Source organism: Corvus moneduloides, chromosome 6 (genome assembly GCF_009650955.1).
Source record: "Corvus moneduloides isolate bCorMon1 chromosome 6, bCorMon1.pri, whole genome shotgun sequence".
Classification (NCBI taxonomy): domain Eukaryota; kingdom Metazoa; phylum Chordata; class Aves; order Passeriformes; family Corvidae; genus Corvus; species Corvus moneduloides.
This window is the reverse complement of record NC_045481.1, coordinates 54596086-54884443: the sequence shown is the minus strand read 5'-3', so window position 1 is coordinate 54884443 and position 288358 is coordinate 54596086. Positions and strand designations below refer to the sequence as shown.

Sequence of the window (288358 nt, the reverse complement as noted above, 5' to 3'; positions counted from 1 at the left end):
ACAGATCAAGAGGCGATGCATGAGATTACAGGGGAGTCTTAACAGCTTAATGACACACAAACTAGCAACACCCAACAAAATAAAATCCTGGTCAGTGCTTCCTCACATACTCCTCCTGCAGGCTCCTATGCCAGAGAGCCCAGTCTTGGTGGGATACCTACAACTCCCTTCCTTCTATGGAAAGAAAATCTATGCTAAAAGTCTTTCCTGCCTTCTTAGGAGGGTAGTCCTTTTAGGTATGTGGTTTCCTACTGTTGTTTTACACTTGATTTTTTAATTAATTCAAATTCCAAGGTGGAAGTAGCAGCTTGGGGTAGCCAATTATTTTGAATTTCCTTAGATTTGCTTCCATAATCCTTATGCTGTTGTCATGCTTAGTTATGTTGATGGCATAAAACAGCATAAAATTTCAAAGCATTCTTTTTAATATTTTTAAAGTCTTTCAAGATTCTCCACTGAAATACAAGATAAAAATGAAAATCATTGCTCTTTTTGCTGGTGTTCTGTTGTGGTACACCTAATTCTTTTTTCACGTTATCTTTTTGTTTGTGATTTTAGGTATTAGCTTGAGCTTCAGAGGGTAAAAGGCTCAAATGCCACAATAATGTAAGTTAATCAATAATTATATTAATTGGTCTATATGAAGATTTTGCCACTAATAAAAACCTCAGACTTCTATTACTTGGCCTGTATTCAGACATTTCTACCTCTTGCATTTGGTATTTCTCATGAATATTGAATCCCCAAATATGACTAAAAAGAGAAATCGTACACTTACTGTAAACAAGAAGGGCAGCCAAGATTCTCTTGGCACACTAGAAATGCACTTTGTATACCTCATGCAACCCTATGGAATCCATTTGGATTGTGTAATAATCTGTGGGTTTGTGTAATGAATGTACCCTAACTCAGCATATCTGCAAAGGTATGCAAGGTAGCCCTGAAACTGGAAGTACAAATAAGATGAGAAATTGCAAGAAAATGTTGTCCAGATGGTATCTTCATTTTTCATGGCGTTAACCTGATCCTGAGCTTAAAATTTAATGAAGACCTGAAAAACAATTCTGGCAAACGGGCAAAATAGATGGTGGCATGATGAACCAGCAAATCATACCTGTGAGAGGTAGTAAATGTGTATTTCCTTCAGCTAACGTAGGCCCAGAAAGTCTCACTCTTGACCTACAATTAGTCCTGGAGGACAGTTCTGATTCTGTAGTTAGCAGTGGGCTAAAGAAAAGAAGGTGGTCACACAGTTTGTCTGACAGTACCAAAGGTACAAGAGTGAGAAAGTATCAGTTTGATTGTGCTGGCACATTTTGGCTCTTTGAGTTGTCCTGCACCTGTGTAATGTATGAAGTGTGCACATACATTGTAGGGTTTTTCTGTTGTATTCATTATTTTATCTTCCAAGTAGATATCATTTGCTGAGATGTATTATTTCAAAGATTTTTCTTCTGTTGTTGGTCATTTCTTTCTCAGCAGAGCAAGGAATGCAGGTGTTATCCTTTTTTTCCAGAAGCATCTCTTTTTGAGGATGATGGTGTTTGAGGATTGAAGTTGTGGTTGGTTAAACAGTGTTTTGTGGCTTGGGCTGTCACAGGAAAGGCAGTTAAATGTGCACATGCCTTATTATTATAAGGCAGATATGTCAACAAATCATCACGAGTGTTTGCTTGTCTTAGGTATTTCTGTGTCTGTTAAACTCAGGGCTGCTAGCAGAGGATGAGAAAACATTCCTAATGGTGCTTGGTGCAGACTAACTCAGATGTCACTGGCCATTGGTTGCATAATCTCCATAACTACAATCCTAGTCCATGAAAACCCTTCTTCTTCAAAGGGGCCTTTTTTAGTCTTTAAATGCATATTGTTACTCTTCCTATTCACGTAGTAACCATTTTTACCTCCTATTTTTCTCTGCTTTTAAACTAGTTCTGATGCACTCAGTGCTTTAAAAACAAGCCTTTAAAGGCATTTCCCTTTATTTTCTGTGGGAAGCCATGGTAAATGCCATGCACTTTTAAGCAATTAAAAGGCTTTGTGACTTTGGTTTTTTATGTTGTTAATGCGCTTGGTACAGATTCAATGGGTTTTCATATGTAGCAAATTCATCATATATCTATTTTCTGTCTCCTGGCACCTCTGTCAGTTTGATGTTGGGCTCTGAGTAGCTCTTCATATTTCCATGGTTACAAGTAGTCACAAGGGTTCTGTTAACCCCCAAAGGTAAAGTGATTATGTCTCTCTTTTTTTGTTATAAGAAGCATAAAATGAACAAATTAGACTATAGATGTGAAAAGATTGTTTAAAACATTTAAACTCAAACTTCTAATTTTCACTCACTCAAGAAGTGTTGGAGTTTTTGCCACAATTATGGCTATGTCACACTTCTTGTAAAGATGAGCTTTTACCCAAAAACCTGAAGGATCTTTTTTCTTTCCCTTTTAATTTTGATTGAGATTTACAATCGGTTTTGCAGGCAGTGGATTTAGAGCAAACAATGCAGGTTCAGAGCTATCCTGTGATTAAATAATCAGCAGTGCATTACTATCTGTACTATTGCTTATTGTCAAAGATAGAACAAATGGAGGTAAACAGAACATTAACTTGCTGAAGAGAACAGGTGTAGACACATCCACATCAGGATTTCAGATCTCAAATTGCTGTATTTCTTTCTAAAAAGAGACTGAAAGAAAGTCCCTTCTGACTTTCAGATCTCACCTCTTGCCAAAGCCTAGATTCTTCCCCATGAATTAAGTGCAGAGAGTTGCACCTTCTGTGAGTGGATAAGAGATATTAGAGAACCTTAATAGGAGAAGGCTGCTGGAAGGAACAGTGTTTTTTCTGAGAGGCTTTCTCAGACTGGAGCAGTAGCAGGTTTCTTTTGTAGAATAGACTGAGGTAGCTGTGACTCGTTACAGTATCCTGTGATGAAGCACTCTGAATCAAAGAGAGGTTTCTGGATCTTCCCTGGACAGAACAGGTAGTGGGCTCTTGCTGAGGGCAGAGAAGTGAGAGGGAGTGATAAATGAAAGCTGGAGAAAAGTGTCTAATAGGAAGAGACTATCTTGTCTGCTGAAAAGGCTTTGTACAGTGATAGAAGCATTGGCTGGACCTGCAGACAGGGTGAAACAAAGCTCTGCCAGGGAAGGAGACTGAGAGTCTGTTACCACCTATACAGTGTTACTGCTTCAGTGCATACAGCAAAAGCACCAGAATCTGCCTAATTGAAGAGGAGAAAATGCCTCCTTTTCCTTTCTTTCTGGCAGTTTTCTTTTTAGCTGGAGGTACTACATTTGCTGAGTCTCCAAGCCAGTAGAGGCATAAGCTGATTTTATGGTGGAGTAGCAGGTAATACTGTAAAACAACAAGTTGTTTAAATAATACAGCCATAGGGAAAAGTATATTAATGTGGGAAATGGACCAGAAAGCACCTATCATATTCTAGATATTCACCTGAAAGACAGCTAATAGTAAAAAACAAGTCTTCATGCTCAAAGTGAATTATGTTAATGACTGTTTAGAATCCCAGTGGAGTGCCTGGGCAGACGGATTATATTCAGACATAATGCGTGAGAGATGCTAAATGTTTTATTATACAATGTATCTAAACACTTGCAAGCAGAAACAGAGTCCCAGTCCATGTATGAACAAGAGAAATGGGGTAAAAAAACCTCTGGAATGGTGATGGAGCTGGCTACTTCCCATTGGTACCTAGCTGTTGTAGTCTTCAGGTGTCGGATTGTGAGGCAAGTGTGCATGTCCGGGGTGTTTCAGGTGCCAATGGCCATTTCATACATGTGTTTGCAGAGCAAACGCCAAGATCATGCTTCCAACCTGACAGTCGGGCCAGCTGTGAGCCCAGGGAGCAGGGTTTGTGGATCTGAGCCTGCCTGACAAGGCTGTGGCAGGATGCCACGAGTGCCACCAAACATCTAGAAAGGAGCATGACAGCACAAAGAACCGGGTTTGCTGGTGAGAATTTTGACAGCCCATTTCAGATCCAGCTGTGACTTTCCCAGGTTAATCAGGTGCCAAGAAATGGCATCTCTTAGATCTTGGGATTTTCTCTCTGCCAGGTTTAAAGCTCTTAGAACTGTGAATATTATGACCTTGCTTGCTCCCAATGAATGTTTGGGGCTTTTTCAAGTAAGGGTTACATGTTTTAAGCTCCCTTCATCACTAAGTTTTCTCCTGGTAGTGCAGTTACAAAGAGATGAGAATGTTTTCTCACTTTTTCTGTGACTGTGTTTTTGTTGGAACAGACCCGTTTGGTTCAAACTCTTTGTGAGTGTGTCTGTAGGAACAGCAGTGCAGGATACTCAGAATGTTCCAGGCAGTAATTGCCAAGGTAACAAAGTTAGAAAAGGAAAATATTTGGTAGGTGCATAATTAGTGGGAAATCATTCTAGAATCCTGGAAATTGGCATGATAAATTCAAATTATATGTCAAACCAATTCTTCTGTCTCCAGAGTAAGAAAATCACTCATTTGGAATTTCAATGGGAAATGAATTCATTATAAACTTACTATCAGGAAACTAGAATATCCTAATATTTGGTTCTACTATTTTATAACATATTGTTACATCAGTGCTTCTAAAACTATTATTGACTGCAGTAGATCTTGTGGAACTCTGTGTGTATAAATATACATTTTCCTCTCAGAGCAATAGTTTTGCTATTTGCCTGGAAAAGATCTTTGACCTCTCTATATGACAAAAATCATTTTCTAGAAAAATTTTCTGGCAAGGATGAGACAAATACTGCCTTATAGAAAAACAAAGATACTCCTATTAGGGATGGGAGATTAGAGCTGATTCTTTCCTGGTTCTTCAGTCTTGGAGTTTCTAATTCCACCAACACTTTGGGGTAAGTCCCTCTGTGAACAGCTGTTTAGTTGTTTATAAGCCTTTTACTAGAGTACCTTCATTACAAACTGGAAGAAATTTGTTCTTTGGTGCCTACAAGAACATCTGTCTTCACTAGTCCAGCTGTTACTGTTTGGAAAGCAAACTCGGGGGGGGTCAGATGTTTATTTTATCATAAAGTCTTGTTAAGGTTCTAAACTCAGCTGCAACCCTCGGATCACTGTGAGAGGCCAAGGCCTGAGGATGATCCCTTTGTTGTGTTGCTTTCAGGGAAGCAGGAGCAGAAAATAAGGAATTCTTTTCCTTATAGGAAAAAAAATTAAAAAGTAAGAGCTTTCTTGTTATTCTGCAATACTTTTACAAGTTTCCATTATCATTGTTCGTGTCCTAAAAACACTTAAAGCAGGTTGCATCTTAGCAGTGCTTATCCAAGAGTTTCACCTTGTTTGCTAAAGCAGATTCTGAGCTTCCCAGGACCCAACTGTGCAAAACAATTTGCAATTCTTCCTTTTCCATGCACTCTGGTTGTGGTGATGAAGGTGGAAAGGCTATCACAGAAGCCACGAGGGAGGGTTTTATCAAATTTTGTTAAGGTTTTTGACTCATGAGGAACATTTTATATGTTTATTTGTATGTTTGCACTTCAGGGTAGCAAGCCTGGTGTTTGTCAAATGTGTACAAGAAGTATGTTAAAGGAAAGGACATGGGAAAGCAGTATCACAGTGCTGGGATAAAAGAAAATATAAAATGAAATGAAACTTCAGATTTTGAACTCACCTAACCAGGAGTTGCCACTCAGATATCTGAGCATGTGGTTATCTCTCAAAACTCTCTCATTATTGAAGTATTTATTGAGTTTACACAGAGAACTTAGATCAGAGTAAGAGAAAAATATTTAGCAATTATAAAATAAAGCATTATTTAAGATCTTTCTACAAATAAAGCAATAGCAAAAACAGAATGGCATTTTATTGTGTAAATACATGATTAAATTTATCTTGTGTTTGAAAAGATCCTTTTCTATCCATAAACACTTAACACAGATCAGAACCCAGAGAAGTGATTGTAAGACAGTGCAGAGCATGTAACCTCCAGCAAATTAGCCTGTGGTCAGTCTGGCAGCTTTGTTGTTGCTGCGCAAGAATTTATTTGTTCGGTGTGTTTGCAGTGTCTCCTGCATGTGTTGGATGCACCAGGAGAGGGCAGAACTACACAGGTGTAGTCACTTACCCGGGCTCTGTGCTGTGTGTGGAAGTGGAAAACTCCTCTATGAAAAGATTTGCTGGCGGTTGTCATTTAATGTTCACCTAAAATCAGTTCCTCGGATATTCAGAAATTATGTATTTTCTACGTAAGTGTTTCGTCGCTGCTCTGCTACCAAGAAACTCTTCTGAAAGAAAAGATTTCTGGGTTTTAATAGCACTGTGAGGGGAGGTCCAGCATTTAACTGGATTATTCAGTGTCCACTTGCAACAGAGTTATCATTTTCACTGTTGAAGGTTGCTGTAAATCTAGTTTATTTTGCTTCCCCCCCCCCCCCGTCTTTTTTTTTTTTCTAACTATAGTCCGGTTTCTCATTTAATTATTTTGCAAGGTGTTATTTTTTCCTTTCTTCAGGTTTAGAATAAAAGGTTCTAAACCAAAGTGCCTGTTTTTAATATATATTGTAGGATATTAGCCACATGAGCTGTAAACCAGATTAAAATCAGTGTTTCTCTTGAAAACCTGCATGGAATGGAATGCGACATTTATTTTTATTTTCTGTAGAGAGCCTGATTTAAAGGCCACTCACTCTGAGTGATTTAAATCAATCAAGGTACTTTGGGTAAACTGGGCTGTTGATAAAGTGAGGTTTTTTCAAAACAAAAGCCAAGCTTCTTCCCCAATGATTTGCAGCTTGAGTAAAGAGAAGTGGTGACAGTCCCAGAGCAGGACTTGGGAAACAGAAGAATGAGTGGGTGAAGGACAACTGAGGTGACAGTGACCTTCACTGTTTGTTTTGGTACAGTTTTTGCCTTATTATTTTAGGGTCCTTCTAGCAAAAGCTCGACTGTTTTTTTTTTCCTCTGGGAATTAGATAGAAAGATATAATCAGAGAATCCTAATATTTATGCTGTAATAAAATCACTCATGCTAATGGTAAGTAGGTGCAATAAACTTTATTTTACAATGAATCTACAAGTATTGGGATTGAGCCTTTTTTTGTTTATTTAAAAAATGACAGGAGTGTGCTTAAGCAAGTTCTTGAGACCTATAAAGTATAGTTGGCTCAATATATCGTCAAAATGAAATGGCTAAAATGGTGTCATTGTAGTCTGAAGGTAAGTAGGCTGAAGGGTTTGGGGGATATTTAAATCACTCACAGTAAAAGCAAAACAGTCCTTTGCAGGCAAAAAATACCAATATTATTGCAGAAGTGCTGTTTTAGGAACTATGATCAATATTGACTTCTCTTGAACTAAGAGAGGATTGGGGGTTTTGTTTAAAATTGTGGATCAGGAATGCAATCTCTGATATGAAACACACTTTGCAGATCATATGGGGCTGTCTCAGCCCAACAGCTGTCTCTGCATCAAGCTGGAAGGTAGTTTGATCTCCCAGAATCTCTGTCCCCAAAGTGTTGTCAGTTCAGATCCTCTCATCTGGGCTTATTGGACTGGTCTTATGTCATCTGTATGAGCAATTCTGACTGCCTTGCTGTTTTACTAGATATCATCTATTAATTTGGAGTTAGACAAATGCCATAATTCCCACCTATAAAAATATTGGAGGCATTGTGACTTACATCCTTCTAATAGAAATTGACTTTTTATGAGTTATGTGACCTCTGTTGTTGAAGTTCATGTGATTAACTCATCTTGTTGTACAGTATTTCTATACCAACCCCATTACAGAATATCTGTGGCTGTGAGACACAAGCCCAGCACCTGTCAGATGTGAAACAATCTGGATCTTTCATATATTGCAGGCACAGAATGCCCATTTTCCTGTAGAACCGTGGCTCAGGATCCAGCTGCTCATTCCAATGGTGTTATTGTGTGGGAGACAAATCTTGAAAACCTGCACTGAGTGTAAATTGATGCAATTTATGTTTCTGTGTCTGGAAGCCAAATATTTTGAAAGGACATCCTCCCCTGGTTCTCAGCATGAGAACTTGGCAACCCAAACCTGACTATTCCTATGCCCACATTCATTTTCACTTAACTCACTTTAACAAAAGCATCAAACTAGAGTTTAAAAGTGCTTCTAATATTAACTCTGTTCTTTGGCAATTTCATCTGACGAAACTTCCAACTTCCTGTTTAACATTTACAATAGGGAGTTGTGTTCTGAAGGCCAAAATAGCCCTGTACTAAAATCTGTATGTAAGGATCCAGATAAATATAGCATCTTGAGCTAATTTTTAGCTGTTTGAAATGGAAATAAACACAAGCTTTACTTGTCAGTATGAACTTGCTGGATGATTTGGATCAACTGATGAAGCCAAGGCAGTAATTCCCTGAAAATATTATTTTGAGAATTGAATCTGATTAATGTTTTAGAGCCTTATCTTCTACATACTGCTTCACTTTTCTTAGTGAAAAAACCAAAAGATACAAGTTTCTCTTGGCTTTTTAGTTTCCTTCAGTCTGAATATAATGTTAGTAATATACAAGTAAAGACATCCCTCTGTAAATCCTTTTGTTCATGACTTCTAATTCAAAATGCTCTTCTAATATAAATGGTTAATGAATGAATAATGTTTGAAGCGATGAAGAATTATGGTAGGTTTATTCAATTTACTTTCGCCTGTAATCTGGAATATTTTACATTACCTGTTTGGAATTTTACAATCATATGAACTGCCTCAAGCATTTCTTCTCATGTTCTCCTTTGTCAGGTAAATTGCCATATAAACTAATAAAGTTTAGAGAAATTAACTTGCTGAGACCTTGTTCCTTTCACAATTCTCAAGATTTGTACTCCAATGAATTATAAAACTCTCTGGTCTCTCCACTAGGGTAAAAACTTCATTACTAGTCACTATCAATTCCCTTGCCAATTTTCAGTCACTTCTGCAAAATAGCCTGGAAAGGCTTCTTGACTGAATGGAAACTGCAGGGTTTATTCTCAAATACAGGGACCATATTCAATACTGCTGCAAACCCAATGCAGGTTATATTTAGAGTGGATTTTTCTTCCTGAATTTCCATCAGGGACTCTCAAGAACTGATTCAAATAAGTGGACAATAGACAGTAGCTGGTGTTGTCCGTTGTCACAGGAAAATATCAATTATTTTCTTCTTTGGGAGGAAAAGAGTGTTTCTGTAATAGGACCCTTTATTCTCATATCTTGAAAACAAATAGATGTACTACTGCTAGAGATCAGTGTTTGCATCTCCCTGTTTATGAACTTCTAGCACGTTTAAGAAAGATCAGAATTCTACCTACATATTTCTGCTACTTCTAAAAACAATAGTTTGTTCCCCTGGAGTTCTAGGAAATTTCTGTATTATTCTGTAGCTAAACAAAGAATCTGTATCTACTGTATCTAGAAAACTTTCCTTTAAGAGCTTCCTTTTTTTGGCTTACTGAGTTTTACTTGAGTTGAATTTCTGAAGCTGTGGATTATATGTAACTTGATATGTTGCTTCTTGAAGTGCTACATTTTTGACATGAAGTGGGAAATTATTTTTATATTAATTTTGTGGACAGTTCTTAGCCTTGCATTTTCAAAGGCAAGATGCCCTGTTCAGTTCCCAATTCATTAAGAGTTGCAAGGATGAAAATTTTCTAAGAGTTTAAAGGAGCTCGAAAACCCTTGGGTGCTGCACCTTCTGTCATCATTTGCTCATGACTATCTGTAATTCTGCCTACTGAAGTATCACCTCTCACAATTTATACTCATCCACACCATCTCTCCAGTGGAGATCAGGTGTTCTGATTTCCAAGCTGGCATTGTTTCCTGCTTGAGACAGTATTCATGCATGCATTTTTGAGGGGTAAGCTGCTTAGAGGTTTGCTGGTTTAGGACAGCTCTGGTTTCATGGAAGTTAAGGTAAAAATATAAAGCTTTTGAAGGGCGCTGATAGTGTGATGTTTGTTATGAAACAAAAGGAAATTATTGTACCCAATTGGCAATGCCTTACCAGCTACAAAAAAAAAAAAGTCAAGAGGTTTTTGGAGTTCCCAGGTTAATTTGCATGGAGTAGATGAAGCCCACGATGGAGAATTCTGTTGGTCTGCAGTGGTAGAGGAAGGTAGTTCATTCTGTTTCCTTCTTCACTTAGCCTTTGTTTCCACTTTCTCCAGTCTTGTTGACTCCCCCTCTCTCACTGTTTGTGTGCTCACACTCCTCTGCTCTGCAGTGTTTGTCCATTTTTGGGCAGATCCACCAGTTTCTGCTGGGCTGGAGCTTATGGATGGGATGAGATGTGAACCTAAAATGGACCAATTCTTAAGCTGCACTTTCTGTTGTTTGTTGGAAACTTAGGTTGGTCAATTCTACTTTGACATTCTTTCTTCTGCTGCTGCTGCTCCATCCAGGACACTGCATGAAGCCAGTTAACAAAATAGATAATGACAAAATGAACCTGGCAGGAGAGAAATGAAAGCTTGTAAGGAGTGTGGTGCCTCATATATGATATTCCTGTTTTAGGGAAAAGGATTGGCAGCTTGACTAACTCCATTGTTTATTCACTGGAGAAGTAAGTCAGCACTTTGCAATCTGGTTAATGTGCTCAATTTAGAGCTCTATGTAAGTACTTGTAAATGAAATGTTGATTTCAATTTTTAAAAGCCATGAACTGTTGTTCTTTTTGTCAGCAACAGACAGATGCTAAATCTTTTTGGTTTTAATCTTGTTGTTTCTGTGATTAATATTTATGCTAGCTGTTTACCAGCAGTATGTCTTATTTTGGCCTCTGCCCGCCTGAATACTGGGGAGTTACTTTTGTACTCAAGCACTGAGCAGGAATGCTGAAATCTATCTGGAATTGGTACAGGAGCATTGTACTTTAATTTCTCCACTGCTGAATAATTTTACACTGTCTTTACTGGGGAAAAATGGTAGCACTTAGAAACTTTTCCAGCTTCACTGTCTCGATGGTAGAGTCCATTTTGAGACTGATAAACTGGAATAAAATGTGATCTTTATGTTTTACACAGAGACAGAAGGTTAGAATTTAACTTCCCATCTAAGCTGCATGAAATAATATTGTGGAGTCGTATGAAATAGTATAGAAAGTTTCTACCTTTCAAATCTAACTTACCTCAGTAATTGTGGAGATTTTTGCTCCAAGTCACTCAATTTGTTCTGAAAATCCTGTGTATCAATATTTGAAGAATTAATAGTTTCATATAACTGCCTTCAAGTTGTTCTTCTCTGTATTTTGGGGTAACTTCCTTGAGTCAATTCTTTGTCTTTGAAAGTACAGGCATTCAAACTAAGGGTAAAACAATAGAACCAAATTGTGTCGTCATCTGATTGGGGATGGCCAAATCTTAGAAATAGTTATGCAATGTTTTTTAGTTATTTAGATGATTCTCAATGAATCATACAGCTCATATTTACTGTAATGTTTAAGTGTATTTTTAAAGGCTATGAATAAAATAAAAACTGAAACTCAATTATATAGTATGTGCACTACATAATATATAAAACATTTATGCTATGAACAGTAAACAGCTTTTCTGAGTTTGATGCTTTTACAAACCTAAATAATTCCATTAATTTTTTATAATAAATTTTTCATCTGGATTCTCTAGCATTTTTATACCAAGTATTACTTACTTTAATAAAAGCCAAATGTAATCATTGCTATAAGTATGGATTGTGTATTTTATGGATGCTGGATTCCAAACTGCTGAAGATGTTGCCTTGTCTCTGGTTTTACTTATTCAAATATGATTTAAAAATTAATGACCTTGCTTTTGCTTTTTGATGATTTTTATTTTAAAAGTTGATTAAGTGTGATTTACATTGTAATTTTTGTATTTGATCTTTAAAAATTGTATCTGACATTATCAGAATAACGTGATTTTTTTTAACTCTTTGGGAATGTTCAGTTCTGTCTGGTCTAGTGATTGGAGGGAAGTATTAAATTGCTTTTAATGCTTAGTGAATGTAAGCATTCTGTATGAAACTGTGTTGTGTTGAAGGCTCTATGCTTGCATGTACAATTTTTTTGATTTTATCTCGAGAAATGCAGAAAGCAACTTCTTCACTGGATTTGTGAAATCAGGAGTTTCGTAGTCAGACTTTACATCTGATTTTACTGCCAGATGCAGACCTTGAATATTGGCACACACGTTCCTGATTAGTAACATTTACTGAAAAATAATTATATGGAATTATTTTAAAACATTTAGCTAAAAGGGTAATTCTCCAGCTTTTTTTTTTTTACAGAAAGTTAAAAATATGAGTCATAATAAAATTATTTATGTTTTGCCATAATAATTATCTCGATGTCTTATGCTTGAAATCTGTTCATATCTTATGTTCCTGGTTTTATTATTTTCTGTATTTTCAATTTTTTTCTCTCTTCATTTGAATATATTTATCAGCTACTAATATATTGTCAATGGGTATAGCTGGCACCACACGTAGGTATCAGGAACTGTGGTGACAGGACATGGGGGAATGGCTTTAAACTGAAAGAGAGTAGGTTTAGATGAGGTATTAGGAAGAAATTCTTCCCTGTGAGAGTGGTGAGGCCCTGGAAGAGTTTCTCCAGAGGAGCTGTGGCTGCCCCATCCCTGGAAGTGTTCAAGGCCAGTTGATGGGGCTTGGAGAAACTTGGGATGGTGGGAAGTGTCCGTGCCCATGGGCCCTTAAATGTCTCTTCCAACTCAATGCATTCTGTGACTCTGTGACTCTGTGATTCTGTGATTCTGTGATTCTGTGGTTCTGTGTCCCATTTACCCAGCAGACCACCTGGGCAGTATCTTCAGTTTCACAGTCGTTTGCAGGTGTGATTACCAAGGACGAGATCCTAAAGACAAGTGCAGGCTCTGCTGCTAGTCTGGAGTTTCCGGTGCGCTCTTATTCCACAAGAACCGGTGGGTTTTCAGGTGACTGCTCTGGGAAGTTTGTGTCGGCAGGTGAACAGTCACAGCCCTGACAGCAGCACAGATCTGCATCCTGCCCCTGAGACCAGCACAGGGACTGCAGCAGCATCCCCTGGGGCAAAACTCCAAAACTCTCCTCTGCCCTGCTCCAAATTTCAGCCACAAATGTCCCTGAAATTTCTGCCATATGTTTTGCCACGTTCTCAGGTTATACCTGCACAGGCCCAAAATAAAAAAGAACTGCTCGACGTGTGCTTCAGATCCAGACATACTCGCTGCAACCAAGGGCCCCTTTTCCTGTTTCTGCAAGCTAAGGAAAGTCACCAAGGTTTTCCAGGTACCAGGCATGGCCCAGTGCCACACATCATTATGCAAATCTAGGGCTTAGAGCAACCTTGATAAATGGTGTGTAATGTACTAGTAAATAGCTAACATTTCTACTTCCTCTCTCTGTTTTTATAGAAACCCTTGGTGAGCATCCCAGAAATGGCACATATCCAGTTGGTTCCCGATACCTTCAAGGAGCACTTTTTCTCCAATTAGTTATATCCTTACATTAATGGCTTCTGACAATAAAGTATTTTAGACCCCCTTTCCCAATGAGTAGAAATCCATTCTGGTTTTAAAAATGTTAGGCTATGGACTGTGCCAAGAAATTCCCTGGCAAACAACTAATTATGTCCACAGACAAAGTCTGACAAAGAAATTGCTTCAAGCCACAAGTCAGAGGCTTAACCATTGTTTGTGTGAAGTTACTTTTCAGCTGGCGATTGGGGTTGTTTGGGAGGGAATGTGGCTGGGAATCAGTGTCCTTTGTTCGGGACACAGGCTCTGCTTTAGCCAGCTTATGGAGCCGTCCGTAAAATGGCCTCTTTGCTTTCACTTAACAGGATGGTGTTCACCTTTCTGCTCTGCTGAGCACCATTTCATGACTTCACAGCCCAGGAATTAAACCCAACGCACAAAAGCAGCTTTGCCAGTAATTGTCTGCAGATTAAATTAAAGGCCTGTTCTCATATAGTGTATCTGAATTGTATCAGACCCGCTCCTCGGTTTACACACTTGTTCCTGTCAGTACGAGGAGGCTGCTGGAAAACGTTGCAGTCCTTGGAAGCCTGTCCGTCAGTGATTCGATGAAAGTGCTGGGGGTTTTGTGTGTTCAACGTGATGTCAATTCTATTGTGTTTCATAATGAAAAAAAATAGCTTAGCCCGCTAGGAAAACACCAAAGTGTCTTAGTGGTGGCAGCTACTGCCACTAGCTCTATTCTATGCTGTGACTGCTAAATTCCCACTGTCATAGTGTTTGGCAGGTTGAAATTTTCATTTTATTTTTGTTCAAAATTTTGAGCAATGAACAAATCTCAGGTTTTTTTTGTTTTTTTTTTTTTTTTTTGATTAGTTACATTTGTGTAGAATAATCCTGGCTAGTTTAAGACATGCCTTTTTCCTGTCACTTCTGTGCATTATATTTTTACAAATGGAGAGTATGAAGCTATTAATTTCAGGAAGAAAACATTTAAACATAAGACAATTAAAGAGCCAGTCAGTTTCTGCTGGGGTGGATTTATGTATTTCTTTCTTCTGATTTTATTTTCTCTTGACTGTATACTGTATAACTGAATTGTGCAACTGCTCCATGAATTCTTGACTCAGAATGTGCTGCAGCTTGCTTTTTGCTTAAAAAATTTATCTCACCACTGCCTGTCCAGCTGGTGTAGCTGATGAATAACAGTTTGGGGCTCACCATCCCTTTTAAAATTTCACAACCTCTAATTTCTCATTAACAACAAGCTTCATGGTTGCCAAAGTTACCCCATCAATCTTTCAAAGACCAGCACATTGTCACATTAGTCAATATAATCCTTGCACAGATTCTATAAAGATGTTATATCTGAAAGTCATCTCAAAACTTGAGTTTAGGGTCATCATCAGTAAAGATGCAAAGAAAACATGGATGTACCTTCACATTTCTTGATGCAGGAGCATCTGGGGAAAAGTTGATCCTAATGCATTCAGCCTCAGTCAGATTTTACAAATGACCCTGAACTGATTTTATGTCTGGGGTTTTTTTAATGAAAAATGCCAAAGACCTCTCCTTTCAGAAGAATAGTCTTTAATGACCAGACAGCCTTTGGAGTGAGTGTTTTTTAACATTAAGGTTTTCATTCCTCCAAGTTTTAACATATTGTTATGAAACAGTTGATCAGTGGGATAACGCTGAATCATGAAAGAGTGGGTCAAGAATTAAAGTACTATTTTGAACTGCACACAGCTTTCTAGTCAGAAAAGAAGATAGACTTTTGAAAATTAAATGCAGGCTAATTGTCTTCTACTAATATTTTTTTAATAAAAGTATTAAATTTTGTTTAGTTGCATAAAATATGAAATTATTTGCTGAAGAAAAAATAACCCACCTCACAACACTTGAGGAGATATCTTGTGCCTGCAGCACCAGCTGCACGGCCTCCTTCCAGCACCTCATTTGTCTTCTCAGCCTGGCTTTGCCAAGGGTATTTGCTTAGGAAAATGAAACTACCAGTCCAATGAGAACTCGTTCTAAAATGTTGTTACCTCAAATGCCATGGTATCAGGGCAGTACATACGTGTCCATACACGTTATTCCACACTAGACTTCACTGCCTTTTCATTTTTCTTTCTCTTTCTGCTGTTGCTAACATGGTACATTTGCTCCTTCCTGCTCAATCTCAGTCTGATTCAGCCTTTGTTTTCCCTTCACATGACCAGAACTCTCACTCAGGCCCTTATCATTTCATGTCTTGACAGCTCCAGTCATCTCCCTTCTAGTCTCAACAAATACTGGCTTGCAACATATGTATCTTTGAAAATATTTTTCATCTTGTTATGCTGGTGTTCCATTGTTCTCTCTCTTGTACTGTGGATTATTTTCTTTAACATTCTAGACCGCACCTTACCATCTCCTATTTGCTTGCACTGCTGACTATATGGCATCTGCAGTGCCAATCTTTATGGCCCTTTCAAGTGTCTCCAGCAAGCAGCTTTACATTTCCCCCTGTGGTATTTAACATGGAGTATTAACTGAAAATCCCGAGTGCTATTTCATTGTCCTTTCATTCCTTCTTAATTGGAACCTCTAAATTGTGCTGCAGTTTGACTAGGTAATAACAGTGCTAACCTGACACAACACTTCCCAAAGAATTCTTGGCTACTACCAAAGGGCACTGAATTCAACCAGCACTAAAGTCACGTGGCTCTTGTTAAATACACCGTAGTCCTATGGCTTAAGTGAAACTCATCCATTGCAGTATTGTGTGCTAAAACTTACCAGGAGAGTGCTGCAGCTGCATGTCCCATCCATATCAGTCCATCTAATGCAATTTCCTCTGTCTCCAAGTGCTGATTTCCATTACATTGCAGGACACTTACAACTAGGCATTGCAGCATTGAATGGAACAATACTGAAGCCCTTTTGAGGATTCTGGCATAAATCTCACCTGAGAAAGAGAATTGGGTTTATATTTTCAAGGATCTGGAAGTGTCCAATGATTAAAATAGGCAAATATTAGTATTTTCAAGGAAGTATAAGCAGCTTCTATAGTTTCTATATAATTTGCAAGTTTCCTTTATTTCTAGCTCCCTCTCCTCAGTTTCTGCTTGCCTGTGAAATCCCACAATTTTGTAAGAGGCAAAATATTTGGGTGATGAGCAAGTGGAAGGGAAACTTACCTAATTATCTTCTTATGTATCACAGGGGCTTTGGGCTACTTCATTAGATGTTCATTAGTTCATGTTACAGTTGATACCAAGTTAATCCTATTAGAATTTGGTATGTTACACAGCTTTGGAAGGGATAATGTGGGAGGCTTCTGGAAGGAGTAGTCTGTAGCCCTAGATTGCTGTGGAAGATTTCTTACTATCTTCATTGCAAGCTGGGAGAAGGAAGCCATGGTGTCCTAGGGATCATGAAGGAGATTACATTATTACAGAAAACAACAGTATTTTTGTTAGAAGCACATGTACTACCACAAAACAGCAATGTATAGAAGTAAATTTCCCAAATAGGGTGATGGCAACTTCCTAGATTGTTTTAGTTTTCATCCTGCAGGACCAGGGAGATTGGACCAGATGCCCCACAGTGATTGCTTCCAACCTTACCCATCCTGTGATTCTGTGATTCCTAAGTATGTATTTCTTTTTCTAACCAATGACTGCATGATTCAGGAAATTATTTCCCAGATGCATAAACTTAAACTTTCCCTTCTGATTTAATTTTGAAGAGGGAATTGCATTGAACTTCTCTTAAGCAATTTAGTTGAGATTTCTGTTTAATCTGGACGAAATAATCATAGAAACAGATTTTGGTCAATCACTAGTATGGCAGAGCAAATTTTGATGCATTTAATTTTCAAGTGTATAACTACTGTATGTCAGTGTTTTCTGATAACTTGTAATTGTGAAAAAGCCTAGAGAAAAATTAATTGGAAATTTAAATATGCAGATAAGTATTGGATGAAGAGTTAGTATGGAAAGCAGAAATTAAGGAAAACATGGCAATAAAAATGGTGGGATAAAAGCTGTCTATAAACACTCCCATGTGTTTAATTACTAAGAAATGTGGTCTGTTAATAATCTGCAAAGTTTTTATTGGATTCTGAGAGCATGCAAAACTGCATTAGAAAGTGTTTGGATACAAATTTAGCATATTTAAAGAAACATTCCTGAAAGAATATTTGGAATTCAGAGCAAAATTTCTAGACAATGGGATACCTGTAAGAAGGACGTCTCGTGAAATGGACCTTATTAAGCTTGATCACCACAAAATAAAAATCCAATTAAGGCATTGAAAAGATAAAGAAAGACCATCTGTGAGGGAATTTGCCACAGATCTAATGATAAGTTAATTTTTCAGATAAAGTGGATACTTTGCAGGGGGTGGAGTAGAGAAGTTAGAAATTATTTTAGATTGCATTTTTGCCAGGAACATGAACAAACTGGATAAAAGCAGTGGAAACAATGCTTGTAGGTCAGTTTAGCGTAAAGGTATAAACACATTCTTTCTTTCTAGATAGTGACATTGCATTCCCCCTTGTTTCTGAAAATGCCTGGAGTTGGGGAGGTGTATTTCTTACCCTGAGGTAAGAAATCACCTTTTTTCTAGCAGCCAAAAGTGACCATAAGCACTAAACCATTTTGTCCCAGAGATTATATTAGTGTGCATAGCATAAGGTTTCGTGTGATGGAGCAGAGGTAGCTCTTGCATTGCTTAATTGGAGAGTGTTTTCTACTGAAAACCTGCTGAATTAATTTTGTACAAACAGAGGTAGATACAGTTTATTTAATTCATTTTTTTCAGGTAAGTGTTCAGATTCTTGTAACAAATCCTTAACCAAGAAAAGCAGGTTGTAAATGTATAAGTACAGAGAGAATTAATTAGGAACAAGGTTGAGTGGTGATTAGAGGGCTTCAGACGGCCTGGAATCACAGGATCTGCTCGTGGCCCACTCTGTTACTGTGGCTGCACTAATGAGGCTGCTGACAAAACCAAAGACATTGGTTTAGAGCTTAGCCTGGGTTAGGCGAAGGTAAAAATGTGGTATTGTAGTGCTTTCTAAAGTGCTGAGCTTTGCCCCTGCAGATTGATAAGTCATGTAAATAGCTCTTCGATTTGTAGATGAAAAGGTTCCAAAATTGCCCCATTTCTAAAAGTATGAGACTTTCTCATCACAGAAATCGTTGATCCTGTGTATTTTGTGTGAGCAGCTGTGTTCAGCATGATCAGGACCAGTAACCCTCCTGAATGTTATTCAGATGTTCTCTGTCTGAAGCTGATCAGGAAAATTAAAGGTATTAGGAGTATGTATGTCATGGAAGAATTTTAAATCCCACCTCTTGTCTTATATCTCCTTCACTTCAGTGAGCTTTACAAAAGAACTTTAACTGCTTTAGCTTACATTAACATTGTGTATTTCTGGAGCAAAGAGCTTGCTGTGTGATTCTGTATTCTGTAATCAAGATAAAAGGACTTCAAAAGCACAAGTAGAAGGACCCTGCTATGGGGATAAAGGATGATAAAATATATTCTACAAGGAACTTATGCATGATAAGAAACATTGAGATACTTCACCTCTGTATATAAAATCAATACCTTTCTGAGCAAATCATTCTAATTTTTAATGATATTAATTAAGCCTACATGCATCCCATTTTTTTCCTCTTCTTTTTAAACTTCTGTAGTTATATTATTTCAAAGGTGGCTCTAAGTATGTCCCAGCCTTTGTAATTGACTTCTTTATTTTATCTAACCTTTTCAGGTATAGTTAAATATGTTTTCTGTGCTAGTCAAGACTGTAGGTGCCACCTGCCACGGCAGGACTCATAACTAATCCACTATTTGCTCATCAAGTGAAAAAATTTAGTATTATTGTAAAGTAAGCTGCTTAAATACTTTGTTTCATCCATCTGCTCTTTTTTTTTCTTTTCTTCTCAAAATGCAGGCACATCCAGATCACAGCTACTTTTGATCCTGTCAGCTACTGAACCACATTTAACAGAGAGAGAGAGTATGTCCATGAATAATGCTTGAAGCTTGATTTCTTTGCCCGAAGTGTATCTATTTTTGTATGTTTTGTTTTACCTTCCTCTTACCTTCTTGATATAAAGGGAGTATCTTTAGGACAACCCTATTGCTGAGTGTCTCCACTCAAGTTGATGAAATCAAGAGGCAGTGCAGGACTCATTCATTCAGATAAAGCTGTAGAACCTGTCTCTGAAGCTTTCCCACCCCCAAAAATGTGTTGCTTGCAGCTGTTTTTAGGTATAAAGCCTCAGTTCTGACCTTTGTGAGGAAATAATGAATGGTAGACAGTTAGAGGCCAAATGCCAACCATATTTGTTACCTTTTGCAATACTGCTTAAGTCAATTAAGTTTGTGAGAGCCCTAAAACAGTACTTAATCCAGAGGTGGCTGTAGACAGAAATTGCACCATCTTCCATAGCAATTCTGGTTTGTGGTTGGCCAGTCTATGAGCCACAATGAATCCAAAAGTGTTGTTGTGGGCTGGGTTAACGTCACTAAGGGCAGAGGCTGGGCCTGAAGTGTGTGTATGCATGTATCTCTGCTATTTATCTGTTACATGTTTTCTGTCTAACAGTCTGTCCTAATGTATTCACCTATTTTCTGCCTTTTCCCAGTCCTCAGCCATGATAACAGCCATGCAGGCCTTAAATCACACCATGTAATACACACATTATTTGTTCTGTTCTGAACATGCCTGATTGATTTTTATTAACCCATTGGCCTCTAGCTAGCAAAGCACACACAACATTCTATAATATAAAAACAGTGGACACCTTGCTGGCATTTAATTCGTGTCAGTATTGGACCTATGTAAAATCAAAGCTGCAAAAAATAAATATATTTTGTGTGGTGCACACACAGTTTTGATAGCCAAATAAATGGGGTTTTTTTTAGGAAGAATTGCCTTAGACACAGCAAATGAGATCTATTTTCCAATTTGGACACAAGTTCTTAGTCATTGAAGAGAAAATGGAAGGGGTTTGCTGGAAAATGATCCTATCAAAAGAAAACTCAAAATACAGGAATTGCATTTCTGTGCTAGTAGAAGCTGGTCTAAAATCTGTTTTGTCTTATTTTAGAAGCTGCTCAGACTTTTTGTGCTGGTCTCCAAGATGCCTGGCTCAAAATTTGCTGTCAGTAGGCCTACTGGCATTTTACAAGCAAAGATGATCCCTACCAATTTCAGATAATGCGCTTAAACCTATAGTCCCGAAGAAAGACTTGTTTTTTAATAGTAGTAATCCTTTAATTGACTGGGTGTGGAAACACCACAGGGTCTCTTCTGGGTTCCCTGGTGAGAGGCTTTCTGTATAATCTGCTTTTTTTAAAAAGCCCTGTTATAAAGCTCAGTAAGTTTTTAATCTATTCTTTGAATATATGTAAAGTTACTGTGCTCAACACATGTAATGGTACAAATGCACTTTATGCAGTGGATATTAAGAGTAAGTATTGGATGAAGTAAGAGTTAAACAGAAGCCAGCAGAAAATTTTGTCCTTTGGGAGAAAAAGTGTTTTAGGACTGTATATAAAGAAAACATAATTGTTTTGGGAAGGGGAATAGAAGATAAGAATACAGATTCCATCATCTTTATGAACATTTGTCACCTAAGACATTTAGAGAAAGAGTAAAGCTCCAATGTTTCTGTGTCTCTCAACCCCTGATGCCTTATCCTTTGGGCTCCAAAGTAATTCCAAGTGTCCTGCAAGCACATGTGACGTACTTGTAATATTAAAATATTTACTAAGAGTACTGTTTGCTCTCCTGCCTTCCTGAGCCCCTGAGAGCTGAATTAGACTGGGAATAAAAACCTCATGCAGTAGCTGCCAAATGTGTGATTGTATTACAGCACATAAAAGTGCACTGAACTGTACCTTATTTAGACTAAAGCACATTAATACCTTCCTTGAAACCTTTTTTTGCAATGTAAGGTATTTACAGGTAGTGAAAGTGTTCTTTCTTCATACTCCCAGAGTTTTAAAGCTCATTTGATTTAATAATTGTTTATTTCAACTGGAACTCCTATAGCAAGCTTGTAGTAGGAGGGGCTGGATCTAATTTTAAAACTGGAAAGAAGTACTTCAAGCACAGAAATGATGCTTGGTAAAATAGGGCAAACATTTAAGAAAAGCTCCCATCACAATTTTAGTTTAGGTTAATTTTGTGACTAACTTTCTGCATTTAGTTACATTTAGTTCTGCAGTTAGTTACAATTAGTAATTGTAACTAATTACTACCTTGGAGAGAACTTAAGGAAAAATGTTATCTCTTTCTTTCTGTCGATCTTTTGAAATATATTTTAAATAAATAAAATATGCTAATTTCTCTCAATGTAAATCAAGATGGAGTAAATATATTCAAAAACATCAAACTTCTGATACTTTTTACCTCTTCTCTCTTTATTATTCTCTCTTATTTATTATTTTAAACACTCAGACATGTTTTTTTCTTGGCCTCATAATTCTGCATATTTATTTTTTTTATTATTAGTTTTTTCATTTGTCCTATTATGAAGATTTTCCATTAAATTCCTAATATATATTTTAGCAACTGAAATCTTTAACAGAAAGAATAATTTTCAGTTTATTTTCCTTTTTTTTTAATGATATTTTATGTTATTTTTCTCAAATGCGCATGTAATTTTGCTCTAGCACTTTTTCTGGAATTACAGGTTAATTCACTGTTTAACATTCCATGTCTGTTCAACTTACTTCTGCCAAGGTGAGGTATTTGAAGGGAAATGAGAATATAATTTGATTCTCAGTTTTGCATGCTATAGCATTGCAAGGAGGCAAGGTTTTTATACCCTAATGATAAATATGTTAAGAGATGCAGCCATTTTAGAAGTTATTGATTCTACAGGAAGACACTGGGTTTACAAGTCTGATTTGGGAAAAAGTTTCTATCATGCCAAAGAATCAGCAGGAAAATCCTTTTATGAATGTTATGTGCATCTTAATTCCGTTTCAAACAACATTATTTCCTGGCTATCACTGAAGTTGGCGTTAGCAAAGTGAGAAAATTCTTCTGTTGGGGGCGCACATGGTACAAACTCTCTGCATGCTCTTTATGTACAGAGATGGGGCATTGTTCTTGATTGTGTTGCAGAATCACAAAATCAGAGAACCACAGGATCGATGAGGTTGGCAAAGACCTGTGAAGTCATCGAGGCCAACCTATGACCCATCACCAGCGTGTCAACCACACCATGGCACTGAGTGCCATGCGCAGGCTTTTTGAAGAAAATTTCTGACATTACAGAACTAAACTGAAATGTTCTCTTTTTTCTATTTTTTTTCTGCCGCTCTTACATTTCATGGCAAAAACAGAGACTTCATAAGCTGAAAGAAGTTGGGGAGGGAGGAAAAATGAGTGCAAAGAAAGAGAGAAGCTCTCAGAGTAGAGTGCAGGGCTAAAGGGATAGAATTGGATTAGTTTTATATTTGGGTAAATGAAATCTAGGTTAGTGGTTATATTTTGGTGGGGGTTTTTTTGAGTATCTATAACAGAAGGAAAACAAATCATAGTGGATCTTAAATTTTCTTCTCTTCTGTTTCTGTCCCCCAAAGAGCTGTTCATCTCACAGAGAGTTACCTGAACTAGATATACAACTCCTCTGCAGCCACTTCTTGCCATGCCAGGCATTCAGATGCCTGTGTTTGAGGTCAGCTCTGGTGTGGCACTGCCACATAACTCTTAGTTAGACTGCTGTGAAACACTCACGTTGTGAGACAGAGCTGTGAGAAGCCTCACCTGTAGCCTCCAGCCTCACACCTCTGCCTGCTGGCTCAGGAGCTGCATTTAAACCAGGGCTTTGGATTCCTGGCTTGGCACCTGCCTCACTGCTACAACCTTGTCAGGCAAGCTGGACTCTTGCCCAACTCTGTCCCCACTGCTGGCCCTGCTTTGCTGTCCCTGTTTGAGCAGTGGGGACAGTGTTGGCGAGGCCACTGCCCTGCCTGCTGTGCTGTCACCCCCCGGGCCTGGCTGGCCTTCCTGCACGGAGCAAGGACAACTGGAAATGTGACATCTTCAGACAGAACATATTTCGAAGCTGAGAAAGCACTAGAAACATTTCTGACTGCTTATATCTTTAAACCTCCTTGTTTATTAGTCAGCTTGCTGGTGTGCCTATTGTATCTGTGTGTAATGTGCTGTCCAGTCTCAACATATTCTGCTCCTTTCTAATCACGGAGGAAGAGTCATCCTGGTCTCCTGCATTGTTGTAAACAAAATGACAAATATACAAGTAGTAAATGAGCCTGGACCATTTGGTAATTTAGGTAAAAGCCTCCGTGAAATACACGTAGGCATAGAAAAGAAAAGCATTAAGTCCAAGGTATGTTAGGCAGTAAATTATGAGGAAAGCTTAAGTTTGATGTAGTGAGTAGCCATCCCCATTCCGTGCTATGATACCAGAAGTCTAAGTGAACAGGAACTACTACTCTGGATGTTTTTCATTCCTATTGACTAATTTAGGGGAAATCCCTTACAAATCAGCATTTTAATTAAATTTTAAACGTAAAGCTTTTCAATATAAGCATAGTTGATTTAATATAGATATTATGTCTTGTGCATGTATTTTCAGATTAATCATAAATTTGTTTTCTGAAAGTTGGAATCCTACATGTTGAAACACGAACTTTTTTTGCATGCCAGAAAGGTGAATTTTTGAACTATGCTGCTCTTTGTAGCTGTAGAGAAGCAAAGAAGCTATGTAGACACATGCCTGTTTATGAATGTACATATTGCTTGGAGGAAATGCCTCAATTTGTATTAATTTGAAATTGTTTGTGGAACTTGCCTGCAATTGGTACTGTTGTCCTACCCTTAAGTACTTAATTGTGGTCATCTTTTATGATTCAATCCTGGAACCTGCAATAATTACCCACGTTTCATCTGTCCATCTGTCTTCCTATCATCAAGAACACATTCTTGCTACTGGCTCCTCATCCATTGCCAACCAATCTCCCTTATTTCTCCCCCATCTAAATAGGTTCTGGTCAATATGCCATACCCAACTGCCTCATTTCTTTCCTTATTTCACTGACCACATTGACTTATGCTTCATCTTAAATTATTGAGCTGGCAGGTGAGAAATTTGAAGCCAATATGAAACACTGTATTTGAGTGGTTCATGGCACATCAGTATGACCTGGATTGTGTTTCATTTCAGTCAACAATAAGTCATCTGCTGGTGTGTATAGGAGCTGTTGTATGCTGTGTTTTACTCCACAAGCACTTTTCAGCTCTGTGTTAGACACAGGAAAGCAAGAGAGATCTGATTTGCAGTCATACATCTTTGAGAAGGACACATCTGCTCTGGTGTTTAATAACTTCCAGCTGTCATATAGTTTACAGTCTGTAAATGTTTTCCAAGACATGAATCAATTATCTTTTCAGGGAGATATGAATAGATTGCAGGATAGGTGTTGCTATGCATTCTTGACATTCTGAAAAAGCACATGTAATCAGTAAAACTGCTGTGGGTACCCTCGAAATCTAGAGGCAAAATTTGTAATTCTGGTCGTAAGTTTACATTCTGTTTGAAATACTCCAGAAGAGGTAGCAAATAAAATATTTTCATGAACACCTGCAAAAAAAACCCTCAATTTGTGCTCTTGGGTGTAATTGTTTTTATGTCGCCCACGCAGTAGAAACAGCAGACAGCTGATAAGTTGTGGCTTACTTGCGTCCATAAACTTCTTTCAGTACTCCTGTGATCCATGGTCTTGTTCTAGGAGAAGTTCCCACTGAACCATTCCTTTTCATTTTGAATATGTGTGGTGGTAGGCTAGATTCCATTTTAGAAAAGTGACTTTTTAAAAGGCCCTCTGTCAATGCAGGGTGTTGCTTTCAGATTACAATTTTCACATAAAAGTTCTTTATCTACCAGCTCTGCAAACTTGCTCTGGTTACCTGGAGTCAAGGTTGGGCAGCCTTCAGCAGTAAAGACACATCAGACAGGATGGAGGTACCAGTCACAAAAATTGCTTCACACTGCTTGCAGACCTGGGGCACTAATTAACAGTTCTGTTAATGATACACGAGACAAAGCAGCCAGGTAAATAGATGAGACTAAATGCACAGAGAGCAGAAGTTTATGGTAGGAGTGCACTACTTCCACAGAAACGCTTCTCTGACTGCATTTCCATTTTAGTCTTATTAGTTTAATTAGGCATGACAATTTTGCCATTTGAAAATCTGCCTGACAGAAAACGAGTAGGGGTGGGAAGAACCTCACAGAAGGAGAGGGCGGGATAAAGGCAGAGCAGGGTGCAGGTATTCCCTGGCAGATGGAATTTTGGTGTCCCCACTGTGTGAGTCAAAGCCATCAGGGGCCTTAAGTCTCCTGGATCCCTTCAGTCCTGCTAATTCCACTCCTTAAGTGTGTGGGCAGCAGCAAGCAAGGAGACACTTTGCTGTTGGAAGAAGAGGGAAAATCTGCTGGGCTTTACTCAGAGCCACATGAAAAGAAGGAGAGGCTGCTTCTTTTTGATGTTACTTGTCACTGTCTAAGCATGTTATCCTCTGTGTGTGCTAAACCATTTGTTTTCCATGCGTCATGGCTCTGCAGCATGGGAAATAACATAAAAACTGATATTACAGTCTTAATGTGTGAGGAGACTTTCTGACTATTAGCTGAATTGGCATGGATTTCTTTTTCTAGTTCACTCCAAGGACTAAAGGCAATTAGGGAAAACAGGATCACAGTTTATTTTTCTCACAGGTTTGTAATAGGTGCTGGAGCTTATCTGCTGGCAGTTCATTAGATCAGGGTGTTTTGGCAGAAGCTTTTGTGTCTTACAAAGGCTGTGCCATATGGGATCCCAGCTACCCTGACTTTGGAAAATGCCCCTAAGTCTTACACAGCAACAGACTACTGACACATTGCATTTTATACCTGCCACGGTGCTCAAAAAGCATGTTTTCCCAAACCTTTATGGACTGTTGAGGAAATATAATGCCCATTTGAAGCAACACTGAAGATGTTTCAGACAGACCTACTGTTTGCATCACAGCTGGTTAGAGAAGGATCCCTGTACATCTGCCATCTGCCAAAGATGATAACGTGTTTTGTAACTGGCATTTCTTATTAATATTGTAGGCAGCAAACCTTGCAGATGGGGCAGGAAACAGAAATAGGACTCATGGTCTGATCCTGACTGCTGCTGTTTTGTGCAGTGCTGGGAAATTGGCTTAAGCTGTCTGGCCTACTGACTTCTTACAGTGTGTAATCTGAGTAATTTTGTACTGCTTTGTCATCCTCTGGTGGGGGAAAAAAAAGCTGTATGTCTGTGTAAAAAGTGCTGTGATGAAAAGCTGCCTATGAACTAAAACAATTAATGCCCTTGTAGAAAAATTCAATTGCGTCTTCAAAACTTCAACCTGAAGTGAGCCTCACTTATAAGGGAAAGGGGATCTTGACGATATTCCTGCTTATCATTTAGTTCCTATCATCGACAGCAATGTTGACTGTGACTCTGCCTGCTTTTATGGTCAGTCAATATTGCTGAGCTCTGTGTTAGAAGAGAGTGAAACAAAGGTCAGTGCCTTCCATGTGGGCTCTCCAACAGCAATTTCTAACAGCCCCTTCCCTCAAACAGCACTGCTTTCCCACAGAAACCTGCAGAGAGCAGAGAACTGCTTTAGAGCAGTTGGTATTTAGACTGCAGTTCAAGGCTTTGACATTCTTCACCTGGCACTGATGATATCTCTTTGTAGCTCGAGCTCCACAACCCTAATGAAATGTGCCAGAGGAGCTGTCTGTGAAGCAAACACACACCTTGCTTCTTGCTGAGGTGTTGTGGTGCACTTAATGCCGTGTGGTTATCTTGGGTGATAATGTATTTGGCAGAGAGAGAAGACTCTGTGGGGATAGCAGAGAGAGGGGCTTTTTGCTGTGAACTCATGTCCCTCTGCTTTTTGCAGCTTTTTGTGTGTTGGTGAATTTTAAAGAAGCCCTTGAGGATTTGGCACAGAATAAAAGCAATGTGCTGGCTTCCCTAGCACAGACTATCCCTTCACCTTCCTGCACACCCAAACCTGGGGTGTGCTGCCTGTTTTTCTCTCAGCTGGACCAGAGAAGGAACTCTCTTAAGGCACAGTGAACTGGAAATTGTTAGTATTCTGAGAGTCCATTTTCCCTGACATTCTGTTAAAGATATTTCTGTAAAATTCTCTCCAACCATTACAGCTAACTAACATTTTGTAATTGGAGCCACAAGCAGCTTAAATGGTTATCCAGCATTGTAGTACCTCATGCAGACTGATCTTCAGAAGCCATCAGTTTGTTCTGATGGACTTGGACATACCTATGAGGAGTAGAATACAAGATGGATTTAGCTACCGATTTCCTTCTAAGCATTGCTGAAACTTTGTTGTCAAACTGACAGTGTTCTGCCTCTTTTCTGTGTTTTACATTTAGTAAGTACATAATCTGTATGAGGGGGTACTGTTATTTGGAAATCAGGAGTTGATTTATATTGTTTACTTATTTGAAAAATCTTTACATCTATTTTTGCTTTGTTTTAAGTTCTGATATAGCGAAGGATGTTTCTCTTCAGTATAAAATCCTGCCAGTACCTAAGACCTGCCTTATTTGCTTTTCTACAGCCAATAATTTTACTGCCACTAATTATGTACCTTTTTTATCAGAAAACCTAGTGTAAGAGATAGTTTTGGCAGTGCTACCATTTTCATGGTTTTATCATGCAATAAAGCTTTTTTAGCTGCCTTTGATGATTCTGGCATAGACTATTACAGGATAGAGAGGGGCAAGAACACCTGGAGCAAGGAGGGAGAACAGGAAGTGGAATTCCTGCCTAGAGCAGGCACCTCAGACTACACGGGCTTTAACACTGCTCTTACCAAAGGCTCTTCAGTGCAAGCAATAACCAGACAACTCAACAGCTCCATTTCTACTGTTCTTCCCAGCCCTGGGCCATTATGACTCCCCAGCAGAGGTCAGGTAAAGCCCCTGTCTTGCTCTCACAGCTGGGCCCAAGAATTACATCAGATACACAATGGAAAGCAAGTAGACAGCCAGAGGGAACTTCTCCTTCAGCCTGGGTGGGAATTGGGCCTGATGTCTGCCTGTGCAGTGGCCACACAGCATTAGCTGTGCCAGAAGCACAGATTTATATGGACATTGCAGAGACAGCATCATAGCAGAGCTCTTTAGGTAGGGGCGGTTTGGCTGTGCTCTTGCCCTTTTCTGTAGCTAGTAGGTCAAGAAGGCAGCTAGAAATAACCAAAAGCAGTAGAATTTTACTTTAACTGGGTATGAGTTGCTAAGCAGATACTTTTGATATCTTTAGCACATATATCCAATCCCTCAGGTCTGCTCAATGTTCTCAGTGCTGTCTGCCCTTGAGAAGACCTGGAGGCATTTGAGATCTCTGTGGGTGCTGAGCTGTTTGAGAGCTAGCCCTTAGTAACTGTGTTGGTCTATTTCCCTTTGCTCCATTGAAGTGGCCTCCCTGCTGCTACAGGCTGGGGTAGCTCAGGTGCAAGCACAGACATATGGCTGTGTTAAGTGTTCATGGATAGATAGATCCTCTTTGGAATAATTGCTTGCACTATATTAAAATAAGAAGTGGGCTGGAAAATTAAACAGTTTGTGAGAAGCCAGTAGTTGATCTGTAGTAGAGCTGTGGTTGTTCAGGTACATTTTAGAATAACTTCTGGGCTGTAAAGAGTTCAAAACAAACTCTAAAATCTGTTGTGCAGGAAATAGTAGTGCTAAAAAGTTTATATGGGGTAACGAGTCCTGACTTTCAGAGAGTTCTCCAGTGTTTGTTCATGAGTCATCGCAGAATAAACCTCTGAATGTTTTGCCTGCTCAGATTGTTATACCCTTCCAACCTCCTCAGCTTTCCATACATGTGATAAGTCAGCATCAGCATTTTTGATGTTTCTCTTTGCAGTGACAGCTGCAAGCTGGGGACCTCTCTGTGTTGGTGCCACAGCTTTGCTCTGTAACCCATAACATCCCTGCCAGGCTTGGTACAGTCCTGCCTCCTGCCCTTGTACCCTGTCCACATAAAGCTCTCTGCTTGATTTTATTTTTGGATCCTTTGAATCCAGAGACCTACTTACAACTGGGAAGGCCTGACTTGCTGGTTTACTTGATCTTATTCTGATGTGCAGTCATGTGCCTGTGGATCAAGGATAGGCTCTGTGATCTGTAATTGGCATCCAGTTTTGTGGAAGGGGAAAGGTTCAGGCTCCGAGGGCTGTCTGGGTTTGTCTTCATGTGATTGAAACAATGAATGTATCTTGGTTTGTTATTACTCCTTGAGCAGTATTATGTCCCCAAACTTACTTCAAGCACAGAAAGATTCTCCAGTATGAACAAGCTCTGGAAATTTATTTTCTGGTAATGTTTGTTATGAGACTTAACCAGTGATGAATTCATCAGTTACCAATCCTCTACTAGTCCTCTTGGAACATGACAAATATCCCTTCTAATATCACATAAACATTGAGTTACGTTCACAAAAGTTTGTCATCTCTGCCTCTTCCCTCTTTGAGCTGGGGAGAAGCAAAGAAAATTCCACTGCTATTGAGGAGGAGGAAGAAAGTGGAATTCCCCTTTCTGCAGCAGCTGCTGGTACCAAGGAGTGAAAAAAAGTTGATGGCTCTGGGGCCGGGCTGGCTGCTGCTGGCTAGGGAAGCAAAGCTTTGTGTGTTTTTTGGGGACACACAAATACCACTTTACCCACTCCTCCCGTCTCAATTGAAAGTGGAGAAGTCTACAGAGTACCTCAAGTCCCTGACATTAAAAATACCAAAAGAAGGTGCTAAGCCCATTTTCCTTGAAACCCCATCCACAGCGGTGTTATATTTTGTGTGGCTTTGTTAGTGTTTTTTTAAGGGACAGTAAAGCTATAAAATTGTTCTCCTACTTCGCATTTTTGGAGTGATAGGATTTGACATGAAATTCTGGTTTGTTTCACCCTTTGATAGCCCGTCTGAGTGATTTACACAAACTTTTACAGAGACACCACCATCTCTGGGGCTTTGTTAGGAAGCCAAATCGCTCCAGGTGGCTTAGACAGATGCTCGCACCTCGGCTACGCCCTAGTTTGTATACTGCTTTAATAGTTACTAATTACCTATTCAATGTCATTACCACGTTTCTGGTTTTGGCACAGAGCTACAGAGCAAGTTACAACAGTCACGTAGAAACATCGCTGTGTATTCTGCCAACGCCAGAAAATACAATTGTTAGGGTGCTTGCAAGGTATGTTGAGCAGTCAGTGTGTGTACTCAGCTCTTAGGATGTGTGTTTGTTTTGGGCTTGCTGCATTCTTTGTGATTTGCTTCTTGACTGGAACTGAAGAGCCTGAGTGCTTACTTCTTTCTAAGTGCTAGAGAGCAGATCAGCTTTGGAGAAACTGCGTATTTTTTTTACTGTTTGAGATCACTCAGTGGACAAAATGAAATCTTCTTGATTTCCTGGGACGTTCTTAAGAAATCTGTGACCTTTCAGAAGGTGTATGCTGAATATTATTCCAAGTCAAAGTTACCAATAAATAAAACAAGAAGACCCCCAAACTACAAATAACTCAGTTGCTTATATTGTTAGAAAATATTTATTGTGGAAGGAAATAATTCTTAACAAGGTATAAAAGAGACTAAGATTTTTTTTTTTCCTTTTCATTTATTCCCCTGATCCTGCCGTGTATGTGACACCCATTTCCTACCAAGGTTTTAAACCCTGTTAATTCCCTTGTTCCTACTCCTTTCTGAGAAGTGGTTTGTAGTGAATGTCCCGTAGAGGGAGATAATTCCAACAGGGCTAAATATCTGGGACAGAGCTCCCTGTTAAGGCAAATACTCCTGGTTTTGGTGCTCAGCCCTGTGGGTATGTGCCAGAGCTGCTCTGCACAGGGTAACCACACATGAAATACCTTTCCTTGAAGATTGGGTAGAACTTCTGCTCTGATTAATTGTACATCTGCAGCAGGAAGTTTTCCTGGCACAGGATGATTAGTGGTGCAATTTGTCTTGGGAGCATTGCTATGCTGATAACAGACTGGTTTATTTTTATAAAAAGCAACAGTGGGAGCACTTAAGAGGCTTTGGCTGGCTTTGTTAAACAGAAAAAAATTATAGTAAGAAGTCAACCAGTCCCCCTCTAGTAAGATCTTATCTAGAGTGGAATACTTAATTTTTACATTTAAATTGCTGTTTGGTTTTCAGAGTTCACTTCCACATGAAAGACACAATTAATAATTACCAAAGGTATTGTCTGGACTGTCTTTAAGGCAAAAATCCTTGTTTGAATTTATCTACTCATAGAAAACTAGCATTTTGAAGTGTCTCTTTTGTCTATGCCACCTAGTGACTCTAATTCCTTTGTCCTTCTTGGTTTACAAATAACCCCTGGAAGAATAAGAGTACTGCTCAGTGTGAATAAGAGTAAAGGAATCAAGCCCTTCATCTGTGAAAGAAAGTACAAATTCTAGATCACAGGACTTGAACCCAGCCCTTTCCCTTTACTGCTGCCAGGAGGGAGCAACGTGTCTCAGTCAGGATAGCCCAATCCTATGCCTTAATCATTATATTACAGAGATTTATTTGACTTATTGAGTCCTCAGTGGTGATCCTGCCTGTACCACTGGTGCTTCTGGAAATGTAACTCTTTTCTTTTGCACAGGAAAAATAAAATCAAAGCTTCCTTCTGTTTTTTTCCCACTGAATTGTGGGGAAAGTTTGTTTTCTTGTGAGTTCATTGGGGAAATTGTGTGAGAGGTCAAACAACAACCATGTTTAGCTTCAGGTTTTTAGTCCTTTTAAATATGAAAGGAAGGAATTTTGTGTTTGTGGGTGAGAAAGGGCAGCAGCCGAATAGGATCCTGGGGTAACTCTGCAGTGAGAGTCCTCAGGGTCAGCGCTGCCGAGAACACCAGATACACTCTTCTCTGTTGTGCTTCTTTTTGGACAGTGTCTTCTGATTTATGGACTAATACTCACTCAAGGGCTAGGTCAGAATAGAAAATTAAAACATTCTGGATTGGGAATACATGTAATTTGACTTGCAGGCTAAAAAGCAAAGTGTGCTGACCTTGTTTAAAAAAACCTAAAACGTTCTTTTTGGCCCCTTTTAGAATAAAGTTGTCTGCTTAAAATTTCATTTTAAAGTGTTTCATTTTTATAATTCCGGCCAATTTCTTGGCTAGGTTAGGAGCATGCAGATGTACTTAGAATGCTCCATGGCTTTAATGGAAGCAGGAATTTGAGGTACTTGGAGCCAGTGCGTTTGTTGTTACCCAGTCAAGGAAGCTGGCAGATGATGTTACAAATTTTGGAAGAATTGTGGTTTTGCAGACAATGGAAGCAGTAGTTAGAGCACACAATGTCGAGATAGTACTGCTGAGAACATAATTGTGATCGGGTTTCCGCTGCTTAACTGATAAGTAATATTAAAACCTCAACTAAATTATAATTGTAGGGTGATAAAACACACAGCCCTGAAGAGTGACATTTGCAAGATCAAAAAGGCCATGTGAGATCTTGCATATTTTTTTTATTTAAAGCATAAGTTCCATGGCACAGTAGCTGTAGGCACTGTACCATCCAGGCAAACAAACCTTACAAAGACACTCTGATTTTGAAGTAACAGTTTGCAATACAAGCTCTGAAAATTCAGCAGAGATGAGCATTTGCTTAAAATGCTGGCACTTGGAAATTATTAATTTCTATAATAATATCATTGATTTTTTAAAAATGTGTGCTCTATTTTGATTTTTTTAAAGTTGTATTTCCATCACCTGGAAGCCTTGTAAGTGCCTTGCAATTATTCTGTGTGCTGGCTTTGTTTTGCAATCATATTGCAGCAACATGGTTTTGGCTTAAAATGTTCCTTTCTAGTAGGTTTATTCATATAAAGTTATTTGCAATTTTTCTTATACAAGATTTTCTTTTTTATTTTGGTACTTGGAAGCTGCTCTGGAAGTGTTCTGAGAATGAAAACAAGATTTTCGCTGAAAGATGACATACCTACTGAGTACTTTTGTGTTACTTTGAGTATTATAGAAAAGAGTGAAACATGGGAAAATGGTGACAAGAGCACTTGCGTGTCTTCACCTGAACCAGCTTGAGAACTGCTGGTACAAAAGGATTGTTTGAGAGCAGAGGGATGCCCAAAATGCCTCCAGAAAATTCAGATTATAGCAAGGATATCTGATTTTCTGAACAGTTACTGCTTTGGTGTGAAAAAGTTATTTGTAATTACTGCCTTCTCTGTGATTAGAATGGAACAGAGAACTTCAGCTCTTTGAAATGTTCTGATTTTATTTGTAGCTGTTCTTGGTTTGCTTTGCAAATATTTGCATTGTTGCCTGCTCTTAAAATTAAATTATAATGCTCTAATATCAAACAGTGATAAGTTCCATAGTTATGTATGTGCTGGCCAGGAGCCAGGATACTGCAGGGGGTGAGACAGTATGTGTGGTAGGAGGGCAGATAAAATACACGTGGCTACAATGGAAGAAAAGGCCATTAAAACATAATTTCTGAGACTCTGGTCATTTTAAGGGAGTGATTTTGCAATTGAATGGTGATGGAAGTGCTAATTCTTGGCAGAAGGATGTTGTAGTACTTTTGAGATAGTTTGGCATTCTGCTGTCCCCTTTCAGCTGATGTTTACCTGGGATGATTTTTGAAAGAGAGAAAATGTAAGATTAGATACCTAAAAATGTAAAATAACTGCTTGAGACCTACAGACAGAAACTGACAAAAGTAATTTTTTGAAAAAAACAAACCAACCACAATCCTTGTCTTGTCGTAACATGAAGGATCTCAGTCACCTCAAAATAGCTGGGAATTAAATACATTTGTGTGTGCAGTTTTTATTCCTGGAAGTCTTTCATAAAGCAGGAGTTTTCATGCAGTCTGTAGAAAAGTGGGAATGTCTGTACCTGGTCTTTTGTGATGTGACAAAAGAGCTTTTCTGTGGTTTTCTCTACCACTGTTTGTATCTCCTCGCTGCTCCTCGGGGATGGTGGTGATGATGTGAAGCTGAGTCCAGCTCCAGCTCTGGGTTTGAAATCCTCATGTACTTTTGGCCAGTGGCTTGTGGCTTTTGTCCTTGAGAGCAGCAATGATCAGGCTACAACACAGTTGCTCTGTAGCTGCCTATGCCAGCTCCCCAAATTGCTGACACCCCTGCTATCATATCAAAAGTACTTTCAAAAATATCTGAACAAAGTACAGATATTAACTGAACAAGTTCCTTTTTGTCTAACATCACTGAGACTTCCATTACCCAGAAGTCACCTCAGTGTGATGGAAGAGATCCCATCTAACTCAATTTTGAGGTTTTCATGTTGCTTTTTCTTACTGAGTACCTTGCAGTGATTGGAGAGTGGGAGAGGAAGGCATAATCTCTATTAAAACACTGAGGAACAGTGAGGGAAGACTTAAGAGGCAAAGCCTTTCCAGCATCAGGAGTGGTCTGGAGCCAGGAGAGGCCATGTGCCTGCAGCCTGAGGCTACAGGCCAGTCACACATCCTTAACTTTTCATCAGCTGGGAAAATGGGGCCTCTTGACACATTAAGCTTAAGTATTCCCAAATAATCATAGAACTACTTCAGAAACCAGAGCTTTGAGCTCTTCTATGGTGTAATAATGTTGATTCAAAGGCAGATGGGTAATGTTAAACATCTTGACTTCTTTCAGTGTTTCAACCAGTTTCAATACGATTATTTCTTAGATTTGACACTTCTTTTATGTGTTACTAAGGCATCTTTCCATCTAAAATTCCAAGTTTACATAAACATAAACCTCATTTTACAGTTGATTTGATGCAGTGTGCCCCCCAGCATGTATGCAAACGTCTGCTTGTCTGCTTAGCAATACCTATATGCAGGGTACAAACAGAATGAACACAGCAGGGAAAACTGTGATTTAGTAGGGAAAGGGTTAATTCATGACAGGCATTCCTTTTTAATTTTAAGTAATAAATAAAGGAAACTGTTGGGGTCTGAACAGCTGGCCAAATGTGTTCAGAAAGACTTGCAAGCTCCCACAGCAATTAATTCAGATCAGGAGAGGATTAATTTGGAGTTTAAAACATCCTCCATGCCTGAGGAGGGACCTGTGTAAAGTGCTCATGAATGGGGTAGGGAGCTGGTTTGTAAGAGTGGGAGTTAAGTTGGGGATGTGAAATCTGGTTTTTGAATTTGCAGGCTGGACTTTTATATCTCAATCTTCTGTAGTAGATCAGTAGCCTGAGTGAATAAGGAGTTAAAAATATCACAGATAATCTTAGACTAGTATAGACTATAAGAAATGTAAATTGCTTGATTTTTTACATTTATTGCCAGATCCAGAAGTCTGAGGTTTTCTACCTTTAGTAATCAAGATTTCTTAAGTAGACCAACAGCCTGAAGAGCTTAAAACTCTTTTGGTATTCTTTTACAATTTGACTCTATTTTAGCTTGGAAAATAGGTAAATTAGTTTTGAAAGGAATTCTTGGGGATTGGGGAAGTATTTATGAGCAGAATATTCTGTTCACTATAGAGTAGATCTTGGAAACTGACCTGCAGGTGTATTGGTAAAATTGTTGCAAATTTCTGAATATTAATTTTTTTTTTTCTGGAAATAAGACTGCAAAAAGGTGTTTTATTAAACCCAAAAAAGTTAATCGAGTCAGTAATGTATATTATAATATCAACCACAGTAAATTACCAGCAATATGGAAAAGATTATATTTTTTAATTTGACTGGTCTGAGCTACAAAATCTGTAGTGAGATTTTCACATTTGAGTAGGAAACATCCTCCAGCCCTCCTGCTGTGGCTTTGCATTTTGATGGGAATATTCTGTTCTCAGCGTTTGCCACTGTTTGTAAGAGGCTCTTTGCCTTTTCCATGATGATTTTTTGTCTTACAATGAAATGCCTGCTGCTGTCTTTGTCCTTTTCACCATCTTCCTTCCCCCCCTCAGAAGCCCAAAGTGAAGCTCTTAAGCAGAGGGAACTGAATCCTCTGACAGCTTCCCCCTGCAGACCAAAAGCTGCTCAATCTTTGCCTTCCCACACAAATTTCAGGTGTCTTTTTTGAGCTGGATGTATACTTTTGTAAAAGTCTCCTGCACCTTGACGAAATTTTGCCTGCTTGTCTGTAGTATTACTCATACAAAAATATGAATTTTTGCATACTTGTCTGTAATGGCAAGAGCCTCTAATGACAACAGAAAATCGAGGAAAGGTGGCTGGGAGAAAACACTTGAGTTCATGTGTCCGAAGTGGGTTTTACTAAGCCTTGCTGCGTGATGTCAGACCAGGGGCAGGACAGTGTGTTCCTGCTAGGAATCCCTCTCAACCTGTATGGCAGGGAGAGAACAGAGTTGAGGCTGTTTTGAACAGTTTCACTGGACAGCCACGGATGTATCATTGCATTAGACACTGACAACTTTGACTCTTTGGAAGGGGAAGGGGGAGAAGGCATTTAACTGCAGGTGGAGTGGAAGGGTGTGGGAGATGGGAATGGAGATGGAGGTGTGATCATCAGAGCTGCTTCCAGAGAAGACCTCTGTGTCATCAAAGTACAGCAACAGGAATACCAACAAAATGGGGCTCCTGCTTTGGATGTCAAGCTGGAGAGGAGGGTGAGGGATAAGAACAAAGGACAGAGGTGGCTCAGGAAAATCCTCACAGGTGGAGCTACACAGCTAAGAGCTTGGGCTGAACAAGATCCTGGGGGAAAAGGGGATCTCACTGGGAAGTACAAGCTAGCATTGCTTTCTCTTGTTTAGTTTTCCTTTTTGGAGTTTAACATTTTGCTGTGGTAAACTTGGACTTGCATATTCTTGTTTGAGCATCTCATAAAGTACAATCTTGGGTGAAGTTAGTTGGATTTTTCCTAGTGTTGCCTGAGTCTAGACTTCCCATTAGATCTCTGCCATAACATGCTCTAGAATCCCCTAAGGCAAGGTCTTCTGAGCAGGGTTTTCAGAGGTGTCCTGCTCGGCCTGGAGAGCAGGGAGCAGGGTTTGTTCAGGAGGAGGCTGTAAGTCAGTGCATATTTGGGCTAGAAAAGCACTGTGCTCCCCCGCCTTGGGATAAAATTGAGGGCTTTCAGGAACAAAACTGCCTTGGACTCTTGCCCAGTCCAGAGAGCTGCTGGTGCAGACTGGAGTTTAAGGGCTGATATTGCTGAGAAACCTGTCACAGGAGAAATCTCCAGTGTGGGAATGCCCTGCTGTAAGAGAATGAGTAAACTGTTTGTGGCAACGTCCAAACTCACACTTACACAGTTGTTATTGTTTCTCATTTCCAATCCATTTTCTTTTCTAATCTGCAAGATGAGATAAATAGAAAATTTTATGCAACTGTAGCATTTTTTTATGTCAACTCTGTGCTGAATGATTTATCTTTATTACCCACTAAAGCCTGAAAATCTGCACTTATTTTTCATGTTATTTATTTTGCAAAATATACTGAATTGCTCTTCTCTCACTAGTTTAAATAAAAGAGAACAATTTGGCATCTGTAGTAATCAAACTGACTGACTCAGGGTGGAATGGCAATTCCTTCAGCACAAGCCTAAACCAGGGGATTTCAGAAAAGTCAGCATCACCATGTACTGAGAGAAGATAACGCCAGTTCAGGAACGCAAATATTTTAAAAGAAAATTCTTCCAGACCTGGCCTGTATTGTGTATTAGCCCCTGGCTGGCTTAATTTGTCTGGCACATGCTCAACTCTGACACTAGGTGATTATACTAGTAAAAAAAATAAAAGAGGGAGGAAGTATATAATGTCTGCACCGTTGTTTTTGTATACGTACCCCTTCTGTGTCATAGAACGAGATGCTGACAGATGGTACTTAGTCACCTGTTATGTCTGTTGATTATATGCTTTGATCTAAAATTCATTTTGCTCTTCTTGGCAGCTGAGCTGCTTCTTAATCCATTGATAAAACCTGCCTAATAAGCACTTGCAAAGACACTGACATCACCAGAAACAGACTGCGCTGGTGAGACCATGACGTGATGCCCGTAAACCCCAAAGAAGTCTTGTGTTCAAGGCTTCAAGCAAAATGCTTTTCTGAGAAACAAGTAACAAGCAGTTTTATTCTTGCTTGGCATAGTTTAGATCTGATGCTTCCCTGTATTTGTTTCAAATGTATCAATAAGGAGAGGACGGTTCAAATAGCTGCTTTCCTATGGAGAATTTGCATCTTGCCGTGCTTTGCTGTGTATTAAATCTATCAGAAACCTTGTTTCTTCTTCCTTAATTATGCGTGTAAATACATTTTTCTTGTCATGGAAGAGTTTTAAGAAGAAAGCCATTTACCTTGTCTTGGGGTGAGTCTCAGTGCCTAAACAGAGCTCTCCATGAGAAGTGTAGGGAGCTAAAACGTGGTGTTCATTTTGTTTGGGCTTTTTGGGGGGTTTTTGTTTGGTTTCATTGGGGTTTTCTGCAAAAGGTAAAGCTTTCTGGGCTTTTAGTTTGAGGGTCCTGTCACTCATTAAATTTGTGACTAATAAGAACCAGTTAAAGTAATCTTAATATATAAACCTTGGCAGAGGGGAGTTATAAATTTCTGGTATCTTGAGGACTTTATTGCATTAGCATTTTAGCAAAATCAGGTCTTTCCTCCTAAGCTGCATGGCCATCTCTGGCCAGCTCTTCCTGTCACCAAGCTGCCCTGAGAGAGTCACATGGCACAGTTTCCCTTGCCATCAGCTGGCTGGCAGGTCCCTTCATTCAATTATCAGGCCTTATATTGTCAGCATGGAAGCAGCATCTTCTGCCAGCTTTGGGAGCTTTCCAGTCCTGGAGACCTGCAAGGCTGCACTGTAGGAAAAGTGGAAAAGTGGCTTTTGTTTAGCATTCTCTTTGTCTGACAGCTTGCTGGATGTCCTGAGAAGGAGCCTAGGTAATTAATTTGAACTAGATGGGTGAAACTAAGAGACACGATACCCTAAGAGATTGTCTCCTCTTCAATGATCCATCCTCTAACAAAATACTGAAGTTTCCACATGAAAGATGTTAGACTCCCCTACAGGGAAATCATGTTTATTTTAATGCAAGAAATATTAATTAATGGAGATTATAATTGCGGGCAGAATTCTGGAGTATTTAGTTCTGAATCTGGCTGTAATAACTCATGGAGTGGTGCTGCTCAGATTCTCACTGAGTTCAGAATAGTTCTTCTGTCTTTTAAGCTAAAGTGACAAGGAAGTTAGAATTTCTTTTTCTTTATTGACCCTGTGACTGTTCACTTGAAAATAGGAGCAAAGTATTTTTATAAATTTTGTCCTACATAATTATGTAAGGGAAGTATTTATAAGCATCTTGGTTCCTGTAATCCTTTTTATTTCGATAAAGCTAAATCTAATAAAATTCCTGAGCAGATATTAAAAACTAGTTCAAAATTTAAAAATTTAAATGTACAATTTCTTTTTTCTTTTTTTTTTTTTTAATTTGGCAGAGGAAAGGCTGATTTAAAAATATAGGCTACAGGACTGCTGGTTAAACTATAAATTACAGAAAAGCATGTTAAGGCATGACATTGTTGCGCAGCTAACGATCATTCTTTTTTGGCTTGTTGCCTCTAGAGGCATACTGGAAAGGGGAGGAGAGGGGGGTGAAGCAATTTAGAGCTTATACTAAATAAATACTGATAGGTCTCAAAAACAAAAACAAACAGAAAAACAAACACAAAAGACAAAAAACCCACCAGCCCTCCAGAGACTCCCCAGCCCCTGGAAATCCAGGCCAAAAATACTCCCAGAACACAAAATCTGTTCCCCATCAGATAGCTGTGCCTGCCAGAGCTGGGGACATGTGCCCTGCCAGACATGCCGGCTGTCACGCAGCCCTGGGGGTGACGGCAGTGCCAGGGATGTTGGCACAGCTCGGACAGGGGACAGCAAGGGGTGCAGGAATGCTGGCAGGGAATAATGCTTACCTGAGACCTTTTTCCGGGAGGAAGAAAAGGGAATTTTCATGTATGTATTAGAGGAGAAGGTAACATATATTTTATCTCAGGAAGTTCTCAGCTGAGGAAAGAGAATGAACTTTGTGGGGGTTTTCTTGCTTTCTTCTGGGAAGGCTTTGGGTGAGATGATGTGATAAACATGAGAAAAAAAAAATCCCCACAATTTAAACACACACTTCATGTATTTTTAAAAATTAGTTGCAATAAATGTTCATCCTCATTACTGTAAAGGTCCATTACTATGAATAATAAAGAATCTGATCTTTAACTTCTGAATGAAAAATATACATATTTAAGTGGTGTAAGAAAGTGTATTAATTGGGGAAGGACTCAACAGTTTCAGTATTCTTCTTTCTATCTTTGCTTTGATAGTATCCCATGAAACAGTAAGCTAGAGGAAGAGAGATTCTTTCCTCCCTGTCTACCACTTCTTCTGCCAACCTGGCAGCTCTTCTTTCTGACTCCTTTCTGTTAGGAACCCTCTCCTCCTTTCACCCAGCTGCCTTCCCCACCCACATACATACTTGGATCTTCAGTCAAGTCTGTCCTTGCTCTCGTGCCCATGAAGTGTTCAGGTGCTGCTTCCACCTCTACTTTCCCACAGATCTCCAGAAGCCCCGTAAGAGTCCTTTCCCTCCCTGCTTCACATCACCTCTCTCTTCACCCTGTGACACTGCCCATGCCTGCTCTGCTTCCTGCTGCTGGTAGAGCAGCACTGAATTTTGCCAGTTCTAGTTGAGGTTGAAAAATTAAGTTTCGTCTATGTTAACATGAGTCAGTTCCAGGTGCAGCAGAGAGCACCTCAGCTCCTCTTTGGCACTGATGCCATTCAATGCCCACAAAGTTAACGTCCTAATTTAAAAGCTGCAGTGGAAGGAGTCCCCAGTGAGCCAATTCCCAGTTCACAGGCAATGAATTACACATTTTCAGGGCTTTGGATGAAGCCAGCTGTGTTGTAGTTTCAGATGAAGGTTCTAATGAGAAGATGCAGTGGTAAATAAAGCAATTGATGCTCTAGTTTTATATTATCTAAAAATTTTTTTTTGGATGATGTTCCCACACTTATGGAGTTTTGAATGTTCTAACTTCAACATTTTCTAAATAGTAAGTTGTCATGATTGATGCTCCAGCATCTAAAAAAGATGGAAAAATTTTGAGATGATGGTATAAACCAGATTCTTACCTAAATGTTATTGTGAGCATTTTTACACTTTGACACTGAAGTTGTCATCTTGGATTGCACCACTGGCAGTCCTCACAGATGACTGAGCCAGTTCACTTTCCCAGCGTGTCTTAAAAATAGAATATCTTTTCTACCACCATCTTCTGATTAGAAAGTATTGTTTTACAGCTGTAAAGAAAAAGGAAATGTTTAAAACTCAGATTGAAAACACATGTTCATTGGGAGAGAATGCTGGGATAAATTCAACAGCTGTGCATTTGCCATATATTTAGGGCTGTGGCCATGAAAACTTGTAGTATTTTTGGTTTGGGTTTTGATGGTGGTGGTTGTTTTTGGTTTATTCCTTTGAGATAAGCAGATCTTAATAAAACCTTCTGAGGTTCTCTTCTCTCTTTACAACATTAATGATGAATGTCACACAGTAACAGGCAAACTGGTTGCAATGCACATGCCGACGAGGGAGGCCTAGGCCAGGAGTCTAACATTCCACATCAGCCTGCAAGATTAAAATGTTTGTAGTTTAGAGTTTTACACAGTTTTGATTGGAGTCTATCCAGATATTTGCATGCAAAGAATTATTGCTCAATGACAAATTGTGTTGATACAATCTAGTATGTTAGGAAATTTCCACTCTAGTATGGTCGTGTGCCAAGTATGATACCTCTTGGGAATAATACATTAAATGATGTATTTGGGCATTGAAAGATCAGTAGACAGCAAAAGCAATTTTCTATAATTTGGAAAAATCACAGATTCTGTACCTCTAATCAGAGATGATTCTCATTTTTGCAAGTTTGTGCTAAGATTGTAATACAAAAAGCTGAAACCCTGAACCCCCTTGCAGGGTTTGTAAAATACTCCTCCCCTTAGGAAGAAGGGTCCGTGCAAATGGCAAATTTACTTGGGCTATCTGTGCTCCAAAGTGTGATTCTGCAAACGTGGTGCTGAGTAGCACCTTCTTCCTAAACAGACCAGATACCACTGAGAAATATTCTTTGTGTGCTCTGGTAGCTAACAATTCCATTTAAAATCTCATCTTCTCCCCTTTACCTTGTATTTATCCTAGCTGAAACCAGGACAATTTTCTACTCTCTAAATACTATTCTGGAGTTTGTTAGTGAACACTTATTTCTGAGTCTCACCTCACAGAGCTCTGCTTCTCATCACAACAAAGCTACTGAAACCTCTGGGTGACAGTAACCCACTCCTACAGTAAGGGCAGCATGTCTGGTAGCACAGAGAGGTTATTCCATAAGGCTTAGAATAAACTTTTGAGAAGTTGCAATACTGTGAGGAACAATCTGATGCTGAAGTGCCTCTGTAGAAACATTCTGCCTTAGAAAGCCTGAGCTTACTGAGCTGATCTGTATTTGACAAAAAATATTTGAAGGGATGCAGATCTGACTGTTCTGGATTTTAGCACCAGCTGCAGAAAATAAGTCATGCAAGACCAGTCAGGAAGTTTTAGTATGAAGTACTTAAGAGCTCCTCAATGAGATAGACTTAGAGCTAGTATTAATAGGTTTCCTGACGTTCTCCTCTCTAACTGCCTTTGCAGCAGAATCTGCATGGAGGAAATTAAGCCTGAAAGAGAGATGTGAAAATTAAGTGTATTTGTTGTATATAGCAGTAGCATTCTTCTGCCCTATTGATAAAGGACACATGTCAATGACATAAAACATTAATTTCTAAGCTCACTGGCTAAAAGAGAGGCAGTCTCACACTTTTCTGATCAAGTTTTGAGGCTGAAAATTCCTTTTCCTTAACTGAACAAGTGATATCTGGAATTTCAGTACTAACTTCAATGGGAATCTTTCAGATTATTTAATTCACTTGTACTCTTTGTGACTGTGTTTTTTATTTTGCAGCAAAGCAATTGTAGGAACAAGGATTACTTTGTGTGTTTTGTGATGAGATTACACTTAGCATTTATGGCATTGCAGGTTTCTTTTGGAATATCACTGACGTCATGAAGTAAGTTGAAAAGGCTTAACTTCTAAAATGACAGCTGAAGTCTTAACACCAAAATCTCTTTGATGATTAAATGAAATGCTTTCTGCTGAGAAAGAGCGATATGGGAAAAGAGAAAGGTGCTAGGGGGATTTAGCTCTCTGTCAACGTTTTAATTGCACAGCTCACGGGTTTTAGTCACTCTCCCTAATCTTGCTTTGTGCACAGCTTCTCTTTGCTTCCGTTACATTCTCATGTAGCTGCTGCCTCGTGATCTCTGGGCAAGTCACACTAATGTGGGAAACAATAGTGTTAGTACTACTTTAAAAAGAGCTGGGGTTTATTTTGGTCTTGGCTTGGTGTTTTGGGGGGTTTTGTTCCTTTTTAGGCACGGGCAAGGGAGGTTTTCAAAGTAACTTCTTAAGAGTTGTCAAGCAGAGGATTATAAGTGTTTTGTCAAGTCCCGTGTAAACTCCCACTTTGTGGACTGTTGCTGTGGGATGAGTTTTATTTCATGGGCCAGTTTGAATGGTGATGGCTCTTATGAGGTTTGTCCCATGGTTGCATTTGTGGCTTAAAATACTGGCCTTGTGAGGAAAAGACAAGTGTCTTTGGTTTCAAGGGTTAGTTCTGTTTGTATAGAGACAGCAATATCACTCTTAACCTGTTCAACACCTTCCTCAAAACAACCCTCCGCCTACAGGTAGACTCTCTGCCTGTCATGAAGCACTTTGGCTGTGGTAAGGCTCCTAGAAACAGCTAATAAATCTGTCAGGCTCTTAGGACACTGTTTTTAAGCAGGGTTAATAAATACAAGCATAAATATGTACAATCCTGTCTCCTTCATCTTGCAATCCTGAAAGACTGGAAATACCCACATTCAAACTCAGTAAATACATTGCTTGTGTAAGTGGAAATATAGTTTTAGTAGATCTCTAACATGTTCAATCTAGTTTTTTACATACTGAGCTCCATGAACAAGTTCATCTATTCATAAATAGGAGGTAAAGATGCTGCTGGAGAAATCCCCCTGAGAGTGATAGAAGCTGGTCAAAACTTGGAAGATAATTAGAATAATGGTGGTTTACTGTGTTCAGTAGCTTAGAGTCAGTCAATCTCTTCATTGTTATGATGTGAGCACATACAACTTGTATTTTCACGGACTAGCTGGGTTTACTTGTAGCACAATTCATTTTCTAATTCATGATGTCCTTTGAACTGTGAATTTTTTCTTCATTTGCACTGCTGTTTTATCTCTGTTGTGTCTTAATTTTTAATGCCCCCCCAAATCTTTCTGCCCCATTCTTTCTCCCCCAACTCTTGTCATTCCTTTGTGTCTACTGAGAAGATTCTGCTCTGTGCTGGCTCAGAGGTTCATGTGAAATGAGTTCCTGACCTTTCTGCTTCCTTCGAGGCAGCGGTCACTTCCCAGCTGGCATGAACTGTGTAAATAAAATAGCTGGGAGCTCTAGGAATGGAGGGAGGGAGCAGGAAAACTCCATGAGCTTGTGGCTCAGCCCAGGGTGATGCAGCCAGTGTGTGGGAACAGCAGGTTTTTTGTCTTTCCTTCTGCTTTAGGAGCTGGGGTGAGCAGCCTCACACCTTGGTCTCCAGAGCATGCAGGCAGTGAAAAAATACAACATCCAACCTCCTTGGTCTATAGATGGCATCAGAAAGTGCTGGCACCACTAGGGATATCTCCATGTGATATTATTTCATAGACTTTGCTGCAGGATATTTCAATAAGAGGGATAATAACTGGTTTAGGCTGACTGCTTTGATATCTATTTTTGTTATGGACTGAATGACCAGCTACAATTTTCTGTAATTGCCTGTAGTTTTCCTAGGACTTATGCAAGCTCTTTTCAGTTAGCCTGCTTTCTGAAGACTTTTCAGGAAACAAATCTCTTCATGAGCAAGGAGAAAAAGAAGTCAGATCTATGAGCAACTGAGAAACAAAAATCCTCCAAATTCTTACAATAAACCACCAATAACCCAACATTTTGTGTAATGAAAAACACTGCTGCTGTCATTTTTGCTGAACATCATGGAAGGATGTGACAGGGATACATAAACCAAACTGGCTTATTTTTCAGTAGTAGATCTCATAGTATTTTTCTTGGAAATTGTACTCATCCTCCTCTTACAGTTAATTTTTTTTTAGACAAATACCTTTGCTGCTTCAGCATACAGTTGCTTCTTTAGTGGACTCTCCTAACATGGCCTAGCATTTCTTGCTGCAGAAGTTGGTAACACTATCAAAACTTGCCTCAGTTACTCACTCTCACGAAAAAGTGTTGCTCTGTTTTTTCTTCCTGCTGTGGGTTTTTTCAGTGATTCATTTCTCTTTGGAAATATTATTGGGCTTGATCTCATCCTTAATTTGCTCTGCATTTCTCATAAGCTCACAGCCTGCTGGTTTCAGAAAGGTGCCAGTGTTCATTTTTCATTTGAATTGGTCGCTGTTTACAAGCCAAATGCTGACAGATGTGGTTATGAGAGCCTCGCTGCTGTCTTTCTGCAAAGAATGTTGGTTTTTGTGGTGGTGTTTATGGATTTATTGATACCAGGCCTGTTGGTGTGCATAGCAGAGCTTACCAAAGGGATTCAGGACAAGACCTCCATGGAGTTCCAAGACCTTTCAAGAAAGGCTTCCAGCACCTTTCAGGCCTTGACGAAGTTGCTTACTGGTAAAACCTCCACAAGTGGAAACTTGTTGGAAGGAAAGCAGATCCAGGTGACTATTGTGTAAATGTGGGGAGACCTTGTCTGAAGGGTTGTTAAACAGAGAGCAAATTAGAAGAGAGTAAGTAAATGTTTTAGCTTGTCCTCAGTTCCAGGCTCTTTGTACATAGAGAGAGTTGACTGTGAGAAGTTGAATACGGAGATAATTTTGCACTTGTGATGGAATAAATTTAATTAAAGTTATTTATTCCTCTTTCTCCCACAAACTTTTAGTATCTTTATATGTCTGTTAAAGGGTCATTAGAGTAGAAAAGAAAGCATATGCTCTATTCCCCATTACTTTTTTTCTAGAATTGATAAAAAGGCCAGGTTTCAGATGTGCTCCAAACCACTGGGGGCACGTGAGTGATTGCTGATGGGGAACTGGCTTCCACTTGTAACTCTCTGTTGGATAGAGCAGATTTTCAGTTCATTTTGATTAGAGATGTTTGGAAAAAGTTGTTCTTATCGTTGCAATTTTTTGGGATTTGTTGGAGAGATCATACTGTTTGGAGATTTTTTTTTTTTTTAAGAACTACTCAACTTCATCCCTCAGTGAGATTCTTTTCCGCCTCAGTGGTTATAGTTTCATTTTCTGCAAAATATGGGTTTTTACTTTGGCCTGTTCAAGGAAGTGTCACCTCACACACAAATACCTACACCAGCCTTAAGGCAAAATATCACTTTACTTTCCAGAATCTTAGAGTTAGAAGATGATACTCCTCCAGCCCCAGTCACAAAGCTGAAAGGATTTCAGAATTTTCATTACATCTGTGTTGCTGACAATTATTTTCCTTCCTGCAGTATGGAGAATTTGAATATGAGAAGTCTTCATTCCTAAAAGAAATTCTAGTGAATTTTGTATTTATTTGATTTTGAGGGAATAAAAATTCATAAGTGAATGAAAAAGGCACCAGAAATATCTTTTAAATAATAGATTTCTGAATATATTCAAAATTATTAACAAGTTGACTTAGCTTTGGCTTCATACAGTGAACTAATAGTGAGAGAATGTCTGAATGTTTACCTTGTTCATTTTTTAAGCATTCTGATGGAGTTTTGTCCCTGACATTTAGTAGCCTTGCCTTTTCTAACCTGTCCTTCCTCTTGGACTCTGGAGTAGACTTTCAGCGGCGTTATTTTCAGAGAGCTGTGGACTGTAAATGCCAGGTTACTGTTCTCTGGGTTGAGTTTACTAATACAGTCTCACTTTTTGCTCCTGTTGATCTTGCAGGAGGTTGGGAAAAGGAGGAACAGCTCGAAGTGTGCTCAGTACCTACTGAATTAAAAGAAATCACCCTCATCACTGAGATGAGTACAATTAAAGCACATAACCCTGCTTGGATTTCCCCTGGTTTGGGGTGAGCTGTGCAATGTGTAGCTGCCACTGTGCTGAGCAGCAGCTGTGACATTCCCTGAGAACCCCAGTTTCAGGTCAATAACCCTGTCTCTGTACAGTACACAGGAATTTCAATGCACACCATTTCCTTAGTCCTGGCTGAGCTGAAATCAATATGGGCTCCTGCACTTTTGATCTATATACTGTATAAGAAACCGTGCCAGGCAATCTCCTGGGGGTTCGTGTTTGGGTATCACTCAAACCATTCGTAACATGAACCACATAGGGAAACCCCTAGCTTTTCAAAGAATATATTCACTGAAGTTCTCAGTAGGTTTCAGCACTGCCTTGAAGGCCAGGGCAGAAATTATCTTAAAAGTACAGGGGGAAGAGGGAGGTACACAGAAGCATGATTGTACCCAGTCATCTGAGACAAATGCCAACAGCTTCATGCTACATGAGTCAGGTATTCATGTCCTGATTCTTACACGAGTGAAAAGTAAGTGTTTTCTTTCAGGAGGGTGTACACAAGGTATAGAAAGATTAAATCACTGGCTACAATTGCTGCTAAAAAATAAATACGAGAGCGACAAGATGAAGCACTATTGCATTATCTTACTGTTCACAGCCCACAGACAAAAGTACTTCTACCTGTTGGTGCTAAAGGTTGGACTTGCTTATCTTGGAGGTCTTTTCCAACCTAAATATTTCTAAAGTTCTCTGTTAAAATGGATCGTGTAATTCGATTTATAGAAGCGAAGTGAATTTAAACAAAAAACATCTGCTGTTTATCAAATGCTTCCAAAATTTGTGTTCTGAGGAGGTACAGAGCAATTAACAGCAAGTGGGAAAAAGTACTCTTTCATCTGATAATCCTATTTGAGCCTTGTACTTGCAAACTTGGACACTCTCACTTGAGCAGAGATGCAGAAGACAGGTTTTTATAGCTCTGAAAGGGTGTTTTACTATGGTAGTAACTACTGCAACATATAATTTTTATTTTTTTTATGAGGGTGATTTTGAATCCTTTTTGTTTGTTGTGTTTCCAGCTGTATTCATGCTCTGCCCTTTGGATGGTTATTCTCCACCAGACAAACACATGGCTTGAGTATCTGAAGCAACTGTGAATTTTTGGCAACAACGCTGTTTCCTTGCATCAGAAGAATGAGTTATATTCAAACAAGTTATATTCAGACAAATGGCTTGGCCTTAAAGTTAGGTGATGTGGCTGTAAATTTCCATTTCTGGCTAACTGGTGACTTCCCACTGGACATAAGGTATGGAATTGTGGGACAGTGTCCCTGCAGCCCTGTTGTTGGACACTGGGAGGGGGTAGGTGTTGTGTGCCTTCACAGCAGCAACTTCAGCAGAAGTGAATGTGTTCTGACCGTGGGTCTGCTGTTTTAAAAGGGAGTGAAAAAGCCTGCTCCCAATTTCTCTGCTCTGGAGTAAGCACCAGAAGGCATTTAAAGGAAATGGAAGGGGATGCTGATGTGAGTCTGCAGGTGATTCCCTACCCAAAGCCACTGTCCTGTTGCTGCAACTTGTTTCCATTTATTGCTCTCCTGAGAAAATGCTTTTCCAGAGTTGATGTATTGGATTGAATCTGAAATGGGCAAGAAATTTTCTTCCAGTCACTAAAAAGTCGCTTGATATTTCAAAACTTATTCCGGGGAATAAAAAACATTCATTTGAATGTACAGATTTTCTTTTGTGAAATACTGGAAGGCAATTTGTGGAAGTTGGTACTGTCCTCATCAGGAGAGCCCTGTGATTTTTCTCATGCTAAGACCTTGGCTCATTTCCAGAAATGTTTTTCTATTTCTCATATATGGAAATATTTTAATCTTTTCTTTAATATATTTTTAAAATGATGTTAGTTCACCGTCATCTTTTTCCCTGGAGGTCCCACATTTTAGTTCTTCTCAGATAATAAGTTATATCTGTATAGACATTCAGATCATGCTTTCTAGTGTTTGTCATTGTATGGGAAAATATGGGGTCCATAAGCTGATAACAGAGAAAATTTGCCACAGCTTTGATTTTGGAAAGTGGAGAATTAATAACTTCATTTTCCTTGTGAATCTTGTCAGTTTTGTAGTGGAAATGCTTTCCCTAAGTTATTCATACTTCTTTGAGAGGAAGGATCTGTTAAGGACTTGAAAGGTGATTCAGTTGGGACTTCAGTGACAGAAGCACCTTCCAGCAGTAAAAACAAAGCCAACTGGTAATAAGATAATCACTGTGACAGTCAAATGCAATTAATTGCAAAAGAAATTATTCATAAAATATAACCTTAAGTCAAATAATTTCTATTCAGGTTTATGAATAGCTTATAAAAATACAGAAGGACTTTGTAGTATTTAGGTTCTTACAGTTGTGAACATGAGCTGAGTGACTTCTTAATGTGTTCTTTACGAGAGAGAAAATTCTTTTGTGATAATGCAAATCTCAGTGGCTTGAAAGGAATCAAGAGTGTGTTGCTCACCTCAGGCTCTTCCTCTGTGTATGTTTTTGGGTTTAGATTTTCTCACTATTTTCTCTGTTTAGCATTTCCAAATATTACGTGTTTTTCACAAATTGACTGCTGTAATGCAACTGGAAAGATTTATTCTATATTGTTATTGTTGGAATAATGTAAAATTGGAATAATATAAAATAGCATGTATATATATCTTCCAAGTGCCTTGCAATGAATTCCTCCTTTCATTGTGGTCAGTAAACATCAGAATGGTTTTTCCCAGCAGTCTTGAACACAGAAGTTATAAAATCATGGATTTTCACAGGCATTTACTGTTAATAATCTTCAATACTGCTATATCAGGAAAAAAACCCCTTTCCTATTAGGTGGTAATAGCAGAAAATGACCTAATGAGTTCAAAATCAGCTGAAGTGTATTTAAATATAGGTTAAGTTTTAGGGAAAAAAAGATAGACTTTGGACAGGTTGGAAAATTAAAGGCAATGTGCGTGCATGGTGCATCTTTTGGGGTTTGTTTGGCTTTTTTTCTCTCATTCATCACAGACTCTGGATCAGAGCATTAGTTATGTTTATCCTTTAATCCTACTGTCTGGGTTTGTTTATGTAAGATTTATTATATAGCCAGGGTGGGTAGTTAAATGAAAAACCAAACCTGACCCCCAGTCAGTGCAAGAATACCTACAGATTACTCTACATGGACTAGTTAAATTTATTCTCAGTCCATTATGTAAGAGTTGGGCTCCACATTTCCTGAGCCACCAAGAGACAAAAATTGCTGCCAGTTGCATCTGTCTTTTTTGCACTTTGTTCTCTAAAACAAGGAGAAAAAGAGCTGGGTACTTTTTCTATAAGTATTTCCTTGAGATAGAAACTACTTAATGGCCATGTTTCATTGTGCAGTTAATTAAACACTATCATAATTGAATGTGCTTGCTACTGGCTGTGTGCAAATCTTACCCAGCAGGAGTTTTTTGGTCCCTGGTAAACTTTACAGAAAATAATTGGTAGACACCAGGAGCACAGGGCTTGGGTGAATGAATATAAAACTCCACCATGTTGTGAGTGCTCCCACATTTTTTGGACACGAACCCAATTTCAGTATGTATAAATACATTCAATCCCTAAGATAATTTATAATTTATTTTATGATACTTGTTGATATTACAGCTTGCTCTGCTAGGGCACTGCAGTTGGAGGTTGGCTTCCTGGTGCCTGCCATTGTTTTTTCCCTTTATTTGATGAATGTGCTGAAGCAGACTGGAAATAACTAGATTCCCTAATTGTCTGGACAGTGACTGGATTAATAGTTGTGGAAACCACAGATGTTTTCACTCTCTGCATGTTGTATTCTGTACTCACAGGGCAAGAATAGAAAAACTGCTGTGGGCTTGTCCTGATGTGCTGCTGGGAATTGCAGATTAAATTCATCCTGGTTTTAAAGACCTACATGAGGTTTATTAATCTTTAAAATCCCACTTAAATCCTGTTTTAATGTCTTAAGTAGGATTTAAATGATGTCTAGTAGAGGCCTTTTGTAGTGAGGGGGAAAGAAGTGACCCTGCAGGTTACTAGAAACATAATATTTTGCAATTTCATCAAGTCATATATAGCAGGATTCCAGAGCCATTGATGGACTGACCTTTTGTGAAATCCAAACTGCATATTTTATGAGGAAATATATAATTTCTGCTTCAACAAAAAAATCCAAAGGAATTCCAATGATGAAATGACCAAGCTCAGGCTCTTAAACAATGGTAATTGCCAGCTCCAAATACTTGGCTACTCCCTCTGGCTCCCTGCACATTTATTTAGTTTTCAAATGTTTCAGTTCAGTTTAAAATAATGTTTTGGGAGGTTTCTTATTCCTTGGAGTTTTTTATTGCTGCTTGTGAAACTTCTCTGCAAGCAAAAGACAAAGTACATTGATCTCAGCATTTCTCCTACAGTGTTTTTTAAAGTTGTATGAAGTAACTCGTGTAAAAAGCAAACTGAGGAATTCTCCTTCCCCCAGCTCACTTGCTTTCATGCCTCTATCACTGCATTTTCATACAGTTCAAGGAGAATCTAGGTGGAAATATCAGTTTTTGATCGTGGCACCTTTAACTGGGATAAAAAGAGGTTGAAAATTCCAGAGAAGGCGGTAAATCTGAGAGCAAATATGGAGTTATACAGTTGTTCTGGGCTGTGGTATAGGTTGCGTAGAAGAGATGTAACAAAAGCTTGTACTGAAAATACATTTTCACTCGGGTCCTGTGTTGTTTTGTGGGGCTGATGTGGGTGTGTGGTCCTGTGGTCAGAGCAGGAGAGAACAAGCATGGCAGGAACTCTGACTCTGCTCCAGCTCTGCCATTAACTCTCTGGGCAAACCACAAACCCTTTGCTGTTCACTCAAACTGCATAAAATGCTGACTCCAGAAAGGTCCAATAACCTTACTGAGCACACATTTGGTGTGCTTGAAATTCTCGGAGAAGAGATGCTACGGAAACTTTAAAAATACCCATAATTATTTACCCAGGCTACAAAGGTTTGCTGATATCCCAGCACAGCTATGCAGTGAGCCACACTGAATTTTCTTGCTGTATCAAGAGTAGGTAGTTTTGGCTTTCAAAAGCCAGAGTAGTGTTTGATTTGCAGTTTTAAGAAATTACATGCTAAGCTGCCCACCTGTACAGTGTATCACTACTATTACAAAAAATATTTAGGGTAATATTGAGTATTTTTTGTCAGCTCACAGTTCATTACAAAGTAAGTCTAATTAATTGCTGTCACACTCTTTCAGGTGTGGATGAGTGCAGGTTTTACTTGATTTCCCACATAGGCAAAATATTTTTACTTAATTATGTGTAATTTTCTACCTTTTTTGCTCATTGTCTTGTACTAACAAACAAATCAGGACATATGTTTGTCAGAAGGAGCATGAACTGACAGAAGAACAACAAATCCGTGGGTGGGGAAGTGTGGAAAATGGTTTTTTGAGGCTTTTCAGGCAGACAGATTTGAATTCCAAGACTGACTTTCTGCACCTAAACCATTCCTGAAGTAATGAATCAATCTTGAGGCATAATTAGGAAGGGGGTTTTAACACAATGGAACAGGCCTGCTAGGAAAACTAGGATTTGGGGTTCTCCAAAATAAAATGGAAATATGTCAGAGCAGGTGGGATTTGTTTTTTCCTCCATGAAGTTTTCTGCTGAAATGGAAAAATATACATTTAACCCAGTGTTACTTTGGTCAAAGCATAAAATAAGAGGAAGATTAAGTCATTACATCAGCAGAGAGTGATTAAATTTATTTGGTCCTTGCTAAACGCAGATATTTTGTGTGTAGGGGGAAAAGGTTGCTGATAGAGATTTTTAAAACAGGATGGTAAAATAGGTATTCTCCATGACTGCCTCTTTGTTTGCTAATTAATTAGAAAAGTCTGTTGCTGATTGTCTTACAAAATTGGGCTATAAATCATGGAAGTTTTAAATTCCCAGGAAGTCCATGTTCTCTGTGTGGGCTGTCATTTGCAATGTCTCTGTTTGTGCCGTGCGCCGCAATCGAAAGCAATTTGGAATTAGAAGGATTGCACTGCATTCCCTCTGTGACTACAGCAACCTACAGCTTCAATTAGTGGTCAAGCCACCGTAGGAGGCACAATACATTACTGGGAGTAAACACAGGATGAAGTGTCCTGCCTCTGCCGCGAGGAGCTTAAAACTGAAAATGGACTGACAGACCGCAGGCAAGACGGCAAAGTGCTGCAGGCACAGGGCTGATGCAAAATGCAGACGTCTTTGTAAGAATGAAGTTGTTTTATCTTCTGTTTTGCTTTAACTTCTTTTAGGGCAGTCATTCTGTTGACACTCACGAGTTCCAGACCAGGATGAGAAGAGGAAATTTTGGGAGGGGTAAGCACTTTGTGAGCTCTGGTGGCACTGATGTCCTGACCTAGATGGCAGAGTTTTTGCTTTGTATAGTTAGACCAATATCAGTTCCTCAAAAGACCTGACAGCAGCATTAGGGTAAGAAGGAGAACTGTGATTAGCCAGCAGATATGTCCCAAACTAATAATTTGAAACCATCTTGACTTTCTCTGAGAAAATGTAGGGATGGCATGGATAGCAGAGCTCCTCTCAGTACCAGGGGAAGGTGTTCATACCATCTTGCATGCTTATCAGGCACCATCTCATTTTTTACATGGACTTGCTGAGATGATTCTGAAATGCATACCCTGGTAGGTTAGCAAGGCATGTTCCACAAGTTGCTGTCAGTGATCCTCTGTCAAACGAGAAAGTTGTTTTAATGGCATTTCTGCAGGATTTCCCTTTTGGTTCTTGTACAATTCCATGATATCCTTGATGATAGGGATGGTAACATAGAAAGGGTGCATATTGAATTGACAGGTGACACTATGCTACAAGGAGCTGGAAAACCAGGAACAGCTTGGAAAACTAGGTAGTAAAATAACACTGAGAAAAATAAAATTATTAAGAAAAAGTATCAGATTATGCACTTAGGAACAGCTAGGTGGTTATTCTGAAGAAAAAAAGCAGTAAGAATTGCTAGGGCTTCTGGTGGACTGTGATGCAAATAGTGGTTAACATATTTTTTGTAAAAATTACAAGTAGGGATATTCAAGCAGATGTCTCATTTGTAGCAGATGTAAAGTGATCCTCCCCTCCATTAAGTGCTCTTATGGTTTCATCTGAGCTCCTGTTTCCTGATGTTAGCCTCAAGCAGCTAAGGCAGCAGCAGGTTAAACATGAGAAAAGGTTTTTGTTAATGCTAAGAGTAGTGTGGTGCTGGAATGATTGCCAGGCTGTGGAGCTTCCACTGGAGATCTCCAGATCTTCTCTAGTCGGGTGCGAGTTGACTGCACCTGGAAAGAAAGGGTGGGTGCAGCCCAATTGAAATCTTAAACCACTTTCACCTCTGTTTTCTGTGATATCATTCACGTACAGGTATGAAAACCCTGCTGTGGAGTTCTCTTATGATCCATTATGTGTTCTTAGCCCGTTGATGTGTGACTTTAGCGGGATGTAAAGTGAGAATCATGCCTGCATTGCCAGAAGGCACTGATTTTTTGACACTTCCATTCAGTAACATCGCCTGAGAACATTTTTGAGGAATGACAGGCCTGCACACCTTGGATTGCATATATATTTACTGACTCTGCATTGTACAAGCTGTGTGTATTTAGTTTGTGGTTCAGGTCATTGTGGTACACAAAGTTCTTTTATAGGTTCTGTGACACCTAAGAGCTTGCATGGGGATCCTCCACAGCTCCACCAATAATCACATTTTTGCTGGGATGTGATGTTTGTTTGGGGGAAGTTTGAAGTAAAACAAAATCGGGTCTGAAGTTGGGATTTTCTTAATAGAGTGGATATACTCCAGATAAGATTTGCTACATTCTGAGGAGGACATGATTTTGCATCTAATTCCTGTGGGAAGGGAAAGGAAGCTTTCTTATATTTTTGTAATCTCAGGTGTAAATTTTCAGGTATCTGAACACAGCAGCACTGAAGTTGTGTCAGGGGAGGATGTGCCGGTTTGGGCAAATTTAGAAATATATCCTCTGAGAGAAGGCACAACCACCCCTCCCCCACCAGGTTCGGGAAAAATAAATTTTCCTCGAAGGAAAGTGAAGGAGATAAAACTATTTATTTAACAAACACACGGGAAAGGAAAATAATGCTAAATAATAAAATCTTTCGCTGTGGAGGAAGAACCTGGGAAAATGTCAGTCCTCCCTTTGGTCTCCTCGGAGCTGGGGCTTGGCCCAGGGCCAGGCCCTCTGTGCCCGGTGGAAAGTCCTCCCGATGTGCTCTGATGTTGAAGCAGTTCAGTAGAAAAGGGAGAAAATCCGAAATTCCAGGGAAGGAAAAAAATTCAGCTCTCAGTCTCCCTTTGGAGAAAAAAAGAATCTGAACAACTGGCCAAAAGCTGACTGGGAAGCAGCAAGCCAGGTACCCCCCCCCTCCCCTGCTGCAGCTGGAAAAAAACCCGCTATCTCTGTGTGACCTTGAACAAGCTGCAAACTGCTTTGAAAAAGTTTTGCTCAGTTTTTCCTTCCCCCTCTCAGGCTCAGTTTAAAGGCATAGAAAGGCACAAAAATTAATTTCTGGGCGTAGGGCAGCGATAGGGGATACGCATCATAAAGTCACCAAAGACAGAGGATTAGGCTGAGTATCGGGAAAAGGTTCTTCTGGGCTGGGCACTGGAACAGGCTCCCCAGGGTAGTGCTCACAGCATCAGCCTGACAGAGTTCAAGAGGGGTTTGGGCAATGCTCTCAGGCACATGGTGTGACTCTGGGGGTGTCCTGTGCAGGACCAAGAGCTGCACTTTAATGATCCTTGGGGATCTCTTCCAACTCAGGCTGTTCTATGACTGCCGGTCTCTTCCAGCATTGATGATTCTGTCAAAAATACCATCAAATTAGTAGTAGCTTTATAAAGTAATTTCGTGCCTCCTGGATAATCCTGGGAAAGATGTCATTTCAAAGAGCTAATTAACCTGGGGAAGGTTTTTAGATGTTTTCACATGGTATCTCTAATATCAACAAAGAGACTCAAGCAAAGATCCTTGTAAAGAAAGAATACTAGGAAGGCCAAGATGTGAAAAACTGGTTGGATGGCAGTTGGTAGCTGACCTGCCAGATCTGTCTCCAGAGCTCTGTCTTGTGCCAGGGAAAGGTAACTGTTAAGAAACTGTGTTTAACAAAAAGCCAAAAACTCTTCCCTAGCTGTGTATCAGGTTTTTAGGTGGAGTTGCACGAATCACTTTATCATTGTGTCCCTACTGCATTCTCCCAACCTCCTCCATAATCCAGGCTATGAATTACAGATTATTTTATAGCCATTGTTTCAAAGAACTGCTTATCCCCTAATAATTACCTGCAGACATGCTGATACATATTGAGTTCTAAAAAAAAAAAGCCAGCACATAGAAATGACCTGAAGAAAGCAGACCTTTTGACTGCTTTCATTCAGGTTACATGAGGTAATATTTTGCTGCATTATGTCAATTGTTAGGAAGCTTAGGATGACACCATTTCCTAGGGTTGAAATGATTAATTAGAAGCCTGGGTTAAGATGTAAAATTAAATACTTGTACCAGTACAATCAGCTTTACTTTTTGCGCACTGGAACTGTAATGAACTGCTTTGTAAGGCCAGACATTTCCTCTAGCAAGAGTGGAAATTCAGCTGGTATGCAGCTCTTTGGCAAGAGATTAAACAAAACCTAATTGCTTAAGTTATATTTGCAAAATAATTCTAAACCACAGGACTGTTTCCCTTTTCATTTTTGCTCCAAAATTTGGAGGCCTTTTGAGTGGGTTTTTTGTTCCTCTTATCCCTTTAGTTATTATAATGTCTGATACATATTTTAAATGTCAAATTTCATCATCTTTATCACCATTGAAACTTTGGCTGGAACTGGGTAAAGGAGCATACTGTGAACAAAGCTGCCTTTTCACCCAAGCTATCGATAGTTGTCATTCCTGGTTGTTACGGAAAATAAATTAATTTTGCTGGTAGGCTAAGTATTCCTTCCCAGATGGGAATCCAGACTTTCCTTTTGTTGCCCAAAAGTGAGTAGGTAAAAGCACCTCCAAACTGATTAATTCTGGATCTAGCATGAGGCTGGGAGCATGTTGGCTCAGTGTTCTGGCAGAGCTCACTTGTCACAGCCTGTAATGGTTCCTGGGCACATGTAGGAGGTGATGGCAGGAGGAGATCTCACAGCTGTTCCCTTCTCCTGCAGGTCTGTGGTTTGTGGTCTGGTCGTAGAAAAGGACTCTTGTGTGGGGCCAGAAGTCTAGACCTGGGAATATTCTTGCTTGTGATTGAGTTTAGGATGTTCTCCCACTAGATAACAGGACACCATGGAGCAGTGGGGGGCTGTGGGATCCTGGGGTGGTCAGAGGGGGCCTTGACTTCCAGTATGGAAAGCCAAAGAAAAGCAAATTGGGGAAAATTCATGAAATTCTTATCATTTATTGAGGCTTATATGTGGTTAATTTGTAATGGGAAAAACCCAATGGGAGCTGATAGACATGGGATTTGAGTTTTTGTTTCTTTTTTTTTTCTTCATTTGTCCAGCAAAAACTTCTAGATCAAGCAACGTAGCTTTCAAAGCAGGTATTTCACAGATTTATTTTTTAACTATTTTTTTTATAATGTAACCAGTGTGATGGTGCTGGTCATGGGTTTTAGAGGTGGCCTATCCAAGCAAAACTTTGGACAAGGGAATAAGCACACTTTCATGGATATGCACATGCAGACCAGCAGCGAGGAGCTGGATTAAAAGAGGCAGTTTTGAGACTAAGCAAGTCTGAAGCCACAGAAGTTACAGCTGCTCTGGTGAAGTAATAGCTTACCCCCCTGAGGACATTACCTGACACTGAGAGACGATTGTGTGCTGCTAATGACTGCTGGAAGAGGAACATCCTTTATGAGAGGTGGGGCTTGGCAGAGCTCTGAGGCAAAATCTGTGGTGTTGGGACCTCACTTACACCACTTGCGTTTCTGGTAGGGTTTTTTCACCCTGCTCAGAGCCCTGGCATTGATGGCGTGGTTTGGATGTCCTTGCATCTCCATGCTTCTGATGTTTGGAGCATTGGGATGTGGTTGTCCCCTAAAAAAGCTGGCACTGGTGGTGGTGGGGGATATTCCAAACCATTTTCTAGGACACAAACAGAACTTGCTTTCCCTGCCTGGTGTTTTAAGTGAAACACAGCACTAGATGGGGGCAGGCAGGTATTCTTGTCATGCTGAGGAAGGGCAGCATGACAAAAAGAAAATCCATCGCCATTTAGTGTCTTCCCAAAATCCCCCCAGCAGGAAAGGAAGCTAGCCAAAGGTTTTTTTGCAATTAGCTTTTTTCAGTGCTAAAAGCTACTTTGAGATTGCAGGCGAGTCTAGTCCAAATGCAATATTAAACCATGCTAGAATGTCTGTTCCAGTTTGAATAACCACACCAGAAGGTCTACACTGCAGAAATGGTGATTTTTTGGAACAAGTAGTAGTTAATTGAGATGAATAGTTTTTACCAAACTGCCCCAGAGAAATTAACACTAACAATTAAAGTAAATGTACCTCATGCTAACGAATACATTTCCAAATATCAAAACATTACTTAACTATCAGTCATGCTTCATTTAGTGGTTCTTGATGAATTCATCAGCTAAATTCAGCTTCATTAACTGATTCTTGCAGTATCATTCAGAAATGTTATAATTATTTCTATTTTAAATACAGGGAAACCGAGGTAGACATTTCAGGTGGTTTGCTGATGGCCATGTACAGAATTTACTCTATAAACAAAATTGAAGTTTAGGTTCCCATGGCTTCTCCTCTGGTATTAAAACCACAAGCCCTGATTTGATACCTATTAAAACAAAAAAACAACAAAGAAAAACACCACCACCAAGACACATCACAACAAACAGAAAAAACCCAAACACACTCCACAAAAAATCCTCAACCAAACCAACCAACCTTCAATCTTGTTTTACAAAATCATCAATTTCTGTACTGGCTACTCTGACAATATCTGAAAATTATTCCACTTAAATATATTTTAGAAAAGGCTTTGAGACCCTATAGAAATTAAACCAATAAATTTTGGTTTTCAGACCTAGTTCTATTAGTTCATGGTTTTTCCATTTGTTGACTCTATAGTGTTAGGCATGTTTTTAGGCTGGAAACATAACACCCTTTCAGTCAGGAATATTTCTGTAAAATACGCATTTTAAATTTTCACAAGTCGTCACATTAACGAATCCAATTTATTTCCAGATTTTCAAAGTCCCTGTGGCTGGATAAAATCACCCACCACAGAACTCACCTGCACTTTAGTGGAATGACCTGCAGAACTAGTAGTAGTATAAAGGAGCTGAGAAACAGCACCCTAAATTTGATTTCCCCTACCACCCCTTTCAGATTTCCAGCTTGCTGTAAAAAGACGGCAGGACTGAACTTGTGCAGACAGGCTGATGTCTTTGAGTGGGGCAGAGAAGCACAGGGAAAAAGAAAGAGGAGCAGAGTTTCTCTGGTTCTTGCATAAGTGCATCAGACCCACTGGTATGTGCTTCCCCCAGTCCCTGGGCAAACTGGGGCTGAGGAGCAGAGCTGGAATGCTCTCCCTGCTCAGCCAGCAGTATCAGGATTGCCTTCTGTGCCTGACTCTGTCTTCCACACAAAGAGATCCACTCCTTGCTGAGGCCATATTTAAAAGGAGAATTTAAATGATAAATCAAGGCTGATTCTGTCCTTATTTAGTGACTAATACTGTTGTTTTCTGGAGCAAGGAGAGGCAGCTGCCTTTCAAAGTCAAGTCATTTGACCCCAAACTCTAACAAAAGTGTGTAGCAATCAGACTCTCATCTAGTTCTGTCATAGAGGACACCACAACTGCAAGATGTGGGTGGTTTCATTGCTGCTGCTTAGTTGGATCATGTGAAGCTGCTGTGAGTACAGAGAACCAGTACTCAGTGCATGTAACAAATTATTACACATACAATTCATATTTTATAAGACAGATGTTGAATACTGCATAGAAAATAGTAACCAAAAACTGTATCGAGGCACAGAACAAGGGGGTGAGCACGTGGGTTGGAACTTACTTTGCTTTTTGAACAAGCAAGGACTGATGGTGTTCTTGTTCAGCTCATACATGACCACAGTAGTCATAGCTATGTTTTGAAGAGCAGAAAACCATTAACAGACTATTTACTTTGAGCAAACTTTCTTAAACTCTCAAACTTGTATCTTATGTTGTGTATCTTATGACATAGGGCAAGGCACTACCTGTGCCCTTCTACAGTACTTTGGTAGGTTTGACACCGCAGCTGTCCACAGGCCGAGTCCCTTCCTCTCCTGGGACACCTCCAGCTCCCTTTGGACAGGGTAACAGCTTCCTCTGAGCCTGTCACAAGTTAGTGATGGTTTCCTTTACAGAGGGTCCATCTCCGAGCATTCCTGCCCATCTGTGTTCCGCTGCTCTCTGTGGTGGGACGTGTGCCAAGTGCCTCTGAGCTGGGGATTTGTGGAGCAGCCCTCCCCGGGGTAGCAGGGAGAGCCCCCCCGCCTCCTTGGGCAGGGGTAGTGGGGCTCCACCCTTCCCTTTCTCCTCCTGACCAGTGCTGCCAGTTGAACATTCCCCGTGTTGCCTGAAGCTGTTCTTGTTCCAGCTGTTTACATGTAAATAATTTATATGCTTTGTTATTAGTGGAGTTGGGGGAGGGGACAGGCAAGGCAGACACAAAACTTGTTTCCTTCTAAGTGGGGAGGAATTTTACTGTTCTTGGAGCCCAGGGGTTTGATTCTTTACTGTGTTGACATCTCCAGATTTCGACATTGCCCTTCTTATCAGGATGTTTTGCTCCAACACTGATGAAGGTAAAATATCTGGAAAAGTCTATCACTTTGTAAAAAGCCATCTGAAAGAAAATGAAATATTTATAGGCTTTGTAGGTAGATTGGTGAAACACACCTGCTATGATTCTAGTAGAGGCTCTTCTCACTCCATCATATCTTTGTCAGTGCTTGTTTCCAGTGAAGGGAAGGACAACTTAAATGCTACAGAAAAGCACATAAAAGATATCCTTTTGTGTGAAGTTACTCCAGAGGTAATACATATATATTAATATGGTCCCTTTAAACCTTCTAAAAATGCTCATAGCAGAGCTCAGGTCCTCTGACTTGTACAGCTAAGCATGAAAACTGAGAATACTAAAGATCTGAAGTGTTTCCTCATATCTGATATCACAACTAGGGACATAATAATTGTTACTAGTGACATTAGAATTATTACTGCAGCCAAGATGGATGTGACATTTCTAATCAAAAGGAGCTAAGTGTTTGCAGACACAAGTGACAAGGTTTACATTTCCTTAAGTGTTCTGGAATAATGCTTCATGTGTTAGGAGTCATGACGTGCACTTAGAAAGTCTGCAGACTTCAGCAACAGAGCTGTCTGGACCAAGGCAGGAATACTGAAAGCTATAAGGGATGTCAGTGCTCTGGGAAAAAAAATATAGCAAACTGCACTTGTTCAGCCCCACTCCTGCTCTAGTTGTCTAATATTCTGAAGCAGCCTGAAAAAATTGCAGGTTTCTAATTGTCTGTATCTTTGTTCACTGTGTTTCCACAGTGTCTGAAACTTGATCTTCAAAGGCTGTTGGAAGTCAAGTGCTCTGGTGTTAGGTGAAATCACACTGCTTTCATCTCCTCTGTTTCCACCATATACAGGGATCCCTCTTGCATGACAGTGTGGTTGAAATGCTTCAACTAGAAGCTGTGGAAGATGTTTTCTAAGCTTCAAGAAGAGGGTGCTTTGCCTCCAAAAGACAAAATTGCTGCCCTTTCCTTGCTATTGGAAGCATTTGAAAGTTAAAATGATGTTTCCTTTGCATCCTTACCCTGAGTCAGTGCTGTACCCAATCGATGACGTTGAGCTAAACTGCTGTTAATAAATAAGCTGCTATAGGACTGGGGACAAAACCTGGCAGAGGTTCTAGTTTCTTTCCATTCTCTTTCTACTTCAGAAGGAATTAAGCAGCTGGTGTTTTCCATCTGACTGAAACTGGACTTTTATACGTGCTTTCACAGTGCAATTTTGACTTTATGAAAAAGTCAAAATTATTGTTGTCATGATTCTGATTTCTGCTGTTAAAGCCTGGTTCTGGTGTTAAACCAGGCTTGCAGTACCAAACTGAGTCAAAATGACTTTTCTCTTAAGTATCTGCTTGAAAGTCCAGATTATGAAGTGGTGTGTGGTACTGTCTTAGAAACACCTGGAGATATTGCAAGAGCTGATTCAGATGCCCTTAAATCTGACAAGTTGAATTTGCTCTGTTGAAGGCCTTGAAGAAGAGCTGTCAATCCTTTAAGTCTGACTGGATTGACTTGGAAGGCTGTGAAGACCACTCTTAAAAGGCAAATAAGTAAAAAGATATTGCTGTTGCACTCCAGGGGTGAATTGCTTCAACAGAGCTAGTTACAAACGCAGGCTCCTTCTACCCCCATTATTTTTAAAGACTGTTGGTCTCAGCAGTTGGAGGTCAAAAGCAAACCCTGTATTTCTCTTCTGAATGGCTGAGGGCATTTTTTTACGGCGTACGTATTACAGCAGAGCTGGATTTCTTAGTAGTTTGAGAATAAGGTTGGAGGATGCCACTTGCACAGGAGCTGTAACTTACCCAGCCGTCACCGCATGTTTCCAGACAGGAATCCTTTCAACGCCTTAATTACTACAGAGTAGTTAGGATGAGGTGATAATGATGTTTGCTCGAAGTTTACTTTTGCTTGACCCTATATTGAAAGAAGTAAGCTGAAGGGGGATTATCAGGTACTCTATTGATCCTAAAGCCTGTAAAAGCAGGAGTGTGGCACTGACTCAGAGAGCAGGAGGGCTTTGTAGCTGGCTCACAGTGGGGTGTTGCTCTGGGCTTCTATTTAAGCTCCTTAGGCGGCCACTTACAAAATAATGTCACCGGCCTTCTGTCCCCGCGGGTGCCCGGGCTTTGTGCCCTCGTTGCGCGGCTTTTAGGGCAACAAAAGGCAAAGGAAGGCGTGGAAGCTCCTCGGGTGCATCCCTGATGAGCTGGCGGAGCTTCCCCACGTCTCCTGCCCTTGTGCCTGCGCTCTCTCAGGAAACGCCGGCCCGCGAGTCCCAGCAGCGAGAGGATGGAGAGGTAAAACCAGGAGTGCCAGCCTGGAAAAACTGATTGCTCTCATCTCTGCTGATGGGTGTGTGCACACGAGTGTGTCAGACACGACCTGTTGTAAGCTAGGCTTTGGCATCATCGCCACATAGAAATATATTGCCAAATATGAAAAAATAGAACTATTTGCCAAATATAAAAAATAGCACTAAATAATATAGAATCTTAAATAAAAGTAATAATGAAAATACTGCTCTGAATCAAAATTGTTTTGTGTATTTGGGATGGTGTGTGCTTGTTTATTATTTCCCCCCTCCTTAGTGTTGATGGTATTTTTCATGAGTTTTTAATGAAGGCAGAAAAGTTTTGGAGTCTTTAAAATATCTCTCAAAAGCTGGCACTTCGTGTTGTTCTAGCAGGTGGGAGCAGGAAAAAGAAAACACTTGTCTCATTGTCTTAACGGAATGAAGTACAAAAATAATGCATGAGCAGGGAAAATGGAGGAGTTTTTTCAGCGTTTTAACTTTAATAAACCCATGCTAGTGATATTAGAAAATATTATTATACAGATAAGATTCTGATCTGTTTTTATTCACAGAATAGTATGTTTGGAGTGAGAAGACTTGGAACAAAGTCTTCATCTCCTTGTTTGCTTCTGTGTCTTGGAAAAAAATTGCCATTAATTTTAGGGAAGAGTTACCAACATCAGTTTGTTCTTTCTCACATAAAAATAAACGTAGTGATTGTTCTGTGGAAAATACGTTTCTGGCCAGATGCTGTGTTTGCAGTTCAAGATTTTGGAGGCAGTCTTGACTGCATAAGGGCTGTAGAATTTTGATTGGTGTTTAAAGCATGGCTATATATGTATAAATTGTCCTGCTTGCACGCAAAGCTTATGATTGATTTGTTGTCTTTGCTCCAAGTAGTACATCTGTTTAAATATCTTTCCAGAAATGGAGCTCTCTGATATTTCATATATTATTCATTATACTTCTCCAAGAGCAAATATATCATTTACATAACTTGTGCAAAGAGATAAGAAATAGGTGGTGATTCTTCTGATCAAGTGTTTTGAGTTAATTCTAGTGAAGATAAAATCATAACAACATCATTCTGGAGTGTTTTAAACTAAGATAGGAAAACCAGGCCCTGGCCTTAACTTTAAAGAGGAATAAATATGAACACTAATTATGGCGTGCCAGTGAAAACTCGGTCTCTTTATACCAAGAAGTCCTCTCTATCCACAGCAGTCCCATTCTTCACCTCTTTAAATCAAGTTATGTACTCAAATCTTTTTGCTGTGAGTTTTATCTGATTACAGACCTGAAGTGTGACCTCTGGCACAGCTTCAGATAGTTTTAAAATTATAGTACAAAAAACACAGTATGACCTGAAAAACTTTGTAAATTAGACAGTCCTCCTCTGTTTCAGATGAATTAAATTAATATATACATTAATATATGCTTCACATTCTAAGAGATGAGTCAATTTTAAAACTGTTCACTTGTTCTTTTAAATTTTGGCTATTACTGTAGTTTCAAATCTGGTCTTTTTAGTAGGGTTGGTACCCAACTGTAAAACTTGGCTTGGGATTGCTGTTTATTGCCTGAGTGCAAAGCAGCATCAAGAAGAACCAGCAGAAACAGGCATAGCTCTGGCAACCCAGGCAACCCAGCAAACCAATGTGCCCTCATTTCTTGTTTCTCCTTTACAGAAAGGTGCAGAGCTGGTTGGCTGGGTGGTGCTTCCTGCACAAGGAGTGTCAGATAGAGACTCTGTGTATCTCAGAAGCAATCTCCTCGAGTAGGTTGCCAGTTCATCACCACCCTGGTATTCGTGAACTGTTAGAGTGAAAGAAGCTGAACCCATCCCCACTCCCACGTGCTGCCTGCAGAGTGTTTTGTTTTGCAGATCCTCAGAAGTTATTGTAAGAAGATGCATCTGGGGGAGGGCTCACCAAAGGAAACCCATCTTTGGCATTTTCAGATTCTCAGCTGGGTCTCAGTCAGCTGCTGTCTCTGCAGGAGGCAAGTGGGATCTGTCCCTTCTGGAGCAGCTGCAGCCAGGGCAGCTTGAGGTGCAAAGGACTCTTCAGAGTAACCCTGGGCACCTGTCTGTGCCACCGCTTCCAGTAAGAAAAGGGAGAGGAAGAATCTGACACTGGCAGAATCTGCTGTGATGTGCTGAGGGGAGCTGAGGAGAGCAACTGATGATGCTGTATTTGCTGCAGTTCTGCCCCCACAAGCAAGCACAGGCAGAGGTGTTGGGGTTGACTTCACAGGTTAGCAGTGTTGGACAGAGGCAAGTTTCACACAGGAACACTAGAAGAAAATACAGATCTGTTTTTTCTATTACAAAATTCTGCTGTTAAGTTCCTTCCCATAGCTCTTCCTCAGTGGCAGGTCTGCAGGCCCTTGCCTACTGCAGAACCATAGGTAGGACATTGCATAGTTGCTGTTTGCAGTGTTGCCAAGAAAACACTCTAAAATGTGAAAGGCTGAAAAGACCTGCATGAAATGTTATCAGTGTATCATCATTCTGTCATCTAAAATGACTGGGCTTAACACTGGTCTCTTCCATAGACCACACTAGGAAAAGATGAATCCTGTAACACCTACTGCTTTATCATAGTATTAGTTTGTATTTTTTGTCTGATTTTGAAGTATTTGTGGCAGAGATTTTTTTTTTCTATCTCTTCCAGTCTCTGCTGCTGAGTGATGAAGGCTACTGACGGTAACCTTTCGTTACAGTGGGCAGAATTTCTGTGCCAGTTCACTGCTGATCTGCATGCAAAGATGTGCCACAACTTCCCTTCAGCACTCGATTGCCTGAATTACACAATGTGAAACCTACAGAGGTGAAGAGAGTGTACTGTGCTGCTAGACAAGCATTGACTGGAGTCTGAAGTATGTTTTTAGACTAATCTTTGCTTGTGGGGGATCAGTTGTGACACGCAGTGACCTTCCTGAGGTAGCCAACAAGTACTTCATACTGCAGTATATTAAATCCTCGCTGGTCTACAGCAAACATGACATTCATTCTCTTTGGTAAGCGGTGGTTCTCCTGGCAGCAGAGGGCCTTCACTCCTCTCTGCATGGCCGTCCCTTCTATACAGCCACTAAAAATGGGGCACCAACTGCAGGAAATTATTTATAGACTCAGCCACCACAACTCCATCAATTTTAGCAAATACTGCACTTAAAATGCCATTCAATGTGCTAATGAACTCTTAACCTGATAGTGAAGTTGCTGCAAACACCATTCTTATCTTGAGCTTCTCCTACATCCATTAAAGAAGGTTCTTTAAAGTGTAAAAATGATGTATAAATTATACGGTCAATGTTCTGTCTATAATTCAAAATTTCCTGTTTCACGCTGAGCTTTTGTTGCATCTTTGTATTCACATGTGTCATTTAATGCTCTGTTGAGCAATATTAAAATGCCAGAACCATCCAATAACACAAATCATTCAGCAGAGGCAGCCAGAGCCTATTCATGTTTCACTGAAACCAAGCATTTCCCAGCTTGTTTGTTAGCAGTTGTTTGTGGTGCTTTCAACTTCTATATTGCACCTATTGCTAGCTGTATTTGAGTGATACCTAAGAGAACACCAAGTTTAGGAAATGTGGATGAAAAATTTCAGACCAAAGTAGAAAAGACTGTTTTCCTTATGTCATTTTCAGTTCTTGAGGTGTTTGCACATTTCTTGGTGTTCTTGCTTATTGCCTTTTCCCACGTTCCTCCAGATTCACAGGGCTTATTTCGTACAGAATCCGTAAGATTCAATCATCCAAATCAGCCACTATTTCTAGTTTTGTCACTATTTCTCAGGAGCTGATCAATAAACAAATGAAAGTTCATCAATCTTTACAGGTGTTGAAATCCAAAGAACATTTATACTTACGGAAAATACTCATTCTTCCAGGGTTTAAGCAAAATGTTCGGGACCAGTCTGTGAAAACATCTCACGACAATTGAAATGAATCATGACCTAATGAATGGATTTCCTACTTCATTTCACACAGCCATGACCCTCATAACATCCCTGACTCTGACATCTCCATCACTATTTCCATTTCATCTCAGCCAGGAGTTTGTCACAATGGAACAGCCAAAGCAGACTTTATCTACGTGATTCTTGCCACCATCAGGCCACCAGTGCCATGTTCCTCTACTTGATGTAAAGTGCATCCTTTGTAAGAATTAGGGCAGCAGAAGAACAATGTGCACACTGTGGCCTGACAAAGACCTCTTTCATCACACTGTAACATTGTGCTTTTCACTATGCTGAAAGGGTTAAAATTAGCTGTTTGCCACTGTAAAAATAAATAAGAAATTTCTTGTTCGAAAAATTATTAGAAAGTTCTTTAAAAAATCCCTCAAAAAAACCCTTAACACTGTCAAGATGGGATTTCTTTTGTTTTGTATTTCAAATGGAATATTTTTATCAGAATTGACAAAATTAGCAGAATTAATGTTTCAGAATTTGCAGTTGTGCTCTGCATATAACAGGCCTTTTATTTCTTTTGCATGTTGCTTGGCATTCTCCTTTATTCACCCCTTTTGTTTTTTCCCCACTTTCTTTCATTACAGTTACAACCATTTGTCACCTGTTTATTTCCAGAATCTGCAGAAATTCCAAGCCAAAATCTTATCACTTTTTTCCTAACATCAGTGTACAAGAAGTTGTTCCAATATATCCATTTTTTCCTACACTCAAGGTGAAAAGGAGATTTTTGCTGTCTGCTGGATGCTGTAGCATCCAAGTTCTAAGCAGCACTGAATGAATTCATCTTGGGAGGTTTTAGGAGTCTTGTCTTGAAATCTGGGCTTGCTCTTGGAGAGTGTTTTCCTGAATTTCCTGGATTCTGACCAGCATGTCTTTTTTCCTTTTTTGGGGGGCTGACACACCTGAAGAATGTCACTTTTCTTCTCTGAGACTGTGCCATGGGTCTGATATTTTTCCTTCAATTATGAAACTTCCTTAATACAGAGTGCTTTAATTGGGTGATCACTGGTTTCACATACCTGCTAGTGCTGCAGATGAAAACACAAAAAGAAAAGGTGGGGTTTTTTTAAAAAAAAAAAAGCTTGGAAATGATTTTGGGGGAAGGTATCCAGTTCCAGGGTGCAAAGGGGTTCATTCAGTGCAAAGAAGACATTTCTGTTGTTGTGTTTTTTAATAGCCACACAGAATGTGAGTAAGAGGGAAAACCTATGGATCCAGTAAGGAATCTGGGACACTGTCTGCTGACACTGTCTGCTGGTCTTGAACTATCTCAGCGGCCACTCATCCCTGTTCTTCATTCTGTTCTCCTGCTGACAATGCCTCACTTATTCAAGGAACTCTGTTATGATTGCATTGCTTCAACTTCTTGTATCCTCTACTTCTCTTTACCAGGCTTGTCTTTTCCATGCAAGAGTCTGAAATAGATGAAAAATACAACTATAGGCAGGAGATGCTGTTTGAAAATGATCTGATAAAAATGGAATTAAAATACTGCACATTAGTGTATTTGTGTCAATGACATTGCAAACAACCATTTTTGTGACAATTATGTAAATTCAAAGAAATACATCCTCCAGGTTCAGAAAAGAGTTTCTGTGTAGAAGGCTTTAGTTTTGCCTAGGACTGATTTGAAAAGATTTGTTCAATATTTTGGAAACCCTCACGTAGAATTTGCTCTGTTCTGGAAAAGTAGGTGCATGGAATCTGGGTGTGTAATATCTAAAATGCTTTGTAATTAATACTCAATGATATAATCAATCAAAGCCGTTTGAAAGCAAGATAAAATCAGGCACACTATGGCAAAACATTGATCTCTGGATGAGAGTTACTTCAAGCTCTCAGTTTTGTAAGGTTTTAAACCGGAGATAGGGGAGGGAATAAATTGCCAACACTTCGGATCTCTTCTAGAAGGAATTTTTTCAAGCAGGTCTGTACTGCTCTGTTTGTGAATTCTAACTGCTGGAAGCTGATCTTCATTACACTGCTGCTTTATTACACAGATTGTTCTAGGGTCTCAATGTCAGCTCAGTGTCCTGTGCAGGACATTTCTGTCTCTGTACCTGCTCCATTGTAGTGGTTGAAAGGATGGTTGTGTGTTTAAAATCCTTTCCCTTGCTCCTCTATTCAGAACCATCTTGTCCTTCTGCCATGTCAGATGGTAAGATTTCAGTTCCTGGCCATTACCAAATGAAAGGTATTCAGACAAGTTGTGGACAGTTACCAAGCAGAGGAACAATGAAATATCTGTTCCCTGGGTGGGAGCAGAGGGATTCATCCTCTCTCCTTTGTCAGCTGGTGAAACACACTAAGCTCTTGCAATTCAAATTTTCTGATTTCTCCTTTGTTACTAATCTTTTAAGTATAGCAAGAAAGAAGAGTTGCTAGAGAGTTCATGTACTGACTGTGTCATTCGGACTGAGTAATGAATCTTTTGAGCCTGTTAACATATTTGTTTATGGCACTAAAAAAAGAGTACTACAAAGGAATAAAACCCCTCTTTTGATTTCCAGTATATCTCAAGGATATCTCAAATAAAAAATCTCCAGGATTTCTCAAATCCTTGAGAGGAAAAGCACTGAAGCTACTGCAAGAAATTGGGTTGTATTGAGACTGAGATATATCTTATTCAAAATGTAATTTCTTTTTTTTTTTTTGTGGTAGCTTTTTATATTCATGTGGGCCTGAACCTGTACTCAGTAACAACAATTTTTCTATTGACTTCAGTAGGAACAGATTAGTACTGGTAACTATTAGAGAAGTTAAGTAGATTTGATGATGTTACTAAACTAACAGAAGTTCAGTGAGTGAAATATATTTCTGAAGTTTTCAAAAGATTAAAAAATAGGAAGTAATACCTCATAATACCTATATTTTATTCTGGCTGCTAAGCAGAGCTGAAGGATAAGCACTGAGTCCATTAGTGGTACTTTATCCTTAACCAGACTTTTTCAAAACAAATTGGAGGAAAGAAGTGCAATATATCCAAAGGAAAGCCCCTCGGTTGTAAGCAGAACACTTTCTTGTCCTAAACATTTTGTGGGCTTCCTCATTGCAGTCATATCACTTAAATAGATTATGGCTAATGTAAACTGAACTTATATTAATTAGCTGTTTTAATTTTGCATTCAGCAAAGCATATTGGCACAGAGAATAACCAGCCTGTGCAATTCGATGCCCTCAGAGGTGCTCCCAGCAACCTCTCAGTAACCTGAGAGATGCTTTTCTTTTCCCCCCATAAGACTGGATCCAATTAACTCTCGGGGCTCGGATCTCCCCAAGGATGGCAGCTCCAAGGTTTCCTTTAGCACATGGGCAGTACCTCTGCTCAGAGCCAGAGTGGGGGTCAGAGGTGCCATATGAGGCACTCTGGGCACCTGTGTCTTTCAATCCATCCGTTTTATGAACGTTGTCTGGTTTCATGTCTGACAACCTTTAAGATATTTCATCTTCAGAAAACCTCGCTAGTTTAGTAAGGGGCCATTTCCTTGTAGTAGAAGGGACCTGAGGCACAAAGAAGGGGCCCTTGAGGTGAGTTGCAGAATCTGGGAGGCACAGAGTAGAGAGTGTGAGGGTACCTGGAGCTCGGGGAAAGAGCCCACCCCAGTGATCAGTCCCCATGCACAGCCCTTAGGAAGAGCCATTAGGAAGCCCTGCATGAGGGGTGTGTGTAAAACCACACCTCAGGGCGTGTGAGTGGGAGAGCAGGACTAGTCCCAGCTTTGAAGTCTCATCCAGAAAGCAGGTTACCCAGGTTTAGTTCCCTCCTCTGCCCGAGGGGATCCAAACCCACTGCTCCCACCTCCTTTTGGAGCTCCTTAATCTTTGTGCTATGGGCTGCTCCTGGGTGGCAGTCACCTCCACCCTTCCTGCTGAAGCTGTGCCCACACAAGGTCCTCCAGGAAGCATCCTGACCTTTCTCTTCTCCCAGGCCTTCAGTGAGTACCAGAAGCTGCCCTGTGCTTCTGTTCCTTGTGGCAGGCTGACCATATTCCAGTGTCCTGGAGGAGGTGGTTGGAGTTGGCCTGACCAAGCAGGGGGCCAGCCTGGGAGGAGTTGTGTCATGGCAGCTGGTCATGGACAAATTGGAAAAAAACCCAACATTTACTGGCAGTGCTTTATTAGAGGGGTCCTTCCAGCATCTTTCTTTGCAGCGAAAATGATGAGAAACAAACAGAGCTTCCCCCCTTCCTGAGGTCTCAGAAGACTCAGCATTTCTTGTGAAGCATCTATGCAAACAAAGCCTTTTGACTTTTAGGCATATTCTGTACACATGGAGATGTGGCTTTGATTACTGTGTGTGCCTCGTTGTTCAAGTGGAGCCCTCCAGTCTCAGGCTGCTCATGCCAGTATGGGAAAGAAAGTGCATCTAGGACTTTGTTCTGAGCACAGAGTTAATGTAGGTCTGAACACTGAATGCTTTGGATGGGCACTAGGTGAAAACTTATGCCAGTAAAATTGGCTAAACCATGACATTTAACTCATGGTCCAGCTGTTCTGGCAGAAATTATACAACTATTAGGCTTTTCATGTGAAGACCTAAGAGTGCTATACAAACAGTCATTTATTTGAACTTTCCTATGGTTTGAGAAATTTCAAATTACAGCTTTTTAAGAAATAAAAGCATTAAAAATATTTTTCTCTAGCAAGTAGTTCAAACATCTAACATTAATGATACCATACCAAAGTTCTATTTTTGTTCATATTGAAAAGAAATACATCGTTAGGGAAAGGGATTTTTTTTTCTTCACAACCATCCTCTTAAAATCAGAAGTTACCAGTTAATTGTGGAACATTCTGTATGATTTCTATTGGCAAGAGCCACATATTTTTCATGCAAGTTGCATCTAATCCACTACTGGGCCTATGAACAGGTATCCAGCCTTTTCCCCCAGGTGGGAGCACAGAGTAACTCAATAAATTGCTGAATAAAAGGAGCTTCTTGAGCTTTTCTTGCTGTTACTTCTCTCAAGTCCTAGAAACTCCTGTGTAATCCTCAGGGATGTTTTGCATAGTCCTGTAAGCACAGCCTGTTTGCATGGCTAGAGCTCATCTGTGCATGGCAGGGATGCAAATGTTCAAAATGAGAATGTGTTTTGATCGTAAGATCAAAGTGTGTCTGGTGTAGAGCAACTAAAGTAGCTGGTATGCAAACTCACTGTCACGAAGATCTCGCCTAATGGCCCAGGACTGATTCCCTGCCCATGCCCAGGGAGGGAAAGGCAGGGCTTGTTTTTATAGAAAACTGTAGGGAAGGGAGAGGCTGCTGCTTCTTTTTTCCCTTGGAGTTGAATTTATAGATAGTCTCTAGTGTGAAAAAAAGAGATGTAAAGATGTCTTGACATGAATTGATAAAAATATATTAACCTGGACCACTGTGAAAAGATTGTAACCACTATAACTGGCTTGCATGTCCACCTCTTTTCAACTCTCTGCTTTTCATGGCTTACAAAATAGCACACCCCAAAAATGCCAATCCAAGCTGTGAGGAAGGAAGGAAGGAAGGAAGGCAGGCACGAAGGAAGGAAGGCACGAAGGAAGGAAGGAAGGCACTTGCAGAGTCCAGGATATATCCAGCCACTAGCCATGTTTGTTGAAGCCACATAAATATTTAAGCTGCTGTGCTGAAATCATACCAAGTTAGAATTATGGATCAGTTTTATGGACCATAAATTCTATCTCGGATATATCCTAGAGATTGACTGGGAGTCCTCCAGTGACAGCACTTTGCTACTGAGTTCCTTTTTTTAAGTGAATCTTCACGATTGGTTTAAGAGCTGCCACCTTTGTATCATGTTATAGTTAACAACCATTGTTTGTCATGTGAAAGAAGGGGTCATAACTTTTCAGTGCAGGAGGGGGAAAAAAAAGGGATTTTTGGCTAATACCATAAGCTGAATCATTAGAAGATTCAATAATACTCCTAAGCCTTGCTTTCCCTAACGTGGTATATCTGAAAAATGCTCACCCAGACACAATATATCATCCTTGTAGTTTCCTGTGGTTTCTCTCTCAACCCTTGCAGGAATGGAGCCATGAGACTGAGCTGCAGACAGCACTGCTCCAGGTCTGGAACTCAATTAAGTGCCTGGTAAATTGCTCAGTTATGTGGTTCTGTTCCTGGTTTAACAGCAACAAAGTGGAGCTAAAAAGCATCTGAATGAATAATTCACATGCTCCCATAAATGTGGAGTCTCCCAAGGGGAGAGCCTCTATTCAGAAGAAGAAATATTGCTATGGCACTTGCAGTGTGCTGTTCCTGAAGAAGCCCAGTGTTCTGGTTGAAGGAGCTCCTTCTCCTACTACTCACCTTCCCGCAGGTTTCCTGCCTCCTGCTCCCTGCTCCCAGTCCCCCGAGGTCACTGGCACCCTGTGGAGTTTGAGCCAGAGACACGCTGAGGGACCTGGAGACCTGTAGCTGGAAAGGGCCTGGAAAAGCAGGGGCCAAAGGCAGAAAGGGAATATTCATGGGAGGGAGACACCACGCAAAGGAATGCAGCTGTGAGGAGAAGATGCAGCCATGTGAAGACAGCAGATGTTATCCCTGCTGGCAGGGTACTGGATGAGCAGATTCCATTGTTCAGTGCAGATTATATCTTGTAGGAAATCATCACAACTCCTAAACCATGTCAAAGTTGCCTGCAACGCAGCGGATGCTTTATATAAAAGATTAATGTAAGTTTGTTTGCCTAATAAGGGCCCTTGCCAAGATGCTGCAGCTCCTTTATGTCTTGCCTTGGCTCCCCTACTGAAACGAGATGAGGAGGAGGGTGGCTGTCAGTGTAACACACTCATGATGAAATGGTTGGCCTGCTCAGCTGCTCTGTGCTGGGAAGGAGGAGGAAAAGTCCTTGGGCACGCTGTGTTGGATGATAGTTAGCAGCAGCTCGCTGTTGTCAGAAAAACCCGGGCTTTTTCAGGCACTGGAACAATTAGCTGATGAGATTCCTAATAAGGAAGGAATACTTTGAAACACGTTAAAACTGCTGCTGCACATCCTGCTCTGTAATGCTCCTCCTCCACATTTCCTTCCTTGAATGCTGTCGTGCAGTTGCATAGGAAGAGAGCAGCAAGTGCCACACTCCCTGTTGGCTTTTTGCTTTGCTTCTATTGAGACCCATTTCTCCCCTCATGGCTTTTCTTAGGGCAATACACCGTCTGCAGGCTTCCCAGATTTTCTACACTCAACCTCAGTTCTCCTCCCTGCCCGAGGGAATGAAGTACAGCCTGGATTTGGGCATGTCTGCAGTGCAGTTTCACCTTGAGTTAATTTGTTGTTTAGAAAGGCCAGGCTGGATGCTCCCTGAATGTTTGCTTTTGGGCTATAACTGTGTGCTGCTTGTGCTGAGGATGAGGATGTATGTATTGTCAGTATACATAAAATTGACTAGTTTTTATGTATGAATTAGTGATGGTATGGTCTTGCCTCTTTTAACTTGCTGACATAAACTTTTGGCACTATTTTTTCTTCTGTGAATTTTTTTCTGAGCTAAGAGGGATTTTTTAAAATGTTTCTAGCAATCAGTTTTGGCAAGAAGTCCACCCAGCAGTAATGACTAAGATTCTCCTCTTGTTTTTGCCAAGTGATAGAGAAAAAGAAGAAAAGGGAGATTGATATCAATGCTTACATCTAGTGTAAGTCGATTTCTTCCCTCTAGAATAATTTACCAGCATAAGATTAATGTCAAGGCTTACTATAAACATCTGTTTTCATGCAGTTTAACACCATAAGCATCTCAAAACTATCAATGTAGCACACCTTAGGGACCTCTGTGTGCATTTCTACTTCCCACTTTTATGCAGTGTAGTAAAGTCAGGACAAAAATGATGACAGAAATAAAAGTGGCACACTACACGTCATGATTCTACAAAGTCAGATTGCTCCAGCAGTAATGTGTGGCTGTAGTGGGGATCCATTCCTGATCTCACACTCCAACAAGGAGGATGGATCTGCCTATACCACAGAAACAATTCTGTTATCAGCACCAGCACTGAGTGATGCTAATTGCAGTAGGTTAAAACCATAGAAAGGCTGAATGCACGATTGCAGAGCTGAGGTTTCCTCCTTGATCAAGGACAGCGATAGGTTTCCAAAACTGGGGAACCAGCAGCTGAGGGTTCATGTGCAGTGTTGCTGCTTCCAACCACCTTCGGGTGTGTCTCATGTTCATCCTGGTGGAGTATTAGAGATAAACTCATGTCCTTAGTTAGTAGTGGTAGGTCTTGGCTTGGGTTTCATTCTGTGGAAGTAAATCTGATGCAGGAGCACTTCCTAGAAAGAGGTCAGGAGCTGTGACAACTGTTGGGGTTTTTTCCCTTTCTGTAAATTCAACAGCAGCTGGTCAGGTAGTTGGGTTTGTGGAAATTTAGGCTTTCACAATCTTTATGATTGTCTTTTTCAGTTAGTCAGTGGAGCAGCTCAGATCTGGCAATGACATGTAGAGGCTCAGCCAGGAGAATGCCACAGTGCTATGAATGTGAGCCTTTAAAAAAAGTTCATGGGACAGTGCTGAATTAATTCACTTCCTATCTGTACATTACTATGACCTAGAAAAGTTGGGCCTAAGCAAAGAAGCTAAATATTTCCATGTTTAACCTCGGTCTGTGTGTTAATAAGAACTGGATACAATTCTTCAGAACCGCAAGAAAGTCACCAGTGGTAACTCTAGACAGGTTTCAGTGCATGAAATTGCAAAAGTTTTGTCCTGGTCTAAACCCGTATGCTTCCCTTCCTGTTAGTTTACAGCTCAAAGTATCAAAGGCATAACATCTGAATTATGCAGCAGGGCTACAATTCTCAAGAAGAGTCTAAGTGATTTTTTTGGACTTTGTCCATGTGTGATTTTCAAAAGCAACAGCCTTTTGGAGGACAGGTCTTGCTGGAAGTCACAGACACTTAAACCTGTACCTCTTCTGCAAGCGGGACTCGGGTTCCCAAGCGGGGAGGTGGCTTTGGGTGACTTATCCACACCCTCCCTCCCCTCAGCAAATCCTGCAAAGGAAGCCCCTGCGGGCACGTTCTGGGGTGGAGGTGATGCTTGATTTGAAGGCAATGTCTGTCAGTCCTGCCAGACTGGTTGGCTTGTGCTGATCCTGTTTCAGAAGCAGGGCCAAGCTTAGGCATGATACCCCGAATGACAGTGTTTGCTCAGCACCACGAACGATGGTGCACCCGCTCGGGGACTACAGTTCTATTATTTCTTGAAATGAGTAATTGCTTCAGAGTGGGGGGTACCGAGGATAGTGCTGCTTGCTGAAAAGAAAATTGGGCATGGGTGTGCCCAAGTGACAAGTGAGCAGCAGACTTCTCAAACAGCATAGGAGAATGTCTCGGTGTAGGCTTGTGTTTGTTCATGGATAGGCTGCACTCAGATGTCAGTGTATGACACTCATGAATGTCATCAGAATTTTAAGGTTTGTACCTTGGGCTGGAATCAGACCCTCGTTACTCCTAGTGAAACACGCAGTGGATTGTTCAGCTGTGTTTCATGCTGTTAGGGATTTTGAAATATATAAAACAACCCCCCAAAAACTCACACAGACGAAAGCATATTTTTGGCCAATGTTATTGTACTAAAAGTTCTTTGTATTTGAATGCTGACTGTAGCTGGATCTTTTAGGTTTTGCACTTGTACATGTTTAGGCTCGATTTGCCAGTGAACATAATAATAGATTATTTAATTTAGAGTCATTTAAACTGAAGGCTGATTACACACTGCTTACAAACATTCCACTCTGAAATTAACTTAATTTTGCTCCTTAGTAATTTGAATTTTTACTTGTGCTTCATTGACATACTTTTTATCTACCGATGTCTAAATGATATTCATACTTTAATTATGACATCAGGGAGAAAAATCAAATTAACCTTAGTCATCTTGTACTTAACTGAATAGATTATGAACATCAGTTCTGAACTTTTGCAAACATTACACTGTTGAAAGAATTTCTTGAGAACTGTGAGGTACTTTTGAAGCCTCTTTCTGCAATGTGAGGTGCATGTTACCATGCAAAGAAATGTTTTACTTCTAAAGAAGTCTTTGACTACCTGTCAAATTTAAAGCAAAGGATAGAAATAAGATCTGGTTTTCATTGCATCTCATCTTGTGATTGAGCATGATTTTAGTTCTTTTGCTCAATAATTGACTACATCATGACTAATATGAATAGTTACATTAATGATCATGTTCAGTTAATCAACATCCAGATACATTTCTTGTATTTGAGGCTAATTGTTAATAAAGATTTTGCAAGACTCTAATCTGTTTCAGGCAGTGTCTCTGACTGCCAAAGAGGAGACACAAAGCAGTAGGAAAAGGGCATATGCATGTCATGTGCTAAATATTTATAAAGCCATGTGAAATGTTGAAAGCAAGTTCCAATTGCTCCATTTTCCCATTACTTCCATTAATTGTGTTTTTCCATCTGTTCAGGGCCTGCTCTTATTAAAGCTCATAATTCAATATCTAAAATACTTTCAGACACCAGATTTGGTACTTTCCATTCTTGTGTCTGATATTATTTTGTTCATTAGCAATTTGAATAAAATGTAAATTTCTCAGGTTAATTACATACTCTGTATCACAGCTACCTTCCCGCATACAAGTTTTGGTGAGGGACCAGACTGTTTGGGACTTGTAGAGCACTAATCACAGTGGGATTCTAGACAACAGAAGCAGCCCTAATGTTCACTCGTACTCCATAATAGCTGGAGCTTTCATCTAGGCAGATCAAAAAATGCATGATAAAATGTGTTTGGAGCTGTTCCTTTTGAGCCCTAATGAAAGATGCATTCCTTCTCAGCAGCAAATATTTGTGTAACAAAGCCTTTTGTGGCAGCAATACATATCTCCATAGCACTGCCCTTCAGTCATCTAAAATACTCTGTTTATATGGGGTTTTTTGAAGTAAAGATGAAAACCTCAAGACTGAGCTCAGTTCAAAATGCTGTACTGGCAATGACCTGCCTGAAGAAAATGATCTTAAGTGCCATGGTCCTCCTCACCTGAAATTGCCAGGTATGGCAGATGGAAAAGGAGAAACTTTTCATGTTGGCAGCCGTGTCTCAGGCAGACAGCAATGGCTGGAGAGCCCACCTGAGAGGAAGCCAGGCAGGTTTTGGAGCAGTACCTGCCCACTGGGTGAAGCACCTTGGTCAGAGCTGCTCTTCACAAAGTGTTCTGAGTTTGCTAAAAGGAAAGTTAAAATACACCTTACAATATGGGAAAATGTTGCTCGTGGACAGATCTTCACAGTATGTGTGAGTCTCTTTGTTGCAGAAAGAAATGCAGGTATCCAGGAAATGAGGAATGAAACCTGTTTATAGATACAGCAGCAATTTATGCCACTAACATGTAAATGAATCAAAAATCTTCCTGAAACCATAAATACCCAGGCTATAAAACTATGGATTTGAGACTACTAAATGTGGATATGAAATGCAGTAGCCTAATGCAATGCTTTCCTTATACTCCTTGACCTCCTGTATTCTTCAATAGCTTGAATGAATCTCCACACATTTCAGGGGTACAGCTCCTGTGGCAGTAAGGGATGGAGATAGATTTATGCCTCCTCCATTGTCTGTACCACACCACAGGCTGGAAGTGTGGGTCTATCAGGGAGGAAAGTGGATTGGGAGTTGGGAGAACTGGCTTGTGTTCCCACCTTTGTTGCTAACCTGCTGCACACCCAAGTCAAGCCACTGCAGCTCCCATGCCATCATCCTAATTGATGTCTGGCTTGTCTGCCTCAACTGTGATCTCATCAAAGCAAGGGCTGCCTTGTCCTGTGTCTTTTAAAAACACATAGTATAATAGCTCTCTACCTTGTGTGGTCCTATTGCTATACCAATGCTTGTTAAAATTTTACTTAGCTCTAGCTGAAAATGTACAAATCACTGGGTTAACTGGGCACATCTTCAGTAATTTCTAATTTGGCTCCTTTTACAAGCAGGCTCTGATATCCTGGGCAAAACAGTGGAGTTTGTGTCCTTTTGCATAAGCTGGTTGTCTTACTCATCTTTGAACTAGGAAAGCACCCATTTTTTCTATTCTTTAGTTTTATAAGTAAAAGAAACACCAGAATGCTGGTGTGGCATCTTAGCTGGAACAACTGTGACTTAGCAGTTGTGAGCCTTGAGTTGCAAGTGTGTGGCAGACAATTTCTGAACAGGCAGGTGTCTCTCACCCTTGTTAATTGCAAAGATGAAGCCCAATTGCTAATGACTGGAGGAGAAGAAAAGGCTTGGAAGTTCTGTGGGGACAAGTATTGGAGGGAGGAGAAATGAAAGAGAAGTTAATAATGAAATATATGTTCTATAAAAGTAAACTATTCCTTTAGGCATACTAAAGCCATAGGAGTTGCTAATTATGGAGGTGGTTATGAAGGTAAAATACAGAAAGCTGTATAAATAGAGGTCCAATTAATATTGTCAAAAATGGTAATTGTGTTCATTAACTAGATTAAGTGATCAACATGTGAATCACTCTGGTGACACATCATGAAAGACTTTAAAGAAATGAAATTTCAATCTCACTCAGCTGGCTTGTTTTACACAAACTGGTTTACAAAACGTACTTGCAAAGCATGTGCAACAGCCTTTCTGATCTGGCTTGTGAAAACTGGAGTAATAGGCCTGGATCTGCTTTTTCCTTAAGCTTGCCTATTAAATTAAGCTAAAATAACCCATTTTCTTTGTGCCACAGTGTTTTGGCAAAGCATGTAGGTAAACAGAGAACATGACAGCATCCCAGACTGTAAAAGCAGCAGCTCTAGGAAAGGAGAGTATTGCAGAGAAATTGATGATATAAACTATGTATCATCTAGGGAAATGTTCATTCCTCCATATTTACCTAGTAAAACTTGAAAGAAAAGGAAAAAAACCAAACATTTGAGAATGATTTCATCCTCAAATTCTCAGCACACTTGCCTGTTGCAAATTCTGCAGCCACTGGCCTTTCCAGCTGGGTGAAGAGAACCTCAGGAAAACACAAGGGTTTCACTGATGTCTTCCCTCCTGTTCACCTGGCTGCAGTGCTGATAAGCTGTGAAGATGCTGTGGCTGGATCTCCTGTCCCTTCCAGTTAGATGGTTACAGTGGGACAGCTTGATAACCACAAGGCGTGGTGGCTATCACAGGCTCTTTGCCACTGTCTAGGAGCTCATTCCTGCTCCCTGCTGCTTTCCAATTGCCCAGGTTTCTTGTGCGCTTTTTGTCCTTTCTTGTTTGTTCCCTTCAGCTGCTTCGTCTCCGGTTTGTGTTGTTTGGGCTCAGTTCGCTTCTCTTCTGACACAGTTTCGTTCTTCACACTCTTGTCCCTGACCATCCCCACTTCACTTAGGCAGTGCAGAGGCAGGAAAGATTTCATTCCCTTCCAGAACAGAAAGCAGCAAGGTACATGCTCATTACTACCCTGGCTGGTTTATAAATCCCTCTAAGCTAGAATGCCATTTTCTTTTCTAACTGTACACCTGACAGGTAGGGAGCAGGAGACACTGGCAAAATTAATTCAAAACGTTCAGATGTTTAGGTTACTTTATTTCACATTGGAATCACCTGCTGAAGATCATTAGTCACCCCTGCCAGGGTTAAGAATGAGCAATTTGATTTAGTGATCTTGAACCTGTCTTTTGCTGTATGAGCTGAGGAAAGGCATTTCTAATCAGCTCACTGCTGTGGATGGGCACAGCCAGATGTACCATTCTGTGTGTTACAGATACAGGACACCTGGACCTCTCTGTGCTCTATCTTCCTCTGAAGGATGGCAAAATTTGAGTGCCTGACTCTATTTTCTGGCCAGGGTAATACTTTTTGAAATAAAGGATGGAAAGTAGGGGACACAGAAAATGTGCAGGAACAGAGTTATAGAAAAAGATGACAAACCTGGCTTCGAACTTTTTCACCTACTGGTGATTCATGATTCCTGTCGTTGGTCACTCCAAAAAGGAAACCTGTAATAGAATTATGGAGAAACCATTCCGTGAGAAAGTGAAGAGCAGCTGTGAAAGAAAGGGAAACAGAAATGCCAGATATCTGCAGTTAAAAGCAAATAATTTGCTTCTATGCTTGTGGTAGGAAGAACAAGCACCGAAGTTTTCAAAAGGTGATCCATGTATCTCTTAATTTCCAAAGTTACTTTTCATCTGTTCTTAAGATATGTCTATCAAGTGGAGATTCAGTGGAAGGCAGAATAAAACCATATGAGGTTACACTGATAATTAAATGCATAAACTAATAGCCTGATTACACATAAAAAAATGACACTGTAAGAGATTAAAACAAGGGGATTACATTAAATTGAAACAAGGATTAAATATTTTTCCTAGAGGCTTTTGACACATTTTCCAAAGACCTGCTCATGAGCACACTTTACTGGTGAAAACAATTTCTTTTGGAGGTAATAGACTAAATAATCACATAATTAAGCCATGTGAAGTGCAGTGCTAAGTAAGCTGATGATAGTACGTTTCAGATATGTAAGAGCTCCTTCCGTGAGTCACAGATACTTTTTGTTCAGGATTATTTTTTTGTTTTGTTTCTTTTTCCCCAGTAAACTCTATAAAATCCCAAGACTGACTTAGCAGGATGGTGTTCTGAGATCACTCTGCCATGGTTCCACTGAGCTAGTAAATGGGAAAGGGTTTCTGCAACCATTCAGAAAAGGAGAGAGAGAGCACTTTGGGAGCTGAGGCACAGGAGACTGAAATTGTTTCATATTTTCATTACAGCAGTACCTAGGAGGCCTTGGGTAGATCAGGCCTCCTTCTGCTAGATGGTGCATGATCAGAGAGTAAATACCTTCACCAAAAGCTTGCTCTCCAAGGGAAATAAGACACCACTCCCTGCTCAAGTTATTCTTCAATAGAAACTGTGTCTTCCCACCCCAATGCTCCACAGCAGTGTCGCCCCAGAATGTCACCTGAAGAGATGCGTTCCCTTCTTTTGTGAGAAGTGCTTGCCTCCAAGTAGGAGATGGGAAAAAGGTAGCTTGAAAACAAGTTAAAAGGGGAAAAAAAAGGTGGGGAGAGAGAGGACAAGAAAGTTGATGGGAGTATGTCCTTAATCCATATGGCAACTACAAAAATACTGCTGAGCTTGCCACGTACTACACAAACATGGAGTTTTTGCCAAGACACTAATAGACTTTCTTTTCTTTCTTTCTTTTTCTTTTTCTTTTTTTCTTTTTCTTTTTCTTTTTCTTTTTCTTTTTCTTTTTCTTTTTCTCTTTCTTTCTTTCTTTCTTTCTTTCTTTTTCTTTCTTTCTTTCTTTCTTTCTTTCTTTCTTTCTTTCTTTCTTTCTTTCTTTCTTTCTTTCTTTCTTTCTTTCTTTCTTTCTTTCTTTCCTTCCTTCCTTCCTTCCTTCCTTCCTTCCTTCCTTCCTTCCTTCCTTCCTTCTTTCTTTCTTTCTTTCTTTCTTTTTCTCTTTCTTTCTTTCTTTCTTTCTTTCTTTCTTTCTTTCTTTCTTTCTTTCTTTCTTTCTTCTTTCTTTCTTTCTTTTTCTTTCTTTCTTTCTCTTTCTTTCTTTCTTTCTTTCTTTCTTTCTTTCTTTCGTCTTTCTTTCTTTCTTTCTTTTTCTTTCTTCTATTATACTTTTCTTCCTCCTTTTGTTGTTCCTTTCCTTTCCTTTCCTTTCCTTTCCTTTCCTTTCCTTTCCTTTCCTTTCCTTTCCTTTCCTTTCCTTTCCTTTCCTTTCCTTTCCTTTCCTTTCCTTTCCTTTCCTTTCCTTTCCTTTCCTTTCCTTTCCTTTCCTTTCCTTTCCTTTCCTTTCCTTTCCTTTCCTTTCCTTTCCTTTCCTTTCCTTTCCTTTCCTTTCCTTTCCTTTCCTTTCCTTTCCTTTCCTTTCCTTTCCTTTCCTTTCCTTTCCTTTCCTTTCCTTTCCTTTCCTTTCCTTTCCTTTCCTTTCCTTTCCTTTCCTTTCCTTTCCTTTCTTCTTCCTCCTTTCTTCTTCCTCCTTTCTTCTTCTTCCTTTCTTCTTCTTCCTTTCTTCTTCCCTTCTTCTTCCTTTCTTCTTCCTTTCTTTCCTTCTTCCTTTCTTTCTGTCTTTCTGTCTTTCTTACCAAGTAAGATTCCAATTCTGAACCCGTGGAGTCACAGCAATTTGAACAAAGCTATTCATGAAATTCAGAGCAGGTGCAGAGGAGGAGTAGATTAGCAGGAAGAAGGAAAAAAGTTATTGGGAGTGGAAACTGTTTTTCATGGAACTTCAATGACTTTCTGGAACATTTTTGAAACTGAGGTAAGGGGATTGTAATAAAACTTTCCAAATAAAGCTTGAAGTGTAAACAAGCTGATATATAGAGAGTGTGTAAAGCCTGCAGAAGCTGGTTTTTGAGGGTACATTCTACTACCCCAGCAAAGTTAGTACTGTAACAATCTAAGACATCAGTGACCAGCTCTGTGTGTTATTCAGCATGTGACAGCGTGTGACAATCCACCCTGCATGGAAGGTTCTGCTCTGATGCATTTACACAAGTAATGTCGTAAATTATGCAAGCAACACTTTTCAAGATACTATTTGACAATTCTGCTTGAAGATAGTTGGCTAAATTGCATACAGAGCCAAGATTTGCTTTGATTTTATTAATTTTTCCCTTTCTGTTAAGCTTCCAAGTTCATTTAGCAATGAGAGTTTGTAGAAAAGGAGTGACATCCATGTAGGCTCCCTGCACTTTGCCATGCTCATTTCTCTAAACTTTGTGTGCCAGCTCAGGAGCAATAATATCAAGTGACTTCAAAGGACAACTGCTCCCAACAATCCACAATGGCTTGTATTTCAGCTCGTTAACCAGCACAGCTCACCAGACCTGTTATTTCAAGGCCTCTGCTGCTCTTTTCATGTACTGAGCTACATTGCCAGCTCAGTGCAAGTGAAAGGGGGGAAAAAAGGCCAAAGTTGTGTAGAACTTGGGAGGGAGGTCGGTTTCTGCACATGTGTCTCCAGACACAGGAGCACAGACTATTTTTAAAGCAAACCTGGAACATACGTTTCATGCAAGGAGTCAATAATAAAACTTAATTACATGTTTTCTCATACCCACTATTTCCCTCCTTTGACTGTATCTTGTCTGAAACCTGGACCGTAGGTCCTTTGGAAAAGGATCTGTCACCATAAAACAACCAGACTGTGATTTGGCTGCCCACATGCTGGTTTAGAATCTATGGCAATAATTAATAGGTCATTCATTTTGCATGTCAGTGGTGTTCATTACAGTAAATGTATTTGACTCCCCTCTTCAAGGCATCAAACGATATCCCTACAAAGTGCTTATTCTGACTGGCAGATCTCTTACACAGGCTAAGAACTAGAAATATATCAAATTTGACACAGAGTTTTCATTCTGATAATATTGCTTGATAGTGGGTTTTTGAAAAAAGGTCAAGGCTAAAAGCTGCAGTATTTGGCTTATTTTGGGTTTAATATAGGTGAGTGTAATTGATGTCAAAGAAGTTTCAGCTCCAGCCTCAGTTTTCCACTCTCCAAACCTTCACTTAGGCCGTGAGTGGGGGATATTTACAGCCTGAAGGAAGCTTTTGCCAACTTGCAAGTCAGCATAAAACAGTGCCCATTGCTGAAAGGATCAGTTCCACCTTTCCAAGGGCCTTCAATTTCTCATTTTTACCACTGTACCTCATCATTGCCAGAAACATTTGCGTGACTGTACACTGAGCCACATCAGGGCCTCACCTAAACTAAAGTTCATCAGTTTTTTTCTGACCTGGTTCACTACCTGGTCCCACAAACTTCTGCATAGGCACAACAGAAAGAGCCATGTAGGGTTCAGAAAAAACATGGCCAAGGGCAGCAAACAGACAGGACCTGTGTAGGAGTGCTTTATAATGCTTGTTTAAAGGGTGCCTGAAACTAAGGCCTGCTGCTACTCTGATTATATCTCCTGGACAAAATTTCTGATTTCTGTAGGTATTGTCTGAGAAAAGGCTGGTGGCCTCAGTCCACGGTGATTCCTTTGGGAAGCAGTTAGGGTGTTGAATAAATAGGGCAACATGACACTATATGTGATTTATGTAAATAGTTTGCAGTGCTGTTAGGTTTTTATTTAATTCATGCCTACCTGTATCTGTCTTAGGAAGAGAGAAAGATTAGACTGGAGTTGATTCTGAAAGATAGAAGAGAATGGTATTGAAAAATCCCCAAAGGCTTTGTTTGTTGGATCTTTCACCTCTCCCCTGGTGGTGCCAGAAGGTAGATTTCCGTCATGGTGGTCAGGGGGTTTTTTTGCTGCTATGTCTCTCTCCCATTCTGTCCGAACTGCAAAGGAGATAAAAATCCTGTCCTTCTACCTGTGATTCTGAATCAGCTCTCCTAACCCTTGGCTATGTGCCCAGCAAAACCCCAGAGCCAAATTCCCTGACAAGCACACTGTGGCTTGTCTCTATTATCTGAGTGAGGATATACAAGCCCAGAAAAAGGGAAGGGAGAAGTGCCTGGTCCAATGCAAACAGTGATTTCCTCTTCTATACTGATGTTTTAGTAATGGTTTGAGAGCGATAGGGATTTGTGAAGATGTTTGAGATCAGTCTGTGAGCCTATTGCAATAACTGTTTACACATTAAATAAATTTACCAAATTTCACCTGCACAATATAGGACCACAATCAAATAGGTGCTCCTAGGAATTCACTGTAGCTCCCACCAAACCCTTGAGACTACAGTGCCACCTGCAGCGTTCTCACCCCGTCCTCATGGGACAGGACCAGCAGCTCTGCAGGGTCATAATCTCATCTGGGCTATGGGGAAGCCAAGAGCAAGCACCACATGGCCCTCAGCAGCCTAGAGCAAAAGTGGCTTTGTCCTGGTTTTATGGATTTTCCTAGCTGAGGATGAGTAGGCAGACTACTTTGCAAATTTGAATTCCCTGCCTTCCTTCACCTCATGCTTCACAGGCTGCCTGATGCCTCTATCAGCAGGACAATGATGTGCAGCGTGTTGCAGCTCATTTCTGTAACGTGCTCGCTGTTTTTGCTTGGTGTGGTAATGGGAGAACTTACGCAAAGCCAGCTCGGCTTTATTGCTTCCATCAGTCCCTGCAGAAGCTGTGAGCAGGTACTTGCATCACCCACCTGTTACATCCACGCTGCTGAATGCAGGGCAGCAGTGGGACTCCCACATCCCTCAGCTTATTCTTTGGCTCTCCTTCCATGAAAATCCAAATTTCTCACTCTGGACAAGTGCTGATGCTTCTAAATGCCACTGCATTGCCCCTGCAGTGGCCAGAGCTGAGGACAGTGCACTGCTGCTTGTACCTGAGGGAGCCCCTTGTCCCATCAGAAAGGGAAGGGGTGATGCTGTCATCCCTTGGTGTATCTTTCCATTTGCTTTGCACACAAGGCAATGCCACAAAATCCCAGTCCTGGCAGATTCTTAAATCACACTCAATTGGGAACACTTGTTAAGCCTTATTAAGAGTTTTATTAGCTCTAAAAATAGGTTCTTAAATGTTTTCCAAGGTTGACTAAAATGTGAAAAACAATTATATAATCAGTGTTTAAAATAAACCACAGTTTGTTACAACTGAAACCCATTCAGTGGAATAACATTTATCAAGAGTCATAGCATATAGAAAATTGTGCAGCCTCTGCAAATCCACAGACAGTATTTCTCTGCTTGCTTTCAAACTGAGTAGTTCCTGAATCTAATTTTCTGACGTCCACCAGAACTCCTTCCAGCAAGAACACTGCAAGAGTGGAACACGGTCTTTGGGTGAGAAGGCTGCGAGGTTTTTTAATAAAAATAAAGAACTGGTCTATTGGTGTACCCCATTTTTTATACTTTCTTATTGTTAAATGAAAACTTTTATAAATAACCTTACATAAATAATAATCTCAGGAGTTTTAAAAAGTTCATACCATCAGTTGAACCTGACTCAACCTTCTCTGGTCTCTCACTGTTTAAACTATTTCTGCAATTATTCTGGAATACAAGAATCCTTAATGTCTCTTATTGCAAGAGCAGATCATATATTTTGGGCAAGAGTTAAGCTGCAGAGGAAGATTTGGCAATTAAGTGAAATGCATGTTACAGCTGATGGCTGCTTTTTTTTTGTTGTTGTTGGAATAACTGAAAAGATTAAGCTGTAGTGCATGTAGGGCTTGAGTCATGCTTTTATCGTTGCATCTCTTGGCCTGATATGAACTCTGTTATTAAAAATGGTAGCTCAAGCTGATTCTGTACTTTGTTTATCTACAACCAAGCTCAGCCAAAGATCAGCTAGCCTAGGTGGAAAAATGTAGTTGAAGGCTGTGTACATACAGGCACCGCTAATTACCTTCCATGACTGCCAAATGACTATAGATACTAACAGATTTCTTAGTATGCCTTTAAACAAAGCACTCTTATCTATGCATAAGAAAAAGCACTACGCAGAGCAGAGTTAATACAACATGTTAACCTATATTTTGATTTAGTTTGCTCCTTAGAAAAAGAAAAAAATGAAGTAATTTATCACCCCTTTTTGTTGCCAAAAGGAACTGCAGTACCGTCCAAAAGCTTGCGCCCTGGGAGACCCCAGTGTCAGTAGTACTGACGCCTCTTCTCCTCCGTAGTGTTTAAATGATCAGCAGCTTTAGTGTCGTGTCGTTTTGCCTGTAAAGGAGCCGGGTGTGTATCTTTGCCAGCCAGTACAGCCCAGTATAACCCACCGGGAGCCACCGTCTGACTCTGCAATGCCGAGAACCTGTTCGGGAGATACCGATCCCCACTCGGGAGCGCGTCCTGGCCTTTTGCTCGCGAAGAGCTCAACCGGAGCATCCTTGGACTACAGTGGGGAGATCGTGGGCAGCAGCCGGAGGATAAAAAGGCCCGGCAAGAAAACCTTCGGAGGGAAGCAAGCGGCAGGATTTAAGGAGCGAGCAATCCCAGACGTGAATGAAACACAAACACGCTGTGGGTTTTCTCTTCCTTAGATAAAAGCACTGGCGAGCCAGCCCAAACGCTGCCCGCGGATGACTAGTCAGAACAAGTTCAAACTCCAGAGCTCAAATTAAAATGTTTCCTCTGTGTGACTGCCTCCTGAGCCGGGAGTTTCCTCGCCAGCCCCACATCTGCCCGCAGTCCTCCACCGCCCTCTGCCCCGGCAGCCCCGCTCCGCCCGCCCGCCCCGTGCCCGGCCTGGCTGCGGCGGGGCGGGCGGGCGCTACACGAGGGACTCGCAGACGGGCAGCGAGTCCGAGTCCTGGCTGTGCATGGAGCTCAGCCCCGTGTCCGAGTCCTCGTCGTTGTCGGCGCGGTCCTTGCGCAGCGCCCGCGCCTGCTCCACCCAGCCGCCCCCCGCCGCCGCCGGCCGCCCCCCTCCCGCCGCCCCGCGCGGCTCCGCGGGCGCCTCCGCCACGTCCAGGGTGCCCAGCGTCTCCAGCAGGCGCTGCAGCTCCCGCTCCTTGTCCTCCCACGCCCGCTGCGTGCAGTCCAGGTCGGTCTTGACGGCCTCCAGGTCCGTGCTCAGCTTGAGACCGATGTAGAGGCTGGTGCTCAGCTGGGTCTTGACCCGTTCGTGCTCCAGGTGCAGCTCGCCCTCGCCGCCGCCGCCGCCGCTCAGCTCCGTGGTGTCGCAGTCCGTGTCGGCCAGCCCGGGCCCCGCCGCCAGCTCCAGCTCCTCCCGCCGCCGCTTCATCCAGCGCTCGTTGAGCTCCTCCTGGATCTCGGCGGCCAGGTGCTCCAGCAGCTCCTCCTGCTGCGCCCGCTGCTCCTGCAGCTGCAGCACCTCCTCGCACTTCCTGGCGTAGTCCTCCTCGGGGCGGCCGGCGGCGAGCTGGCCCGGCTCCCGGCCCGGCTCGGGCTCGCCGCCGCCCGTGCCCACCAGGTAGGTGTCCTGCACGTAGTTGACGCCGTGCCGCTTCATGCGGTCCAGGTGGATCTTAGCCTCGTACCTGTCGATCTCGCGGTCCAGCTCGCGGAGCCGCTGGATCTGCTGTCGGATGGTGTGGTCCTGCGAGAGCACCAGGTGCACCAGCGTCTCCATCCTCTCCGCCGACGAGGCCTCCCGGGCCAGCGGCTGCTGCCGCTTCTTGTTGATCTTGGCCAGCTTGCGGAAGGCTTTCCGCACCACTCGCCGCTGCCGCTCCTGCGTGAGCGCCAGGCTGGCGCGGGCCGCCCCCAGGCCGCGGCCGGGGCGCTCCTTGCTCAGCACCACCCGCGCCTCGGCGCTGCGCGGCCCCGCGTTGGGCAGCGAAGCCTCGCTGCGCACCAGCACGAAGCGCACGTTCTCCTGCTCGTCCCCCCACGCCACCCAGAGCCGCAGGATCTTCGTCTTGTTGGGCAGGATCCGCTCGAAGCCGCGCCACTTCTCCACGATGCAGTAGGAGTGCGGCGGCCCCGACAGCATCCCGCCGGCGGGCTCGGGCGGCGCCGGGCGCTGCCGCCGGTGGTGGCTGTCCTCCAGCAGCACCCGCACCACGTCCGAGCAGGTGGTCCGCCGGGAGAGCCCGGAGATCAGCTTCTCCTCCTGGCAGATCCACACCGAGATCTTCCGCTCCTCGGGCTCCATCGGGGCGGCTGCGGGCGGGCGGCCGGGGCCGCGGGCTCAGGGCTGGCCGGGCAGCCGCTCCATGGGGAGCGCTCGGCGGAGGCGCGGCGCTGCCCGCCCGCCCGGCTTCAGGGCGGCCGGGATGCCTTGCCGTCCCCTCCCCGCCCGCGGCACCCCGCCCGTGCGCTCCGCCGGCCGCTCCACCCCTTCCTGCCCGGTGCGGCGGGGCCGCCGGGGGCGGGGGGGCCGGCCCGGTGCGCTGGGAGCCGCCGCGCTCCTGTCCGCTGCCCGCGCCCCGCCGGGATTCGCTCTCCTCGCGTGGGCTCCCCGCGGCTCAGGCCCCGCAGCCCGCGCAGAAATCCGCCGGCGCGGACACTTCGGGCCGGGTCGCCGTCGCCTCCGTGTCCCCTTTCTCCGTGCCCTGCCTGTGCCGCGAACGAGCGAACGAGCGGCGTCGGGGATCTTCCAAAGTGCCGAGGGACAAGAGCGAATCCTGGAGCTTCAAAGGGAAAGCCAGAACTAGTGAGGAATTTCCAGTTTTAGTAAATCATCCGCCTGTAATTAGGAAATTCATGTTTGTGAAGCACTTCGCAGATGAAATATGCAAAGGACGGGAATGTCTAAGTGCTATTAAAATACTAGCTGAGCCAGATTTTAATGGGAGCTTGCTGTGTACTTTGATGGGAACGGGATCGGTCCCGGAGTGTGGATTAAAATGAGAAGATGTGAAAAATAGTAATAAAACGCAGGGTTGTGGCACTGATTTTCACTGATTGCATCACAGGGTTCACGGACCTAGGCTTTTCTAAGTGATTAAAAAAGTACTATAATGGGCAAAGAAAAAAACTCTCTCAAACCTGAACCTTCCGAGGGAGTTTGAGAGCCAATAAAATCGGTGTGCCCTGTGGAGAGGACTTTTGCCTGGATAAGGTTTATGTTCCTGTCAGCGGAACAGAACGGAGTTGTGGCATTGCAGCCTAACTCCTGTCATTCTGCTGTTAGAGACGGTGGAGCTGGGGCACACCGAACAGCGAGGGAGCGATTATGTAGCCTAATGTCCCCTTTTCCCCTAAAGTAACAGGCTCAGTGCGCTGTGCGAGCTTCTCCTGGGTTTCCGTGGAAGGGCTAGTCCTGGGGAAGGAAGCCTGCCAGTGCTCTGCCTGCGTAAGGCAGCTAATTACGGTGGTGGTTCCTGACGTGCAGCCTCCTGTCCCGTGAGGAAGTGGGCTGAGGGACCACCGACTGCCAGCATTCCTGGAGCTGAAGATCACGGGGATCCTGTGCCCGCTGCTAACGTCCCTTTCCTGTGTTACTGCAGGTTAAAGGACTCCAAACCGAGCTGGCCACTGCGTGTTGCAATTAGGGCACGCAAGATAAAGGTGATGGTAACAGGCTGGTTTTGCTTCCTGACCACAGCCACCTTCTGTTAAAGCTGCAAATTCCTGTCCAACGGTAATTGGTGTGGCACTGCCAATTCCAAGGGCAAGGCGTTTTGCTCTCAGGATATATCAGAAGTGCTGGGTCGCTGTGCTTTGTGTAGAGGAAAGTGTTTGCTGATGGAAGGTTATTCCCAAGGTGTGCAGGCTTTTTTTTGTTCAGTGGGTTGTTTATGCCTAAAAGCATCATCCAGGGCAGAGGAAGGTGGGTCCAGCAATGGCAGTCCTGTAAGAGAACAAAATGACTTTAACCAAGGGGGTGGTCAGGACTCTGGGACAAATCTGACAGCTCACACTGCCCCAAGATAACAGGGTGCTGAACAGAAATGGGATGTGGAAGAGGACAATATGATTCGGCTTTGACTCTGGCAGGTTCAAGATTTTAAAAAACCCTTCAGGAGAGTAGGAAAAGAAGCCTTGTTGCTCTCATCAGGCTGTCAGAAAGCTGGAAAAACAGACCATTCCTTGTTGTCTTCTGAAGAATCAGGTGCAGCAAAGGGATTAATGGGGCAGTGAGAAACTGTCCAAGTCCTTTACTGGTGGTTCCTTGCCTTTCCCATTTAATTTTAATCTTGTTTTACATGTGTTTCCTATGAGAATGTCTGTACCTATTTTCTTTTGGCAAAGAACAGTACAGGAAGAGCAGGTTGTGATTTGAAGAGGCATCTCATGTTCCCCACAGGTCAAGCTGCTCCAACTTGTCTGACTGCCTGTATCTATCCGGTATCCAAGCCTGGCTTAGTGCAATAAAATTGGAAGATGATCGTTCCATCTTTCCTTGACCACACCTCTGTGTGTGGAAAGCTGGCTCTGCCTCCCCAGTGAAGCCCCCAAGGCAGCATTGCCAGAGAGAGGATGCAGATGTTGGCAGTTTGGTTGGAGGCAGTAAGAGTACAATTAAGATTAAGAAGGCAAACACTCGATTTTGGTAGGATATACCTATTAGATGTGTGTATATAATGCATGATTTAGAAGATGGCATTCAAAATTCACATTGCTGGATCTCAAGTTTAACCCTCAGGAATTTTGGTTTAGTCTGTTTGCAAACTCAGGAAACCGCTGGCAAAGCTTCAAAAGTTTGAAGTGCTGTATCTGAACTAAAGTTTGGGCTGTGCTGTGCTGAATCCCAAAAGGCAACTGAATGCAGGCACACTTTTGCCTTTGCTCCCAGGATCTTAAAGCAGAGAAAGGTGGTGCTATTATCTCATTTTAAAGATAAGAATGCTCTGGCATAAAGGAATCGAGTGCCTTGCCTAAGGTTATACAGCAAGGCAGCTGCAGTGTCACAAAGCAAATCAGGTTCCTTCACTCTGGCACCATTAGTCACTGAACTCCATCCTCTCCTCCTCTCCTTCTTTTAATTATTCCATGAGAAAGGGAGGTGAGGAGGAATCCATTAGTTCAACAGCTACAGATGGTGATAAAACAAAAGTACAAGCTCAGCAGAGAGTATTTCCCTCTGGTGAAGCAATGGGAGGCAGTGGCACACCAGCTCCTTCAGACGCCTCCGTCCTGGTGGAGGCAAATCTCCTCCAGCCGACTGTGCCTGCAAACCTGCAACACTCACCAGTGTCAGTAGAATATCAAATTGGAGGGAAGGACTGCTGCTCCTCTCTTCACTCCCTTCCCCACAGAGCAGTGATGCAGGAGGTCTTCTATAACTCCTGCAACAAGCATATCACATAATTAAAATGGAGAATGTGATAAATATGGTCTCCTGTAATGCAGAGGCTGTTTCTGTACTGCCTTATCAATGCACAGCTGACAGCATGCTCTTTTTCTGAAGCACAAAGTTCCTTGACAGAATGCCATCCAGAACTTACTTCACAGTCTGCATTTTTTTCACCTGTTTCATAAATTGCAAAAAATTCAAAGTTGATGATATTCTTAAGAGCTGCCTAGGTCCCAGAAGGAGAGTTTTGAGCTTAGTATTTTAGGCTGTATTGAAAAGTTCAATCCCAGGTATAGACTAGTTTATTTTTATCCACTACAGGAGAATTACAAGGCCAAGTGATGAGAAATCAGATATACTTTGGCATTTCACTTCAAGTTCTTTCTATTTTTTCCTTTTCATTGAGGTGTGCAAATAAATTATCAAGTCTTTTGTGATAAGAACAGCATTCCTATTATGGGGTAGGATAGTGGGATGTCTGTTTTGTTGTGGTTTTTTTCAATTTGAGCTGAACTATCAGAATGAAATTGCAGCCCTGATATTTTTAATAAATAAAATGATACAAGACTTTAATTTTTTGAAATTAAACCAAATAAATACAAACGTATTTTGTGCTTCCATAGTTCATATAGCAGGAATGAGGAGGAACTCTTAGAACACTCTGAGACACAGAATTAATTTCTTTCAAGTGCATTTAAATGGAGAAAGTGTATGGATTCAGATTCAGGGTATTTTTCTTTTTTTCCATGGTGAAGTTGCTTTTACTTTTTAGATCACTCTCAGGACAATTTACTTATTTTTCCTGAGGTTACAGTTCAAAAGAACACAGCCTAGGTGGATGAGCAAAGGCAGGCTGTAACTGGTAATCTATTGAGCCATCACTGTCTGGAGAAGTTGCTCTTTGTTGTGATGCTGAACAGCAACGCTGCTTTCCCAGCTCCTCTTCCTATGTTCCTGTTAATCTCATTTTGTGAGGTTTAGCTCTTGGTCCCTTTTACTTGTTGCTTTCTAATATTTTGCCTTGACAAACATGGATGAAATCTTGGGACAGAGTCTGACTGGGAGTGTTACAAACTTCTGCAGTGGTTGCCAACCTTTACAGATTGATGAATAGGGAAGGGGCTACTTGAACTTACAGGTCACTCTCTCACGGATGATATTCTCATTGGTACCCAGTTTTTCCTGATGGTATAAAGCTGAATAACCAAATCATGCTGTGAATAACCAAATCATCCCTAGTTAGCATGCACAGAATTAAACACTTGAAAAACTACCCCTGTGTTAGCAGCGGTACGCAGACTCCAGTCAAAACAGCTTGTAGTCTTCGACTTTGATTTGGAAGAAAGTTGTTCAGTTTGTATCTGAGCAGCTTTAGACATTAGAGTGCTTTCTACTTTCAGATGTTCTGTTGAAGACAATGAAGGAACTGGCACTTCAGTTAAAGATGACTTGTAAGAAGTGTAACAAACTCCTGAAGAGCTTTTGTAAGCAGTAAGCTCTGTGACCTCCTGACCCTTTTCCTTCAGTTCCTAGCATCTGATGGGTGCTGTCCTGCTTCTGAATGCCACCTGTTCAGTCAACATATCTGGAAATCTGCAGTCATTACCTGCTTCACATGGCTGGTGATACCTCCTTTCTTATGGGATCCATTTGGGAAGACTGTGGCGTGGCCTGTTTGTGTAATGGCAACCAGTACTGGGTTATATTGCTTTGACTGCTTCGTCCAACTTCTTCTCTTTTCATGTGCACACACCCAGAATACAAACAGGCATGTCAGAAGGAAACTATCTTCAGTGAAGTCAGAGGGGGCTGTGTGGGTAAATCCCTCTGCAGTGCTTTCAAAGTGCGCATACGTCTATAGACTGCCATTGAAGAAAATTATCAAGATGTGTATTTACATTAAAGTGCAGCCTGGTAGTCTTGATGTGCTAGATGTGATGTAAACGCATGGGAGGAGATTATCCCTGCCTGCTGTCATGCAGCAGGGTAAGAGCACAGCAGAAGTCAGTGCTAAGAATACAGATTTCCAACTCCTCATCTTTGAACAGACTCTTTAGCAATTTGGTTTTGTTTGTTTGCTATATACACTCTTAGGACAGGAAAGAGTCCTTCTCCCTTTACACCTTCTGTTTCAGATTTTCTTTTGGTATAAGCGAAGAGGACAGAAATAGTTGAACAAAGCAGAAAACATTTTCCTTCTCATGTGCATTATATATACACAAAGCTTTGATCCTAAGTAAGTCAGCAGAGCTGCACCGGTAAGCTTTGGGGGAAAATACAAGAAAGATCAGACTCAAATTATGGTTATAAACTTCCTTCTCCAAAAAACTTTAAGTGTATTTGAAAATGGTCTGGGTTTGAATACTGCAGCCTTGTCAGCAGTCATCATGAAATGGTGGAAGGCAGCAAGGAGGGTGTGCAGCAAAGTCAAAATCCTGGTCTTCAGGAGAGCGGAATTTGGCCTCTTCAGGAATCTTCTTGGTAAAGTACCATGGGATAAAGCCCTGAAGGCAAGATGGGCCCAAAAAGGCTGGTTAATATTTAAGGATCACCTCCTCCAGGCACAGGTGTGATGCATCCCAACAAATTAAAAGTCAGGCAAAAATACCAGGACACCTGCTTGGATGAACAAGGAGCTCCTGGACAAACTCAGATACCAAAAGGAAGCCTACAGAGAGCAGAAACAAGGACAGGTTGTCTGTGAGGAATACAGAGAGATTGTCCAAGCATCCAGGGATCAGGTTATGAAAGCTAAAGCCCTGATAGAATTAAATATGGCTGAGGATATTAAGGACAACAAGAGATGCTTCTATAGGTACATTGGTGATAAAAGGAAGACTGGGGAAATGTGGATCCTCTCCATAAGGAAAAAGAGCACCTGGTTACCCAGGACATGGAGAAGGCTGAGGTATCCAATGATGTTTTTGCCTTGGTCTTCACCAGCAAGGGGTCCAGCCACACCCCCTGAGCTGCAGAAGGCAAAGTGACTGGGGTAATGTAGAAGCTCCCACTGCAGGAGACCAGGTTCAAGACCATCTAAGGAACTTGAATGTGGACAAGTCCCACAGGACCTGATGAGATGCAGACACAGGCCTCAAGGGAACTGGCAGATTGTTAATCCACTTTCCATCAGATTTGAGAAGCCAGGTCTAGTCCAGGGAAGTTGCCACTGATGGAAAACAGGGAATTATAACCCACACATTTTGCCACTAAGGGCAAATCATACCAGAAGAATTTGGTGGCGTTCTCCAACTGGGTTCCAGCAGTTGTGGATGATGGAAGAGGGACTGGTATCATCTACCTGGGCTTGTGCGAAGCATCTGGCTCTGTCCCACACAACATCCTTGTGGCCTGTCCCAGGTGTCAGTATTGGGACAGGTATCATTTTACATCTTTCTTGGCAACATGGGCAGTGGGATCGAGTGCACTCTCATCAGGTTTGCCCACAGCACCAAGCTGTGTGGTGCAGTCAACATGCTGGAGGGAAGGGATGTCATCCAAAGGGACCTCGAGAGCTTGAGAGGTGGGCTCAGGCAAACCCCATGAAGTTCAACAAGGCCAAGTCCTGCAGGGCAATCCCGAGGAAAAATCTAGGCTAGGAGGAGAGCAGTCCTGACTTGGGGATGGTGGATGAGGAGCTCAACATGACCCAGCCATGGGCACTTGCAGCCCAGAAAGCCAAACAGCCTGGACTGCACCTGAAGCAGCCTGGCCAGTAGGTGGAGGGAGGGGATTCTGCCCCTCTGCTCTGCTGAGATCCCAGCAGGAACACTGCATCCAGCTCTGGGGTCTCCAACATAAGGACATGGATCTCTTGGAGCGAGTCCAGAGGAGGGTGCTGATGATGCTCAGAGGGCTGGAGCACCTCTCCTGTGGAGAGAGGCTGAGAGAGCTGGGGTTGTTCAGCCTGGAGAAGAGAAGGCTCCAGGGAGACCTTGTAGCACCTTCCAGGGCCTAAAGGGCTACAAGAGAGCTGGAGCAGGACTTTTTTACCTGATCATGCAGTGATATGATATGGGGTAATGGCTTTAAACTGATAGAGAGTAGATTTAGATACATGGAAAAGGTTCTGCACTGTGTGAGTGGTGAGGCACTGGCACAGATTGCCCAGAGAAGCTGTGGCTGCGTCATTCCTGGAAGTGTTCAAGGCCAGGTTGGATGAAGGTTTGGGCAACCTCTAGAGGAAAGTGTCCCTACCCATGGCAGAAGAGTTGGAATTAGATGGTCTATAAGGTCCTTTCCAACCCAAAACATTCTACAGTTCTGAAATACTCAGTGCAACTATGGTAATTTTAATTACTTAGCACTTGTAACTTCTTTGCTTTTCCCTTAAACAATTCTCTTAGCCGTAGAGAACGTTTGAGTGCTTCTTTCTTTAGTTTTGACCATGAAGCTCAAAAGAGATGAACTAGGTCATTCATTACCTTCTTGAGATTTATCATGAAGGCTTTTAACTACTTCAAATACTCTTGTTTATTCTCCCCACCCCAACTTGTGAATATCCTTTGGAACACAGCTTGCCTTCTGAGTAAGCAAAGACTGTGTCCTCAGTGGCACAGAGGATACAGAGTTTCCCAAATAAATACTCAGATGACCTCTTTTTCAGGTCACTTACTTGTATGGAAGGGACTGGAGCTTTCTGGCCTTAGTGGGGGTTAGTGAGAAGTTCTCCTGTTGTTTTTTCTGTAGAGGCTGGGTAGAGGAGCTGCTCTCTGTCTGCTGAGATCAATGACAAAGCTCTTGACAGGCTTTGCTGGGAGCTGGCCCTGGAGTGTGGATAGTTGGAGCCATCAGTTAGGCACGAACAAACATCTGTTTTCATGCTGGCAGTATGAGTAATATGGTTCCTCAACATCACTGCCACGAAGGAAGAGATCAACCTTGGCATTAGGTCTTGGCAAACGTGTCCAGCTCGCGTGTGTTCACAGGCAGGCTGTGTGCACTGCATCCTGTGAGGCAATTCCTGCAGGTACAAAGAGAGGGTTTGGGTTTAATTATATATTATTTGAGCTGGAGAACAGTCAGTGACGTGCGTTCCTGTCTGTGACTATGAAATGTGTATTCTCATCCTACCACTCCACAAACACGTTCACCTGGAAATCTGTAAGGATCAAAAGCTTTGTGTGCAAATAAGGCCATATCTCTATATCATGTGTGGACCTCTCTTGTGTTTGGATTAGTGACATCCTTTTCTCCAGAGAAATACCTCACAGGGAGCTTTCTAAAAGCTCAGAAACCACCCCGAAGTGAGATATGATACAAGCAGGATGCGTTATTGCAGTACGATGTTTTGGCAGATCGGAATGAAGACAAATGAATTCTCAGTGTTTGAACGAACAGAACTTTCAGTATTTCCAGTATTGCCATGAAATTGTTTGGTTTTGAAGTCTGTCCTATAAATGTACTAAGCAGGCAATCTGTTTTACCTGCCCTGTTTGTATGATCAGTAGTAGATTTCAGCTTTTATAGCAGAGAGTTGTATTCCGATAAGGTTTAAATATGTAGCTATGAATCCATAGGTAAGAGGTGTAATTTACTTTTCAGTTATAATGAAATCCTTACTGAACTAAGACTGTGAGGTTATTGTATTCTCCAGCCTCATTCTGTCCAGTTGTGATCTTCTAACTCTTCGCAAAAAAATTCCCAAAGCCTTTCTTCTGAACTTTTGTATTATTTCCTCAATACATTTGTATCTTTGACCCATTTCTAAACTTTTTTTTTTTGTATTCTTGTAGATCACCAAGCTAACCTTGAATCAAGCTTTATGAGGGGTTCAAGTGAGTAAATAAAATTTATAGATGAATAAATAAGTATGATTTACAAATGATTTCAACAAAACGTAATGCAAAAGGACTTAAAGAGAATATGAACTGGATATAGATAGTGTATATTCACTGACCCCATTCTGACACTGACAGTGGCAACAGGATTAGGTCCAGAGGCCAGAAATCTCTTTAGAAAGCAAGAAGATTTCAATGATGCCTTTCTTTCCCTTGAGCAAATATGTCCCGAATGGCAGAAAATAAAATGAGGAGCAACTTAATCTGGTGGAAAACCAGGAGTGGTAATATGCAGTGTGAGAAGGGAACCTAAGTTAAAGTCATATGGAAAAAGCCCCAGAGTTGGGTGCATGCAGCAGGGAAAATAAGATGTGTTATTCTTTGAAGCATGGCTTTCCTGAGAGCCCCAAGAAGATGGTGAGCTCTAAGGAAATGACAGGTTTCCCTTGGGGTGGTCCAGAACAGGTCTGAACAAGAACATTGTAGGAGAGACCTGAATTGTTTGGTGTTGGGGCCCTCCCCCCTGCTGTGGGGTCCTGGGAGAGGGGCCCTGAGGGGAGGCACGGAGTTTGCCTGCCCCTGGTCAGCCTCGTTCCCCATTGGTTGGTTTGTGTTCCCCTGCGCGGGCAAGGACCCTTGGGTCCTGTGATTGAGCAGTTCCTCGGCATCTTCAGCCATGCGGCTGGAGAAAGAAACATCTCTCTGAAACATCTATCAAGAATCGTTCCACATATATTTCTTTCCCATGAGCCTCCTGGTTTGATATGCGTGTTACAGAATCCCCACTGTAACAAATGGTGGAGAATGCGAGCGGAGCGATCCCCGATCCCTAAGCGACTGATGTGTGAGTAAACTCTAGAAACTCTGGGTTTCTCTTCTTGTTTTTGTTTTGCTGTTCCGTATCAGAACTATGGAGGAACCGTGGAAAGACTCTTGGTTCTTTGAGCCGCATATGGACATTTATCCTAAACTTGAAAAGATTCTTGAACAATGATTAGTAAATTTTAGCTTAATTCAAGCTCAAAAGGAACTGAAACACTTCCTGGCATGGTTGTTTAAGAACTTTTTCTATGTTTCTTGGGATTTAATTCTTACCAAAGACTTTTGGAGCACCGTTTGGACACAGTTAATTTCTGAGTCAAAATATATGCCGATGGAAGAATATTTTCGTGAATATTATTTAGTTACTGAGACTGTTGAGCAATGTCAGCTGTGTCCTGGCGAAGGGAAGCCTGGCGCAGGGACCGTGCGGCCCAGGCCACGTGCACCGAGCGCTCTGCGAGCAGCAGCGAGGCAGTTCCCGTGCGCGGGCGGAGCGAGGTGAGCTGCAGTGTCGGCGGTGGAGCGAGGCGCGGCGGGAGCGGTGGGACCCGGCGGTGCCCGCACGGCCCTGCGCAGCGCGTGGTGGAGCGAGCCCCGGGAACGCCCGACCGAGAGGGGCGGTGCATGGGCAGGGGCCGGCGGCGATGGCAACGCGGGGCCGTGCAGAGCCCAGATGCACCAGAGCAGCGCCGCTCGGAGGGCGCGGAGCAGGTGCAACGCGGGGGCCCGGCCGAGATGTCAGAGTCGGCGAGGCCGCGGCCACGCGGGACCAGCAGCCACGACGAACACGCAAGCACGTGATAGGAGGAGTTGTAGCCACAAAAGTCACAGGAACTGGGAAATGGTACAACGTAAAAAACAACTATGGATTTATAACACGAGATGATACAGGGGGAGATCTATTCATCCATAGAACTGCCATTAAAAGGAATAACCCTAAAAATTACCTGCAAAGTGTAGGAGATGGGGAAGTTGTACAATTTGATATAGTACAAGGAAAGAAGGGTTTACAAGCAGCAAATGTTACTGGGCCTGGGGGTATTCCAGTCAAAGGCAGCCGTTATGCACAAAATTATAAACAATATCCATCCCAGCAACTTCCCTACCCACAGCCTACTTCCCCCTTTTACCCTATACCCGATATGAACCCTTTCCTAAGTTTACCCCATCCCCAGTTTATTCCTAATCCGTTTTTCACCCCATGGCTTTCCTACACAGTTCCCTTTCCCTACAACTCCTCTCTGATGCTGAGGAGGGGATGAAAAGGGGGAGGGAAGAAATTAAATCCTCTCCTGCCTCAGTTTCCCCATGCTCGGAGAGTCCTGTCTCCCTTCTGTCAGCCTTAAGATGTTCCACAGAATCTGTTTGGACATTTAAAGACTCAGGAGGGTGGCTTGTTTTGTTTTGAAACTGTCCTTGTTGTTTTCAATGTTAAGTTTTGAATCTCTTTTGTTAAAAATAAACTGATGAAATGTCGGGGTCCCTCCCCCTGCCATGTAGCCCTGGGAGAGGGGCCCTGAGGGGAGGCACGGGGTTTCCCTGTCCCTGCTCAGCCTCGTTCCCCATGGGTTGGTTTGTGTTCCCCTGCGCGGGCAGAAGGACCCTCGGGTCCCGTGATTGAGCAGTTCCTCGGCAGATCCCGGCCATGCGGCTGGAGAAATAAACATCTCTGAAACATCTACCAAGAATCAGTCCATATATATTTCTTTCCCATGGGCCTCCTTGTTTGATATGCATGTTACAGAATCCCCACTGTAACAGTTTAGCACTTGTTGCATTGCTGTTTAAAATAAAAAGTATTTTGCTTTATCCTATTCCTTCAGTTTAATAAGACAGTGTGAACCATAGCTAAGGCATAAGTATGAAATTGCAATGAAAGCGACGGAGAGAAGACAGCGAGTGCAGTGCAAGGAAAGTGAGAAAAGGAAAATTCAGGGGATGTCAAGAAAATCAGTCTGCTCTGACAATTTCTAGAGCTTTGTTTTAAAGAAAGTGACAGCAACATTGATATGACCAGGAGTTGACACAACACTGTAGAATATAGTGAATGATGCTGGCAGAAATGGGGACCAAATCTAGAGCCTGAGCGTCTGCAGGTATTACATGCAGGTATTACATGCAACAAGTGAAGAGGCCAATAATTACTGTGCCTGCCTTTCTGTATAATGCTGTGCTTTTTGCACAAGAGTCTTTTCAGCTGAGCTTATGAATTGACAACAGTATTAAAAGTAAGATCATGTTTACCTCATTCACTTGTCACTGGGGAAAGAATGATGCTCCATCCATCACCAGCCCCTTCTGCTGCAGTGGCCGCTGCATTGTAATCCACTTGTTATTGTAAAGACAATCCAGCCTCATCCTTTACTTTGCAAACAATTCCCAGGGAGTCCCACGGGGCCTCTGAGGTGGGTGTAGATTCTGCTGGCAGCTGATTGCTCTGGATGCCTTGCATGCATTTCTACTCAGTCAGTTTTCAAAAGCTGACTCTTCAGTGGGAAAAATAGCACCAGAAGGCCACATTTACAGTGTTACCTGGCCATTAATGACTGAAGAGCAGTAATTTTTTAATGATTTAATATGTGCCATCTGCAAAGGCTGCTGTTGTAATGGCTCATATATATTTTACATCCAGTGTGAACTTGAGAATTATGTCACTAATTAGTACACAAAATAATAAATAAAGTTAATTTGGGTGTGTTTTATATGCAGAAAACAAACGAGTCTGCTACTTCTACTAGGAATATTAATCATAAATCAGATTTTTAGTAGCTTAAAGTCAATTAACTTCTTAAAGCTGTGATGGCTTACATCATCCTGAGCTTTAGTTCAGGCATCTTTTGAAGCTGTACTGCCTACAGTTTCTTCTTGTAATTCATGGCAACTTTTGAATCCTATGTACTTTCTTTTAGGAAGGAAACTTAATTTAATTTATTATGAGAAAATGTACTTTTAACTCCAAAACTTGGTCAGCTAGTTATTTTTAAGTAAGAGGCACTGTATAAACTGATACAAAAATTTTCTTGAGTACAAAACTTAAATCCCTCACTGTTATGACAAGTCCTCTATTCTTTTCAGCTTTTCATTCCTCCATTTCATTTTTATCCTGTTTGTACCAGCATCAGTTATTGGTTTTGGCAGTGTTTCTTAATCTTTGGGCAAGAAAAGTTAAGTGATTTTTCTCCATCTTGGAGTTTTAGCATTCTTGACAGCTCGAGGCCTGTTCTTCCTAAGGAACTTGTCAGTGTTCAATGTTCTGCTCAGAGGCACAACCTCAGGCTTGTCAAGTTGTTTATGGCTTTAAAGCTCTATGCTTTGGGTATCCAGTCTCAGAACAGGCGGTTCAGCCACTGCTGTGCATGATCCAGCTCCACTAAAGCTCTCCTGAGGACTAGGGAAGGTGCTGTATAAAAGGAACAAAGCAAGCCAATCAATTAAAAAAATATATAAAAGGGGAAAACCGAATCCATCACTGTGGGGTTTGGGTTTTTGAAAAGAAAAGGAGGATAAAAAGAGAGAAGCCGCACATATTTGGCAGAAACTCTGACATTAGTAGCATAGAAGCAGTGTCAGGAGTAAAAAATAGACCTTAATGAAAATCCCAGGAGAATTACATTCTGAATAAGTGAACACTTGATCCTGGGTTGCTGCCACAGGCTTCAAGGAAAGCTGGAGGTGCTCAGAGCTATATGGCACAATCCTCCAGTCTTCATAGCGTAGGACAAGTTCCAGTCTCATCTTTCCCTTATTAGAATACCTGCTTACTCATACTGCAGCCCAAATCAGTCATATGAAGTCTTTTGGCTGGAGGTTGCAAGGAAGCTGAAATCCTATATCAGCATGTTTGATAATGAAGGTCTTAAAGTACAGCAAACTAAATCCTGGGAAGTGGAGCCCACCTGCAGCTGAGTGGTGTGGTACAAATGTCTATCTAGATTTCTATAATGCTCCCACCATTTTTAATTAGAGTGGATTTGGATGAAAACTTCTAATCCAAGGATTGAAATGAAATCTGAGTGCAGAATTTGCTCAGTTCCTAAACTTTCTGTTAAACTTAGTTTTCTTTATTCACTAGCAGGGCTAATTATGGTTTCCAAATGGAGGGTTGGAGGCCTTCAAGGTAAGCAGAGCTCTGGAAAGGTCACAGCCAGGGCTGGGGTCCTGTCAGGCTGTATAGGCTGTATAGGCAGAAAATTGACTTGAATTCTCTCTAGCATTATTTGGCTCCTGCCTCCCTTCTCCTTTTCAATCAGTACAGTGGAAAGTTTGTTTGAAGGGAGATAATTTTACAAAGTGCTGAGTTCAGTGTTCCAGAGCCTCTGGCATTCAGCAGGAGACTTGCATGCTATTAATCTATCTCTTGTGTTCCTATATTAAAAGAAATGTTTTCAAAGTGATTTGAGCAAGTTACCTGTGTGAGATCTGCTAACAAATAATAGGATATATGCGTGTAACAGTTACTTCACTTTCAAAGTTTACCCTTAGGAGCAGAAAAGATTTCTCATTGGTAGAAATACTTTCTTTTCTTAAAGAAAATAAGAAAGAGAAGAAAAGAAAGGCTCTTGCATGTGATTTTTCATTGCTGTCTCTCTTCTGCTGGCTTTAATCATGTAAACCTCCCACCAAGGTCAAGGGGAGTTCTGGCTAATTCACGGGAACTGGAAAGCTGATGCAGATTTAGTGACTGTTTCCATAGGACCAAAGGAAACAGTGGAGGCAAGAAGCAAATTTCAAACCCAGGGACCTCCTCAATAATTTCCTCATTTCCCCAGTTCCCCATCACCAATGTTTCTCTCCTTGAGAGAGAAGATCCCCACTGATTTGAAGTGCGAATTCCTTGAGAGATCCTGCCCATGATTGCAACATCATCCTGTCAAAGAGCTGATCCTGCAACCGTGTGTTCGGGCTGGTGAACGCTCCCATTTCCCAGTGACTTGAAGAATGCTGCAGTGATTTAGGCAGTTGTAGCTCTGAGCTAAGACTTTGCTGATACTCAGCACTCAGCAGGATCTCATTTATTCTGTAGAGTGCAAACCTGCAGAACTGCGGCCAGCCTTTTTAAAGCACTGTGATTCTGAGTCCTCTTTGATTTCCGGGTGGAATCCCCTCTAGGAATACAGCAGCAGGGAGCAGCAGTGGGGCACAGAGCTGTTTGCTGTTCAGCCTTGTCCTTCTGTTCTCAGAACCTCCCTCTGCTGCCCTTACCTGCCGGTGATTAGCACTGTGCTCTGCTCTGGGCCTGTCTCACGGTCCAGGAGGAAGGCTGAGGTCAGGTTTGGCTCTGTGAAGAGCAATGTGGCAGAGCCCAGGAGAGTTTTGTGTGTGAAGGAGATGGCCATCCAGGGAATGAACAGTCTGCTGCCTGCTCAGCACAATGTGGCGCTGTCTCTGACATTTTGGTATAATTGCAAGAGAAAAGTGAAGGGTCCACAAAGAGAAAGAAAAAATGGGAGAGAAAGGGATATTGCTAATAACATTACTACTTGGGCATTCAGACTATGGTCTTTTGCTGAGTGGTGTGTATGCACTGTTGTTTAACTACTTTTGCATGAGTTATTTGACCTTTCCAGCTAGTTTAGCCCAAATATATCTGCAGTGATAAAACGTGGCAATGTAACTCATCAATCCTTCCTGCTGGAAAGAGAATCCCACAGCTGATTTCCTTATTTCACATTCCATCAGTATGTCTTCTACCACTGTTTTGTGCCGAAGTAATTTTTCTGCAAGTCTCTTCCATCATTAGAGTTCCTTCTAATTTGAACATCTGCTCTCACTGGTTGGGCTATGATTTAGGCCCACAGTAATAGGATCTCCTTCCTAACAGGTACTGGGGGAGGATTTCCCCCTTCTTCCCTTCCACTCTGGTTGACCTGGTGCCTTCGTCCCACCTCACTCTGCTCTGCAGCGTTTAGCTCTTTCTGCAACTTCCCATTGCAGCTCCTGTTGTCTTACTGATGTTTTTTCACATCAGCTTGGTGTAAGTTAAAAATAGGCAGGCTCTGCTTCATTTCAGGTGTCAGAGCAAGTGAAGAGAATGGTGTCACTCCATGGCTCCCAGATGATATTGACCTCTCACCAAGTCTACTCCAAAGCCCAGTGTGGTCACTGTGAGGCTGGTGGTGGTTGGATCCACAGTCCTCCTGTCACTATGGAATTAACACATCACTTCTGAGGTTTGTGTTTCAAAGCAGATGAAATGCATTTAATTGTACATTACAAACTACCCTGGGATGACTCCAGTGTACCTCACTCCCACTAATTTTCTGGTTGTGTCCAAGCCAGGCCTAGGGTGGGCTCCCAGCACCACGCCAGTGTGGTCTCCCTCCCAGCGCAGGAGGCACCAGCTCTGGTTGCTGCTGTTCTCCGGCCCTTTCTAACACCATCAGCCAACAGGTACCTCTGACTCTCTGCTCAGAGGGATTTTCACCAATTTGGTGAAATGCATTCCTTGCAGATGTGTGTGGGAACTGCTCTCCCAGGAGATGTGGGAGTGGTGCCTCACAAAGCTTTAACTTGGTCACTGTCCTTTCGATACGTGATGGTCAGATCACTGCACCTCTGCTCCCAGATTCCTGACAGAGTTTTGTGTCTCCTGCCTGCAGCCCCTTGCCTAGCTCTGGCAGAGGCACGAACTCTGTACACATGTAACTCCTCGTGGTCACCGCTGAGATCCTCGGGGGTCCGCAGCAGTAGATTAGATTTTGGGAGGAAATTCTTCCCAGTGAGGGTGGTGAGGCACTGGCAAAGGTTTCCCAGAGAAGCTGTGGATGCAGCATCCCTGAAAGTGCTCAAGGCCCAGCCGGATGGGGCTCTGAGCAGCCTGGTCTAGTGGAAGCTGTCCCTGCCCGTGGCTGGATGTGGATGATGTCCCTTCCGACCCAGACTATTCGGTGACGCAGGTGCTGCGTGCCCTCGGGGGTGCCAGCACTGCTGCAAGCTGGGATGCCCTGGTTAAGCTGTCAGTGCCCGCCAGTCGCGACAGGAGCGTCGCGACCCCGCAGCCGGAGCGGCCCGGGCGGCGCGGTCTCTGTCGGCCCCTGCCGGGCACTGCGGGCGCCGCTGGGCGGGAGCGGCCGCCGCCTCCTCCGCTTCCACCGCGGGGTAAAACCCGGGCAGCGTCCCCAAAAACAGAGAGCTCCGTGTCGGATAAAACCCGGGCAGCGTCCCCAAAAACAGAGAGCTCCGTGTCGGATAAAACCCGGGCAGCGTCCTCAAAAACAGAGCTCCGTGTTGGATACAACCCGGGCAGCGTCCTCAGAAGCGGAGCGCTCCGTGTTGGATACAACCCGGGCAGCGTCCTCAAAACCGGAGCGCTCCGTGTTGGATACAACCCGGGCAGCGTCCTCAAAACCGGAGCGCTCCGTGTCAGAGCGCCCGGCAGGAAAACCTCCTGCGCATCCATACCCTGTGATGTACTAACACGTGTTGGTCTGTATCAGTCTGAGCCTGTACAGCACTCTCAGGTTGGACAAAAGCAACAGGATACAGTTTCCTGGTGCAACAGGAACAGACTTTCCTAGCAGATTTCCCAAACTTCAGAATGCTGGTTTCTTGATTTCGTTTTCAAGGTTGAGAAAGGCAGAGAATCAGCCAATAGCCAAGGGAAGAGGTGACTTGACATGAAAAGCTCCTGCTTGTGCTGGGAGAGTTCCAAACCTAGTCTCATCACAGGACCCCAAAAGGGTTCATGTTGGCTTGGAGGCTCTCTGCTATGGTAGAGTTTTCCTCTGTAACCCAGGCTGTAGAAAGCTATGGAAGTTGAAAGCTGTGTTTTGTCTTCAGTGTTATCTTCACAGTACAGAAAAGAAACCTTGAGCACAAACCACGTCATCTTCTGGCATCAGGTAACAGCTGTCAGCTACCACAAGAGTTAACTAAAAGAGCACAGTCTGCACATTTTGATCCAAACTCTTACCTTTTCACCAAAGAAGTATATTTTGAGACCTTGCAAAGATGGGTAACTGTCTGCATGTGACAAGCAAAGGTCAAGGCAGTCATTAGGGCACAGGAGCCCAGCTCTGCCAGATCCCAGAACCAGGATCCTCCCACACCCAGCAAATCAGCTGCAGGTTCCCACAGCTCCATCAGACACGCACTGGTAGCAGAGAGATTTGCACGAATTTTAGTGGTAATTAAGTGAAATTACATGTAATGTATAAAAAGCAAAAGTAATTAAGTGTGGCAAATTGAATAAATTCTCTCTCTTGCAAGAGAGAATTTATTCGTGAAAGTAGAGAAGCGAGGTAAATCCATTACTCGTTCCGTTTTCCTTGTGTTTTGCTATGAGGATGATCAGTTTAGCTGCAGACTGCTTTGACAGTAAGCTGATTCTTACTTAAAAATGTGCCGCCTGTAAATCAAAGTAGGGTCTTGAAATTTGTGAATTACATATTTAAAATTAAAGATTTGGTCAAATATTTTGACAGGAAGCCAATTTTTGTGATTTTCTGTTCAGCATCTGCAGCTGTTTTCTGTGTTGAAAGTGAACTCCATGCTTCTTAGAGCTCTTGATGGTTAAAGGAAGTGATTTTACTCTCCTAATCAGATCTCCTACTCCTTCTTCTTAGCCTCTCTGACCTCTAGCATAGGGACAATAATTTTTATGTAGCACCAAGAGTGGTGTCCCTAGGGAGTCCTATACAGTAAGACTTAAAAGAATTTTGAAGATTTCTCCCTCGTACAGTATCTCTGTGTAAAACCTGGGTATAGAAAAGCGATGATAGGACGTTTCTTGGAGGTCTTTAATGGAGAGGAATTACAAAAATCTTTATTTTGTTAAGAACACGTGAGGTTTCCAACCATTTCTTACTCCTTCTTCAAACCAAACACAACTTTCTAAGTGACCCTGCTTAGGGTCTTAACTCAGAAAATGTCAGGAATTGATATCTGCAAAGATGTATTAAGTGGCTTTCTGTCTGCAGTTAGAGATTTATACCCTGGTACCTCTCCCAAATAGTGGAATTTTTCTCTCGCATTCATTATCTGTGGTGTAGATAATTTCCTTTGTGCACACAGACTTTCATCTGCCTCCAAATCCATTTTATTTTGTGACAGTGTATAACACTTGACAGTGGACTTGCTGTCACATAAAATTAACCTCTCCTGTCCCATATGTTGCTGTGGAGAAACACAGAACGGAGCAAATTTTGTGGTAACTATTTAGATGTAGTACTCCACGTGGCCAGGCCGTGCTCCTTCCTTTAACTGGCCCTTTCCCTGCTTTGTACTTCTATTAGTTTTATTTAGATTTTCTAACTGAGACAGGCGTTAGCAGTCCCTGCTGTGCTGCATTAGACTCTCACCTCCTCTAACACTTCCCTGCTGATCATTATCCTTTGTTTATAGAGCTTCTGCCAATTTTCCATCCTCTGACTGCTTGTGTCTGAGGCAGTTTGAACCGAGTACAACAGGGAGCTGCTGCAGGAAGTGCCTTAATAAAAACCCCAGATCACAAGCCTGTCGTATTCTCTGCGCCCACTAATTCTGCAGTCCAACAGAGCTGAAGTTTGTGCAACAATATTCCTCCACAAGTGCACACTGTTTATTGCTCAGGGCAGTCTCTTGTGGAGCATTTGTAAATTTTGGCTCTGGGTATTGTTGATGTTTTACAGGTGTCTGAAGTGACTGTGGGGACTGCTGGTGCTGTCCTGGCTTTGTTCTTCTGTGCCTCATGCTGCAGTGAAGGTAATTTCTGTGGTGAGATTCCAATGAGATTTACAGGGATGTTCTTCCAGGCTGATGGAGTTTTTAGGAACCGACATTAGTGTGAGGTCAGAATTTAATCCCCTGCTGCACAAGTGTTTATTTCCTGTGAATTTTACAGTATCTTTGGCCTGAAACAGCTTTGGACATGAGGTAGAACTCCCATGCCTTTCCCTATAGCCTCATCAGCAGTTCTTATTCACTGCTTTTGTTGGTTACTCTGTTGGGTGGTTTTTCATCACTATCTCACAACTGGTCAGACACAAGCAAAACAAGCTTAATAGTCAGACACACAGACAACAAAAATCCCTGCTGTTATTCCATGATCTGCCCCACTTGGAGAGCTTCATGTATTTAACAGTATTTAGGCTCATTTACTGCTTTTCATCTCAAAGCACTTTTTTTAAACATTTATTAATTCCCATTACTGGTAAGCAATCTAACCTTTTTCTATTTCCAACCCCTTCTTCTCTCCACCCACCAAGACATGGGGATTGGTTTCTAGACACCTCACTAGAATTGGAGCTGCAGTGACTAAGCAGTCAAAATATTTGCATGACAGGTTTACCAATCTGCTTTGCCAAAAAAACTGCCCACCCTTTTCTTGGTATTCAAAGCACAAAGGTTACAAAACTGAGTGTAAGTTGCATTGATTTGGTGTCACCAGAGAAAAGTCTAATAAGCACAGTCTCTCTTTAATGACAAAGAAACAAGCGATTTCAGCATGAGTTTTGGAAGTCACATCTGCAATTAAGAGTGTGTATATTTCAAAATCATAGAATTACAGAATGGTTTGGGTTGGAAAGGACCTTAAAAATCATCTGGTTCCAACCCCCCTACCATGAGCAGGGACATCTTCCACTAGACCAGGTTGCTTGAAGCTCCATCCAACCTGACCTTGAGCACTTCCAGGGATTGGGCATCCAGAGCTTCTCTGGGCAACCTGTGCCAGTGCCTCAGCACCCTCACAGCAAATAATTTCTTCCCAATATCTAATCCAAACCTACTTTCTTTCAGTTTGAACCCGTTACTCCTTGTCCCGTCACTACAGTTCCTGATGAGCAGTTCTCTGGCTTTTATGTAGATGCCCTTCAGATACTGGAAGGTTGCTAGGAGGTCTCCACACAACCTTCTCTTCTGAACAGCCCCAAATCTCCCAGCCTGCCAAAATGTTGAAAAATATATCAGTCAAGTATGTTTGTTTTGGGAAGACTTTGTTACTTTGAATATATTCCACGTCCTTATCAAATACAGCTGTGTGAAATACACAGGTGAGCCATCACTTCAGTTCCCTGCACTAGGATTACAAAGGCAGAGCTTCCCCTGTGGAAGCAGCCACATCTTTGGTTTCAGGTCTGGTAACTGTGAGTGGCTTTCTGAGGAGGAGAACTGACTGAGGGTGTGGCCTCCAGGTACCAGCTGGGCATCTTTGGTCTCACTATATGTTTGATGACAGGCTCCCATTCAATACAGACACCCCACTAGGTGAGAATAGGGCACCCAGAACACAGCAGGGTCCTAGCAGCTGAATAGTGCATGGATGTGTGTGTGTGCTTTTGTTATGCACGTTGTAATTGATCAAACTGAGTAAATTATACTACAGAAAGTAGAAGCAGATTAATCATTATTTTACATTAAAAATAATCCTAATGCAGTGAAATGTTAACTTGAGAACCAAATTCTGCCTTCATAGAGGCAACCATAATTCCCATGGGAGTGAATGGCAGGTTGTACCTTAAGGCAGATGTAATTTCGTTGTGGCTGATACTGCTGCACATTCATGTAAATCCCCTTTTCTGTTTTGTTTGTTGGGGTTTTCTTAAGTAGAAATTTGGCATTGCTAAGTTGAACCTGTGTAAAAATAACATCCCCTTTCTTAAAAAAATCTCAAAAAGTTAAATTTTTCATAAAAGGCTTAATTATCATAAAGGAAAGGATATTTCCTATGTGTTTGTTGTGACATTGTACCTCATCAGAGCTGGAGTCAGGGGTTCCTGTTTCCTGCTCGCTCTATCAGCTGACATCCACAGCAGGGTGTCATAGCTGGGGCTGCCTGTGAAGCAGCTGTTCCTGGGCACCTGGAGAGTGCAGGTTAGGGAGGAGTGTGGGACCACCACTGCTAGGAGATTTAAATAGATCATCAGAGCCCAGTATCTTTTTTTTGAACTACAGCATCTCTATTCGAAAATGCAACTGATTTTTAATCTAACATTTGTAACAAGGTAAAATCGTAAATGCTTGTATGCTTTTCCAAAGGTTTATACTTTCTTAAGAAGACTGTAACATATTTCTAATGTGGAAGAAATATGTAACAGCCTGTATTTAGCTAATTACCCATCACACCCCAAGTGATTTTCAATTTCACTTCTTCTTGGGGTGAAATCTACTGTCTATAATACTTGGACTCAAGTAAAACTCCTGGGTGGTACAATCGTGTTCCAACACCTAATATTAAGTTAGATTTGATTATGAGTCAGTTTTTTCTCTGTAATACCTCAGGCATGCAGGCTGTAAAGGTTTTGGAAGCTCTGGGTACAATGCCTCTGCAGTCCCAGGCAGGCAAATGGCTCATGAGCAGGCCACCTGTGCAGAGCTGTGCAGAAGAGCCAAAACCCCGAGAGAGATGCACCTGAGCAGTCTGCTTGTGCTTTATCCCTGCAGGTGTGAGTTTGCAGAGGTCACTCAGCCAGGTGCCTGGCAAACCAGGATAGTGAGCATCCAGATAAGCAGGCAATTGCTGTGAAAAAGAAAGAAGAATACGTCCTGTTTGACATTTCAGGTCACACTTAGGATTTCACTTAAGAGTAAGAGAATGCAATGCCATGTGAGATGTCTGACAGTCCACACAGTCATTTTAAACTGAGGGCTCAGAGTGCAGGAGTGTGCATGTCGTGCTCACTGCTTCATGCTACTGACTATCACTACCACCTCAGAAAAAACCAGCACTGCCCCACAGTCATTAAGCAAGGACTCCTCCTGACATGGTTTTTCCCATTAAATCCCAGAACAGAGCAATGACTGGCTCTAGATTCTTCCAACAACCACACTTGATAAGCAGGAATTATTTCCCTTCTGGAAACAGAGACCCTGAGGTAGATAGGCAGGCTTCAGCATGTCTGAGGATGCTGCCCACTGAAAACCTGCAGCATCTCAGGGTTAGGAGCCAGGAATGTCCTTTGAACCCTTCTCCGTGTGCTCACCCAGACAATTTGCAGAAGGGACAGGGTGTTTTAGCAAGAGGCCCAAACCTGAGGATTCAATTGCACCTAAGCAGACACATGGAATGAATAGGCTGAAGTGTGTTGCTGGCAGGTCTGAGTGGGCAGCGGTGGGAGCAGCCTCAGAGCCACATGGAACTGAACACAGCATTCTGCAGGGCTTCCATGGTATTTTATATTTCTGTTCCCAGCTTGATTGATTCCTGTGTGCATAAACAGTGGGAGGACAGACAGACCTCAGGCATTCGGAGAGTTCAGTACAGTAAATTTTTCATTTTTGGTTTTGTTTTTTTTTTTGATTTTTGAACATTAGGCATATCTGCATGTGGGTGTTGGGAGCTTTTCATGGCTTCCTGACTCCATTGATGTCTGCTGTGTTGGTACATTTTGGTCAGCTGAGAGAACTTCCCATCTTTCAGCACAGAGAAAAAGGTGGAAAACTTCTCTCCGGAAAACATTAAAACACCATCTTTGATGGTGCCTTCATCAAGGCATGAAGTAACCTCTGGGCTCAGTCCAGCCCCCCTCCCTGTCCTCCCCTGTATGGTTCAGGGCTCTTCGCAGCCTCAGCTGTATCAGAAAAGTTGCTGGAGGTGGGACAGAAGAACTCTCAGTTCCAGCACTTCGACTGAAGAGCCTCCAAAGAGTTTTCAGAGGATGACAGCGAATAGGCCAAACTTGGAACCCAAATGCAGACATTTACCACACGGCTCCTGCTGAGCACAGACTCTGGAATTTGGCATTGCTGCCTTGGGCTCTCCAGGATTTCAACAGATGTAGTGCATTGATTTAATGTTTAAAAGAGAACCCTGCTGTGGCTTCCAGAGCTTGTTTCATCGCTTTAGAAATCAAGCAGTAACATACAAACAATACAAGCAATTTTGTGTTATAAACAACATCCAATGTTTAGGGAATTGGGATTAAAATAAAATGTCTCCAACACTTTTGGCATTCCCCTGTCCTCCATCTGGAGATTGTTTTCTTTTTTCCAGACTCTTCCCATTTTTGTCTATTTCTGAATTTTCGGTATTTTCCTTGCAGCTTGGAAATTCCTCCAATTTGCTCTTTTTTAAGCCACATGACAACCTTGATAGGGCTTGTTGTCTGCCCCATGTAATTCAGAGCTAATAAAAACTCTAACTTCTCACCTCTGAGAGAACAGTGTTTGTGCAGTGTACACTCCACAGCGCTCCCTGCGTTGTACAATGTTCATATGCCATAAGGCAGCCCACAAAAATACCAAGCCTGGGTTGACATTCATGCTTTTGTTTATACATTTTGGGACCTGATGTTTATCCTAGGCTCCCACTTAGCATGTGGGATGGGGACAAGGTCATCGTGCTCCTGAAAACACTTCCAGAAACACAGAGGTGCAGAGATTTACTAAATCTTCTACTGTTTGGTTTCAATGAATTGCTTTTCAGAAGAATTCAGAGGAAATTGAGGAAATAAATTGAGATTCCTTTACCTCTACTGCTGTGTTTTTGACATGATTACACCTCCAAAGAAAAACTGTAGAGCTACAAAAGATAAAGGCAGATAGAGTAGTAAAAGATATGCCCCCCCATTCTGTGTTGATCATTACATGAAGTTTTCACCTTAGGAAAAAACCAACTGAATGCGGATGAGATAAAATAGTATAAAAAGCATGAATGGAGTAGAGAATGTGATTCGAAAAGCATCATTTACCATCTCTCCTATTTCAAGACATACATGGCTAACCTGAAAGAAATTAAGACACACTTCTTCAAACACAAGTGTAGGTACACTTGTGAGCATTCCTGCCACAGGGCGTTGTCAATGCCAAAAGTTTTCCTGGATGCAGACCAGACCCACTCACAGAAGTAAGCTCCACCAAAAGCTATTAAACACACTTGTTACCATCTCTGCTTCTGGGATTTTTACCCTGTGTATCTTAAAACAGAAAGAGTTTGTCAGGGAAAAAGCATATAAATTTCTGTTTTCCTACTCTTCCATCTGCCATTCAGCCCTGCTGAGCGGGATACAGGGCTGTACCCTGCTGTAAAGTCCAGCAATTCTTATGTTTCTAGTCTACAACTTCACTTCCTCCAACTCAGCTTCTTTTCTCTTTGTCTTATGCTGTTTCTATCACTCTCCTCAGTTTTTCCATCTAACAGGACATGTTCTTTGCCACCCTAACTACACCTACTTCCTTTAGGTCCTCTTGAGGCGTTCATCTTTTGGCCTCTAGCAAATCTTTACTGTGAGACCTAGAAAAGACCTAGAAAAAGTTTTATCAGCTTGACACCCATCTACATTTTCCAGTTACCAATGATCTGGGGGTTAAGAATGAAGCACCTCAAAGAGCAGTTCGAGGCATTCCCTCCCTGTCAAAGTAGGTTTGTTGAAGCAGTTTCCAACCACTTACCAAGTGCCATTGCTATAATGGTAATATGCAAGGATGTTGTTGTTGTCACTGTTTCACTTGTTCAAGTGCTTGTTACATTTTATGCCTTTGGCTGAGTGGTGATTTTTAAGAAGCGAGGTGTTGTGACTGCAATATTGGGCACAGCAGGGATCATGAAAAATGCCAGATGGAACAAAATTATTCCGATTTTTGATCCACAAAGAGCCTAACTGTCAGTCATGCTGGGCACCCAGCAGCTCCCATTGAAACCAGTGGCCCCAGGCCAATCCTGCAAGAACTGCTTAGTTCAGTTCACTGGATTGGCATTGCTGTGGAACCTGCCTCACACCACAGCTGAGCTTTAAGAATACAGAAAGAGATGATAGTGTCAATAAAATCAGGACATGCAAAGAAGCCCTGGGGAAAGACAAGAGATTGATGCCCCACTGTTCCCTCCTTTTTCTTTTGAAGCTTTTTTTGCATTTTTCATTCAAGTGCTGAGTGTCTTTTCCGTTAACCACAGCTCCACTCTGTCAGCTCTATTTTGATTTAGTAGGTCCTGGCAGGAAACTGATTTGGAAACATAAATTTGCATCTCAGGTCTCAGTCTGAAGTCACACTTGCTGAATCTTTTCTCTATTTTGTAGCACAGTCTAATGGGGAAAAATCCTCGTGATCATTCTTACTTGTGGTACACTGGAGGGCATGGCTACAACCAGTGGAACAGTTCCTAAAAATTCACTTAGGATTCACTCATGAGGTTTATTCAGGGGATTGTTTAGACTTCTGGTTTGGCTTAGAATGTTTTTCAGCCAGCAGTCCATTTTATTCTGACGCACATCAAAATTCAAGTCAAAACACACCTGAAATTAAAATAGCAAACTTCAAACTCAAAAGTGAAAATATTTGGATGTTTGTGTCCATGTCTGGGTTTAGCCCACTCTTGAGAACAGCAGAGCTGTCATGCACATTTGAAGCCCAAACCTAATGATTTTATTTGAATCTCTCTCTGAATTAAGACAGTAAACCAGTTATTGATATGTTTAGAAGAGTGAGTGTACATTTTCTGTCAAAGCTGGTCCACGGCTCTCTCTGCATGAAAATTAATTGTTTGCAGACCAGGAGGATCCCTTCAAAAGATCCACAAGCAACAGAGGATACATAAACTTCAAAGAATGAGGCTGGGATAATGAAGAAGAAGGAAACAATGAAAATAGCAAGAAACCTGAAAACTTTGGTCACTGCAGCTTCTGGATGTAATTCTATTTCACAGATGCACTCCGAAGTATTGGCAGGTTCAGATCCCTGTTAACAGAAGTGTAATCCCATGCTCACTTGTGAGCAGGGAAGGGCATAAATCTACAACCAGTGAAGAGAATGCTGTCTTTAAGTACAAACTGGTTTGAATTCTGCCATCTACATGGTAAGATCCTTACCTGAGATCATTCCATGGAACTCCTGCAAAAGCGTTGAAGTGGTAGATTACTTTTTCACAACGTTAGAATTCAAATTGCTTGCAAACACAGATGTTTAAGCTTCTGCCTTTCAGTCTGGACCACAGTGCACTCAGGTTTGTGATGCAGAAGTCTCCTATTTTGTGTTGCTTGGTGGAGCTGTCTGGAGGGTCACAGAGGTGCTGCCAGCCCAGGTGTGTGTTCTGTGCATGCTGGAGACGAGGCCACCGTGGCGGGAGGAGGCTGCCACCAAAGGCGGCAGATGGGATTGTCCCCGGAGCAAAGCAGGCACTGAAGCCAGGTGGCAGAGAATTCCCAGCTGGCCACCTGTAGCTAGGGATGGCCAGGCTGGAGGAACCAAACTTGCTGCTTTATTCCAACATTTCTGGAGGCTCACATGCAGCTCCACAAGAGAAAAAAGGGAAAACAAGTGGGAATTAGCATGATAGCAAGTTTATGTTTTGCCAGGCTGTTTGCTTTATTTTTCAATGTCATAGAACATCATGAACAATTTCTCTGGATGGTCAGGCCTCCTTCCTGACCTGTCCAACCGTCCTTTGGGGGTGGACTGTAGGAGAATGGGGTCTTCTAGCAAGTAGTTGCAACATAGGAAGCCTACCCTGGAATCTTCTAGCTGTCCATTTGCAGTTTTCAGCTGCCAAGCTCGGACAGGCTGCTTTGCGTTTGCTGGTGCCAATTTGCACCTTGGTGTCAAAACTCAGCTGGTTCTTTAGCCCTCCTCCAGCCTTGCTCTGTACCTGGAAAAGGTGTTCTGTGCAACTGCTCTTGTCACAATGTTGTTAATGAGCTTTTACTCCAGTGGGAGGCGCTGAAAAGGCCTGGCTTTTTTCACCTGGCTTTAAAAGGGTGTCTACAGAAGAAAGAAACACAGATGACAGGTGTGATGGCTTAAGCCAATTTACAACACTGATAGTTGGCAGCAGATAAAGAGGTGATGTGTTCAGAACTAGGCTTTGTATTATGCCAGTCTGGATTTTATTTTTCTACAGCAAACAAGCAATTTATGCTACCAGGAAAGTTATTTTTCCTTCTGTGGGGACGTGATGCAGCCTTTTCACTCTGTGGGCAGTGTTCTGAACACTCAGAATCATTACTCAGGTTTTCTTCTGAGTCTTAGCTAGCTAAAATTTTCAATATATAATAACTATCCATCCTTCCAGCTGCCGTGAGTCGCTGTTGAAATAGCCAGACACAAATCCTGAAGAGAGTAAACAAAGCTCTTTATTGCATGAATAGATGAGCCCTGAATTCTTCACGCAGCCAAGTAAAGGGGCCATCTCCTTTTAAGTGCAGTAGCTGTCCTGCTTGCACTGACACACTGTATTCTGACTGTTGCACTGGGCTGATGGTTTTTCGGGCTCTCAACACTGAGAGCTTGGAAGAGGCACTCACCAATGAACTGGCTGCTGCCCAGCAAAGAAAGGGGGTTATTTGTGTCTGCCTGCATGGGGTTATTTGTCTCCATAAATGTGCACTCTATTCAGTGCTGACAATTCCCACAATTTTATGATACGGCTCAATATTTAGCACTGGCCAAAGAGCCAGGCCTGGGACATTGTGTGGGGTGTGTAGAGGTTGTATGGTTATAAATGTAAAATGGGATGGTTTCCGTTCTGGAGTGCAGTGGATTGGAAGCACCAAAAGGTAACAGCAAAATTTTCCTTGGAATTGCTCTTTTGAAAAATTCTACCACAGGTTTTTTGGGGTGCGTGAGACGGTTTCTGGCGGGCTGAAGTTGGCAATACTTCACTCATCTGTTTTCAGTGAAACTGTGGTAAAGGCAGAGCCTGCCTTGGCAGTGCCGGCAGCTCTGAGCTCTGCTGTGAGCTGATGCAGCACAGATTTAGCAGCACAGTGTTCCTCCGTGGTGCTCTGGGCTCGCTGGCTTGGCAAATGGCTTGCACTGGACCCATCCCACGGCAGCTGCAGCTCCTGCTCAGCACAAACGAGGCTACTGGATGTGATGGCTTTGGGGCCAGAAAGGGCACAGGGACCTGTGCCCAGCCTGCTGACCTGGTGGACAAAGCACTGCCACACACGGAGGGAGTTCGGCAGCTCCTCTCCTCACCGTGCAATTCGTGCCAGGTGAACGAGGACTGAGCAGGGGGGGCAGCGGGTACGGGCTGTTGTGTGATAAAGACAGCGAGCACTCCAAAACAGGTGTGTCGGCCACGCAGGGAGGGATCACTCTCGCGAGCTGAGATGGAGGAGCTGTTAACCTGCCAGCTCATTCACAGCTTCAGGCCCTGCAGCATCCCCAGCGATAATCTAATCTGATTTCCTGTATAATATAAACTGTGGCATTTCCCCGGTTCAACTCCTGCCTCGTGCTCACCCTTGATGCCAGCGAGAACGCGCCTGTTAGAGATGTGCCTGCTGGCAATTCCCACCCTTCCAGCGGAGGCAGCTCCCCCGAGGCCTCGGCAGCGGTGGGCAGGGCTGGGGCTGGGGCTGGCCGGCTCCTGCCCGGGGCACGGGGTGTGCGGGGTCTGTGGCTGTCCCCGCGCGGTGTCGCTGCGGGGCTGCGGGAGCTGCGCTCGGCCGCGCTCCGCTGTCCCGGCCCCGCGCTGGAGAAGCGCCCAGTGAGAAGGGTTCCAGCAAATGGGAAGCGCCGCAGAGGGCTTGCACGGTCCGTTTGTCAGAGCCAGGTTCTGCTCTGCGTTTTCCCGGGAAACTCCGAAATTGCCGCTTTGTTTGCCACCTGGTCAGGACATTTTGATGTAATATTTTTGCCATTGAAGTAATTTTAACTGGAAAGTCGGTCTGCTTTTTCACTGGAGTAGTTTATCCATCATCCCTGTGATACTGTAAAGCATAAGGCAAACCAATAGCCTGATGAGGATGGGGAGCACGGATTCCCATGCTTAGCCCATTCATTCCCAGGAGGTTTTCCGGCTGTGAGTAGCAATTAAACAAATGTCTGAAAACACATGACACGTTCGGGGTGCTGATGGTCGGGCTGCAGAGGGAGCCAGTCTCAAGGTGAAGCTCTTCCTCCGTACACCCTTTCCCTGTCAGGTTGTTCTCAATGTCACAGAGACAGGGCTAGCGAAAATCCAGCTTTCCCCGAATATATCTTGTCTTGTTCCCCACACGACTGTTTTCCAGGCCAAGTTTGAGGCTGCTTCTCCGGGATTTTGCTACAAAGGAGTGGGTGAGGCAGCAGTTTTGAGCGATGAGGCAGTCAGCCAGGGGTACTGGCTGAGCACTGCAAATGTGAGCACCAGCACACAGTGCAGGTCCAGAGGGCCTGGAGCAGCCTTGGCTGTGCTGGACAGTTGCTGCACAGATGGCTGGAGCTTGCCCAGCAAATATGATGCAGCCAGAGCTACTCAGACCTACCACATGTGCTCGAACTTCTGCGTGGAAATACAGCAACTCGGAGACCCACCAAGGGCCAGAGTGACAAATTAGTTTGGGGATCACAGTCAGCACAGTTCAGCCCTCTGGTGATCTCTGGGCAGCCTCGTGATTTCCCTTGCCTCTCACTTCTACAACATGGTGGTAGCAACTTGCTTTGTGTCCCTTGACTTACAGTCTGGCTACTCCATGGCCCCAGTTCAGAGTAATGTGTTTGTTTCACTAGCTCTTAAAAAGCAAAAGGAGCAGAAAGCAAAGAAAACTGCTCTCAGCTGGGCAGCTCTCAAGCTGCTCTCTTAGGGGAGGTGGTGGTGGCTGCCAGCTCCCTGTCCCAGTCTGGCTCTACCTCTTGGGTTCTGCTCAACCAGAAATCTGCAGAGGGCAGAATCTGTATCAGTTCCCATCCCATGGCAGGAGGTGGCACTTTGTTTTCCTCTGGCTTTGGTTGCTTGGCCCCTGTGTGTCTGTATGCAAAGTGTTTTAAATTTATGTGGACTTGGATTGCTCCTCACCATGGAAACACATAAAATGACAAGTGAGCAAAGGCTGATAGCACCAGCAATAGGGAATAAGATGCAAAGATTTTGACCCTCGTGTCCTCAGCTTGGTGGATGCTGTTCCTGTTTGATGAGGCTCCCGTGGCCCACGTGAAAGGAATCAGTGTTGTAAGGTTGTGCTCTGCTCCACAGCCAGCAGGCCTCTGCAAAACAGTGCCCTGGGAGGAGTATCATGTCTTTATTTCTGAGGTATGTTGGGTTGAAGGGTTTTTGTGGTCACACAGGTGGTCAGTGGTGGAGATAAGAGCAGATCTCTGTATCTCAGCTCCAGCCTGGTGCTGTAGTTCCCAGTGCGTGCTTGTCTCATGGCTCGGCAGAGAGTGGGACCCATGCTGGGATTTCAAAACCTTCCCTCATGTTTTTCCTGCATGAGCAAGCTGACAGAACCTCTTTTCCATTTTGTCTCAGTCCCACGGCCAGGAAATCATCATCAACCTCAATTTAAACTTTTGCTTAATGGAGTTGAAAAAATAATATACACATCACTATTCATCACTGTCTAGTTTTCTGTTCATATCATCAATAGAGAGAAACTACTGAAAACAAATGTTTTAATGAAAACGGAAACAGTTTTATAAATAGTTTGTTTCAGGCTGTGGCATTATATAGAAAGCTGAAAGCAGAGGAGTAGGAACAGGAGTCCACGAAACCCATTTCTCAGCGTGCCCCGGGTCTGGCTCGTGGGCAGAGCTTCAGGAGCACAGAATCTGCTCGGCACAGCCAGCAGCACCGGCGGCACCAGGAATGCTGGGCGCCCGGGCTGCGGGAGCGCCGCTGGCACCGGCCCCGCTCCCAGCAGCGCGGGAGGGCTGTGCCGGATCCGCGCCGCGCGCTGTTCCCGAACAAAGCCCTCGGCATCTGCGCCGGGGCCGTCACCAGTTGCCATATGTCACTCTGCTCTGCATATGTTTGCAGGGCCCAGCCAATGGCGCTCGCACACTCTCGGTGCGCCTCGTTGTCCCACACAAAGGGTGCCGTGTCGCGGCCGGTGCCGATGCTCCGCAGTCTGCTCGCCCGCGGAGCAGCCGCGCTCGCCGCGCCGCGTTCTGCCGCACGGGCAGCGCGGCCCCGGCCCGGCCGGATGCTCTGCAATCTGTTGCTCTGGGAGCCCGGGCCCGGCTGTCGCGATTTCCGCAGCCCGCGGGGCCGCAAAGGAGCAGGCGGGACGCGGCGGGGCCGTGCCGGGCTCGGGGGCTGCGCCGCTCGGCCAGGACCGCGCACAGCGCGCAAGCTGCGCGCTCCAGCGCCCGTAGCTAATCCCGCCCGTGCCTTAAGGAGTTTTGGTTGCGTTTGCTCCGTGCATAACCAGCACAGCCCAGAGAGTCACTCGGACTTGCACAACGGGAAGAAATGGGATGTTTCCTCGCGTTACTTAAAGCACATCCTACGCTAGCAGCTGATATAAGTGAGCTAAAGGAGTGGTGCGATATTTTGCCCAAAAATAGGGCTCGCTGCAAAACTTCCTTCAGGAACACAGTTTGTACCACCCTTCAGTTCAAGCCTAGGAGGCATAAAAAGTGTCTGCACTGAGAAATTCACTCAAACAAGCCTTTGAGTGGCACAGCCTTGCTGGAGATTGCAGGCTGAGCTCAGAGGAGCCCCAGGAAAATAAATACTTGCTCCTGAAAGATTCACATCCCACAGAGGCCTTCTCCAGGATGTAGTTAATGGTACCAGGGCCACCTGTTGAGCAGTGAGGATGTGACAAAGTATTGAAGCCATGTGCTTTCAGATGTGCCACCAAACCCACTAGCATCCATTTGGAGACTGTGGAACAGTGTGTGTACACATGAAACTGAAATTAGGTCAGGGTAGAGAGTTGCATTTTAGTATTTATTTTATTTTGTTGTTGTTGGTTTGGTTTTTTGTTGTTTTTTTTATTATTATTATTTTTTTTTTTAATCTGGGTAAGACTAGGTGCTCGTTTCACAGATTGTAATTCCATATGGTAACTTCTCTCAGTGCAAAGCACTTGGCCCCCTGGCCTGAAGTGTCTTTTCACATACAACTTACACAAAGCCATAAAAAACCCCTGATGCAGCAGCATAATTTTATAACATTCACACATCTGTTTCCACTGACAGCTTTGAAGCCCAGTAAAGTGGCTCAGATAGAAAAGAAAAAGTGAAAAATAACCACCACCGTGTCTGTAGAAATATGACTAACACCCCGACCTGCGTGTACTTGTTAAAATGTGCTAGAATGACAATGTTAACAGCTTGGCCAAACATCAGAAAATCACTGCTTCATCTGATGCTATTAGCTGAGTTATTCAGTAAAGGCAGAGATGGAAAAGTAGTGATGCTTCCCTGGGCCTCAGGGTGGAGTGGCAGAGAGAGATCAGACATCTAGTGACCAAGGGATGCTGGTAGGAGCCTGGCCCCTTGCACAGGCTGCCCATGCTGCTGCCACCCTGTCCTGAATGGCCTGGTAGCACTGGGCCTGGAAAGCTTTCTGCATCTAACCAGCCAGGAATCTGGAAGGTGTGAACATGAGGGGCCCTTGCTGGATGGCACCCCAAAAAGAGACAAAATGACATTTTACATTTTTCTTTTTAGGCCATGTTCGGGCTGAACAAGAAGTACCCAGGGTGAGTCACCAGCCAGTGAAAATGAGCTGCCTGACAATCATTTTCAAATGCCCCACTTCCCTGAGGGTGGTATTTTTTTCATCCAAGTCCCCATAAGCTTTTGTAGTTTAACTTGGAGAGTTACATTTCTGCAGCACTGACACCACCAGCAGGATCTGTCTCTTTGGTGTTTATCTTTGCACACCTTTGGGAGGTGAAGGAATGGATCTTTGGATTTGTGCCTCACAGTTCTCCTAAAATCCTGTGCTCTGCCTTCAGTTTACAGACCCTGTTGTGCCTCTCTTCCAGTGAGGCACAACTCCCACCTGCCTGGCTGAGAGAGGGGAGATCCACCAGGTTGTGTTTGTGCTAAATCCTGTCCACCCAAGTGTCATCCCCTGAGCAAAAAGTGATGCTGCAGACGGCATCTGTGATAAAATCAGAGGTTCTTCCCCTTCCCTGGAAATGGCTCCAGGAATAAAGGACAGTGCTTCAAACAGCATTTGCCGTAGGCATGTCATTCATTATGTTCTTCATGCAAGGACACATTGAAATTCAGTTCAAAGAGAAAGGAAAACCCTTTTCCACTAAGCAGAGATCAGATTATTCGGTAAGCACAAAAACCTTTTGAGTAATAACTTTTCTGTGGAGAGTCAGATGGTTTCTATATGCTTAGTAGTCCTAGTTTCCCTTGAACTGTGTAATTCAATTGAGGTGCCTCACTCAGCTTTTAAACCATCTCATGCACAGCTGTATTCCCAGACTGGCAAAGCCACTGAGCACCTCTTGCAGGGCCACTATCTGTGGCATTTGGCCTTCATCTTGGAGGGCTACAGGGACAGTCTGACTAAAATTGAGGTCAGTCTCTTCCAGTGACCTGCCTTCACTTGTAGCCCGGAGTAAAGCTGGAAGTAAATAGGCACTTTAAATTTCTGTTTGTTCACAGAGGTCTCCAGCAGAGGCAGGGCCTCTGTCATTTTGTGTGTTCAGGGTATCACACAGGCCAGGTGACAGAGAACTCGGATCGAAGCCAGGAGAGTGCATGCCTTACTGTACTGGCAGTGAAGAAATACAGAGAAATAAGCAATTGACCTGAAATAGAATTAGCAGAAGTCAAGAAGTCAAGACGTTATAGTAACTGGTTTTCCCTCTTTTCAGCAGAGCTGAATGTTTAATTGATTTAGCAACAGAAAGTGACAGGGAGGATGCTGCTGGTCAGAGGAGAGCTTTGGAAGAGAATGGGGAAGACAATGTATTGCCTTTGCTTTTACTGGTAGCTTCCTAAAAATACATATAGACTGGGGTAACAGAGACAAGCTGTTCCCAAGTACCAAACTGTGTTGCTGAACCAGATGACAGCAAGAAAGGGGAGCACAAGCAGGCATTTTTGTAATTTTTGTTCAGGTGAATCAAATCATTCACCTGAACAAAACCATTGGTGCCTAATTTATGTTGATGGATGAATTTCTACTTTGTGTATTCAGACTGTGCACTAGAGAAAACTGAGAAGTCCAAAATTCTTACCAAAATTCTTAGCAAATCCCTTTTGTTAAGAATCCTACTTGATATTCTCTTAATTAGGCAGGAAGGAATAAGTCCATCTCCAAGGGAGACTCAGAAGGAGTTGCTGTGCACAGTTATTCATGATAAATGTTGCAGCTCTTCTTTCTGAACACAGATCCGGAGAGGAGAAGGGAGACAACCTTCCAGGTTTACAGCAGATCAAAGGAAGGTCAGTGGCTGGCAGGAATATGGAAGGGGGGAAGAAAGCTGGGAACTTAAGGATCTCTTAAAAATCAGTGACTGCCTCTGCCTACAGGTCAGCAGCATCTCTAAATTGGTAGTTCTTTCCTCTTCTGCTAATTAGTAGTGGCTACAGTGGGAGTGTGTATTCTGTCAGCTTGAATTTAGCTAGTTCAGAAGGTAGACTGTGCCTTTTAGGTATTCTTTTTAGGGTAAACTCTTCCTATTGGGCATGTTTTATTATCTTGGGATCCATCCTTCAATCACTTGATGTTGTGGCAAATTTCCTGCATCCCAGCTGGGATCCCAAGTGTGTCCAGAAAGTCCTACTGTTTTCCAGGATATCCTAGCACCGAGAGCACACATAAACAGAGCACACCGAACAGATGGGTCATGATTTGTTTGAACAATCTATATGTCCTATACATCTCTATGTCTCTTATTTATCTTTATATATATTTATTAATTCAAAGACCATTTACAATGATTCCCTTTATTTAAACGTCCTCTAGATTCTATCTGCTTGTTTGTGCCTCCAGGAAAATCAATCTGTGTGGGGTACTGAGCACAACTGCAATAAAGGAGAAAGAAATAAAGCAGACAGTGAAATACGATGTGTTCTCTCCAGAAGGGAAAGTAGAAGCCTCGAGCCAAAGTCCAAAGGTTACATATGGTGGCAATGCTCTTATCTAACCTGGTTATACCTGGTACTTGCAGGTAAACGGATTGAGACACTCTGCAGTCATGACATGAGCACAGCAGGGCCTGATGAGCCTCACTGCCACGCCGTGCTCCACCTCACACTGCCGTGCAGCAGCACACACGAGAATCCTGCAGGATACAGCTGTTGTCTTGGGCCATGTCCTTTCCCTGGGCATCCCCAATTACCTGGGCCTCCTCAGTGAGGAGAAGATGTGGAGCCTTCTGAGCTCCTGGCTGAGGGACCTTGTCAGATGTTCAGATCACAAACTGGTACTTCATATAAGCACAAAACCCGGCGTTATCATATGGAGAGATAAATCCAGTTATTACAGGCATTGATACAATCTTGAAATGTAAGGATGGAAGAATGAATGTTTCCTTTAAAGACATTTTGGCTTGTTTCTTGGTCTGACTTTCAAGCTTTTTCATCCACTTGCTGGCAGAGAAGTTTCTACTCCTTTGGCTCTTGACATGACCTCTCTTTTCCTAGCATTTCCTAAACTATTTTTCCCTACATATTTCCTATATTTCCCCCCTATGTGGGGCTGTCCACACTCAGGGCTGTTTCCTAGTTTTCAGCAGAGCCAAGCAACACATGCTCTAAGTCCAGAGTTCCAGCTTCTCATCAGGTACTTTTCTAATGGCTGAACAGCATCTTTGTATTTAACCTTTGAACAAAAAAGCTAAAATATTATACAGAATTCCTCTATTTCTATTTGTTAAAGGAACTGGGCACCCCCACCCCCCACTGCCTGTTACTTGGGCACTCTGAGGGTGACAAAGCCAGAGATCTCCTCTGTAATCGTGACCATCTCTTACACAGAAATACTCATCTGTCCTCTCAACAGGCAGCCAAACACGAGCTCCAGGTGACGTCTTGTTTCCTCAGCCCTGAGTGTGTCTGAGGGCTGTCAGCCCCACCACTGCCCTGTTGCCCCTGTTCTGCAGACAGGAGCAGCCACCACACACTGCCCTAGTCAGGAGGAGCTGGCTGCTGCAGCTGACAGGCACTTTCACAAGTCTGTGCTGTGCAGTGCTATCTCCATGGCTTTCGTTTCCTTGCCCCCCTTGACCTCCCATCTATCTCCTTTCACAGAAAACCTGTGGGCAGCCCCTCCCAGATCTTTCTTATCTGTAAATCTGTCTACTGCTGCATCCACAGCTTTCCCATGCACAGACACACCCAAGAAAGCCTAATTTGTCCAGAAACTTCTGACGTTGGCAGTGGTCACTTGTAACTATCCATCCACTCAAACACAGAGAGCTCTGCACCTGTTCTCTCAGTACTTCTGAGAGCTACCTTCTCCGCTGTTATCTGATGTTTTTCTCCCCTTCCTCTCAGTGGTTTCCTACTCAGCTTATTGACCACATACATATTAATTCATAATAATGAGCACCCTGTACTCTTTCCTCAGGCAGGTCCTCTGGGTTCATTCCTTTTTCTTTGATACATTTCCAGCTGCCTCCAGCTGACCAACACTGACTTTGGCTCGGCCTTTTTATGTGTCTGACCAGAAGTGGTGGAAAAAGGCTCTCTGGAACAGTCTTTGCGCTATCTCCTGCTTCACCAGCTTCATCTTCAGATCATGGCTAATCCCTATGGCTAGTTCTTCCTTTCCATTAGCATTCCAGTACCTTCAAGCTAATGTCCTCCATTGTGCTTGTACTTATTCCCTTGGTGCTACAGGTTGCAGGGATAGAGGGTTCTCCTCCCGCTTCCTCCCCAGCTGAGAAACCACACTGGCCTAGAGCAGGGCACATGGAGAGCCTTCCTGACCACCTGTGTGTATCCTCCCAGTGGCTCTTGAGCCCTTAGCCTTGCTCTCTCGGAGTTCCTGTTAACTGTGTACCACTTCCAGCACTGATGTTCTTAATGGGAAGATGTTTTGTTTACATGGAAAAAGAAAAAGTGAAGCTGATACCATAGCTCTGAGTGCCCTGCATGCCCTGCAGTGAAGAGGAATTGTGGAGCCTGGTGTTCAAGGAATAGCCTTTCAGAGGAATTGTGGAGCCTGGTGATCAAGGAATAGCCTTTCAGAGAAGGGGGCAGATGGAGAGAAAGATTCTGCAAAAATGAGAGGGACTGTCTAAGATCTCAAGACACCCCTCTCATGTATTCACTGCTCACAGGACACTGTCCTTTGTTATCTGGGAGACGTGTGAAAGCAGGCCAGGAAAGCCAGGAAGTTTGGAGTTTGCTGGTTCCTGCCCCAGATCTCCCCGTTCCTTTGTGCTTATCCAGAGCCTATCGCTGGTGAGTCTTGGGGCACCTCCCAATTATTACTCACCACCACCTCCCTCCAAACAGGAGATCACTGCAGGAGATAGGGAGTGTGAACCCTGCTGAGCCTGGTGTTCTGGCTCCCACGTTATTGCTGTTAACTCTGGGGTGGACTGAGCCATTGAGTTTCCACCCTTCGTGTTGTTCTGGCGATAAAGTTCAGATTAAACCTAGTAAAAATATAACATAACCATGGTAAAACCAATACAGATATTTCACAAAGAAGCCATCAAATTCTCTGTGCTGTGGAATGCTGTGATATGTGTGCAGGCAGTGTGGTTGAATCTAGTCCTTCATTGCCTGAGTTTTTCACGTGGGTTCATGTTAAATCTAATGGAAAGGCCAAACAATAAGAAGACCCCATTTTCCCCTTCATCCCCTTCAACTAACATAAAACTCTGTCAGAAAGGAAGTACCAAAGAGAAGGGTTATAACCTGGATGCTGTTCTTGTCCATTTTGCCAAGTAGGAACTTTTGCTCAGTCAGAAGTTCAACATCACAGGCAAAAGGTAAGAAAAGACAAGTATCTTGGAAAAAAAAATTAAATCTCTGATAACACTGCAGAGAACATATGATTTAAGCTGAAAGGAATTTTTAAAAGTCTAGGAAAAAGAACCTCCTTATTCTTTGGTCTCTGCCAACAGAAAAAAAATGGAGAACTATCTTTAAATATGGCTAATAAATTTACTTGCTTGGGGCAGAAGAAAAAATCAGTTTGTAGTTTGTTAACCCACTGGGAAAGTCAGCTGCTCATGCAGCTCAGTGCTCTGCTCAGAGGGTAAGTTTGGAAGCTGCTGCCATACCCTGTCTGTGCTGGAGGTCCAGAAGGCAGAGCATTGAGGTGCGTTGCAAGGCAAGGACTAATCCTCTCACTGACCTGTACAAGTAAGAGGAATGAAAAGGGACTTGTACATATTAATCACAGCTCCTGCACCTTTCTCTCTGGTGGCCCCAACCACCATCCATAGTGGGACACTGACTTTACAGTTAGGGGACAGCTACAATGCCTGAGGCTCCAAAACTGTTCCCTGTTTCCTGTTCCCTATGTGTGGACATCTCTTAAAGCTGATAAAGATGTTTAGAAACAGATTTATGAAAAAACATTTGGTTCTTGGCTTTCTGCTCCCGTTTGATAACATCAAGGTTACACATTTATGCTCTTAGCTCTAGGACAGAGTGAGGGGCAAGGAAAGGAGTATTTTTGAAATTCACCAACTAAACCTGCAATGGACCCTGTGCATGCACCCAAGCCCACACATCTGCAGAAAGGTGGCTTCAGAAATCCCCAGTGGTGAGTAAATTGAGAGCAGTCACTTGCACTCAAATGTCTTTGCTCAGCTGATTGTTTCAGATACTCTTCTGGCCATTGCTCATTTTGCTTTCTCTCTCTCCCTCTTTCCAAAACAAAGCTGCCAGCTCCTCATCTGCCAGGGAGGGTTACAGGGTGGCTTGCTAAGGGTTTTTGGGCTTTATTGAGTCTCCCCAGTGAGGCACACAAGAGTGGAGGTCTCCAGCAGCCCTTTCCCTTAAGCTTGAACAGGATATGCCCCAAACTAGAAAGGGCTAATAAAAAGTAATGCAGGAGGGGAAAAAATACCCCAAACCAAACAGCAGCAAATTATATTTACCTAGGTGAATGTTTGTCTGTTTTGTTGTAGTTTATATTTTACTCTGATTCTCCTGCCTTCTTCTGATGGACACTTTTTTGATGGTGGTAGGTTTTAATGATCCTTTTCGTCCCTTCTTCCTGTTTTGTCCTCTCCTCATCTTTTCATTTTCTTTGAAAAGCAATACCATTCTACTTATTTTCTCCCAGTCACTTGCACTCTGGGTTTCTACAATTTTCTTTTTCCCTCCACTCCTAGTACAGTGTCTCTACCCACTCCCTCCTGCCCTTACCACCTTCTAGTGTCCCCAGCACATCTCTAGCTCTCAGGGAACATCAGCAATCCTAGAACAATTTACAGCCATTAACCAGTGAAGTGTCCCACCTCCCTGCAAGGCAGGTAATTATTTATGAACACTGCAAGGCTGCCACTGTTTGGGGTAACAGATTGTTCAGCTGTTCCTGCTCGAGGGGCCCCACACAACAACAGTGAAGCTGCAAAAGGTCAGGGTTGGGATGAACAGCTAGAGCTGCGTGTGGGGACTGCAGACATCTGCTAGCACATTGCTGAGCTCTGAGCCCTCCTTTTACTCGTGGGTTTGTGAGCATGAAATGTCTCCTGGATTTGTAGTGTCAAATAGGCTGTATCTCAAAAAAAATTTAAAATCCAGAGAGAAGTCCATGGACCACAGATGGATTCCGTGCTCTAACTGGTCTGGCTTCTTTGTTCCCTGCTCGTGCAAACCATCCCACGCTTCATCAGGGAGGGGCTGTGGCTCCCACTGAAACCAGCTCCTTCATAAACTGATGGTGACACTACATGGGGACTCCCAGCCTGAAATGCTGCGTGACATTTTCCCAAAGGTGGAAGATTTATGGGTTTAACCTAAATTAATTAAGAAGCAGAACCTTAATTAAGAAGCAGGTTGCTTCTGAAACAGCTAACACACTTCAAAGGGCTGAAGCCATACACTTAATGGGAACAAAGAAGAGAAAACAGGGTCAAAACAGACCATATCTGTGCCTTGTTCTCACCCCATTCATCTAGCACATGGAGGGGGGGGTGCTCTGCTGGTATTTTAAAAATAGCAGTGGAACATCTGCCACCCAAAGGAGAATTGGGGAGTGTGGGAGGGGTATGTGGTATATTTTATTCAAAAGCTGCTGCTCCCCTGTGGAAGCAGAAGATGAGCCAGATGTACTTTTTTTTTCTCTACCAAGTCCTGCTCGCTTTCCCATTGATTTCAGTTGAGCCAGGATATCCCTCTTAGTCTCTTTTTCTTTTATTTTTCCCCCTAGCTAGGTGGTTTCTCTTTGTGAATGCAGGAGGCAAATTGATCCTGTTTCATCCTCTCATCATACCAGGTACAGCTGTTAGCTGAGGGGCAGGTGGTTTAAGAAAAACAAGAAACGAGTCTCTTGAAAACACGGCACAGTTTTAGGACCTCAGTTCCCACAGAGCTCAGTGTTCTGGGGGAAATGACCTTAGATAACCACTGTGCTCCTCAGTCAGTTCTAGCTGCTCAGTTAATGATGTATTTGTACCATTTATTCTGTAATATTTTGAGCAGGTCATTCCTAACTCTGGAATTAAGAGAGATGGGTGGCTTTTCCCATTGTAATGGTGTGGTTTAAATGATGTTTCAATAAAATCCACCACTGTTTCTTTAGGAAGACACACAAACAAGAAGCAGGATGATGGACTCTTCATGGAACACAGCTTCTAGATGTGCAAGCCTCAAGCACCATCCCTCCAGATTTCTGTAAATCCTGCTGGATCTCCTTGGCACCTTTAGGAAGGTACACACGTATTGCTGCAAGTCTGGCCTTGTGCTATTTTGGAAAAGGGTTTTGAAAGCTACACCCAACATTAAGAAGAGATTGATGTAAGAGATTATGATAAATGCACAAAACACTTTCATTTTCTTTATTTTCAATCGATACTGTATGAATACAAAGTTTCTAGAAAGCTACAAAAATTCTACCACTTTATCAAGAAGGCATCAAAATGTGTCACTTTGCAAAGACATGAAAACACCTGCAGTAACCGACACAAAAATAGCATTTTTAGAGTGATGAAATAATTGCACTTAACTGTCATGGATATTAAAGTTATCACACATATGTACCGCGAAAGCTAGAATACATTTTTTTTTTTTACAAAGCACTTTATAAAAAAATTCTCTGCACACAAAACCTATAATTTTCATATTACTATCATACTAAAGATAAATTCACTTTAAAGCCAACACTTAAAACATTTTAAACAAAAAAAAAAGGTACCAGTACCTACACACAGACAATAACAAATACAAGAATACTGTACTGCCAAGAGGTTTGACTGAAACTCCTTTTGAAAGCTTCTGCAAATATGTTAAGAAAACATTGGAGAACATTCAGTTTTTTCCAAGAGCCTTCCCTCACTGTCTAACCTAGAGGTACTTTATCATCAAAAGGCAAGTTCTACATCAAAAGTTACCAGCAGCAGTACAATATTAAAGTAACCACTGACCATATATGAATATGCTTAAGTCACAAACCCATTTTATACACATTACACAAATAAACATAAAGTGAGAATTCCATTAAGTCATTTACAAATGTGAACAAATGCACATGGCAAAAAAACCCCAAAACAAAACAAAAACCCAACCTGTTTTACATAAAATGCACTGAAGAATTAAAGGCTATTCAGGTTTTCAATGTTATAAAATTCTTTTGTCTTTTTTTTTTTTTTTTCAGGCACATATTGTATTTTTTGTCTGCAGTCGTGAGCCTGAATCAGAGGCCCATAAAACGAAACAAAACAAAAACAAAAACACATATTCTGTAAGGAGGTAACAGGGATCCATCTCCTTTTAGTCAACTGAGTGCATTTAAGATTTAATTTACACACTAAAACTAATTACATGATCTCAGCAAGAATGACCTGAAAAGTTAAAGGATGAAGATGTCCAGAGTGTTTCTTGTACTTTGACTTATCCAGCCTCAATCTTTCTTAGGGGGCTAAACATCTCGTTATGAAAGATAAGAGGGGGAAAGGAGATCATCCTGAGCAAAGGACAAAGCCGGGCTCTACTCCCCACATCCGCCGCGCGCCCGGGCACGTGTATCCTCATGGGAAAAGGAAAGGGGGGACAACAACAGGGCTCTCAGTGTGACTGACTGAGTGCTCCAGGAAAACTCCCAGGGGAGCTGCTTCAGACAGCAGGCATGCCCCAGGACTCGCAGTGGGAAAATAAATAGATACGGATTAGCACGTCAAATGTCGTATCTGCCTCGGACTGGCCAGTTACTTACATTCAACATTAATGTACACCCTTCATTATTCCCAATAGCCCATCCCATGGGGTTCCACGGGAGAAGCTACTGCCAAACTGAGCTGTAGCTGTGGTGGAGGGGGAAAGTGAGAAACAGGCATTAGATCTGCAATTCCTTCAAAATAGTGGTGCAGTACCTAAACAAAATCAGTCTGGAATTCAAGTAAGTAAAACTACATTTGTGAGTAGTAATTTTTAACAGCCCCAAATGGTACCATTATGCTTGTTTGAATGAGACAGAGGTGTAGTTTATCACAAACATTGACTAGCACAGCCGAAATGTTTGGCAATAACTGAAAAAGTGTGCTCTGCTTGTGGGCCAAAAGTGTCTTTGCCCCACCTCAGTCTCATTGAGTTCAACAGGATTACTTGTCTTCTAGAGGTAAGTGAGATTTAGACCTTGAAGGAATAACAAAAATAATATTTTAGAGAAAGGGGATTTGAATTATCACAATATTTACCACACAGTGTCACAATATTTCTCTATATAAAAAGTTAATCTTAGTTTTCATCAAATACTTTAAAAATCAAGTTAAAATTGTATTCACAACTATATAATCCCTCTGACAGCTTTTGGTTTTGCTGATATTTGTTCCTTTTAAAATTGTTAAAATGTTGCTCCTCTTCCCATCGATTTCAGTTGTAGTGGAGAGTATGGCCCCCGTTCACAGAAGGTATCAAATACAGACATATTATTAAGAGGAGCTAACTTTTTTTTGTTTTTTTTCCAAGACATCATTTGGGAGGAAAACAAAACAACCCTGTGTTCTGAGTCATGCTGGCCAGAGTTTCTCTACCAGCACCTTCATCCACAAGGCTCACACCCAGCGTTTCAATGCTTAAACCCACACAATTGCATTTACCCTCGCTATGCTCAGCTCTCCATGTTCGTCTTGTTCTATGTATCTGACCTTCAGCGTGCACAACTTTGTAAACAAAATCTTCTGTCTAAACAAAGAATCTTCACAGATACCAAAATATTGTTAGAGGAGATCAATGAAGCCATATTTGTCCACTGAAATTCTGTAGGATACGGATCTCTCATTATGCAGATGAGTGATTGGATGAAGAGAATATAAATGCGAATATTTTCATTTTTATATCACAGACGAATCAGTTGCTGGTTTGCAATGCTGTCAGAAATGGCAAACAGTAGATTTTTCGCCAGCAGGCTGATCATTAGCAAAATCCCTTTGCTATGAATGGTGCTCTTTTGTGAATGGAGGCCTGTAGATTCAACCTATTCCAATAAACCAAAGGCATTACGGTGATAACTAAATATTTTTGGTCTCTCTACAAATTGTCATTATTATGGCAGCACTTTTCTAAGCTGGAATTTCAAACCAAAGGCACTTTCATGCTAGAGTGCAGAAGAGTCACAATTAATTATTTGGTCATGAAATTTAAAAAGGCAGCATTCATTAATACGATTCACTTTTCAGGGAGAACTAGGAATCTGTAACCTTTCCTTTTGGTATAGGCATTTCACTGCAATGGGACTGACTTGTACAGACAGCTGGTTTAGACCAAGCAGTCAAAGAGCGTTCCTGTGGGGAAAAATACGGATATTTTAAAAATGGAACCAATTAATAAAACAATGTATAAAATTTAATGTTAAGAGGCTAAAGGTACTTCTAATATAATGCTAAGGCACTGCATATTGTAATGCTTTGGCAGCTCTCAATTAAAAGGTTCCTACAAAAAAGTAACAGTAACAAGATAAGTACTTCCAGCTTACAAAAGAGCTCACAGTTTACAGGCAGCCTGTTGGACTACACACCCCACACTCAACAGTTGAAGGATTAAGGCTTTTAAGAATTAACATATACAGGGTATGGATCATTTACAGAAATGTAAAGAAAAGACAATGGAAGTAGTTTCCCTAATATTACATATGTGAACACCAATAAACATTGTGACTGTTTATACCCTATAGTTATGGCATATGTAGTGTGCCAGATCCTATTAAAAAAAAAAACTGTACCTGGTTTTGCACATTGACTCACATACTTTATATGCCTTAAAGAGTTTGCTTGTTATTAAACAAAAAAATTAAAAAAAAAAAAACCACCAAACCCACAATTCAAACCCTAAATAAAAGACAACTTTAGAACAAAAAACAAAAAGTAGTTTTTGACTTGTAACACCAAGTGCTTAGAATAAAGGGCTACCGTTAGGCTGTTACAATGCAGTGCTTTTCCTGATGTGATGGTTAGTGTTAAAAATGAACGTTAAAAGAGACCTTGCCATGGACACATTTCTCTGTTCACTTCGCAGAGTATAAACTGAAAGATCATCAGCCCTAATATCCACAGCTAGACATCACAGCAACCATCCACCTCATGGAGTCAGATCAGGCTGAGGGACTAAAGCAGCCTCCCTTCCCCTCGGTGATGTTTGCACCCTCCTCGAAACCGAGACCTCTCCAGCGTTAGGGATGATGATGGTCTGACCCACTACCTTGCCTAGGCTCTGTTCTAGTCTAGACATTTCAACAGTGGGCAATTCCAACAGAAAGGACTATGCAGGGATATAATTTAAAGAAAAAATAAGACTTGCTTGTTTGAAGACTACAGCAGTGTGCCTGGGAGTAAATTCCCTGCTTGAATTGTGCATGGGAGCATATCGTAAAGGGCAGGGAGGAGGGGCCTGCAAAACGTGAACTTTGATTCAGGACTGGCAAAACCTTTCCTAAGAACCATCTCTGCTGATAACTCATCACTGATCTTTAAGGTGGCTTGTGCTTGGTCAGGCAGCCCTCAGCCTTTCAGACAAATGTTTTGCCTGAGAACCCTCTGCTGGCCCAGCACCTGCCCAAACAACTTCTGCTTGGGACACGAGAGGCAGCGGGAGGAGAGGAACTGAGCAACGCCCTCTGTGCTGAACGGGAGGGACGAGGCTGCTGCTCTCACGTGTGGGGACCTCAGGCAATCACTCACACCCACAGCTGTGGTTCGAAGCCTTACAGTGTTAAAATATCTCCAGCTGTACTTCACTTCTTGGAGTCTTCCCTGAATTTATCAGAAGGACGAATACTACCACATCCAAGAGGACAGCAGACCCCATGTGGTAGGTGTGTGTTTGTTTCAGAGAAGGTCTTTGCCAGACCTGGAGAGACAACTGGGAGAGGTATAAGAGCACCATGATTAAGAGGAAAAGGAGGAAAAAAATAAAATTCTCCGCTTTCCAATCTTTGCCTGATGCTGGTTGTGATTTTCTAGCGTCTCACAGATATTAAAGCTGCTGATCCTTTCAGAGGTGTACACACTCTTCTTTCAAACACATCAGTGTTTTGCTTTCTGTTTGCGAATGGCTTGATGCTGTCACCATGTCAGTTGTTTCCATTCATCTCTTAATTTCAGAGTTGCAAGTTTTTTGCTCATCTTATTAGAAAACATAGTTGTCCATATAAAATATAACCGCACACACGAGACTACATATAATGCAAGTCTAAATCTTCAGTATTTACCTACTTATTGCAAAATGAGCCGTCTTTTTCATTAAATAATCAAATTTTCATATTAGTACAATACAACTTTATACTCTTTTAAAATACACTAGATATGTTAGGGGTAAGGGATGATGTTTTCTTTCTCTGCAATACCTGTTTGAAAGTTTAATGGATTAGAAGATTAGTTTTAGCGTTGAGAAAAAAATACAAAATTTGCCTAATTTTAGGACCTGTCTGTTTCTATCAGGCATTTCTTAAGGCTATATTTTTCATTTGGTTTCAAACAGAAAAATGTTTCATTTTAAAAAATAATTTAGTGAATTACATTCGTCCATATCTTCCACCCTAATTAGTTACAAAGATAATTCTATAAAGATTATTAACTTTGTGTACTCATTTACAGTTATAGCTAAAGATTCATTTCAATTTCACTTGCATTGTAAAACAAGTATTTCATGTTGGAAAAAAACCCAAAATAAATTCTTATAAATGCTGTCAGTTTTTCCCCATGGCAAATGCTCTGTCATACGTTTTTCTATCAGAATTAAAAATAGGCCTCCACAGACAGAGGCGTTAGGTTCTTAAATACAGTCTTCCCAAAGAACTGTGGTTTACAAATTTGAAGAACACTTAGTTTTAGAAATAATTTTTACAACTGTACCAGAATTTCACAGCTACAATTATATATGAACACATTAAAAATGACTTCACTAAAACAGGATTTAGAAAAATGTGGGTGAAAGTTGGGCCAGAGGCACTGCCACTTAGTGTTGAGGTTTACAGTCTGTGTTTTGAAAAAGAAGTGAAATGAAGTGTATATATAAATAACTGCTCAGTCCTTTACAAGCCTGTAGATGTGATGCTGTGCTCCGTGTTCGCTGTTAGACACTTCAAATACACAAGCCATGCAGAGCAGGGTTTCTTGTGTATCCCTGTTTGTCACCACCTGTGTGGGGGAAGGAAGAGGCAGACGGAGCATTACACATCTGGAAAAAGCAGGGCTGAAACAAGAAGTGACCGATGTCACCTCGGTCCTGCCCCAATCCTGCGGCAGCAGCCAAGGCAGCATGGCTCTAAGAGCTTGGCTGAGGTGCCACCACAGAGCAACAGGGAAAGCAAGCTGGGTCACTGGATGAAACTGGCTTAAAGGCCACTACATGGACCATTCTCTGTGTTTTAGGTCACCTGTTGGGCGTTTGCTGCCTTTTTTCCCTACCCAAGAACTAATTAATGCCACTAACATCTGCAGCATTGTAACCGAGCCCCAGTAAGGACAGATGAACGCGATGGTTCAAAGTTACTGCCTCAGGCTCTCTTCAAATCCCAGATTTGAATGGGAAAAAGGAAGAAGTAAGCTGAAACTTGTGGAACATAACAAAGATGTTTGTTCACACTCACAGCCAGCTGAGCCTTTTCATCCCGAGCGTCTATAGCGTCCAATTCCAAGAGAATTATTCTGAAGTCAGTGGGACAGTTTCTTTGGTAAGCAACATGACTAAGGCATTTGGAAACTGGCTTCCTACGTTACAAGCTGAGCAAGCCATACAAAGCCTGAGAGTATCTTAGAAGTGGAAAAGTAAAAAGCCAGTCCATACCAATAAAATTGTGAAGTTTTCCAAGACGCTGTTCATCATGTATTTCTCTGGTAAATGCTTCAGCTTGTGTATGAAGTTGATCATATATTCACACATTGGAGAGCGGTTTATCCTGTACACGAACCGGCCATTCTCAAACCTTGCATATTCAGTCTAAAAAAACATAAAGAGCATTTAGAATGTGATAACTCAGAAATAGCAAAGAAGTGACCACTAAATATGTCCTTCTCTTTTTTTTTTGTGTAGACAGGAAAAAGAGAAAGTGGCTCAGACACACACCTGCCTGTTCTCTGACTCCCTGCCCGAGCTATGCAATGCCCTGCTAAAAATTATGGGGCCCTTGATTATCAAAAATTATACTATCACTACTTGTTCTCTAACATGGAAATTAACAAACTGAACAGATGAGGATTATAAAGTCCCAAACTGAGTAAGAATGAATTGAGCCAAAAACTGTGATAAGATGATTTTACAGGAGTTTTGAGGTGCCTGTCTGCAAAGGGAACAGCAAAATTAAGCTTATGTATTTATGCTTAAGTGCTCACATACAAACATAGATCTATTATTGCATGCTTTAATAGGCAATTTAGGAACTCCAGAAAGATGCAGGACTACAGCTGGAAGAAAACCAGACTGACTTTGATTCCCGAAGGAGGGTAAGGCTGTGACTCTCGGACTTCTGCTGTCCAGCTACCAATCCCTCAGATGAGCTACTCAGTGGTTTACGAGGATTTTTGACTTTCTCTAAGCTTGGAATATAGGAAATTACTAAAACCTCTTTTTTATGGTTAGAAAACATATTTGGTATATGAAAGGACATAAACAATGACCAGGACATCTGTAAAGGCTCAACCTTCAGCTCTAGGCTAAAATTCCCCCACTAAAACTGTTTTGTACATGACAGATGTGAGTCTGGGGCTTAGTCCCCAGCTGCAGTATCACTGTACAACAAACCAGCCAGAGACCTGACCATGCCATACAGGTTTGTGCTTAGGAAAGGTAAAAAATAAATAAAGGCACATATCCCATCACATCACCCACCTCTACTTTTTCTACTACTTGCTTTCCAAATGAGCAGACTTTGGTGGAACAGGTGATTGTCATGTTTTCTGAGCTCTCATACTGACTGGTGACTCCGTAAAACGCTCCTGTATCATCTTGGATGTTGCAGTTTAAGTCAGCCTGTGGGAAAAAAGGAATGGATGGTGAAGATTTGATTTTTCATTATCAGTGGGAATAGCATAAGCTGTCATTAGCTCCCCATTCTTTTCAGAAGTAAGGGGGGGAGCTTAATGGTGATGACAGTGACAGTGGAAAAAGTCTGTCAGGGAAGCAGCGGCCTAATTGTTGCAGTAAAAACCTGAGGAAATCAGCAATTTATTCAAACTTTAAACAATAAAAGATGACCCAGTATTTCTGTGGGCTACAGGTGATGTTCTTGTCTGGCAGATAGCTGATGAAAACCCTGGAGCAAAGGAATGATCACCTGCAAGAAGCCTGGCTCCAGAGCCAACCCCTCTGAAGTGAACCTGCCTTGCAGTCTCAAATTCAGCTGAGCCACCCCACTTCAGAGAGGCCACAGCTCACTTTCTCCTTTTCCTTTCTTAAAGCAATGAAATCCCCATGGCAGAGGGAGACAGCTGGGCACCACGGGATCGATCTCTGATAAGACTGTGCCGGGCCATATGGCATTGATTCAGCAAAATACTCGACTTCACAGAGCAGTCTGACACAACCCCAGGCTCCCTGTGTGCACAGAGCCGTGCCCACCACCAGCAAATATTGCTGGAAGGATTTGCTGGCTTCCAGCATTTCTCTGCAGCCTCAATAACCATCCAGCTGCCTTTGATATGCAGCATCAGAGACCGAGACTCAGAGGATCAAGTGAGGAACAGCGCTACCTTCAATTATTCATGTCCGAATCCAAGCCCTGTGCACAGCAGGATTAATTTGGCTACAAAGCAACCACACAGGTCACCTGCTGAATCCGGCCTCCCCAGGCCTGCAGCAGTGCTGGAGCTGTTCTGCCACTCTGCTCTTTGACATCATGGATCCATTTTCAAAAGCCCTCCATTTAAAAGCACGCTAATATGGATACAGGCAGAGTCTAGGGACATGCCCAGCTGGATTTGTTGATTCAGGCATTAGCTCTGCTGACATCTTTGATGCCCAAGGAGAGGGTGGGCAGGGTTTTCCTTTCATGTGGAAATAGCTGATCAGCTACTGCAGCATGACAGCTAAGAATCACCTGAATTTGCAAGTTATGCCGAGGTGAGCATTTTAGCAGGGAAATGTACTTCTGCAGCTGTTTCACTTGCAAGTCTAACTCTGCTTGGTTCTATTCCTAATACAGAAATGGAACACAAAATACTTGACAGATACTTTCGTGTTTACCCTTGGACTTTTTAAAAACCCTGTTTACAGGAATGCTTACCTATGCCCCATCCCTGGAAGAGTTCAAGGCCAGGGTAGATGGGGCTTTGAGCCACCGGGTCCCCATGACAAGAGAATTGGAAATAGATGATATCTAAGGTTCCTTATGACCAAACCATTCTACGATTCTAGTGTGGAACACTCACCATAGTTCAGGTCATTTGTAACTGCTATTTAATTTTTAACTTGGCAACAACTCATTAATCCTCCTTAGTGTCTGCAGTCCTTATTTGTGGTACGGCCTTCTGAGGCAATATTCTGATAATAGCACACACTGAGCTAGTCTGTGGTACAGAGAAGACACAGGTCTAAGGTTACTTGGGGCTGGCTTTGTAAATTAATCAGTGGAGCAGCCTCCTGAGGTTTGCACTCAGTAACACAAACAGCCCCACAGTCACGTATTTTGCATAAGAGGAAGAAATCCTATCACTGTTGCACCTTGTTTCTTGCACCTGCTTTGCGTGAGGTCAGCAGTTAATGTTTAATGTGCATCTAAAGCAGGGCTGTCACAGGGAGCTGTAAGGAATTGCTCAGAGCTGGTAGTAAATAAGCAATTTGCCATCACAGCTGGCCTGCAACCGAAACATGGCAAGCATCTAAACACAGCAAACTGCAGCAGCCATCGGCCACACCACCGCTGCTCCACCAGAAGAATTCGGATTTCTGATAGAACAATTGCACTGCTGTAATTAATGGTAATAATAATAATAGAAGTAATCTCTTGAAATGCAATTATTCCTGCTGCTACCACAATTGCAGTGTTACTAGCAAAACATTTTCTCTCCTTTCAGATACGAGCAAAATATTTAGGAAATCATAACTAAACCACCCCTCACAATTTCACGTTGTCAAAAGGCAACTGCCACAGACCTTGCTTTTCGAACTCCAATAACAAATGTTTAGAGAGTTAAAAAAGGATAACTTTTTATCTGCTGACTTCTGATTTTGAAGCCCACTGAAAAAAAACATCTAACTGTTGTATTTACATGCTGACACTTAACCTGGAAAAGTAACACATGTGACCATCTGGCACCCTGTTGTTCACTCCCACAGCTCTTCCAGCTCTTGTGAAATCACCGGGAGGACTGTGTACACAAAACATCCAGGCTGGGGCCTGATGTTTCAATGAGGGACACTTGAAACTATCACTCAATTGTCATGATTTACTCTGATGCAATCACAACATGGTTCCAAAAGTCCCATGATGACCATATAGATGAGAATTATCTTCATTTACTTGTTTGCTCTTCAATTTTTTTTTTTTTTTTTTTTTTTTGAGTCTAGCCCACAATAAAGGTATTTTCAAGGAAGGACAGAATTCTCTTCGTAAACAGTTTTCATGTTCAAATAATTACTGATTGCTGAGAGCTGAAGCTTTAAGACTCTTCAAAAAAGTCTAACACCAACCAACATTAAAAAGTCATAGGAGTTGGCAAGCAAATGCTCTTGAAAGAAGGCTTCACCAATGCCTCTTTTAGTACCGTAACAATTGTCTTAAGGACTTAAGTGTATTATTATGGCTTAAATAGTAAGGGATTTGTCTGAACATATACAGCTAAAAGCTTAATTGTATTTCTTAAACTGATGAAATTAAAATAAATTTTTTGCTGGTTTTCTCCTTCTCCAAAAGGTTATGGAAAAAAAAAAAAAAAAAAGAGAAGGCTACCTATGTGGCTGTGAGAGTTGTAGATGTGGGAATAAGGAGATGTGTTATAAATGAATGTCCTGGTATTCAGCTTTAGCTCCTTACCACTGTATTGATTCCAGGGCTTGTGTCTACATTTTAGAAGGGATGTTGGAAAATTGGAAAGTGTTCAGCAAAGAGTTACAAGAATGATTTCAGGTCTGGAAAACATCCTTTGTAGTGAATGACTAATGAAACTCCATCTACTTACTTTTTCCAAGGGAAGTTTTTCCACAACCTTGTCATAGCCTACAAGTTGCTACATGGGGAAGAGTCTTCTCCTAGATTAAATCTTGCAGAAAAGGACATTAAAAGGCAGAAAGCTAAAGCTAAGCAAAAGCAAAATGAGAAACAAGGCAGGGGCTGGTAACCCTGATGGCAATGGAACGCTGGCATAATTCTCAGATGAAGAGAAATCACCATTACCTGGGGTCTTTTTTAACCAACTGAATATCTGACAGGGATGCTCTGGTTCAAGCAGGCTTGGTGTTGTCCAGTGGCAAACATTACTTAGCAAAGATCACTGCCTATGTTACATGAGAGGCAAGAGCACATAAATATAATAACAACAAAACTGAAATACAGGAATTTGTCATATTAGTCTTCTCCTTATAATTTCCTATTTCAATGATCCTTGTGAAAAACATGACAACAGGCAAGCCTTTGGGGTGCTGCTACCAGCTCTGGTGCATTATTTCCATGGTGCTCTGTCTCCAGCTGTTCTCCTGCACTCAGACACAGATTGCAAGGCTTCCTGGGCTGTAAAACAGCTTTCCCTCCTGTATGGCTTCTCAGGCAGCTGTGCTCTGGGCTCCAGGCACTGGGGTTGGGGAGCACTCTTGCTGCCTGTACAGATAACTTTTTGAATGGTGACTTCAAATATATTGGCATGAGTTCAAATATTAGGGCATTTAAAACATTGTGGGATGATCATGTGTGATGAACAGGAGTCCATTTACTCACTGAGTTTTAAAGATCAATGCAATTTAGGGGGGAGAAGATCCCAAACCACAAATGGAATTTTAAATTTTTTTTTTCTTTACTTTCAAGAGTAGAACTCTAATTGAGATTTATTTCTGAGCACTGAGTTTCATACTAGCTGAATGCACTTGGAGGCGGGAGAGGCACTCAGCTTTTTGGCACCCTATCTCCAGTGTAGGAGCATGATTAATTCATTAATAAAGCAGAGCTTGTCAATGGGTAGCACTGGAAATACTACATATTAAGAGCACCAAGTGTTTGATACACTGAATGAAGAAGCCTCTGCCTATGTGCTGCAGGAAACACCTAAACAGAGCTGGCTGCAAACAAAATAAAGAGTAAAAATAAATCCAAAAACCATCTTCCCATTCCTTTCCCAAGAGCTCTTGGGCTCTGTGCTACAGGCAGGGGCAGAGGGTAGAGCACTTGTGTAATAATAACAGCTTTGGCTACCAAAAAAGCAACTCCAGCAAAAATTGCTGAGAAGAGTCTAAATCCATCCTGCTGAGTAGAAGGAAAACAGCACCTACTGGAAACAGTGGGATCTGGGGAGGGCCAGAACAGCTTGCACTGGCACTCAGCAGTTAACATTAAGCACATCAGGTCACTTATTAACAACATATAGGTTTGAGCAAATGCTGACTGCAGGGAGGTGTGTTACTCATAGACCGCATCGTGCCTCTCCTCCTCCTCTGCAAAGCACCCCCAAAGAGCAGGGATTCCAAATTGTGAAGCAATTTTTTCCAACGGGAGCATCTGGGCCGTTGGCACGTCGCTGTGCAGCTCAGGAATTGTGTCCAGGTCTGCCACATGGTTGGGCTTGTGATGGACAGGCCAAGCTGCTCCAGCTTCCCAGCCCCTTCCACTCATCATCCAGCCCCCGCATCAGCCTGCACAGGGCTCCTCCTCAGCACCACGTGAGGCCCCTGTGCCTAGAGGGCCGTGGTGGGGAAAAGCAAATGGATGTCTGCTTTCTTCCATACCTAATTTGTTTTGCATACATTTGCATGCTGGCCATAGAGCCATTCACACTACGGGTCCCATTTGTGAGCTGCAGATCATTTGCCAGTCAAGCTGGCGAGTGTGTGTGTGTGTGTGCGTCTGCGTGTGCGTAGGGAACTCCAAGATTCTGGATTATGCAATATAAATTACATGTAAAAATAGAAAGAAAAACAAAACAACAAAAAAAGGGCAGTAGCTGCAATTGTGCACGTGTGAATGAAGGGCACAAAGAATCTCTGCACCTTTTAAGAGGGTTGGAGGCACATGGGGATAAATTCAGGAGGGGGTGGGAGGAGACCACAGGCACAAGCCATTTCTGAACACTGATTACATGGGTAAATTGTTTGTTCCAGTGCATCACAAAGAGAAGGAGCATTATTTTTCATGCCACAGCTGTTTTGAATAAGAATAGGAATAAACTTAACTATCCTCCTCATGTTACTTACCACTAATTATGGCATATATTTACATCTATAAAACAGTGAAATTTTGGGAGACATAATTTAATGCCCCTTTATTGTGTAGATTCCTTTATTTCCATCCCACATTTGAATTTCAAAAATGTTTAGGACTTCAAAGCATCTTTAAAAGCTTGCCCTAATTATAATATGCATTACTTTCTAAAACTCCTAGTTTGCATTGCAGATTCCTGCAAATAGAGGCATTCATTTTAAACATCAATTAATATCATCCACGCATCTTCAGATGAGTTTGGGTCTTTGTTTCAGAGTTGCAGTGAGCTCTGACTAAGCTTTTCTCAGTTAGAAGAATCATTCAAGCTACTGCAAACATTTAAAATTAAGCCAGTGGATCAGATCCATAGAAAGCCCGACAGGCCAACACTAATTTGTATCAGTTGGTTTTTTCCTATGTCACCAATGAGAAAACATCCCTCTTCCTTTCAGAAATATTTTCTTCCCAAATGTGTCCCTGTAGCTGCAGAAACCAGTTCAGGTTGGCACAGAGCATTTGGCAGTGTGAGAGACACAAAATCCCGGCATGTTATTATTGCAAGGTGGGCTTACACCAGCATTAAGGATCCCAATGGAGGCAGGACCCACTGCACAGTGCTGTAGGTTCCATGGAAAAGTCATGAAAAATTTGCCTCAAAATTTACAGTTGGGGGTTGAAGCATAACCTGAGAGAGAAATAACAAACCTACAGCAGCAGAATTTAGTCTAGGAGGCCTAAGTGCATGGTTTAGAATTACAGTATTTAAGAATAGTAGTGGGCAGTCAATCAGTGGGAGAAGCATTAGATATGAACACGAGTAGAACTTCAATCAATAAAAGAAACCAGTACAGGCACCCTGGGTTGACTTAGCTTTTGGATAGGCTAACTGGAACTTCAAAGAGCAGAAAACTTTGGGGCTATTCCCAAGTCACAAAACCAGTTTAAATACAAACTAACCACCAGGAGCATTGATCCTACTCAGATTAAGGTTAGATGGCATGAATCATACCTGGTTGTTTTACAGAGATTGGGTTTAGCACCATAAGGTGAGAGAAGCAGGATTGTGCACTCAACTTGCAGCCAGGGAAAGGTTCCCTCTGCAGATATTCTCCAGCCTTCCCTGAACTCTGCATCAGTGTTCTAGGACAGCTTTTATACTTGTTTGGAGCATTGATTTCTGTTTTAATTCTATAGCCCTGTAATCTCCAGTCTCATATCCCTGTCACACAAACTTCCTGTGCCACATCATTAGGACGTTGTTCCTTATTTACAACATACCAAGTAAAACTCCCTCAATTATTGTAAAAGTCTGGCTTCTGTGGCAATTTCCCTGAACTCTGTGGTTCCCAGTGACTGCCTGGGATAAAGGAGAGGAACAGAGTCATTGCATTCCTGGTGCAAGACCAGGACCAGGGAATTGCATTGCAGGGCTGTAAGGTTGGTTGTTTGAGGTGGTGTAGGAAGAGGAGTCTCTTCCTTTTGTACCTCCTGCACTGTGAGGTAGGAAGAGGCCCAAAAGTGTGACATCCAGATGTTTCACCAGGAGTGGGGCCAGAAGCTCATCCATTCCCAGCATCAGGTTGTGTTTCCCATGAGATACAATCTGCACGAACCAAAAAAGCTCTGCAAAGCAAAGCAAACTTTGCTTTGTACTCCATCCCGGTGCTGCCTTGCTAAGTCAACTCCACAACTGCCAAATGTCTTCCTGCAAGATCTCAGACCTTTCCCTCCCACTTTTTTTGTAATCAGACCTTATTACCGAAACCAGGACAACAGGGAAAACTGTGCTGCTGAGCAGCCTGAAGCAGAACCAAATGGGAAAGAGCCAGAGGAGTATTCTTTCCAGCTACCAGAGCTCAGCTGCTTTCTGGCTTAGTCATCCTCAGTACAAGTACTCATCTGTGGTCTTCCTGTTTCCCATATATCCGTTCCACAGCGGATTGAACGTCTGAACAAAATACCCTCTGTGCTGCCTCCAGTGACATGCTGACTTCCCTTAAATCCATTTGCAGGGTCACCATCCCTTCCGGCATCAAATCCTCACCTTCACTTTCAAGCTTCTCACGTCATGACACTCTCCTGCTTCCTTTCTCTGGCTTGCCTTGACTTCTTTCACTCAGACCCTGCTTTTCTTTCACTGATTCTCCTCAGAGTGCTTTCACACCTGTACTTACTTGCCCAACCAAAATTCACTTTCCTCTTTTACCCACCAAAACAAGGACTGCCACAGTCACCTAGGATGAAGCAGCTTACAGTGCTGAGCAGATGATCGATGGCTGCATGATAATAAAGGAGGAAGGCAACAGAAAGGCTGGGAAGGGGGAAATGGTAAAATAAATGGTGAGACAATATTAGGACTAAGCAATAACCACACATCATGAACAGAACCTGGAAGGAGGGGAACTTACAGAGTAGGAGGAGGTAGCAGATGATGAGAGAGTAAATACTTATTCAGAACTGGATATTTAATTCAACCAAAATTAATCTATTCTCATATGACTAAACTTCAGGTTACTTATAGGGTCAAAAACGTTGCCAGCAACCTGTGCCAGCTTTACCCTGGTGACTGTTTGAAGCAGTTTGTTAACACTCCCCATAAAAATGGGAACAGCATCCTTTTTTTCTGAAGAAACACCCTATTGGGGTGAAAGAAATAAAAGACAGTGAGCTGACAGTTTAGGATCTAATTCTCATGACTAGTCAGACAGCTATCTTCTGGTTTTCCTATACATATTCCTACATATGTTTAGGGCTGGGGGCCACAAGTGTGAAGTTTATTCCTAGAAGAGTATTCATCGTGACTCTTGCAACACTCAAACACTACCTCAGGCACCCTCTCTCTGCCTCACTCACTTGATGACAGAGAAAAATCCACTGGTCTATTTTAAGACCATGGCTCAGGAAAGTGTTCTCACCACATTTTTAATGTATAACTCAGAAGGATGTTAGCACTGTATGTTTTTTAATCTCTAAGCTAATACAGCACAAAATTGCATTAAAAGGCCATTATGTTGGAAGGCACGGTGAGGTTAGGAAATGTTGGATTGAAGTTGCCTGCACATCCTGACTGCTGAACTGTATCATGTCACAGGCTTCAGCTACACAACTGCACACTCACCCTCTGAGCAGCTACAGAACATTTCTTTGTCTTTGCTGTTCATTGTGGCCCATTCCCTGCTTCCTGAACACTGCTCAGAACCTGTGCTGAACACAGAATTATACATTTTATAGAGCCTTTTTTCATGGCATCACTTTGAGACCCTATAAACAGCCATGAGTCTGATTTGTCAGTGACCACCTGGTGTGAAGGGCTGGTATCACCCCCACATTACAGATGTGGGACGGAGACAGGAGTGTTAAACGTGTGCACTTCTTGGAGGAGACAAAGCAGAGAAGGCTGGCACTCGAGTTTTCAAATTCAGGAGTATAACACAGACCTCAGTGATTCAAAGAAGGTCTCTACTGGCTTTAGGTATACCTTTGAGCATTCAGCATGCCTGAAAATCAATTTCCACATGGAGAAAAAGCAGAACATACAATACATCAATTACCATATCACAAATCTCTGCTGCGTCCACGTCTAGTATAAAGTCTGAGGCTTATCATTCTCTGTGGGAAATGAGAACAGGCATGTGAGGTGACATTCATTTTTGCCAGTGGGTTTTGCAAGTATTTATTATGGGGAGTGGATTGGAGAGATGACGGTCCTCAGCTGAAGCCAAATTTCACAAGGAAATGTATTTAGTGGTCACAGACCCTTAACTCTGAGCTCTGCTCCTCTGCAGCCAGATTTCTCCTACTGTTACATTTGTCCTGTTCCCACCTCTCAGAAACCTTTTTTGCTGTACTTCATCCCTGTGTTTCCCTGCAGGCTCCTTATCCCAAATGCTCCTTCTTCCCCACTGCCTCCCTCTTTTTGACTCCACATTCTCACCTGCCTGTTCCAGGTCACTCTCTCAGCTCCCACTCCTATGCTGTCTCCTCTATCTGGCCCCTTTGCTGAGCCAGCCCTCAAATACTTGGTCTACAGCTCCCAGACCCAGTTTTAAGCCCCGTGAATTTCTCAATGGGTTTCTTTTGCAGTCCAGCACAGCTCCTGCTCAGTGGCTTAGTCCTTCTACATCCAGATTTGAGAAAAAAAGTTTCCCTTATTCCATTTTCCACTATTAAATCTGGTGGCACAGAAACTCTTTGAAAGATATGAAGCCTGGGGGATTTACAAGGTGCAGGGTATCTCAAATCCCATAGATAAACGCCAGGAAATCTGATCATAAGCAGTGGTTCCAGATCAACCTTTTCTGGCTTCAGCCTCAATCTGTCCACCCTGTAATTAAACCCTGAATATGCCCCTTTTACTGAGATTTTAAAAGAAAAATTTAAAATCCTTAGATGATAACTACTGCTATGAAAAGGAGTATACCACAAAAAAAAGTACTCTAACAAATTAGTGAGTATAAAAAGCTTTAGTATAAGCATGAGGTTTGGCCTGCAGATTTGCTGATCCTTTTGGGTGAACCTTTTAGCAGTTTAGGGGGGACTTGGATAATGGTTGGACTCAATGATCCTAGAGGCCTTTTCCAACCTAAATGATTTTATTATTTTATTATTATATTGCTAACAGGAGATTTTGTAAATACAGTAAGAAAAAAACTGACATATCAGTGAAATTTATCATGACTAGATCAATACACAGCATCCCAGCTCTCCATTCTAATTATTTTTTTCACCCTTGCTCTGATATGGTAAGTTTTGGAGCAGAGTGCTGTGGCTGACTAACAAAAAGGCAAGTAGAAATGTGCTTCAAGAAAAGCCCAGCACCCTCCCAGGCTCACAGTTGTCTCAGTTCCCATCCTGCTTGGTCCTCTCTTCACAAGCATGGGCTGATGGCAGGACTGATCCTTGCACCACTTGCACTTGGCAGAAGCTGCACCTCGGAAACACCCAAAAGCAGGCTCCACTGCCGTGCCTTCCCTGCTTTTCCTTGGACCACTAGATGGCAGTTCCCCATCTCCAAAAGGGGGCTGCCGGTACCTGTTGGCTCCTGCCCAGCAGCTGCATAGTCCGGCAGAGCTGAGGCACATCTGCCTCTGCTGCTCTGACTTCTGGGGAGCTGTCAGCAGGAGTGGCCCCGGGCCAGCGTCCCACCTGAAGGGAGAACAGCTTTGCACTCGTGCATGACAACAGAGGGAATTTCCACAGGCACCCCAAGGGTGCTGAACACCACACACAGCCCTCGTCGACAGGAGGGGTCCTCCACGTCTTACTCACCCAGAATTTTACGAGGAAGAAAGCGTTTTGAGGCCCCTTCCCAAAGAGTTCCTTCAGACCGCCCTTCTTTTCAGGAAATTTGTCATAAATCTGACGAATGTCCACCGACTCAAGCAGTGGGTCACTGTAAGAATGGTTGGCGTGTCCAATGTGCACGAAGAGGTGTTTATTGTACTGCAAGGAAGAAACAGGAAAATCAGTGCTGTAGGAGAAGAATAGAGGGTTGTTACGGCAGGGGGCTGCGCTTTGATGGATTAAATGACTCGCACATCGCTCCTGGCACTGGGATTTTCTGCAATATGGTTTCCATGAACAACTTCACTGATTGTGTCACAGACCCTTGTGAACAAGGGTCAACATCAAAAAAACCTGTGTCCCCACTGCAAACCCCAAAGCATGGGCCTCTGCAAGGGGGTTATTTACATTGCAAGACCCAGTGGCAGCACGGTGATAAAGAGCCCTTCACTGAGCATAAAAAGATGAACGTGCTCAGGAGGAAAGCCTATTTCTGCTCCTTTAGACAGTGCCTTTTAATGGCCAGCGTCCTCAGAGCCTGAATTTCTGCTCGTGCCACAGAACCCACTCATGCACACCGCCTGTTTGTCTATCAAAAAGCCCCAAACCTCTATCTGTAGCACATCTCAACAAAAAGAGATGGAAGGGATTTCCTTCTAACTGCAGGATGACAGTAGCAAGAAGGCCAGTTACTCGGTGTTGCTGTTCCTGTAAACATTGCCCTCACTGCATGTCCTCCTGTATTTTGACCCATGTAATATCAAAGAGCCCAACTTTTCCCCCTTGCCTTGGGAGCCAGCTCTGTAGATGACCATCCCTGCCAAAACACATTCAGCTTCAATTTCCTATTTCTTAACTGCATCCCATCACACCTCACTATAATCAAAGGAATCACCTCGGCTTTCCTGCCTGGGTGAAATCCTTGGCCTGGTGAAGTCCACTCCAAAGGAGTCCAATGTGATCTTTTAGGGGCTGCCATTCCTCCAAGAGAACCTTTCAGCACCCGAAATGAAAGTGGAAGGATGAACACCAAAGACCCTCCACCAGTCAATCAGCACCTCCTGGGGTCATGAGAGCAGAGTGAAGGAGCTCCAGAGTGTCAGGATTAGACACTGGGGGTTTTCACCATGCAGATCACAAAACATTTCCCTAAATCAGTTAAGGGAAAGCTGATATGCAGTCAATGAACACTAGAAAACCCTGTCACATTGAACAGATGCTGTATATAAGGGGCAATTCCCAAAAGCTAGGCACAAATAAAATATTTAAAACCCCGAAGCAAACCTCATTTAAGCTATTTTGTTTACAATGTACCTGCTGAATGAACAAATTGAAGTGACAAATCTAAATGAATTGGGCAAGCACTCAGAGCCTTCCTTCGGTGTGAGCAGAGTCTTCCCTAGCAGATGTCCAAAACTCTGGGGAAAAGGAAATGGACTGCTAGATTTCTCCACTTAGTAAATGAAATTGAAATCTATTAAAAAATCATCTAGCACAGTGAAATCCAAATTTAGAACCAGAGAACACGCATCTGGGTATGAGGCCAAAAATGTGATACAGCCTGTGTTTCTTTGCAGGGTTGTATTTCTTTCTAAATTTTCTGGAAGCAGAAAGGAAAGCATAACATCTTAGCATTTGCCCAAGCAAAAGAAATGTGGGGATTGTTTCCTCTCAGTCTTGTCTGCTGGAGTTGTTCCAGGTTGTACAAGTAACCACGTTTTTATGGAAACAGAACTGAGGGCTCAGATTCTCCTGTAAATTCTCCTTCTCCCCAAAAGGGTGTCTCTCTCCCAGCCCAAAGATGGCTGTGGAGGGAAGGGGGAAGGGAGAGCTGTATTTTACAGTTTGGCCACTGCAAACTCCCAAGACAATTCACACACTGTACCTTATTCTGCAAGCCAGGCAAATACACAAATTGCTCAGTATCCAAACTTCAGTAACAGCAAACACATTTATAGGGACATGGAGCGTGAAGTCTTACTACTCTTTAAATACAAAAGCAAAGTTGGAGGCAGCTGCAAAGCTGCCACAGTTGTCTGCAGAGCTCGCCAAAGCACCAGATGCTGCTGCAGCAAAATTTCTGAGCGGGTACAGTAGGACAGATGGTATGACATCACCTGACAACATTCTTAGGACAGAAATGTTTATTTTGATATTGCAATGTGTGATTATTTTCTCCTTATGTTGCTGCAATTCCTATGCTAAGTACAATCATTACTAAGCTAATTAGACATGGCATATTTCTGCAAACTAACAAATGATAATGCAATATTGGAGCAGGGTAAATGGATACTGAAATGATCCCTATCGTTTTTAGACAAACACGCTCCACGACAGCTACTGATGCATAGATAAAGGCAAAGGAGAAAAGTTTTATGCCTATATTTTTGAGCCCATTAGTGTCTGAAAAGCTTAAAAACATCCTCATTATATTGAGAATTCACTGTTGATTTAGACTGAGTATTCCAGAGTCATTGAAGTACATTAGTTGCTGAGGAATTTACTCACACTACAGCATTTAAAGGATTTACATCTGGCATCAGGGCAATAATGTGCTTTAGATGCCATAAACCAGCACAAGTCAAATCCTGTATGTTTTAAGTACACAAGTACACAAAAACAGGAGGAACATTTTCAGCTCTGTCTTCTGTGTCTGCATTACACGACATGCCCTGGAGATGGCTGCCTCTTAAAGCTGAGCTCCTTCCCTTAAAAAAATTCTAACTATCCAAAGAATGCAGTAAAGCCATGAAATATGACTGTTGTCAAATAATACCACGAGAAAAATTATAATCCACTTAGGAATCTAAAAGAACCAAGACAAATTGCCAATGGCAGGGCATGCAAGCTGGTGCAGAACAAAGACAAACCACCTACATCTGCTTTATCAGCCAGCACATATATTTGTAGCAGCTCCTCACCAATTTTGCACTTATATTCTGACACAACCATACAGACCAGCACGTGGGGGGGGTGAATGGCTCCCCATGCACAGGGTGACGTAGATGCCGAGCAAGGTGGAAGGCAGGTGGCCTGAGAGGGAGCAGCTGTTTCTGTGGGAATGATCTTGCTCACGGGCACAGCACCCTGAGTGCAAGAGTGCTGCACCCTCCTGCTGCACCCAGCCGTGATTTAACCTGCCCAAATCCCACTGACACAGCTGGGAGTCACCTGCCTGACCAGTGATTGTGGTTCTGGGGGGAGCAGGAGCCAGGTAGGATGGGCTGGCTGACTGGGACCCAGGCACTGGTGTATCAGCAGTCTGTGTGCAGCTCTAACTGCACCCTGCCCAGCCTCAGCCCTGCTGCCTCGCTGTATCTCGTAAATCTGAAACTCTTTAATTTCCTGCTGATGTAAGAAAATCACTTGGTCTGCCAACAAGTTTTCTTATTTCTACCAAAACACTAGTAACTGAATATTTAATTCCTGCTGCTGTTGTCCTCCACTGAAGCAGATTGGGAGTTATAAACATGACATTTTAGTGCTATAACTGGAGTCTGTACCAACTCCTGTTGTTAAGGTTTTTAACACTTTCCTGTGAAATGTTAATTGAACTTTCTGTGCTGCATGCTATGATACAGCTGCATGGGCAACCTGGTCTTTCATGGACCTCCACACGTTCAGACTCTTGCCTGGATCTGAGCAGGGATTGAATCAGAAATGCAAAGTAAAAGGGGATTTTGGGCAACTTTATGGTTGCAGAAATGTAGAGGTAGGTGATGAGGGAGGGCAGTTCCCTGACCTCTTAATGTTGACCAGCACCTCCCAGCTAGCGCCACAGCAGTCCCAGCATGAAACTGGGACTTGCTGGCTGGGCAAGGTGCTTACACAATATTTCCACCATCTTTTCTGCACAGTGAAGACGCATCCTTCAGTTCTGGCCTGTCTGATTTAAGACCCTTCAGTCCCAGTTCCACAAGTGCTGAGTGTTCAGATGGGAAAATTATGCCTGACTGTAGGAAGCTGTCAATAACATTAAGTATTCTGCAAAATCAGGCTCATGCCAAATCAAAGGGGACCCTCAAAATCAGTGGCCCATTCATTCTTTTGCACCTGAACTTCTTGGTTTGTCAATTGTGAGTAATAATGCTCCTTCATCTAAAGCGACTGCACTAGTACATCTGTGAGATGCAAATGGAGGGAATTATTAATTCCATTTGGAAGGGAGGTTAGACAGTGCACAGTGAGCAGGGCACGGGGCCACGCATTTCAACAGCAGAAGAAAACAAACTACTGAATAGTTGCTTATCAAAGAAGGGCCATCTACATCTCCACTGAATGCGGCAGAGGAACAAATAAACACGTGAGCATGTCATTATCTGCTCTCTGCACAGCAGACGCAGGGCGGTATTTCCCAACTTCTGAGAGCCTGGCTCCGTAGCCAGGCCAAGCAGTTTTGGGGTGGGTGTAGGGGTAGGGGAAGCTGTTGGACGAGTTGGGGAGATGTGGGGCAGAGGCACAGGCAGGTGCAAAGCCCTTGGGGTGAGCCAGGATGGGTGCTTGGGGCAGGCAGAGTGGGGAATTCACAGCCGCAGCCCACCACAACCACAGCCGACCCCACGTGTCCCTGCACTTTCCATTTTGCTGGGAAATCTCCCCAGCAGCAGTGGGATTTGAGAAAAGGAAGAGAGCTGCATGAAGGCAGCAGTGAGAGCACAGCCAGGCCCCAGCAGCTTTCCACCTGTGGGCTGACTTTGGGGGGGATAAATGGTGCTGGTCTCCCAACACACCTAACCACGTTCTGGCCACAGGACCCTCCCTGGGAAGTCCATGTCCTGGCACAGCCGGGCTGGGGAAGCTAGCCTGGGGTTTCCATCATGTCTCCATGGGGTCCCCCAGGAATCCTGCTGGATGAGAAGTCTGCTGCCATGCCACAGTTTCCTGACTGGAGCCTGTGCCAATCCTGGACCTCTTTAAAGTGCTTTCTTGGCACTTCTAACGATGGACACTCGAAAATGAACATTTCACAGCATATGACATTTGCACCCCAGGGCCAACATACAGCTCTCCAGCACAGCAAAATAAATGAGCCTTGTGTTTAGCAAAACTTTTTCTGATTCCAGATTAAAAAGACCTCAAATCCTGAGTCTGTGGCTCCGAGACATTCATCCTAATGTGAGTTTGCTTTCTTGTCCTTTCACATCACAAAGACTCTAAACCAAGACTTCCTTGTGAGAGAAATGCTGAACTGCTTTTTATACTGTTTACAGGGAGTACAGAAAGGATAAACAATCCTTGCAACAATGGATATTGTTCAAGGATGGAGGGCTTCTTTTGAAAAGATCTCATTTATTTTTCATCACTTAGGTGGTTTGATTAACTTTGGTGAATTTTACTGCATTTGGCTAATGATGGCAGGCTGTTTTTATGGCCCTTGAGCAATTGCTTTCCCTTTCTGGTTCTCAGGCACAATTCTCCCCGGGCTCACAAAGTCCTTTTACAACAACGATAAAACCTGAATTAAAACATAAAGAATGTTTTATTTCTTCGCCACTTTTTAAAATACATTTTGAAATTTGGACCTAACACAATCTGACAGTTTGGATGGGTGGACTTATACTGAAAATGTCCATCACCCATATTCTTTATAGCCCTATATAGATATTTTAAATGTAAAGCTGTCTGAAGTGCTCACAACTTAAATAAATGTGACAGCAAGAACAAGAAACCTCAAAAAGGAAGAGAAGAAAGGGCTTTTTTTGTTGGGTGGTGACAGGGTTTTTTTCTCTGATTGAAAATCAATCTTGAAAAAAAAATATGAATTTGAATTATTCTCATTCAGTTATAGTCTTTGAATTTTATATCTACTTGTGTAGTAGTCAACTGCTTAGATCCTTTGTAATCAGCTTGCATGCTCAGTTTATATTTGTTAGGGAACATGGGATTACTTGGTTTAAGCATTTGTCGTGAACTTCCACAGAACCACTACAATAAAAATAGAAAGCCCCCATTAAGGAAAACCTGTCTTGGAAGCAACAGATGGGCACATGAACTGCTTCATCTGCTGAGAATAAAGTTGTACAGGGCAGGCAATAATCAAAGGTAACTGAAATGCTGCTGCTTGGACCTGCAAGGGAAACTTCCATGAACCACTTAGGAATTGTACTTAAGCACAAAATGCCACAAAAGGAAAATGCAGCTTGACATTTGTAAACTGAATTGATTTTCATGTAAAAGGAGGAGCAATTTTGCCCATCCTCAGCTGCAGAGTCAGTACTCCAATGTTCTGCAACTGTGCCATCTTGCTTTCCCCAGACTATCTTCTGCCATGCAGATTTACAGTGAGGGGTGCATATTGTTTCCTTTCTATATTTTTCTCTTTTGTAAATGGAACAATTTTGTGTCTAGATGAGGAAAAAGATCAACAGCCACCCACAAATGAGAGGACTCTAAGGAGCAGATTTCCAACTCTCCAGAATGGCCACTCTAAACTGAAAAAACCTGCCTGGCATTGAGCAGCTTTGGTACTTTTAAACACCAATGGCCATTGGAAGAGCCACAGAAATGCTGAAGGCCCCAGTTCTACAAGGAATTCCCTGTGGGTGGACCTTTGTGCCCCTGCACAGCCCCACTGCAGGTGCTGGGAGTCACTGAGGCTGACAAACCTCAATTTCTAATTTCTGTACAGGAATATGGACTGCAAGGGGCCTGGATTCTGCCAGGATCAAGTCCTGTCCCCAGATGCCATGCCAAATACACCTTTTCCACTCAACTTCCAGGTTACATTTTAAGGTGGAATTGATCTATTTGCCCCCACTACCATGAGGCTTTCTGGCCTGATTTTGTGTTGGGGGAGAGACAGAGGAAGGGTCACGTTTTTTTAATAAAATGTTGGAAGGACATTTGATCAAGATAATATTTTATGTCATTTTCTGTGAAAAGAAAGCAATGTAATGAATATAGAACTGTCCCTTTTCAGAAGATACATGAGAACTCCTACACATCTCTCCTGTAGCAGCACATAAATACATTCATTTCCGAGGTCAGCAAAGGCACAAAGGAGATGCTGCAATCACAGCACGTGCCCACAGGACTTCATGTGCACATTGTGCAAACACACACATCACCTGCCTTGATGATTTTATTTGAAAAGTAATCAAACCCCATCCTTTCTGTGCTGTGCAAACCTTGCCTGCAATAAAACATCTCACCCACACAAAGAAAGGTGTGCAAAACTGCAGACAGAATTCACATTGTCTGCAATGGCACTGCGTGAGGCTGGGGTTCGCTCTCACCTCCAAGGAGAACTCTCAGTGCTTGTTGGAGAGGTCCGTGCATTGGAGACAGGGAGGGCTGGCAGGAGACACAGAGCTGTCCCTGCACACCAGTGCCTCTCCAGCACACATCCTTCTCCCCTTGCCTAGGGAGCTGGTCACACTGCCTTGGGGCTTTTTTCCAATGCCCTTGTGTAAGATCCAAATAATCAAATTTACTTAACTGGATCTAAGCAACACTTCCCCTTCTCCTGACTCCCCTTTTCCAGGCAGTGATGCCGACACACTGCCATGGGGGCTCATCTTTTGGCTCCCCATGGCACCTGCCTGGATGGTGCAGGCTGTCCCCACGCAGAGCACTGCCCCACTGCATTTGCAGTGTGGATGCAAGAATGAACTAAATTGGCAATTGACTTTTCCTAGAGTCTCAGTTTTGCAATGTTACAGCACACAGGTAACTGCTTTTTTAAAAACAAGTCTGGGTAGTTTGATGCTCTTGCTTGTCCTGTAAACCTCCTGCACAAATGTGTTTAAAAGGTGGGTGGGTTTCTCAGCAGTCTTCTTGCAAGCTGGGACAAGATCCAGTGGGCCTCTGCACCCTCAGGAATTCCAAATAATATTAGTTTACTCCAAAGAAGGCTTTGCAGTACTTGTGGGGCCATCCTGGGTAACCACGCTTCTGTTCAGACCTCCACTCTCCCCCTGCAATGCCAAAGCTACTCAGTTGCTCAGCCCCTGTTTGCTCCCTTTTACATAAAACCCCACAGATACAGAGGCACTACACCGTATTAGCCCATGGGTTTTGCATACAGATTTATGTCATAAAAACCTATGGAAAAGGGATCATTATGTGGCACAGTGGCAAACCATCCAATCAGACTGCACTGAGATGCAATTTCATTCACACACAGACAGCAAGGCTGAGCATCACGTGGCCACATCCTGTTTTCCCAGTAACCTGGAGGAACACACACACATCCTGGCCTGGAGCAGGCTGGAGGTGGCAGAGCCCATAAATCAGCAGGACACCTTACACGGAGTCAGCAAGCTGAGGGCTGGGAAATCTGCGCATGGATAAGGGTGACTGATGGGAAAACCTGGATGCTGTGCTTTGGCAGCAGAAATACAAACTGCTGCCTGGATGAACTCGGGGCTTGGGGTGGAGGAGGTGTTCCAGAGTGGTCTGGAGGACACTAAGGTGAAGCCCACCAGAGCCAGGATTGCCATGAGATCATGGGAAGGCAAAGGGATTCCAGGGAAACCATGAATGCCCAACAGTCAGGTAAGTGCTGAGAGAACCATACCTGCTGCCAAACATTTCCTGCACCTCAAAGCTAATTCAACCTGGCAAAGTGTGACATTTAGCAAACCAACACACCTCCATGTGGTTGGTGTATGAATAGGTGAGATACGGTGTATTTTCCCAGGGATGTTTCTCTGCCAGGAGCATTCCTCTGTTGTAAGGTTTCTGGGCTATGTCTCCAATCCCCACTGTGCAGGGTAAACACTCCTTGGATAACACCCCTGGCCAGAGCCCATAAATGCTATGGTTTCCAGTTCTGGATTATAAAAAGAAAATGATAGCTTCTCTCTTCTCCAGGCTACTGTATTTTACCAGGAATCTGAACAAGAATGGCCTGTCCATACCACCCATTCAGGACAGTATTTGCTTTTCAGAAATTTTCTCAGAACAAATTCTCAGGTTGGAGCTGAAAGAAGTTCTTTCAATTTATTTGTGATGCAGTAGAATCAGTGCTAGGCTACTGACAAATGTTCTTGGTAAATATATGGTGATTAATGTCAAGGTTCAAGGCTTACTGGAGTAAATGAAACATTACAGCCAGCTTCAGAAATTATCCTTGCAGGTATAGTATGCAGACTAAAAATCAAAAGAAAATTAAAAATTTCATTAAAAAAAAAAAAATCCAATATGCAATATGCACACTTTCTGTGCAAGTCCTTAATTTTGTTCTGGTTAGGAAATAGATTAGGCTTTAACTTAGAGTTCAAGCACTGAATTCTTGCCAAGAACACAATGCAATTTGGTACACCTGCTAAACTAGGTCAGCAGTGAGACAGGCACCAGAACAAACCCTGCCTGCTTTCACAGAGGCCTCTTGCTGCTGCAAATGGGGGAGAAGAGGGCAAGAAAGGAAAATACAGTCCTAGGGTGAAAGGAATATTGCACAGAGCAGCAGCGAACACAGAGACACCGGGTGTATTCCATCAGACTCAACCCCGGAAGGCATGCCCAGAGGGTGGGGAGCAAAGGTGCAAAGCTGAAGATCAGCAGTAAAGGTGCGAAGCCGAGGATCAGTGGACACAAGGGCAATAAATACTTACTGATTCAGGATCCCTCTGCTGCTCAAGGAAAGCTGAAAACTCCACCAGCCTGAGCTTGGTCGTACCAATAGATCGGCCCTGCCATGCAGGGACTGAGGGAGCCGGGGCTGATGTGGGCTCAAAGCCTGAAATAAAGGAAACGGTTTCATGAAGAAGCGGACACTTCCTCGGTTTATATTTCCTCAATTAAATATAATTGGGAATTATGCATGTAGCCCTTGGATATTTATATTAATTTTAGCAACTAATTAATTCAGGATGAGTTAAAATTGGAAAAGCTCAGACTAATACGTAGAAAAAGAGGTCCCAACCCAGCAATCTAATAATGGTGGAAAGAAAAGATCTACTATTTTGTTTCCTTGGGGCTGTAACTCACTGTAGAATTTTTGTTTAAATTATATACTAGATTATAGAGATTTATAGAGACTTCACCTAGACCTACAGCTGACCCTTCCTTGGAAACTGGCATCAAGATTCACAGGAGACATTACTGCCTTGGGAGTCAGGAGAACTGGCCTCCATTTCTGGCTCCTAATGTGCCACATGTTACAAGTAAATCACCCCTCTTTTTGCCTATTTCTTCTGCCACTCTCAATTCCCCTCTCCTATTTAGAGTACAAGGTTTCCAAGGCAGGGACTGTCTCTTACTACGTATTTGCACATTGGGTCTTGACTACTTTTGGAGCTTTTAGGCATCATTATGCTACAGCTAATATTAAATAATTACTGTAGAGAGCTGAATCATTCCCTACAAAGAAAAAAAAAGGTTTTAAATTGATAATAAAGAGAGAATGACATGATCTAGATAGAGAAGGGATGTTAACCACCCTCTCTAATTCACCTCAAGAGAAGGAATAAATGTTATCTCCTGGTTCTTATTGTAGAAAATTAGATGAGAAGGAAAGAAAACTGTAAAGGAAGAGGAAAAGGCAGCAGCTCAAAGGCAAAACTCATCTTGGGAGAGACACAGGCACAAGGAAGGCAGGGGAGAGGCACCAAAGGTGAGAGAACAAAGATTATCCTGAACTAGGCTGAGAAGCAGGGAGAGGTCACAGGTAGTGTGTGTCCATATCCCATATAGTGAATGTGGTACCTGACCCCAAACCCTCAAATTTAGGCAAGGAAGGTGTGAGGCTTGTACAAAACAGGGAATTACAAATGTCACTGGCTACACGTGAACAGGAATTCTAATGAAGCAAAAACTCATGCATGAGTTTTAACCAATTTAGAAATACTAAAATTCCTGTTCTGAGAGAAAATGTGGAAGAATAAAAGGAGACAATAGAAAATACCTGTCCTAGAAAATAATGGTATAAATTAGCAATGTCAAGAAAAAGGCATTCTCATGAGTGCAGAAGAATAGCTTTAGTTTGAAGCATTAAATAGCAGCAAGTTAGAAAATCATAAAGAACTGGGTAAGAGTCAAAAACTTGCAGCACAAACAGAGTCATAAGCACTGGGGTCATTTGGCAAGGGAGACGTAACATGAGAAATCACCTGCAAAGAAATAATTCCTGAAATTATGCATGGAAGGATGCTGGGAAAAGGAGCAGGGAAGTAGCCATGGGAAGGGCTTGATCAATTTGAGCAATGGAATTCAGAATAAACATTAGGTACTTATCAAAGTGGCAGCAGGCAAAGCAGGACCTTCAGGAGGGGATGAGTTATAAACAACCTGATACAGAGAAGTTTTATACTTAAGGCTGAACATATATGATCTTGGAAGGGGTTTTAGGCTCAGTTTAAAATAAATTAAGCTGTATTCTTGTTACATAGCTATTATAAAAGAAACATTCATCCTATTACTCACTTTTTACAGTAATCCCTACATTATGGAATGCTGACTGGAAATCACACATCACAACTCCTTGCATATGTATTAGTGCTTCCTACCTAAAAAAACCCCAAACCCAATGATTTTCCCTAAGATATAATGAGATAATAGGACACTGGGATTGGTGTTTCCTTTGGCTGGAGGGAACATGAGACCTGGAGCTGTGGCTCTGCCCATGTCAGAAGTCAGCACATCACATTCAGTACCAAATTCAAGTCTTTTTAAGGGTGAGGATAAATGAAGAATTACCTGAAATGGGAGCTGTGACTGATGGCTGTATAGGATAGGCCTGCTGAACGAATGGCTTTACGCTGGAATAGAGGTACACAGAAATCATACACCGTGCCATCCACAGGAAATTCCATTAGACTCACACAGTATAGGAAAATAGGTGGCTAATGACCTTTACCCACAAACATATCTCTTCCTTGCAGAGCATATTTGACAGATGGACAGCACAGAGGGAACTGAGGGGATGAGAATCACACCCAGCACCCTGAAGCTGGGATCTCAGCGGCGCTCGGTGACGCAGCAGGAAACCTGACCTGCTGCTAGAGTCACAGCAGCCAGGGATGGGCACTGCTGGGACTCCCAGGAAACCCAGAGGACACTGAACTACAGGGTCACAAAGGAGGGTGTCCATCCAGTATTCAGCCTCAGTTTTGAGGTTTGGGATCCCTTGTAACTTTTGGAATGTGAGTTCACATCACTGCAAAGACTCTTTCTTTCCCTAAAATTATCTTTACCTCCTTTTTTGGAAAATCTGCAAGTTCTTGCTTCCCTCATATCACAGAGTGCACAAGCCACCCTCCCACTGCATATAGAAACATATTTGAGTTTTCAGACTTACTCTTGCGAGGATCCAGGCTGCCCCGTTTGAATCATGCCCGGCCAAAACTGAAAGAGGAAAAACAAACAAACAGGCCCACAGTTGTTCTCTTTGTTGAAAGACTTTGGGTATTTTTAAGCAAGCATGATTCCTTTTGCAAACCCAAGTCAAAGCATTAATCCATTCATTCCGTCTTAGTTTTCTACTGAACATTGTTAGAGAATACAGGGGTTTTTTTGGGACTCAGCTAACGACTTACCCCAGGTGCCCCAGGAAATGTAGGACGGGGAATTCCTGGCAGGCCCAGCTTGTTGTGAATAGCAGTAGCTGAGACTATCTGAGCTGATGACATTGCTGCCATGTGCTGGAGTGCTTTGTCCTTTGCTGTCTGATCCTTTAATATGACAATTACACGGAGTCTTAAAACATTTGGCACAACAAATGATGTTAAATAACTGCAGATACAAGCACATAACTAAAAACTTAAAAAGCCACACAGAAAATGCAAAAATAGCAAACCATGCAGGGAAAAAAAAAAAAATACAGCACGGAGGCTAACACTCTAACTACCACAAGGCAAAACCTCCTCTCAGACCTGTATGGTAGACCTGAATTCTCACAGTCTGCTCTGCCAACACGCAGGAAGCTCTGGGAGAGCAAACTACTGGCCACTTGTTTATCTGGGCAAATTCTGCCGATTTCAAATCAGGCTGGACTAAGCAGGGCATGCTGCTGAGGCTCAGCTCTGCCTGCAGGACAGGGAGCACTGAGATTCAAGCTCTATCATTTCCATCTAAGAGGAGTTTGCCTTTTGTATTGCAGTGTAAAATGAGAACACAGAACTGCGGCTGACTTGCAAACAGGGACAGTTTTCTTCATGCTTACGGGCTTAGAGTAATTTTGGATTCAGCTTTAAGACAAACATTTTGAAAGTTAGGTCACAAACATGGAAATAACATTTTAAATTTTCAATTGTGGCATTTTACTGGTTTACAGTGTTCCCAAAGAAAGCTATCAGCCATAAAATTCCTGCTTTTTTCGAGCACACAGGAACAAGTTTAGGAAAAGGTGGGTTGTTATTGGTTACTTGTATTAGAGCAGCGCTTGGAGTCCCAGCCACTGCCAGTCAGGTATGGTCACAGGACAGAAAGGGACAGCCTCTTAATGCAACAGAGTTAACCAGGGGGATGTCCTAGGTCAGGGAAAATGAGTAAACAACAGGCTGTTACACACCGGTAAAGCAGGGTTCCTCATCCAGAAGTACTGTATTAATAAGTACCAATATTTAGGTATGTCACTTAGAATGAAGGAACACAAGCAGTATTAGGCAAGGATGTTTTGGGGTTTTTTTTTCTGGTTTTATTTTACAAGCATAGTAGCAAGCATGCTGGCAAGAGATGCATGCTCTTATGTATGATATATGACTTTGCACATATATGCTCCCTTTAAAGCTTGTATGTAGTAGTACTATAGGTGAGCAGTTTCTTCCTTTGAATAGCTCCTTTAGAAACAGCACAGGCTGAAAGTACAGGAAAAGCTAGCCAAAAAATTCTGCCAAGCACAGCTAAGGTACATAATACTTGGTTTAGTCAAAATACTTACCATGCTTGTTACCTGGATACAACAACAAACAGTTTATTAAAATGCTTGTGTAGAATAGCAGACTCTTAGCAAAATATAACAAAATAATAAGAGACAAAGGAAGAGCAGTTTGCTCAGCATTAAATATCAGCTTTAAACAAATGCATTATTTTCACCCAGGGACTGATTCATTAAAAGGGGAACAAAAAGGATAAAAAAATACCAACAAAACCCTGGGGAGAAACAACCCCAGCTCCCTGTGCGAATGCTGTGGATACTGAATGAGGGATTGTTGCTGAGTGTGTTTCCCTGATCTGTGCAAGGAGCCCCTGTGGGACACAGCCCAGAGAGCAGCAGGTGGAGGAGGGCAGGAGCAGCTCCAGCATCATTGCCTCTGCTCCCTGCAGGATGTGGGCCCAAAGGACAGCCCTCTGCTCAGCAGCTCTAACACCCTGGGCTCACCTGTGCTGAGGGGGACACATCCATCAGCACGGGGCCAGACTCGGTCCTTTCTCAAAACTTGTAGCTTTCTGATATAACCACAACCAATTCTCTGGTTAAGAGCTGGAGCTCAGCCCTGGCTCTCACCCCTGCCTGCCCCAGGGTGGGAGGGTATGCACAGGAGGTTTGTGCTTTACTGGCTGCTTTTGGACGTCTGAAGACCACCGGGCTAAAAAGATGTTTAGCTGTGTGCTAAGAAGTGGCAGTATCTTGACATTCATGCAGACCTCCAGACCCCTCTACACTCTTGCACAGCAAGAAGGACCCTCCATCATGGAAAGATGAAAGTGAGATGTTCTTAAGCAATATGGAGATCCAGCCCTACCAGATTTCTCTGTTTCACCCTCTTTTTGTAAGTGGAGCTGTGGCTTGGAAATGCCAAACCATGAGTCTCACACATTGCCTGCTGAATCCTAACAAAAACCAACATTCAGGGGATCTGTATCCTGTGTGTAAAATAAATGATTCAAGAGACATGTGCCTCTGGGTCCTAGTAACCTCCGAAACTGTGTGAGTGCTGCTTTTGTGACCACCTTGTTCTTCTCCAGATGTGCTGGGGCTCTGTAGGCTCCTCTCCTCCACTGCCTCCTGCCTGTCACCACATGAAGATGCAGCCAGTGCCTGTGGCCCTTGCCAAGTTCCCAGACTCCTCTGGATCCACTATTAGATGGATTCAAACTAAAGGAGAATTCAAAAGTAAAAGCTTTTTTAGGGCTATTAAAGTCCATTCCTGGGAGTTGTGTGAGCCCGAGGTAGGTTATGTGTCCATGAAATTGCTTATCATGCCTTGCTTTATCCCTCTGAAGTCTCTGCCTAACTCCCTGCTAGTGTTAGTGCAGCTCCAGGAGAAGATGTATTTATTTCTGCCTGATGAGGCACTGAAACAAACTGAAGTGCATTACTTTCTGTAATGTTCTTGCCATCCAAGGACTAGAATAGGAGCCTGGACACCCAACACAGCAACAAATCCCACCCTAACAGATGAACTAGGAAAAATTTTTGAAGATTTACACTTCCTTCAAGATCTTCTGTGGAGCTCTTAGTCACCATTACAGTGAATCTGATGATCCTGAATTTTAAGAACAGTGACAGGGATTTTTGGAGGGAGAAAACATCTTTTCTTTCGTGACATGAAATGGGATGTGCCTTCCTTCTTGCCGGTTGCTGCTTTTCATCCTAGAATGGTCTGTGTTTTGTGGAGCCATTCATCTCATCCTCTTTGACTGATGATGTTTTCAGGAGGATGCAGAGAAAGTAAAAAACCTTTAGAATGACAGCTCAGAAAGGCAATCCTTCAATAGGGCTATTTTTGAGTAGTTTCAACAACCCCCGCAGAGTTTCCTACTGGTGACAAATCTGATCTGGGACATCAACACACTCAGGCCAACACACATCAATGGGAAGTTTCACCTTTTGTAGGCTTAGGAATCCTTGCACAGTGGGAAGATTCAGCTTTTCTCAAAGTAACTTTACATTCAAACATGACAGAAATCAAATTCAAATTCAAATACAGATACTTAGGAGGTCCTGAGTTCCATTGGCAAAAGAGCAACTTCAGCTCCAGGTAGTTTTTGAGAGCTGCAAGGTGGTTGCCTGTGCTTGTATAATCAAGCAGGCTTCATGGTCTTCAAAAACAAATGGGATAACCACATTTTAAAGCTGTTTATTTAGATTGCAATATTGGCTTGTCTGCCACTTAAAAGCAGGTATATATTGGGGTTTTTCAGGCTGTAACAGAGAGCACTCGTAACCAGGAGGGAATGAGTCTCTCTACCTATCACTGCACAACAGCCACTGCTGGGATGGAACTTGGTAACTGATTAATAACACACAATGGTATTACATCACAGTTTAGGCAGCAAGAGAAGTAATATATCCAATTAAAACGGCAGGGGTAATTTAAACAGGCAGATTACAGTAATTACCCAGGTTGGAATATGGCCAGGACAAATGGGTTAACACCCCTACTCTAAAACAGGAACGTTGTGGGATTTTTAATGACTGCAAATAGTTAAGATTTTGATTTCCTATCTTGTCCAAGAGAGAAAGGGTTTGGTTTTGCTCTCACTTGTGCTGCTTTGTAAAGCTGGAACAATTTCTTTCAGGTCAATGTGGTTTACACTGATGTAGTAAAATAAAAGTTTGGCTCAGCGTGCTGCAGTCCCGTGCTGAGGTCCAGCAGAGGCTTGGGGGACAGTATCTCCTACTGAATCATTAAATCCTGCGGGAGCCTAAGGTATTCCTTGGATAGGTCCCATCTGGCCCTGACCTGGTTTGACCCTACTTAGTTCATGAGCTCAGATGGGATTGCTGCTGCCCAGGAATGACACTGTAGTAAGCAACAGGCTGCACTCAGACTCCTGCCTTCCCCTCCACTTATAAAAGTCTTCTGCACTGTGGTACATAATTAGTAATGAATGTTACCAAGGTGGATTTAGAGTACAGTCAGTGGAAAACTGGTCTAGCTCCACTAAATCCCTAAAATATCATCTCTGTAGAGGAGATCAAGATGTGCCTCATGTTTTAGCTGACTGCTGCTGGCTGCAGTTGCACACACTTTGTTTTTGGAAGATATAAGCTCTAAGCATCTTATGCAAGGAGACTACAACTTTTAATGAATCAGGCCCTTGAGGTTTGCTTTTCACAATTAGTTTTGGAATGCAAAATACATAGTTAAATTAGATAATAATAATTCCCCAGTATCATCCAATTATAAATCTTAATATCTATAAAAGCCCCGCATGAAACAAGAGTTCTACATGACAAGCACAAAAGGATTTGTGCCTGACTTTCTTTTAATCCAACATAAACAGAATAATAATTCAATCAATCAGTTCAAACAAGTTCGTAAGCAAAAAATAAAAACTCTCATCCTAGAATGATAAATGGGGCTTTGAATACCATGTTATCTATGACTTTGGGAGAAAAAAAATCTAAGACAGTATGTGGAAAAGTAAGCACAACAGAACAGTATTAATTCAAGAAGCCCTAAAACCTGTACCAGTATTTAAAATGCAAAACTTTTCATGTAAGGAAAAAAAAAAACCACCATAAGAAACAACAATTTGCTCACAAAATGGATGTTACAGTAACACTAGCATAAAATAGCTTCCTAATAAGCAATTTTGCAGATGTTATTTCTGCTCAGATCTCGTATTGATTCAAATAACCTTTACAATAATTAGCTGTAGCTCAAAAAAGATAAACAAATCATGACAATATACAATTGTTCCGGACAAAAGATAGAGAGCACTTCAGTGTTTCTAGCCCTGATCTCCAATTTGCTTATTATTAGAGAAGACAGGAGTAAATACAAAAGCTGGCTATTTCAGCCAGGCAATAGCTAATGCCAAGAAGAGAATGCGCATTCAAAGCTGTCCCAACTTGCTGCCTAATGAGTAGCAATTAATCCATCTTATTGTATTTCAAAATGCTGAAGACTCCATTCACATCAAAGGGAATTTTTCAAGGCTTTTATCATTGTTCATTTAAAAAAGTATAGAGCTATCTTTAGCATTTTATAATTGACAACAATATTTTCTTTTTATCCCTAAATGCGGAATGTAGAATAATGGATTTAAAAACATGTAATACATGTGAACTGTAGGCATTTTAATGTGGGGTTTTTTGTCTCTGTCTAATTAATCTTGCACTATGAAAAAAATCTGATATGAAAGCCTAAGATAGATGTACATCCTGCTGTGAACACCTTTACTCTCTGTTTACGTACAGCTTCCAATCCATCTTTTGTCCTGAATGGATAGAGGTGACTTTGGCTCCCTGTCAGTGCAAAGGTGGAAAATGCTGTGACCTGACACTATGGACTGGTGTATTTGACACAGAAACACAACACTGGGGGGTAAAAATTCTGCTTTGCCTCCTCCAGCTTCTGCGTGAGAGGAAATGCCATGAAGAGGAGCCGCCTTTCAGATCTGTCTCCAAGGACAACTTTGTCTCAGCCTCTCTTCCCGTTTTCATGAGATTAAATTTCTCTAACTTCAGGAAGATTTTAATAACTTCAGTATATTAAGATTAAAATCTCTAAAATAGGAGTATTTTCCTGCTGTAAAGGGGATTAAAATGTACAACATCCCTGGAAGGGCTGAGGGGACGCTCTTTACTGGTGGTCTTGAAAGGCAGCAATAGCATTTATGGGTGACACTTCGCTTTCTTGCAGGCTAAGGATCCATCCATCCATCCATCCACAGTGGCTGCAGGTACTTCTCATTGAAGAAAAGGGACTTTGCTGGACCAAGCAGACTTCATGGCATGCAGGTGAGATTTCAGCCTCTTAGGAAAGCTTCCAGTGCCATGGGTGCAGATAGCTCTGAAATCCTTCCATCCATGTGGATTTTTGCAGAAGATAAACACAACAAGATTTGCCCAAGTTCTCTCCTCTCCATGAGCAGATTTCAGACCAAGGCAGGACAGTAATATCTCTTGGTAAAAAATAAACTCAGCATCTAACTTGGGGAATCAGGGTTATTTGTACCAACACTCTGTCAAGCTAAGAGGCCAGGATCTGGGGCCAACGGGACAGATCAGATCAGACACATCTCAAAAGAAAATTGACACCAGATGCATATGGGATTTTTTTAAAGTGGTAACTGCTTCCATGGGTGCCACCAATCACAGGTTTTGCCAGTGGCAGCTCACTGTTAAAAGGGTGAGTTGGCCTGGGTGGGAAGCATAGAATCATCAGATGGTTTGGGTTGGAAAGGACCTTAAAAATCATCTAGTTCCAACCCCACTACTAAGTGGGACTTTCAAGAAGTGTCACCTCCCACTAGACCACGTTGCTCCGAGCACCATCTAGCCTGGCCTTGAACACTGCCAGGGATGAGGCATCCACAGCTTCTCTGGACAACCTGTGCCAGTGCCTCGCCACCCTCATAGTAATTTTTTTTCCTGTATCTTAATTTAAACCTATTCTCTTTCAGTTTGAAGCCATTCCCCCTTGTCCTGTCACTATGTGCTCATGTAAAAAGTCACTCATGTAAAATACTGTGCATCCTATCTTCTCCTTGGTCACCCCTTCACCAGGGAATGCGGACAGCAAGAGCCCATCATCTTCCTGAGGATATTGATGAGGCAGTTCAGGCTACTGCCAAAACTGGTCCCTGTTGAAACAATGAGCACTCAGAGGTGCTGGAATGTATCCACCTTGTCTTCCTTTTGCACCAGTGATGTCCTACTCAGGCAGCTTTTGAAGTCCTCCGCAAACTGCTTTAGCATGGGGGAGTTGGACTAAAAGATCTCCAGAGGTCCCTTTCAGTCCTAACTAGTCCATGATCCTGGGTGATTCTGTGTGACAGTGGACCATACAGATGGCTCAATACAGGAATAATAAAAAAACAGGCAGAAGCACTAACAAAATGTCTGGAGAAGCAAAGTTCCATCTCAGGTTCAAAACCAGCAGCTTCTACCACTTCCAGGGAGTAATTGCAGCAGGCAAGAGGAACAACAACTCTCTTCTTCATAAGGCAGCTCTCTTATGGCAGCTCCTTACACCAAAGTCTCATCTCTTCCATGTGGGGAGGAAAAGGCCTGTGGGAAGCTGCCCCTTCTCCAGAAGGGACCAGTGCAAGGGGGCAGGTGTCATGCCACGGCTCCTGGTTCCCTGAGACCAACACTGGCAAGGAAAAGAAGAGGGAGGTGGGGAGAGCCTGGCTCCTTCACCCTTTGTGGGCCCTCTTTACGCTGGGGGCTATGTCAGGGCTCCTGAGGGAGCTAATTCCACAGGCAGCCTGGGGACGCAGGAGCAGGGCTAGGACAAGCAGCCTGGGACCCATCAGCCAGCAAGACCCACTGAGGGAGGGCTGAAGTAGCTTTTGTCAGCAAGGCCAGGGGCCAGCAAGCCTCTGTCACCTGTGTGCATTCTGTTCCCACCATGGTGTCTCAGAGAGCTGAAGCAAATACCCCTGCTGAGTGTCAGGGCCTGGAGCTGGGGAATCTTCCTGAAGCCATCAGTTCCTAGCAGTGAAACGGCAGCTGCTCCGCTTTCTACTCAGCACTGGGGGAGCTGCAGCCCATGGACAGGTGGGAAAGGGCAACAAGGTATGAAGCCCTTACAAAATATTTTGTTGTCCAAACAGATCTTCCCTTCTTCAGGCGACTCCTTAGAACGAAAATTCATCCCAGATCTCTATTTACTGCAAATGTCATCTAGACTAGATGAAATATTCTTAGGATTTGGCTACCTCTTTCTTCTTTGGAAAGCTTCAATAAAAATCAGACAGCAGGTGCAGTACTTAAAAATGGTTTTTGCTTTGTAAGTGTCTTCACATTTTAAGGTATTTTGGTCATTCAGAAAGGGAAATATTTTAGAACAGTAAATCCAATAATTGTGTTCAGCTCCTAGGCCTGTATTTGGTACCTATGTGGGCTTCCTGGTTTTTGCAGCCCTCTAAAACTCCAAGAGCTGCTGGTGCTGAGCACCTCTGAAAGTAAGGCCACCTACTTACGTACTTAATTTTAGGCATCAAGGCTTGACAATTTGAGCTTAAAATGCTACATATCTCTGTATTATTGCACCCTCGGTTAAAAAGCAGTACTTTTAAGTTTTCTTAGTCGTTCTTTAAGAACCCCAACTGCTCAGCCAGTGCAGCTAAAAAGCCAGCCACCAACAGCCAGACAAGCTTGCCAGCATGCTGCCCATGAAGAACCCAGTGCTTCTGTCAGGGAGGCCTGTTACAAAGCCAGGCTGTTATTCCTGCGCTGCAGTTCAAGGATGGGGGTAAGCATCCGCAGTGCTCACCACTCAGGACCGGGAAATCACTTCCCGAAACGTTATGCTTTCCAGCTAGAACAAAAACGTGATTTGTTCTCATCTGGGTGAAGAAGAAGAAAAAAATCCACTCACATTAAAAAAAAAAAAAAAAAAGGAGGGAGGCAAGTAAAAGATTTACAAGTTTCTTAGCTTTTTCTAAGAAAAAAAAAAAAGAAAAGCAAAAACTGCGTAGCAAAAAAGCAAAAACTGCAAAACTCCATCTTCTACTTTTAAATAGTGTGGGAAAAACCCCAAAAAATCTCAAGATCTCTGCTGGAAAACTTGAAAAAACAAGCAATCCAAGAAACCCCTATTAAGCATTTCCAAGAGGTTCTTTTTAGCCTTAGAATCTATTTTATGGAAGGCAGAGAAAACGGGGTCCTATAGAATTCATCATGTCAGATTAAGCAAACATACTTAATATTCCCTGAACAGGACTCTGACTGAGGCTCTCCAAAGATTAAATGTCAATAATTTACTTTAAAAAAAATTAAATTTCAGGGAATTTTGTAAATAGTGCATAATTTGAGGTGATACTAGATTGTAGTCTAGAAACACCATAGCGCAATCTGGATAAGCTGTGCTCTCTGGCACTTGGAATAAATGATCTGGTTTAAGTATTCTTGATGGCAGTTCAGAAGCACAGACAAAAAACATTTGGGAATGGAAAACAATTAGCCCAATTACCCCTCTGGAAAAAGCAAAAAAAAAAAAAGATAAAAAGCATCTACACAACTCTGCAAAACCCCTGTGTATGTAAATACACTCCTAGCACTCAACTGTTAAAAAGTAAAACAAAAAACGGACTAACGGGTTAAAAATCAGGTTTAGGTGCTGAGCTGTTACAAAGAGGAGTTCACTTGGCATTTGGACAGTGTTAAAACAACGTTTTTAATGTGGATGCTAGTGCAGAACCCGGGGATTAAACACAAAGAGACGCAGACAGCTCCCACATGCAGGAAAAGGAGGTTACAGGCACAGCAGCCCCAGCGCTTGCCCATCACCGCGGGGAGGAGGAAGGGACAGGCATAGCAACCACAAGCCCAAAAGCAGAAAAGCGCATACCTTCAGCTTGGAATGAAAATCACGAGATTTCCTTCTGGCAAGAACCTGAATGTGACTAGACACCTGCAGGGTAGGGGAAGGGAGGAAACAAAGGAAAAGCCTGTAACCATGGAGATGAAAAGCCCCCTACAACTGGGCAAGCCAAACGTACCTTAATGGCGGCTTGAATTTCTCGAACTTTCTTTCTTGCTAAGACCTGTATGTGACTAGACACCTACATTGTTCAGGTTTATAGGGGGAAAAAAAAACAACAAACAAAAGAAAAACAAAAAGCAAATCAAATTTTTAATGTCTATTTTTTCTTAAAGAAAAAAAAGGAAAAAAAAGAAACTTTTCCAAGGGGAGGAAGTTATTTGCATCTTCAGTAAGCTCTGCTGTTAAAGATACCACATTCCCAGCCAGATACCAAGCTCTTAGCACTGAGGCTTAACAATACAGGTCATCATTGCAGTGACTTGATTAAGGAAATAAAAAAGAGAAAGGAAAAAAAGTGTAACCCACCAGGTTGTGCATTCAGCTACAAGATAGAAGACACAGTTCACAGCTGGACACAGCCCACGTGCTTTGGTACTGATCCCATCCATGCCCAGGCCCTGAGCTCTCATGTGGGGAGCCCAAAGGATTTCTACCCCATCTGCTGGGGATGCAGATGCCCACTCTGACCATTTGCCACTAGGCTTGAGACATAACTTGGCACCAAGAAATTTTATTCATTATTTATTGTGCTCTGCAGCTCCAATGAGGAGAGCCTCAGGCTCCATTTTGACTCCACTGAAATGCTTTAAATTCTGGCACAAACGATAAAATACTGGCACAACACAGGTCCCTGAACCCCTGCTGGTTTCCTTGGTAATCTCAGCATCAAGTCTGCCCACAAAACTTCTGTGTAACTGGGGACCAGTAACTTGACATCAGCTTGAGTGATGCCCAGGTCTGGCCCATGGCTGTTTTGCTCAGACATTTGTGCAAACCCTATCCCACCCTACACGAGTTATTGGTCAGAAGTTGCTGCCTGTGCAGTGAAGGGTCTGGGCCCAAATTCACATTCCTGTTTACCCAGGGACATACTGAATCCAGGCTGTTGCTGATGAGGGTTTAATGATGCTGCCCAGCATTGCTTGGTAGGGCTCAGCATCCTTCAGCCTTCTGTGTGAAGGTTTAAAACCTGCAGCAATGGCGAAAACTACTAAAGGGAAATCTATTCTTGTTTGACCCAGGACATAACAGATCAGGTGGTGCACATTTTTCCCGCATTAGTTACAATTCCTCTCTGGGAAAGAACAATGCCAAAAAAAGGAGAAACTATTACTTCCTCCCTCTGTAAGACTATTCTGTGACAATAGCACCTGTATTTTAGTAGGGAAGCAAACAGAGATGCATCAATGAGCACAGTCCCTGAAGGCTACATTCGAGAAGCACCTCAGGAACCAGTGTGCAGTAATTCAGAGTTATACTGCTGCTTACTGAGCAATTTTGCAGTCAAACACCTAGACTGAGTTTTCACATATGTTCATTTGTTTTGCTTTCAGTGGAATATTAGTGGTGTTAAAGGTTATACAAGAAGCACACTCATAACATTTAATCACTCAGTTAAAACTCCAGAGTAGCGACAAACTTTTTAAAGCACTCAATCTAAAGTGATTTATGAATTGCTCTAGAGGGATGTGCAAGTACGGAGGCAGACATCACCACACGTAGCCAACACAGCCCTCCTGCTTTCTTGGCACATGCTGGCCAAGCATCTAACCCCAAGCTCTGCATTTTGACTCCTGAGGCAACTTTATGATCCCAGCATAACTTCCAGTTGCTGGAGCTCGCATGGGCAAGGCAGGGTAGAACTGGGGCCTCTGTCTTTAGTTTGCGATTTCTTTGTGAATCTTTGGTTTGTTCCTTTTCCACATGCTGCAGTTCACCTCCTTTCTGATGCCTTTTTTCATCCCTCACACACATGCTTCCTTCCTAACTGACAGGGGACACCACCCAGGGCAAAACAGCACCCAAAGTGCTTCAAATCCGAGTGCTGGCAGCTTTGTGTGACCCAGTGTCACCTTTCCCTGCACTGCAGAACATGCAGAATGAGCAAGTGTGCAAGCCTCTGCCTTCCCTTTGTCACACGTGCAGGGGGAGAAGGGCAATCTCAACTGCTGACATTAAAGCAAGGAGGCTCTGCCATTTGTGAAACACTTTTAAACAGCAAAAGGGTGTAGTAACCACTGCACAAACTACACAGATCATGTGCCTTCTGCAAGGCTGCTGATTGCTGTGAATATTAAAAATTAAAGGATTTAGTCATACGAGATAAATTAATGGTTATGTGATAATCATCTGAAAAAAACTTAAGACAGTTTTAAGGTTTATTCTGACTCTTGGATGAATGAAATTTTACCATGGTCAAAGACCAGGAGCCAGAAGGCTCTCAGGGCAATTTTAAAATTATGTTTATATCCTGTAGCAACTACTGGCCATAAGCTTAGAGCATGGTTATGACCAGTTCTTCTAGATAATTTTTATTTATTTACCTCTCATATCCAAGAATCATAGCCTCTATTATAAAGCCAAATTCTCTTAACTTTTAAGAAGTTCCATTATTTACCATTTCAAAATAATTATTATATTATAATAATATATACAGAAATAAGGCACAATGCTTTATGGCTTTGCTTCAACTTTTGAATTTTTTTATGAAATATGGGGGGATAATAGCTTCATGTACAGACAGATTAATAAAATATTAATCCTCAAACCACCACAACATAAGCCCTGGAGTTTTAAATATTCTCTAAACAGCATGTATTTAATCTGAATAGTGAAGTCAATACATCATCTCATCAGAGCTGAAGCACAGACAGCCACTGCAGCCAAAAATGCCATGTTTTGTCATTCACTGACATGCATACTTCCCCACTGGGTTATTTTACCTGCTTCCTGGTCCGTGTCTTCCCTGTTCTAAGTTTGATGTATCTGGCTATCAATTCATTCCTACCTGAAACAAAGAAAAATTCATGGTAAGGGACAAGCAGCATCACACCCAGAAACACCATCAAAATGCCACATTTGAACACGAGCTTCACGCATATCAGGTTTATGTTTTCTTACACCTACGCCACTTTCCTTTGCAAACAATTTGCCAGCATTTCTCATTGTTCACCAGTGTTTCCCTTCCATCTCCCTGACAGGCATTGCAGGTGCCACAGGAACTCTGCAGAGGACCATGAGTTCAGTGTTTCCCCACCAAAGTCCTGCAGCAGTTTGCAGGCAGAGGCACCTCCTTGGCCAGCAGCAGTGCCCAGAATGATCTCTCACTGGAGAACCTCCCATGCTGGGGCTGCCACAAGGTCTGGGCTCCTCTGGTTTTGATTCCTACTGCTCCAGGTGGTGTTTGTTCCCTGGGTCCCCTGTGGGGAGAAGTGGCTGCTCTTGAGCCGGTCGTGTGCTACCTGCGCCTAAGTGCCAATCACACAGATGTGACACCTTCTCTCCAAGTTTTAGTTCTGCAAGGAAGACAGCAAAATCTGTCCTTCCTACCAGAAAGCCTCCTCCAGTGGTGCAAAACACTGTCCCAGTTCAGCAGGTTATCAATCACACCCTTAACTGCACTCACAAGAGTGGCTGCCCTGCAGTGCTGAAGTTCCTGTGGGAGCAGGGCTGATCAACACGGTGGTTTGTTATTCAGAGCTCTGTTGCTCTTTGAAATGTGAAATACTTCCAAGTCTCTAAAATGGCTATTTGACTCGTCTTCAGCCACACATTATGCTACCTAATGCAAATGAACATTTTCTATCCAAATAATTTCCTTCCTAAGTATTGCTGACATGGAAGATAACACAAGTTTTATGTGGTGTCCTGTTTATTTTCACTGCATATTATGTTACGTCTCCATGAGTTGTAATAACTTAAATATACTTGTTCAACAAGTCCTAAGCTACAGAGCTATTTGCATTCAGCACGGGGGAAAAGCAGCTCGTGCGTAGAAAATGAGAAAACTGATTTAGCAGAGAGCTGAAAATGGGGAGGTTAAGAAAATAACTTGTCACCCACCAAGCTATTTTGAAGTGGATGAGTACATACCTGGGGAATGCAGAAAATTATTATATCAGCCAGGCCTTCAAACCCTTACAGTTTTAATGTGGGGGAGAGATGGGGAAGTTTTGAAGTAGCCTGCATATGTTTGAAGGGCATTTTGTTGACTGAAAGACTGAAGACATTTAGTCAAACTAGACTTTTTTCTTCTGTCTCCCCCTCTGAGCCTTATTTTACACCATTTGTATCAAATGTCTCATGGTTCCTGTCTCTTCCATGTTTGCTAAATGGGTACCAGAACATGAAATATCAGCATGCTTCAGAGCAAGAGCTGCATTTTTGTTTTGGTCTGGACTGTGTGCCTCATTTCCCACAACATGCCACTGGTTTGTAACTCCTCAGCAGGTCTCTTCAGGACAAACTTCAAGAGGTAAATTTTGCGTGAGCAAACAGTTACACAAACCAGCCACATTTCTGCACACAAATGAGGGATTTCCGTATGCAAACAGAGGAGCAGGTAGTTACCTAATTTCATGCAAAGGCCTTGTCTTCAGGCTGAACAGTTCTGCAGCCTGTAGTGCCCACAAGATACTTACCATTTGCAGTGAACAAGTGCCTTTGTGTTCATGGGGTGAAACCACGGAATGCTGCACCTCTGTATCTCCCTATTCTTGGGTTCTTTCTCATTACCCAAACAGAAGCCTGCAAGAGCTTCTGCAGGCCTGCAAGGCTGTCTGCGGCTTGGTGAGATGCAGAAATCACCACATTCCTGCAATCATTAGGGTGACAGGTGGTATGGACATTTTTGTATTTCTAAATGCACATTTTTATTTAATTGGGGAATGCCAGCCCTCCAGAAAGTACCTGCTTTGCATATGTTTAAGTGTAAGCACACATTAATAGCCAGAATGGGGTCTTTTGATGCAAAAAGATGGTCAGATTGTTCTGATCAGCAGCTGGTGACTGTGCAAGGCCAGTGATGCTACAAGGTGACGTAAAGGATGTGATGCCATCTCTTGTCCCTCTGTCTGTGCTGCAGATGTTTCTAACACCTGGGCACAGCACAGGTCACTCCAGCCACCCCTTGCCCATTAAGGCAGCCCTATGCAGCCCTCGGCCACAGCTGAGGTCTCACAGTTCTCCTCCCAGACAAGACAGCTAAAAAGCTATTCTTAAAGGAAAGCTCAGGTTCCCAGGCAGCCACTTGACAGGAAAAGCATCTTTATTAAAAACACCAAGCACTGAAAGTCTAGACTGTATTATTTGAGTGCTGTCTCTGACTGAGCCCCAGTCCATCCATGAAACGCTTTGGCTTCCACTCAAGGGGGGTTTCTGTAGCCATTATCTAGCTGGGCAGGGCTATGACTAACAAGACTGCAGTTTTGGCGAGTGATCGCTTCCCTGAAGCTGAAGGCTATCCATAGCCTAACTCCAGAAGAGTCAACAGGGTGGAATAATTTGCCTTAACTTGCAGGGATGAGGAACTCCACAAGGAACCATAAAAAGTGGTCGAGGCAAAAGCCTAACATATAGTTTCCTTACCACCATGTTTTCAACACAGCAAGGACACATGCATCAGGTTTAGCCAAAGCAGGAGATACTGAAGCCTCACTAAATACCTTCTCCCTGGCCACAATGATCTGAAAAGACATAAATTCTTTCCTGGGTTACCAAAAGCCATAAACACAAACAGAAGCACTGCCTGACATAAACAAGATAGATGCCCCCAACTAAAAGTTTACAGCCTAAATGTTATCTACCAAACACTGGTGCTCTTCTTTACCAGCTCTGACAGATAGGGACAGAAATGATCTTATCTCCAGATCAACTAAAGCCCAAAGAGGATTTTAAAGAAAGGAAAGCTTAATAATCCTAAAAACACCCTTTCCTGTTCTTGGGAACGAGAAGAGTCTGAAACAAAAGGAGGCTCGAGGAACTTCTTTAATTGGCCATTAGAAACCTTAGGGTGAAAAATGCTCATTAGTAAATAGATCTGTTTTCTCTCGAAGAGCTCAGCTGTGGAAATACTTTCCATACACGCCCTCCCTCTGTCTTCTTGTCATATATATCTGGGAAATTGCCTGGCAGAAGAGAAGGGGTCAGATTTATGAACTGTAAATTTTCAGCTCTTTCTTCTTGTCATTCGCTATGACAGCATCCTACTTTGAATGTCTTGGTTCAGGTATCAAAGAGCAGCATGGAGAAGTGCCTGGTTAGATAAAACATCTTCACAGCACAGGAATCTTTTCCAAGGATCTTGAAAAAATCAGGATATTTTACATAGGCTGCTTCTTGGAGTCTGCTTTTTTCCCTGTTAATTCAGACTTTATCTGTCATGTCCTGTGCTGTCAGTGCAACTGCAAACTATCACTCTCCCTGGACTGATGCTGAGGAAGAGGCATTCTGTGCAATGGAACATCTTTTTTAATCATGGCATGGAGTAAAGATGGAGAAAACAGCTAGAAAACAGTGCAGATGCCAAAAACCTGTGAGGCTTTACGGAGAGACAAAGCTCTACTGTGGCCCCTCCAAGGGAACAGCTCCCTCCACCTTCCCAAACCGCTGCCCCATCCCTGAGTGCCACCACGCTCAACAGGGAGTGTGTGGTGATCCTGGACACCTCTCAGGCAGCAGAGAGCCGACACTTCTGCTCCTCTTGTTCAAAATAAGTAGAAGCAGCTGCAAAGTGAGGAGGCTCCCACCACCCCTCCCCGGGGGAGGCAGTTGTTGCTCTAACAGAGGGCCCTTGTGCAGGGAGCCTCCCCCACCAACGCTGTTTCCAAGAACAGCCTAAAGCAGCCAAGCACTGGCCCCCATAAAGGTCTCCATGAGGCTCCCTGGTCCATCCTTGGTGCTAAGGGTGTGTTTGTCCCCACTTTCCCAACACCAGCAATGCCCTCAAAGGTGAAAACCCACCCCTGACTGAGGAAGGCATAACTGGCAACCCCTTCATGGGCCAGAAACGGGACCACCACCACCTCTGCCTCAGGGGAGCCAACAGAGCACCACAGGCAGCTCTACCAGGACCTGCACGAGCTGTGGACATTCTCCTGGCCACACCATGTCCCTTTTCCCATGTCCTGGCCACGGGCATCACTGCTCAAACCCAGGCAACAGGGCAGGGAGCTGGTGCATCACGTCCCTGACGCAGCCGCGAGGCCAGCGGGCGTCTTTATTTAGAACATTAATGACACAAATTAAACCTCTGCCCTCCCAGCTCCCAGTAATAGGCACTACCCGAATGGGATAAAAATAGGCAAGTGTGGGAAATAAAGCTGGCTAGCAACTTGAAAAAGAACAGCTGATTTTAAAAAGTTTTCATACTCAGCCAAATAATTCAAGTAACGATTGAGTAGAAAAGCCTATTTTATCAGACAATCAAATACTATGAATTTCTTCAAATTCTGCAATACTGTGGCTTCTTCAAATTCTAAAAGACAGGTATTTCCCATCCTGACTGCAAAGTCGGGGAAGAGAGCTGCACAATTTCATCTCCAAAATCATTCTCACAGCCATGTTTACCCATAGCAAAGCTGTTTTCAGCCAGTTGTGGTGAACTCCAATTCTGCTTGGCCTGGTCATTGCACAGTGCTGCCCATGTGCCTGGGGGCCAAATCTGGAGACCTAGTGGGAATTTTGCTCGATGAGGAAGCAGGCTGTGAGCACTCTCCTGGGACAGTCCCCATGAGCAGCACCCAGCTCTTTGTCTGGCTACTGCGCCCAGGCTGGATCCAGATCCCACCCCAGGCATGGACACTGTCAGCAGGGATGTGCTGGTTTGAACCCTTTCCTCATCAGAAGGTGGGCACAGGGTCCTTGGGCAGCAGAGCTTGTGGCCTGTGGAGGAAAAGCTGCTCTGTCATGGTGCTCAGGCCCAGCACTTTTCTGTTCCGTTTTGCCGGCAGAATATCCGGCTTTGGGAGATCCCGCCTCAAATTCGGCACCGCCGCTTTCTGAAGACGCCTTATAGCTAAATTGGCTAACAAAAAGCCTCTTGTAGATAAAAGAGCTCTGCGAGTCAACAACTGGCTAAGCAGTTTAAACCTCTAAGTAAGGCATATTCTATTTAAACGTTATAGGCAAATCTAATTTAAGCTTTTAAAAATATTATGGGCAGGTGTTTAAGTCGCGGGCACACTGGGCTGTGCTGGGCTGGGAGGGGGCTGGGCGCCGCTTCCCAGGCGGGCAGCATTTTGTTCAGCCAAGCTTTCTGCAGAAGGGCCACGTGACAGAGGCCAAATAAACAGCATCTGGGGATTTTCAATTACAGACCTTCACCCAGCATGCCTGCACTGTAATCTCTACCAGATGAGGCTCAGGCCTCACTATTTTCAATAATTCACACACTGTGTACACATAACATGACAATAAGGGCATTCATGCAACCGCCTGATTCGCACATCAAAGCTCCCAAATGGCCAGCTGTAAGCATGCTTACTGCTGAATAATTCATTCTTTTCACAGGCTTGAAAAAACGCTCAGCGGGAGTTGGCAAGCTTGTGTTCTTTCCTGTGTGGTATGCTAAACTCAAATTTTGAAAGAGGTACAGCCCCACTAAAAAGAGTCAGAGATACAACTATTTAAATGTGCATTTGCGAGCTCTCGGATGGCTGCTCACAGAAAAAAAAAAAGAAAAGAAAAAAGAGGAGAAAAAAGCAGCTCTACATTTCCAAGTGGATAGCAGAGATAAGAGGAAATAACCAACATATCCTCTGAGGCAGGTGGTTAACAGAAATAAAATGATAAAGCTGTTTTCTGGCTGGTAAAATACTTTTTACACATATTATTCCTGGCTAAAATTTTTGGATATACCAGGCGCATAACAGTCAACAAGTTCAGCAGACTTGAAATTTCCTCATACTTAGCATAAATTTTCTACTAGATGGCAAAGAGGGTTTTTGTTAAGACTAACACATATGAAAAAGGCAAACACAGAAACACCAGAGCTAATTCTGTAACTCCTATTTACTGTTCTCAGCGATACGGGTTGAATACTAATTTCTACATGATATTTTAACAACTCCAAACTTGCAGCAATGTCTCTGAACATTTAACTTGCAACAAGTGAATGTTCCAGATTTTGTAATACTTTCACTTAATGCAACAGAACCATCATTTCTTTAGGAGAAAAAAAAAAGGGGAGGGGGGGAGAAAAAAGAAGGGTCTGCTTCATAATATCAAGTTTTCTTGACTGTCAATCAGTGCCTAAACCAGCAGGATCAACTAGTCATGACCTCTTCTTATAGCAAACACATGCTGCTTACCAGCTGTGGGCTGTGTTTTTTACATCCTTTTCTCTATCATTCAGAATGGCTTCCTCCTAATCACAATAATCCCAAAAGTGCTAAAACATATCAATCGTCCTCTAAGCCCTGCCTACAAAAGGCCAGCCGTCCGGCCTTTATGGGCTTGTCCAACAGCAGCTGATACTTCATTCAACTACAAATCCAATTTAGCAGTTACAAGAGGTTTAGCATCACTGGAAAAATATTGGTGTTGATCCTGCACTCTTAAGTCAGCAAATATTCCTTTGCCATATTGTTTAGCTTTTTCTGCCATATTTACACTTCTGCTGGATTTCCCTGAGTGACTTCAACAACAGCATTTAACCTCTGAACTGGTAATATTTACAGTTGATCAAACAGTGATTTTTAAAATATGTTTACCACAATTACAGAAACATAAGCCTATTTGAATTCCAACTGTTATAATTCAAAAAAAATCCCCAACCAACAACCCTAAAAGCAAACACAGTCATTTCACTCAAAACCATAGAGCACTTTGTGTACCAGTCATGCAGGATGTTATTTATTATAGCCCTTCGGGCAAGTTCATGGCAATTCTTTCACTTATGTATTTTTAATTGCCAAGTGAGCCAATGCAAACACTCCCTTGATTCCCCCTACACCTTTTCTTTTTATTTTATTTTTTCCCCCTGTTTTCCTGGTTTTCTTTTTTTTTTCCCTTTTTCTTTTCCCCCTCTTTAAGCAGCAGTATATGTCGGAGGGCTGGGGCCCAGGACACAGGCAGGTCTCACAGTCCCCAGGGAATGGGATTGGATCAAAAACATTAACTGTGTGTCTTCAACCTGCTGGAGTTTGTTGGTGCTCTGAAACCTTTGGGAGCCAAGGGTCTGGCTCAGAATTTAGGTCAGGACCATGCAGAGAAGTGGCCATGTAAGGACAGGACCAGGAGGGGATAAAGACCTCAGGGTTCCTAAAACGGGTTTTAAGGGCTGCCCCAGTGGTGTGTGTGTATGCACTCACACACAAAACTACAGTGAGTCACTTAAATATTATTATACACAACTTAACTGCTTTCAAGGCATACCCTAACTGGGCTGCCCAAGAGGAGAGGGGAAAGAAAAGATCCCAGAAACCAAATAACCGAAATAATCCCTTCGGATGCTAATGAGCGAACAATTACAATGACTCATCGAAGTTATATCATAATGATACTTCCAAAGAAAAGAACTTTTTGTGTATTGTATTAAAACCAACAACAATAAAATGATCCCAGATTGAATCAAGACCACAGTTTAATTTACACAGCAAAAGGGAAATGACCTAATAGTAGCACAGAAAGATATTCTCCTCATGTCAAGTCTTAATCTTTGGGTTTTATCCCAGCTTCAGTTTTAGAGAAAACAATGAAAAAGACCCATAGACACATCTGGTTCAAAAGTGTTCATTGACATTAATGCAATGCATTGGATTCTGTTTGGCAGGTCCTCATACTGGGAAATATTCCACATAAGCAATGTTTATTAATTTTCCTCTTCTGATTTTTTAAAAACACAGGTAGAATATATTTCAAAAAGAGAGGAGTAATCCAGAGAGCTCTCTGAATATTCATTAATTAATATTTTGTCAGTGTCAGTTGTCTCAACAAAAGAAGGTTTTACAATTTACTCTAAGTCCCTTTTAATTAAAATTTAAATGCTACAAAAATACATGGCTTTTTTTTTTTTTTTTTTTTTGCTCCTACTACTTACAACAAACTGTATTTTACTGCAACCAAAAATGCATTTCAAAACAAACAGCAATTTTTATGCTTCAGAATATACAAAGAAATCCCCACAGGAGAAAAAAAAAATCCCCAAACTTGACCTTTGCCATATCTCTGGATCAGCTACCTATGTTTAGTGGATTATACAAAAACCTGGATGTCCTTAATCTGACATTGTGGGTTTTTTCCCCTGCTCTGATAGGAACTGTCAGTAACCTCTCTGCAAAGACCCTGTGCAAATTCCACATGCAGTTCCCGGGTTGGTTTCTGAGGTAGTTGCAGTTTCTCAGTGACAGGAGCAGTTCAGAAAGGAGCAGACTCTTGCCCAATGCTGCTGATAGAAAGTCTGATTTGGACAGGAATCCTTCAAATACACAGACAATGGACTGGCTGACCTGTCATGCATGATGGATGAGTTAAGGGGATTAAAACCACTATTTGCATTAGAATAGATAAAAATTAGCAAAATAGAATTTCTCAGTAGGTGGCTTCAGTTCTGTTTGTTCTCTTAGGCAAAATGAAGTTCATTTTTAAAGGAATTATGATTGTTTAAGTAATGCTTATTTGCAGAGAAGAAATTCTGGGTGCTGGTTTGCTTCCTATTGTTTATTCTTTAAGAGATACACTTTAACTATCACAAAAGTATCCTTTTCTCCCCGTGTTTATTACTAGAGCATTACACAACTACAGTGTTCTAACCACTTTAAACTGTATGTATACCTTAATGCTTACATGTTCCTAAGCTGCATATATCCCCCAAAAAAGTGGTTTGAGTTCAGGGAGAAATGATCAAAAAGACCAAAAAATTGCATTAAATTGTGTGTTGATGCTTCGGTGAGGTTCTGAGTACAAGCCTGTGACTCAGGAACTGTAAAAGGCAGATGCTTGAATCACTGCAGGTTTCTTTTGATCAGATTCATATTGCACACAGTGCTGGTACTTAAAAGACTCTGAGATGGCTGCACAAAGTGACCTAATGAAAGGCTGGCCTCACAGAATATCATTATACTGTTTATACAACATAGCTTTGAGAGAAATCTGTATGGACAAATTGGTGCACACAGGCAGGCAAACAGATGCAGAAACTGCAGAAACATCCATCTCCCCCTCACTCCTGCTGACAGCAACCAAGACCTGTCTGTTTGTCAGACCAGGGCTGTGCAAACCATGGAGCTCCTGCTCTTTGCAAGGCTCACACATCCAAAGTGCAGGCAGCCAGGAGCCTCCAGAAAATCCAGCACCTTTTAAAACACACGTCTGTGTGCTGCCAAATATGTTACTAAACTCTGCCTGTTTTCCCAGTGAACTGCAGTCAGACCAGCGGTATGTTCCACCATGCCCTACAGCAGCACCAACAGAGAGCAAAGCTGAGGCAGTAAGAAGGCACATTTCTTCCAGAGATGACATTACCAACAGCAAAAGCTGTGACGTGATTTCTCAACTCAGCATTTACTGTAAGGAGATTTTAAGAGAGCAGGTCACTTCTCTCACTCAGTGATGGGGGTTCTGGCAACCTCCAGAGGTTGTCTAAAACAAGGCAATGCCAGATCCTGCAGCCATATAGCTCTGCGCATCCACAGGCAAGGGAACACCTGGTGAGCTGCCTTCATTTTCAGCTCTACAGACCCTGCACCGGGATTTCATGCAACTCTTTGCAAAAACTATTTGTTTAGCTTACAACTTACTTGGTGTCTGTGTCCCAAGCAGTTAAGATGCTTTATTTTCACAGCAGGTGCAAAAATGTATTTAAATTTTCACTATGTCCAGGGTATTTGGCCTTGGTTTGTGTTAGATGACAGCTTCTGACACCAGATGGGCCAAGTAGAGAAACATTTGACCAGCATATGAAAGAGCTTGGGATACATCCAACAGCAACCTTGGTTTCCAAGTTATTTCACAAGCACAAAGTAGCATTTTGTGGAGATTTTATAGCTAACAGTGTCATTCTAGCTACAGTACAATAAATACTATGCACCAATTACAAACCCACAAGAGAGACATACAACATACTTGAGTTACAGGGTAAGTCATTGCTTGCAAACTCAGTCTCAAAACACATTTAAATTTGAGATTCCCTTAACTCTTCTTTTTTCAGCGTAAAGAAAGACCTCTCCATACTTCCTTCCCATTAGATCAGCTGTCCATTCCTGCCTCCCTGCAGAACCCAGCTGGTCACTGATGTTCGAGCTGAAGTGGAGGAGAACAATATTGCTGCACTTCTGAAGGATTCCCAAGACACCAGTCCAAGGAGAGAAAAAGAAACCTTAATGTCATCATAAACTCAGGTATCAGAAAACCACAAACTGTTTAAGAACAGAAGACACCACCGCTTATTTTGAAGTTCAGCTAAGAGGTACAGCAATGAAAAGCTGAGTAATCAAATAATACTGCACCATAATGCATTTTGTTTAAATTTGGAAGTGTTCCTCATAACCTACTCATTTGTCAGAGAAAAAAACGCCTGCTTGGCTCTCCCTGCCCCTCTGCCCCAGGCTCCAGCATCCCACTGTACATCCCAAGCAGGGTAAATACCATGCTGCTGATTTCATTATAATTGAAAACCACCATTCATGCCTTTCAAAATCTGCAGGGTTATCTTGGAGAATCATAAGAAAATTTTGCTTTGTGTAGCCACCAAATGCATTAGAACCCTAATATTGGTAATCTTTGTCACATATTTTTTTAGTTAAAGTGGTTGTTTTGGTTGATGGGAGGGCTCTTTAAAGGAAAACAATTTAAGGGGTAGGACATGCCAGAGAACTGAAAGAAAATCACCGTTATTTATAATCTTTTCACCACTTACTTGTTTCTATAGTAAATCACTACTTTCTTTTGCTTCCCAGCTCATGGCTTTACTTTACATAACATTTATTCAAAAAGTGTACATTTGGAAAGCTTTTCTTTGTTTGTTTCGGATAAATGAGTAATGAAGTGCAAACACTGTGTCACGCGTAATTTTTAATCCCACTTTCTTTAGGCCTGATGAAGCAGGAGAGAAACTTCACAGGTTGTTTTGTGCCTGAGTACCACTGAGATGGGACTGGAAGAGGAGACTGGGCTTCCAGCTGCAGCTCTGTCAAGTCCCTGTGCTCCCCTCACAGTTTTGCCTGCTATAGATGTTAGTTCTCTACATATCGCAGTGAAAAAGATTTGTGAAAGATGCCTCTCCTCCACCCACATCCATGGTTATCCTATGGAGCAGCCCCAGACACAGTGGCTTCTATTCCTGACAGCAACAGTGGACATTTCACAAGGAGCAGAAGGACTTTGCTTCTCAGTTCCATCACAGAATCACAGATTCATTAAGGCTGGAAACGATCTCTGAGACCACTGAGTCCATTAACCCAGCACCGCTGTGTTCACCACTAAACCACATCTCCAAGTGCCACATCCACACTTCCAGGAGCTGAGGGCTGAGGGCTGGCATTAGAACCAGGATGGGGGCACATGTCCCAGCACAGCCCCCACAGCTGGCATCACCAGACCCACGGGCAGGAGCTGCGAGCAGGGCAGCTTCATGCAGCAGAGGAGCAAAGTTTAAATAAACACACATCTGGAACTGCAGTCAACATTTATTAATGTGGCTTACGGAGTTCTGTCCCTACCAAGCTCCCAGTTTGCTCATGAGACTTTATCATCTGTTTAGTCTAACCTGCTGATATGGTAATCAGTAATCCCTGGTGCATAAAATGATTTCATTTTTCTTTTAATCGCTGGCATTTTATGCATTCTTCTCTCCTGTCTTTCAATGTGCTATCTCTCCTACTATCTCACTCCCTCCTTCTTCTCCCCCTGCCCTTCTTCAACAGTAAGGACAAGTAACACCAATCCTTCCCCTTTCCTGGTTGTTTCCAGGATAACCCTCCATTCTATATGGGTTCATCTTGAAAAGAGCACTTCCCTTCTGCCTGGTCCTTAGTGTGCAGACTCTATCCTGTGCAGGCTGTCACAGACCACAGGAAGGCTGGTTTAGGCGTGCTACTCTCTAGTGGGCAAAGTTCTGACCAAGATTCCTGCATCTGACTTCTACCTTGGCCAGTGGCTGGCTGGATGCATTTTGACACAGAGATAAGAGTTTCAAGTGAGGAAGAGGTCCTGAGTTTTGTCAGTGAGCAGCTGAGACCAACAAATGAAAAAAGGTTTTAAAGTGTTAAATACTCTGTATTTGGATTCAACATTTTAACACTGGTATGAATCCAGGTTCATGCCTTGGGAAAAGGGTATTTCAGAGAATGGCAATGTGCTCAGCACCCCTCTTCCTAAGTTTCTGCCTCTGCAAGCACAGAAACAGCAATCTGTGCTTTGCTAAAACACAGGCAGTGTACAGACTACTACACTGTACCTAAACTTCTGCCAGCTTCACAGGGCACCAAATTTCTTAGTTTTACGAACTTTGAAGCACTGCGCTGTATTTTAAACTGTATATGTTTTGATTGTAAAGGCATTTTCCCTGAGGCAGCTGGCAAATCCATCCTGAACCTGGCTATCACACCACTATCAACATTTTAGCACACACGAGGTTTTTGCTACTGAAAGACAAAGAAATAGTCGTTGGGTCAGCCAAAGGAACTCCATCCGACATCAGGCTGAGCTATAACGTGCACAAAGAGAATAAATTAGTGCTGCAGAGACTTTTCAAGAGCGCTTGCAAGAGTGACACCCCTTTCATCTTTGTGAGATGCATATGAATACATCAGGACTCACTACTCCAGACACTAAATTGAGGCATAGACTGATTTTCCATAAGGACTGGTGGACATGGTAGTGTTAGGTTAACAGTTGGACTCGATGACCTTAGGGATCTTTTCCAACCTAAATGATTCTGTGAGTCTATGACATAAGAAGAAGAAGTAAAAATATACTTACCTCAGAGGCTCACAAATGTTTATATGAAGCTGTTAAAAAGCTGAGATTTAAAACAACACATCCATTTAAAAGAAAGTGAAAGGTTGTTTCTGGTATGGCTGATGCAGTTACATGTTTTCTGTTGGGGGAAATTTACAGCCACATTATTGCTGTCAAGGAGGGTAGTGAGCCACAAGGATTTCCAGATGCCATGTGTGAAGTTTCTCATTTCCCCTAGTATACCAAAGTACATTATCACCCAAACTCAAACAAGCTTTAAAAAGTGTCTGTCATTAAAACATGTGTGGCCCCCTTTCCTGGACTTAAGAGATTTGGGGTTTTTTCTTCTCCTTTCCTTTCTTTTTAAGCCAGATGGGAGAGGGCACTGCAGCACTCCCAGGGGCCCAGTTGCCCATCATACTGATGTTGACAGCAATACTTTGGGCTGCAGCCAAAGTGAGAGGTACATGCTGCACCCTGTCAGTGGGAAACCTGGCTCTGCCAAACAGTAACATTTCACTTGCTGAAACTCAGGCAAAGGAGGGGAAGAAGTGCTGCCATGACGTTTCTCAGAGCAGTTATGAACGTGAAAACAGATTTAAGAGGAACACAGAAGTGTACTGGGTTTGCATGGCCAGGTTTTGGCAGCTTGGGGACTACAGGAGTGGCTGCTGTGAGGAGCTGCCAGAAGCTTCCTCATGTCCAGCAGTGCCAATGCCAGCAGGCTCCGAGACGGACACGCCTCTGGCCAAGGCTGGGCCAAGCAGAAATGGCAGCAACGCCTCTGTGATAACAGATTTAAGAAGAAAAAAAGAAGTTATTGCACTGATGTAACTGCAGTCAGACAAGAGCAGGGTGAGAACACGTGAGAGGAACAGCCCTGCAGACACCTAGGTCAGTGCAGAAGAAGGGACTGGAGGTTCTCCAGGCACCAGAGTTGAGATCCCCCCGCAGCCCCTGGTTCAGCCCATGGTGAGGCAGCCATGACCCTGCAGCCCACATTGGATCAGTTTGGGGAGAACTGTTGGCTGTGAGATGCACTCACAGTGGAGAAGTTCCTGGAAGCTGTCTCCTGTGGGAAGCACCCCGGGCTGGAGCAGGGAAGGACTCCTCTCCCTGAGCAGTGGCTGAAACAGTGTGTGGTGAACTGACCATAACCCCCTTCCCTGTCTCCCTGTGCCACTGGGGGAGGAAGTAGAGCTGAGAAGGAGGGAAGGGTGTGAAGAAGGTGTTTTTAAGGTCTTATTTTTGCTTCTCAGTGTTCTGTTCTGATTTCATTAGCAACAAATTCAATTAATATCTTTAATTAGAGCCTGTTTTGCCCATGACAGTAATTGGTGAGTGATCCCTCCCAGGCCTTATGTCAACTCATGAACCCTTCATTATATTTTCTCTCCCCTGCCCAGCTGCAGAGGTGAGTGGTAGACTTTGGTGGGTGCCTGGAATCCAGACAGGGTCAACCCACTACAAGAAGCTAAAACCCACTACAAGAAGCTTAAACATAAAAACATGTTCAAGTTTCTCCTGTACCTATACACCAAACTTGCCATACCAGCAGGCAGCTGAGGGACCTGTCCCATTGTATGGACACCAGTGGGCAGCTGGGACAGCTGCCTGCACAGGAGACCACCCTCACACCTACAGAGAAGGGAATCCTGTGCCAAAAGGACTTTCAAAGGCTTCTGCAAGCCTGAAGCAGAACAACCTCTCTCAGGGCTGTCTGGGACTGCTGCACGCTCAGGCGTGAGGCTTTCAAGGGGCAATGGGTGGAAACAAATGCCTTGCAATCAATCACCTTTCCAACTCTTACTAGCAGAATGGAAGGACAATGAAAGCTAGAAAATCTTATCAGTGAAGTTTTTTGCTTCCGACTGGAATTGTTTTAAAAAGAGGAACCACAGAATTTATGCAAAGGTCCAGCACGATGATGCTGAAAAGAGAACAGAGGTGGAAATATCAGAAGGCTGATGCCATGTAATCCCCACCGATTTTTTCCTCAGAGTAGGTGTTTTGTTAAATGATGTTAACTTGAATCTTTTGCTGAAAATCAAAACTAAATGGGAGATGTTGAGTCCAAAGCAGAGCTGACCCTTCTGTCTCACATCTGGGAACATACCAGCAACAAGATCCTCAGTGGGAGCAAGAACGGTTTTGCTCAAAACCCAGAATGAAACAAAGTTAAGGAAAGAGGGCATGCTGGAATCCCTCACTCCAGCTGGAGAACTTCCCCTCTCCTGCAGAGCCATAGGCACAAAGTGGCACCTGTTTCTGATGCAGCCTCAGCAGAGTGAAGGCTGAGGAGAGCCCCATGCCAGTGCCAACCAAACTGATGGGAAGCCTGTTTTATGACACAAGCTTTTTACTTCCAGAAACATCTTCCATATCTTCAGCCCTTTCCTATGGTCCTCCCAAAGAGAGTATATACAACATAAGTCTCAGCTATCAAAAGGACACTCTTAGAAACACTAAAGCAAATCCCTGAAGCCACCTTAATCACATCAGACGCTGGGCTTGAAGTTATAACATAGCATTTTCTGAAAGAAATATAGATCTGAGTAACAAAAAGGGTCCCTCAGAAACTCTCACACTCCACATTAATACTTCAGAAAAACTGAATTTCTGCTACAGCAACTGCTGCAACTAGCTGAAGGCTCCAGTGCAGGGTGTGCATGTTTGATGAAACAGAAACAGCCAATGCAATTATTTCCAGAAACTTAGAACAAGTCAATATGGACAAATCCCTTTTCAAACCTACACAGGGCGGATCATTGCCTTGCTGATCTGCCTGAGACTTCATGGCACTCACTCATAGATAAAGAAACTCATCCAGAGTGTCTTCTGCACCTGTCAGTGCTTGATACTCCAATCTTGTTAAAGAAACAAGTTCATAGATTGAAAACAAAAGTGTCATTACAGTGCTTTTAAAACAATCACCCTGGCTTCTCCTTCATCTTTTCATTTCCACTAGATTAATGAAAGACTTCAATTAAAATGTAAGCCAATTTATAAAAGATTTTAAAATTCAGTAACTCAGATCTTTCCATCCCAGCATTTATTTCCTATTGTAACATCTGCCATTCCAGCAGGCTTTTGTTTGCATCTTTTCCCATTCTTACCTGGACAAAAGGCTCTTTTTTATTCTCCAGACTGAAAAAAAAAAGTGAAGATGACAGACATTTCTGTGTGCGTAAGTAAGGTCATTCAACAGTGAACATGAGCTAAATATGCTCAGCAGCTATAAAAATTAGATCACAAACTTTTATGCCTGAATTATTGTTGATTCTCCAAGCACTGGAAATCCTTCGACTTGTGCATCTGAGAAAATGAATCTCCACAGAAATCAGATCTCAGTCAGTTTTCTTTCTCTATATTCCCAAGCAAGACCCCCAAAAGAAGACCTCTGGGTCAACTACTTGTTGGGTGTCTCTCCCATCTGCCCTCCTTCCTGTTTTCAAGACGTTTGTAAAGATGTTTCCTAAAGAACATCACCTCTCCAGTCCACATTAAGTAAGGGATTTGCAGAAGTGACTGGGAAGAACAGGCAGGCAGACACCTGTGGACCACTTTGGAGCTGTGGCCAAAAGAAAAATTCAAGTGAGAGAGTCTTGTTTCACTGTTGCATTCAAATTTGAATCTAAAGCCCAGCTGCTTATGGCATTTGAACATGAATGCAAACAGTGGGCTCAGAAAATTAATCTGAGCCATCTAGATCCTCTGCCCCTGTGGTAAGCAGGAAAGATCATAGGAAAAGAACAACAGGGACCAAAGTGGATCAAGGAGTTTTCCTCTTCTAAGCTTGTAGTTTCACGGCTGTGCTTGAACAGAGGAGATAACAGAAACCTGCAATAAATCTCTTTATGCTGGAGACATTAGTGGGCAAAAATAACAAATTCAATCCCAGTTCCTACATCTGTTCTTTTATACAGCTGATGGTTCATACTCAATACATACATCTTACTAAACTTGAGTTTAAAAAAGTTTGGGATTAAGTAGAAATTATTAACATTTTACAATGTCAAAATGTTTATGGGTGAAAAGATCTGAGTTGGTAAAATTGCTGACTCTATGAGGTTAAATAAATGTTTACCTGGTTTTAGAATTAGTAAATTGTATTAAGTTATATTAACTATTATAATTTATTCTAATTTAAGAAGCTTTAAACCAGTGCAAATTATATAAATTAGTCAAACTTAATCCCTGTGCTTAAGCCTCCTTAAAGTCAATTGCATTCCTTAGTATTTGAAAGGTTTCATTGAAGTCATTGTCAGTGACACCTTTAAGGTGTATGTAAAATGAAAACCTTGATTTCAAATGTAGGTTAATTTTATTTGCTGTCATAAAATAAAATACACTTTAAAAAAAATCTGTTTCCTTTCATATAAATGTCTTGTTTTTTTCCTAAAGTGTGGAAAATAAAACCAGCTAGCATTCAATACCAGGCTCAGTAGAAATCCTTGGCCTGAAAGTTCAGCATTGCTTTCTATGACATAAAATCCAATACCTCCAATAACAGATCACATAAAATTTGACCCAACCTGTTGGCAGGGTTCTTTACCCAGAAATAACATCCCTTTGCATAAAATCAGTGTTTTGAGGGATTGTAATGTTTATGTGACCTGTGGGAAATACACCACCTCTTGTCTGCCCGAGAAGATTACACTGAACCAAAGGATGGCATATGCTCACATCCAGCAAGGCAGACACACCCACTGAGCCACGCAGGAATGGTCTCATCTATAAACACCCAACGTTTTTTTCAGGAACAAAGAAACTACAGCACTTCATCTAGGAACAGCCTCACCCGAATGTGGCTCAGTCTGTAACAACAGAGAAATGGACCCATTTCACGAGAAAAGGATGCATTCCCAGAAGACTTTCTTTGGTTCAAGATTTTCCCATTTTTCCTGTGTTAACCCACTCAACCTGCAACACAAATGCAGGTATCAGTTCCAAAAAAAACCCATACCAGCATGCTGAAGGCATCTGGGAGAGCAGTAAATTACTAGTAGATTGGAAAGATTGATTTGTGAAGAAGTTACAAGGCAGTGGAGACATTGCAATCAGCATGTACATGGTGTAAAGGCCGAGTTTCCCAGCAATCCCTGAATGCCCTCAATTCCCACTAGAAGACTGAAATCAGTGGGAGCTCAGGACATTCAACAATTCATAAAAATTAAAGCAGGGAAACGACTGGTTTTATTGTTTGTTCTTGGCAGTACCCACCAAGAGTGCGACGCTGAAGGAATGCCTGATCGATGTTGTGACAACTCTGCAGTTGGGAAAGATTTAAGCAAAAGGGATAGGGCAGTGAAAAGGGGTGTAGCAAGTAAATGAAGTGATCAAAGCTGATGGTGGCTGGCATTCTTTATTAATACAGCAATCTCTGCATTTCGGGTAGAGACTATTCCCAGAGCAGCTCAGCCTACCTGTTACTGACATCCTCATTTCCTACAAATCCCCACAGAAGCGCCTCTCCCGTGCTTCGGAGGGCTGTACTCCAGAGGGCTGTGGCTGTGGGATGTGTGGAGGTTTGTGGGCCAGCTCTGGCACGACACTGCACTCCTGTACCCACTGCAGGTGGAATGAAAGGGGCTGATAAATGGGGTGGGAGAGCAGCACAGGGCGCCAGGGGCTGCCTTGTGGGCACAGGCGTAAGTGCTGCAGTCTGCAGGGGCAGGGAAGACATGTGAGTTGCATAAAGACAGAAGAACAACCGATTTTTAAAAAATTTTTTGTGGGAATATACACAGAGGAATGATCTTAACAAAACAAAGTTTAAATTTTAAGCAAGAAAATACCTTCCAGATTTAAAACAAGCTGCAATGAATGTCCCGTGTTAAGGCACTAAAAACGAAATTGGCAATGCACTAGAAAATATACTGAGAGGAGGAACTTTTGACCTATTCCTTTTTCCCCCCCCACTAGATGTATATTTGATATTTTCTTTCTGTATGACCTAAAAACCTATACCTATAAACAGAGCCCCAGGTGACAGGTACACCATGAACTGTGAGATAGGCCTGCAAGACAAATATCCCTGAACCAGCCCAAACTGAACCCCCCTACAACACCAGTACTGTTCTTTGCTTCTGCTCCTGTGGTTTAGTTTTGGGTAGTCCTGTGATGAGCAGACTCCATGATCCTTACGGGTCCCTTTCAACTCAAAGCATTCCCTGATTCTGTGTCTCTTCTCAGTTACATTCCTCTAAACCTGAGCCACACCCAGCAGACCCTCCTTGCTTATCTTTATGGTTTTCTTACACAAAACAGAGAGTAAGAAAAGTAGGTGGTAAATCACTGAATGATTACTCTTCAAGAGGAGCTGTGGCAGGTTAGTATTGTTTTGATGTCACTTTTCTTGTTTATCTCACTTTTTCTAACAAATTTCAGTTTTAATTTAAGCACAGGCTTTGCATTTCTTGGACACCTGGAATACGTAAAAATAATTCCACAAGTTATCTTCTTTTCTGAGAGGGAAAAATAAATTAAGAACTTTCTGTAAATGCAAGGGCCTGCTCTACCTCTAACTTCCTTCTAACACTTAACACCAGGCTTAAAATTCTACGACATAAACACAGAGAAGCTGAAACACCACGAGCAGCCCTTCCATCTACTTTGCTTTACACATTAAACCACGATTCAAACAGAGTCCATTAAGGCATCTAAATGTGACTTACCACATGTGTTAATTGGGTGGGGAGAAAAAAAAAGAAAACACAACCCTCGAATGTGGACATTTATGTATTCCCATTATTCAGACCCTCCTGATGCCACAATCTCCCACTTCTATAGTTTATAAATGTTTGATTTAAAATATAGCCATTTTATCATTTGTACCACATTTACCTCATCTTACCACTGTTCTGACTGGATGAGAAGCTAATGTAGCCTACACTGTCTGGTCAATTATTGCATGGACACCAGGGACCAATTAATGCCATCCATAAAAGCCTGAATCATTCTGTCAATTAACTAGAACTAACTATGTCATCAGATATATTACTGGTGAGCAAGTCTATTTGGTTGCAATATGTCTTGAAGGAGAGCAGTATCAAATGAATCACAATTGACTTGGACAACTGCTAGCATAATTTCAGAAGATGAAAAGACAAATGTGGTAGTTATTAGTGGTCCCCTGAGGAATTACGGCCAAGCAATTGTAATGTGCTAAGACTGTACTAGCAGGTGCCCACAGCACAAATCAGGCAGAGGGTTAAATCAATATTTTCAATTTCTTAGGATCAATTCAGTGTTTGAACAAGATGGAAACTTGTTAGCAATTGGCAGAATGTGTAAATGAAAAGTCAAACTTCTTATTATTTGTTAAAAAGGAATCAGTGCTCTGCATCATGCCCTTGGCACAAGGTAATGCTTTCATGATCCAGTTGCTTGGGCATTCACTAAAAATGTAGCAGTTCTTAAATTTTAATAGAGTGCAAAAGGCTACTTTAATACATGCTGAACATTCAGGATCTTTAAAAATGATTGAAGTGTCAATAGGAAAGTTTTTGAGCTGTGACAACAGCATAGTTATTAACGATTAGTGCAAGAAGCAGAAGAAACCTTGATTGCTTTAGAAAAGTCTCACCAGGAATGCAGCCTGACATCCTTGGTACAACTTCACATTTATTCTGCTTCATGCAGGAGAACATTTGGATCATCAAGTGATCCTTTACCAATTAAACAAAAAAGAAAAAGCCACCTTACACAAATTGATTTCATTTGTCACTGCTGAGCTTAAAGATGCCTGTAGCAGGACCTAAAGCATTGGCATCATATTCTTTACTTTTAACACAAAGGTGTAAAAATGAACTGTTACATCTTTGTACTGTTTTACAAAAAGATGCCTCCAGCTGCCCTGACAATAAGGGTTTGGAAAATAAACCTTATTTTGAGGTATTGAGGGAGGCATGCCCTTCAAATGACACCTTAGACAGGGCACAGTAAAATCTCTGGGATTTGGAAGCAGAAAACTGGCCAGTAATGCTATTGTACCTGGGGGAAAAACACGTGATCTCAGGGAAAGCCATTTCCATGGTGCTCTCCCAATGCTTTAAGTCCCTTATTTCAAACAGATCAAAAACATGAACCATTTTTCATGCTACAAAACTACAGCAATATTTATTAGGAAAACAAAAACAAAGCCCTGATGGTTAATTAAAAAGAGGAAACTCAACAAAACAGTTTTGAAATATGCCTGAAGAAGGCATCTATGCTTCAAACATGAATACAGTTCTCTGTATGTTGGGCTGGTATAGGAATTCTTTGAATTGTCTTCAGGGTCTGGACCTCAGCTCATGGGTACAGACGAGTGAAGAGGTAGGTGAAGCTCCTCTTTCAAAATTGTTGGCACAGAGACATTCTTTTCAATATTCTTTGCTCTTTAGTTGTGAAGATAACAATATTTACATTGGAAAAATGGTTCATCTGACTGAAGCATTTTCATCCAAAGCACCTCAAAGCACTCTAAACACAGAGCAGGGAAATGATCCTTTGCCCAGCATACGGTCAGCCTGTGAGTTCACTGTGACAGAAAGTTATAACCAGCAACTCTCTAGCTGCTGTTTTTAAATAACAGTAGTGGCCTTCACTGATACAAGCCAAAATAAAGAGCACTTGAACTTCAACAAACTGCAAACCCTCTCAAATCTTTACATTAGATGCTGCAGATGAAGTGGGAGATATTTCTCATTTTTTAGCCTTTTCACAGGAATAAAATGGTGCCAAGTCACATAAAATAATGAAAAAAATAAAATCAAATCAAAATGGATTTCCCTATTTCAGGGTTGGCCCAGATAATCTATTGTCAGTGTCTAACTCACTGCAGCTTTGTCTGATTTGTGCAATAGATTTATCAAAGAGACCTTTCTCTTGAAATGCATTTAGCACAACATGGGGGTTATGCTCCACACCACAGGACAGCAGGTCCAGAGCAGGCACATACACCATCAGTATCAGACGATGAAACAGAGGGAGCACAAAACATCGCAGTGCTTCCTACTGAATTGGCCCACATTAATTACAAAAAAAAAAAAAAAAAAAAAAAAGAACTCATTAGAGTAATGATACAGTTATTCTCTGAAAAATAACACAGGAAAGATAAACCCTTTCATCCAAAACACACAGCCAATAGATTTTTTTTTTCCTTGCCCAGCCCCTCTACCTGTGCACTGTGCATCAGTAAGAACACGTTTTTGGCTCCTTGTACACACCCTCAGGTGAAACCATTCCCAGGCTTTATGGAGAACGTGTATTTCCCTGGGCTGGCCTGGGGAGCTGGAAGAACCTGTGCCTTTAAGAAGCACAGCGAACCAGCGCAACCGTTCGAAACCAAGGTTCAGCAAATAGGAGACAATGAAATATGGAGTAACTTGAAACCAGCCCACGAGCTGCCCAAGAGAAATCTCCAGCTTGTCTGGCTCTCAGACACACCCTTGCAGCACTTCTGGAAAGCTGGGCCCCGTTTGCAAGACAAGGAGCTAATTGATTCCATCGTCTTCTGTGTGTGCAAGTATAAACTGAAGTGCATAAAGGACAGAGGGACACGCAGCTCAGCTGACCGCGCTCAAAGGCTCTGCTGTCTGACAGCGCGCCGGCCGCCGAACAAGCGCCGCGATTGTTCCTGCCAGACGCCACGGGACCCAGGATGCATAATTGCAGTGCCTGCATGTCCAACTGTAGGGTATATTGGCAGCAGGATAGCAAACTGGCTTTGAGTATTGTTAACATTTTTCTCTGCCGTCCACGGAGCTGCTGAGACGCTGCAGAAGCGGGGCTGGTCCATCCTCTGCCACCAGCTCGCACACCTGCCGCAACGTCTCCTCTCCCTACACACCGAAACAGATTTTCCTCTTTACAAAGTGGCTTTCTTTCCCCCCATCTAGAAATTATCTTCATTAACTTCCTCTGTAACAGCCCCTGAGTTGTGCTTTCCACAGAACCGGAGTAAACAAAGTCAATCTTTTCAGCCTGAAACTGATACACCACTCGGTGCCTCCATTTGTTCTCTTTTACAGCGTGATTTATCTCACAGCCTTTCTGGTTCTGGCCCAGTAAAACTCCCCAGGCTGGAGGGGAACTGCCACTGGATCTGTATGAAAGTTCCTGGCGAGCCGCGTGCCAGGGGAACACAAGGAGAACACCTCTGCTGTGCTCAGCCCGAGGTGATGGATGCAGGGGCTCTCTCTTTTCATCTCTTCTGAACCGCGTGCTTAAAAGCAAAATGGCATGACATGCACTTCAAGCAGAGCAAGAAACGTGCTATCTTTGTGTCCATGTGGCAATCTTTCTGCTAAGCAAAGACATCAATCAATTCCACTAATGATAAAAGGGAGAAATTTTATGTCAGAGCCCATTCTGTAAACACGGAATTCAAACACTGCTCTTGGATCTCAAACACAACAAAACTCACTGTTAATTAAGAATAAACTATATAAAGCTACATACTAAATAAGCCTAAAAACACAAGGCTCATGATATCTTTGAAATGTTATTTTTTTTCCTCCAGGAATAATAATATGAAAACATATTTAGAGTATATATTTATTTTGTGTTTGAGAAACCATATTGAAAATTCTGAAAATCTAAGGAAAAAACATACAACAGGAAAATAATTCCAAGCCACTTTACACACAGTCATCGAGCTTCTCATACAAATTCTTCTGGTTTAAATATGGAGCAATACCACCAAACACAGTAGCAAAGTCATATTGATGTAAAACCGCAGTCTGTTTGTATTTATTTATCGGTATTTATCTGATCTCATGGTATTATCAGATTTCACAGACTTTGGACACATAATTTATAATCCCCATGAATACAGTTTAGTAGGGAACCAGCAGTTCTCTAGCAGATAAACAGGAGCTATGGTTTTGGTCAAGCTAGAATTTGATTTTCAGGTCTTGGCTGGATAAACTGAACAAATCATAAAGACGGTAACAAACCAGTAGCCCGTGAATGTGACACCAAAGAAGCAATATCTGGCCAGGAGTCACCACGGACTTCAGAGGATTTTACCTCTGGCTCTCCCTTATTCCTGCCCCAGAAACGAGTGACTTTTCCTGTAGTTGCCAGCAGTGTCATGATTCAATTCAGTAAAATTCTTGCACACAGTTAAATTCAGAATAAAGGCAGGGTTTGAGGATCATTTCTCATGCAGAAATACTTACATGTCGCACCTGATTTCACACTGGTTTGAGTTCACTGAATTCAAAGGATTTAGTGACAGTTTGGTCACAAAATAGTGAATCTGTGTTTTTCCTTCCCTTGCCTCCCTGCTTAACCCCCATGCCCTACAGTACCAAAGGGCTCCCCTCAAAACAATAACCAGCAAACAGGTCTCCACATTCACACCCAGAAGAGCATCTGCAAAGAAAATACAGGCAAGATTCTCAAGCTTGCTGCTATACATAATCTATTATTTCTCATATTTACTATTATTATTACTATTGTTTTCATTGTGTTACCAATATCTCTGCCATGTAAAAAAATGCACTCCAAGATTTAAATATTTTCTTTCTAAAATTACTTGCTTTGAAAAGCAGAATCCCAACGCTGTACACTCTTCTCTGACTAGAATTTCTCTCCCATAGTGCTGTAAAGCAGAGACTGGCATTTTACCATGATCTCTTGATGTTTTGTGTCTAATTTCCTGCGTGCTCACTCGTCAGAGGAAATAACTTTCAAGGATGGGACTACGCGATTTGCTTGGATGTGGTGCTGCTGTTAGCTAAAATGAAGCACCTCAGTAGTCCTGACCATCACTCAGAAAAGACACCAGAACCAGGAAAACCACTGCAGCTACATAACAATAAAAAAACTAAACACAACCATCTTGTGATCAATTTTATGTCTAACATTTCATTAGAGTAGTCATAAAAATGTATCCGGTTATTTACAATTGAAATCTAGCATGCAAGGTCGAAGTGGAACCCACTGCATCCAAAATGCTGTAGCTTTGAAACCTGATGAGAAGTTATTCATGCTCCCACATAACTGATTCTGAACCCTGTATACTTTGGTTCATGCAGATACACTGAACAAAGGCACTCGGTGTATAAATGTTGGTTAATTCTTATGTTATTCACAAGGCAGTGCCAGATTTAAACAAATGAGTTGCAAATGATTTTGATGAAGACGTTGAATTGCTGCTGTGTTTATGATGTACTGCAAGACAGTTGTGATTGACAGTGAGTGATTTAGGCTTAGCTAATAAATATTGTATTCTTATGTTAGATAGGAGTACATCAATGAAACCTATTCTAATTCTGTCTAAGGCAATGAAATCATCTGCCTGAGTTGCTTATGGAAATATGAGTCCAACTATTTTGGACTCATGCAGATTTTATGCTTATACAGAAGAGGTAACTTCCACAATCCATATTTATGGGTGCAACACCATTCACTGAACAACATGGCTTTTCAAATTTAATTATAAACCCCAAACGTACTTAGCTAATCGGATCAATTGCAAGTCACAGCAAAGCACATTCTAATTTTCAAGACAGATGAAATTTTGCCACCTCTCAGCTGCTGTGAGAGCCAATGTCAGGTGAAAAGTAAGAGAAAACTGACAAGCATGTTTTCCAAGAACCATTACAACAAATTTTATGACTGTGTTTGCAGACATGTTCCCTGCAGATCTTTAAGTTGCTAAGGCTGCTTTTATTTTGCTGAGCCTCTGCTGAGCAGCAACCACCATTTCAAGGAGGCAACAATGCCTTTTTTGACAGGTCCCATTATCCTTTCTTGCCCCACAAATGCAACAGGCCAGTCCTCAAAAGCCTCTTTATGAATTTATGGGGATGAAACTGAATTTCTACGTAGAGAAACTTAGGTTCAATCCCAAAATAGCCCCTGAAAGGCCCTGCTCCAGCCACAATTGCTGCACTTACTCTAACAGACCTGCAGCAGAGACTGAACTCAAGTCTTCCCTCAGGGACTCGCTCCAGCACTGCGACTTTGCCCCTGTTCTCCTCATGGTGCTGAGCTGAGGCTGTGCTGTCAGCCCGGCTCTGTGGGGTCTCTGCTGGGTAACCAGCCCCTCACAACGGGAAGGCAGCCCACATGTTGTGACTCTGGATCATCAAACCCTTCTGGCTTCCCTTATTTTTTCTGTAATACGAACCTGTTCTGTTTTCTGCAGTGAGGAGTTCTTTTGGATGAGCACCATCTCTTCCCTGTGATGTGCAGTGATCAGTATAATGAAAAATAGAGCTTAGAGTACTGCAAGACAATCCTATTTTCAGTGCTTCAGCTACCTAAGGAGCCACCAGAACGTGTGATATACAGCACCTCTCTTCAGATGCCTGAGGTAATTCTGCTTTGGTTGCACACACTATCATTCATATGAGTGGTCTTGAGGGTATTCCAAGCAAAAAAGGCAAAACTGAGACCAAAACAACTGGTTTGGAAAGGCTCAGATCAATACTGCAGTCAGTCTACTGTAAACAGAAGGCATAAATTAGTATATACAATAATCACCAGTTTGTTCTGTGGTTGTGTTTCCTTTTACTGTAAACATAATCACAAAAGCTCCTGATGACACAGCAGCTGCAAAATGAACTCCTCGAATCACAGCACATTCTCAGGTTGACCCAAAGGCACTCTCATAAGGAATTAAGTATCAAAGTATAATTACATAGCTATAACATTGTTTATTATTTGCAACATTTGCAGTTACTTTGAAGTGTCAGTCCCATGGTACTGGCTGTTTAAAAACACAGTTTCTCAAAGAGTTCGCTTAGCACAGAAAATCAGAGACTACAGGTAGATGTAATGGGCTGGTGAAAGGCACAGCAGAGAGGTAAGAGCAACCCAACAGCTGTGCTGCATAAAGTAACCAGTATTTCCCTCTTTTCATATAAATTTTGGCACACATAGGGGCAAGCAAATCAAAGCAATTCAAACACTGCCAGAGCCCTATTGACATCTATACAGTATGCTGCTTCTCTGTGAAAAAGCTGAATTTCCTATAAAACACTCCACAGCCTCCAAGGACAGGGAACGTGCCCCGTCACCACCCTCCCTCATCTCTAACAAATAGAGGATGTATGGGCTGGGAGAAAAGAACTGAGAAAGGAGAGGATCCTGAAGGAAGACAAACAGGTGGATGATCAGGAACAGAACAGCAAGGAGACCCCTGTTGTACAAGAGCACTGAAGAGCAAAACGGTCCCAGACACGTGAGATGAGGTGCCAGGCCTGACCAAAGCCCAGTGAGGGCAGCATCTCACCCATTACCAAAGGAGGGTAAATGCAGGGACAGCTGAAGAAAGTGCCCCCGAATTCAAATAAGTTGCAGCCCAACAGTGTCCTGAGTCAGAAGCAGCGCCTCTGGACATAACAGGGAATTTTTACTTTCTGACCCTATGTAAACATACAGCTTCCAATGTACCTTTCAAAGGGATTCACAGCTGCACTAGAGCTTGTCTCCAGAGCTGGTGGCTTTTGTTTGTTTTGAGCCTCACACCTAAACCTTACACTTGCTGCAGAAGAAGCAGTGAGCAGCTGCTCCTCATTCACCTTCTCTGTGCAACTCAGTTCTACAGATTTCAGCCCTGTCTCCTGTGAGTCACCACTCCTGGACCCAAGAGGTGCAGTCCACTGAGTCACTGCTTGTGCTGAAGCTGTTCTCAGGAAAATTCTTTGATCCTCCTTGTTGCACTCTTTGAATCTTATCCAGGTCTGCTGCTCTCCTTTTTGGGTGAAGGAACTGAAGTGCACAGAGTATGCAGGGCTGCCCTGGCTTCCAGACACAGCCAACCCTCAATCCTCCAGCACCCAAGGAAAAGCCAGGATTCTCAAAAAAAAAAAAAATTCTGCAGTGCTGCCACAAAGATTCTAATTTCTATCACTTAATTTAAGGCTAAAAATCAAATAATCAGTTGCCACTTTTATTTCTGCACTTTTTTTCTTTTGTTTGTTTACTTGCAAGTATGGGAACATTAGCATGGACTGGACTGTTTCAGGTTTTGAAATGTGTAGTCCTCTCACAATATCTTTTGAAGTTTTCTGGACTGCCAGACATGCACAGACCACATGCTGAGTAACACTGCTGTTCAGTGCTTCAGCAAACAGCCAAACGGGAGTTGAGGGGACAAAACAAGTTTGACTCAAAGTGCCCTCTGCAGTATGAGTAACTGCTCAGGAATCCTCTGCATATATTCAAAACCACTCGCACACAATCTGATGCTCATTTCCCATACTGTAACTCACACGTGTGTGCCCAAGCAAGGTTCAGTGCTTCAGACCTGAGCCACACTTCCCTGGTAGAGGATGGGGGGCAAACCCAAGAACCACGGGGTTGTAGCTGAACTGGCTCTGACCCCCCAGACTCAGCATGAAGGGTATGGCCAAACCCGTGAGAGACATCGTGCCTGCGCTTTTAGGGCTAACACTAACAAACATCAACTATTTTCTCACAGTAGCTGACCTATGTGCAATATTTTATGACTCATGGAAAACTTGGAACAGCTGTAAGGAACAGTCAGTAAATTTAAGCAAGACCAGAGTGGATCAGCAATTGTACTGAAACAAAAAGCTACAAACCTGAATGATAAATTGCATGACATGCCCATAATGGAAGGCTTGAGGCTGCTGTTGCAAAGGATCACCCATGAAGATGGAACCACTGAACAAGAGACAAAGCCAATATATTCCTATGGATTTAACCATTTTACTGCTTCCAGCTAGTACTGCCAAACTTTCTATATCATAAACTGCAACAATTTCAGTTGAATTTTCTTTATGATTGAAAGAATGAAAATTTCACCTTTGCTTGAATTTATTACTAACTGACATCACAATTTCAGCAATTCATAAATTTCCACACTGGTCAGCAAGCTATGACCCACAGGGAAAATGTTATGCTGACCTCACTGCAACAGCAGTCCTAGAAGTAGAAGACACAGAGTTATCGGTATTTTAGCAAAGGTTTTTAGATGGATTCTACTAGTTGAAAAGCTAGTATGATACTCCTAAGTAAACGCTGAGGTTATTGAAAACATAAAAAAAATTGAGTCTGTATATTGTGGACAAATACACGGGATAACAGCTCCTTGGGAGAAAGGCTGCAGAGAATAAAAAAGATACAATCTACATATCTAGAGTTTACAAATATTTATTTTCTATTATTTAGACTGTTTGTATATCTAAGGAAGCTGCAAAAAAGAAATTTATACTGAGAGAAAGTCGGATGAAAGAAAACAATCCAAACAAAATCCCCAAACTCCACAATGGAGGAACGTGGTAAGATTTTTAGCATTTGATTTCACACAGTCCCTTGAAAACTTAAGAACTCCTATTCTGCCTCAATCAGCAGCTCTCCATGTTTAATACCCTATTTCTGTTAACTATGAGTCAGTTTTACTGACGTGATGGGAGAAGGTGCTCAGCCATGCCTGAGCACCCTGTAGCCCATCTCCAAAGCTCTGCAGGGAGGGGGAAGGAGACTCTCAAGGCTCCCCACCCCAGGAAGCCACTGCAGGCACTTTATCCCAAGTGCACACCAACACTCATCCAGCCATAAGTAAGGGTGATACCTCCAATCAGCGAGAACACAGATACACCCAGCAACAAAGCCGCCATCCCAGATGACAAATAATTAAGCAGACCAGTCTTTGGGGACTGGGGGACAGAACCATTCTCAGGAGCTCCTGGATGTGCAGAGGAGGGTGGGAAGGGAGCTGTGTCCCACTTGCTCCCAGCGAGCCCAACCCTGGCAGTGCAGGGAGAGGGAGCACCCAGCTACACCCCAGTAGTGCTGTGAGTCTCCACGAGCACCCCTGTCCCCAGCCCTCAGTGCAGGGCTGAGCACCCCGCTGCCCTTTCAGAAAGGTTTATACGCGTTTAATTACAGGCACGCGCCAGGAGAGAGGTCAGGACTGAGTTTTTCCCTCTCTTGCCTTGTTATATTTTGCAATACTTAATGTTCCATAATTGATTACATGCAATCTGTCCCAGCTGTAGCTACAAGGTTCTGCAGGTCCACTTAGGGTGAAGAGGCAGTGAAATTAGAAATGCTCAGACCACCAGTGCAATTCAGTGAATACATCTGCCAAGAGGAAACCAAGGAATTAATGCACTGGAGACTAACCTTTCAGGAACAAGGCAGGTTTACTCTGAGCATTAATTCTGAAAGTAATGAGGTTGTGGTTTTTGCTTCAGTCTTTAATAGTCTTCATCATAAAAGCACTGCAGTTAATATCCCATAATCAGTGCTTTCTGATCAGGAGAGTCCAATAAGCAATTTTCCATCACATACTGGAACTAAGCTACTGCTGCAATCTGAACAAACAAAACAATGCTCCAGTCTACATCTAGCAACAGGAAACACAGACAAAGCAATTTAAATATTTCAGCTGTGGAGCCATTTGAGGGTCTAGCCACATCTTCCATTAAAATTAGCAGCCAAAAATTCCAGTTCTGCTTGGGAGTCTTCCTCATTTAGAGTTTTCTTAGTGTGTACAAACATTATCTTTCATTGTTGCTTGGCAGTGGTGACTCCCACTTGGTTCAGAAAAGTAAAAGTATTCCAATTTAACGCAAATTAGTTTTTTTATCTGTTTTCCTGGAAAACCCGCTGGAAAAAAACAATTTGAATTAAAATCAGTTCAGCAGAAAAGTTCAATTTTATACCCTCTCCTTAAAATGAGTGTATATGGTTATTATTAATTTCTGAATCACACCATGTGCTCTTTCCTACAGTAATTGCTAACTGAAGTCAACAGCAGTACTGTCATCCATTTTAATGGGCTGGGATCACGCCACAAGACACAAAATAAAGACACTTCTTGTTTCAAAATGCTTAGGATCAAAACAAGAAAAACACAAGAGACACACTGGGAAACCCAAAGGGATGAATGACTAGGAATTTAATTTCTCATTTATTGCTAATATTATTGTTGACTCGCTTGTTAATGTAATGTAGCACTTACATTAAGGGATCTGTGTCAGAGTGACCCACTAATGATGATTTGTATCTGCTGCCAGGATAGGCAGACATAGAAGAGACTATTTCAGTGGTGTTCAGGGGCTATTTCCCTGTCATTTAGGGGATTTAAGGCTCTTAAGCAGTTACAGGCTTGTTTATTTTTTAATAATTAGAGCTGGCTGAATTGTAAGTCAAAGAAGACAAGCAGGATAAGGGGCCTCTGCTCTCTATAGTGCAATTGCTGCACAAAAGAGGAGCCAGGAGGTACAGGGCTGGTTTTCCTCCCCTCCTCACCAGCTGGGGAGGCTGGAAGAGCCTCCCAAGTTTCTTGCACCATGCCCCAGACAGCACAGCTACATCCCTCTGCAGGTAAGGCAGCCCCTCATCACCAAAGCACAATGAAAACCAGGATTTCCTAAGCCACAGCCCTCTCAGAGCGTGTGGGACTGGTATTTATTCCTGACACAGGAGCCACCAGACCTCCCTGCTGCACTTTTCCTGCACTGCTGTGTCAGGCACCGTCACCAGTGATGTTCTTGGCCTCACGCTCACAGAGCCGCCGTAACAGCTGGAACTGGGCTGCCACAGGAGCACACCCCGGAGCAAGGAGCTCCCTGCTCGCCAATTTTATACTTTTTGTGCCATGCTGACACATCCCCTCAGCTCCAGATTAGCCTGGCCAGCCACTGTGAAGCCCTGGCAGTGGATCAAGGGTGACTGGGGTAAGGACCATGGCAGGAGAGGGAGAAACCTCAACTTTGCATAACTAAACTAGACTCAAAATGGGATCTAACGAAGTCATAAATACTAGCAAAAAGTGAATTTCAGAAAAAGCCCTACAGCAGATATATCTTGTCTGAAGTACAAGCATCAGGTGATGGCCAATGCCCTCTTTTGCCAGAACAACCTGCATTCCCCGTGGAGGGCTCGCCAGCACAGCTGTCCCAGCAAACCTCTCCTGGTGTGCACTGAGAGCATCACAAGGATTCACCTCCAGCCAAGCTGTTCAACACCTCTTCCACCACATTTACTCCTTATTAGGGGTCAGTGATCCTGATCGCATAACAAAGAGCACTGGGGGAATACACATTTAGAAACATCAGTTTGTAAGACAAGGCAAAACCAGCTGCTTGTAATGGCAGGCATGGCCGGATGCACAGGGAAGACAGCCCTAATTCCAGTTGGTTTGGTTTTGTCTGGTTGCTTTTCCAACCAGTTTCCACCTAGGAAACTGGTATCACTTCCTGAGGGCATCTGTAACTCTTTACTACACCAAGCATTCATGGACACAAGCGTCCAAGCAGAGCAGACTGGTCAAAATAAGCAGAACACAATTAAAAATATTTGGGTGGCAAATAAACAACTGCTGCTTTTAATCATGGGTGATATTTCTATCTGTGCAAGTGGGTGTAAAATTCTTCTGTTATTCAGGCAAAGCAGTGAGGAACCAAGCCTGTGGCTCACTCTGCAGCAGCAATCACGTTATCCTGTCTCCCATCCTTGGCCTCCAACACATCTACAAGAGCCCATACCAGCAATACAGCAATAATTCTCTACTCCTCACATCTGAGTGTTTGTTTGTTTCTCAGTCAGGATCATACAGAAGCCCTCATGTATCTATAGCAAACACTGGAAGGAGAACTGGGCAAGAGATATTATGCAGGCCCTTGCAGGGCAGATGCAAACCCACAGCATTTCTTGCTGTTCTCTCCTTAGCTGGGCTGAGGCTTTATCCACTCCATCTACGACTATTTAGACTGCAGGCTCTTCGGGCCAGGGACCACCTACGGTGTGCATGTTTCTACAGTCTCCGGAACAAGACTCCCATTTTTGCTGGTTCTCCCTAGGCTAGACCATAATAAATATGATTATTTTAACAATAACACACATTAATAATCGTTAATGCATTGCTTGAATTTCCTTTTGAAATGCAATCTGTGCTCTCCTCCCTCTCAGCAGTTTAATCGCTGGCTGAACTTTCTCAGTTAACTGAAAGTGCCATAGGTAAGATTTTTTTCCACTATCAGCACTTTTAATCTTTGTGTAATTTAAAGCAAATACATCTTTCTTTGTGATTGCAAATGAGCCCAACTGTTGGGGGTTTTCTTTGTGGTTTTTGGTTTTGTTTTGGGGTTTGGGGTTTTTTTTTACTTTTCTGAACTTTTAAGTTATTTTCTAACAGCAACCTGGCCTGGCAGCAGTAAGGCAGACATGACATACTGCTGGCTGCTACTGGCTTCCCAACCCTGACTGTCAGCTCTCCCCATTTCAGTGAGTGCTCTTGGACCCTCCCAAGCTCACTGTGCTCTTGTGCTGGGCCTAAGTCACAGCTCTGTGTAAGAATCAGAGAATAGTTTAGGCTGAAGGGGAGGGACCTTCAAGCTCATCTAGTCCAACCCCTCTGCAGTAAGGGATGTTTTAAACTAGATTAGATTGCTCAGAGCCCAATCTAAACATCCCTTAAATGTTTGCAGGGATGGGGCATCTACAGCCTCTCTAGGCAATCTGTTCCAGTGTTTTACCACCCCATTGTAAAGAACTCTGACTTTACAGCTAACCCAAATCAACCCTCCTTCAGTTTAAAGCTGTATTACCCGTTTCCAACCATCTCCTTTTAAAGCCTTTGTGCTCCTGGGCTCATGGATGGGGCTCTACCTCATTTTAGTGCTCCAGGCTGGCTGCTCTGGATAGGCATCTTCAAGTTCCTGGGGCTGTGGGAGGCCACACCACTCTCAGCTTTCCAGCACGTCGCTGCGGGAGCACTGGGAAACGTGCGGGGGCGTTGGGGGCGAGGGGGAACAGCTGCCTGGTGCAGAGTGATCACCTTTCTGGGCAGGCATCTGCCAGCCAGAAGAATCTGCCTTGTTCCGAGCTTGGCTGCTGTGCTGGGGAGAGAAGGAGAGTCAACCAACGCCACCCTGGCCCTGGAAATAGCCCCGCTCCCAGCGCTGCTGTCCGCGCCCCTCTGTGCCGCTGGCCTGCAGCACCCCAGCAGGGAAAATGACCAGTCCCCCCCAGGAGCAAAACAATCCAGCATTTTGGCTGGCTGTCTGGGCTTTAAAGAATGATCTTCCTACACAAAGAATTCCCCTCATCTTACTTCACATCAAGCACGATTATTTGCGGGAGCAGTGCGGATGGGAGAGGGAGCGCGCGGCCCCACCTCGGAGCAGAGCCCCACTGTGCTAAGCACAGGGCACAGAGATGATCCTTTCCCCAAAGAGCTTACAGCTAAGCATAACAGGGAAAAATCTCATTATTGACAGATTAATGACAATCTGTCAGAGCAGCCACTCCTATTAGGAGTTTCTTGAGCAGAAAAGTATTACAGGGCCCTTATAATTGGGTAAGGATACCCAATCTGACCCGAAAATTGAACAGTTAAATTTAAGGACTCACCTCCACGGTAACATTGCATTAAAATTGGTGAGCGTGGGATGAGTACATGGGAACATTTTAAACAGAACACACAGATGGGTAACCCCCAAGGAAGAGGTCAATGCTTAGATTTCTTTTGTGAACTTCCTAAAAACGTGTCGCATATATGATCTTAGAACTGGCATTTTAAAATAACATCTGGGGATTTTCCTCTTTCAACCCAGTTCACTGAGTTAGTTTTAATACTAATGCTAGAGAAACAAATAAATCACTGGCAGGCTGTGAGATGTTTTTGGGTTTTTTTTTCATATTAGTGCCACCTAACATATATTTGTGAAAGGAGATTCTCCTCAAATTAATTCTACTTTTGCTTGACCATCTATAATTCATTCATAACTATTAAATATTGGCCAAACACAGTGCTAAACTTCCTGAGTCAGAGAGCTTTCCTAATTGCAAGAAGTTAGTACCGGAAAGGTCATAAGTATTTGTTCTGCATGTCCAAATCACATCCACACATGGGTCTCACAACCGCCTAACTACCCTTGTTGACTCTCCCAGCTGCCCTCTGAGATGGAGGAGCCTTTTGATATTCAATGCAGTATTTGACAGGGTCAGCTCTTAGATGATATTCAAGAAACACAACTAGAAGGAGCTTCAGAAAAAAAAAAACCACCAACAACTTACATCCTCCTGTGGTGTAAGTGGGCACGCACTCATGCATGCCAGTGAAAATCACGCTGATTTACATGATGTGAGCATCTGGCTCTTTTCCAAGGGTAAGGACCTACTGCCCAAGGGCAAGAAACAGCCCATGATGCTATTTCACGTGGGCATATGATTTTCCCTGCATTATTACTGTGAAGCTCCCACGTGCCTCCTCCTACCCTCATGAAGGAATGATTCTGACCTCAAATAGAATTATTCTGATCAAAATGAGCTTGTCCATCAAACGTTCGGGCCCCCAGTTAGGGCCCAGAGAACTTCAATTGTACCATCAATGCCTGCCTTGAGCATCAAGACTTCTGAATTTTCACACATTTATTGTGACCAGACTTGCTACTTATCCTGTTACACAATCTCCAGGATACACCACGGTGTTTAGGTCTAATCCTGCGGTCCTGACATAAAAAACCCCCACCCCAAACACTCAAAATTCTATTTCAATACTGCATTAAGCTGTTCATTACAGACTTGTAAAAGGTGGCTAAAACCAAACATGACAGAATCAAGAAAACTCTTTTGTACTGAAATGCAAAATGTATGCATTTTCAGTAGTTTAATAAAACCAAGAGAATCATTACAAATACTTCCTGAGCAATTAGCTCATTATTATGAGAAGAAGCTTGGAATTAACCAAAAGCATATGACGGAACACAAATGGAGCAAATTCTACTTCTTTAGAAATGAAGATCTGTAAATTTTAGAAATGACAGCCATTTGTACTTACAGAACTCTATTTATGGCTTGTGCACTGCATAAAGAAACTTCCAAAGCTGGATAAACTGTTCCAGATTTCATACAGTTAATGTATTCTACCAGAAAATGTCTATTTCTGATGTTTTTCATTGACACACACTGATATACATTATGCCATTTGGAAAAAATGGCAGCTTTGTCTGTACTTAATAACTACAAGGCGTGGGTACGAAACAGCTAAAGCACAAAACCCTAAGGACAAGGCTTCATTGTAAGCATTAAATAATTATTACAATGCAAAATTAGTCAGAGTAATATCTCTGTTTTACTTCAAGCCATGTGAGGTCTGATCCAGAGCTGAATTTACTGTCAACTCCAGTTACAATGGCATTTCACACTGTACTTTTTGCTTATAATTAAAGGGACAAAATCCATTTTAATTTTTAACCAACCATTTTCATTTATTAAATCCAGTTTCTGATGATTAGTCTTTTTAGACTTACCCTGGTTTTATTTGTAAGTGTACCCAAATTTGTTTCTACTCATGTGAAAAGCTCTTTACCATAAGAAATTGACTGCATAGGGGAGAAACTGTGGGGTTTCTGTCTGACTTCCCCCAAAAGTGACAAATATATACTATTAGGAGTTTTAAAATTAATAATTTTGAGATGAAAATAATGTTCTTTTAACTACCCATTATAATTTTTACACAATAGGGTCTTGCAGCTGGCACTATACTTTCAAATAATTCCCACACTTAAATTCAGTCAGCCTCTATATTTGCCAAAAGAAACCTGCTACAGAAATTCTCCTTGGAAGAGGAGCTGCGGAAATGATTCATGAAAAGCGCTGCATTAAGCTGAATATTAGCATTGAGAAACCTGTTAAACACCTATCTGATTATTATTTATATTAAGTAGCACCCCCATTTCAAATCCAAGAGCAGAACCTCACTGTGCTAGATTAAAAAAAGAATAAATAAATGAAGAAATACACCAATTGGCAGGGCCTCCTACTCCCACCACGGCTATAGAATAAAAAAGCCTACACTGAAAACAAGGCAGGAAAATCCTGTCAGGATCTGCCATGTGTGGCCCAGCACCCAAAGCCTACAGTGGAGGGTCTTCCCCTCCTGCAGCCTTTTCCTGGAGGAGAGGAAACTCTCCTTTTTCCTGGAGCGCACGCAGATCCAAACGGGCGACAGCTGAAATAGATGTCATTCTAATGGGTTCTGTCATAGCTGGGCAAAACACAGCAATGTTAGAAAGCATTTCTCAAAGATATGACAGGGCTTTCCAATTATGCTGCCTTTCAACCCACTGCTTAATAAAAATGTGCGAAGTGATAGAACACTTTACCTCATCAACATCACTGGCAGCCACAGACTTTCTTCGGGGAGCAGGTATTCAAAAGTAACTTGACTGAACTTCAGAGGCATAATTACAGAAAGTGGAGGCATTCAAAGAAAAACCCACCTGTGCAACAAAGTAATTATGTAAACTAATTTATCTTTAAAGCAAACATTTCAGCTTTCATAAAGTGTCTTGCTTTCCTTTCCCAAGATGAGCAAAAGGTCCTTTGTTTGTGTCAGTCCTTCTGCAGCTCCCATGAAAGGGGAGCCTGGCCTGAGCAGGGGCTGGAGCAAGACAATTCAGGTGGATTTACCATCCAGACTTGGGTGGCAAACTCTGCTGAGCTTTCAGCTCTACTCAGCATTTCTTACACGCGACCTTAACACAAATAAGCTAAAGAATACAGTACTGTAAGTTTTCAAAAGCTCGCTATGAGGACCACCCTTTACACCCTCCGGTGTCCAGAGTTTTTGCACTGATTTGAGTGGGGTCAGGAGGAGCTGGAGAAGCTCATGTGCCACCAAAGACACTGATGAGTTTCCACTAAACTCAGCTACAGAAACAAGCCCCCATCTTGTGCCACCCTCCAAGCACACACCAAACATCACTCAGTTTTCTCACATACACAAGAAATCTCCTCTGAAGTCGGCAGATTTCAGTGAAACCATGAGCTCACCAACAGTGGTTGGTTTTGATGAGTGCAGGTCAGCAAAGTATGCAAGAACAGGTCTAGCATTAGTTGCTTGGAGGTTTTCTGGCTGGCTTTTGGGATGTGAAATGACCTCAGCTACCTTGTATGCAGCAGTTGTTTGTAAAGCTCAGGTTACTGAGGTGGCACAGCAACGCTGTGACAATCTTTGTCAGGCAGGTCCTTTTTACTCCTTGCCTGTTAATGGATTTAGAGGTCTAGAATTAAGCAATTTTATGTATATATATATTGCCCTTGTGGTCTGAATCTAGCTGTTATTGCAAATATTAACTGTGATCTAAAGTGTTGAGAAATACAGCACATGAAAAATCTGATTATACCTTAGTTTTTATATATGAAGAACTCCACTGCTTAACAATACTCATACGTTTCCTTACCTAGCAACTCTGTGTTATGGACATCTTCCCTCTGTCTGTTTAGTATCAACCTGGAGTCAAGAACCCTAGCACCAAACTTCCATTGCTTAAGCTCCAAAAACATTTCTCTCATGGCCAGTTCACTCCCTGTCTTCTGCTTACAGCACAGAACCAAAGTCAAAATCCATGACATTTCCTCCTCCAGTTCCCTATTTTTTTATTTCTCTGTTTCTACACACAGGCTTGAATTTGCCTCTAAGTGAGACATGAGGGCAGGAAACTCAGACAAAAAAACCCTGTCTCTCTCCCTGGGCTTTCATTTACCCCCCTGGGCACCAGTTCCTCTTGTCCCAAGCTCAGCCCATTCACAGATCCAGGGATCCACTTTTTGTCCCACCACACCACAGCACTTCAGCTTCCACCACAGCCTCGGTATCTTAAGTTTCTGAACCAGGAGGGTGATGCTGTAAAATAAACTCACTAGTCACATGCCTCTTCCTGGCTGATTCCTCCCAGAGCTCCTAATAAACCCCATTATGTTCAAACACACACAGAGTGCTTGGGCACACACACACACACACACACACACACCCCTCTGCATTAGGCACAGTGGCTTCATTTTTAAGGCAGCATGTCAGAGCCCTGCACAGAATTGTGAACCCCTGTATTAAACAGTTACTTCTTTGGCAAGAATAAATTAATTTGAGCCTCCCTTTTCAACAGGTTCCTGATTTCATGTGTTCTCCAGGGTATTCCGGCTAAAGCACGCGTGACAGAGGTGACCTCCAGAAGGGACCTCCAGCAGAGCAGCAGCTACCCAGACACAGGATCACTGTGTCAAAAATCAAACTCAAATGCTGATTTGAATTGTGCAGAGAGGGCTTATGCATACAGTGCCCTCATACCCACAAAGCTAATTTGGACAGAATGCCATTGCAAATAACCCATCAGCTCAGTTCAGCCTTCCATGGCCACACAGTCTTGCCTGAGAGTGGTCTTTTACTAATATTCTATACGTGCAATAAAATAAACCACCCTCACAGTTTTCAGGACAACGTGAAATCCTGGCTTGTGACTTGCCAAAGCAGAACAGTAAGAATATATGCAAAAAAACCCTTGTCAGCACTCTCCCGACTCCAGTGGCTATGGGCCAGATTTTTCATGATGCAATTTCCCAGAGGAGCTGCTTTTCTGGCCAGAGCTTCACCTCATCTCTGCTGAAGAAACTCTGGGGAGCTGCACAGGTGAATCTGGCTTTTCATGTGTAACCTGCTATTACATTTTTGTCCAGAGAGTTTTGTTCTGTATTTCAGCACCATTCTTCTTAACAGCCTGTAGGACAATTTTCTAGAAGGAAAGCTCTTATTAGGCTTTATATCTATGACCTTAGGTTATCTTTTATAGTTTAATCTACACAACCTTAGAAATCAAGCTTTGCCAGTGGTAGCCAGCCCATCAATTCATTCGATTGTCCAGTACAGCCTCCAATTCTCACAAGCAATTTGACAATTGAAAGTATTTTGCACTGCATATTATGAAGTCTAGTGCTGCAAAAATAATAAGACTTGGAATTACACACAGCACTGGAAGTCTACTCATTTAACCATGAATTCTCAGGTCATTTCGATGTTTCAATAACAGGCATGCTATAGGCCAAGCTGTCATATTACTCTTATCACAAAAATGTCATGTGCCTGTTCCCTAGTTTGCACACATGCCAGCTCTCAGACTCTCATCAAACCTTCCCTAACTCCAAGCATACACAAGCAAAATACATTATTTTAATGGATGGTTTCATAAACAGCAGAGCCCTAGAGCCACTAAATAGTGCTCTCAAGTCATTTACTATGGTTTGTAATTTATTAATAGGGATATATGAATCTTCCTTGAGGGGAAAAATGGAAGAAGCCAGCTTAGCCCACTAGAGGCACAGAGCTGGATTCTGCTCCTAGTGACTTCTGCCTCCAGCATGTGAGAAGAGGGGTACCCTACCTTTCCCTCTCAGGTCTGCCTGAGAAATGCTCCTTGCTTGGTTAAATGCCAACACAGGCTGTAAAGTTACCACCCATGGCCATCCATTCCAACCCTCTGCCTGAGGTCTGGACACTTGTCACAGCTCCTGACAATCAGACTGCCCACAGCACACCTTGTGCATATCCACTGCTGAGAAAATAACTTAAAGGTGGTCCATAAGGTGGGAGGGGGCAGCGATTTCGGGAGTGGCTGGGGCCTCAGTCACCATTGCAGGGCAGCAAGGCCCCACTCCTGCTGGGAACTGGAGAGGAGGTGCTGGGATGGGGTGCCCGGGTGCCCCCAGTGAAAGCCAGGCTCCCAGCAGCAATGATCGCTGCAGGTGGCAGCATCAAAAGCAACAGAAATCGTAACTGACCACAAATCACATGATTTATGGAATGTGAAGAATTTATGAAATGTCACATGGTTACATGAAATCATTAAATAAATCATAAATAAATAGAAAACAATTAAGAAGGCAGCCACCCGGCTCCGCAGACCGGAGCGCCGCCTGACCTGGCTGCACCCACACAGGGACGGCCGGCTGTGCCGCACCACCAGACACAATTTCTCTCCCACTTTCTCCTCCTTCTGCTGCCTAAATCACCACGTGCCTCGGTGGGTGGGAGCAGGGACAGGCTGCCCCGTGCATAGCTCAGCACCCGCTCCAGAAACGTGACTTCACAACTGCTTGCATGGCCCAAGTTTAGCAACCTGTAACAATATCTCAAATCCCTCTCACTGCTGTATTTAAAGTTAGCTTTCCTTCTTGCTGCTTTTATTTCTGCATCTAATCTGGAGCTTGGAGCCAGTGAACTCTGAAGCCTCACAATATTCTATAGTATGGGGTTAACCTGCAGTAGCTCCTTAAATTACACAGATGGTTTAATATGAAGAGAAATGAGCAGGTACAGAAAAGCCAGACTGAAAGCAGATTGTGAACACTGCATTGCTTTCAGCAAGTTCAATTCACTTCCGATTCTGACCTGATTCTTTTACAGATTTAATGAATCTGTCAGGTTGATACCATGAAATGGGACAAGTGAGCAGTCAGCTTTGGTGTTCAGGCTTTGTTTTCGTGTTTCCAATTAAAACCAAAAAAAAAATCCAAGCAATTAATGGGAAACATCAAAATGTAAGAATGCAACAGCTTTTAAACATATGGGAGATTTCATCTGAGCAAGAATTTTCACTGGAAAAGATTGAGGTGAGCTCACAACTTTCAATCAAAGTCCTGTGCATCGAAAAAACTTAGTTAAAGTTGGTTAGGGTTGTCACATAATAGATGAATTTCCACAACTCTAGAGACTGGCTTTACTAGAATGAATTATTGATGTCTCACTTTCATAAGTGAATGACTTGCAGAAACCAGCACAGAGTATGTCCCACTGCTGCAAGATGTGCAGACTTAATGCAGCTTTGGAAAAGCAAGCCAAATTATTTCTCTGAATTGCACATCAACAAAAACAAGACTGCAAAAGATCCAGTTGCTTTGGAAGTGGATCAGTTTTTAAAGCGCTAAAAACAACTTCTGTACCTGAACCCCACTGATATTTCTGTGGTCTTACAGCTGTTTTTCCTGTTTTCAGAAGTTTTTCTCTTCCCTGCTAATTGACAGAAGCTGAACATCTATTTCAGTGGAGCTCTGCCAGTTTATACAAGCTGAGGATGTGGCCCATATTTTTATAAAGGGAGGTCTTTTCCACTGTTTTGCCATCTGCCAAGCTCTACTTTAAGCTAATTAAATAACGTCAAGTTCTAGCAGGCTTTTTCAGGCCATTAGAGTTTTCCATTCCTCGACCCCTAAGGGTATCTAGTAAGTCTGGCTTCAGGAGAACTGAGATGTGAATTCAAAGGTGCTGACAATGCTAAGCGCCTTTTTAAAAGCTGGAAAATACCCTGACAGTTTGGACACTCTCTGTGGTTTCCATACAAAGAGAGTTTGTGGAGGATCTGTGAATGTAAGCAAACAATCTTACACACTTGGAGGAAGTGGGGGATTGACTTCAAGCATCTGTTGACTCAACCATGTCAGTGACCAAGAGGGATGGCATGGGAGAGCCTGTGTAACTCCATGTGGCAGCCTGAACGTGCAGGCAGCTTGCTCTGGATAAACACTGAGGCCATTTATCACACTGAATTTTTTCCCCCACTTCAGCAGCAAACCTCACCCACCCTTTGGTCTGGCACCTCCACAAGTTGCTCTACCCAGCTCCCCTTCCAGTCCCAAGCCCTCCTGCTCCCTCACAGTGCCCTGTGGCCGTGGTGCTGGCTGTGGAGACGAGCAGCAGCAACCACCCTCTGCGAAAAACAAAAGCATCTTATTTACCTTCAACTCTACAGCTCCAAGGGTAACAAACATCATCCAAAGTCCCCGAGATACATAAATGAGCAGTTACTCCACATAACCATGGGTCTCCTATCATTTGTAGCATTTTCTCTCCCTCTCTGCTATTCCTATGATAAACCCCCTCATGCTATTGGTCTTAAAGCAGAGCCGGAGCAGGGATTGTCTCATCTTGTGAGCACAAGACTTACTACAATGGAGCCTTTATCCTGCCTGCAGACTTTCAGCACTGCTATAATTCAAGTACTACTAACAGTGATGGTGAATGTGGAATAGTTTGAGCAGGACATTAACACGAACAGAGAATAACCCTCCATGAGCCAGAAGCTCTATAGGAATAATGGACTACACCAGCAGTACTGGCAGCATTTGCACGCTTCCTGCTTTTTATCCTGAGAGAGCCCAAAACACCTTCTCATATCTGTGGAGAGACTGTTTCAAACACATCATATTGAATATAGCCTTTTTATCAAGGTGCAGCAGCCCCTCATGCCATCTGGGGCTAAAAGGGAAAATGACCTCTGCCAGCTGAAACTGTCACTGGAAAAGGGAAGGGAGACCAGTGCATGGTGGCGTGGCTGAATGACCAGTTCTGGTTTCTGGTCTGCCTAGGATAAAATGAGAATTGCCCCAGTCTAGATCAGCCTCTCATCCACTCTCCTGCCAACTAAGAAAGAAAAGACAACAAACAAACCACAACAAATCAAGCATTAATAAGCAAGAAAACAGTTCTTCTCACATGGCCTCTCACGCAGTACCATCCTGGTGTCAAGCCAGACACAAATGCTGGATTGAGATACCAGTTAAATTTCACTGTCGTTTCTATGACACACTCACACCTTCCAGTAAGCCTCTACAGAGGTGTGTGAATATGTAGACACACCTCTGTCTAAAGTTCAAACATGATTTAAATATGTCATCCTACACCAACAAAGTCGTATTAGCACAAATCCAAGCCTATTGTAACTGCCTGAGTCATATGAGTACACAGCAGGTATTTTAACACCACTGTGATGGCTGACATGAATAAATCTAAATCTCCAGTGTATTATATGACCACAACAGCTCTTCCCCTTCCCTCCCTAACTAATTTATCATATGGAAGCAACGCCCACAGATTTCCCTTGAAATCATACTAATATAAAAGAAAATGGATAGGACTGCAATGATGGAAACAGCTGGCTAGGGTGCAGCAGCATAATCTTAAAGAACAAGCTGGAGCTGCCTGGAAGAGCCCAGGTTTGGAGGGAGGCAAGTTTCCTGATGGCCGTGGACGAAGGTCTGTGCCTGTGAGGGTCATGGGTTTGAGAGTAAGTTACAGGCAAGGGAGCACCGCGTAAGGCAGTCCGTAAAACGGGCCCAGAAGTACAGCAGTATTTTAAAACCCACTATATTCCTGGCAAGTCACATGCCTTAAAACTGGACTTAAATCATTGCAAACTTCAACTTTTGTTTCCACAGGACTTTTTAAATGTTTTTGGTTCCACACACAGGGCCCTGTTCAGCATCTTGCTGCCATGGTGTTTTTCTATCTTGACAATTCACTTCCGTGAGCAGGCATGTAGCCAACTCAAATGAGACTCAACGCAGTGAAAAGCCCTTCAGGTAAACAGTGTGATAAGCTAAACTGCAAAAACGAGACAATGTTTTTGTACTATGAGGCAGTTGCTATGGAGACGGTTGCTAATTAACTGCATTCAGCCAAGAGAACAAAGGGTTTAAGGGCAGACAGGACTCTGTATCTTAGAGTAAGCAATGCATAATGTCTTATGCAATCTGCACATCTATCATATCTGGAATACCTGAGCCTTTGCTTAGGTTGCAAAATACATCAGTGACAACAGGGGGGTTTATTCCTTTAAATTTCAACTAATTTTTAGGTAGTTAATGACTTATCAGTATTTAAAAAACAAACAAAACCCATATTTAAAAGCCACAGGTATCATGAATCAATGCATCAAGTCAGGACTGTACTAAACATTGAACTTTTTATGTTCACTCAGAGCTACTGTTTTCACAGAGTACTGGGTTTGCATGGCCAGGTTTTGGCAGTGAGGGGCTACAGGGGTGGCTTCTGTGAGTAGCTGCCAGGAACTTCCCTCATATCCGACAGATCCAATGCCAGCCAGCTCCAAACAGACCCGACGCTGGCCGAGGCCGAGCCCATCAGTGACAGTGCTACTGCTCCTGAGATAACAGATTGAGGAGGGAGGGAAAAGCCTGGGCAGCTGTAGCCAAAGAGAGGAGTGAGGATGTGCGAGAGGAACAGCCCTGCAGACACCCAGGTCAGTGCAGGGGGAACAGGAGGTGCTCCGGGCGCTGGGGCTGAGATTCCCCTGCAGCCCATGGGGCAGCCCAGGGTGAGGCGGCTGAGCCCCTGAGCACAGGGAGATCGCAGGGATGCTGAGATCCACCATGAGGGTGGATATTGAGCAGGTGGATGCCTGAAAGGGGCTGTGACCCCAGGAGAAGCCCACGCTGGAGTAGGTTCGTGGGCAGGACTTGTGACCCTCATGCTGAAGCAGCCTGTTCCTGAAGGACTGAACCCTATGGAAGGGACATGCTGGAGAAGTTAATGGAGAATTGTGTCCCATGGGAGTGACCCCACACTGAAGCAGGGGAAGAGTATGAGGAGCCCTCCCCCTGAGGAGGAAGGAGCAGCAGCAACAGTGTGTGATAAACTGATCATAACCCTCACACCTCATCCCCCTGCACCACTGAGGAAGAGGAAGTAGAGAAATTGGGAGCAAAGTTGGAATAACTAACTCTTCAATTCATTCCTAAATGAAGTTCCTAAAAACGTACCTTGGACCTAAATACTGTATTTAAATTAAAACTGGCTATTCTGAACAGATACTGAATTATATTATTTTAAAGGGATCATATTTTGGTATAGTTTTGTTATGATTTCTACAATGCACTGTAGGCCTACAGCACTCTAGGAAAAGCATAAACTTGTCAGAAGTGCCATAAATCCCAGAGCAGCATATTTCCAGCTCACAGAGTGTGTTCCTGGGGAAACTGCCCCTGCTCACAGCATCCCCCTGCAGCCCCGGGGAAGGGCCAGGGCTTCCCCAGACCTGCTCAGCCTGTTCGGTGGGCGAGGGCTGCCCACACTGTGCTCGGGCTAGACCAGGCACCTCCGTACAGGAGACAGGCACATCCTAACTCACTGCTGAAAACCTTCAAAGTTGAGCTCTTTTCCTAAGTGGAAGCTGAGAAAATCAGTAAAGAGCCCATTAAAAAGACCCTTCCTTTAGAGATGAAAAGCCAATGGATAAAATAGATCTGCACTAACGTAAGATTTCTTTAGGTCTGAATAAATAAGCCAGTGTTTTTCCTTTTTAAGCCATTAAACACATGATTTAAATTAAAAAAAAAAACTGGGAACTTTTTTTTTTACATGATTTAGATACTGTCAGGATGTAAAGGGTCACAATCAATTTTGAAGTTAAGTCCTTACTAAGGGGAATGGGATGAGTTCACACCTCATATGAGGGTATTACCTCAGCAAAGCCCGCTGCACACTGAACACGCAGTGTATTAATTTACTACATGAAGGCCTAAGGTTTGGGGTTTTTTTGACATTTTAAATTATGAGGCATCTGCAAACAGACCCTAAATCTGAATTGCACATGGATTTTCCACACCAGCCAATTCTGATTGCCCCTAGACATCCCCTCCAGCATTAATCACTCACCCACACTACTGTAGTTCATATTTCTTTTACAGAAACAGAGGTCTGCAAAATTCTTAAACTCTTGCCTAGAAAACAGGAATTATTACTTCTGTGGCAAACTAAGTTTTAAACATAAGGGACCTAATTCTGCCTTCAGTTATACTGCCATAAATCTTTAACAATTCCATTAGATTTATAACAGTGTAACTGAGGAGGAAATTGAGCCCAAGATATTTTCTAAATCGGTAATTAAATAGCAGAATTTTAGTTTGGCACACGGTAAAGACCTCTTAGATTACTTCTTTGGATAAGGCTACATACTTTTTTGTTCCTTGAATAATGATGTTATGAACAAATTAAATCATCTTATTTTCAGCAGCCTCTCTCTTATTCTGTTATTCTGCCACATCATCTTATGGAGCATCAATATGGGGCTAAATATTGCCTCAGTTTCCCATCCACTTTCTCTCTCCTCCATATAAATCTTGTGGCTCTCCATTATTTGTGCACAGTATACAGTACCTCGAGGACCTTTTCTTGTTTGGTTTCAAGGAACTACTATATTAAGCAAATGTCTAATAACAATAAAATGGCATTTAGTCAACTCCCTTATTAGAGGAGCAAGACATCCTGTGGTCACATTATGCAGAGATTGTACTTTCCAGGAGATGCAGCTGCCTCTCCCTGCACACAGGATGTGGTGCAGGAACATGGAATTGCCACAGTTGCCCTAAGCTCCCCCAAGGGTCACTGGATAAGCTGTGAAAGGAGCCCCTTCAGCATTAAAGCTTAGATGGCACTGGGGGGAAGAGGGCTCAATTCCCAGCTCTGCTATAAAACTCTTGATGACATCAGACAAGTTATTTGGTCCCTCCAGGCTGCTTTTCTTCATTGGGCAAGGGCAGCTTGTAAAATTTCCTGTCTCGTAATTTTAATAGAATTGGGTTTTTAATGGCTATTTTACCTCATTTTAATTTTTGCTCAGTATTTCCAGCCCTAATGCATCTTTCCTATTATTTCCCACTTTGCTAACCTCACATGCCAGATTCCACGCCGTCCCCACCAGCTCTGCGTGTGTCACAGTCACAGGGGTCAGTGGGAGGCTGGAACCTGGGACAACTGCTCCCAAATGCGGGCTGAGAGAGATCAAGAGCCTTCGGGGCAGCCAGGCCAAAGGGCTTTCTGAACTGTCCCACCTGTTAATGGCACTCCTCTGGCCACCCAGCTATGTAGCTGCAGAGGCCTTTTTTTGCTGCCTGGCAGGATGGAAAATTCTGCGGGCGGCTCCTGCGTGCGCTATCCCTTACAGCAATTCTCCTCAGCACGCGCCCAGCCTCTGGTGATTGGGCCTCCTGCAGCTAAAAATACCCCGTGCAGTCCAAATATGTAACACACAATATATGCCTGCATACCTCACCTACCTAAATATATGCCTACATGCCTACCTAATAACAGCTACAAATATGAATCATACTATTTCTTTGCAGAGTGCTCTCACGGGAGGTTGCTTTCAGTTGCCAAAGCAAGGTCCCAGCCAAGAGGTAGCCAATTCCTTGTGTATAAACCTCCTGGCTGAGGACTCCTAAATACATTTTAATTGGCTGAGAGGGAACAGATTTTATTCACACACACAAACCTATTTGCACATATATGTATGTGCATGTATTTTTATATAGCTATTAGTAAACACTTCTTTCACCATTAATTGTACTAAAAGGTTTATTGCTGACAGTCAATCCAAGGAAGAACTAAACAAATGAAAATGCAATTCTTGTTCAAAGAATTAAATGCTGAAGTTACCAGGCCACATGAAGGCACCTGCTAAAGTGATCCAAAGACTACTGTCACTATGGGAAATTATTAGTTGTCAACTATACCCAGCCTGCCGTCCCCAAGCCCCTGAAACTGGGACCCAGTTGGGCTAACATTTTCCTTTTCTCAATGCCAAAGACAGCAGTGTTACCTGCTAGTTTAGGGGTAAAACTGGTGCTGAATCCAAGTGGCTGAAGATGCTTTTCTCGTCTGTGTTCCCTACACACCTGCATTGCTAGAATGACAGAAAAAGCAATTTCAACTGTGATTTTTATTTAATTAATCCTTTTCCTTTCCATGCTAACCAAACACCAGTTGATGTTAAAGTAGAAGTAAGAAAAAGTGAAGCAGCTTCAGGCAAATAAACTTCAGATGTTTTAGCTCTGCTGCAATGATTAGGCAAACTGAAAAAGCATTTTCTTTATTATCTGAAAACTTGGCATACTCTGCCTCACCTACTTCCACACAGATTACTGGAATATGCTCCCTAACACCTCCAGGCATGTTTTCTGTGCTGCTGTCCCCAAAACTGTCAGGCATCAAGGGTGATACAGTTGCCTACAGACAAACCAAGATTCAGCCCAAGCCAAATCCATCCCTGGCTGCTGAGTCCCCTGTGTACCCCCTCCTCCAAGAAGGGCAACCAAACAAAGAACTGGGTTGATGACGTGATCTTTTTTGAAGGCCTATACACCTGGTAACCTCTGGCAAGCTTACTGCCCCCTTCAAGGCAGAAAGGAGATCTCAGTATAAGCACGAAATCTACCTGCATCCAGAAAATCCTCAGGAGGCTTGACCTAGTTGGAGATGGCTGTTGTGGGAAGGCTGTAATTAAGCAGTCGTGATAGCGATGCTGACTTCTCACCCCAGAGAAGGTGTGTGTTGATCACAGTTTCTATTAACAGTGCCTGAGTACCCTGTAGGTAAAATTGTAATGGTGTTTGACTGACATCCCAGCAACTCCCACAGCATGCAGTGCCTTCTCAGGGTTCCAATTCCCTCGTGAATTTGGGATGCACTGCTGTCCCCTTTACATTAGGTTTAACAAGCCATAGCACTTCTCTGCATTTAAAAGAGCATTCATGAAGTGGAATTAGCACATTCATGTCCTCAGTTCGTATTATTTTTGCTTAAAAAACATGTTCCTTAATCAAACAATGTAAACACTTTGTATGCCTAGAAGAAAACCAGAAAAATTGCAGAGGAGCCTTTTTCTACTAACTGAACCATTACTTCTACTGAAAGTCTGTAAACTGTTAATCCATTAGTGTCTAATTTCTTAAACTCAAATTCCAGACTTGAATCATCTGGAAGCCCAGACCCTGAAGTATTTTTCTCTGATGTTCCAGACCAAGTGCCCCACATGAAATTGTCTGTAGGACAGGAAAATATTCATACAATGGTATTAATGCAACATCTCAAGGGCACCACAAAAAAAAAAAAAAAAAGAAAAAAAGAAAAAAAGTCCTTCATGCATCTGTTAGGAAATCCCCATAAGACTCAGATAAGATACATATTAATTTTGAATAGCAGGCCCTCAGGGAATTGTGTAAGGCTCATGTCACAAGCACCACAGCACTTACTCTCCAACAGTTAGCCCAGGGTCACCCCTGTGAGGTGTGGGGTGGGACACAAACCTACTTCTCAGGAGACTGCATGTCCTCAGAAAACCAAAGATGCTGTAAAATTTCTTTGTGTTCCCACTGCTCCTTGTTCCCAACAGTGCTATTTGTTATCACACCATGAAGAGGAATTCAAACCTTACAGCCCATAACAACCCCCAAGTGGGCTTTACTTGTCCAACTCAATTGTCCCCAGGTTGCCTGAACCAGAAGGTGTTTGCCCGAGGAGCAATCCCAGTTCTACAAGGAATGAGATCGAATAAACAAGTCAATTTCCTTTCATGCTATCTACATGCAGGGTTTTCAATTATCTCAATCTCTCAGTGCTGTGCAACCAACTAACACACTACATCAGCCTGATCAAGGCTGTTTTAACTACCTCCTAGCACGACAACTATTTCTTAAAGCTGCAAAACTCTGCCTTCTGCAATTACAGGATCACAAGTTCATCCTGAGAAACCAGTGCTGGAAGAAAAACAAGATAATAGAAATGACACTAGACAACCACCTAAATGTATCCTGGATGTTCCAGTGAGGTTGCATCACTTCAGTGCTCTCAGGCTAACGTGTGTCAGTCCTAAACAACGTTATTACCAGAAGAACAATGTCATAAAGGAAAGACACTCTCTTGCTCTGTTTACTATAGCTGTTTGAATAGGAATAGCCACTAAATAATTCTGAAGTAGAAAAATGCCTGATCTGAACCTGTCCTGGTAGCTTCCACTTAGTTCCAGGCAAGAACTGATGTTGCCAGTACCTCCTCCATGCAGTGCCTACGGAACACTGGGAGACAGGGGCAGCAGCCATACTGCTGTCCTTCCCATGAACAGGCTATAAGCAGCTTTCTACAAGTTCCCCTTTACATGGGTGACTGCAGAGAACATGTTTAGTAGAGAGAGGACAAAGCCCAAGTGCTAAAAATCACTTTCAAAGGATGTCCTGCTCTTTCTGATGCATAATTTGTCAGCCAAACTTTCTAGTATATTTTCCCATTTCGTTTGGAACACGTCACACTCCTAACCCAACACAGCCAGTGGAACACCAGATCGCTGTGCCATGTACCTTCCACAGCATTACTGATGCTTTCAGGTGTGGTGCTTACCACAGCCTGCTCTCCTCTGCCTGCTCCCCAAGTAGGAGTTGATACCCTTATCACACACAACTCTCACTGTCCCACTGGGGTTTTCTCTTTAGGATAGCAGGTTATGGCAGAGGTAAAAAAAAACCAACAGAGAGATAAAAAATTCTCTGTCTTATGAAGACTCTGTCACTTTATCTCAAAGCATTGACAATTTACCCTTGAAAGCCCAAGGAGAAAGATTAAACCCTGTTCCCCCACATTTCAGAAATCTTCAAGGACCAGGAAGCCCAACAACCCCTCATTTCCACCGACAGCAGGGCCTGTTGCTCAGCTCACAAAACCAGATCTTGCCCTCCTGCAAGCACAGCCTGCTGATGTTGCAAGAACATCCCCACATTGCAGAAACAATCTCAGGCAGATTTGCTCACAACCCAAGCGATTTCAGCAGAAACTTCCCAAGCAGACATCGTATCTCTGGCCCTTCCTGCCCTTCCCTGCTGGCTGAGGGCTCGGCGCGGGTGTGACACACTGAGCAGGCCCAGCACTGCCAGAGTGTTTCTAGACAGATTTGTTTGCAGCCTAAGAAACCCAACTAGTGGCTTTCAGAATAGGAGTCCCATCTCCATTGCATTCATTTGGTGCATGTTGCTGAGAGAACAAAAAAGGAAAAAAAAAAAAAAAAATACAAGAGTGTATCTTTGCACAATGATTGCAGGAACAGATGAACAAACACGAAACCTGATCCTTCACATCTGGTATTTCATCACTCCCAATACCTTATTCGCATTCAAATATCTTTAATACTGTGGAAACTTTACAAGGTAACAATGTCTTTATGGAAGCAGTAACTTTCATGGAACTTTTAAAATTAAAAGCGACGGTAAAAATAATTTGTAACATGTTACTGTACTCTTCATAAAGCTATTTAGCTCACACTTTCCTAATAGAAACCCAGGAAAACACCAAATAATAGCAGTTAGCTACAGAATCAGGCAAGCCTACAGAATAGGATTTCTTTTGTCAATGTTCTAGTTCAAAGTTCAATTTTAATACCCAATTTACACAAGGTGCTTTGGAAATGAAGACTGTTATTACTCGTCATGCAAAAAATTCTATTATCTGAGCAGAAATTTTTCTGAAAGTATCATTTTCCCTTTACAGCGCATGCCAAGAGATTTTATGTATAACCTAATAAGCATACACAGTTCTGAAAGGCTGCTATGCAATTTCTAGCATTAATTAGTACTCATTCTTCTCTGTAAAACTACTAAACATGCTAAAAAACTTCCTTTTAATAATCACTACATACTTTTAAGCAGTTTTATTGCAGAGATAAATACCTCCGATGCAAACTCATAATTGAAGAGCTGTTTACATGTCTCAAAAATTAATATCAAATTATTTTCTTGTCTTAAAGGCAAAATCCACCTTTGCTACCTTGAGGCTAATTTAGCAGGGCTGATAACAACGTCTGCAGGCATATTCCACTTGCTAGCAGGTTAATGGCACTTTGGCATTGTCCCTAGAGGTCCACTAAAGCCACATCTTGCTGTAGCTAAATTTAAAAAAAAAAAAGAAAAAAAGAAAGAAAACGTGCACACAGAGCCAAGTCCAATCCCGTGGTAACTCCAGTGACTTCAGTGTTACACCAGGGATAAAAGTAGGGCTGCATTATTTCACAGCAGCTTTCATTCTTGTAATCTTTTCCAAAACACTCTCCCAGGAGCAAAGACAAGCACAGGCAAATATCTTGCCAGTAAGTGAGTTCACAGGGATTGCTACAAGTTACTAAACTGCCAGCAGCAAAAGACCAACAATCGGAACAAAGTACAAATACAGGACAGCCAATGCCCTCTAATGGGCTGGAGTTTTACTATGAGCTGCAAAAACATGGACACGGAAATTCATCGGATGGAACTCTGAGAGGGAAGGCAAACTATAGGCTGTCCTACTTTGTACCAGAGGATGATGTTTGTGTTTGATCAATACTCCTTTTGAGGCAGTACAGATGAAAAAAGTCTTACCAATGTCTTGGGAAGACAAATGAAAATGGGTCTAACAACTCAGTCTTTCCTCCGTGGCCTACGCTTGACTGCTTCCACAAAGAGTGTGAGCATCAATTTATAGATGTGTTCCTCTATCCTCCTTCAAGCCTCCACAGTTATACCCTCCTCACATTTTTTAAATTTTATTTACTTTCAGTCAATACTGTACAAGGAGCAAAACCAACACTGTAAGACCTTCACAAACTCGCTCACAAAGGAAAGGGAAAAGGAGTGATGGATAGAGCTTTCCTGCAGGAAACTTATCAGGGGCCCCTTGGCCTTACTGTGTATTCCCTTTCTCTCAAGAATTTCAAAACTAGTTTCTGGAATTTGCCCATCCAAACCAAAACAAGCATCTTTGCTTCTTACCCAATCACTTCCTATGAATTTATAAAAAAGGGTTTCATTAAGCTTTCATTTTGTTTTCTGAGGGTTTCTTCAAGGAGCCATAACCCTGGGCCAGCAGCAGCCTGAAATGCTCCTGGTCTTGCACAGGTCACAGTTTTGTCTACAGCCTGAGGATGCCCCAAGGCAAAAAAAAAATGTTAGGACATCCCCTTTCCTCTCCCCAGCCAGGGGCCCCTGCAACCCTCTTCTGTGGGGATAGGATCAAAAGTCTTTTGTTCTCATCATCCTCTTGTGCCTTAACTCACATTTTTGGGAAGGCAAGGGGAGAAGAAAACACCCTCCCCTTCTCTTCCCTTCTTTATCCGAGGTCTCAGCTGTAGAGGAAGAGCTGAAGTGATTCAGGCTGCCCAGAGAGGTCACGGATGTCCCTCAGTACCACTGGCACAGCTCTCCCATCACGAGCCACCCTTCTGTCACCCAGGTGGCACTGCGGGCAGGCGCCACTCGGCCACCCCTCACCCACAGATCCCAGTCCCCTCAGTCCTCCTTGAGCAATTCTCCAGGTCCCCTGGAGCCAGCCGACCAGGAGGCTGAACACAGACCTCTTAGGAACGCCAATTTAAGGATGATTTTTAGACCACCACAAAGAAGAGTGAAGAAACTCTGGCTGCTTGCTTACATGAATGTTGCAAAGCTCTCATTAAATCAAAGGCAGAGACTTAAAATATTTCTTCAAGCAAAATCTCTGCTCTTCTCAAAGTCTCCCCCCAAGGATCAAAAACTACAATTGCTTAACTTAATCCACACAAAGTGATCATTATATTTGCCTCCATAAAGATCAGATTTGTTCTGGTGCCTATATCTAAAGGTAATTTCAGTTAGAAAATGAAATGGTGCTCTCTTGACCTTTCATCTTACATGGTTCATGAATTACTGACACATTACAATATCCCCCAACACTATGGAAGCTTAGCCATATTGCAATGTCTCTCTTGTAAGTGAAATAAACTTGGTATGCCACTAAAAGGCATTAAATTATTTTCATTATGCCACACAGAATGTAAAACACTTACACTGTTTTGATTTCAAAATCCTTGGAGAACAATTATGCTCTCAGGGCCATAAGACTCTATTAGAAAGTCCTCAGAAACCTAACATGGTTTCAATAAATCCTCAAACACTACAAAGCAGTCACTCAGTTTGAAGAATGAAAACATGAGTTTATCCACTGCAAAGTCAGGATGTAAATTCTGCTCAAACAGTATCCTGCACTTCCTAATTTTTTTCTACTCTATCAGGGCAACACTTTAAGTGAAGTTTTCAGCATCAAGCACGCATAGCTCATTTTTTGATTGAAAATTAACTATATTTGATTTAGGATTAGCATAAATATGAGATGTGCCTGTGCTTATGGTATTACTAGCTACCAGTATTAATCAGCAGTTAGATATGCACAAATGGTTTTATACATATATCATTTAACAAATGTCAACATTTAGGGTTAGGAACCATTAAATGAAATCAGTGATTGTCACAATGCATGGATAAATATGTTAATTTATTTATTTATACAATGGCACCAAAAATGCTTCAAAACACCAAAAAGCAGATTTCAGGAGTAACTAGTGTGGTTGTAGGGATCCCGACTTAAAAAAAAAAAATGCAGCCAGCCTTATTTTGGCTGGTGAGCTGTTCAAGTCTAAGTAAGGCTTTAGAGCATAACTACACAATAAGCTTGTTTGTATATACATGCTTATGTACTCCTAGAAGGCGCACAACCTTCTAATTAGGCAAATCATCTGCCCTTTCCAAAGGAAAATAACAGCACCGAGAAGCAATCAAAACAGGCGGAAACGGGCGAGAAGGAGAGGACAGGAGAGATTATACTCCCTGGGGCAGGGGGAGAAGGGGAGTGCGGGAGAAGGAGGAGGGGGAAAAAACAAACCCAGGCAGGAAACCCGGCCCCGACAACTTTCTGCCGAGGGCAGCTGAGATGCCTCATCCCGACTCTTCCTTCCCAGACAGGACGTTCGGTGTGGCCGCGGGGGTGACACGGCAGCTGCGGAGGGGGCCGGGTCACCCGGCAGCGCCCGTGACCTCGGGCGGGGCACAGCTGGTGGCAGCTGCAGCACCATCTGCTCGGGGCCGGCCCCCTCTGCCCCGCCAGGTAGCGGCGAGGGACGGGGAGCATCCCCGGGGCACTGCCACCCACCCCGGGGTACGGCCACCCATCCCCGGGGTACGGCCACCCATCCCCGGGGTACGGCCACCCATCCCCGGGCACTGCCACCCACCCCGGGCACTGCCACCCACCCCGGGGTACGGCCACCCACCCCGGGGCACTGCCACCCACCCCGGGGTACGGCCACCCATCCCCGGGGCACTGCCACCCACCCCCGGGGTACGGCCACCCATCCCCGGGCACTGCCACCCACCCCGGGGTACGGCCACCCACCCCCGGGTACGGCCACCCATCCCCGGGGCACTGCCACCCACCCCGGGGTACGGCCACCCATCCCCGGGGTACGGCCACCCATCCCCGGGCACTGCCACCCACCCCGGGGTACGGCCACCCATCCCCGGGCACTGCCACCCACCCCGGGGTACGGCCACCCATCCCCGGGGCACTGCCACCCACCCCCGGGTACGGCCACCCATCCCCGGGGCACTGCCACCCACCCCGGGGTACGGCCACCCATCCCCGGGCACTGCCACCCACCCCGGGGCACTGCCACCCACCCCGGGGTACGGCCACCCACCCCGGGGCACGGCCACCCACCCCGGGGCACTGCCACCCACCCCGGGGTACGGCCACCCACCCCGGGGCACGGCCACCCATCCCCGGGCACTGCCACCCACCCCGGGGCACTGCCACCCACCCCCGGCCACTGCCACCCACCCCGGGGCACTGCCACTCACCCCCGGGGCACGGCCACCCACCCCGGGGTACGGCCACCCATCCCCGGGCGCTGCCACCCACCCCCGGGGCACTGCCACCCATCGCCCCGGCAGGTGCAAAGGGGCACACGGACACACGGGTAAGGGCTCTGCCGGCCCCAGGGAGGAGCTTGGAAAGTGGAAACGAGAAAGGAACGGAGCGAGAGAGAGCTCGGAGCAGCGGGACGAGAGCTGCACAGCCCCGCGCAGCACATGGAGATGTCAGTACCCTTCCGCAGAGCGCGCTTATGGAATGCTGGCAGCGCGTCATCTGATTTAGAGCAGCTCGCACGGAGGGAAGGGCGGGAAAAAAACGAGAGAGAGAGAGAAAAAGAAAAGACACAAAAGCACCCCTAACTTGCCTCTTTCATGGAGAGACTCCTGAATGCAACAAGAACTTTATCTCTTTTCAGTTCAGTGTCGCTTAATCTGCAACACCACCATGCAGATTGCGCTTCCCATTTCCCTGTCTTCACCGTTCCGTGAAAAATAAAGAAAAATGCCTATTTTTTTAATGCCTGAGGAGTGACACATTTAAATGCTTCTTTTAAATATTCGCATTTAGCCACAGCATAGAATTTGTCAAAGGCAATTATATAATAAGGTAACTAATAAAATTCTGTATCAGTACTGTTTCCTAGTGCCAGCAGTGAAGGAACTGGCTTGGACAGTCCTGAACACCACATCAGCTCAGCTGAGCTCTCTCAGCTTCACATATTTCTTCACAATTTACTCCAAAAGTACCAAAATCAGAACCAGGAATATTGTGTAGAAACAAGCTGGGCTCTACAGTTCTCATCTTGGAACAATTATTTCCAAAGGCTAAATGTGTACCACTTACCATACATTTTGCCTTCATCTGATAAGATGATTTTCCTCCTCCCACATGGTGGATAGATAGCTAGAGCCTCCTGAAAGCTCTGTTCAATGTCAGGGCTCCAGACACCTTCTGCATCATTGTCAATAGGTTTATCTGCAGAATCACTCATTCTTTCAATATCTTCGGCAGGACTCTCGCTGCCGCTCCAGCTGCTGGGCTCAATGGTGATGGCTGGGGTCTCCAAGCCTAAGCCTGGAGTCTTCAAGGGAATAAACCTGCAACACAAACAACCAACCCCAAAAGGCATTAAAGGCATGGAACTCCAGGCAAACATTTCTGCCTACTTCTGATGCTAAGTTAACAGCAGCTGAGCAGTAACGTGAGCACAGGAAGCACCCAGGAAAAGTGAAAAATTGAGAAGCATTCTACCTCAAATGAGCAGAGGTGGAGCAATAAGGCTGTCAGAAGAGGAACTCTGTCACATTTTCTGGGTGCAATTACACGAGGGCATAGAGAATCAGATTATTTTTCACAAATAGTCAAAGTGGGGGAAAACTCTCCAGCCACATTTCATCTGGCTGAAGACTGGCACCCTTAAAATAACAAGCCAGATCCTCAGGCAGGGGGAAATCAGTGTACTTCCACTGGCTGGAAGGGAAGCACACCAATTTATGCCACAGTGACCACCAGAGCCTAAAACCATTTGAACCTAAAAACAAAAGCAAAAACTATTGTTCACATTCATCCGGATGTCACTGGATTTAATGGAATTATACCAGTGATGCCACAGCTCAATGTAATTAACTGGAAAAGGCTGTAATTTTCAGATCTTACCCAAATAAATAATACAATCAGAATCCAAGCTACATACAAAAAGAAATCTTTAAAATGATAATACCAGAGCAAGGAATTACAAGAGAACATACATGCTTTGCCTGACTTAAAAGGTCTCTGTCACAGAACCAGAGCAGAACAAAAATTACAAGCTTCAAGTTGCTGAATCAATTTAATAAGAAATAATTTAATATAGCTGCACCTGCTCACACTAGCAGAGCTGCAGATCTGTCAGTGTTCCTTTTATATTTTTGAGAGAAATACAACTCTGCTATAAAGACTTGCTCCAGGCAAAAAAGCTGCTATACCAGACCACGTTCACCTCTGCTGTAATTCTTTGGGAAGTCAGTGAAATAACACCAGGAACAGATTTGGCTCAACATGTCTAGGCATAATGCAGTTTTATTTTGAAAAAAGAAGAGGTTTGGTGACTCTGACTGATCTAAGTGGATAGGAGTGTTCAAACATGCATGCATGCGCTGCAAACAGTTAAAATCCAGTTTCCTGGATAAACACTCAAAACCTCTAAACTGTAACATTTTTATTCTGCTGGGGCAGAAGAGAGGGGCTTCCCCTTGCGCACACCTCCATCCTCCTGCTGATACGCCTCTCACTGGGATCTCAGGACGTGGCAAAACAACAGGTGAAAAGCAGCAGAACAGCATTCACCCCACGGAGAAAGAAGGGGAGGGTGTATGTGGAAGGCCATGACACCTCTGACAAAACACCTTTGGTCTGGAGAGCTCCCCGAAAGAGGAAATATTTACAGCAGCCCTCACCCGAGCTCCCCAGCCAACCGCTAGAGATAACCAAAACCTGACAGTCCGGTCCCTCGGAGGCCACGGTGTCTTGAAATAAACCAGAGCTGCAGCTGGGGAAACTGGGAGCAGGCTCTCAGTCTCACAGACCAACATTACCCGTTTGACACCCAAAGTACAGGGTATTTCCACTTCTCCAGGCTCTAGCAGGAGCTCAAAGGGATCAGTACATGCGAAATAGGCTCCCATGAACTTGGTTTTCCTTGCTTGCCTGTCTGTTTCTACAGAGAGGCATTTCTTGACTTTGCATTGCTTTGAACATTTCAGCACAGCTTACGAAAATGTTAGTGCCTCCCCAGCCATAACAGGCAGGCTAATCACTGTCTCAAACGCCTTTTAATAACTGATAATGAGGGAGCAGATGGATTTGCAGGGAACCACACACATGTGAGCGGGTGAGAACTCTGGCCAAATGCACCACTCATTGTCCGGGAAATCCACAACGCACAAAATTTTTTAAGTTGTCATCACACAAAGGGAGACGCAAACCTTGATAAAATAGTGAAACCCCATCCGTCAGAACCCTCAGAAGGTTGAAGGGTTGATTCAACCTCTTGAAGAGTTAAATCTTGTATGCAAGATTTAGCCAAAGCACAATCACAGCAATACTGGGAAACTACTGACAAAAACATTCATGTCCATTTAAGCCTTCACACAGAGGGAGAATTTTTGGTAAATGAGAGGTAATTGAATGTTGATGGGGATAATTAGGGGGAGGGGTCAGTTTTATTGCAATAGTGCAGGGGAAAATGGCTGCTGGAGGGTTTATTGGCCTCACATGATCGAACCACGACGAGTATTTCAGAAGACAGCACAGAGTGGGATGCATCACTGGCTCTGTTTTCCAAAGGTGCCTATGGGAGGAAATCCTTCCCCTCCCTGAACCCAGGCCCAACGGCTTGCAATGCACAGCACAGCCATGGGCAGCTTCTGCTCAGCTCAACCACCCTCTGCTTACAAAATCTGCCACAGTCATAGCCTCAAGTCCTATTATCATCCTATAAACCAGCCCTTGTTATTACATTATGCTGAAATAATAATTAAAATGCACAAGGAACACAGTGAGGCTCTAAAGTAATTAATGTTACTTGATAGTCATGTTATATCTTGCATTGCGTTTACTGGTGAATTTTCACTAATGTGCTATCTGCCTTCCCATTCCTTTTTACCTACTTGCATATCATCTTGAGGCACTCATAGCTACTATTCCAGCCTCTAAAGTGTAAGATAACCAAGTGTTTTTTGCAGAACATCTGTACAACAGGGGTGTGGAGCAGCCTGCTGGAAGAAAACCTCTCATATTAAAGGTTATTTCCATTTTGGTGAATGCTGACACTGCAGATCAAGCCAGAGGGCCAAGGAGGAATAAACCTTGTATTACAACTGCTAAATGGCTCCCTCTTATTTCAGGAAAAAAATGAGCTAACTCAGTTAATCATTTCCAGCTCAGCTCTAAGTATCAAAACCCAATTCCACCTCCTCCTTAGCTTGAATTCTAAGGACTCAACTGTGATGAAAAATTTCAGACCTGTTATTCTGGAGTTCAACACGATTATCAAAAATAATACAAGCTGTCAACAGACGAGCTCTGTTGCACATTTCTAATGAGATATAAATCTCATGTGAAAAAATGTGCATTTACAATCTGATTTAGATTTAGAAAAAACTTTAAAAAGCGGGCCTTCTTTATATTAGCAAACTCCAAATCTTGCAATGCCACCTTTCAGCAGAGGAAGAGCTAAGCTCCTGGGGGCAATTAGCCCCTCCTCCCCTGCCCAGAGTCAGAGATTGTACACATGACAGATCGACTTGAAGAGTTCTGTATGTGCTCTTTATCATGTTAACTTTCAGAGAACCAATTTCCTACTTGCACTTTCTGTTAACAAAACTAAAACACATCAACACTATCTAGAAAACCAACCAACAAAAAAAAAAAAAAAAAAAAAAGGCCCAAAGCCCACAAAAAAATAGAGCAACAAAAAAACCCCCAAACTCAAAAGATTTTAGCTCACCTTTTTGTACATTCTAAGACAGCTTAAAGCACACTGCTGCAGTTTAGGAGGTCTCTCTTCAGAGTTTTCCTTTTAACACCAGCCTTACACATTTCAAGACAGCTTCCCCTGTGCATAAAACTCTTTTAGCTGCAAACCAAATGCATCTGTCTTGCAGTTGCTTTCTACTCTCTGCAGTTAAGTCAGTTCTAAATATATCTGTTTTCCTCATGCAGTTATTAAGACACTTTTTCTCTGCATGTTGGAGGTATGTCCCTCCCGTCAAACATCACAATGTCACACTTAGGAACAGAGAAACCATTAGGGGCAACAGAGGGTTTTATAAACATGTTTTATAGCCAGGCCATTCAAGACAGCTTGGTGAGCTACAAGATATGACTTACTGTCATTATGTTCACTCACTACAGTAACTTGAAAAATTACTTTAAAATCTCAGAGAAACAAGGCTAGCTGTTGTCAGAGCCGATCAAACCAATGCGTTTAGCTAAAACCAAATGATAGCCCGCAACTTCTTATTAAGGGAATGGTTTCTTTGCTTAGACAAAACATTCTCCTGTGCCTTTCACTTTATGAGCAATGCAAACCTGGACTTGCCCTGAAAGCTGCTGCTCACAGACCAACAACTGAGATCAATGGCTCCTCACAGCAGCGTAGGACAAGTGCAGATTTACGGCCTTGGTATGTTTCATAGCCTTCAATATTTGCACAATGAACCAACACAGAAATGCTGTCTTTCAAAAGTCATTAGAGCTGGATCTTATTTTACAGTGTCTTCCAAAAGTTAAACCATTTTGTCTTTTGTTTAATTAATTTACTTTCTTGAGTGTCGGTGTACAGGTGCCGCCGAATGGTGCCTTCTCTGTGCTATCAAATAACCCCTAGAAAAGGATTAATGCTTTGCAGATATTGGTGCAGGAACACAAGAATGACTGAAAACATGCCTTGATTCTGAGAGCTGTCTGAGGGAAAAAACTGTTATGTCTCCCAAGTCTTCTAAACTGTGTCTGCTCAAAGGGGATCAAGTGCAGGTATTTCTGAGACTGAGCACCAGTGTTGTTACCCACACTGATCTTCTTGCTATGAACAGCTGCAGAGTGCTACCAAATCATTCTTACAGCCAGATCAATATTTCTAAAACACGTCTTTCAGAAAAAAATCTTAATTCTTGAGGTAGAGAGTTCGAGTGTTGAAGGGGTAAATAACACTTTTAAGAATACATTATATTTTTAGTTCATGAACAACCTCATCTTAGCCTCAGTTATTTAAAAACAATGGCATGAGGAATCCAACAAGCTTTTTATAAACATCAAGATGGTAATGAGCAGATGAGTGCAAACCAACTAATTCTAAATTTGCAGATGGCAGATTTTCTCTGAAGGTTTGAAAAGTTGCAGGCCCATGGGATTTTCCTTCTGCTTTGTTCAGCAGTGCAAATCCACAGCTGGAGCGCCAAAGCTCTGGAGAGAATCCAGAGGAAGAAACTTATCAGATCTAGAAAACATGACCTACCAGGAAAGGAATTGGGTTTGTTTAAATTTAGAGAAGACTGATGTGAAAAGATAACCACTTTCAAATAAGGAAAAGGTAAGAGCAAAGCAGAGAAGCAGCTCTTGGCAATTTCTACCAGGGATAAGATATGAAGCAAAGTACTTGAGTTGCAGCAAGAAAACCATAGGTTGGGCATTTGGGGGATCGTTCTGACCCCACCAACAGAAGTGCTCAGCCTCCAGGGGTGCTGGGGAACTGCTGGGGAACAGAGATTGTTCCAAGCGGGTGACACAAGCATTTCTCAGGAACGAGCTCAGCACTGTGTGAGCTAGAGCCATGACCTAGATGATGCCATGAGACGGGGCAGCAAAAAGCCCCAACAGAAGGAAGCCTGCAGTGGGAGCACGTCCTTGGCTAGGCATGGGGGAATCCAGCTGCCTGAGAGACTTCCCAGATGTCTCAGTGACCAGACAGCTTTGTCAGCTGCAGGGCAGAAATCCAGGCACAACCAGGCTTCCTCCTGCGGATGCCTGTGGAGCTCCTCTGCCCTGCACAGCTGCTGGACACTGCTGCAGGAACACTGTGGGCTACAGCCACCTTATCAAAGCAGCCAGGATGGGAAGGAACACCAAACCACCAAGCTGGGGAGCAGAAGGATCCATCTCCTTCTGGTGCTGTCCATGGGAGTTTTGGGAAATGAGGCTGCCTCATCCCCAGACACCCCACTCTACCAGACACCTGCTGAACTGCCTGATCCTCCCTATCACACCCAGGTTTCTCAAGCTCTTTCTGCACTGATTAAAGTAAATATGGAATTGGTGGGAAGCTTGAATTTCTCTAGGATTTTATCCTTCTACTTTGCCAGTGAAAGTATCTTTGTAGTGTTTATGCAAGTCAAGCATGCAAAGAAATTACTTCTTTATTTACAAACAAATTCATAGTGGATTTTGTAGCTGTGATGTGTAACTGTGTATGGATTTTTCTGATTCTCTGAGGTGTTCAAATGGCATTACTCTCAGGAAAACACTATATTTATTCAAGCCACTTTACATATAATTTTTTTTATGAGGAATGGATATGGCACAGTACGAAGAATAAAAATGTAAATAATTTACAGAGCATCCAATGGTGAAATCATTAGATTAAAATTACTTTATACTGTATTTTTGTTACATGTTCTACTTATCAGCAATTATTCCCTCTAAGAAGAAAGAGCACAGGAGAGAGAAGCAGCCCATTTCTAGGATAAAGAATTCCTTTAAACCTCAGTCAGACTAATTCAGCCATTCGCATTTGCCACTGAGATGAAAAAAAGAGGTTTTCTTTGACTGTGAGAACACTTCAGGAAGAAATTCTGATGTTGTGCTTTTTTGGTGATCAAATAGTTGTATGCAGTGGTGCTTCCATGTACTTCCTATCATTCATATGAACTAGCTTTATTATCCTAAGACTGAATTTACCATTTCTTGCTTGGGATTCAAGCTATTTATTAACTGCCAACTACCTATTTCTGATTTGTCTTTGGGATCTGTGCAGGAATAACATGATCAGTCCAACTACAGCCACAGAGCACCTGTGAAAAGCACATGATGTTTTTTCCTGAGGTGAGTGCATTATGCAGTGAATTTGGATGCACTTCCTTCCCCTCAACTACCACACTCAGGGTACTCACAAAAGTACTAGGAAGGCAGTGCCACACCAGAGTGTAAAATACCAAAACCATGTAACTTAACATCAGTAAATTGATGGTTTTCTTCCAACAGAACTTGGCAGCCTGCTCATCTGAGAAGATTTACACATGTATTTTCACAAACTGTAAGGAAACTTCCTGAACAAAGGGTGACTGAGATCAGCAAGAGTAGGCAGCATATAGGCCTAAATGTGAAATTAGGATTACATGAAGTATTTATAAAGAGAAACAATGCGTTCTCCTTGAATTGCTCATTTTTTTTGCTTATCGAAACAGATTACTCAGCAAAGAGTGGGTTGATGCTAATACATGGGAATTCTTCCCTTTGGAAACAGCTTTCATCTCTGCACTCTTTATGCAAGTGAAAAGTCTATTTGGTACCACTCTGAGAGCTTCATTTATTTACTTTTCCAAAGGCTGCTTTTGTTGATAGATACAATTATTGTCATAATGATGTTGAGTCATTAGCTCCAACCCAGTTTTCTTGTCCATTAGTTTTAATTTCATACAATTAATAAAATGGTTCTCCTTCTCAGTGGGGAAACGACTGGATTCTGACTGTGCCTACACCATACTCATGGCTCAGGAGGCTTTGTGCTGGCTCACCAGGATGCCTTCTGCAGGCAGCTCCAGCTTCAAACCGTGTGTTATCAGGCTAGTCACCAGCAATCCAGCATGCCAAAGTGCTGCACATCACTCATGGTCCATGGTCTGCACTGATTACCAAGTTATCACCGGGTAGGTGAATCTCAACATACCCCTGGTGAATCCCTGTCTCATTACAGTCACAGCTGCTCCAGATACAATTCCTTCCCCATGTGATACCGAAGCAGCCACACTCATCCTAGGTGCTAGTGCTCATTTACACCCAGCTGGTTTCAATTATAAGGGTGTTCCTGGGATTTAACCCAGCTCCAACACTGCACTGTGGTGGCAACCAACAAAGATTATTCTAAATATGACTTGGCACTCAGTGGAATGAAGAACAGTGAGCAGCACCATGTCTGGCTTGCTTTTGCTAATTGCCAACACGAAGCAAAGGAAAGGATAAAATATTTACCAGCTCTCAGAAGGAGAAGCCATTCTCCCTGCAATAACCCAGCTGCTGTGCTGTGCAGGAGGCGCTGACCAGGCACCTCCTGCCACCCAACGGGGACGGCTCCAGAGCGGCAACACCCAGTGCCAGTGCAATGCCGTGGTGTGCTCAGCCCAGCTGTGTGCCAGCTGGGACATCTCCATGGCAAAAGCTGCTAGCTTGTACAGTGGGGATTATTGATATTTCACTCATTCAATAGTTATGCAGCTTTGAGAAGAATGGTCCGTGATTGAGGTGGGTCTGTCCATTTGGGGCAGGGGGCTCTGCTCCCAGAGCAAGCGAAACGGCGTGGGCTTGCCCAAGGACTGTTCTTTGGCACTGAGAAATGGTCTGTAAGAAACACTTCCCAGCCCAGGACCTGTAGGTAGAGGTCACAGAAGGTCCCTCAGGGCAAGGTCTGCAGCCACTGCTTTGCTTGGGGTATGTTCGTGGAGCATGTGTTTGGCAGGTCACCCTAATCCATCCTGCTGCCAACACACGTAAACAGAAAGTGAAAACTAGTGTGTGTAACTGCCAGGACAATAAGGTTTTTTGACGTATAAGACTGGGAAATGGGACAGAAAAATAGGTGCAGTTCTTGCTCACGTGCAATAGCTGTCTATTCCTTGAATCCTTACCCCGTGGAGGCTGAGGCAGGTGCCTTCCCAGTGACTCCACAAATTACCAGTTACAGCATAAAAGCCCAAAGAAAAGAGTCACTGGCCCTCCTTCAGCTCCAGTGCTGTTCACCTCTCCCTGCCTCTCCGTACACACAGCTTTGGGATCCAGACCTGGATCCAGGCACAAACACACTCAGTACCCTCGGAGCTGTCCATCTTCTGCATCTACTGGTGCTTTTCCCATCTGTCCCATCTACCTGGGAGTATGTGAGTGATGCAAATGCAGTCAATGGCTTTCACATGGGTAAATAGATGATCTTTTCTTTGTAGTTTGCTGTCACTGCCTTCCCACAGCATCGCTGAGCAATTATTTTCATTTTGTACCCCAAAAGCCAAACTGGAACCATTAATACCACCTACCAAGTGTTATAAATACCAGAATGAGGTACATCCTTGATCTCTGGTGTGTTACGAGCTTCCTGTTGGGACCACATATGATCCATGGCTCACACAAATGATGGACTTGGCAGCAAGTCGTTCTGTCTAGATGTAGCTCTGAAACCCAATTTTTCCCCCCCGACTCCCTGAGCCTCCCTAGTTTTATTGGAGTTCCCATGTCACACAGACATTTGCAAAACCAGATGGAATTCTTCACATTCATAGCTCTCTTATTCTATTTCTGGCATATGACTAAGTGGTTTTGTACTCCAGCACTAGATTTTTTTCTTCTCTTTTTTTTTTTTTTTTTTTTTTAATAATAGCTTGTTTTCAGGATGAAAGGTTTTTTTCCACAATGGCTGCAAAAACATGAGTGTTCACTCTAACAGCTCTTAGTGAGGTGGAGAAAGGGACAGAAAGCCACCTGCTTGAACAGCTTTATATAAGTTCAGTCAGGAAAGGGAAAACCAATGCTATTTGAAGGGTGGTCCAACATCTGACTGTTCACACGTAACATAAAACTTTCGCCTATATAAAAAAACATTTTATATAATGATTTAAGTATTCTGTTAAACAGGTACAAAAAAGGCACAGCGAAGTAAAAGGTTCATTCATTTACTCAGGTGCATTTGTTTAAACAAGAAACAGCCACATGATTAACCCTTTCCCTATTCCAAGCTGAAGAAGGTCCCTTCTTTTACGAAGCAGGAGAAAAGCAAATTTTGGACAAACTGCAACATCCAATTGGCCAAAGCCACCCCTGGAATCCAGCGCTGTCACCTTTCATCCCTCAAGCCCACTTGTTCTCTGCTTTGCAGATGTTACACAAACACTCCTTTGTGTAAGTGCAAACACACACACACACACACACAGACTTTCTCAAACATTTGCTGGAAGAGCTAAATTGCCACTGAAATTCATTTTACAAGTTTAGAAGCTCTACCAAACAGTCTCTGTGAGCTCTATCCCTCTAAAGCTGCTACAGAGGTTGTCTCATGCTCACCTGAATGTGCTGGTTTTGTATCAGGCAAAACCAGGAAAAAATAATTTTATTCTGCTTTGGTGTTACTACTTGAGCTACAGCCCCGGGCTCTGATTCTGACAACAGAGCCATTTTATACATATGAATAATCACTCCAAGTTTAATGAAGCTCCTCACATCTCCGTTAGCAATTGTTTTGGCTGCTCCTATCAGCCCTGGAGGAGCCTGGAAACAGAGGAGTGATAATATTGGGAGGCTCATTTTGGGAAAGGCCATGGTTTTCTGGTGATAGGACACAGAACTGCAAGACAAAAATACCCAAAAAAGAGATTTCAGAAACCAGCATGTGAGATCAGCTAGGACTTGGGGTCCATGTCAAGTACTCACAACATGTCTACAGTCTTCATCACACGCCAGCACTGGAAACCCCACCTTGGGTTTTTGTGTGTACAGAAAAACCAAAGCAACCATTTTGTTTGCAAGTGCAGTAGCTGTCAAATAAAAATATTTTAACTCATTTTGTCTTCCAACTGCTAGCAGTAGTGTTATGGGCAAATTACCCGCCAAATTAAATTTTAAGTCTGAGCTGTTCATCTGTCTATTACAAAGGAAGCCTTCTATGCGAGGAAATGAGCATTACTAATACAGCACTTCAACACTGCAACTTCTTTCTTCCATCTCACTCTTGCCCCCAACACCTGTCCTCCCACAGGTGGTGAATGCATTGGCATTGGCTCCACTGACATCCATAGGTCTGTTTCATAGAGATAGTGACAGATCTATAGCTTGCACTGTGCCCATAATGGAAAATTTATTTCTTGCATCTCATATAAGATTCCTCTGAGAGTTGAGGATGCTTTTATGCAGCAGGACTTGCATCTTCTGCAAGGGAGTAGTAGAAAACACTTTCCTGCTGAGATCCTGAAACAATCCCAAACTGTGGCAATCTTTAATTGCCATAATTGAACATAAGTAAAACCTGCAATGTCTGGCTGTAGCATTTTCAAAACTCAATATAATAGTTATGCATTTCTTATACACAGAATAATATAGTTATTCTGCACTTCTCTTGTAGTTATTGCCTGTTGAGGAAGCAATTTCTGTCTTAAGCTCTGACTTATACTTCCAATCTATTTCAACTCCTTGTTCACTGTAGTTTAATCCTGCTTCGGGGGGTGTCAATCTTCCACAAAAATAACTTTGCTGGCAACCATTAGAATTGTGAATTCACTGGACACCGGCAGAGCTAAAGAAGAGATGGCTGGGTTCAGGCAGCAGAAAATAAAACATCTAAAAACCCAAACAAACAACACAAGCCTGGGAACTAATCCTGATAATTCTCCTGGACTTTAAAAATCTTGAATTTAACAAAAATAGCGATTTCCCAGCACACTCATTTCTGCCACAGCACCCCTTCCTCCCCTGTGCTCACCATGCACATTTTCATGGGCAATCATCACCTGCCTCAAGAACAGCTGCCCTGTCCAAGACCTCGCTCCGGGCTTCCAGCTCTGGCTGCAGCCCCAGGCGCCCCTCAGGAGCTGTCCCATAAAGGTGTGATGTGGAGACCATCACCTGCCCTGGATCTGCCCAAGCCCAGCAGACCCTGGCCATCTTCCCCTACTGAGTCACCCTCCTGCTGCTCCCCAGCTGGAGCTGTGTCTTGGAAAGGGAGTGTCGGACTCATCCAGCCCCACGGGGAGGTCTGTGCTGGGGGTTTTCACTGCTCTCTGCTCGCTCCCGCCTGGCACTAACATCTGTCCCTGCCACGTGTGGAAGAGGGGGCGGCAAGTGAGCCCCAGCAGAAACCCTTGCAGAGAGGAGCCTCTCCAACGAGATAGTTTCGTGGTGATATGAAAATATATTAAATTCTTCAGATTCCCCAGGGGAAGGAGAATATACAACAAAATGCCAATAACGTTTTCAAATGACAAAAGAAAAGCGTCTCTCCCCACAGTGGTCAAAAATACCTTGCTAAACTAGCCAATGGTTGAAATTTCTGGTACAAATACAATGCCTCTATCAGAGTATTACTTAGTATCTGAAGGTTACGCACTATCAAAATCTGTTTAGGAACAACAACGCTCTTGCATGCACACAGTTCTGTTCAAAATACTTAGTCAAGCTCAGAAAAAGACAAACAGACTCAATTATTTATACATTTAAATTATGTTAAATCACATTAGCTCTTCAGAATTACTTCTGTTTTTCATAAAGTCCATGCACAAGTGCTCCTTTAAGTCAATGGATGCTTTTATTGTAGTGAAAACTGAGCACCTGTAGCATGGCTTCTCCAGTATGTTTTGAATTAGAGGCTAAGGGTGGCTTCATGTTGACAGCTGAGACTTCAAATTTCACTATTTAATTCACCACCACAAAACACCATTAAAACCCTGCACTTTTTTTGTTTTTACATTTCAGGCTGCAGGCTTTTCAGCCCTTGCAGGGCAGACCTCTCTTTGAGCTAGAACAATTTCTGGACTTGCAGCATAAGCAAATGTCAGAATGGCAGATCTGACTATCAATCCTGAATTATTTTGTTTCTAGTGAATCTAACACTTCAAGAAAAGCGTTGCAGTGTCCTTGGTTCTTCTCCTGCTTAGCCATTGATTTGCTTATGGTTCTTTAACCCTTCTCGTGCTTTACCATTCATCACATCCTCTTCACTGAGCAGCTCAGGCAGGTTGTGATCCAGTACCCTCAAACCTTACTGCTAGTTAAATCCCTGGGAATCCTAGGCAAATCTATTTTGCTTAACTATTTTTGATATTATTAATATTAATGAATACAAATAAGAAGGAGAGAGTGACCCAGGCAAAAAAGAATGACCCAGAAAGGGAATGAGCCAGCAAATGACCCAGAGAAAAGAAAGTATTTTGGCTTTCTTCCTCAGAATAGCTGTTGGTTTCCTCAAATGACATTTTTAAAATTTTATTTGAAAGCATTAAAAAAATGCTGATGAACATTACAGTAGAAGCAAGCTTGGCTCTTGGTAGAGAAACATTATGACTTAGAGCCAAGGACTTATTTTTCACATGTGAATTATTTTTTGAACAGCATTTCCTGGCTCAATGTCACTGCACCACAGATAGATATGACAGCAGATAAGTACATGAGATTTTAGATCAACAAGAGTGTTACTTTTACAATGAATACATTTGTAGTCAGAGCTCAAAAGTGGGTTTATTTCTGCTGTGCATGAAAGATGTATTGCACACTATTTTATTAATACACTTTTCCTCTTAAAATGGAATGTAATTCAAATTTTCTGACACTGCAGCTGCAATGGATTTCCTAACCATGTGGATTTACAGTAACAAACTCTTCAATTTTCTTCCCCCTCTAGCTCACCTCTCTGCCACCTTGATTTATTTCTGTTTCACAGCTGTGCCTACCAAATGATTCTTGCTCTCACTCCACACTTTCCCCCTCTTCCTGCAGCTGATACAAACTAAAACACAAATTTTATGGGAATGTGAAATTAAAGAACTCTCAGAGCAAGAATACAATGTCCAGTATTGAAGGGAACAATTTACCAGAGGGTGGGCAGAACAACCTGAAGGATGGAGGTTCAAATCTAGAAAAACTTAAAAATTCTCAGCTTAGATTCCACCATCAGAGTCAGTAGTCACTACAGCACACCAGGAGCTCTTCCCTTCATGAAATGTACCCACCTCTGGGATTTACAGCACTAACCACCACAAGCAGCAATTGCTTGAGTTACATAAATAAAGCCCCAAATATTCCACTCTCAAAATCAGTGTTGCTGCTTTCAAAACTGGCACCAGAAAACCTTAGTAGCACAAACATTATCCAAAAGGCAAACCAATCCAAATAAATAATGAAAACCAGATTGAAGCAGAGAACAAGGACACACTGAGGACCAGCAAAATGAAATTAATGGGTAAAATACTGATGAAAACTGAGGGAGCCTGCCCTCAGCTCCTTCCCCTCCCCAGAGCAGCACAGATGTGAAGGAGAGCTGGGTGCTGTGCCCCATCCAGCAGAGAGCTTCCCTTTCTAGTGTTACACAGGGATTCAAAGGGGCAGAGCCCAGGACGAAACTGTAGCCCTGTGTTTATGTACGAATTACTGAGAAGTTACTTAACCTTGAGCCACCCTGACGTCATGAGCTTGGGCATCCTTAAGTCTCTCAGAAAGGGAGCTGAAGGAAACCCTGTGGCTTGTCTTTACTCCTGAATATCCCTGCCCTGGGTTCTTGGTAGGGACACTGGGACACTGCCTGCCAGGGACAGGCTCTGAGGGAGCAGCAGAGTGTGCAGACCTCAATTACAGGGACGCTGCACTTGCAGGGCAGCCCAGCTGCCAACCACGCAGAGATTTGCAGCGATAACAATTATACTTAAAAGCCTCACTACACGTCTGAATGCATTTACACATTCTCCTTTTACTCTCTATTTATTATTAATGGCAGCTCAACTAATATCAAGACCCTGGCGTGTTTGGCACTGTAGGTGCACAGAAGGGCAGCAAGTTCTTGCTCTGAGGAGTTTACAGCCTAATTATAAATGACAGCAGATGGAGGGTAAACATTGTGAGCTGTTCTGCTTTTCATTAGGAAACTTAACTCAGGTAACAATTTCTAACCAGATAGGAACAATTACACATTCAATCATGGGCCACAGCCCAGGCTGCAGGCGTATCCTGGTCAGTCTGACACACTGTGTGACAGTGGTTACTTCCAGGACAGATAACCAGGTCCCAGGAGATTTGGGGCTTTACAGATGACCACCTGTACAGAGATTTTGCAGGAAGCAAACAGGAAAGCATGTATTTAAATCCACATCTGTTCACCAAAGGACTTAATGTGTAAGCCCAGGACATGCATCTGATGGCATTTTGCACTTCCTCACATTTTAGGTGTCACTCCTAAGTCCACCTTAAATAAGCTGCCTAGGTAACTTCATGTTAATCATCTGTGAAATCATTAAAGTCACACATTACCATTAAGATCTCCACAAAAACAGGATTTTGAGGTTGTAACTGATAAATTCTGTCCACCTGAGGACCATACTGGTAATTCACCAGGAAGCTGCAGCCTTATGTGTTTTACGCATCTTGAAACCCTGCGCCCACCCTTGCTGTGGTAGCAGACCCATACCAGCCACCAGGCTCTGTGGGGCTTGGTATGAGCCACACGCCAACATCTGAGGACCCCTCATCTGTAGGAAAGCACTGGGGACTGAGCTGAGCTAACAGTGCATGGGGGAACAGCTCCCATGGACAGCCCAAGCGTTAGGGAATAGGGTAACACTGTACTGGGCCCTGAGGCTGGAGTGTCAGGAGTGGGTTCAAGTGAGCAAGGAGCCCTGGATCTCTTAGACCACAGCTGAGCCTTGTGCCCTGGGTGGCAAACAGAGCTCTCCCCTCACTGGGATGTCCTGGGCAGGATGTTTTTGCATTCAGCCCTCTCAGAGGCCATACCTCAGTACTGCAGAGCACCAGAGACCCACCAGCTGTGTTTTGGATCTAAGAGATTAATGTCATGCTGAGACTTTATCTGCTGCACTTCCTATTGCTTTACAAGGACTCTGCAGCCTGTGCTGTAGGATTGGCAGCTTGCTGAGCCCTTCCCAGGGCCCTGGCAGGACACCCTGGGAGGACCTCTTGTGCAGAACCTCGTTCACGAACAGCCGACCCTCAAGCGCAGGAGGTGCCGAGCACCACACGTTCCACGGAAGCCAGCCAGTGCCACAGGGGACTCACGGCCCCACACTCAGGACGAGAACTGAGTTTGCTACTACGAGGTACAGAATCACAGCACCACTTCCCAGGTCTGGCAGAAAACGGGTGTGTAAAGTTCAGATTCCCACGGGGGCATGCAGCTGTTTTGGGAAGCCAGAAGTACCTAGCAAGCTACTGATTACCAGCCACATCCATGTAGAAGAAAGGTTATTTATTGCACCACACTGTGGGGATGACTGCATCAGCTAAGAGTCCTGGGCTTAAAAATCATTTTGTTCTCATTAGTAAATTCACAAACAACTCATAGAACAGGGGCAAAGTTCTTTATGGCTCCCTCACTTCCAAGGCCTCCCCAGGCTACCTTTGTCCGCCTTCCATAGCTGAGACACCTAAGGCTCCTGTGACCCTTCCCCATGCAATGAGAGCACTCTCAGCCACACATTTCCAGAGGAGATCTCTTTCCTGAGAAGCTACGACACGGCTATGCCAGCTAAAGATACCACAAGAACCAAACTCTTTTGGGTTATTCTCTATTCTCAAATAGACAAATTTCACACAGGAAGATGGACAGGTCTCCCCAGAAGTCCCAGCTCTGCAGAGTGCAGATGCAGGCAGAGGGGAGCTCAGTGCTCACACACACTGAGCCCTCCAGCAGCTCCCTGGGCTCAGCCTGCCATATGTGTGGAGGGCTGGCTCTCATACCCAGGCTTCTTCTTGTGGAGCCTAAACAGGGAGTCCAGCTATTGTTCTGGAGTAACAGTACAAATTCAGGATACATTTCACAGCACAAAAGGGTGAGAAAACCATTTTGCTACCGCAAAAAATTAAAAAATTTACTTAGAATTGGACAATTAATCTTCTCGGATTTGGTCTTGTCAAACATACCCTGTGTCTTATGGAGATTCTGCAACCTTCTTTATGCCACAGCCACATAAAATGTGAAGGAAAAAAAAGAAGACAACTCAGGGAAAAATACTTCATATTTCAGACTTCTCCTTCCTAATAAGCAAAATCCTTGATAGAAGACTTTTGTCCCAGCCAGGCTACAAGAATGATGTACAGGGACTGCAGAAACGCTGAATGTCTTTTGAGGATCCTGATGATTCTCCCTCAGAGAAACCACCACGGATCAGCTAAAGAAGAAATTTGAGGAGGAGACTGCTGCATGTCCAGATTACACTACTTCTGAGATATTATGCAGAGGGGGAAAAAAAATGTTTATACCCTTGGAAGACAGAATAATAATTTGAATTATAGGTCTCTCCTCCCAGGCAGCATCAGGATTAGACGACTGATGTAGAAAGCAAAAGATTTGAGGATGGCTTGAGACTTTACCACAGGAAATTTATGGCAAATTTTGAATAAATCCTCAAGTTGTCCTTCAATCTTCTATTCCTGGCTTCAAATGATTTTTCAGATATTCCAGCAGGCCTGGAGAGAGGGCAATGAGTGGGCACTGGTGACTTCAAGGCTGCCTGCACAGCAAATCAGCACCAGAAACAGAGGGTGAAATCTCAAAGACAAGGAGGGTGCTTTCTATCTCCCACACTTAATGCAATTATGAAGTAGATTTTCTGGGGGGCTCCTGCCTCTGCTGTGACACACATGGCAGCTCATGGCAGTCCAGGACTGATCCAGAGGCAGAGGACCTTCACCCCAGCAGCTGCAGGCTGAGAGGGATTTCTCAGCAGAACTGTAAAGCAGAGCTGCACGGTAGCACTGGGTGATGCAGATTAAGGAAGCCACAAGTGGTTTCTTGTTGCCCTGCGCCCTCCACTACATCAGTTAGGAGCTGGCAAAAAACCTTTCCCTCTGGCTTTCTCAGGCTTTCAGCATATTCCAAGTAGGGGAAGGGCACCTTGGCTTACAGCAGCACACGCCTGGCCTCCTCTCTCTCCTCACTCAGGTAATGGAGCTTCGGAAGGACTGCCAGCAGCGAGTCAGGGCTCACAGCATCAGCCACATACCACTGGCAGAAGCTGGACAGGGGACGGCTGTCACTGGGCCTTGTGCGGCAATCCTTAGTGATTCCTACCCGTTTCAGTGTGAATTCTGCAGCTGATAGGGCACTTTTGAAAAACAGCCCAAGAGATGCACAATATTCCACATGAATGGCCTCAGTCCTGGGGACTCCACACTCCCTCTTAACCTGGGAAATGACTATTGAGGCACACAGCCCTGGCAACACACTGAGGTCTTCTTTAATACGTGCTCTGATTTCATGGAGATATTAAGGAACAAAGGAAAAAACAAATATATACACATTCATGCACAGCTGGAAAATATGAGTTTACTCTTGCAAAGTGAAGAAAGTGTCAGATCTTGTCAGTGACTTCATACTCATTGTGAAGCTCAGAAGGTTTAGTTTCTACATCCTATTCCAACAAAGCTGCTCTGATTTTCAGGGAGTTTGGCTTTTACAATTGGACGAACATGATTATGAATGATTTGCATGAGGGACTTTCCCAGGCATGCTTTATAAGCTCCCTCAGACTGCTGAAATTGTGTCAGTCTTTTCTCTCTCACAGTAAAACTTCAAGATTTCTTTCCCAGGGACTTGGAACTGTATGCACAGTATTTTGCTATTAAGTGAAAACCTTTCCTATAAAATATCAGAGTATCTGGATCACTGCATCCTCTTTCTCATCATCCTAGAGTCTTTCTCCCACCATGTTAGTGTTGTAAATTCTGCAAACAACAGTTCTTTGGGCAAAAATTAGGAAATGTTTTTTCCAGGCATTTAGCACTGAATCATTATCTGTGTCTATGAGCCCTCTGAGAGTTTCACATAAATTCCAATTGCTTTTCCACTCCATTCTTTTTTCCATTCTTGAAGATGGTTGTTGCATAAAGGTCTTCGGGATTCTACTTATTTTATTATTGATTTTTTTTTCTGTTCTATAAATTATCTGTTTCTATCTGGTAGTCTTTTCCTTTCAATGATTTACTTCCCTGTGAAGAGGAAGAAGGAAAAAGCAAGTTTCAAACATGCAAGTAAATACCTAGATAACTGCAGAAATAGTCCAGTAACTACACACCAGGAGATGGAAATCAGAAATAAAAATAAGAAGAATTATGCAGATAATAAAAACTGTCACTTGTTAGACACATCAGGAGACTGCTGTGACCTCAGGCCTGTGATCACAGAAGCCAAAATCAGTTAAAACCTGCAGAGAGCATTGCAGATTGCATTTATGATTTCCACTGAGATCTCCACATTAGAAACTCCGCTATTATTTTAATTCTTGGTTGATGATTGAATGTTTAAGTTCATTTTGGCTTTTGCTGTTTTGAAAATGAAACCTAACTAATGGTTTCATTGCAGTCTTAAGGAAGGCTTTGTTTCATGTGCAAAGCAAACACTTAGCGAAGGGTACGATTAAAGCCAGACAAGTAAATGTTTTACAGAGATAGTTTAGAACCTGCAGCACAGCAAAACAAGTATTTAGTTAAATGCTGAGAATCTGACCTGTCTGCATAGATGCTTCTTTTGTCTCCCCCCCATCTTCTTTTTTTTGGATTTTTTTTTTTTTTTTAATTATGTTCTCTTGCTTGGGATTTTATTCAAAACCACAAAGAGATTTTTTGCAGCCCCAAAACAAGTTCTGGTGCCCAGTTTTTCAAGAGGATGTTGCCAGTAGTGAGCAAGGCTAAACACAGTTTACTGAAACTGCCTTCAGCAAGTATGGCAGAGTGCAAAAAGGGGGTAGGGGGAAAAATCTGTGTCTTGAGACTCTGAGCAACTGCTGAAACAGCAGAGCATACTGTTACCTTGAGTGCTTACCCAATAACTCATCCAGAAGCAAACAGACATCTCAAATGGACATTTATGCCCAGACATCAGAGGGCATTTCAGTGAGGAGCACACAGCCGTTGCTCCAGATGTGAATCCACAGAGCCAAGACACGGAGAGATGCAGCAGACCTGGACCCTTCCCTGTCTGTTCCCCCCTTCCCCAGAGCAGGGGACGCTTTGCCAGCACAGCACATCGCTCAGCACGGGGCACCCCTCCAGAGCCTGGCACTCAGGGCCAGGCAGGGCTGGCAGGCAGGGCTGGCAGGCAGGGCTGGCAGGGCTGAGCCCAGGCCAGGTACCAGCCCGGGCTGAGCCATCTGTGCGCTGAAGATCCGCCCATTGTGCGGGAGCAGCGACCCAGGCGTGATCCTTCTCCGCAGGAAAACTGCCGTCGACATAAAAGGGTGGTTTCCTGCTAAACCGGGAAAGCAATTGTCGGGAGCAAAGCTGTGCAAAGCCATTTGCTGCACTTCTAAATCTAAGGGGTTTTCCTCTGTCCTCAAAGAAAGTTTCCAAGAAATCCTCGCTGCTCCTATCTGTAAATGATAGTTTATGGAGAGGAGGAAAAACACGGGACAGGCAGTAAATCAGCCACTAAGTGATCCAGCGTCCATTACCAAATGGTTTTCATTACATGTATGGCTTCACTAATTTCTGCAATGCGTTGTAGGCTATTTCTGGAAGCTTTAAAAATGCATGATGCTTCTGCATTTTAATACTTAACAGTACGGTTATTTCAGTTTATTAAGCAAAAAAAAAAGGGGGGGGGGAATCTGCTTAGCTGCAATTGGCTTTCATGTCACAAAAGGACTAAGCCAGCGCAAAAGCATCCAAGTAGGAACCCTATTTAAGTCCAGCATGAAGAAAACCTTTCCAACTTCTTACACCAATTAGGATAATCTGGGTCTTTTGATGTTAAAACCCCCAAGAATCATATGGAAATCATAAAAAGCACAGTATTTAAAACAGACTCAGAATGCAGATAAAATCATTTTTCCTTCTTAACATTTCCACCAGAGCTAGGGGATTGCTCTCAGACAGGGATGGTGAGGGAGGCTGTCCCTAAAAGCAGCCACTAATAAAACAAGCGAGCACCTGGGAGGCAAAGCTGGGATGCAGCTGGAGCTGGGCCAGGCAGGCACCAAGGCCAGCCTCAGGCCCTGGATGAACACTGCTCCCAGCCAGGGGAAAGGAGACTGAGCAAGGACGCAGCTTCTGGAATCTCAGCCCCTGGATGCCTTGGTGGGCTTGTACAGCCTTCCCTAAGTGGATGGCATCCTTCATGACCATAAACGAGGCTAAAGGAATTGATATAACATGCTTGAATCTGCAATCAATTCTCTTTGGGTGAAAAGTACTTCAGCCTAGCATTGCTGCTTTATACTGCACTATTTCCGAGGCATCCAAATTTCCCCAAGTGTCCTGCTTCCAAGGAATCTCAGGGCAAGAATTCTGTTTGCCTTGACGATTTAAAAAAAGACCACAAGCAGGAAAACAAGGGATGTTTTGCTGGATGCAGTTTTGCAGAGCTGGAGGGGTGTTTCATTCTCTTCGAATAAAATCCTGGCGAACATATTTTGCTGTGAAATCTGACACACAACAACAAACCTTTGTCAAAGCCACATACATATTGAGAGAAGGTAATTTTACAATATTCTCCCAGACCATAACATTGTATTTTCTGGAGCTGGTTACATACTACTGCTACATTTGTGTATGATGTTGTACAAAGCAAAGAGGCAAAAGGACCAGGAGGTGACAAGACCGGGGCGGAGGTGGGGACGCCCAGCTCAAGAACCTTAAATTGGCATTTGAATAAACTGAAAAGTAAGCAAAACTGTTCGTGTTTATACAAGCAACTTGACTGTACTCTAAGAGAGGACAAGGGTATGAAACTATGTCCTTATAAAGTAATGCTCATCTTTTACTTATCTAACAAAAAGAAACACAGGAGAGAGGTCAGAGGCTGCTGAAGGAAAAATACCCAAGTGTTAAGGCCAGAGAAATGGAAAACAAAGTTTAACAAAGATAGGAGTATTTGCAGATGGAGCACACAGAAAACCCCCTTATTTTCTATAAAAATAAACATGGAATATTGTTGTCAGTGGCATGCACACCTCTGTGAGAACCTGATATTTAAATTGTCAGTTTGACAACCAATAAAAATAACAGTAAAAAAAGAGTGGTATTACAGTTCTAATACCTCTCTAAAAAGAAAATTGGTATTAGTGTTAAATATGAATGTAAAATCAGCCTTCTAACTAATCATCACAATTTTCAGTTGTTATGAAATTCTCATACAGATTTTGAATTTACTTTTAAGTCTTAGAGTAACACCAGAACTGTAATTAATCTTAATTACAACTTCCATGATTTCACAGTGCCTGAATTGCTTGCTATTCCTAGTATTTGTAGGAAACGAGCCACACAGTTCCTGGCACAAATATTATTCCTTATTAGTTTTGCAGCTGAATAATATTCAGCCTGTAACAGAATCCTCCTAGGACTGAAAAGTACTCTTGTGCACACGGATACACTCACAAAAACAACAACTGAAAGCTAAAAGCAAACTTGCCGAGAACTTCTGGGTCAGCTTTTGACATCACCCATAGGAATGAAATCAGACACCGACCAATCCGGCACCATGAGGCTGGCAGCACAAAATAAACAAAAGCCGGGCCCAGGGCTCCACAATGAGGAAGGGAAGTGGAAGAGACTATTGTTCCGAAAGCTTTTAAACGATGTTGCTTTATTTATTTCTTTTGACAATGCCTGAACTGAATCTTTAAAAAGGGAGAGGACCCTGTCCCCCCTGCCCCCCGGGATCTGTTCAAACAGAGTGTGGGGGTTCTTTGCCCTGTCGCTGTTTGTTCTCTCGGACAATGTTGTGCGAGCCCTGTAAAGCGCACAGCACTATCCCGGCGTGTGGGAAGGCAGCGTTCTTCCAGCATCTCCACAGAGCCTCAGCTTCGACACTCTCTGCCAGATTTTCTGAAAAGCTGGGCAGGCTGGGTGCTAAGCTCTTTTCAAAATCTGACCCTTATTTAGGTGCCTTCCAGGAAGCTGAGGTCTTTAGAAATCTGGCAGCGAGCACAGATACCGAGCATTTCGGGAAGCTGGGGCAAGAACTGCGCGGTGAAACCGCTTCATCTGGGTGTTCCTCCGGGAGAAAAGTGACACAGAAAAGGCTCTTTCGGTCTCCTGGCTCCGTGCAGCGCTGAACCTACCCGGGCTGAAGCCCCTGCGTGAGCCCATAGGTGATTATTCACACGAGTGGGCCCAGGAGGACAATGTCACAGCCGCGGCTGGTGCGCAGCCGATGGATGATTCACTCCTTGGACACTCTAACCTGTCACTGAACTCCAAAGATTTAGGATTAGGCCCAAAGTTCACTAAAAGCACACATGGTGTGGGGTTCTTTTCAAAGTTCAGCTCAGCTGAACAAAGCTGGCTGGATGACTTCAATCCTCTCAGTGCTTCCCCAAGGAAAAAAGGAAAAAAAGAAAAGCAACATGTGTCTGCAGTTCGGACTGAACCTGCTGCCCCTTTCCCATTCCTCGCCACGCTGCACAGACAAGTGTATAGCGATGAGTACATGCATTCCAGAGGGAAGAGATAAACGTGGACCCTGGAGTCGTACAGGTAAAGGATATCAGTCATTCCTGCATCTTTAATAAAATAGACCTTTTTCTACTCTTGCCAAGAAAATTAGTCCTAAGGTGCACACAAATAATTACATATTGTGGAACAGTAAATTATTACAAATGCCACAGAATTCAAGCAGCCCCAGGTCTGGGCCAGATTTTCCAATGTTTTGCAGATGTTTATGGTTTGCTGCAAAACTTTTGTCAAGTTACCCACACAACATAGCATTTGCTGAAGGATTTTGGCACATGGTAATTCATTTTCTTTGCACAGGTGTTGCATTCCAGAAATATTTTGTCTTCTTATAGAAGACTGCTGGAATTCTACTTTAAAAAAATCCTCATGAAAGAAACCAGATTTTCTCATCTAGGAGAGAAAAAAATGCACCCCAAAATCAGTTCATGTGCCTATTCTTTCTTTTCAGGTAAAGAAAACCTCTGTAACAGGTAAAAATATATTCAAAATATGTTGCAGAAGTCCGGTATTTCTGCAAACCTCACAAACTGGGAAAGCACAGTCCAGTACAGGGTGAAGCCCCAGTTGGACTCTGGTAAGAGATACTGGAGTACCAGGTCCCAGTAGAGTTCCAGTGGTTAATTTTACTTACTGGGGGCTCACAGCTGGTGGGACTACTGAGGTTTGCTGCTACTTGACTGCAGTAGAAAGCCACGGAAGGAGATTGTGCCCAGCAAGCCCCAGGCAGAGCCACAGTGGGGCTCATGGGCAGGACCAGCGTGGGCAGCAGCAGCAGCAGCAGCAGCAGCAGCAGCAGCAGCAGCAGCATCCCCACGTGCCTCTGTCACCTTGGCCCCCTCAGCCCCACCACAAAGGCACCACGTGCACCCGCAGGGCTCCCTTTTGTCCCCAGCTTTTATTCCACACCGCGTGGGGCAGGAAGCAGAACACAAAACGGGGCTCTGCAGCACTTGGGACCTTTCCTTCACTGAAAGGTTGCCTGGAGGCGAAGCGAAATGAAACCCTCGGGATTGAACAACTTTCCCTTTTAAGCATATGGAAATTAAACATTAAGCCTAAAACATTTTCCAGGAGCAGATATGAATCCAGATATAATATTGCTTTGTAGATATGGAAAAATACAACCAGCTATCTTCAACTTCCTAGACGTGCAAGCCACTAAGTTTTCCTTCAGTGTAGGAAAGCAAAGATGAAAATGCCAAAGGACTGTTAACCTTTAGAGACACATTTTAAGAGATAACATGACTGAACTCAGATAAATCGGAATTAAATTTAATCAACCTCCCACTCCTTAGCTACACTATCAGAAGAGAAAAATCTACAATTAGGGAAGAAACAGAAGGAAATTCAGATATCTTAAGCTGAGCAAGCTTCCATCTCTGCTGTGCAACTTCCTGATGATACTAAATACTGCAATTCCCATGTGCAGTATTACAGACTTGCTGTCTTAACAGTGCTCTGATGAGTAATCAGTGGAAGGGAACATTTAAATAATGTTTTGGAGTGCATATTATCTAGATTTGGCTGTTGTTCTCTCATTTAGAGCAAAATTAGTCTAAATTTACAATTTAAATACTTTGCGTCAAATCCTTAAACCACCCTTCTGGTTCTGTGAATGGAGCTGTTAACATTTTTGTGCTCCAATACAGCACCTAGGAATATATAATCCTTTAATCTTTTGCTCTCTGACTCCACCCACAAGTCCCTGGCACTAATTTCAGAGTACAGACTGTGATGTTTCTAATGAGCTAAGCATTAGAGTAAGATGGACTGTCACAGCCAGGAATGCATTGCCAAAAGTGCTGCCATGAAAATAGGTGTGAAGGTACCTACAAAAGGAACCTCAGTTTCTAAGGGATGGGTGAAGAGTGTTCCAGCGTGAGTATTAAAGCCTATATTAAGAGGAGTTTAAAAGAAGTTTAAATATTTATCATTAAAATACTGACCCTCCTATTGAGAGCATTTTTTTGTTTTTCCAAATTAAACTATTAAGTTATGATAACCTATACCACTTTATCTTATCCTAAACTTGTTTTTAAAGAAATTCATGTGCTTTTACGCATGTGTCACTACTCACTCTTAATTTTTCTGGAGAAAGCTAAGCCACTGAGTGGACAGCTTTCACTGCCTAGGCATCTAAAACAGCTTATTGAAGCTTTGCCCTGGGGTTTTTTCCAGCAGTACTTTTTTCTGCAAGTTCCAGCAACAGCTCTCTTCATTCTCAGGTAGTTCAGTTTCTAATTAGTTCACTGTAAGTTAGGAAAACAATTAGAAAAGCAGGAAAGTTTGTTTTCCTCTTCGCATTCATGAATAAAACTGAGATGTGCAATTATAGACTACATAAGTGGCCCACAAATTTTGAGGCACTTGGTGTTCAGAACCAATGGGCTCAATGCCATAGCTGTAGATACTAGTTTTGTGTAACAGATCAGCTTTAAAAGCACAACATATTTCAATAGAACTTTTTGCCTTCTATTCCAGAACATCAAACACAGACCACCAAAGCAGTCTTGAAACATCACTTTTGTGTATTTTAATTGAATTCAAACTACTGTGAATTAATTGCATGAGAATAAAAGATCTGCTATTTCTTCTAAGAAATGTGAATCACTGTTTTCTAGCAAAAGTAGAGTGTAAAAATGTAGAATGTGAGTAAATGTACGTAAGCAGTGCACGTATGCTCAGAGAAGCCCAACTGTGTACAACAAACAGCTCTGGTTAGCAAATTATATTGACCAATAAAACTGAGCCTTTGTTTAGGAAAGTAACTGGAAAGCAAAAATGCAAAACAAGATTACACTTAATTATTTAAATCAAAGTTCTCCGCTTGTTGACTTAAATTGTGATTAAAATCAGGGATTTTAATTAATCCACTCTGGATTGCATAAACACCACCTTAATAAGAGGGAGCAGTAGCTTTATCACAGAAGTCATTCAGGAAGAGCACAGTGATGGAGCACAAAGGAGACTGAAGAAGTTCATTAATGGACATCCCTCTACTGCCCACCCTCTCCCGTTTTTCCCAAAGCGAGAGAGAAAGCAAATGCATGAGTGGGACAGAGTGTTGACAGGAGTGTGCATGCATAAAAACATGCACAGGTACTATGAGGTGAAATAATGGTGATAATTTTTCATTAAAAGCAGGATTTCTCTCTCACACAAAATAAAGCAATTACTCATGCATTCCAATTCTTCTTTCTTGTTTTAGCACTGAGGTCCCCAGGAGAGTCCATGCTCATACTTGTCCATTAGCAGGAACATGAAGTGTACTCCCCGTTTAGCTGATACTGACATTTAGTCAGTGTGTCACTTAGACACAAAGCACTACTAAGTGTTACACTTCAAAGGATTTAGCTCTGCACTCAAATACCCACACCTAACCCCTGTTCCAGCTTCTACCAAATCTTGGACTCAACATTTCTTCCCAGATAGCAGGGAGGTGAGTAGCACAAACCAAACAGTACAACTTACTGTTAAGGGAGATCTACTGCAACTTAACTAAATGTCCAATGCGTTGCCAAGGTGATCAAAATACCAATATAATGACAAAGGAGCATAAACTCAGGTACTTGACAATGCAACCTACAGCACATTTACTCCAAGGACACCTTAATATCTTATATGAGAACATCCTCTCAATATGATTTAATTTTCAGCAGAGGTCCAATTACAACTAAATGAAAGCAGCTAAGCCTGTCTTCTTTCTGCTTTGCAGCTCGATTTTGAAGGACAAACTACAGCCTACTTCTAAGGAACTACTTTTCTTCTTTGATTTTACAAGAAAGTGTTTTACAATCCAGAGAGGATGAGTCATCAGAAAATCCTTGTCTCGTTGCCAAAAACCTGCCCCTCTTCATTATGAACATAAAGATAAAAGCTCTTACAGTACATTAGCTGGCATACGCCTACACAGACAGTACAAATAAATTAATTGTGCCTAGCCTCAAACATCCAAAGAGGTGTAGTAGGAGCTCAGTCCATCTTGTTTCATTAACAAATTAAACTGTAATAGAGCATCAACAGTTCTCTTATGTACATAAGCTTGGCTGTCATATAGAAAGGCTCTGCAGGTATCATGAATCCTTACAGACGTACATGGCAATTCTTCAGCTACTCACTTTGGCTTGCACAGACTACATAAACACCAACAAAAGTTGTATATGCTGGAAAAAACTTTAAGTTGGAGTAAGGGTATAGGATGTTGGTCTATTTAGAAGCTGCACAGCATTTTGGAACCCAAGACCGAGGTAGTGGTGTATTTTAAAAAGGGAATTTTGAGTATGACACTATTCCACACATGCACAAATTGTCTTGCATCTGACAAGAAAGGCAAGTGTATTTGGAAGTGTGAGTGGATTGTATCCACTCTGCTACATTCAGGTTCCTAATTCAGAACTTGAAAATTTGCACTACCTGCAAACATCAAGGTTATTTCATAAAAATATACACACGTGTACTGTACAACTCAGACAACGAGAATACAGATCAAAAGGGAAGTCACTGGGTAAAGTACTGTACATGGACCAGGGGCCAGAACTACTGGAGATAATCAACACTTACCATCAAACTCCTGCTACAGACGAACTGTTTTCTTTCTGGAATGCTCACAATCTTTAGCATGAGAAAGTTATACACAACTAACTTGAAAAACAAGTTTAACTCTACTTAGCCACAAGCTAAGATTACACCCTCAAACACACCTTTCTAAGATTTCTTATGAGAGGTTTGTTTGTGCAATACAGTTAAGGGCAATTTGTTAAAATTGCTCTGCGATTTTCTTTATCCTTTAACTGCATAATTTAAGCAACCTGCATTTTATAAGTTCAAAGAAATTTCTTTTTGTAATTATGTATTTCTGCTTTTACCTCCTGAAAATAGAAAAGCTGAAGAGAGAGAATACAGAAAAAAGAACGGATGAGAGAGATTGAGCTCAATCTAGCACAGAAAGAAACTTCTTAATTATTGAGAACAGAAAGTGAGTTAACATAAAACACAAGGGTCCAAAAATATCTGCAGTGACTGCTACTGCTGCTTTACCTCTTTGGCCTCTGACCTCAGGGCTGGGAAAAGCCAGAGAGAAAGGTAAGGCAAAGCAGTGTTGATAGCCAAAGGGCAGCACCTCCCGCCTGTCTGAAGCCCCAGTGATCCCTGTACAGAGGATTTTACCCCCTGTGTTTTGGACAGGCAGTTGGTAAGATGCCACCCAGGGTACAGTGGGGCACGGCCATGGCTGTGACATTCTGGACAGCTCTCAGCCAGGGCTGCCTTCCAGCTTCATCCCTCCCTGAGTTCCACTTCAGCCAGAGATAGCGTTTTCCTTCTCCTCCTGGCTGAGGGAAGCGCACTGCTGCTATCTGATGTGGGTAGCTGTTATGTGGTGTTGCACATGAGGACATGGCCTCAGCAGCTCCCAAACAAGCTCCAGACTCCATTTGCAGAGGCCAGTGTTTTTCCTGAAGTGTGACCAAAGACATGGATGCGCATCTTGGACCAGACTGTGGCTCACCGCTCCCACTGCACATACACTTTGTTTTTTTCCAAAGATCAGTTCTGACAGGCACCAAGGCCAGTGCAGACATACTGGCCCAGACTCGTGACATCACCTGATTAATAAATCCAAGGAAGGTTTGGCAGCCCTGGCTACGGGCAGCCAGCCCGTGGGAGAGCAGCAGCCACGCATCAGATAATGCAATGCTAACTCACTGCCCCATGCACTGCTTCAATCAATAAACAACTTTCTCATCAGCCCACTGTAACCTTCTGTTTACAGGGCCCCTTCTGTAAGCCCCAAGGGCCCCCCAAAGCAGAGACCAAACCCTGCTGTCAGAGCTCCCACTCCTGCCCCTGGCCAGTGGGATACACGGGATGCCGAGGATGTCATCCTCATGTAGCAGTGGCAGTGCCACAACAGGGAGCTGACAAAGGGCCCTGGGGCTGTGACCCTGCCTCACTGAACAGAGCCCAGACCCTGCCCCAGCAGCACAGCCAAACACACGGGAGCCTCACGGAGCCCCCTCCATCCCACCAGAGCACAGCCACGCTCGTGGCCCTCAAAATTGAGGCCGCTGTCTTTTCCCCCTTCCTTTATGAACAACACCTCATTACTGCAGAATGATACGAGCGCTTAATTAGTGCTATGGGTTAATAACTCTGCCCAAGGAGTTCCACGAATAAAGGAAGCCAATCCAGGTTCCCGTTATCCAGCTACCAGCATGGGCTCTAATAACACTCCCTCTTCAGCCAAAGCCAACCACAGCCATCACACAGATACATAATGTCTGATGTATAACTGGTGATATCCTCTCTTTTATGGGGTTAATACTTGCCCTTGGGGATAATTGTGCAGGACTTTAGATGAGAGATTCCCATAAAAGGCAGTAAGAGTCACCCAGCTCAAACCACACATAACTCAAGCTAGTTTACCCCTTTGCATTATTTAAATGTCTCTCTTTAATGTGAATGCATCAATTTAAAGGCACAGTGCCGCCAGTGCTCCGGGCAGGCAGTTCTTCTCTGGCGACCAAATGTGTCTGTTCAGAATTTAAATTTGCATGCATTTCAAAAATGTGCTATTCCTAGGCCTCCTGGCTGTCAGGGAACACAGGCAGGAGTCTGCCATTCCCACTGCTGTCAGGAAAGGCTGCTGTCAGATGTGCTGCACCGCTGTACTTGGGGGCCAGGCAGGTGGGGGGCTGAGCCCCTCTGACCTGCTGCAGATAGTGAAATTCACACACTGGCGTTTCCAACCATTGGTGCTGGCAATTCTCCTGACTCCAGAAGAGCACCTGGACACTCTGTGCATGGACCCAGAGAAGGAAGAGAAGCCACTGGCCCTCCTGGCCCTTCCACTCTGCTTCCCTGGCTCCGGGTTCTGGCTCAGGCTGTCCTTGCAAGCACTTCTGCTAAAGAGAAATTTCCACCAGTACATGCAGGTAACCAGAGACTTTTCCCAATCACTTACAGCTTGGCCTTCCATTTTAAGATTACAGGTTTTTTTCCCCCAGGTTTATATTTGCACAAAGACTACCACAAGGTTCAAGTTACAGCAATTAATGAAATTTAACTACATTAATAGCGAGAGAGCCTTTTAAAGAACAATTTTGGTTTTAATGTTAAAAAAAACGCAGTAATAAGAGTGAGGTAGAAATATTTTCATTTGATTGCCTGTTTCTTTCTCTGGCTACATGCATGAACTTGCTTCCTGGTCAAGGGGAATTTTTGCAGGTAGGAAAAAAAATTCTGCCATCCACTCAGTCCTCGAGTGTCTTGTTTTTACAAGGTAGAAAGGTTTTGTCAGTCAGGTTACCTAGGAGTGAAAGTTATGTCTCATAATCCATAATTCTATTGCCTGTTACACACCATCTGGTGACACAGTCAAAGATAATCTGATTTCTGTCCTTTAAAAACATCACATAGCTGTATCATGTGGTGCATGCAATATGATAAATGGCTTATTTAAATATGCCATTTCTGTACAGTTTACAATTTCGTGGTCACTCTCAGCTAACACGAAAGCAGCTTCAAGCAGGGATTTTATCGATCGTTATTTTCAAATATCTCAATCCTTAACTGAGGTTTTTACCTGTTTACAGCTACACCTAAAATTGTATGATTAAACAGCTAACACCTAAGCAACCTTTAAGAAGCTTTTATTGGAATTGAAAGTTTTGCATCTACAATGGAACAAATATCATGACAAAGCTGTTACGTGTTCCAAAAGCAGCAATGTCTTTTCCCAGTGTCTTTACCAGGAAGAGCCTGATATAATTTAAATCCAGACTACTCACTCAGTCTGTTGCAGGCGTTCTCAAGTATTTCCACAGATTCTGGAAGTCTACCCAGAAAAAGATCCTTGCAAGATAATCATCCATCAATACATCTGCAGGTTTGCAGCAGGTTTGCTTTTGTCACTTTATTTTCAGTCTCCAAAATAGTTAAGTGAGCTGCCAAAAGTTGAATCCTCACAAAATAAATCAAAAAAAACAGAATCAATCATGCTGGGCAAAAGAAAGCTCTTACACAACTAACCTGGTGAAGGGAAATAGGCCATTTGCTGTTGCTCAACTCCTATTTCAGTGGCCCTTACATTCTCCAAGGCCAAACCTTCAAACAACAATCTCATCCCCTTCTGATGCACAAGACACACCCAAGACATTTTCAGGAGGGGTGGAAAATAGTAAAAGAAGATTTCTGTGATTTGCAGTCAGGTTCTTCTGGGAAGATTACATATTTCTGGGAGGCTATAATGTACACATGCATCTGTACCTCTGATACAATCACATAATCACCATTCAGATCTAAATAGCTATTTTTTCATGCAGATTTTTATTACTTTCTCTTCCTGGAATAATTAACGACTTTCAGATTTTTTTAACTTAGGAGAAGACTTAATTTTCACCCAACTCTTCAATTACAACTCCAAATAATTCCCATTTTCCTTGCAGACTGTCAGGCTGCTGTGCCCTTTGCTCTGGTAGGTTTTGCTCACAGCAGAGCCTCTGGGCAGAGCACAAGCCTACAATAATCTCATTTAGTGATACACCTGCACCATTCACCGGGATTTACCACAGTCTCAGGCTTCACTTGGAGAGAGGAAGGCAGCAGTGCTCCACTGAAAGCCGATTCCTCACAGAGCTTCGTGTTGGGCCCAGCTGCTGGGGTGCCAGGCCACGCTCCGTGGGGAGGCAGGGAACATTCCCAAAACCTGGCAGGAGCGGGGACGGCACAGGAGCCCCGGGTGCGAGGTCCCAGGTGTTCCATTGCGCTGCTCCTCTCTTGCACACACCTGCAGAGCCCTGAAAGCACCAGGCCTCGTCCACACAGCGCGGGAAGCTCGTCCCGTTTCCTCTGCCCTCTACATCCAAAAATCCCATTGTGCTCCCTCTGACCAGGCTGTCCAGCTGCCTGTGCCTGTCAGGTATATTCTGCTACTAGGAGGGATTTGGATAAAGCATTTAAGTATCTGGCAAGCATTTTCTTCAATGAAGACATGCTAAGAGCTAGGCAATCATGTTTTTAACTGTGCTGCCTGCCAGAAAAGTGCACAAACTTCCAATAGCAAAGAAATGAGGTCATTTTGGTCAACTGCCAAAATCAGCACATTTCCTCTTTTGGTTCTGGATGCTGCACCTCCACACTCCACAGTGTGTGACAAGGCGTGAGCGGGAGGTGTAGTCTCTCAGGAAAAAAAATAAAATATAAAGTAAACTGGTGGATGTTAGTTTTTTTCTTTAGGAAAAAAAAGGGGGTGGGGAAGGAAAAGAGGGGGGGAAAAAATCAGGAAGTGTCCTGATGTCACATGACCTCCTCCTGAAGATCTATTTAATTGGAGTCTAGAATAACCTTCCTAAGAAGATGTCAATACTTTATCCTGATGTTACAGCAGTGTAAAGCCTCATCCTGTTAAGGAATTCGAAAGGCTTAAAGGAGGGATGCAGCTTGTGGTTAGAAGGCTGGACTGGAATTTAGTAGATCAGGATTAAACCCTGATCCTGCCACAAGGTTCTGCTTGAGCAAGACTCCTAAATTCCCTTGCCTGAGACCCTATCTTGAGCATGGTCTGGTGCCTTTAAAAACTAAGTTTTCCTGAGCTGGGAATATCTCTTTGCAGTAGAGCAGAGTCTGGAACAGTGGATTTTGGATGCTCATTTGGGCCTCTTAATGCTAATGCAGCACAAACCAAAATGACAGTAGTAGCAGTAATAATAATAATAACAATAATAATTATCTCTCAGTCTTTATTTTCAAGTTAATGTCTGCCAAAAATGTTAGAGAAGTTTCTCATTGTGGCAACTACTGTATTTATGTGCATAATTTACAAGGAGCTCATCTGAATAATATGAATTTTTTATTAAGATTATTTTCTCATTTTCCATTGAGAAGCCTTCTTAGATACTGACTCACTTTCAGCCTTGTGGGGAAAAGTGCCAAGCATTTGTTTTTCTTCTGTCTGCAGTAGTTATTTGACTCCTGCATTAAACTCAGCAAAGCCAAAACTGAATAGGAACAATCTTAATTATTAAATATATTACAAGCTTCACTGTGATTTTAAGAAGAACTTTCATGTGGGGTAGTGGAAATGTGCCAGGGAAATCTAAAAGAACTGTATGTAATCCTCTGTCCTCACCCCTCCTTTCTTCCAGCCTCTCTCAAAATGAGGTTAGGTGAACCCAAATCTAGCGGAGTCAGGGTGAGCCAGTTTCACTTTAGGTTTGCTTGGCAAAAAGTTGCCAGGGCATCCTGCCAAGCCTGCCACTTTTGAGATAAATATGACTTTCTTTCAGGGCAGTTTTATGAGGGGCACAGCAAGAGGCTCATATACTCTGGCAATTCAATTGCAGATTTAGCTACGCAGCAGCTGCCGCTGCTCCATTATAAACAACAGCTCGCTCTGAAGTTCTCTTAAGAAGTTTACAAAAGGGACAGTGTATTTATCTGACGTCTGTTACAGTGCTGTGCAGATACACAGATGGCCTTTGACTCTCACCTTCTGCATCACACCCAGCCGAACCCGGTCTCACAGAAAGGGTTAGGCTTTAAATTTGCCTGCTCTTTTCCTGATGACACTCTCTTCATCTATCTGACAATCAGAGCCAGCTTACTTTCCTTGGGAGGGTCAGATTGGCAGATGAACTACAGTGAGGAGAGGAAACATGTTAAGTATGAAAACATTCTCATAAGCTCTCACAGGAAAAGGATGTAGCTAACACTAAAAGAGAATACTGCATTTCTCTGCCAAACTTTATCATACAAGATTATGCATTTCCAAAGCTTACATTTCTACCGATTAAGTTTCAGTGGTGCTACATCTGCAGGAGGTATATTCCAAAGCACCCTTCCTCTACTCCTCATAGTCAGTTCTGGAGGATTCCTTTTGAGGTCAGCAACAAGCACATGGATCACCACAGGATGCTGCCACTGGAGGGTAACTGGAGTCTAACTCCCACCAGAGTGCTGGGAGCTGCAAAGTGAAGAGCTCCACCGCTGTCTGACCAGTGCCGTGTGTGATCCCTCAGGGAACACCTCCCGGAGCCACAGGGACTGACCAAGTGTCAGGGACTGCTTGAAGCGAGCTCCCTTCCCCAGGTCCTCACCCCTGTGCTGATGGCCTGGCCTCATGCTGGGCACAAACACCCTTTGCTGTGCAGCTGGAAGGATAATTACTTAAAGTTCGTCCTTCCTGCTCTGGAGTCCCCTGCACTTCCTCAGTTGTACACAGCTGGAAGAGTAAAGCCAAGGAGCTGATAAAAGTATGGTCTGGGCACGGCTTTGAACAGCTTGCCCTTTCCTGGCTTAATGACCATATCATCTGCAGTTTCACTGAAAAGCTCCAGTTCTGACTGCCCTGGCCAAGTTTCATGGCTTTTTGTACCTTTTTGGGGAGCAATCAGAATGAGCATTTTGATGGCCCATCCCTAGTCCAAGCATTATTCCCAGAAATGCATCAGTCAGCACAGACCCGTTGACCTTTGTTTGGCTTCCTCAGTCCCACCTGGGCAGCTGATTTTGACTTGTTTCTCATTTTGTTCACCTGTGGACAAGTCTGCCAAATAGGCAGCACAAGTGGTTTTTGCTACACACAGGCTGCTGGACAGACTTTTGCAAGCAGCCCTTGGTTTAAATTTGGTGTCTAACGAGTGGAGCGAATCCCCAGGTCAATACCTGCACTCAATTCTACAAATGCAAAAGAAAAAAGAAAAGCTGCTGGTGTGGGTCATTCTCAGAAAGGGATCCAGGGCTCTCTAAGTTGCCTTCTTCTTATGGCTCTGGAATCACTGCATGTGATGAAAGCAGTCTATTAACAGTTCATCATAAAACATTCTCTGAGATTTTATGTCCTGAATTATGTATATGATTGTTCGGCCTGTCTGGTGACTTAGTGTAGTGGGAAATCTAAATCACTGTTATTACACCTCTAACTAAAGATTTTTAAACTATTATTTTAATTAAATGGAAAAAAAAAAAAAAAAAAGACAAGCTCTCAGAAAAAAAGTACTTCAAAAAAACTGTGATCATTCTTTGAGCAGCCTTAAATATGAAATTGATATTTCTTCTGGTCCTGGGACACACCAGTGCTAGCATGTTATTTCTGCAAGGACTGAGATCTGTGCATTTGTTCCTGTACTTAAAAATGGTTCTTCACATACATTTTCATAATAAAGCACCTTATAACTGCTACACAATTATTACTTAGAGCATTAAGTAACAAGGTATTATTACTCCAATTTTACAGAAGGGAACAAATCATGGAATCCGAAATACTTACTCTGCTTTTGCGTAGGCTTTCTCATATTAATTAATTATGAGACTTAATTACACTTAATCTCACCACTCCAAACCAATTAGGGAAAATTGGGTAAAGTAAAGAAGCAGGGAAATCTGTCTTGGAGATAATCACTTACACTGAAAACAATTTCCACATAGGTATGTAAAAGGACTTTGCAAATGTTAACTTGCTCCCTCGAAGCAACAAGATGGATTTTTCTCTGATTTTTCTCTACTGTCCCTACACCAGTAATGTGAGCTGTGATCACTTCTCCCAGCTTCCTCTCTCAACTCTGCCCCAGAAACCAAATGCAAATCTCTGCTCCCTGACTTGTGCCTTAATCACATGATCACCTTCCTGCCCAGAAGCAGTAAAAAAAAAAAAAAAAAAACTCCAGGCATGTTAAAATCACCAGACTAGAAGAGCTCTAATCCAGTGATTTCAAGGGTTGGTCAGAATTGGTATATGAGATAGATAGACAAATAGAGATATACAGATAGACGTTGCAAACTATTTATAGCTTTCTATTTATTTTGAATCGACAGCAATTTTATTTACTGAAGTTTGTCCCACAAGAGAAATGGTAAATCCTCTAAAGCATCACTTTAAAAGTTTTTCTTACATTGAAGCATCGATGAACACCCTCTGCTGAAACATTAATTCACTGTTTCCCACAGCACTTAGCCACAGGGACTCACAACACATTTCAATGCCTTCAACAGCAGCAGCATTCCACAGGGAACCATTCTCCAATTTCCAAGTCATGGCTCTTACAAAGATGGACTAAGCCAAGGCAAACTGGCCTTTTTTATATTAATACCAACTGATCCTCCCATAAAATGTGCACATTTAAAATCAGAGGAGGAACAAGAACTATTATCTTTTGCAGTTTGTCTAAAGAGGGCTATGAGTTCAAGTAAGTCTACTTGATTAAAATTGGGGAGAGATATTGAACTGACAAATACTAGATTTTTCCTTAATTTCTTTACTCTGTTTGCCAGTGAGTAAGGTCTTCTATAAAAGACTTTGTGAATAAAGGTGTAAATGCAAGTGGAGGAGACTCCATTCATTTACGACTTGGACTTCTCTGGAGCCAAGATTTCACCCAGTCTTCACAGTTGTGACATTTTGTGCTCAGTCTGGCCTATTCCAGCAGAACATTCAGTCTGTGCTCGTAGCAATTATGCCTTGTTTGCATCACACCATGACACGCGTGCTACGAGAGTTTCACACGCCGCAGCGTACCACAGTTTATTTTAAATGCTCTCCAGTTCCCCAAGTGAGCCTCATGGCATGGCAGCAGAATTAAACACAATGGGATCTGGCAGGCTGCATTCACAGGACTGCGTTGTAAAAACAGGGAAAATAAACATTAGCATTTTGACCGTTTCTTGTAGTTTTTCTAAATATTCTTAAGTAAAACAGAAAATGCTTTGCTGAGCCTGAAAAACCAAAGGATTTGCAGATGCAGTCAAATTAGGCAGTTTTCAAATATACATTCTTCCTCACACAACAAAAGTTTCCCCCTTCTTTGTCCAGTGGTGCTTCTGGTAAGGCCAGCAAAGAGCAGCTACAGTGTAAAACATTCAGAGATAACCTGGGCATTCAAAAGACTGAGATGTTCAAACCCTCACCTGAATTCCCACACCTAATGACAGCTTTACCCTCTCCCAAGTACACTTCTACATCTCCTAAGGTAGATGCCACCCCTCTTCATTCAGGCACAGAGTGGGGGTGGCCAGGATCTCCCTCTGGAAGCCTTCAAAGGCACACAGCTCTCTCCTCTGAATATACTGATAACTAGAAACTTTCATGACTAAGACTGGCTTACCATGCACCAAAAATTTTGCAATAATTTCAGTACACAGTCCTCTCATTTTGGCTCCCATCTTCCAAGCTTTGGAATGGACACTTTCCTTTACGCAAGATACAAATTGAATTGTTAAGACAAATATCAGCACAAATTCTGTGTTAATGAGAATCATGTCTCTTCCATGCTTTTAATACCAACCCCTGAGCTTAATTATTATATTTAGTGTCTAGAGCAGCAACACTTCCTACTCAGCACCTGTCATGGGTCCAGCAATTAATTGCATACCACTGACCTTCACAGAACACCATGGAAATTTTATTACTGTACAACTCAATTGCAGTCATACAACACTGCCCCAGAACTATGTCTTATTACAAAAAAATCATGTGCTTACAAAAGGGATAGTGGAGCCAACTGAACTATTTATAATCTGCGAGAATAAAAAGCATTTCACAAGGTTTGCAACATACATACACAAAAAAAAAAAAAAAATTTGCAGCCTTAATACAAGACAAATGTTACCAAGATTCACATTATAGACAAAAGTGGAATGGAAAATATTCCCCGAAGTCATAATGGCAGGGTTATGCAGTATGCTATTTAAAAGCTATTCACCAATGTCTTTTTCCTTTTAGTCAGAACTCTATGGTAGAAATTCAATTGAAGAAAGTCAATTAATCGAAATTGTGGTTCCACAACAGAGGGATTGGATGTGTAAGATGAAGCAGCTGAAGGAAAGAACTACATTTGCACACCTGACTTGGTCCTAGGCCCAGGTCTGCCACCTTGGAGTTACCTCTCTGCCAGTTTGCTGTTTTGAAGGGGCTACATCCTGCTTATGTCCTGCTGCTGTGGCTTAACCCCAGCTGACAAATCCAAAACACAGCCCTGCACCGAATACGATAAAGAAAATTAACTCTATCCCAGCCCAGAGCAGCACATCTGCCTTACTCCCTTCTTTTAACAAAATGCTGCCACTCAGCATATTTCTTCTAAGCTCAAGAGTCTCCTTGCTCCTTTCCAAACCAAAGGGTTCCCAAAATTATTACATGACTACTCTACTTTCAAACTGGCATGCTAATGTAAGTCAGGGCAAGGAGACTTTCTCCCTGGTTTCAAGGGCTGCGCCCAGGATGAAATAACTCGTCACGCTCAGAATTCCAATGCCAGCTCCCAAGTTCCCAGGCTCAAGTGACCCAGTAGGACATAGCCACAAACCTCCACACTCACACTTCTGCACCTGCTGCAGACGCAGGGTGGGAAAGGGACAGTGCAGGAGGTGTCTTGGGCTTTGTGGAAGGTGTACACATGCACCAAGGAGCATCAAGACCGGCTGCTTTGATAGCTTGCACTGTCCTTGTGCACTTCCAAGGCATTATCCAAATTTCTTACAGGAGTGATTGATAGGCAGCAGGCTGGCAACACACCCATGCAGATGGTGAGGTAAAATACCCATCCCCTGAAGTCAAAACCCAAAGAATAGCAAGAGATAACTGTGGAGCTGGAGGTCACTACTTGATTTGCATCGCCCAAACACCTCGCTTGATTTTCCAGAAGAAATGAAAAATGCTTCCCACCATGACAAATTCCTCACGTCTCAGGCAATGCATTTAATTTCACCAAAATGCAGTTACAGTTGGGTTTACCACATCGATCCAGTTTCACATCTTTTTTGGTTAAAAATTTGTAATCTATACTGCCAATGACAGTAAGATCACCTAGCAAACAAAGCTCATCAACAACAACGCTTTGCTTTGAAGAGTCACCTACACATGGCATGGATGATGTCTGCAAGGCAATTCAGGGCTCTGTGATGGTTGAGATTTTGTTGTGAGGGTTGTTTTTCTTTTCCCTAAGAAGTTCATTAAAATTTTTCAGTTGATATAATAGATTCTTCCGTCTCTTCAGTACAGCAGAGGAAATGAAGTGAAACTAGCTTCATTGTAATGGAAAAGTGATCTCATAATTTAATTCACTTTGCTCCCTAATCACAAATGCTCAGAGAGCACGAGCTAGGGAAGGAAGGTGTAAAGTGATGCTGCAGCGTAGCACCCACAATTAAAAATCTCCCTTCCTGAAGAAGTCTGGGTTACAAATCAGAATGAAGCACACATGTTATTGAGATTACTGAAAAGCTGTGGGCAAGGTTATGATTTAGAGGCAACAACCCTGCTCTTCTGAAACTAAATTCAAAATACCTGTCGATTTTGCTGACACCTTGGCTTAGATATTCTTGAGGCCTGATCACAGAGCATATTAATACACATATAGGTGCCTACAATGACTTGCTATACAGCCTGATGTGAAAAAGAAGTTACAAAATGAATGCAAAGACGACAGACAAGCCTCCCCTCTCCCAGCCAGGAAAGCTTTTATTGCCACGTCTTCAACACTTTCACTTCTGCCAGAAGTCCCCTCTGCCCACCTGGCCCCTCCAGCTGTCCGAAGTGTCTCCTCCAGACAGCACTGCTGAGCAGGCAGAGCATGGATTAAACAGTGTTACATGTTCTTTCTGTCATTTTTGGTTTCAGTAATTTAGAAAATCATTTTTCTCATTGTGGATATTTTTAAGTAGGGTAAGGGAGGTGTTACAGAAAAAAAAAAAATCTCCAAGATCAGAATATATCAGAAACATGACAACACTTAACATGTCATTGTGACCATGAATATGTACAGAAACACACACACATACAATTAAAGTCAAGTATTTTGGAGGAGGTTTAAAAAAATAAAACATGCTCAACAGGAAGAGTCTGTTTAATGTAGGATTTAAGCAAGGCTCTCCCATTTGCATAGATCACTTACAGCAACAGCAAGTCATTAAATTCTCCCATAAAATCGTGCTATATTTTGTCAAAAGTGACACATTCCTTGCAGATCACAGTGCCTTTCTCATGCTGTTAATAAGATAATCTGTTACATGAGGTTTACAAATCCATTTAAATTGATTTTAATTAATGAATCAATCACTAGCCACTGATGACTTGGTCTACAGACAGCAAGCAATTCAAAGCCCCAGGCTTCTAATCCAAAACCAAAATCCACATTAGAGCAACAGGACATCTCTCTGATTGATAGCAACACAAAGATGTTCAGTTCATACACATTTAGAGTGTATGAACTTGATCAAAATGTATCTCCAGATCTTATGCATTACAATTCCCATATTCAGGACTGTTCAACTAGAAAAGCAATATTAAATCATTTACATTTCTTTGCAAGGGGAAAAAATTAAATCAAGCAGAACTATAACCTGTTCCTAAACTTTAGATGCTTATTCCACTTGAAGGTTTTTCCCTTTGTTCTTAAACAATCTGTTGTTTAACATTAATTAATAGAAAATTGCACTTCTTATGATCACAAACAGGAACAATGCTTTTTACATTTGCTTTGATGCCATGAAAAGCCACTGCTATTCTCCACTGCTCAAGTGCTTACATTTTCCCTTAAACAGAAAACAGGAAAGAAGCAAGATTTCTGCCCCAAAATCAGCAAGCAGAAGCAGCGGGAAGAACATCCTTGTTATTGTAGTAAGTTAATTATTATAATTATTGTTATTACAAGAAGTTAATTACAATGCAGTAAGTTAAATCCACAACGGGTGGTGTGATGCTGAGCACTGCAATCCCTGAAGCAGCAGCATCTGGCTCCCCGTGGCAGAGGGGACACACCTGAGTGAGGCTGCTTCTCCTGTATGCACAAACAGCTGGTGCTCCCGCACAGCATCTGGGACTCAAGCACCTCTTGAACTAGCCCAGAGAAAGGAAGGAATGATGCATGCCTCCCCAGGATCCTCCTTCAGGGATGCAAGCATCTTCCAGAGGAAGAGCTGCTCCTTCTTCGAAGGTGACAGGGAAGGAAGGGTGAGACGGGCCAGCCTGCCTCCAAAACAGTCTCATGTTTATACAGCTACACGGTGCCAAGCCCAGGCCACCCTGCTCACACAAAGCTCTGCACTGCTCAGGCCTCACAGCACAGATCCCTGCGTGTCTGGGATGTGACTCTGCACTGATTCCTCAGCCTCACACAAAACCTTACCCTCAGAAGCAGAGCAGGAGGCACTTGGAGATCACTACAAACTTCCTGTACCAGAGAAGCTGGTGCTGAAAATTGCAGTCATGGAGCAGTTATGCTGGTTTTGATTTCTTTAAACACTCTCTGCACCTTTATGGTCCACTAGCATCCCTTTAAATATTTTAAGAAAAAACCTGATCCCTCAGATTCCACAAAGCAGCTCGCTTGGATGCTCACTGTCATGCCAAAAGTCCCAGCAACCCAGCTCAGCACAGCACCATTATAATAAAACACTTGTAGTGGCCTCTCCCTGGAGGGATGCTACCAGCCCTGCTGTGGGGGAAAAGAGCAGTTGGCATGAGCTGTAGGAAAAGTGCTGTGAAAACAGTGCTGACACAAACCTGACAGTCAGGAGGGGACAGCCTCTGCCTCTCCCCTAAGGGCAACCTCACAAACAGCCCCTCCAAGGCTCCAATGTCATTGCCTGAGCAAGGCATTGACCCTCTCCAGGTCTTTCCCATGGACATGGAGTTGCACAGAGAGCGGGAAGAGGTGGCAAAAGTCTCTGTTATGGGTACTAGTCTCCACATGAAAGGGCTCCCAGCACCCAGCTGCCTTCAAGGTGGTCTGTGTTCCCTCGTTTCTGCCCCCGTCCGATCCTCTTCTATCGTGCTGGACAAACACCTGACTCCAGCATGGACAGCAGCATAGGATCAGCTGTGCCAGCCCTTTGGCTCCAGAACCCTCCAAGCACCCACCATCACACCGAGGTCAACCCACCAGCACGGAACGGCACCAGCTAAGAGAGGACCCAACTTTTAGCTTGCTTTATTAAAGCCATTTCACATGTTATCTGATACAAAAGAAGGTGCTGCCTAATGTGCAGTAACCATTCTGCCTGCTTAAATGAAGAGCTCTGTATTTGTTTTAATCAATACTGCATACAGAGTTTAACTAACCCTGTCAAAATTAGACTCGCTTTTTTTAATGCAATATCTACTAATTTATCTCCCAATACTCTTGCTCTTCATGGTTTGTTAAAAACAAAGATGTTTTGGAGGGAAGAATAAAAAGAATAATTAAAGAAGGTGGGTTTGGCTTTTATATGCTGCTAATTAATTAGAGAGTTAAATTAACCAAATAATAAGTACAAGATACCAAACTATCTTTCATAATATTTAAGAAAAGCATAAAGGGTTGAACAGTTTCCAGGTGTAAACACATTAAGATCAACATTGTACCAAGCCTGAATCTGGCCCCATTAGCTCAAAAAGGTAAATAGTGCATCCCCTTGCACAGATGTCAGAGCATACAGGCACTCCAAGTTTAAAGGACAGATTCTGCAGCCAACAATGCTCCACTGACATAGAGACAATCAATGTGTCCTTGATTATGAGGAGGCAAACAGTTTTCACTGCAAAAAATGGAGACTGAAAAACAAATCATGTGTTTTTATTTTATAAGTTCCAAGTTTGGGTTGGGTTTTTTTCAAGCCCTTTTGGAACACTGAAACAGAACAAAAATAGTTTGTTGCACAAGCATAAAACAAAGTAACTGCTAAAAAAACATTTTAAATTTACTCCTATGTGTTCAGTTCTCACTCCCATTAGCCTTCAGGAGTTGGATGATTTCACTAAAATATCTTCCTGTTTTCTGGAAAACTGATTATATGGGTTTTGTCCAAGAATTGTGCCATAATGTGTTCCCTTTATTTCACATGCTGAATATCACTGCTGGAAAACGCACTGCAGCACAGAACGTAGTATATGCCAATGCATCCTGACATTCAAATCAAGACCACAAATTATAAACAGTTTCAGCAAATTGACTGGAGTGCCTTTGTTCCTCAGACATACATCTTCCTATTGCTTACAAAAGCAGCATATACTAACCACGAACGCTGCTATAGCCAGTACTGGGAAAGGAAGTTATTGAAGCCTGGATTTCCTGCTTTCAGCCCAAGCCAAGAACTGTGAGGCTTGTAGTGGTTTCAGGAACTGACTCATCTAATGATTCACGGATAAGATACTGGTTTTAATATATTTCTGATCATAAGACTCAAACTTCAAAACCAGTGATGCTTAATTTTTATTCTAAAGTAAAAAAAAAAACACAACAAAAAAGTACATAAATCAAGAAAACTAATATTGTCATGGGACAAACAGGCTAATAATTATAAATGTGTTTTACAGTGAACTCTGTTTGAATAAAAAAAAAAAAAAAAAAGGTGTGTTAAATGTCCTGGAAATTCATTTCAAGAGAATGTTGACATTGAATTAAAAATCCACTGTCAAAAACTCGAGTACTTTCGTTGCAGTCCTGATACAGCTGAAATTCAAGTGGAGAGCAGCTGGGACATCAGTGCATTTTTAGATGTGCCCTTAGGTACAGGTATGACTGCTCCACCCTAATCCATGAATCCTAGAGCTACCATTGTTAACGCACCTGGTTTCTGTAGCTGCGTACAGAAAGGATCATCAAAGACTGGCTGGTAGCAAACACTGGGGCATTTGAAACAACAGGAAAGTTTTGTCTCAGGAGTGACTGAAACTGCAGTGGTCAATCCTAAAGCAATGACTAACACTGATTTTAAGTGCTCACACACGCACCTGCATTTTGTGCTCATTCAGAATTCAAGCCCAGCCATCTTTATGCATTTAGTTCTTCCAGAGGGAAGCAGCCTTCCAGAGCATCCAAATGCTTTTTGCCCACAACACAAATCTCATCAGTATGCTGTAACTTGAACTGCCAGGCTCTTGCACCTAAAAAATAGCTGGTGATGGAAGCTGAGTTCTGCGAGGCTCATGTATGGAAAAGTACTGGTTTACTTTTTAATTTCTGAACTGCAAGCTGCAGCCACTCACACTCTCAGTGCAGCCTGGTGGGGACGGAGGGGGACGTTAGCATTTCTGTATTTCACCCTGTGCACAACTAGCACAAGGGAAAAAAAAAAAGAAAACAAAATGCATCTTGCTTGGAGGAAAAGAAAAAAGAAAAGCAAAGAAAAAACCAGCAGTTAAAACACTTGACAAGAAAAGGCCAAAGTGCACTCCGTGGCTGGCAGTCATTTTATGGCTATAGTCCTACAGCAGATTTACTTAGATGACGTCAGTGGCTCCAATCCAGCTTTTCTTTGGTAGCATTTACCACTTGCCTCTTGAAGCCTCCACTATGCTACAGAGCAGTAGACCATAATCAAAATTCCCTTTGTGAAATAGAGTTTACCTCAGGGCACAGAGGCATTGCAAGCTGAATTGCAGGCTCTTCACCCTGTACTGCATGCCCAGAAATAAATAACCTACAATACTGTACTCTCCTTAATACAGAAGAACCATTAAAAGCAGCCTGCTACCTAAAAAAGGGTTCTTTAATTTGTTTCCAAAATCTCAGAAGCCAGCATATTAGTTAATTTTCCAAGCAACCAAGAACTACAATAATTCTACTACCCTTTGGACTTCTTTGTATTGCTTTTAGAGATTTTGGATGATAAAGTTATTTATGGGTCACTGTTTTACCAGCAAAAATTATTACTAATGCTAGAGGCTAAAGTGAATCTGTATAGGAAGCTGCATATTTAAAACTGTCTTTCAAATGTGCCCCTTCAACTGCTTATCTACAGCTGCTCAGTAAGCATATAGTAAATATGCCAAGAAGCAGAGCAAGAAATTACTGTGCATAAGTGATGGTCAATTTAATGAGCAAAATGCACATTATTTGGAGCTGTGGATTTCCTATCACAAAGCAGTGGCTGAAACCAGCAGAACACCAGTAAAGCCAAGTCAAGGAGATACCAAATAAAGTGAAACTTCACAGGCTCTGGAGTTTAACCAAAATAACCCCCACAACCATAAGAAATACGTGTCTTATAGTACTAAACAAACATAGATTTGTTAGGTTTTAATGGACCCATCAATCCAAAGACAGCCATACTCATTATGAGTGGTAACTAGATACATTAGTGAACTGAAAATTGCCTCTCACAGTCGAGCACTCAGAAATAACTCACAGGGAAGATGCACACGTGCCTCAGAGAGCTGAAAGTCTCAATACCCTTCCTTTCCCAGGGTCTTTGCTTACCTTGCCCCTAATCACACCAGAATGAGAGATCACAGGTCTAGTCTGCAATGGGCCAGAGGCCAAAAAATGCTACTGTCACCCAACTGCATGAATCACATCATGGACCTGAACTCTAAATCTGAATTCAAAACAGATTTAAAATGTGGGGCGACCCCCAAACCAGCTGTAAGTGGACAGACACACACATTTCATGTCTGCAGAGAAACATGGCAGCCTCAGATGCCAAGGGCAGGAAGCCTTTCTCATTTTCTGCAGGTGCCAATGTCAGCTCAGGCAGAGCAGCAAGGTGGAAGCATCACTTCACTGCCCATCCAGCTGGCTCCTGGGTGCTGTGTCAGCTCCTGCCTCTTTCCAGGCAGTTCATCTGGGTGAACATCAGTGAAATGGCAAAGAATGGCCACTGTTCAGACTGTCCATATTTCTCTGTTCCAAACGGACAGGAGAAAAATTTGCTTCTCTTTGACTTCTTTTCGTTGCTAAAAAAAGTGGTGTCAGCAAACAGATTCAGAAGATGATTGTAAATTTCTTTGAGAGAGAATCTAATCCTTTTCTTGGTCATTAAGGATCTGGACATGAAAGGCACGACAAGAACAAGTGGCCCTTTCTTTTCAATACCCAGGGCCAGGAAGGACTGGAAGCAGCAGAAACTGCGATGGGCAAAGGGACCCCACAGTGACACCATGTCCGTGAGCAGCAGCACAGGAGGCGGGATAAGGAGGACCTGCCAAGAGGGATTGCAAAAGGAGGGAAAAAAAAAAATCACAGCGATCCAAAGGCAGGAGAGCTTAACCAAGTGCTGCCCAAGAGCAAGTATGTGTATTCCCAGGGAAAAGGAGGGTCCTGGCAACCAGGGACAGCTGTGGTGCCCTGCAAGGAACAGCGAGACTGAGCCTGTAGGGCAGGGGACAGAGGAATGTGCTGCAAGGTCAGAGAGCAGCACAGATCCAACCCTAAGGACACCACGGAGGCATTGAATGGAACACTGTAGTTATGGCTGGAGACCTCCTGCAACAAAATAATGACTCCCAAAGAAAGGCAGGGGTAGGGGGAAGATGAAGGAACTTCCACTGAATCTTCCAGTCTTCTCCAAGGCTTTCAGTTGATCGCGGAAAAAGCAGAGGAAAAAAAAAATCTTCAAAGATCAGCTGACAGCAGATGCAGGGACATGACTGGTTTTAAAGGTTAATTTTTTTGAAAGAATGAAGGTAAAACCAGGGATGTGGAAAATGAAACTGTTTACAGAGTTTTGCCTTTTTATTTTAAACTGTAAACCAGCTTCAGGACAAAAAAAAATATGTATGTACTCATAGTGGTGATAGATTAAGTGTGAATAAAATTTCCTTTCTCCCATTAATTATTGTCCCACGTCACCATATTTTTTTAAATTGAGATACACATAACAAAAGCTTTAATCCCCTAAACCTCTATGAATTTACCTTTTCTTCCAACGTCTGTTCTGACATTTTCTCCCCTCAAAACCAAAATGTCACTCCTGAATTATAATCTCCCAACAGAAATACAACCACGTAAAAAAACCAAAAAACCAAACAAACCATGCCAGCTAATTCCAAAAATAAGCACCACTGTTCACAGCACCATGAGGTGAATGAATGGTGAGAGATTCCACCAAGGGAATAATTGTGATCTCTATAATGTTAAGGAATAATTTGGCACCAAAAATACCCAAGGCCATACTGGTTGGCGATTCAAACACGAAGCATATCAAAACACTACTGATAAGCTAAATTAACAGATAGTTTATCTGAAGCATATACTGGCCATATGGTGCCACAACTTCTGTTGCCTGTTGCTGGCATAACAATAGGCTACTGCAGTCTTAGACTGGAAGCACTATTTGACAAACTGTCAACAGCATTTTTATTTTTTTTGCAGAGCTCTAGGGCAATGGCACACTCGCCTATTTGCATTTTTTTTTTTAAACAGGTGAACAAAGAGTAAACCAGATGTCGACTTTAGAAATCGAGCTGTCTGGATCAGGAGATTTAACAGAGGCAAGCATACTGCTACAGCTCAAATCTAGACAATGAGCTTTTCTAAAAACACTCTGGCCTAGGGGAGTGGCTATTTAAAACACTTGGCTTCTTTTATTTCAGCACTATGGAAGTGAATTCTACTCTTAAGTGCCAGCTCAAATGAAGTCATTTTGTTTCACTGGGGCTTTCTTTGCATTTCAGAAATGTAGCATGTACTGTAGTAACGGAAAAGACAAAAAAATCGGGGGGGAGTGTGTGATGTGGAAACCAGCAATTTGATCACATACAAAAAAAAAAAAAATCTTTGAAAGGACAATTCAAGTGCAAGTTACATGAAATTTACTTTTCTCTCTTAGGGAAAAAAAAACCAAACAACACAACCAAAACTAAACTACCAACAAAAAATAAAGCCCAAACCACTTCTGAGTGCTTTAGAAAGACCTGGTATTTACAACCCCCTCAAGCTCCACAAAGACAAGGGAAACGGACCAGTAAGGACCATTTGCAATGGGACTTGAATATGTTACAGAAACACGTTCAGTTAATACCAAAAGTATAATGAAAGTTGTCTTCCTGCTTTATTTTAAAAAATTAAATCTTACTACTTGAGGACAAAAAAATCTTTTCATAACAACACAGCGATCTACTCAATCACTTTAAAAACTGACAAAATAAAAACTACTGTCAATCAATATAGAGTAGATCTGTCTATGAGATTCAATTATGAAAATGTGCTTTTAGCTGTGTTCCGTAGGAGTGTGAAAGACATAATGAGAAAAAGAGATAACTTTCTGTTCTAATAATCTGTTCTGCTTTGATAGGCAGTTATGGGAACATATTTATTTTCTGACTTATACCCAGCTAAGTATGTAGCATTTTTAGACTATCTTTCCAAATTGTTCTTGAACATTCTCAGTTAAAAAAAAACCAACTCCTTTCATGTTAAGTTGAGATTGCACTTGAACTCTTTCCAAAAGCCAGAGCTGTACTGAATTATGATAATTAGAAAGCTGTGCGCATAAAAGGCAGCATAGTTGATGCATTTAAAAAAGTTCATGCCAGAGAATATAAGTTCAATATGTTCTCACATAATTAACATTTCCCATCATTAGCAGCAGTTTTCAGTTCATGTATCTGTAAAAACAACAGCACTCGTCATTGTTTTAGATTCCCAGTCAATAGCATTTTAATAGTTTTACACATAATCCTAAACTTTCCTTCCCTTCCCCCTCCCCACACATGGAGATTTCACATTCTACCTCCTGACCTGCTAGCAAATAAACTTGGATTCTGTGCTCATGTGCTCCTGCTGCCACACAGACTGACTCCAACCCGACACTTTAGGGAACACCTAACAAGGGCTAGAAACCCAAGAAGGCCGTTGCAAAGCTCCAGCAGGATGCAGGGGGAATAATCACGTTGTTCCAGTAAACAGTGAGGAGAAGACAAAGAACAAGAAGTTGTAGGTGATACCTTCAACTGGACAGGAGCCAAACTAAAACAGGCTGTCTCTGAGAAAGCAGGCACAGGCTGGAAGGAAGCAGGAAATGGGGTCACAGCCCTGCACCAACCGGGCAAGTGTCTGCAAACCCTTCACACCCTCTGCAGATTTCCACCGCGTTCTGGACGTATGTACAGAAATTCATCGAGCAAATGAGGGCATGAAGCACATGATGGGCTACTCTTTGAGACTTCCTGGGTAGAGTATCTCCAATTAGTTGTTAGGAGCTGGATTTTGACTTCAATTCCTGTATTTTGAAATTAATTTAATTCTGGTGGAACATTAATAACCTGATCCAGTATAAAAGTTGCTGAATCTGCATCAACACAGACAGAAATTTTGGCTTTACCAATAGCAAGATAAAACTCACAGTGATTGCAGTGGGATTAGGATTTCATACAAAAACGAGAGGTTTGTTGTATTAAATCAGAAAACAGCTGAATTTTGTGTGACAGATCTGAGGAGCAGATTTGAAGTTGCTGCCTCAAAGGACTTAAGTCTGCAACTTTTCACTCTCTTCTGTTTTGGAAGTGAGCAATCATTACAACCAAACACAAAATTATTCCAGGAAATATTATTCTATCCTTGTTCCACTTGCAAAAGTCAAAAGGAGTTTCGTCCAAGAACAGAGAGCAAGATATGGTCATAAAGTGGGAATTTATTGCAGAGATTTTTCTTCTAAAACTGTGTCTTCAGCATAGCTTAGAGTCAGTTGGCTTCACAATAAATAATGCCATTAATCTGTTCATATATCACAGGATGCAATTTAAATTATACAGCACTTTCACAAACTGCCACAAACCCTCTAACAGCCCTTGCTTTCAGAGAGATGATTTACCTCCTGAAAGTTCTAAAATTTTGTTGAGATTCCAATAATTTTTTAATAGTAAAGGGCTGCAGTTTAGGAACATAAAACACCCCTGCTCGCGGCAAGCGCTAATGGCAAAGTGCAACACGGCGACACAACAGTAATTAAACCTCAAATCCCAGAAACCAGGACTATGTCTCTCATGAAAAGGTAGGCCCCTCTGATGAGCTGGGGACTTCAAAATCATTTTTAAAGGGCCAGTTCACACCCTCATTCCAGCCAAAGTAATCCAGCAACAGGCTGTACGAAGTTGGTGGAATTAACCTGAGTTTAGACCAGATTTCTAAAAAGTCAGCCCTCACCTCATATTTGCACATGCTATGAATAAGAGCCCGAATGGAATGAATGATCAGCTGTTAATAGAAATTTGCCTTCAAGTCTTAGGCAGATTACAAGTTAAGCAGAACATAAGCCCCATGCAGAAATTTGAATAAGTGTGTGTGTCAAATCGGTATTCTTTTAAATCAAAGATGTCCTTCTTTAGACATCAAATATCACACTAACCATGTACATAAAGCATATGCTGTAAATATCTTAGTATTTGATCCAGCAAATATTTATTCCTATGAGTCATCCTGGTCACTTTAACCTGAGGAAGGATTGGATCCAGCAAATATTTTCTTCCTGAATAAATGGAATCACTACAGAAAGACAGCTTTTAAACCATCTCTGGAGGGGTACAGGATTAATAGTAGTGACATGAAGGAATACCAGATAGAATGAGTGATGTGTATATATATGTATGGTGTATATCCAGTAAGAAACCAAGTGTTCATAACAGGTTTGAAGGAAACCTTCTCCCAAACACATTCAGAACTGTACAGTAAATCTCCATGTTTTGGGCACCTTCTCATCAAATCAGATTACTTCTGGCGAAATTCTTCCAACAGTGTAACCATCCTAATTTACAGATTGAAAACTGACAGCTGTATCATAATACACGACTGCATATTTTTACCTTCCCCTTTTTTTTGAAGTGAAAGACACCAGTATTTCTCTATAGCTCCAGAAGTTTTTATTCCTGTATTGCCTGTATCTTACCTTGAAGGTTTGCTTACAATACTATCACAAAGGCGGCTTAAACAGAAAGAAGGCAGAAATGTTTTTTTCCTCTGCATGTGACTCAACTGAACTTTTTCAGGCATGGACAAACAAAGCCTAGAAACCACTTTAACGATATCCAAAGCCACTACAGCATCCAGCAGCAACAACAACAAAAAAACCCACTGGTTCCAAATGACACCAAACACGCTACACACATGCTCACACATCTCCACACATCACCACGCTATCACTGCTCAGCTGGACACTCACGGCCGGGTCCACTTCGTAATTAAGTTTCTGCTGTTCTTTTCTAGCTGTTTAATTAAAACTCCTTTAAGCACACTCTGTCTTTACTAAGACTCCTGTCAAATCAACATTTTCCCTCTGCTTCACTGCTTGCATACACCCCACTCAGCACTGACTAAGAAACTGGAGAATATAAAACTATAATTTGAATCTCAAGAGCTGTTGTTACACTGCCCTGGCTGAAAAGGCCAATAATATTTACTTCACCAAAGCGGCGTACACAGAATTGATGCTCCAAATACACCGAACGTGTTTAGCGATAAAGTACTTTCCAAAGGTATTTCTAGATCGCTAAGAAGAAAAATTGAAAGAAATCCTTTGCATCCAAAATTTCTGCTTGGTCAGCTGATAAAAACCTGGAGCAAATAAAATGCAGAATTATCCCTACTGGTATAGAAAACGCCTTATGACCTAATTAAACACCAGTGCAGTGTGAAAAGACATGTTTTACCACAAAGGTGAAAAAATAAATGCACCTCTAAATGTTTACTCTCAATGAAAATAATTTCAAAAAGTTGATTTTAAAAACTTGCAACTTCAGAATGTGACCCAAACATAAAATCTTCAATTTTGTGTTTCAAGAACATCCACTGTATTAATTCTTGTATTTCTATTCCTAGATAAAGGATGCATGTGTGTGTATATAAAAATATATATATTCACATACAAACAAACATGCAAGCTTCCCTCCCACTCCCAGAAGTAATTTAATATACAGGTCTGTGTCATTTTTAATAGCACCATCTTACCATCAGTACAATCTAATATTCTGTAATGGTATTCCCCAACTATTTATAGAGATAGCATACATCATACATTACAGACACACATTCCCAATCTAGGCTTGTAAGAAGAATCCTACATAATTTTAAATTAATGTAATTATAACCATTTTTGTTTTCATATTCAATTGCAGGTAGCACTTAGTTATTTACATGAATTTTCCTGTTAGAGGCATTCCCACAGAGATTTCCATATTAGATGTGCTGCATAATAACCGAGCATGCAGCTAGGGAGAGCAGCATGTTATCCATACAGCTCCCAGCTTTGCCATTACCCAGGTCAGACAGCTCTGTAAAACCGCTAACTGCCAAAATTGCATTTCTAAACTTTATCAGCACGAAGAGAAAGCAAATATGCTCCTGCTAATACAGGAATACAGCTGCATATGTACTTTTTCTCCCTGAGGCTCTGCCATTTCGGCTTACATTTCTTATAAATCCTATTTCAAGTCAGAAAACACCAGTACAATCTGATGTTTCTTGGCCTTTCTTGCCTAGATGGTGTTCAACACGGAACAGTTAAAAAATACTGGGAGCCATTTACATTCAGAGAGCGCAGGGCAGAACTGCTCCCTAACTTTCCAGCACTTCTGGAGGTCACTTTTCATTTCTTCATATCAAAGGCAGGCACTTGTTTCTAATAAGTTAACAACTCTCCTGAGAAACGTGGGTGGCTGGTATTTCATTGTTTCATAAATATTTTTATACTGGTAACACCATTCAACTTAAAACAGATTTCAAGAGGAGAAAAATCACGACTAGGACCGCGTTCAACAGAGGTAGGAGCGCAAACTTTTTTACTTGGTGAAAACAGACATTATTTCCCCCCTCCTCTCGCTTTATTTCGCCTCGCTGTTTTTGTTTGGTAGTGTGGAGGGGGCCGCTTTGTTTTAATTTGGGTACAAAAGCCGCACTGTATAACTTTTCCCTCCCCCTTGGAAGTGCACTTCCTTTGAAAGCGCTCCTCTGCGAACAAAGGCTGCCACCGGCCCTCCGCACCAGCGCTGGGGACAGCTGTGCGATGGAGCTCTTCAAAACCTCGCCGAGAAAAGAAAAAAAAAACCCTGCGGTTCCTACCGAAAGGAAGTTTTCCAGGGACAATCTCCTCGGTGTTGCTGTAACTGCGACTTTGTCTTTTTTGGATACAATGTTTCTGCTGACTCCCGAAAATTTTCCACTTGAATGTGCAATTAACCAGCAGCGGCGGCAGCAGCAGCTCTGGAGAAGGAGAAGAAGCAGCGAAAAAGGACATTCCTTCTTTCATCTTTTAGAGGAAAATAAAAGAGGGGAGGGAGGCAAAACTGGGGGCAGCGCGGCGAGCGGAGCTCCGCGCCAGGCCGGGCCGCCCGGGGATGGCTCCTGAGCGCTGCGAGCTCTGCGCCCAGCCCGGGGCTGCTCGCGGCTTTCCTGCTTCCCCGCGTTAAAAAAAAAAAAATGTGAAAAATGCCAAGGATCGGTGCGCGCGTGTGCGTGTGTGCGGGGGGAGCCCGTGTGTGTGTGTGTGCGTGTGTGAGTGCGAGCGGCGTGTGAGCGCGCCGGTGCCGGGCGGTGACTCAGGCGAGTAAGTGGAGCGGCGGCGCGGGGGAGCGGAGCGGGGCGGGCGGCAGCGCCTGTTGCAGCTCCGGCCGCGGCCCCGCAGCGGCACAACTCCGCGGGAAACTACTTCTGCCCCCGCCGCGGCCCCCGGCCCGCCTGCCCCGGCACCTGCGGGGGCGCCGGCCCCCCCCGGGCCGCCCCCGGCCGGGACGGGCCCCCCGCCCCGCCGCACAAAGCGCCGGCGGCGTGCGCGCCCGCGGCCCCCTCTTACCTCCGCGCCGCGGCCCCCTCCGCGCACCGCCAGCGCGCCGCACTCCGACGGCAAAACTTCGCCCGCCGCCCCCGGGCCGCCCTGGCTATTTATGGCCCCGCGCCTATTTTTAATCCGCCGCTTGACTATTTATACCGCGGCCGTAGGTTGCCGCGGGCCGGCGGACGGAGCCCTCGGAGGATGAGTTGCTGCCCGGCCGGCGGCGGGGCGGGCCGGGCTCCCGGCCGGGCTGCGCGGCGCCAGCGATGCGAGGAATGCGCGGAATGAGGGGAGGAATGAAATGAACGCGGGAGCGGGGCGGCCGCGGGGCGGAGCGCGGCCCGCCGCCCCCTGCGGCCGCGGGCGGGCGGGCGGGGCGGCGGGCGGGGCCTCCGCGCCGCGCTGACCTCATAGGGGAGCCCGCGGGAGGGGACCGGGCCGGCCGAGCGGGGCGGCCGCGGGACCGCGCTCGGCGGAGCCGCGGGGCGATGCCGTCCTGCGCGCCCGGCGATGGACCGGCGGCGGGGTCCGCAACACGGCGTGCGGTGCCGTGAAACAGAGTTCCAAAGGATGCGCTGGACAGGGCTCTGCCATGGGGTCCAGCTGGGGAATGGATGGGGAGGCTCCCCTGGGAAGCTCAGTGTACCCGCACTCACATCCAACCCATGGGTGCCCTGTAAAGCCCTATGCAAACCCTCACGAATCCCTAAGAAACGCAGCTCTGTGTCCAAAAGGCCAGCACAGCACCCCAGGGCCCAACAGAGCCCCAGAGCATGGGATGAGAAGACATCGCACCCCAAGCTGACATGGACATAACACGGCCCAGGGGTCCACAGTCTTCACCCACAATCCAGATCCTGACCTTTCTCATAAAACTGTCCCCAGATTCAGATTGTGCAATGCCAGTTTTGCACCACTCCAAATGAGTGAGCCTAAGTGCCACTGGACTGACTATCTGTACCCTTCTTGTACTTGTGCAACCCATCCCCCAGAAACACTCCCCAAGCACCATCACAGGCACGTCTCCTTCAGTTAACAATCCACTACCTTATGGAAATAATTGCAGGGAAGGCACAGCTGTTGTGCTTGTGAAAATTCATATTTGCATAAGCAAAATGGATAACTGGACACCTTGGTGTTTGTGAAATAAATTGCCTGTTTTGATGTGCAAACACACATTTCTACCCACCTTTGAAAGTTTGCCCAGCAGGGCTGTGGCGTTTGCAGCTATCAGGAAAATCATATTACAGCCTCAGAAGAACAAGGTGTCAGTGTCACCAAGCAGCATTTACATGTTCACACGGCATGTAAGTTCATGGCATGCTGGTGGAATCCTCAATAAATGCCCTGTGTATTACTCGGTGTGACACAGAGAAGGGATGCCCAGCGTGTCCTTCTGTGAATACCAGGAACACGCTTCTCCCGGTGCTTTCCCTGTACCAATCTTGTGAGACAGCCATGCTGTTAACAGACATCCTTGTAGCCTGTGACTGACCCGAGAGCCTCTCGAAAGGGAGCCACTTCAAGATGACATTGTGGTTTACAGGGAGGCTGCAGCTGGTTTTTACCTTTGTGGACCAGACACAGAGTGTGTATGACAGGCAATGCAAGCAGAAGGTGCAGGGTTCCCACTGGTCACACTCATGACACTGACTAAAACATTCCTGCAGGGAAGTGTGCAACAAGTAGCAATATCAAGGTAAGCCAAATTCTGAGCAGGTCTTGGTCAAAGGACTGTGAGAATGCAAAAACAAATGTATTTTAGGGTATTTTTTCCCCCACGCCATTCCATACTGGCTGAAAAATTTCTTCCCCAGAACAGGCTACAAGAAACCCCTTCAGACATGCAGAATTTCTTTTCTCTTCCACTCCTTCTTTCCAAATAGCTCTAGTAATATTGTCTAATAAGTGTCTGAGTGCCTGCACAATTGGGAAAATTCAATCACTTTGCAGATGTCTGCACAAAAGCCATAGTCTCTTGAGTGCACTTAGAGTTTATCAACTCTTTTCCAAAGTTGGAACAGAAAAACAGGACAAAACATTGCCCCCTAACATCTATAACATAGATTTCTTCAGTCACTAGGCTTAAACTCCCTCATCTATCCTCGCTGCATGCGCAGAAATGTGAAATGTCTTTAAATTAATGTGGGTTTTTTTCCATAAGGCTTGCAGAGGAAGTACCAAGAACATTGACTCTTAAATTCTGTGCCTGTGCAGGGCCCGAAAGTTATCACAGCTCTGTACATGGGAAGGAAGAGTAGCAGATCTTTGGACAATGGATAAGTAGAGTTTGGAAACCTGTTACCTGTAGCAAATTCTCACAAATGAAAGGGATGAAAATTTTGCAGGATCATGCTCTCCTTGTGGAAAAGAAAAAAAAGAAGACTGTTTCTGCAGCCATCATCGTGGATCAGACAAATCAGACTCAAACCAGGTTGTAGCTGTTTGCTGTATGTACAGACAGACAGTTCACTAGCTCTTTCGCAATTCAGAATTCAGAATTGTGGAAGAATAATTAAATTTACCTGATGCCTGCATATTTTTCTGTTAACTGCAAGCAGCAGGGAAGGCTCACACTATCCTATTTCTGAGGTTCTGAAGCTTTTTATGTTAGTGTCCTTCAGAGGAAGAAATGCTCCCATGGAAGAAAGGCAAAAACAAACGTCTTGCAGAGGACCGGAAACGTTCCACTGGCACAATGTAAAAGTTCTTCCACAATCCACAGTTTTCAACTCAAGGCTGAGTCCTGACAATATCTTTCTCACAGACAACTGTACATACCAATTAAACCGCCAAAACTGAGGCCAGGATGAACAGCAAACCAGTGTGGTGACTAAACCACGGCCCTTGCTAAGCACAGCCAGCAAGCTCCAGACAAAACCAGTGTCCTCTGAACAATGAGGTAGGGAAAGTCTGTCAAGTATTGATCTCTCTTGCCTCCTGGCTCATATATCCTGGAGACTGTCATGTCATGCCATACCACATTGGCAGTCACTTCAAAAAATACGTACCTGGAATGCCTGTGAATATCTGACAGGAAAAAGTGGTATACTTGGGAGAGAGAGGTCTGTATCTTTTGACAGATGGTAAAAACAGCCTCAGTATCAGCCAGCCTGTTCATCCAGCCACCCTCTCCATGCAAGGGGAGGCTCTGGAGGCCCTATGGATAAAGAAGGAAGGTACATTGGCAGCACATTCATAGACAGAACTTTGATGAATTGCCTGCCCTC

The 288358-nt window shown here is 42.8% G+C and overlaps 2 protein-coding genes and 2 long non-coding RNA genes across 13 annotated transcripts; 2 read left to right on the top strand and 2 right to left on the bottom strand.

Annotated features, from left to right (window-relative positions):
• The first annotated feature begins 128 nt into the window (after positions 1-128).
• On the top strand, positions 129-13511 carry LOC116445778. Its single transcript, XR_004240879.1, has 4 exons — positions 129-236; positions 559-606; positions 13124-13253; positions 13379-13511. It is a non-coding gene; the product is annotated as an uncharacterized LOC116445778 (long non-coding RNA).
• A 73671-nt stretch (positions 13512-87182) lies between these two features.
• On the bottom strand, positions 87183-90378 carry RASSF10 (Ras association domain family member 10). The gene has a single exon (XM_032112782.1). The coding sequence runs from the start codon at positions 90270-90272 to the stop codon at positions 88926-88928; it is 1347 nt and encodes a 448-aa protein (XP_031968673.1). The 5' UTR covers positions 90273-90378; the 3' UTR covers positions 87183-88925.
• A 41061-nt stretch (positions 90379-131439) lies between these two features.
• TEAD1 (TEA domain transcription factor 1) lies at positions 131440-284531 on the bottom strand. 10 transcript variants are annotated; one of them, XM_032112473.1, is made up of 14 exons: positions 235264-235281; positions 231621-231874; positions 174796-174860; positions 172029-172091; positions 171878-171940; positions 163564-163575; positions 162221-162355; positions 161983-162029; positions 161382-161443; positions 159299-159423; positions 149727-149900; positions 138947-139087; positions 137906-138058; positions 131440-137256 (listed from the first exon to the last, which is right to left on the bottom strand). In XM_032112473.1, the coding sequence occupies exons 2-14, from the start codon at positions 231766-231768 to the stop codon at positions 137143-137145; spliced, it is 1302 nt and encodes a 433-aa protein (XP_031968364.1). In that variant the 5' UTR covers positions 231769-231874; positions 235264-235281; the 3' UTR covers positions 131440-137142. The 10 variants fall into 10 exon arrangements, with proteins under 10 accessions (XP_031968364.1, XP_031968370.1, XP_031968371.1 ...); XM_032112479.1 differs by lacking the exon at positions 235264-235281 and adding an exon at positions 284420-284531 and having other exon boundaries at positions 136847-137256; XM_032112480.1 differs by lacking the exons at positions 171878-171940; positions 235264-235281 and adding an exon at positions 284420-284531 and having other exon boundaries at positions 136847-137256.
• LOC116445634 lies at positions 283939-284787 on the top strand. The gene is made up of 2 exons (XR_004240838.1): positions 283939-284121; positions 284285-284787. It is a non-coding gene; the product is annotated as an uncharacterized LOC116445634 (long non-coding RNA).
• Positions 284788-288358: the final 3571 nt, after the last annotated feature.

Coding starts and splice junctions, on each gene's coding strand:
- RASSF10 (XM_032112782.1), bottom strand. CDS start 90,272: ATGGAGCCCGAGGAGCGGAAGATCTCGGTGTGGATCTGCCAGGAGGAG.
- TEAD1 (XM_032112479.1), bottom strand. CDS start 231,768: ATGAGTGATTCTGCAGATAAACCTATTGACAATGATGCAGAAGGTGTC. Junction 149,901..159,298: donor AGCAGAGGGATCCTGAATCA/GTAAGTATTTAT, acceptor TCTTCCTTGCAG/TACAATAAACACCTCTTCGT. Junction 139,088..149,726: donor TCTTCCTCGTAAAATTCTGG/GTGAGTAAGACG, acceptor TTTTTCCCACAG/GCTGACTTAAACTGCAACAT.